This window comes from Melospiza melodia, chromosome Z, assembly GCF_035770615.1.
Source record: "Melospiza melodia melodia isolate bMelMel2 chromosome Z, bMelMel2.pri, whole genome shotgun sequence".
Taxonomy (NCBI): domain Eukaryota; kingdom Metazoa; phylum Chordata; class Aves; order Passeriformes; family Passerellidae; genus Melospiza; species Melospiza melodia.
Window position 1 is genome coordinate 44,917,298 of NC_086226.1, and position 243,123 is coordinate 45,160,420.

Sequence of the window (243,123 nt, forward strand, 5' to 3'; positions counted from 1 at the left end):
GTAACAGTATTAAGCAGAATTGCCACAGTACTGAGCCCTGGGTAACAGCACTGGTGACCAGCCACCAGCTGGATGTAACTCCATCCACCACCACTCTGGACCAGGCCATACAGCCATTTTGCTTTCACAGTGTACAGTGCACCGATCCAAGCCAGTTTCTCCAAGAGAATGCTGTTGGAAATGGTGTCTGAAGCTTTACAAAGTCCAGGTATACAACATCCATAGTCTTTCTTTCATCCAGTAAGCATGTCACTCTGTCACAGAAGCAGACTAGGTTCATCAAGCAGCATCTGACTTTCACAAACTCTTACTGACTGGCTCTGATCCCCCTGGTTGCTCTACAGTTGCCACATGATGAGACTCGGGATGATCTATTCCATGCCCTTCCATGGCACCAAGGTCAGGCTGACAGGCCTGTAGTTCCCTAGGTCCTCTTTCCAGCTCTTCTTATAGATGGGAGTAACAATCCAGTCAGCTAGGACCCTTCTGGGTAGCCAGTACTGCCAATAAATCATGGAAAATGGCTCAGCAACCACTTCTACCAGCTCCCTTAGTACTTCTGGTTGCATCTCATCTGGTCTCCTAGACCTGTGTGTCTAAGTTGTGTAGCAAGTCAGTGACTGTTTACCCCTGGATTGTGTGAGCTTCATTCTGCTCTCCATTCCTGTTTTCCAGCTCAGGTGGCCAGGTACCCTCAGAACACCTTGTCCTGCCATTAAAGACTGGCAAAGGTGCCATCAATTACCTCAGCATTTTTCTCATTCTTTGTCACTATAATTCTCCTAGCATCTAGTAAGGAATGGAGATTCTCATTAGCCTGCCTTTGTTGGGAATATATTACAGAAACAGTTTTTATTGTCTTTTATGACAATAGTCAGACCAAGTTCTAGTTGGGCTTTGGCCCTTCTAATTTTCTCCCTGTATAATTTCATTACATGTTTGTAGTCCACTTGAGTTGCATGCCCATTAAGGCTTAAACTCTCATACTCTCATCTTTTTTGCTTGAGTTCCAGCTAAAGCTCCTTGTTCAGCCAGACTGGCCTTCCCTGGCACCTTATCTTTTGGTACATAGGGACAGCCTGCTCCTGTGTTTTTAAGATTTCCTTCTTGAAGAATTTTCAGCCTTCCTGGGCATCTTTGCTTTTCAGGACTGCCTTCCAAGGCTTTCTGTCAATCAGTGTCCTAAACAGACCAAACTCTGCCCTCCAGAATTCTAAGGTAGCAGTTTTGCTGACATCCATTCTTTTCTCTCTGAGAACTGAAAACTGTCATTTCATGATTGCTGTGCCCAAGACAACCATCTCATCACCCATCAGACTTTCTCTATTCACAAACAACAGTTCTAGCAAATGCTTTCCCTAGATTGCTTACTCAACAGCTGTGTCTGCCACACACTCCAGAAATCTCTTGGGCTGTTGTATTCCAGCAGACATCTGGTAAATCGAAGTCCTTCACAAGAACAAGATCTAATGCTTTTGAGACTGCTCCCAGCTGCTTACAGAATATTTCATCTGCCTCTTCATCTTGGTTGTGTGGTCTGTAACAGAAACCCACCAGGATATCTGCTCTGTTGGTCTTCCCCCTGATTCTTACCAATAAACCTTCAAAGCCATCAACACAATTATTAAGCTCTAGATAATCAGAACACTTCCTAGCACACAGGGCTACCCCACCTCCTCCCTTGCTTATCCCTTCTGAAGAGCTCAAAGCCTTCTGTTGCAGCATTCCAGTTGCCTGAATCATCCCACCATGATTCTGTGATGCTATGTCATAGTATTCCTGCTGCACAGTGGCTTTCAGCTCCTCCATTTCTTATCCATGTTGTGTGCAGCATGGTGTAGAAGTCGTTCATTTGGGATATTGATCCTGACACCTTTCCAGGGAGAGAAGCTCTGCTGCTTATGTCACTATTCTCAGGCACATCTGGTTTCTGAGACATCAGCAGCCCACACGTCTTTGCTGTTGCATGGTCTCAATACCCTACATCTATTGAGATGTCTGCACAAGCAACCTCTCTGTGTCATGCTGTCCCCAGGCTTATCTCTAGCAGTCCTGGTTTTATCCCTTTTCCCTAGACTTTCTCAATGAGTCCTGTTGGCTCTTGTGCAAGTTCCTTTTCCTCCTTTGAGACAGGTGTACACCATCTGTTGCCAGCAGGCCTGGTGTCATGTAAACCAATGCATGACCAAAGAACCCACAATTTTGCCACAGACACCAAGCTCAGAGCCAGGTACTAGTCTGTGACCTTCCTGTTTCTTCTCTCATGATTGCCTGCAAGTGGCAGGTGAGAGAAGAAATACTACATGTGCTCCTGATCCCTTATCCACTTATCCCAAGGGCCTAAAATCTCTCATTTGCCCATGGACAGATTTCAGCAGAGCCATGAGGCTCTTATTCCCCCACTTTCTGTTACACATTGTGTATTTGTGGGCAAAATCCTGGGATGGGGAGGAAAAGCAGCATGAAGGTACTTGGTTCTGCAAATGAGAATGAAGAGGCCTGTAGGAGGAAGGAGAGAATATGTCCTAAAACAAGGCCAAAAAGCAGACAGGAAGAAATAGTATTAGCAGCAGGTGAGCATTTTGACAGATAACTTTTTAGTAGGTGTTAAGTTCAAGGATAGTGAAAGAAGAAAATAACATACCAAAATTCATTATGTTACACGTTTTTTGGCCTGTTGCAGCCTGCTGTCCTTCACCTCTTTTGGTACGTGGTGCCATTGTGCTATGTAGTAGGATGCAGGCATTGCATGTTGCTTTTGATGCAGACAGCAGAGATGTTATGGTGATTTTAAATGATGGGGTGTTTGGTGTTCCTTTTGTATGTAAAGATTTTGGCATAATATATGAACTACTGAGGCAGCTCCAAGTTTAAAATTAAAGTTTGATTCTGGCATTCTGGAATCCTAAGCATAACTTCACAAATTTAATATTCTTTCAATCTGTTTTTTTCGGTAGGGAATGTTAAAAGAATCAGCAGTAGAGATAATTCTGTCATGTCCTGTCATTCATAGCCAATTAGACTCTCATCAACTTTTAGAATACTCACACGTGAATATATGTAATTCTCTGTCTACATACCCAAAGAGCCAGGAGAGGCTGCCTTCAGAAAAAAATTTGTTTACCTGTTTGTGCACTTTAGTTGAAGAAACAGGATTCTAGAATGTAACTATTAAAATTATATTAATTCTAATATGTACTTTCCTTATAAATATATGGCATTATGTTTTTAATACTAGAATATTTTCTTTTTGCAAGTTCTCATACAATACTTCTTCCTTTAGAATTACTTTGGATTTTTTGTTTTGTTTTGGGGGTTGGGGTTAGTTTGGGGTTTTGGGTGTCTTTTTGTTTTTTGGGGGTTTTTTGGGGATTTTTTTTGTTTGGTTTGGGGTTTGTTTTTTTGGGTTTTTTGTTTTTTTTGTAAATTCCTTGGAGATCTCAAGATTATTCCAGCTCTGTTTTTTTTATTTCACATTTTGTATTCATTTTGTATTTTTTTAATACAATATATGATGGAAAATCAATGGTATTCTGTTGGATTCTTCCCTCAATATATATTGCACTTTTCTTGTGTGGGTTCAAATAGGCTTAATTAAAACATGAAAAGCAATTTCTCTTGTGCTGGGCCATTTGATTAAGTCTTTAAGCTGCATGCTTATTTAATCTATATAGTTATTAGTTTACTTAGCATGATAGTTAATTTCAAAATATGATCTTTTCACTTTTCACCAAAAAAAAAATTCCAGTTTATGCTAATAATTAAAGTACAACCCTATCTGAAAAATTACTTCATGATATGACACCTTGTTTATTAGATAAGGAATCTGTATACACAGACAAGACAGATGTGATGTGAACCCTGGAGATCTCATAAGCATAAGTCTCTCACATAAGTGTGAGAGACAGGGGAAGAACTAAACAAGAGAATGAGAGACAGAGGAAGAACTAGACAAGAGAGGAAGAAAAACTAACCTTCACAGGTGCATGTAAGTACTGTAGGACTTCATGTCCTATGGAGAGAAGAGCCCACTTGCCTCCCCAAAAAAAAGGATTAAAGGAAGAGCCTGGGGTTTTGCAGTGTTTGTTTGTTTTTTTATGCTTCAATACGGAACAAGTATCTGGGGAACCACCTTAGGATGCATGTACCCACTGCAAAAGGTAGCATGCCAAGCAATGACTTTATTCACTACTCTTCAAGCCTTTGATTTGTATACTGGAATGTATATTTTCTCAGGAGACATTTTGACAATAGTAACCCAAATATAAGTGACTGCAGTGAAGGCAGAGGCTGAGTAGCATTCGAGAACTAATCAGAAATAATTAAAAGCAGAAGAAGAGAGTACCTGTGTGATATTGCAGGGCTAACAAGATGCACTGTGTTGTAGCTTGCTGTTACTATTGCTGGCTGCTAGTTTATGGAAAGTGTCATTCTGTTATTCTCCTTCATTGCCCCACTAAGTCTGCCTGGCAGTGCCTGAAAGCAAAAATAAAAAGCACTGAAATTTTGAGTGCATTGTTGCAGCAAGTAGCCTGAATATTCTTTTTTATTTTTTCTGTATGATGGGCTTGTGTGAGACACTAGTCCTTTTCTAATCAGTCATTATTGGAAAGAAGCTAGCTCAGCACTTTAGGAAGCCTCCCCAAGAGACTGTCTCAAAAGTCATTCTGAATCTTAGAGTAAATTTACAAGTATGAAAAAATTTAAGTCTTTACAGCAGTCAAGAGCAAACTAAGGATAAAACTGTCACGCTTTCCACACCAAGCTTCTGTTACGTACAAATATTTAAGAATGGAAAACTGCCCTTAAGGACTCAGTTGGTCTTTGTCAATCCTGCTTCTGCTGTTTATAAAACTTTGAAAACATCATCCCTACACACCCCAACTCAGATTGTAAGTTCTCTGTGCATGTTAGGAAGGAAATACTGAATCTAATTTTCTGGTATTTTAAAATATTTATATGACTGTAACCAGCACATATCAGTACTAGAAAAACACCAAGGAAGTAGTAAAGCTGAACACCAGATAATGCCATACAGGCATTTTGAGCTATCATAGTTCGATTTTGTCAAGGTGTCAGTTTCCCCAAAGAGCTGGACAAAAGAATACTGCCACAGTATCTGGGATCAGCACCATCAAAAGAGAGAGTAAAGAACAAATCAAAACAATATGCCAGCTAAAACAAGGTTGCTAACGGCTCTTTCAGCCTCTAAAGACACAGATTCTACTGTGTCTCCTTCTTAGGAAACTCCTGACCTTTCCTGTTTGTCTGGGCCAGAAGCAATGCCGCACCGGCTGCCTGGCAGGTAAGTGTTTATGCAGACCATCAGCCCACTCTTTGTCCCTAATAGCCACATTTATAGACCTTCAAAAAATTATCTGTCAGTCTTATGAGATAAAAACGTGCAGCAAAATGTTTCAATACTTCCCAGCAAAACTGTGTAGGAACCTAAAGTTGAATAGCCCTGATGCTGCTAGACCAATGTTATCTATTTTTACCTTTGGAAAGCTAATGTAGAAACCAGTTAGAAGGTATCTATTATAGGAGAACATTAATTTAGTATTAGAATTTTCACTTTCACAGAAGTAACAGCATATCTCAAACTGAGGAGCAAAAAATGAAATAAACAAATGGTAAGGAAATGGTTGTTCAGCCTTATACCTATAATGGCATTCATGGGTATTGATTAATGCTAATACTAATAGGATAAACTATTACTGCCAAAGTAGCCAAGTGAAAATAACTAGTTACTACTTCCAGAAAATAGTGTTTGAAATTCTTAAGATTTTTAAAGAGACTATACTTGCTCAGCCTGTATTTACCTTGAAAAGTACTTTTTCTGAGTCACATGTTCCTAAAATGAAGTAATGTGTAAAGGTCAAAATGTAGCCTTAAATTTGTGTGAGATATTTTCTCTAGCTGCATAAGGACAACTTCTTTAATTCCCAGCCACTGCAAGACAAACAACTTGCCTTTTCATCCTTCTAAACATGATTCATGTCTTACAACATTTTATTCCATCTTGCCTCCAATTACTTTGCAGTTTATTCTCTGTATTCCCGCATCTCATTTACTTACCTTTTGTTCTCACTTTAGGGTTCTAGTGTACATTTTCCAATATCTCTTTTTCTTCTCACACTTTCTAAGCAGCATTTCACATTGCCCCGATCAAATCAACTATCCTCCCCATACACAGAATGATAGCAAATCCTGGTAACATTGGTCTTTACTAAAAAAACAAATCCATACAGAAAGCATTTTAGCATCAACTTAACTGATGTTTTTCCTGTTTTACGGAAAATTCAACTCTGCAGTAATTTAACACACCTATGTGTGTATGAAAATTCTCTGACTTGGGGCAAGCAATGCTTTGTTTTGCAGAGCAATATCAGGATATCAAAGCTCAAAGGCTGCTGCTGTAATGTGTCAACTAAACCTGGGATAGTTTTTGTTAATTTGTATATGTAACCTGCATGGGTATTTTTGCAGTCTGAATTTTCCACTGAACTGTACTAGCTTACATGTCTTAATTTGAAAACAAACACTAATTTTGGAGAAAAAAGAGTCTATCTGGTTGACTTTGGACCTGCAGAAAGTAATGGAAATGCATGGACTTCTGGGTGGGCAAAGGAGACTGCTGAACATTACTAGTTACATGCCAAAATATACACACCAAGGCTTGTTGTTACTGCTAACATAAATAAATTAACAAATGGAGATAATATACGTTTCCTACAATGCCCTGGACAAAGCTGGATCCTGTCCAGGTGCAAACCATGTGCATTACAATAATAACGGTAAAGATAAAGATAATTAATGATAATAATAGAATTTTTAAGTTCAAGTCAAGATGGAACTAAGAAGCATTTAACCATTTCTCTTTGAAGAGGATTATGTAAGACTGTGGGATGACATAAATGACAGCATTTATATAGGCCAAAGTACAGCACTAAAATAGCTCAGAACAGAAAATATTTACAAAGTGATTTCCACATACCAAGAGATAATATAAATTTACATTGGAGGAAGCCCTGCTAGGGCTCACTAAAGTTTAAATGGTTACCTTAGCATCTGATTTATGTCATCCATTACCAGCTGTTAGATGTCAAGGGAATGGCTTATCAGCTGAGCTTGACTTGGGGATCAACAGGCTGCTTTGGAGCCTGCTGTTTACTCACAGCTAGATTAAATGCCATTAGCTTCCAAGAAATGAGTATTTGGAGTCACTAGAATAAAAATCTCTACTTGGTTTAGTACAGTTACTGCAGTAGTACTCAACTACAGTCCTTTCATAAGTCAAAAGAGTTCCTTTCACACAAAGATCTAAAAAAAGCCAAAGCATGACCAAAAGATGAGAGGTAGACAAAGCAAAATCAGATAAAAGTGGGAATACTCTGATTTCATTATTCTGCCAATATACAAATTTAATTAGATTTTTTTCCTTTCTATTTTAAATTATACATGTTTACTCTTTCATTCCTGTGGAAATAGAGGGAATGATGACATGAAATTACTGAAGGGTGAAGATGGCTAAAGACACATAGTAGAGATTTTAGTACAACCAACAAATCCTAGCGCATCAGAGTTACATATTCAATGAGGTTTCTCACAGGTATTTCCATTTTTCTGTAGTAGGGGCTTTGGTGGGAGTCTGAGAAAACAGAAAGGAGAAGGATCAGATGAAGCTATGATTTATAGCCTTCATGATTTATCTGCATTGGCTTTGAATGCACAGAAGGAGCTGAGAAGCTTGAGAAGGCAAAACCCCTCCAGCAGCCCGTTGGTCCACAAGTCGGGGGGAACATGTGCAGCCTGTGTCTGATCTTTTCCAATAATTTTTGTGGTACAGTTAGTATTGAATTTATGTGCTAGGAAAGTGTTTGGCCACAGATGTGAAATCAGTAACGAAATACTTAGGAGAGATCTTGTTTCATTTCCCTCAGAGTATAAAATAAATTAGTATTTGAGAGGAAAGGCCATGATTTGATATTAAAACAGGAAGCGGCAATTAAGCACTAGTTGCTACCAGCTAGCACTAGCTGACCTGCACAGTCTTCTGTGGCACCTGTGAACTAGCTGGCATTGCATCCAGTGAGTTCACATTGCAGAACAGCTTCGTGACAATACTGTCATTAATCCTACAAAACCTCAGGCAAGCATATTTTAAAGAACAAGAATGGTCCCAAAACCCAAATTGTCTCAAGCGTGTCTTCACACTTGAGAAGATTTGGTCCAGCCCTCATGTTTATGGCCCTCTGGACTTACACCTGGAGAAGTCCTATAGATGGCAGCAGCACTCCAGGTGGGGTCTTATGAGATCAGCATTAAGGGGCAGAATCCTGCTCTTGCCCTGCTGGGCACACTGCTTTGGCTGCAGCCCAGAACACAGTTGACTCTCTGGGATGCAAGTGCACATGGCTGATTCATGCTGAGTTTCTCATCTACCAACACACTCAAGTCCATCTCTGCAGGGCTGCTCTCAGTCCGTTTATCATCCAGACTGTATCCATGTTTAGGACTGACTGACTCAGGTGCAGGACTTAACACCTGGCCACACTGAGCTTTGTAAAACTCACACTGGACCATTTCTCAAGCTTGTAAATGTCCCTCTGGATGCCATTCCTTCTTTCTAGAGTGTCAACTGCACCTAGAGCATCAATTAAGCTTGCCACTGTCAGCAAACTTGCCAAGGGTGCAATCAATTCCACTGTCCATGTTGCCAACAAAGATGTTAAATAATTCTCAGTACAGATCCCTGAGGGACCCAAGTCATCACTGTTCCACCCATCAGCGTCTCCTCAGTCCAGAGACAAGGATGTAGTATGGGACAGCATCAAATGCTTTGCACAAGGACAAGTAGATTATGTCAGTCATTCTTCCCCCATCCTCAAATGCTGTAACTCCATTAGGTGGTTCACCAAATCAGGCAGGCACAATTTGCCATTAGTGAAGCCATGTTGGCTGTCACCAATCATTTTTTCTGATTTAATTGAACATCATTCCCATGTCCTCCATACACTTCATCATAGTTTCCAGGAGGATTTGCTCCACTATCTTGCCAGGCACCTAGGTGAAACTGACTGGGTCTCACATTGCAGCTCTCTGGGTCTTCCTTTTTAAAAATGCGAATTATGTTCCCCTTTTTCAATCACTGGGAACTTTACCAGTTAAGGTGAAATGATGTCTCCTTTAACATTTACTAATCTCCTTGTTTGGCCTGATGGGACCATCACTTTCTCTAGGGATTGCTGGTTTATTCGTAACAGAACATGATCCATCCATCCATCCTGTGTAAAGAAAGCTAAAGTAGATTGTATTTTTTTCTCAGTCATTAAGTATACCCTGCTTAAGTATTACTCCTTTTATTGCTGGACATATGTAATTTTTTCTAGAATTATACTTGAAATATTTATAGTAATTTTCAATTCTATTAAAATTTACAATATCACATTCATAAAAAGTGTTCACTTTTTACATAACACACCTTATTATCCCTAGTTCATGTAACCATCCCCAAACAAAACTAAATATGGGAAAGAAATACATGTTAGAGTCACTCACACTATATACAGGTATGTCTGAAAAAGACAGTTAAATAAAATGTAAAAGTCCTCACTGGGGAATCTAGATAATTGATATTGAAAACCCAAACATATTCACATGGATTAGGTTTCTCTATACGATATGATAATACTTCTGAGCTTTGTTACAAGGGACCTAAAGATAAAATCTGAAGTTCTTGTGCATTTAATATATTGAGATAGGCATAGTTTCTAAAATATACTCTGTAGTATAAGGAATAGGTAAATCTGGCTCTACTTGAAATTTGCTTGTTTAGGTGAAATCTGTTCTGACATATCTATTTATCATGTTTTTTTCTTACCTGTTCAAAAAGCAGCGATGAAAATTTTGTAACTTATTTTACACTTTTCTAATGGTTAAATCACCAAAGATACTGTGCAGTATATGTAGAAGGAGTGATCTTAGAAGGAACTGATCTTAAAACACTCTTCTAGGTAATAGGATTTTAAAGAATTTCTGAGGCATTTTGGAGGACGTATATATACAAAAGTACAATCTAAAACTGTTTTGAGAAATTAGCTAATAGTTTTTTCATTACTGTTAATTATTCCTAACTACACAAAAGGACTTGATGCAATCTGTTTAGGCATTCATTAAAACTACTGCATCACACATACCAACTGAAATTATTGAAACCTTTCAAAAACCATGCTCACAGTAAGTGGAGAAAACTCACATTATTAGCTATCTTCTGCATGGGACATGAAGACTTAGAAAATCAAGGTTAAATACATTAGAACAAACTAAATTCCTGACAAAAGGTGATAAATTAATGGCAAGTAAGGCAAAGAAGTATGGCTAGGGTTGAAATGTACTATACTTTCGAGCATGTGTAACTTCAAGCTAAGGAATGTTTTGTTAAGAGTAAACATTATCTTTATGTCAAATATCTCTCTCTCTTTTTTTTTTTTCAGTTTATGTCATGATCTCCACTTATGGTGATGCTAAAGACAAGGTAAGAAACCCCAATGGATAGGAGACTCCATCTCTTTACCTTAAGTGATAGTAGTAGTAATAGAAATTATAGTAGTAAAGCATTCACTATAAAGTGGGATATAAGCAGACAAATATAGAGTAAGAAATCAGGCTTTTGTATTAATGCAGTAAAGCTAGAAAACTAAAATGGAAATCTCATGGGACTGTTCCTTCTGCCCATCCTTGCTGCTACTATGTGATATCAGCATAAAATTTATCTGAAGTTTTTCAGCATGATGGTCTTGGTTCTACATTACTGCATTATTTTGATCTTATAATCCTGCCATATCAAAAACTCTCACAGAAGGAAGGCAAATAAATCTGGTATTAAGGAATATCACCCTTTTTAAAGACAATTCTCATTATAAAACTGAAACATATAATGTACACATTTAAAAATTATTTTGGCAAGGCAGCAGCTCTACAGAGGAATTTTGGCTATTGAACAATAGTGAATAAAGGGCTCCAAACTTTTCCCTATCTGCTTTTTCAATTGTTAAAATAAAAATAACAACTCTGAATAGGAACAAAGTATTATTTTTTTACAACTTTGCCTCACAAAAAACATTTTTGTGTTGTTAATTTAAAATTTATTGATCTGAAATCCTCTCAGTAGTGATTACACCCTGCAAACTTTATTCTCTTGAGATTAGTCTTCAGTAATATAGATATTAATTGACAGAAGCTTAAACACGTCCTGTGCCTTTATATTATCACAGTGTAACAGAGGTGATTGGGCCATGTCTCCAAAAGATCTTGTTATCAGCTGATGGGCAATGCTGCAAGGTCCAACCTCTTCCTAGCAGAGGAAATGGCAAGATACAGAAAAACACCCACCATGTTCTTCTTCTAAATTGCTGCTGGGTTTAGATTAATAGTTTCAAGGCCATTACTTCAGGATTCTCAGTTCACCAGGATACACCCTTAACCAACTTACAGATTATCCACATAAATTTAAAAACCAAAACTTGTTCCTGGTCAAGACAATGCTTTGAGGCTATAGACTTAACACCTTCAGTTTATTTAGTTGATATTTTTCTAGTAACTAGCAGATGGATCAAGCTTAAATGAGAAAAATAAGATATTTTTTGAAATTGTGCAACTCTTGGTGTATGCATGGAAACCAAAGCTTTTATCTCAAGTGCTGGAAGGAATCATCAGCCATTTAACTACTAATCTTCTTGATGTTCAATTAAATCAGCCCCGGCTAGAGACTCTTTGCTGAAAGAGGCAAGAGCCCTGACACTGAGGCATTCATAAGAGATGCTAAAACCTCATATGATTTTAAAAGACTGTTAAGACTAAGACAATATAAAAACAGTGCTCATTACCTGTGATGATGTACATGGAACTGTAGCTCAGGAGGACTTTTTTCCTTTCACTGAGACAAAGTGAAAGGAAAAAGTAAACAAAGCTATATAGTTTGCATTGTTGTCCCCACCTTCTGATGTGAAGGCCAGACAGAAACTGGGGATGGGGTGTGTATTACTTCAAGGTCTTACAGTCAGATAAATGGTTAAATGTCACTCTGAAGATAAATATATCAACCATCTCTAGCATCTAATGAACACTGAAGTGCCTTCCTGCTCAGAGCTGCTTCCGAGCACCTCCTATTGTCATCTGGATGAGTAAATCAGGTCCTTATTAGAAGTGTCTTTCTTGGTTATTTTAGAAATTTTAAAATGAGAATGGTATCAGGAGACATGAGCCCAAAGGCACTGCACCTGTTACCAGCACAGTGAAATCAAATACCATTCTGTGCATATTTTCCTCACCATAACCACAAAATAAAAAATTTCTTGCATTTTGCCCTTACCACAAAACTAGAAAAATTCTTCAAAGATTTTGACAGACTACCTTTGTCCAGCATATCACCTGGACATATATGGGCTAAACCCCATATATGAGCTAGTTTTTTTAGGCATATTGGAAAAAAGATTGGAGATTACGATTGCTGAAGAAGGCCATATGGACATGCATAAAATCAGAAGATGACGTATGTTCTGTGTGCTTTGTAAACATCCAGAGGAGCTGATTTTACTGTGATATCTAAGGCTATCAGGGCAAGCACTAACTCTTCATTCACAACCAAAATTACTCATTTCAATATTAATGTTTTGGTTTGTGGGCCTGCCATGTGAAAAAAATGAACCAGTTACTCAGGAATGTCAAACTTGAAGATGGTGGTCAGAGAACCTTCCTTGCCATACTTATTCAAGGCCTCAGAAGTAAAGCAGACATGAAATTCTTCATATGAAATAAGCCAATCTTCAGACATGTATCACAAATTTGTACCATGATTATTCTTCACCACATATGAGTGATTCTGAGAAGTTTTTATACCACAATCATTCTTTCAGTTAATCAGATTCATGAATCTTCCTTTTAAAATAAAGACAATGGGTTGATCACAGCCCTCATTACACTGTACAGCTTCAAGCTGAGAGATGAAGTGGAAGTACTCTTTAGTAATAAATAGATGAACTGCATATTTATTTCACTAGAACAATAATGAAAGAAAAAACTGTCAGCCTGATTATCATCTGCAAAGATGTACTTCATGTACCTCAGTGCTGAAGATGATGAAAATAGACATATTTATCTTAGCATTACCTTCAGTCCAAGCATGAATTATAGGGTGTTTTACTGTTGTGAACAAGATGCTCTGGAGCAAAAGCATATAACTGTAAAATAATGCTATTTATCATGACTAGGAACACACAAAAAAACCCCCAAAACCCCCCAAAAAACCAAAAAACAAAAACAAAAACCAACAACAAAAACAAAAAACAACAACAACAACAAAAAAAACCCCACAAACAAAAAAGCCACACAAAAAAAAACCCAAAAAAACAACCAAAAAACAAAGCCAAAAAAAAAAAAAAACAACAAGAAAAACAAGAAGAAAAAATAAACAGCTTGTGCTGACAAACATTGTCAGTTTTGTGTTCTATCTTCTCCTGACTTGTGCACTTTGGTAACATGATGTAAAAAAGCTGCATTTTTGCACGTTCATGTTTTGTTCAAGTACCATCTGCCAGGGACTGGGAAAAGCTGACTGGGTGCCTGCAAATGCAATTTCTGCAGAGAAACTTCTCTATTGACTGCAGGAAGGGCAGCTCCACCTACTGACATTTCTGTCTGTCTACTTTTTAGCAGTGGAGGGATTACTTAAAAGTGGCATCTAGTCTCATTTCCCAGAGGAAATGCTGTTCCCAAAACACTGGCAACTAAGTTCTGAGCTGTAAAGCTAGCAGTCAACATTGGGGTGTATTTTCTCTCCTAGGATATCTCAGTCATTCTGTAGACTCAATTACTTAAAGCATAACTTTCTGATAGTATGAGATCTTTCAAAGCAGTACCTTAGCACACTTAAAATGAGACATCAATTCAACATTAACTGTGATCTCTCCTGAAACAGCGTCAGTCTATCTCTTCACTTTTGATCTCCTCATATTTTTCTGTATTGCAGGTGTTCAAATATTTATCTTCACAACCTAGAGCATATTAGTCCTCAAAGGTCTTTCAAAGGATTTTTCAAGAAACAGCAAACTTTTTTCAGGTTTGTTTCTGATGCAACATTACTGTACTTGGTACATGAGTACCAATATCTACTGCGTGGTCAATGCCATTGAGGCAAATAACACTTGACTTGGAGAGTATCAGGATTTGGAAGTGGATGAGTCACACCTTCTGAGCAAATCTTGGTCCATGACCTCACAAAGACTGCTTCTGACTGCTTTAGTTAAAGTCAGAGAAACTGAAAGCACACCTTTCAAGTGGCCAGATGTGGAAAAGATGAAAATATCTGTTGTGCCCTGAACAGCCTAGACTGACTGCTGTAATGAGATGTTTGGGTGGAAATGTGAGTGAAGTGAGCTTGATCTGAATGCTAATGCAGCCGTAAGTAGAGCTGACCTGATTTCTACTCACTGAGTGGATGGGAAATGAATTTACACAACCTTTATTCTGTTTATCTGGGAAAGTAAGATGTCAAATACACATGCATCCCAGATTCTTACAAAAAGTAATTTTTTTAAAATTCTATATGGCACAACTTTCCCCCTAGATTTTGCAGAATTTTGAATAATTTGGCTTAATTCACTCAATTAGAAGAAGTAAACTTCTAAGTCAAAACAAGCTTGCCTTGCTGACTTTGTTTCCTGTGTATTCCCTTTCACTAACTCAGGCTTTCCCCCCTAGTTTGATTCACATTTACAAAAGTGAAAATTAGCTTATCCAGTGTTAGTGATAAACACTGGTCAGTCCCTTAACATATCCAGTAGAAGGCTAGTCAGCTAAAAGCAGCTGGTAGTGGAATATTGATCATAACATGCAAGAGAACCTTGTGTGCTACAGTGAAGACACGCAAAGGCAGAAACAAGAAAGTACCTTAGGGGCAGATTTGGTGGTGTAAGTATTAGCTGGAAAAACAGTGGTGCCTGACTGTAAAAACTAATATGGGGGTTTTGTCACTAGAGTAGTGCTCAGTTCCATGTAGAAAGAGACTGGTTTTCAGACTGAATCTGTATATAAATATCAAAATTGCAAACTGCTCTATAGCTTGAGGACAGGTGCCTGAGAGCTTCACTAGCAGCAGCAGTGAAGATGTTACTGAGTGAGTAACTTCAGCCAATATCTGAGAAATTATGGAGTTTTGACACAGAAACTGACATCTCAGATATGAGAAAAAGCTGCTTTGCCTGTATATAGGTTTCAGTGGCAGTTAGGAGTGCCAATTTTAACAGTGAAGAGGTAAATATACCAGCACTTCTATCAGAGAGGTATCACAACCATTGTCAGGTTAGCATGCAAATGGTCCACCTAGGCTGCTGTTGAAAACCGAGTTTGGAAGAGAACTCTTGTTTCCAAGCCTCAGGGGTTGTTGCCTTTCCAAAGGCACACAGCTCAAGCTGAAATAAACCAACTCTGCCTCAGAGCCTAGGGTCCTAACTATTCTTTAACACAGGACATCATGTCTGATATTTCTTGCTAAGTAGCTTTATGTGCATTATTTCATTATTATGTTGGAATAAAACTTACTAAGTGCTCAACACAAGAGCCCAAGGTCATTATTGCCCAAGGTCAGAAGTATTTCAATAGTATAAAATTCACCCTTAGAATTTCTCTGTTACCACTGAAGATGTGTTCCATCTCTTTTCAAGACACATTACACAGGCTGTAAATGTAAAGCTTCGGGAGCTCCATATGACAGCTCTCAGAGGCAAAACAATTTGTTCCATTGTTTGTTAGGTGAGTAAACACAACCATGTTGAAACTCCTCTGTAATGAAGTTGTATAACTGTGCAATAAATGCATTCAATTCGCTGAGTTAAGGTCTTCCTTTTCAGATGAGTAAGACAGCATTGGCTTTTTTCAAGCTTTTAAAACAGTTTCACAGGTTCATGGCTGATATTCAGATAATTTCAGAAAGGATCCAAGTCAAGAAACATAGGAATAAATGAGTGTTCTAGAAAGGAAGATTGATGACAGACAGGCAGATTACCAAAATTATGTATAAAAACATGGATCTAGACATAAAATAACAAAATTTTACTCCTTCCCAGGGAAGTTGCCTGTGTAGAGTCTGCTAAACTACTGCTCAATAATACAGGGGTATAGTTTAATTAATATTTTTCACCAAGGCTTACCAAATTGTGTCACTAGTTTTTGATCTATACAGAAAACGCTCCTGCAGTTTTAAAAATTCCCTGTTATGTGAATAAAGGATATGATTATTAACATGTTTTCCAAGACACACTATTTTGTGAAAAATTAATACCCTGATATTTCTCATTTGGTTTCTGCCTCATATCTCTTCCAGTTCTTTATCTCTGTCCTCTCTTGTGCAATTTTGCTGTTCTATTTCCTCTTCTGTCTTGAGAACCTGAATTTTGCTGTTGGCATATGTTCTGAAGTCACAATATGAGATAAGTTACTCTAGGTCCACTGAGACCCAGAAGATACTGCTCCAGTAGAAAATGTGGACCCCTTGCTAGGGACTGTAATGAAAATGAGGACAGTAGTCTATTGTCCACAGCAGTTTCATTTACCAGCTTAAAAAATACTCAGGGTAGTACATCATTATGTCATTAACTGCTGAGAAATTCCTGAAATTGGTGAAAATTTAGCATGGGAAAAGAATGGACTTTTAAGTTTACCTTCTGTGAGTTATTTTTTGGCATGTTAGAAAGTGAGAGTATAAAATTTTTTTCAGCATAATTTTGTAAAAATCCATATGCTTCTTTTACTCTGCCTCTCTTCCCTCCACAAAAGACATGAGATTTTACAGTTTTGTGGTTTACATCCACTTTGTTTGGCCTCAGTTTCTTGAGGATCTTTAAACTACCAACAACATGAAAATAGTTTGTTTAATCTGAAATCATATTTGAAATACATGATAAAGAATCAGACTTGATGATAAACTGTGCAGTTTATCATTGCTTAAATTCTTAATTGATTTTCTGTTTTGTTTCCCTGTTTTATTTTTTCCATGTTGGCATGTAAGATTGTTGGTTGTCGCCATGGTAATTCTATTTTTTTTACTGTAATTGAAGCTTTTCAGAAAAGAAGCACTTCTTTACGCACATTTTATTTCCTGTAGAACAAATGATCACACTGACTGCTATTCAAGTGTATAATGTTGCATCATCTTCAACACAGCGTTATGCCTAGATCCCCAAATTCTTGCCATAACAAACTCTTGTATGTTTGAATGAACTTCCTCAGAATGAAATCTGAGGTAAGGCCTTTCTAATCTATCCACACAAATAAGAAATGTCTTTCAGGGCTCAGCTGCCATCCTAATTTTCAACAGTAATTATGTCAACATTCTTTTATCTCTGAGCAAAGCAAAATGTTTCACTTACAGCTCTTCAGCATGCTAATGCAAACATACTGTCACTAAACTGTGATTTTCATTACCTACACATGCCCTGCTGCACTGTGGAAATTTCTCTCTCTTTCACCAACCATAAAATACTGATTTTCATTTTTATGTCTCCTTTTAGTCTTACCTCCCATGTTTTACTTCCTTACCCTCAGGAATTCAGCTCCTTCCTCTAATCTGTCCATAGTAGTAGTATTTGTTGCCTGTTATTTATACACACAAATAAACATTTTCACATACTTTCTTATGGTCAGAAACAACTCACTAACCATCTACGGTTAAATAATCTCTATTGTAAGTGTAATGATAGAACTAAGAACATCTTCAAAAACCTCTGTAGAATTGTTTTTTGTCAGTCATAGTTTAAAAAATACAATTAAATTTGTTTATTTATATTCTGATGTCATTTCAGGCTTGTAGTAATAGAAAGGAAACAGATCATCTCATATGTTGTGATGGTGTCCACCTTTTGCAATCTATTGTGTTTAGTCAGGCATGAGTATTTTAGCTTTGTGTAATATATACACATCTATGCATGTATGTAGTTTTGTCAACAAACAAGTGTATGTATGAGTATATATGTAAAATACATGTACCTTTCCATGTATATATTTAAAATTATAATTTTAGAATACATTTAATATTTTTTTTAATCTGAGGAGATGAAAAATATAGGTGGAAAGCACTTTCTGTAGCTCTTCAGAAAAGCTTCTCTGTAAAAGCACAGAGAATAGGTTTCCTAAACAGAAGAGTCTAGGAGTTTCTTGAAAATATGTGATAAATGCAGAAGTGTAATATCACTAGAAGGCATGCAGATGGCTTTGACAATAGGCAGCATTTTTTTCTTTATTCATTGTTTCAGAAAGGTGGAATAAAACCAGGGGAGTCTCAAGACAGCTCCACGGTCTCAAGACCAAACCAATACAGAAATTAGTTCTCTATTTCTTTGCTAAGCTACACATTTGCCTGTAAACTTATCAAGACAGATTTATGTTTGCTTTTCTTTTTATCTCTATCAGACTAGTGCAGCTCCATTTCAGGGAACTGTCCGCCTAGCTTTCACACACTCAGCTCTCACCCTGAATTAGCATGACCTTTCTGGTGCCACAGAAACAAAATGGTGCTTGAGAGCCTGTGAGCCTGTGAGGGGAAGTGTGCTCAACTTCCCTGTTCATGGTACCTCAGTGAGAAAATCCAGGACTTGTCACTTACCCCAGCACAGAGCACGACAAATCTCTTTTTGTGGATATTGAGGTTTTGCTTTATGACTCCTCTAGTCTTCTATTTGTGCTGCAGAAACACTCTGTGGCCAGTTACTGTATGGGCTGGTTTGGAATACGAAATGATGATGCTTTAACACCATTAGTCCTATTATTGTTCAACATGTTAGGATAATTCTTTTGAGATTCACAAAAGTTAACAAAAAGCTTTTCTAAATAGAGCTTGAATGTCTTAAAAATAAATCTGAGTCTTTAATGCTCTGCAATTATCTTGTCTATTAGCTCATCTGCAACTTAATCTTTCATGCCTTCTACTGATCTTTTAACTATATGGAGAGGTTCCCATTTTTAAAAACAAAATGTATCACTTCAAACAAATTCTGGGCATTGATTTTTTTTTTCTCTTCTGAAGCTTCATAACATTCACTTGAAGGAAATTAGTTTTGGGTCCTCATACAGAGAACACTGGCTATTTTAGACTTGAAAAGAGTATCTAATTATGTGATTGCATTAGAGTTCCTGAATTTAAAGCAAAAATATTTTTTGACTTGCCTAAAGCACAAAATGGTAATTCTATTACTTTCCTGTGCTAAGTTGTATACAAAGTGTTTTTGCCCAGACATAGTAGCATTAAGGTGACATTGGAAGGTAGATCCGTGGGAGTCAGTTTCTAGATTTTTCTGCAAAGACATGAACTTGTGCGGATTCCCATGCAGGATTAGATACATAGGCTTGACAATATTGACTTAGAGACAACACACCATCCAAGAACTGTAATTTGTCTTCATTCTATGTTTTAATGCATTTTTCATCCATATTTTATAGAAGAAATCTGTACTTAGTGGTAACTTCTTCACAGCTGTTCTTAGAAGTGTAGGAGGCCCAGTAGTTGGTTCCTGGCTTATTTTGACTAGTTAATTTTGCACAACCAAGTAGCTAGGGAGCAGGTAGAGGGAAGAATTTTATCTTCTGCTTCCAAGGTATTGAAAGCTTAAGATGGCAATTACATGTATAGACAACTTATTCAACAATATCCCAGTCTGTGGTCACCACCACAGTAAAAAGTTTCATTTTGTGTTTTGCACAATGGAATTTTGCACATTTTTTCAGGCAGAGACGAGGATCATGAGGGTGGGATTCCTCCCTGTCCTGCTGGCAGCACTCCCAGTCTCCCCCCCAGAGCCTCTTTGCCTTTTGGCCACAGGACACACCACCAGTGACATTTGTATGTTCATGTCCCCAGGACCTCCAGACCCTTCCCTGCCAATGGAGATGGATCCCACAGGAATACTGTGCAGAGGCCTCACTGGCAATGGGAACTTGGCCAGCAGGGCTGAGGACCAATGTGGGATGTGGGATGTGGGATAAGTGTTTGTGGGGCTGCACCAGCAAAAGGGGATTGTGTGGAGCTCGTGGAAATGTTCAAATATGGTGCTGGTGTATCTGGGGAGAGGACTGAAAGTGGGGGACTGGGATGGGCCCAGTAAGACTCAGAGATAGAGAGGGGTGGGAAACCCATGTTTTGGCCCCTGGCACAGATGTGCTTTGCTTGCATGTCAGTCTGCTTCTTGGGCAGCTCCTGAAGTTCTGGGATGCTTGGAGTTTAGAGCTTTGCTCTGCAAAAAACACCAAGCCAAGGGTGTAGGTCAGCAGATGGTCCCCAGCAGCATCTTTTGTGAAGCCTGAACCCAGCCCTCTCCTGCATTTTAGCCAGTTTGAACCAGAGAAGTTGAGCTGCTGCTGTATGGAAGGCTCAGAGGAAGGCTCAGAGGGCTGTGACAGGGGGATGACCGAATCCATTTGGGTCTGGAATCCATTTGGGAGGGAGAGGGTTGTTAGGGTGCCCTGTGTCCATGGACCTGGCTTTGCTTCAGGTCAGGCATTCTGGCTGATGGCCAGAGAGCTTGGGCAGCTGCAGGATATAGGGCTATAACTGTTAAAGTGGTTAATGCTTAGGCTCACCAGAAGGCCCTATGGAAAAGGCACAGCTGCAGGCCAGACGATTGAAGCCGGTTGAGGGCTGATAGGCAGTTATGAGGGAGGAAAGAGTCAGTTGAGTGACAGTTGGAAGTCAGATTATGATTGGCTGGAGAACCGTGTGGACAGAGTACTAGGAAGCCGATTGGATGATTGCACGCATGGACAGCAGCACAGCAGCTGAGCCAGCCAATGGGTGCCTTCTTTCTGTTAAATTCTGTTAAGTCTTCATTTGGTTTCAGTTATGTCAGGTAGAGATTAAAAATATAAAAAGGAGACAATTTTTACAATAAAGAGATCTCTCTCAGATGCATAAAGGGGTCAGTGTCGCTTTGTTCCCCACTGCTACAGGCAGCAATGCTCTGGTGCTTGGAGAGGGAAGGCTTTGGGAGTTCAAGTGAAAGAGGCTCTGTTGCAGCATTTATTATAAAGAAGTTTGCAGCATGTTCCGGACATTCTGCCTTTTGTTTTCCTACACTAACAAGGCACTGTTAGAAAGCATTGCCTGAAGTGGCTTCCTTTGGTTTTGAGCGAATCATGCTCTGAAAAGCTTCTGGACCTTTGTTGTGTCCAAAGTCAATGATTTTCCAGCACCAGCACCAATGAAAGCTGGGGTTCTTCCAGCTGGAGAACAAAAACCAGGAACTGAGATCCATGCACCCACTTACCACCCTGTCCTTACTGGGCAGGAGTATTGGAAAAAGAAGGATAAACCTTTTGGGTTGAGATAAGAACACTTTAATAATTTAAAAAATAACAATACTATTATGACTAATAATAATAGTAATGAAAAAGAGAGACAGAGATGAAATAACACCTCCACGGAATTAGTGTATTCATATGCGGTGTACCAAGGGGTTGTGAGAGACGCGTGCTCCGGGAATCCTCTGGATGTTCATTCCAAGCGCACGAGGGCCGCAAGCCGCGCCCCCAGCACGTGCGAGAGGATGGCAGGCGCAGCGGCGGGGCGGGCCGGGCGCTGCCCGGAGCCTATCGGGCCGAGGTGTCGGAGCTTCTTGGAGCTCTCCGTCCGTCCCCTGGCGGCCGCCCCCTTCTCCTGGCAGGGGGATGGCGGCGGGGCCGCGGGCGCAGCCGGTAGCGCCACTGCGGGGACGGGCCGAGCGCGCCGTGCCCGGGCGCGGCGCTCTGGCGGCAGCCGGGCGGGCGGACCACGTACTCCTGGTAGTCGTCGTCCGCCCTGACGGAGTGCAGGATGCGGCCGAAGCGCTGCGAGCAGAGCGGGCAGGTGGCGCGCACGGCGGCCCACTGCCGGATGCAGGCGAAGCAGAAGGTGTGCAGGCAGGTGTCCACGTGCGCCGCGTCGTCCAGGTCGCCCAGGCAGATGGGGCACAGCCCGTCCGCCTCCCGCTGGCCCCCGCTCGGGGCGGCCGGCGCGGCGGAGCCGCTCTCCTGCAGAGCCTCGGCGGCACCGCGCGCCATGGGCTGCCAGAGACGGGCCCGGGGCCGGAGCTGCTCTGGCGCCGGGAAGCGGGCAGCAGAGAAGGCCCAAAGCGTGGGCAGGGAGGGGAGACGGGGGCCTCCCGAAGGGTCTCCTTGCAGGCTAAGGAGACTTTACTGGAAAGTGACCGAGCAGCCCCTCAGCTGCCTTCGACACCTGCCTCCCACTCCGTTCCCCCAGGCAGGAGAAATTTCTCCATGGCAGGAGAAATCTCCCTTCCACTCTGCTCCCGCCCAGCCAGTGGGACTCGGCTGACACAGGGTACCTGCAGGAGGCGTCCGGGACGGAGGAAGTGGCCGGGAGCCCTCAGTGACGTGTGGGCACTGCCCGGGCAGGGCCTGGGTCCTGCTGGAGGCCGCACACTGGGCCGAGTGTGCGAATACGGGAGCCTCTGGCACCCGGCTGTTGCGTGGCGAGCACAACAAACACCCCAGAGGAAAAAGACCCCACTCGGAATGTCAGACGTCTTTTGGTGGCCTTAAACCCCTCAGTTTGTCAGGTCCTGTGGTGAGTCTGGTGCTACTGCATCTTCTCCAGGAAGAACCGACCCAGCTCCCTCAGCTTTCCCTCATGGGAGAGGGAAACCCCTGTTCCTTCACCGTGTTTGTGGCCCTTCTCTGGGCTCTCCCCAGTAGCTCCTCATCTCTCGTAGGCTGGAGAGCCCAGAGCGGGCACTGCACTCCAGGTGTGGCCTCACGGGGCAGGGGAGAGGGCAGGATCCCTCCGGGTCCCGCTGGCTGCGCGAGGGCGTACGCGGCCCTAAGTCCGGCTAGCAAAAGGGGAGAAGCGGCCGACGCCCCTGCGCATCAGAAGCCAGCCCCCCTTGGCGTCCTGGCCTCGGGCTGGGCTGGATTGCGGACTTGGGTTCACGCAGGACAAGACGAGTGAGGAGGCGACCACTTGCTGGGAGTAAAACGTCGGTTTATTGAAGAGCCCACAGGCAGCAAAAAGAGCAACCAACAGGTGGAAAAACCCACAGCAAATGGCCCCGAACTCGGCGGGAGACAGAGTTTTTACAGGGAAGGGGTGGAGAAGGGAGGGGAAGCCCAGCTAACCAATAGGGGAACATGTGGGGCGGTATATAAGAAAACTGACACAAGAACTTCTCCAATATGCATAGAACAAAGGAGGGGCCCCGGGATGGCCGCCAACCACAACCCCCAGAGAGAAGAATGTTCTCGAAAGCAGGGAGGAGTGGGGGGGTGATTGACTGGGCCCAGGGGGGAGGCAAACTTTACTTACATGGTGGGATAAGGGAGGCGCAGTTATGTAACTTGGGAGATTGACAACTAACAGGGGCAGGGGTAACCATAGTAACTCAACTGTCGGGGCAATAGTGGTGGGAAAACTGGGAAGAGAGGAACCATTTATGGAAAACAAAGGGAGAACATACATAAAATGAGGGAGCAAACTGAGAAACTTAAAAACACACCACAACATCTGGCAGCACACCCAGTGAGCCCGGCAGGGAACTGGGCTGCTCACCGCCGGCCCGTGTTCCTCCTGGGCCCTCCTGGGTGAGCTGCTGTTGGTTCATGGCGTTTTTCCTCCCCAGGTGCAGTGCTTCCTGTTGGCTCCTTTCTCCAGCCATTTAAATAGAATTGTTAAAACAGTTTTTTTGAAAAACACAAGTGATAAAGCAATAGCAATGTCTAAGTTAAAAGGTCCTTTTTCCTTCAAGGGTCACCAAAGAAAAGAGAAACAATAATGAAGAATTAAATTTTCATTCTTCTTGAAGAAAAAATTGGTGAAGTGATTTGAGACACAGTTGTATTCTATGCAGGGTGAAACAAAGCAATAGTACTAGTATATTGTTGCTCACTTTTATGCTTTTTCCACCTCACCTTTGGCCTTCAGATGACACAGATATCTCTAAATTTGTTGTCATGTTTGGTTTGCTTTTTTCCTAAAATCTAGAACATTGCTTTTTCATTGATAAAAAGTTTTTAATGGGAGGTTGAAACAAGATGTTTAGTCTCACCCATGAGATGTACCTTCAGTCTTCACATCCTCTCATTCTTTTGTCCATTTGCAGGTCAAATTTATAGAGATTAATACTGATAAATGGACATCAGTGATCCGATAACATCTGGGGATTCTGCAGTCTGTAGGTCTGTAGTGAATTCTCAGCCTAGGCATACAGTCTGCCATATATTTGTAGATTTACACTTCATGAAAACTAACCTGAATGGTAGCAACTGAAATTTTAAAGCATTGTTACACATCCTGAATGATTTATGTGGGTTTAAGGTTGAATCCAGATCTTTTTCTAAATCACAAAATCATAGAATGTTAAGGGTTGGAAGGGACCTTAGAAGACCATCTAGTCCCAACCTCCCTGCTATGGGCAGGGACACCTTCCACTCAACCAGGTTGCTCAAGGTCTTATCCAACCTAAAAAATAAACATCTACCTGGAATATCACTCTGCATCTCCGGAATGTTTTTTCTTCAGAAAAAAAATCTCATCAAATTTCAAAGTTGATTTCAGAAAAGCATTTAGATATAGAGGACACTGACTTAAAATTTGGCATGCATGACATGAAAACACATACTTGATGATCTCTCACTGATGTATATAATAACAATGTCCTAGAGATCTACAAGACCATTTAATATCTGTATTCCAAGAATGTTGCATTTGAGTATTAAGGAACCTGTTGCGTAAGCAATGACCTCATCTGTATTCTTTGGCATATTTTATTGTATCTGCTTGGAATAACTTGCAACTGACTTCTGATTTTTTCCTGAAGCTGCAAATAGAATGGTACAGCTGACAATAAGGAAAAATAGTCGTCATCATGATCTTATCATGATACCTCAAAATTAATTTAGTTGCATTGGTTGTCTGTCATTTAAGTACCTTGTTGTCATTTAAGTAGTATGTAAAAAAATTCCAGATACTTTTAAGAAAGGCATGAGAGGGAGCAAGCTTTAAAAAGAAGGGGAAGAAGGGAAAACACGTGAATTTTGTATACTAAAAGCAGCTACTGAAGCAAATCTCTAATTAGGATATTTTTTCAATAACATTTTCTTATCCTTTCTAAGTACTCTGTACAAGTTTTATACCATTAACAGGAGAAACTGATACCAAAAATGAGGGGCATTAGGGTAATAAATTAGGATGAAACATACCACAATAGTGAAAAGGAATCTTTCTCTCTTTGTTAGTTTACAGGATAGTCAATGACTCTTGTAAAAAAACCTGCATAAATGTATGGGGATTTATTATAAGTTGTATTTAATGTTTTAAAATGTTTGTAAACACTTTGTACAGTAGAGTGCATTGAAAGTAAGCCTATTCCTGCAGGAGATTTCAGATCAATGCCACAGTATCCACAAGTATTACCATGAAACAGCATGTTAAAATGAATGCACCCAAAAACGAGTCTGCATGGTCTGCTTTTATTGTTATAATTGAACAAAAAAGAAAAAGAGAGACGCATCAAAAATGGGTCCACATAAAGGGATTTTTTTAATGGAATTTTTTAAATAAAAGATGTTTTAAAATATAGGTTTTAGCCTGACAGTGTCCCTTTCAGTTTGTGAGATCAGGTAGAGAAATTTCTTACACATACAGAGCTTCACACTGCCCTGAAGGCTGGCAGTTAGTAAGATAAGTAGATCTCCATTTGCAAAAGTAATATTTTTGCCACTTCTGATTCTCTGGAAATTTCAGAGAAAGGAATTGTCTATGTGATTGAAATATTACATTCTGCTTTGCTTCACCAAGAAGAGCACACTATAAAAGAAATTCAGGGAACACTGGTATTCTTTTCACAGTAGGCTACAAAGAGAAAAAGCTAAAACTGATCTACACAAGCCATATGAAGTAACACAAATACCTTGTATCTTAGACACATTTAATTCAATAAACCTACTGTCAAGTTACAACAAAAAAAACTCTTGCCTAGCGTCTCTTCAGGGTAATTGCTGTCTTATCAAGCAATCAGATAATATTAAGTCCTCCTGCTAGAAGCATCAAATTGTTTCTCAGAGACACTCAAAACAGTTTTTGGTTTGTATAACAGTGTATATAACAGTCAGATCACAGCATATTTGGAGCATGAAGAAAATTTTTATGTGTGGACATAATACAGATACAAATCTAAATATACGTGTTTATTGTTGAGGATTACCCAGTCTTTGAGGCCTTACTTCATGCCATCAGGCTGCAATGCTTACCTAATTTAAATGTGGTGAAATATTTTGGTGAGGACAGCAATGAGAACTGGTTGGATCCCTCTGTTTTTTGCTATGTATGTATTTGGAAGTATTTTACCTTTTTCTACTAGTAGAAAAAAAAGGGCAAAGATGTGTATTTTCACTGATTTCACAGGCATCCTCAGGTGACCCAATATCTAGCAATGTAAATTAATTATGCAGATTGCATATTCTCTGTGGTGTATCTGTAGGTCAGTGCTCTCAGTTACATAATGTACTGATTTAGGTTGGAAAAACAACCATTAAATGTGACAAGAGGTTTCTTCATCACCCATATTATGTTATTGATTTGTTCCTCAGAACAGTGGCAGGGTTTTCTTGTAGCACTTTTACACATAGTAGCAGGATCACATGTAATTGTAACCTAAAATTTCAAGTGACAGCCCAGATATATATATATATATATATATATATATATATATATATATATATATATTTATAGTCTGAGTTGTCCCTCACAGCTGAAGGACACATGATGGTTAGTGAAAGTTGGCAGATTAGCCAAATGGACAAAAGTTTATTTTATATTTGTAGCTGGGTTGAGTGTTAATTTTTGATGCCGTGGTTTTCTGAATCTGAAACCATTTTTGTTTAGAACAGAGACCAAAATGCTGTATTTTAATAAGTTTTGAAGAAATACGAGATTCTTGTGTTCTCTAGAGCTGCCCTCCTTTAATTGATGAACTCCTAGAAGAAATGTGCAAATCAAGCCTAGCTTCCTTAGGAAATGGGAGTCTTACTGTCCTGTCACCGGATTCTGTGCTTCAGCAGAGTTAGAAGTGAATGTGCTTTCGTCTTGCCACTTCAGAGATGGTTGCTTTCCCAGCTCTGCCTGCGTTCCTTCTCCTGAAAAGAGCTGCTGGGTAGGAGAAAGTAGCATCTTCCAGGCTTTTTGTAGTGACCCTTCAATTTTCTCTCAGGTCCTGCTTTTCTAAACAAATTGATTAATCTCATGATTTTCCAAGAAATAGTTTGTTTTCTGTAACATTTCTGAAATTCATCATGAGAAATAAATTTGTCTGGCTTTGTTAGACTGAAGTCTAAGATGATGGAGAAGAGAGAGATGGGAAATTTAATCCATGTGTGAAACTCAGAATTGCCTGCAAAAAAAATTACACTAAGAAATTCTTCTGTCTGTTTAATAGTTTGAATGTTATCTATACATTTTGTACCTGATTAATAGAAGTGTAATGTCTAAACTCTGGTGATTCAGTGCTTCCCTTTTCATTGGGTTGTAAAAATGTCCTTCACTTCAGCTCTAAGTTTGCAGTTATCTTTTGTCTCCCACACATGTGCTAGATTTCACTGCCAGAAGACCAGGAATGGTAGAGAAATATCTACAGCTGGTGTGTATTTTACACACATTGCTTACCTGTAATAAATTATGTTTCTTAGCTATAAAACAGACATAACTTTTACGCATATGTTTAGGTTAGACACTTTCTACTTTATATGCATGCCCATAATGAAATAACAGTTGTTAGCAATTAATTCACAAAAAAATTCCAGCTTTTTTCTTTAAAACAATATTAAAAAGTTAGTATAACATTTCAGACCCTGTGTAAAAAAATTCCAAATGTTTTTATGGCTGTTGTGATGCAACAACCTACATCATGCTGTCCTTTTAAAGAGCAATTTATATTGTGTGTTATCATAGTCATTGTAGGACTTGGTGTATTGAAAGAAAAAGTGATATATAATTCTCTAACTCTACATCCCCCTTAACTATTCTGTAGAGAAGTGCAGAGTCATTGAGTTGGTTTGATGAAGGGCTTCCCATCATTAATATATGACTCCAAAAGGAAGAACTTAACATAGGCTTAGCACAGAGTGTTTGCAGAAAGAGCTGTTGTGGAAAGGAACAGTAGGAACCTTCTCAGTGCCCTAAGCAATGTCAGACAGTGCAGGGAGTGTCTGAATTCTCCTTGTGATTGCTGTACTGTTTAAAGATTCCTCTTCTCTGGGTCATAAAAGAAATACAGTATTGATAGCTTGAATCTTTTTTTTTTTTTTTAATGGATGCAGGAATACAGTTCATTAGATTACACCTATTTAAGATACTATCTCGTATATCTCTCAGGTCTGGTGCTAGTCCAGCTGCAGAAAAGCTGTTTTCTTTGGCATGTCATAAAAGAATGTGTCCCTTTTGTATTGCTTTTCTTCGGTTTTTTTATGATAGTGAGCGCTGAACTATTCTTCCAAGTACATCTTGAGTTATAATTTAAATGCAGTGCTTAGTTTATTCAGCAGGGGTCATCAAAGGTCTGGATTTTCTTTGTCTACTGACGTGAACTGAATGATGACATTTCACAGCTTTCTTCAGGACTTGGCATTTGGAAATGTTCGTGTACCGTCTTACAGCTCAATTGCTCAGTCTGTTGTAGCTATAGAGTGCATTTTGGAGACTTATTTCAGATATCTAAGACCACAGTGTTTGCTTTGGCAGACAACTTAGTTCAAGAGTCTTTTTTATGTGGTATTATTTTTCTGTTAGTGAATAACATAAATGAGACTGTTAGAAAATACAGGAACCATAACAGTTTTTGTTCCTTGCAAGTATTTGTAAAAGCAAATATGGGATAAAGTGTCAATGCTTGCATTAATTACCAATTTGATCTTACTCTGAATTCTGGACTGTTTTGACAGCAGAAAAGTTACTTTTCAGGTCTGATGGCTTTATAATGTCTCCAAAAGGCAGCAACAAGGAAGAAAGCAGATACACATTTGTCTAGTGAAACACTTCTAGTAACTCCTTTTCTGGGTGAAATGTGTAGTGGTGGGGATAAACAGTGCAGTGTAAGTCAGTATGACTTATGTTACCTGTGGGCTTTTGTCACTAAAACACTACAGAGGAAGTACATATTTTCCTGAACCAAACTTGTTGATGCTGAATTATCTGATCAAGCATGTTCTCCATCAACTTCAGCTGGACATAAACTGGAAACTGTTTAACTCACTTTGCCAGGCACTTTAGGATGTACTTCCTAATCCAAGCCTGACAACAAGAGTCAGTGAGGACTAATTTCTGGGTGGCAGTAGCAAAAGCAGCAGCTTCAGCTTCTCAGACTGAGTCTGAGGTACTTTTCTTACTGTTTCTGTTAGTGAATAATGGCAGCTCCCTAAACCAGGATTTTTTTTTTTTTTGCACAGAAAATTATTTCTAAAAGGCTGGGATAGTCAGATAGTGTAATTAAAGCATGTGTATTAGAATTTTGGACAGATAAAGTAGATAAAGATAGATCTGAGTCCAACAAACCACAGTTCAGACAGTAATAAATGTCCTGGCATTACTCTGTCATGCCTAAAAGTCTGTTGTAACCTACTATGTGCTCTCAATTTCATTATTGCTTCCCATGGTAGGTGTATTTAGTGATCACCTCACTTTCATTAGACTAAATACTAGACCTGTGACACATGGATTTGCCTTTTTTCAGAGGACCTCTAAGTCATCTTTAAAATGTACCTTCCACCCAATACATTTGCCACCCTCAAAATTTCCACATTTCTATAAGATCCAGCTCCATAAGCAACAAATCACTATTTCCTATGGTTTCTGTTTCATGCTTGTATTATTCTCTGTCTTGGATTATATTCACACACATTAAAATGTGTCCTGTAATGAGAAATATTCTGCATATGTTTTCAGTTTCTAAAGGCAAACTGCATTCATGCTGCATCCTGACAGTGAGTCACTGGAGCGCTGATTCGTTTTCTCTTTGCTCTATTTTATGAGCTGTTGTCATTGATACCTGTGTCACATTTGCCTAAAACTGATCAAAGGCACTCAAAAATGCTCAGAGGAGACTTGATTGACACAAATATTTAGAGATAGCTAAGTTATAAAACATACTGTTGCCTTTGCTCCCAGAAAATATCCTTAGGAAAGAGACATCTAGCACAGCCACACCATTGTCTGAGAGAGAATTTTTGTGCCCATCTTTTTTGCACTTCTGTGCTGCCATTTGTAACACATTCAGGACAATTACCTTATAAATGCTTGGCACTTAGGTTTTTATCTCCTCATCTGGGTCTTTATATATATTTTTGACTACATATATTGCTAAAATCTTCAAATGCCTTTATGAAAAGAAGCTTGATAGGTGAAAAGAAATTATTAAAACAGTAACATAAGAGAGTCGGTTGTAAAAGAATACTTAAAATATGGGAAAGACCCAACAAAAATATTCTTTCATAACAGTTTCCATAGATTCTGTATGTTCCATAAGTTGCCTAATGGCCTTTTCAAGTCTCAAAAAGATTACATGCTCTGATGTACTCTGTTTTACCAAGAATGCATATCTGATTTACCATCATGATGGTCATTGTGAGCTGAAGGTAACCTGACAGAAAATGTACATGCTTTGGCAGAGATTAATGCAGCAGTATTAATTTAGACCAGCCATTCCTAACTCAATAAAGATTTGTAGGTCTGTACAATTAATAATATTAACTGCTTCTTTTGGAAAAGTATCTATTTAATAGTTTAAGTCAAGAATAAGGAAGCTGAAGTAGAACACAACAGTGAGTGAAATGCCAACACTTATATACTTCTTTTTTGAGACCAATTTCAATAAAATTTTCCAACAGATAATCCCTTTGTTGGAAGGACAATAAAAGATAATTTAAATTAAAAATTATAGATTGTCTAAATGTGATTTCATTTGTCTTAGTATGAAATGTGTGCCATTAAAGGTAAAAGCAAGAAAGTGTTCAGCAAATACAGTTTCTGGCTGATGGGCATGTCATGAAATACATTCAATCTATATAATGATGCCCTAAGAATTTACAGTTTTCCCCATCTTACCTGTGTTGAATTTCCTTCTTGTGCTTTAAATATACACACACACGCACACACACGCGCACACACACGCACGCGCACACACACACGCACACACACATATATACAGCAACTATATATGTGGAACTAATACAGTCTCTTACTCCCAAACAGGAAAGCACTAATTAATGTACATTTAATGTCTTTAATTGTCTAGAGTTTGTGGTTATCTTCTTTGATACTTCTTTGTTGCTAGACAATTGCATCTTTGTAAGTTTAAGTGTTTTCAATAGTAACACTAAGAGAAGACTAGTGGACTCTTCCAAAACTACACCCAGGAAAAAATGTTTTGCTATCCGTCTTTCACCTGGTTTTATCTCACAGATCTCAAAATTGTCATGTGGCCACACTGAGGAAAATGCTCAAGTAGTGTGAATACTCCTTATACACTTGTCAAGCAATTTTGCCTCTTGAGGAAAAATGATTGGAAATAGATAGTTAGCTTTTTGTAAGCAGGCCTTGCTTGGTTCACCTCGGAGAAGTAATTAATTTTCCTTTTTTGCAACTTTCCATTGTGGTGGTTGGGATAGGCAGGAGGCCATGAGCTGCTGGTGCATCTGCACACATCTCAGACCTTTGCCCATCTCATTTTATGCGCTAAGAACTTCTACAGATAAGGAGCAGATATGCATGCATGCCAGGCTGCAGTATTAGGCTCACCACATTTACTATAGTGCCAGTCTTCAGCAAAACCAAAACTGTATTTCATCATTTAACATGTCTGTCAGACTTGGCCTGTGCTGTCTGACTCCTTCTGTTGGACCTAAGAAAGCTTTAATTAACTTCTTTCACCTACAGACTGTGGAAGAACATTTCTCAGAGTCAGAAGTATAATGGATGATAGTTTTTCTCTGAGCCTAGCTGAACAGTATTCTTGACAATTATTTTCAATAAAATATTCCCTTCTCACCTCTTTTTATATTCAATATACTGAAGAAAGGCAACTATTAGAAATATCTTTTAGCAAAGACAGAACATAATATTACTTTTTGGAACCACCTTTGAGACAAATAACTTGGAAAAACAAGTGCTACCTCTCATAACTGTGTTAAACAACTGTAAAGATCAACAAAGGATTTTGCCTACTATGGCTAAGAGTATAAAATCTGTGACCACTGAAACCCAAATATATACCCACAGGGAATATGCTTGGATGTTCCTACCTGAGCACGTATGAACCCATTGAGCTCAGTGTTTTGTGGGACACCCTCACTACTGAGTAGACCAGAACAAGAGGATGAACAGCACACCACTGGATCCACAGGGGCGGTAATTATCTTTCTGCTTAATCTGTCTTCCCTTCCCTTCCCTTCCCTTCCCTTCCCTTCCCTTCCCTTCCCTTCCCTTCCCTTCCCTTCCCTTCCCTTCCCTTCCCTTCCCTTCCCTTCCCTTCCCTTCCCTTCCCTTCCCTTCCCTTCCCTTCCCTTCCCTTCCCTTCCCTTCCCTTCCCTTCCCTTCCCTTCCCTTCCCTTCCCTTCCCTTCCCTTCCCTTCCCTTCCCTTCCCTTCCCTTCCCTTCCCTTCCCCCCTACCCTCTTCTCTTTTCTATTTCTTTCTCTCTTCACCTAACATTTACTATTAAATAAATCCTGTACCATTGACTTTGGCATATAGTCTTTTTAGCTCCTTAATTTGGGCAGAGGCATCTCTTTAATCATTAGATCATAACACTTTCCTAAGAGGGAGGCAATATATAGCAAGTCAATTAATACTCATTTAACATAAGTATAGATATTGACAAAACATTCCTAATTTACAAACATACAGGTCATCTGAGTTTTTGCTGTAGGAGTAGGAACAGGAGTATGTGTTTTCTTTTTTGTTGCTGTGGGGCTTTTTGTTTAGTGACAGACAGCAGTTTATCTTTACTTGTCTTTCAGTTATGAAACTGCAAGAGTCAAAAGTAGCACACTGGTTTGCTATCAGTGCTATCTATGAAATTATAACAATGGGATATCTTGCAGACTCCATTAAATATGGAGTGCTATAATACTGAAGTTGACAGTTTGAAGTATGAGAATGCACTTAGCTGTCCTTTGCCATCGTTGGAATAGATGTAATTGATTCAGGATTCACTTCTTTCTTCTATCTACTTGGAAGAATTGTTACAAGTTGAGTAAAATTTATGTCCTCTCATAAATGTATGTACCTCCCTGTGCACTCAGCAGAGTAACATGTTTCTGTGCTGGAGAGGAAAAATAAAAAGAAAATTATGATTGTAACAGTGAATAATTCTTGCTGTGATTCTATGACTCCTCCTAATTAAACAACTGTTATACCGTACCTTCCCATTCTTATCAGAGCAATACAATTGAAATTGCTCTGCAGATAGAATGATGCTACTGTTTAGATATTTTGCTTATTTTTTCCATTTCATAAAAATGTTTTGCTTTCTTAGTTAAACTCCATTCAGACAGTAAATTTTACATTGTTTTAAAGAGTGTTGTTGTCCTTGACTGCCATCAAAAGCGTGGCTTGAAATTATTCAACTTTATTTTTCATATAAGTAGGTTTTTTCTGGTTTTTTGGATGTGGTTGTTGTTTTGGTTTTGGGGTGAGGGTGTTATTTTTTGTTTTGTTTTTAACCTGGGAGAAACAACATAACTGTAAGGAAACAGCATAAAAACAGTCTCTAAATTAATTGCTGGAATTATATGCAAATGTGTAGAAAAAAAAGTGAGGGGGGTTACTTAGGACAAGTGTGACAGATTAAGCAAAAGAGTAAGTTTACTTTTTAAAACTAATTAACTTTATAGGCTATTATTCCTGTAAATGGATGGATTTCATGAGGAGAACTTAAATATACTGAAGCCAAACCTTTTGAAATTTATAGGAGGAATAACCAGATAAAATTAATTATCAGATAGAAGCAACAGCAGTAGGAAGCGTGATAGCACAAAACAGTTAGTAGTCATTGTACTATTTCCCATTCAGAATTTTTGCTCTTACAAGAAAACGCTGTTGGTTTTATTTCATTTTGACTTTGTTTTCTCCTGTGTTATTAGTAGAAATAATTGTAACATCCTCTGAAATACTTGTGAAATCTGTTCATTTTACCCATTAGAAATCTATAACTTTGGCTTGAAAGTTTCTTCTTAGGTTTTAAAGAAAGAGGAAGGCTGAGAAGATTTTTAGTACTCCCGCTATGAATTTTGCCATCTATTTTCTGCTTGTCCTTTACTTGAAGTGCCATATAGTTGCCCTCATTAAATGCTACGCAGTACTGGAGTTCCTTCAGCTGACTGCTAATAGCCTGGCAAACATGCAGCAGAAAATTTTCACATGAATTATATATCCTTACCATCTTTCCCACATAACTTCAAGTTATGTGTTGAACTCTTGACAAATCAAAAGGTTTCAAAATGGATTTAGAAGTAATTTTCTGAGGCATTTTCTTTCAAATACATTTAGACACCTATCTGTTTCCTGAGTTAGTTTCTCGGCAGTAATGCACTTAGAATTGAAGATCATGAGTTTATTCATGAAGTTGTAATTTAAGGTAATCATTGCAATTGGTACATTTCCAACTTGTTCTGGTTTTTCCTCCCAAATGACTTCTTTGACTGATAGTTTACTGTTAATGTATGGCAATTATGTTCCTTAGCTTTTAAACAGCACTTCAGTTAGAATCTCCTAGTGTTTCCACCAGATTTGCCTTTTTTTAAATAAACCATTGTTCTGCTGTTTGCAACACTTCATATTCCTTTGTTACTTGTTTAATAGCTGTTGGATTCTTCATTTTAAAGCTCTAATCAGGAAACTCAAAATGTCTTCCTAATTTGTTGTTTGTGACTACGCTGTCTCAGCAAATTTTTCCTTAAAACTCAAGTATCAAAAGTGGGAAGTGAGAGATGGGGAGTTTGGTACCAAACTCTCTACACTGAGGCTGATTGTGTTTCCTTTAAAATTACTTGCTGTGCCTGTTTATAAGTCCTTGACCTTTTTAATTGGCTTTGACAACAAGTAGTAATATTCCAAGTTCTTCCAGGGATATGATGTTCAGAAATTTGATAAAGGCTCTCAAATGCTTTCATCAAACTCAAATACCTATGGTGAGAGATTTTTTTGCTGTTGTATGGTCTCTGTTATTGCTGAGTTGAAGGTGATCTAGGTCTAATGTCTAGCTTTCACCTCAGTCACATCCATTACTCAGCCTTAAAAAGTTTTCCTGACACTACACTTACTAGAATTGTGTGATTTTCCTATTCTTCTTCTTATCAAAATCTTTCACTTCCTTAATCACGATCTTGATCTTCCCCTTTAGCTTTCCTAGATTTTAACATTCTATTTTTTCTTCTGTGTTGCTGGACACTGCACTGGTTTGCTTTGGATATTTGAATTATTTTACAAAAAGATCACAGGGTGCTTTGGGTTTTGTGATTTTGTTTTGTTGTTGTTGGGGTTTTTTGTTTTGTGTTTTCGGGATTGGTTTGGTTTGGTTGGCTGATTTGTTTGGAGTTTTTAACATTGAGCATTTACTAATACTTGAAAAAATCTGTTGCTTTCTTGCTTAAGGTATTTCTACATTTCCCTGCTGTGTTGAATAGCACAAGCTTGCCCATTAAAAACTTGCTAAACAAGATTTTACAACCTTACAGTTTTAATGATATCTTTAATGGCTGAGAAAAATTTATTAAGTATTCTTGGTCAATATTTACAATATTTATATGCTCATAAATAGTATAACTGTGCAAAAATTACAGAGAATAAAAATATTATTGCTTTGAGATAATGGGAAAAAATAAAAATCCATCATTTCTTAGAAGTGTTTGAGTGTGGTCAAAATACATAATGAGAAACAGTTAGATCTGGAGCCAGATTTACTGCAGTTGATTCTGACCCAAAACAGACAGAAGTTTCAAGATAAAAAAATACAATTATTTGTCAGTCGTCATATTGGAGATTTTTATTTTTTCCTTCTCTTCCAGTTGAGTTGCAGCCATCCTACAAGTACATGAAGTCAGTTTGCATTGCTTTACAGTACAAACTGTACAAGAATATGAAACTAAATCTAAACAGCTCTTAGAAAAATCAATAAATACTACTTCTAGATATGTGACTCAAATATTCATCATCACCTAAGGCTCTTTTAAAATCCCTCTTAGAGAGATTTTGGCACAATGAGAACTCATTGACCTTTGCATTTGACTTTTGCCTTTTGAAATACTTAAGCTTACAGTTAATGGATGGTAGACAGATGGAAGATGTGCAGTGCAAGTAGTGTATCTCAGCATTACCAAGAGAATTCCTTAGACATGACATTGTTATCATACAGTGATCACAAATGTGGGATTAATGGTTAACCATGAAGCGTATGAGTCACGAGGCTTTCTGCTGGTGCTTACTTCAGGGGCTGTTTTCCACTGGTGTAAGATGTGAGAAGAAATATAACATAAAGGATTTCTGTCTAAGGTTCTAATTTAAAAAAACCAACAAACCAAACAAACAAACAAAAAAAAAAAAAAAGACCAGCAAATGATGTCTTTGTCTCTGAGAAGAAATTGTCAACAGTTTTGCTGTATGCTCTCAGCTGAATTTAAGAACACATAATCACATCAGTCCAGTATCTTAGGCAGCAAATGGGGGGTTTGTATTCTATTGCCATCTGTTAGAGTTGGGGCAGTTATCTTCTGTTAGTTGGGCCACCTGTTAAAACCAGGTGGGGCCGTTTTTCTTTATCTCTTCTAACCAATCCTCCCTCAGGGAGAAATCTTCTGTTAATGGGCCATGTAGTGTCACTGCATGGCTGATAAAACTGCATCATCCCACTGGGAGATGCTCTGCCCAGGGGAAAGAGCCAAGCATTCCTACCTGGATATAATCTGAGATTTGGAATATCACAGGCAGCTTTTTCCCAGAGGTGGATTTCCAGAGGTGTATAGCTGTCTTCTCCACTGGATTCCCAGAGGAAGACCAGGCCCATGGACACCACCACTGGACCTTCAGAGGAAAACTGCATCCTTCTAGAGGATCACTGCTCCAACAGAACCGCACCTGTCACTGCAGGAGGACTGCAGCCACCATTTTATCAGACTGCTACCGACATCCAGACCAACAAGGTGCCAGGTTGTATTCTGACTCTGTCAGTGTTGTTTTGTATTACTGCATTTTTATTTTATTTTATTTTTATTTTTTCCTTAATAAAGAACTGTTATTCCTACTCCCATAGATATTGCCTGACAGCCCCTTAATTTCAAAATTATAATAATTTGGAGGGAAGGGGTTTGTGTTCTCCATTTCAAAGGAGGCCCCTGCCTTCCTTAGCAGACACCTGTCTTTTCAAACCAAGACATCCCAACTTCACTGTAGTTTGACTGTGGAAATGAGACCATTTTATCCACACTCCATATCGCTTTTTAAGACTGCTAAGTAATAAATTTCTCACTTCATTCACTTTTAGGACACATTATGCTGCCACATGTGCGGCAGATTTGCTTTTGAAAAGTAAAGAATGTGACACCAATGATAAATTTCTATGCATCTGCTTGCAAATAGTAAGTAGTTTCTTTATAACCTATCTTGTTATCTAGAACATCATAGAGGAGATCGTTGGAGCAAAATATAACTGCTACCAGCTGCCTTAAAAACCAAAAGTCATTTAAATATTTTTATGGTAGAGTGTTCTTTAGAGTCAGGGCTCCAAGGGAGTGGATCTGCATGGACTTCCCCGCACAGTCACCTTCTAAGGCTAAATACTTGATTTTGACTCTGCCAATACTTAGTTATGTCAATCTAGTTCCAAGAATTTCAGAGAAACTGCTGTGGGATTATAACTGCCATCATTCCACAAGTACACATCTGATCAGTACCAGCTTCCTACAGAACAGAAAAAAATCCTCGTTTTATGGTATCTCTTAAAGCTTGACTGTACTTTCCTCTGTACAGAAAACTGTTCTTTCAGTGTCATAGGCATTGTATTAACTTCCCAAATCTTTTTATCAGCACAACCTTTCAAACATCAATTAAGTACACAGCACATTTCTGCTAAACACAAGCATTCTGTGTATTCCCACTGTAAGCATAAAATTAATTCCATGGAAACAGAGTGACACTACTTCAAAATCAGTAACTTAACTTGAAACCATAACTATCAAACATAAAGAAAGGAAGCAGAACAAAATTAATGTTGTCAAGCAGTAGGACTGAGACACTCAACAAATTTAGAAATAACACATACCAACTGAATGAGGCACATAAGCACTTACAGGAGTGATGGCACAGTTTCTTAGAATTCTGTGACTCGGCAACATTATTTGGGTTGGCATAAGATTGGATTTTTTAAACAATTTGTATATTTTCACTTGTCTTATGCAACTGCCACATGTGTTACCAGGGCTGTTGCTCTGAAACAAATAGAGAGTTTTTCCTCTGTTTTGTTGCTTTTGTCTGTGCACATAATTTTTCTTGGTATAATGCAAATTAAAAAGTCTCTTGAATAGTAGAAGAAACACATGCTTGCAGTTGTTCTGCTGCTTGAAACATGCCTCTTGCTAATTTTAGTTTTTGGTATTGAAATAACTCAGTGGCCAGTAACAACTTTTGTTCATCGTTCTAGATGCTTGTAAATTGTTTTACACAACAAAGAATCCCTTGAGTTCAAAAAGGCATGAGGAGACTTTCCCTGACATTGTCAAGAATATTCTAGATACCTGTGACCCCAAGGGAACAGGCAGGTGTGGGGCCTAGATCTCTCAGCAAATGCAGAGCCCAGGCAGAACTTGCTTTTATTTTTATTAGCATCTCCTCTTGCTGCAGACAGAGGAAGGTAAAAGGGATGAATCCTCATGATTGTTTCACTCAATTGCTGCATTTTAGATAGCAGCTCTTACTGTCTCAACATGTTATTCCATAACAGAACTCGCTCACCTTGGTTGAAGAGGAGTTAGGCTGACCAATATCCCTGAGTTTTCCTCATGTGCTAATCTTTTAATACCATGAGTAACACTGAAATTTTTACTTTCACAGATGCTCGGTGGTGATGACCTTGTAGAAAGACAGCGAGTCCAGGAGATAATCTGGGCAATGCATCTTTCCAATGTATCCTTACTTAGGAAATGCACACTCATAAAGCAGAGTTTGGGGGGCAGGGATGGTGGGATGTTATCTTTGCTCTGAATTTGGTGTGGGGCATAACTTGATTCTGCTTTTCATTTTTTTTTTCAAGAAATGCCGTGTATATATTTTAGGGGGCTATCATAATTATGTTATTCAAATAATTCATTAAGATTGTTACCCCTTGAAGAAGCATGGTCAGGCAACACTTGTCACCATTTCTGGAGTGCCCTTGCACACTGTTAGATTTTCTTATTGTGCAAAGATGCATGTTCGAAATTTCCACATACATTTTTCAGGATTAATTAACTGGAGGCTGTAAGGAAATTCAGAAAAGCAAAGAACCTCCCAATTCCTACATGTAAAATACAACCCTGATGTAAAGTACAACCCTGCTGCAACAGCCTTTACACACTTGAACAGGTTAAATTATGTGCAAACAGGGGGCACACTTACTAGCTGCCATTTTTCAGCAAGTGCTCTGCCTCCTCTGCTGAAAAGAGCAAGCCTGTTTCTGGAGCACATGAAATGTTGTACTGAAAGCATGTTATCCTAGATGTTTTGGTGAATTATTAACATGGCATCATGTCAGGTGCTCTTTGTCCCATTTTTCTCTCAGTCCTGATAATTAGTTGAAATCCGACATTCAAGAATACTGCCTTTGTTAAATGCCTGTGGGATGAGGTAAGGCTACAGGATTAATTCCAACATTTTACAGACCTACACATAGTTTAGCAAGTAGCAGCTTTGAGAGGCTAAAGTAGATTACTCACTTTTTCTCTCCTCTCCACCAAAACCCAAGTATATGAAATTTAGATGAGCTTTTGTGTGTGTGGCACTTGCTAGACTTGATTTGGTATTCATGTTCATTACAGGGTTTCGCACTACAGACTGTAGGAGAATCACTCCTTGTTCAGTTCAAATGGGGCCTGGATTAAAGTTAACATTTCTATGTCACTCTTTCATAGACTTTTCTATTATTGCCCTTCAACAAAAAATGGATGAGAGGATCACAGACGTTCTTTCTGACTTTGGGATGAGATTTTCTGTACTTCCCACATAGGCCCACTTGTCTTACAAATGAATCTCACGGTATTCAGTAAGTGCCACAGAAATATCAAGGAAGACGGCATACCTGGTATTGTCAAAAAATGTGAGACAAAAGAATAGAGGAATAAAAGATAGGAATCTGTGCATGCAAAATTCTTCTCTGTAGTATAGTTTATGCAGTTGGTTTTGTCAGGGAAGAGTGGATGTACAACTCTGCCATGCCAAAATGATGGTATAGTATTTGTGAGAAGGCCACTTGTTACTAACAGGTACATATAGTAACCCTGAGAATCTTCTCAAGGGTTCACATGGAATTGAAATAAGACTTTTAAGTGCAGTGGGCATAAAATCAAGGTAAGCCAAAATTAGGAGGCAAAACCCACCACTATAAGGTTTTCCAAGTTGTAAGCAACCTATGCCTTCTAGTAAGCAGTGATTTCTGTTTCTGGTTATGTTGGCAATGGCTTTACCTAGACTGAAAATATGTAATCTATAGTCTTGTCAGTGCTACTGGCAACTAAAATTTATGATAATGATGCATTCTTCTCTTGGTTAAGGAAAAAACTTTGAGAGCTTTGAAAGGAAAATGCTTTTATCAACTCTTGTATGACCTTTCTCTGTCTCTGTACATATATAGAGATATATCATACTATGTTGTACTATGACTGCTTTTACTTTTTCCTTTGCATATCACATTTCCTTCAGTGATGCAGTTCCTGAACTTATCTCTGACTTATTTTTGCTTTTGAGTCCAAACTTAAATTAAAATTTAGACTTGTATATAATTCTCAAGCAAGACATACAATATCAGTTTTCCTACTTACTTTCTCTGCAAAGAGAAAGGGGTAAATTTACCCTCATTCACATTTATGCAGCCCCAAAATGACTTGAGTGTTTAGTGTGCTTTTTCAGGAAAACTTTCTGAACACAAAAGAGAAAAGTATAGAAGAGAGAACAACAGAAAAAAGACTTTTCCCCTCTCCTTTCTTAGTACTGATTTTAGCCTTAAAAAAAGTGTGCTAAACCCACTAAACAAAAAGATACAGCAGTAATAACAGGACAGTATTAATGGGGATTAATTTGATGCTATATGTGGCATTAATTGGGAAACCACCCTATACTAGATTTCTGCTCCAGTTTTTCTCTAGGACAGGCAGCCAGAATGACATCCAGTGCCTTTGGTGCTGCACAATAACCATAATCCTTCCAAGTCCAGTGAAAAATGCAGCTGGCCAGCTTTGTGAGAATCCTTCCTGTGGTGGGATTCTCAAGCAGCGAGATTAACCAAAACCACTGACCTTTGCAGAAAGTGTATTTGGGAGAGGTGCAGGCTGTGGTCACTTGTGGGCAACATTGGTCTCCAATTGCTTCAGTGAAATTTTGCCATCAGAGTCCTCCAGTTTGCATCACCGGGCAGCACTTGTGGTCCCTTGGTCTAAATGAGCATCAAGTTCCTTTTAGCTATCATTTCCTTTAAGGTCCTTGTTTATCTGCTAACAGCCTTCATTGTGTGTGATGACTTGTGTAAGGCCATAATTCATGCAGTGAAAGTAACAACTTCATCAGTAAGGCATGGAAAACTGATCAGACAAGCATTCTGGCTACTGCTTGTTCCTGTATGGTAAATGTCCTGTTAGAGGTCACATAGTGATGTGAAAGTAAAATAAAGGACAATAGAATTGGCATGATCAATTCTTTTAGTCCTTTGAGCCATTAAGTATAGCCTCCTTGACTGTCATTTTAGGGATAAGCATCAAAGAAGAAAGTTTAAAGTAAATGCAATGAAGCTACTATTACATAAGTCCCTTTTAGCTAGATCCAGACTTCCTCCTCCTTTACTCAAACTGTTCAGCAGTGTTTATAGCATGTGATTTCTGTGAAAAAGGCCCACCAAAATAAAAAGCCCAGCTGCCAGCACAAACTCTGCACCTAACAATTGAATGGGCTTTCGAGTATCTGAGACACATAGCTGCAAGTAGGGAAAAATGTGTAGCAACAAGAGTACCACAGTGGATGTGAGTGCCATTCTTTCTGGTCAACCTTTAGGCAGCATTTCCATCAGTTGAGTAAAATCACCTTATTATAAATGTTGGTTCAGTTTTTGTTTGAGTAATTCTGATATTGAGTAAATCTGCACAGTTCTGATTTGTGCAGGTTCTATTTTAGAAGGTTTCCTAAAATCAGTTTAATAATTTTAATACAGTTTAACTTCCATTAAAGTATCCTTCCTCTTGTTCCAGTCAAAGAAAACTACAGCTTAATTTCAGCTGTCAGCTATGCAAAGTGGTGGCTTAACAAGTGAAATCACAATGCTGCCAGTCTAATATGGCAATCACAGTTGCAGAAGCCACTTCAGCTTTTATTTTTCCAACAGATTTTAGCCAAAGTTTTCAGGAACAAAGAAGGCCAGCTCACCCTTCCATGAGCTTAATCAATTCACTATGTCTATTCCTAGAACAGCTGAAGCTAGATGATCTACATGCAGCCAAGCTTGAAGTTTGCCCACTTGTTGACGTTTGATGTTTGATAATTTTTAACCCTTCGATCAAAAGGGAAAAAAGTATAATATTGAGGAAATGGTTATATTTTATTCTGTCTGCCTAGATGTATTTGTAATGCTTTATCCTGTGTACCTAGCTGCAACCATGCATAAGGTTTGCATTTTTTAGTTGTAACAAAGGAATGTTGGAGTGTTTAACTAGACACATAGAAAGGTGTTCTTTGTTACAGTTCACTGAACTAACCCATCTCGTTTGTGAATCATTAATGATACTGACTGCTTTGTAAATTTACTTTGGTTGTAAATCTATAAATGGCATGGGAAGATGTGGTAGAATGATTTTTCATACTTAGCTTTTAAATGAGAACATTATAGTTTTAAGGAAGATGAAGGAAAAATATAAATTAACATCTTGGAAGAAGACAGGAACCTTAAAAGAGCTAACATTTTTCATTCTGTAAGATTAATTTTACCATTCTGGTTCTTGTTGCAGTAAGTGAATATACACAGTCATGCACAAATTGTCCACTTTAAGACTATCCCTTTTGGGAGAAAAATTTGAAAACTGCTTTTCAAGAAGTCATATTTACAGTGAGTAACAGACACAGTCGAAAAATCAGGGAATTCAAAACATATATGATACTTGGAGTTACAAAGGGATCCAAGGTAGGAAACAGCAAGTTTGAAAGACAAGTATTTTCTTGAGGATCATAGGAAGAATTTTCCTGAGGAACATGGTCTAGGAAAATGGTCAGTTTTGTTTTCATATAGACATCCTCACTCTTATCTGCAAATATAAGGTATAGTGTTATTAGGTGCAGTAAATACAAGTAGATACATATTCAGAATGGAAGAATTATGTTTATTTTTTTCCCGTCTTATTGAAGGAGATTGCTGTACATAAAGCTTTATTGAAGTATTTTCCATTAGGGCAGAGATGATATGAATTCACAAATACAGTGGGCTTTGGCACAGTTGCATGGGAGAACTCACAGCTGTAATTAAAAACACAATGAACTGACATAATCTCTCCCACCCCCCAAATTTTTATGTTGTAAGAATTTCTGATGTTTCAAAAATGATTCTGTTCTGAAATAGGAAAACCCCAAACACCAACACTTTATAAAATAAAAAGCGTAGACATTCATTCACTGTCATTCAGAAATTATTGTTCTTTGGAGGAATATACCTGTCACATAATGACATAAAAATGATTATTTTTCTATAGGATAGTTTTCAGGACATCATGAAGCACTGGTCCAGCTCAAGCTCACAGGAAAAAGCACATGGCTTTGAGGTATATTGAGCCATGTTACTTTCCACTGCATATGGAACTTGTATACTTGTATAGTTCTCATTTTAAGTGCTCTCCATTAAAAAAAAAAAAAAGACCTTTGGAACACTTGAATTCAGCAACTCTCAGTTCTTCACGTAGCTTATAGAATTCACTAACAACATGTGCTAAACCATGGATCATACTTCCTACATTAAATTAAGATGCAGGGTAAATAAGATTGCACTGGGCAAAGTTTATTTTTAGCAAAACTCTATGGGATCACATAGGTAAGTGTCAGCAGCTGGGGGCTTGGTAGTTTTTTATCTGCTCATGGTTGACACAGAGCCAACCATGTCAATAATTTCATAGTAAGATCAACTAGGACCATTATTTTCAAAGGTTTCTTTACAATTCTGTAACAGGATTTTTCTCCACTCAATTATTTTATTTTGTATTTTGTCCTTTGATTTCTAGTCCAATATGTGGGTGTGGTATGAGGTAATTTCTTATCTCCTAAGCATGTTGGGTTTTCAGGATGTATTTTGGACACAAGCTTGCATCAACTTCTGTCTCTGCCTTTTGTTTTCATTTTGTCCAAAGCAGTTTAAAAATGCTCTTTTCCTTATACCAAGTGCTCTGACATAATTTAGTTCCTTGAGTATGTGACAAACAATAACCAAAAAAAGCAAAATACCTTGATATGTTGTACTGTCAAACCACATGATCAAAGAAACTCATAAAAATTAAAAATTATCACAGCACAAAAATGTAATTACATTTTCTTCTTTTATTTGCGTCTCCACCCAGGGTGTAAACACACACCCAGGCATTCATTTATCTCTACAAATCTCTAGCCTCACCAAAACAATAATTAAATCCAGACTTAAAACTCTGAGTTGAGTGGATTTTTTTGAGAAATCTCCAAGAGTTTGTTTCCTATTTCTGTTTCTAATTCTATGAATCCATACAAATATTAGTAGTTTTATGGTGAAGGACAGTGCCTGGAGCAGTTCTCTTTAAAGGCATCTCACAATAAAATGTTCTACAGGTAATGTAATGGAGTTACAATTTTCCAGTTTTATTTCGTACCATGCACATACACCTTTCACTTTTACATAAAACAGAATGTTATGAAACAGAACAAAAATAACTTATGATTGTATGAAAAATAACTGTAAAAAAATCACAAAACTACACATACTGGTAGAGCAAAAAGTGTAACTCTTTTGAATTTTTGTTTTTTTCCATGACATAAAAGACACATTTCTTTACAGAAAGATACATCAGCCAGATATACAGTATGGCAAATTACGATCATATGTATATATGTAAGCATGTATAAACATGTAGATTACTCTGTAACCTTTAGGAAAAAACATAATCCCACTTTCTCTCCTCACCAAAGTGCTTTGTGTAAAAAATATTACACAAGATGCTGCTTTCTGTACACATGCTGCTTTCTGTACAGAACAAAAGGATTTCTTTTTCTTAAATAAAAACTCAGCTCATTTTCATTTGTGGTCTTTTGCTTTAACTGCTTCAAGGAAATATATATATATATATATATATATATATATATATATATATACACACACATATATATATATATAAACAAAAAGCCCCAAACCAAGAACAAAATTTCAGACAAGAAAAAAGTGCTGTTTAAAAATTCTGCTATAAAATTACACAGGGAAAACAGGGAATAAACAGTTAAAATGTATTTTTTATACTCATTCACACCTTTTCAAGAAAAGCTGAAAACAATATACAGTGTGACAGATGGCCTTAGCACTGCCATTCTTCAGCATCTGGTAGTAGTAAACCACAATGCCTACAAGTTTGTGTGTCCACACATGTAGAAAAGGAGCCTTAAATGCACTCTCATACACTCCCACTTGTACAGATGCACTTTGAAACTGTATTTTAAACTCCAGTGTAGAACCATTTCTAACACAGATATAAATAGACCGCTGACCCGGCAAAGAGTTACAATGTATAAAATAATAATTGTAAATAATTTATTTTCAATATTGTTTAATGTCTGTAGTCTAAAATAACTTCATCTCTTAGATATGAATCCCTTTAGAAACTTAACAATACAGCAAGTAGAATAACAACACAAAACTCATGGAGGCACAAGTATTTGCAAATAACTCAGTTATGCAGGTAATCCACAAAATTGTATTTTCTCAAGCACCATTTTTGATTGTGACAAACAGGATTCCCTACTTAAATTTCCAATATACATGAGCTACAATGGGGTTTTTTATGCAATTGACCTCAGTGATTAAATTGATGCCTCAAAGCCAGTCCAACTCCAAAGAGAATAATGAAGTAATAGTGAAGAATCCTCTTTGTCTCTGAATGAGAAGTAAACATAGGCCTACCTTTTTACAGACTGGTAGCCCATATTCATGTGCTTGATTTGACTCTTCTCTAGGGCCTTCTTTTTAGGATTAGGGCTCATGGAAAGTTGTAAATACATATATAAATGAAAGAATGAATTAATGACTTGCAAAAGTTTCCTTTTTTAAATGTAAATGATGAACCCCCAAGCTGAAAATGCCCTTTTTGAATCGTGTACTCCCATTTTCCCTTTGGTCAGTATGTTTCAAAAAGTATAATTCTCAACTCTACAGAGCAACTTGTACATTCAGATACTAGAAAAAAAATATTTCCAAAAGTTTAAAAGTCAAGGTGGTACAGATCTGAAGACAGCAACAATATTTCAGTTTTGTAAACAGCAATGGACAAACTCTGGACAATCATGTCCTTAAAAGAATTTTGAGGGATTTATATATATGGAAGTATATATGTACACGTAAATGTCCACACGTAGTCTGACCCTGCCCTTGCTGACTTTGGTGAAACAAAACACAATTCCACACATTTGAAATTAAAGAGTTCAGTGTGACTAATTATTCCTACTGAACCAAGTTACATTTGTGCAGTGACCACAGAATGGGCTTCAAGGTAATAAAAAAGTAAAGCTTTATTGAAAAGCGAAACTTGCAGTCAATGCACATTATGCAGAAGGACTGTCTTTTTGATTGCATATGTATAGCTGTGAAGAATGCCTGCCGTCTTTTAATGCAATGCAAATCACATATGGTAACATCTAGACCTCTTAGTGCAAGCGGGAGCAGAGGGACACATTCTCTTGTGATGTGAGAAGCAGAATATATGGGGGAAGAATTTAGTACAGGATTGGCTACATTTTAGTCACTTCTTGTTGTACTTCATTTATGTGAATGGTTTATCAATATATTCTACGTATCAGATAAAAATCTCTCCATTAAATATTTAAGCATATAACTACACATAAGAATATACTTCATGAATACAAACCTCAAAAGATTGCCAATGTTCACAAACATCCGGACATAAATTCATCTGTTCCACATAATTGTAGACTAAATTATGAATTGGACACAAATTGGACTTAACAACTCAAAAGTTTGCCAGGAAAAAAAAAACCAGTTGTATAAACCTTTTTATTTTATCTCTTTGGAAGAGTTATTTCTGAAGCACAGTTATGGCCCAGCCTGCAAGGATGAACGTTTCTGTCCTTACTCTATCAGGTCATGAGAATATTATCACAGAAATTCTAGGTTGGAAGAGACCTTTAAGATCATCGAGTCCAACCCATGTTCTAACACCTCAACTAGATCATGCCACATCCAATCTTTTTTTAAACTCTTTGAGGGATGGTGACTCTACCACCTCCCTGGGCAGATGATTCCAGTATTTGACCACTCTTTCTGTAAAATACTTCCTCCTTAATTCTGGCCTGTATCTCCCTTGGCGCAGCTTGAGACTGTGTCCTCTTGTTCCGTCTGTTGTTGCCCGGAGAAAGAGGCCGACCCCCAGCTCACCACAGCCACCCTTCAGGAAGTTGTAGAGAGTGATAAGGTCACCTGTGAGTCTCCTTTTCTCCAGGCTGAGCAACCCTAGCTCCCTCAGTCGTTCTTCATATGGCTTGTGTTCCAAGCCCCTCACCAGCCTCGTCGCTCTCCTCTGGACACACTCAAGCAACTCAACGTCCCTCCTAAAGTGAGGGGCCCAGAACTGGACGCAATACTCCAGGTGAGGCCTCACCAGTGCCAAGTACAGGGGAAGAATGACCTCCCTGCTCCTGCTGGCCACACTGTTCCTGATACTGGCCAGGATGGCATTGGCCCTCTTGGCCCCCAGGGCGCACTGCTGGCTCATGTCCAGCCGACTGTCAACCAGCACCCTCAGGTCCCTTTCCACCTGAGCACTGTCCAGCCACACTGTTCCTAGCTTGTAACGCTGCAGGGGGTTATTGTGGCCAAAGTGCAGGACTCGGCACTTGGATTTATTGAACTTAATCCCATTAGATTCTGCCCATCCATCCAACCATTCCAAGTCCCTCTGCAAAGCCCTCTGTCCCTCTACCAGATCAACACACGTTCCCAGCTTAGGGTCATCTGCAAATTTGCTAATAAAGGACTCTAAACCCTCATCGATGTCATCAATAAAAATATTAAACAGAACTGGCCCCAGCACAGACCCCTGAGGGACACCACTGGTGACTGGTCGCCAGCTGGATGCAGCACCATTCACCACCACTCTCTGGACCCGGCCATGCAGCCAGTTCTGAACCCAGCAAAGAGTGCTCCTGTCCAAGCCACGGCCTGCCAGTTTGTGTAGGAGTATGCTATGGGAGACAGTGTCAAAGGCCTTGCTGAAATCCAAGTAAACAACATCTACAGCCTGTCCTGCATCCACTAGCCGGGTTACCTGGTCATAAAAGGTGACCAGGTTAGTCAGACATAATCTACCCCTCCTAAATCCATGCTGGCTGGGTTTGATACCCTGGCCATCTTGCAAATTTTGCGTGATGGCACTTAATATAAACTGTTCCATTATTTTGCCAGGTACTGAGGTCAGGCTGACTGGTCTATAATTACCAGGATCTTCCTTTGCACCTTTTTTGTGAATGGGTATCACATTGGCCAGCTTCCAGTCATCCAGAACCTCACCAGTGAGCCAGGACTGTTGGTAAATGATGGAGAGTGGCTTTGTAAGCTCATTTGCCAGCTCTCTCATTACCCTGGGGTGGATCCCGTCTGGTCCCATAGATTTATGAATATCCAAGCATTTCAGTAGTTCTATAACAGCCTCCTCTTGGATAATGTGGGGACCATTCTGCTCCCTGTCACCATCAACCAGCTCAGGCGGGCAGGTATCTTGAGGGCAAGTCATCTTCCCACTAAAAACTGAGGCAAAGTAGGCATTAAACACTTCTGTCTTCTCCTCATCTGCAGATACTAAGTTCCCTCCTTTGTCCAATAAAGAACAAAGGCTGGTCTTACCTTTCCTTCTACCATTAATGTATTTGTGAAAACATATTTTATTATCCTTTACAGAAGATGCCATTCTAAGTTCAAACTGAGCTTTGGCCTCCCTAATTTTTTTTCTGCATGCTCTAGCAGCCTTCTTGAATACTTCCTTAGAGACCTGACCGTTCTTCCAACGCTGATACATCCTCTTTTTATTCCTGAGTTCCTCCAAAACCTCCTTGCCCAGCCAGGCTGGACGTTTACCCCGCTGACTGATCTTTTGGCACACAGCGATGGTCTGGTCCTGTGCCCTCAAGATCTCTGTTTTGAGGCATGCCCACCCTACCTGAAGTCCTTTGTTTTTAAGGGCTGTTTCCCAAGGGATGCTCTGAATAAGTCTCCTAAACAGGCCAAAGTCTGCCCTCCGGAAGTCCAATGCAAGAGTTTTACTGGTGCTCTTCCTGACTTCACCAAATATTGAGAACTCTATTATTTCATGATCACTCTGCCCCAAGCGACCTCCAACCACCACATCTCCCACCAGCCCATCTCTATTTGCAAACAGCAGATCTAACATAGTCCCTCCCCTGGTGGGTTCACCCACCAGCTGCAACAAAAAGTTGTCCTCCATACATTCTAAGAATTTCCTGGACTGCCTCTTTACTGCTGTATTAAGTTCCCAGCAGATGTCTGGTAGGTTGAAGTCACCCACAAGAACAAGGGCTGATGATCTTGAAACATTTCCTAGCTGCTTATAGAATAAGTGATCTACCTCTTCTTCCTGGTTGGGTGGACGATAACAGACTCCCAGTATGGTGTCAGCCTTGTTGGCCTTCCCCTTTATTCTTACCCATAGACATTCAACTCCATCTTCCTTAGTTTCAATTTCGATGGCATCAAAAGTTTGCTTAATATAAAGGGCCACCCCTCCTCCTCTTCTACCTTTCCTATCTCTTCTGAAGAGCTTGTATCCATCCAGTGCAGTACTCCAGTTATGTGAGTCGTCCCACCATGTTTCCCTGATGGCAACTACATCACAGCTCTGCAGTTGCACCACGGCCTCCAGCTCTTCTTGTTTGTTGCCCAAGCTGCATGCATTGGTATATATTATGATGTACACTACACATTAAGAAGCCCACAAAATGTATGAACAGGAGTTAAAACCTAAAAACTCAGTCTAATTTAAGAGCTGTTCTCAAGGCATGCAGGATCACAGTGATGGCATCTCCAGTGCAAAATACTGGTTTTAACTCATAACCTTGTATGTTTTACAACTCAATTTGCTTGCATCCTGGACTAAATTTGAGGACCTCGAGCCTGACATTGATCAGAAAAATCAAAACCACCAAATCAGTACAGTTTTATCTTTCTAAGTAACCAGAGGAATTGCAGTACATTTAAGAGTAGTTCTTCTTTCTGAAAATGTGTTATGGAAAAAGATTAGGACAACTAAAATTTAGTTGAATTGGTACAGATAACTTTTTTAAAAAATGTGGAATTTAAGGAAGACTCTTTCCTACAAAAGATTTTAAGCCTTCCTGATGAAGACTATAGCACAGACAGCAACAATGCTCTACAATCTAATTAAAAAGCAACTGAAAGTTAAAATGCATTTATGCTTATCTGGCAGATCTGCTAAATTGCCACAAAGCCCACGTAAGTTCTTGTATATTTAAATTATCTTATTCATGTTTATAGAGTCAGAATGAATATCGGGAAAACACAAATAGCTGTATTGTGTGGCTTAAAATAAAGAGAGAAAGAAAGGACACCTACTATGAGGCCTGTAAGAAATTCTCTACCAACAACCTTTGATCCAAAAAGAAGCCACGCCAATGCCTCCAATAGGTAGTGCCTATATGTATGTCTTCTTGTCTCCCTTTTGGATCCTGGTGTGTGTTAAACTTTGGAACTATCATATGCAGACAGGTTGTGAAAAACTTTATGCCTTTGAAATGTTTGTAGTATGCTCTGGTTTTGTTTCTTTTCCTTGTTTGAAAAAGGAATTTTCTAAAGCTGTGTTTTTCTGCAAGTGCACCCATTCAGCTTGAAAGGATTACAGCCAACAACCAGTTTTCTTATTTGGTCTCTGAATTCCCTTTGAGAAAATAAAAGAAGAAATAATTTTAAAAATATAGTTGCTGTACCACAGATGAGAAGAAAATAAACAATTGCTAAGATTTTGGCAAAGCTTGCTTTCTCCAAACATTCTCCTTCTCAGTGGGCTGCTTGATTAAATGAAGAATGCTTGATAATTGTTTTTTCCCTCTCCATTATGTATGTATATCTAGTCATATCCCCATACATACATGGCAGTTTCATGGAGAGAAAAAATTTGTAGGGAAATAACAGAAGGGCAAGATGAAACAGAATCAAGTTCTTGTAAATAGATACACATTACTTAGCCTTCAGTGTATACAGAAGAAAGCTGGCTGGAACAATGATCCACTGCATTTACTTGTAGGAAACTGCTGTCCTCTGGCATGCTGCAAGCTGAATCATCAAAGGTATCTACAGACCCTGCTGGAAAGTCATACACTGGAAGAAGAAACAAAACAAAAAAGCCCCAGTTAATAAGTAGGATAACTATATAATGATGTCCTAATACTTATGCATAGAACTGAAAATTGTTTTAAATCAAATACACAAATAAAATAAACAAATCAAATTATGTATGAAATTAATTACACAACTTATTGCTTAGCAAGGGAGGAATTTTCAGTTCTCTCAGAATCAAGTTTGAAGTAGAGCAGATTTCATTGCAACCAACCTCCCCATTTAATGGGTGTTAAAATTGTGATCATTTAAAAAATAAATTTCATGCGTGTTTAACACATTTCATCATATTGATAAAAGGCAACAAAATATTGTAGAATATTGCCATAAAGTAGACTCTGGCACAGAAATTACCGCCTTTTACAAGTGGCAATAGTAAGCCCAAGAATAACTGTTTGCAGACACACTCCCATCTTTTGGATGACATGTCTACATACTGTAAGATTCCTCTTTGTAATTACAGGTGCACTGCCTTTGCAATACACTTCTGAAGGACCAAGACATAAGAGGGACTTCAAAGCATAATAAATGTTAAGTGGATTCATCCTGTGTGGAAGGACAGTAAAAACCTGGGCATTAGTTGAGCGCTAAGAGTAGGCTCATTGTCTTGAACTGATCCTTTGCACAGAGATCTTTCAGCCTTCCAGAGCAGCATGCAAGCCCCTTAAGTACTTTTCATCTAGGCACAGACTAAGTTATATGCACACAGATGAGTGTTCATCCAGGCAGTTTTTGTCATTGAAACATGAATAAATGAAATTCAAGACTGATAAAACCAAACATGCACCAAGCTAAATCAGTAGTTTGAATCATCTCGGGTCTCTGCCACAATACGTGCAGTGGAAAGAAGTGAATGCACAAATATCGCAGAGGGCTCAATGGACCTTATTTCAGCTGAAATACACAAACCAGAGGCTGTGTAAGTCCCACAGGCTATAATCTTGAGAAGCCTTCAACAGTGCTCAGACTGCACACAGGCTGGTTGTTACTGTCACCTATGGCGAGTTCCGGCCTCCCAACACCAACCGCTCCATGAAGGTCTGAAAACTCTCCCCTCTTTCTAAAAATTCAAATCTGTCAGGACATGTCCCACCCAAATACACAGCTCATGCATATCTGCTGAAGTTCACAAACTCTACGCAATCATACATGGAGTGACCAGCAGTTATTTACCTTTGATACCAGAATGATCTGAAAAACTTCCATGGAAAATGCCAAGCCCTCCCTGGCCTGCTGATGGGAGAGCTGAGCAGTCAACAGGAGGAACCATATTGCAAGAAACACTGTCTTGTATGTTCTTCTGAGTGTCAGCATAATGTGGAGGGCAGAAAGTCTGAAGCTGCCCATAAAAGCCTAGAATGAGAAGAAGGCCATCAGTAAAAGACCTGGACAGAGATAAAAAGGAGAGTTTGTGGAACCATGGCTATGAGAATGATAAAAACCTCAACTGTCCTATCACCAGGTCTTCAATAATTTTAAACAAATAAAGCAGTATTGATATGATGCTCCCTAAAACTTCCTCAGGTTGCTACTACATGGACATCCTGATTCCATCATGGCCTGTGAGAGGCACTGACTGGCTAGAAGCTGAAATTTTTCAGGAATTTCTCCCTGTACTGCGCAATCCTGTGTCTGAACTGGTATTCTCCAGAGTCACACTGTGCATCTGTTTGAAAATCTAAGAAAATGCTAACCTCAAAATGAAAGAAGATTACGCAAGTAAAGTCTGAATAAAATCCAAGGATCTATCACTGATGCCAAGACAGCTGGCTGATAGTAGAGTCATGCATAGAGACTCTGAGAAAAAAAAATTTATCATGGAAAGGGAGCACAGAAAACTAGTGTCACTTTCTTAGGTACAAGTTATTTTCACAATTCAGTGTCAATTATCCATCTTTTAAAACAGAGAGTCTTAAACAAGAAATAAGCATATCTGGTTCTCTTCCCCTCAGTTATTTAGTCCTATTCTAAATGTCTTTGTGAGCATCTGCAGTGCATCAATCCAGTCTTAGAACTGGAGTCCAACATGACACAGCAAAATCTCCTAACTTGGTGTCTTTATTCACACAGTGTCATGCCCAAGATAATCTGCAATACAGCTGAATGTAGGATAATGTCCAGTAGGCAAATTACACGAACACCATGTAATCATGTGGTACCATCTGGCTGTGAAGAACAAAAGGAAGAGTACAAGAGAGATTCAAGTCACATACTGTACTAACAGACAGATTTTCAAATGTGAAAATAGAGAAATGTTTCTGTTTATTAAAATCTTATTATTTTTAATTTAAAGATAGCTGTTACTAGTAGACCTGTCTTTACTAATATAACTAACTCATATAAGCTAAGAATTTTTTAAAGAAATGACAACTTTTTATTTTCTTTAAATTAATACTTTGCATTTTTTTTTATTTCTTCCATAACTCAGACAGCCCTGGCCATCTGCTTAACTCACAAAGACATGTGAACAGAGTTACAGACACAATTTTTAAGAACAGCCAGATTTCTAATGTCAAAATGTTTACAGTATCATCCAAAAGCAAGTTAGCTTTACCCATGCCTAAAGAACTTTTACCTTACTCTATATTAAACAGCACAATAAATTTTCTCTGTGAAGAGGGAGCCTCTGTTGATGTCTTTCCTTTCATACCTATAACATCTCTTCTGGCTTGTCTCAGAGCAAGCAGTCTGAGGACTGTAGGTGCCTGTGTTTTCAGACACCTCTCCTGAGAGTAGTTTTTCATGGTTGAAAAGAATTACCAGTACAATACAGGTAGTGGACAAATTGTTGCAGATTTCCAGCACCTGCACTGTCTTCTGTCTATAAACACATATTGCACTGGCATACAAAAGCATCTAGCTGGGAAGTTCCAGTCTTCAAGTCAGGATAGTTTCACATTTATGGAATGGTAATACAGTAAAAGATACTACAATCTAATTAAAGGAAAAGAAGGGCTTCATTTCTACAGCTCAGTGAGGCATCTAACATCAATTAGGAACGTTCCATGCAGCAAAGGATAGTGGGAATTTCACAAATAAGAAAAGAGAATATTTAGACAATTATGTAATATTAACTGAGGCAATAGAAAGCCCTCTCTGACATTACTGTGTATGTTGAAAATCATTCAGAACAAATAATGAAGCTTGAACTGTAGACAATGTTCTTACAAGGAAAAGACATTTCACAATACAAGTAGCTATTAGATACAAGAAGGCTGTCAGTCTTGGATCTCATAAATATTTCTCTCTAAAGGATAGTACTCTGAGATCACCATGATCTTTTAAGATGTTCAGGCTTTCAGAAATTGTGTCTGTTTAGAACTTGTTTTCTTCAAAAAGCTTTTGGGCAATGAAACTCTTTCTTCCTTGATAAAGCAAATTTACATGTAAATGACAAGTTTAAGACTACATACTGAGGAAGACTGTCACCATTGTCTACTAGCAGATTGAGCTGATGTGGCTATATTTACAGCACTTTAAATCTTGAAAAGGCAGGTTATGAACTGCAGGAGATAGAAACTAACAGAACTTCTCACAGCCACTTCTTGTATACATAATAGTATGGTGTGGAGATAACTCCATGGTGTTTTTCTGCATTGCAACGAATTGACCAAGGAAGACAGCAATCTTTGTATTGGTACTGGGAAAACATAAACTCTTCAAACATCTGCTTTTGAGAGAGAGAATTTAGGTAAGCCCTTAAGGCACACAGGACAATGCTTTCAGTGTAGCATATAGGATGAGACAGCTGTGCTTAAGCTGGAGTGAGTACATTCTGACTAAATACCTTGTACAGTGATGATAGGTTACTTGATCTTTGAAAAAACATTTAATATCCACATTGTGGGTATTGAATTGCACTGTACTGTATCTTTCAATACTAAAAAAAAAATAATTAAGAGTTCAGTCTACATTGTCTTTTTACTAGTTTTAGGTGCAAAATTGTTTAGAATTTGAACTTTGAGCTGTTATCTGTGTGCATATAATTCCTGTCAGCAGTATCTGTTTTCAACAGGCTTTGGAAAGCTTCTCAATAAGCTTTCCTAGGAGAGTGAAGCAGACACAGCAATAACATGGGACTAAGTATGGTACAGGTTTAAGGTCCAAGCCCTTGAAATTCAACCATTGTTTGATCTCAGAAGATAGTATTAAACTGTATCTTAAATTTGGACATGTAACAGGGCTTCAATTCAAATGTGACATTCACTCAGATGAGGGTCTCTACTGGGCCTTCTTCTTGTAAAGAATGATGACCTACATCTTTTGTCCTTTTAAATACTCTTTGGACAGTAGGAGAGGGAGATGGGAACACAGTAGCATTGTTTTGGCCTGCCCTGAAGAGAAGATGCTCAAGGAGGTATGAAGGTTGCTGCACAAGCCAGTGCAAGTCCTGTGTGGAGTAACAATTGATCCAGGGTGATTTGTGAATCCCTGGGAGGCAGGATTCTTAGGGAAGTCTTCTTCTCTGGAGCAACTGCTTGTGCTCCCAACTTCTAGGACTCCTAGAACTCCCATGGCCATGAGAGGAAGAAGGTGGTAAAGCCATATATATATATATATATATATAGAACTGAACTATATATGTATAACTGAAAGGCAATTTCTGCTCCAGGCAGAAAGACAGACCTTAATGTCTCAATGCCTTTCAAGATGATTTCTTGCCAAATGTTCAACAAAAAAGGGAATCAAGTAAAATGTTCTATACTGTGGAAATAGAAGGGCTAACCTGACCCCTTCAAGCCTTGCCCTAGGAATTTACTGGACCAGTTCCTTCATGTATGTCATTTGATAGTGAACTGCATATTAAGAAATTTCACCCTGCACTCTGTTGGCTATAGAAAGCCAACAATAACTGCTTATGTCCATTGGTAAATTTCATGTTCTTCTCGTGCTGATCAGTGCTATAAAGAATTACTACTCTGTGGAGAAAACCACCTGCCTCAGCCTCATATCCTGCTTCTCTGAGGCCAGTGTAACATGAAGAATGTAACAGGATTGGCACTTTCTTTTCTCTCCTTCACATTTGTGAACTCAGTAAGATGTTTCCTTTCTTTGCCAAGAGAAAGACTGCTTACATCCATGGAAGAAAATAGAAGAAGCCTTGTGTCATGGTTTGACAGCGGCCTAATGCCAGGCACCCACAAGAGCCACTCGGTGACCCTTCCCTGCTATCTGGGCAGCAGAGGGAAAAAAGGAAAAAAAATAACAAAAGGTTCATGAATGAGATAAAGGTTGAGAGAAAAAACACTTCAAGGGCAAAACAGGCTCAACTTAAGGCTACAAAGTGAAATTTATTACTAACAGAATCAGAGGAGCATAATGAGAAGTAAAATAAGGCCTTGAAACATCTTTTCCTGCCCAGACTCTCCTCCTTCCCACCAACAGCACAGGGAGACAGGGCATGGGGGTTTTGGTCAGTTCATCACTAAAATTTTCTTCTGCTGCTCAGGGAGAGGAGTTCTTCCCCTGTGAGGCCATGGGGTCCCTCCCATGAGAGACAGTTCTCTGTGAACTTTGTGGGTCTGCTCTCATGAGCAGCAGCCAAATCACACCTGTTGCAACGTGAGTCCCCTCCCACGGGCACACAGTCCTCCCAAAACTGCTGTGGTGTGGTCTCTCTTCCATGGGGTGCAGTCCTCCAAGGACAGGCTGCTCCACCCTGGAAGCAGGGGCACTCTCTCTCCCATAAAGTCTCCCACTGGATCACAGCCTCCTCCAGACATCCACCCAATCCAGAATGAGCACATCCCCCATGGGCTGCAGGTGGATCTCCCATGGATCCCCATGGGCTGCAGGGGCACAGCTGCTTCATCTGCAGAGGAATCTTGGCTTTGGCACCTGGAGCAGCTCCTCCCCTCCTTCTGCACTGGCCTTGGTGCTGTGATGTTGCTTCCCTCACATGTTCTCACCTCCTCCTCTTCTCTGACTAGAAGCAAAACTGTGCCCACTTTGTTCTGATTTTCTTCTCAAATATGTCATCACAGAGGTGTTACCAACCTCATTCCTTGGCTCAGTTTTAGCTAGCAGCGTGTCCATCCTCAGAGCCATCACGGATTGCCTCTGCTGGACATGGTGGAAGCTTCAGGCAGCTTCTCACTGGAGCCGTCTTTGTGGGCCCCTCTGCTACCAAAAACTAAACTGTGCAAAACCAATACACCTTGCTCTTCCCAGGATGTTTCCTATGATATCTACAATGATAATAGTCAGGAAGCCTGATCAATAAGCAGACTCCTAAGACCTTAAAAAGTCCAGTCTGCTATGTAATTGATACGGTAAGTATGGCAAATCTTACATTTAAACATTTGAGAGGAAAAAACAATACTGTTGTCAACACGCTCCTGAAATGTTAAAGTAATTAGCATTAAATCTCCACCAGCTAAGAAAAACAAACAAACAAAACAACCCACGAGCTGGTGTCTTTTTTCTTTGGCTACAGAATAAATATACAGGATTGAAGAGAGAGAGAGAGAGAGGTCATGTAGATGTTGATTACACAACACAAGTGGCAACACAGCTGCAAGAATCATCCATGCTTACACAGGAAGAGTTCTCCATCTCCCCACAAGTGCAAGGGACAAAAATATCCTATCTCTTGAAAAGCAAGTTAATACTTATGTGCTAAATCAGGAGGGATTAGAAGCATAACATTAGAAAATTAAAAGCCATCCATAACTTTTTGCCATTCTGTGTCAAGAACAGCACTGAAAATCAATATGAAGAGAAACATGTAACTCCGTACCAGGATGAATAACAACTAGCTAAGGTAAATATTTTAAGAAAGTCTGAAGGCAGGGTCCTGAAGGCTACCTCCTAGGGTCTTTCAAGGAAAAGTACCTTAACAATATCAGCGCCAATCCCTGAAGCACTTAATTTGAAGATTTGCAATAGCAACAAATACCTAACATCAGCGATGAAGGTTCTTCCTTCTTACCCTGGATGTGAAGGGCATTTGGCTGAAAAGAAGGGCTTTGTGCTTGTTGGTATGTCTTCAGAGGCATCCCTGCAAGTTGTGGAACCTGAGGAGGTTGTGGAGTCTGTCTCTGCATCATGGGATGTTGAATGGACATTCTCTGGGGGCTGATGTGATGAGAAGGAGCTGGAGCAACAAACCTAGAAGTCCAAGACCACAAACCTGTAAGATCTCCAATACATAAGAGCTAAAGATTGTTTTTACTTTATTCAGATCACTTTAGTTATTTGCATAGATACAGACTTCCAAAATAAGAGTGTGCAGCCCTAATAGAGATGACATATTTTTAAATGGTGACGTATCATTAGACTTAACATCTGGGAAATTAGCAGGCTGAATTGTCCCTTATAATGGAAAACTACTTTTATTCCACTCCTTCTGTGTGTGTGTCTAAACCATAATTGGAGGACATGCCTAAAGGAGGACCTGATTTTGGACCCACTGCCATCTGTTTATTGTAAACCTTTGTACCAACTTTATTTATCAATTAATAGCTGGTCTTGCTCACCGACAGTGAGAGGTCAGTTCAGGTCATTGGCCACTGAGTTGTTAGGTATTAGGTTCAGGCCCAGGTTTCAGACTCTAGAAATCTTTGTATGTTACACAGAGCTTCTTGACAATAAACAATCTGATGTCAATTTAAAGCAGGTAAGGGCAAGTGTTAAATTGCTTCCAGAATCCGACCACATCAAAATGTTGATCTGGACTCAAACTACAAACTTACAAGACTGGCAGAAGAGAGAATGCTTGAGAACAAATCTGGTGGTGCAGCTGCCACAGAGGTTCATCGCTGCAGGGCTATGTTTTGCACAGCTGTCATTACTGGCACCACAAGGATGTGCAATGCTTTTGAAGATTTTATACAAGAGTTTTATGGAATTTAACTTTTTACTGATTTTTTTTCTGCATTTCCTTAGAACTGCATACCTCAAAGTCCATTACAGATAGGTCATGCAATCTTTTTTGCAGGCAGAAAGCTAGGATTTTAAGAGCTTCTGTTTGTGTCCCAAACCACCCAATAGACTGATGGGATCCGGCTACTTAATGAAAGCTCAGGAATGGCCCTGGGCCACTTTTGTATCAATGAGAGGAGAGCTGGAAAAATTCCCAAGCACCAAAAAAGAACCATGACATTTCTGCAAAAAGGTGAGTGGAAAGTGACATGTCAAATCTTGTTGCAGAGCAGCCTGTCTCTCCACCACTAAAAATAAGCTGCAAGTCTGCTGAGGAGGAATACCTTTCTCTGTGTGCTCAGTGGCTGCTGCTAGGAGGGATCAGTGTCTGCAGTTAACACAGTCTGCTGGTGTTCTAAACCATGGATCTGGTCCCTCTTGTCCTGAGACTGGGCCTCAATATACTAGATGACTTTTTTTTTTCCTAATATAAAAGCATGTGTTTCCTGAAGAAGTGTCAAGGAAGAGTTTATCACAGCCTGAATACAACAGAAGGTGCAACTCCAGTAGCAGCTCTACAGAAGACCTCTGGGTAGGGTCATCATACAGGTTATAACTATATTTAAATAGAAGTCACTTGAGATCTTTTATGCTGCAGCTAAGAACCTGTATCTGCCACATGTTATCTCTATGTGGTTTTGACTTCATTTGAAAGGTATTTACTACATTTCTGGTGAATCATAATCTACATTTGGAGTGTAAGAAGTCTCAAGATGAACTCTGGATGGCATACTTCCTATTCAGTTTTCTGTGAGAAACACATTTTTAAGCATATTAGGTAGGGTTTGGATGGTCCTGGTGCTGATGTGATATTAACTTCATAAACATATATTACTTCAGAAAAGCTATATGGATAGAGGAAATAAAAATGTTACTACTGAGCCATTGAGTAATGTGTCAAATATTTAATTGTTCCAGATAACAACTGCAAGTAGACTGAAAGATAAACCAGGGAGGAAGAGAACACAGCATGCACATATTTCACAATAATTCTATTATACAATTTTTTTTTTTTGAAAGAGAAATCAGTAGTTATATTGTGATAAAAATATCAGAGGTTTTTAAAAAGTGCTGTAACTACCTGGTTATATGTCTCCTGAGTAACAACTGGAGTTAGTTTTTTGTATAGGAGTCACATAGAAAGACTGCTATCTCCTGCCAGAGATTGAGAGCCAAGCACAGGCAGTCTTTAAATACTATGATTATTTTTAAAATCATGGAATATCATCCTTTGTGTTTTCAGGATTAATTTAGGAAAATTAATTTCTGAAAAATTATTTTAACCAGTAGCCACTAATGAGAAAAATCCTTTTCAAAACTGAAAGTGGAAAGCACAGTTTTACAGATTTACCTTTGATTTAACATCCAAAAAACTCCCTCCCAATAATAATACAGTATATTTCAGTGGCAGAGGGGACTCCTTTTTAGTAGACATGGTCTTTATAATTATTTATAAATCAATCTGACTTACCCATATCCACGACTATAGTTTTCTACTTTTTCTTTCCTTCTGCTTAACAAAAGAGAAACTTGTACTTGTCACAGTCCAGATTTATCTCTGAACAAATCTCATTATATTCCTGGGAGAACAGCTAATTTAATTGTGATCCTGAAACACTCAGGACCGGTTTGTAATCACTTGGAAACTGTAATCAAGAACTACAGTCAAGCCCAGGCATCAATTCAATCAGGAACCAGCCAGATTTGCTGAAAGTTGCCCTGTCCTATGCCTGATGTAAAATCCGAGCAGAAATGTTTCTGGAGCCACTAAGAAAATCTTTCTTTTCCAATTTTAGCTGTGAAAAAGTGTCTTGCTGGAGAATGACTACATTTGGTAGTAAGCAAGATGGATGACAAAGTTACCAAAGCTTATTTGTTTTGATGAGATTAGTTAAAATGCCCCATACAATGCCACATATTTCACTGGAGGTGGCCCAGTAAACAGTCACTACAACCACATGCACAACCCAAAAAATGTGTGGAAAAGGAAGGGAAGAGGAAAATCAAAGAGTCATAATATGTAGTATAAACTGTGTATTTATATAATGCTTTAATTTAGTTTATTTTTTCATGGTTGGTCACCTACAAATAAATCCTTTTTAAAGTGGGGAAACAACCTCTTATGTCTCTGTAGCAAAAATATATATGAGACGTTTCTTTACCTAGAAACCCAAGTGCTTTGCAACTCCTCAATTTATTTCACTGCAACCAAGTATTTTTAAAATTTTTAAAAATATTTTTCTTTATATATTGAAAGAAAAGAAACTGCACCTGCATATAAAAGACATAATTTACCTACCATTAATCCATGCCACTCTATGGCAGAAATTGCTTCTAACATTAAATATTTGAGACAGGAACTATGTAACTATGTTGGATGTAGTTCTGTCTTCCTTCTTCTTTTTTTCTTTCCTCAACTTTGCAATGTAAATTAAAGCATTTGTCACCATTCAGACAAAATGAATCTTTATGGTTGCTATAGATATGTTGCTGAAGTGGAAATGGAACATTAAAGCTGAAAATCATGATATTTTTTTCTTCAGAGGCCATAGTTTTCTTTGGACAACTTGCAAACAGTATTTATTGGGCTGCTGCTCTTTTACCTGACGGAGTCATTTTTGCTGGGCTTCAGCAGTTTGGGAACATATCCAAATGTTATGCAGTTCACACAGTAAGGTGATCAGGCTTTCATCTGGCTGAGCTGAAAGTTTGGCTGGACAGAGGACTGAACTACAAGCTCCCTGTAAGATGCTGCAGCCTCAAACAGTGTCCTGTACAGTGCTGCTCTTTCAGACAATGTTAAATGAAGAAAAATCCATGATCATTCCTTCCGGAATGCCTGAATTTTATTTCTAAAAAAGTCAAAAAATCTGGGATGGTGTACTCATTTTCTGCTCTTACATTCTTTCTATAAACTCGCATTCTTTGAACTCACACCTTATGCTGTGTCGTAGTGTCTTTACAGATCCTCAGTCTGCTATCAGTGAAGAAAACATTCTCTTGTGACACAGTTTGTGAAACCGAGCATATTGCACTATAAGTTAGTCTGACTACTTAAAAGTGACAATCAAATAAACATGTTTTAAAAACACATTTAAGGAAAGCATACCTTTTGCCAGGAACAAAATTGAACAAATAAGATGTTTTCCCCAAAGTTATGAATATATTCATTTGACCAAAATAATAAAAGCCTAATTTTTTACCTACCTACAATGAATGTTTCTCTCCAATGATTTCTCTGCCACAAGTTTTGTGGGTGTTTTGGTTTCAGGGGGTTTTGTTTGTTTGTTTGGAGTTTTGGGTTTGTCTTGTTTTGGTGTTGTTTTGTTGTTGTCATCCCTTTTTTTTTTTTTTTTTTTTTTTTTTTAAGGAATGCAATCTTCTTGCATAACAGAAATATTTTGGGCAAGAAAACCAAAATCTAGATGAAAGAAGGGATGGCAGAAAAAACAAACAAACATTCTGACCAGTAACTTTTCATAAAATCTCTCAGTATTTTCTCTGCCTATATTGTATCAGAGAACTAAGTTTCTTGCAAATGTGGCAAAGAGGAAAAAATGCCTTTGGGAAAGAAAAAGTGTGAGAAGATTTCCAAACTTTGCTAGGTTTGCTTTGAAAAGGGATTGTAGCTAGGTGGAACTCAGTAACACAAATCCCAAGTAACAAACAACAGGACAAGAAGGAAACATCCTCAACTTGTGCCAGAGAAGGTTTAGATTCAATAACAGGAAAAGTTTCTTCACAGAAAGGGTGGACAGACACTGGACCAGGCTCCACCAGGGAAGCAGTGGAGACACCATCCCTGAAGGTATTTAAAAGACATGTGGATGTGTGGCACTTGGTGCATGGTTTTGTGGTAGCCTCAGCAGTGTTAGGTTAACAGTTGGACTTCATGGTCTTAAGGGTCTTTTCCAGCCTAAATTATTCTAGGATTCTGTGACTCTATGGCTCAGGTTCAGGGTTAGCCTTACCAATACCTCCGACACAAGCATTTGTCATTTATAGGTGTCGTTTGCCCACTAAAAATAAAACATGTTTAACAAGCAATCCTCTGCCTGGAAAGAAGTTGATGTACTTATTTCAAAACCACACTGTTAACTACAGACCCTCTTTGAGGCAGCCCTTTGTATAATACAGGGCTTTGTAACATGAAGGTTGGAAGTCTTGGCTTCTTGGGTAGAAGAACTATGCAGATGCTTTTGCTTCTGGAAGTTTAGCTTGGAGCTACTTACTATTTTACAGTGAAATCATAAAGGGAATATAAGCACACACTCAGATAAGTGAAAAGAATTACTGCTGCAGAACTTATTATAGCATAATGGTACTGCTAAACTGAACACTCTGGCCCCAAGTTCTTCTTGTCAGCCTTAAGAGTCTTTAGAAATTCCTGTGAAGCTGGGATGCATCATGCTTTAGGGACGTACTGTTAGCTCTGGTTCACAGGTGGATAAAAAAATCACATGGACATCAAATCCATGAAAAATATTGTTATTGCATCACATTGATTAACAGGCTAGTTTTTGCTCAGAGGCAAGATGTATATTTGGATTATTCATTACATAAAGAAATAATTTTAAAATATTAATTTCAAACATTTAGCACCTTCAATTTTGGGGCACTGAATCACATGTATTAACTATGCCATTTAAACCCCTAATTTTTGATTTGAGTTTTAATTTAGATTAGCCTTTCAGCTTATTTGTATGCTCATGCTTTCTTGTATTACCCTAGTGAGTGAAAAGATAGTGAAGTACATATTCCCTGTTACAGACATGCTTTTAGGTACACATTTGGTGCCTTCATTTAATAGCTGCAGTACTTCATATTAGTGGAGCACTCAAAGTTAGTATCAAAGAGCCGGGACAGACAAAATGCAAATCTGCACCTTTATTGTTTATGCTCTGTCCTTTGATAAATTAAGTGATATCTTATATTCAAACTCTCTAACCGTCTTGCACTATGTGCTCTCAGAGTTTTGTATACATAATGAAAGCAATATAAGATGTGTTCCATGTTTGGCTCAGTTTCTCACCTTTATAAGGCTTCATCAAGTCCACACTTTCCCTCACACCACCTAGAAGAGAAAGACTTAAAAGAAACCCTCCCATTATTTCTCTATCTCATGGTATGTGGAAATGTAGAGAAAATGCTTTTTTCCTTCCGCTTCTGTCTCTCATAAACCTGAGTCTGCTGTCCAAAAAGTGGCACAGGCCTGGCCCCCAGCATCATCAAACAGCCAAGCCAGTTTGGATCAGCTTCAGTCCAACAAATACAGCCTTCTTCTAGAACAAGTGCTGGTCAGCCTGTCCTAGCTCTTAAATGATGACCCTGGGCATGCACAGTGTGTCAGGAACCACACGGCACAGAACCACAGAACCACAGAACAATTTGGGCTGGAAGGGACCTTCAAAGGTCACCTCGTCCAACCCTTACTAGCATGAGGGGCAACAAATGCTCTACTTATACCCCTAAATCCTGCAGTCCTCTCAACAATGAGGTTGAAATAAACAGGATGATTCATGCCTTTTGAAGACACTATCTCTGTCACTTTCTGTGCTGAAGGTTTTTTCACATTTTCACCTTTCTCATCACACCCATGAAGTGAAGTGATAGCCTACTTGCAAGGCCCCCAGGCAACTGTACTCTGTTAGATTCAATACACAGATTCTGCCTTAGTTCTTCTTTCAAACATTTCCCCTAACTTCTGCCCTATGTATTGTAATCAAACCAACACTGCTGCAATACTTTTTTCCTTTTCTGAATTTAAATTGCCATTTGTCACACTACCTAAGTGAAGACAATTGAACATTTTTAAACCCAAAGCAGCTCCACATATGGGAGTTAGCACTTCAAGCCTTTTTAGAGAGGGTGTATACACTTAACAAATGAAAATGGAGTATACCATGGTAGCTTTTTATTATTGTGTAGAGTACTCTATTATCTTGATGTATGAAATGCATTCAATGAATTGAATGAAGGAAGTCTCACTCACTTTAGGCACCTCTGCTATGGTTTTACAGCAGAAGAACCTCAGAAATGGGCTAATAAGATCATTGTCTTTTATAATTACATTTATAACTATAACAACTGTTAATGTGTCCCTGCCTATCACCTCGTGCTCTGGCAATCATTGGGTATGGATGGACAGGCCTTGCATTGAAGAGAAAACTACACTGGGACAGAAGAGCCTCAGTGTCAGGCAAGAGAGCATGGACAGCCCCAGAGGTGAGCACAGAGGGCCAGAGCCAGCACAAGGGAAAAAGACCAGGATCATGGGACCAGGAGTGGGGAGGAAGGGAGGAACAAAGCAGATGAGCTCCAGTGATCATGAGGCAGTAAGCTCCATCTCAGACTGATGCACAAAAACTTCCAGTGGCTCCAGAACTGGCCGAATTCACATGTGAAGTCTGAAATAAAAATTTACTTTCACCTGTAGTTAATTTCTTGACGCCACATGTTCTTCTATCTTCCTGATACAAGTCAGAGTGAATATTGCTTTCATCCAAAGAAATTATGCTCCTTTACCAGTAATTGAAATCTAGTGAATGTTGTTTTCAGGTTTATAATTGGGAATTTTGTACTCTTCAAATTACTGTCATATCTGTCACTCAAGGAAATTAAATACTCTGAAATGCATTAGTGAAATACAGCAATTTATCACAATTTAGCACTGAAAAAGAAATTTTAAAAATAATGCTTAAGTATCCATGAGCAGATAGTACCAGTTTAGTATTTAGTGTGATGATGTTATCTTCCTGACTTTTCCACTAAAAAACATTTACTTAGGCCTGTTCAGACTTGTGATTTGGTACACTTCTGGTTCAACGAACTATAGATTTCTATATTTATAGTACCATATATATCTAAATCATTGGAAAGAGTGCTGAAAATAATTTAGGGAATGTCTAATGATGAAAATCAAGACACATCCGAGCAATTGATTTTTATGTCACTGAAAGATGTAAAATCATAGAATTTATCATACCTAACCAGCATATGTAAAAATATACATTAGTGGAACTGTCATAAAACAAATCCTGACTATAAATCAAACTCAAAACTAGTGAAATAAAAATTTGTTCATTATTTGTTGTTCTTCATAAAATGGCAATTAAAAAAATAAAGGCAAGGTCTTCCTTCAGAAATGCTTAGTATTGGGAGAATATTGACAGAATATGACTCTTCTCCCACAAGTAAACAGAAACATGAATCTCAGGGCCCCCATACTGTAAGGTATGGCTGTGGTCATCTGAAGTACAGCGTGCCAGCTGGTATCACTTTCCTTGCTTAAGCCCTTCACTGGGATCAAGAAGGGACTGGAGGAAGTTCCTGAAATGGAAATGGATAGAAAATCTCCCTCTCAGACTGGAATAACATGTTCAACTTCACCTCTCCTCCTGACAAACCCCTATCCAGAGCAGTTGTTAGGCCAGGCCTGCCACCAGTGCCTACCAGCAATTGTATTTGCCCCGACCTTGGCAGCTCTGAAGACAGTCCAGCCTCAGGCTCAAGCTGGGAAGCACAGGCTCTTACCTCTCTGAGTCAGCAGCTGTGAGAAGAGGTACCTGGGGAGGGTGCAGAGGACTGCCCTGGATGTTTTGTCCTGGGGAAGAGTGGCTGCTGGGGTGGGACAAGGACACTGCCCCAGCTGCTGCTCCACTTTGATTTATCTGTGTGCTGGGGATCACAGCTGCTGAAAGTAGAAGAGAGAAATAATGCCCATCAGGCAGGAAACAACGCTGATAACTGACCAAGCAACAACAATATTGATAAATGACCAAACACCAACATATAACCCCTCCTGTCGAGCTGTAGTGCCAGCTCTTAGCAACTAATGAAACTAAGGGTTTTCTGAAGTGTTGTTTTCACAAAGAGAAGAAGAACCACATGAAAATAAGTAAGTATTCTTTGTTGCTTCCAAATGACATTTCCATAAAACCAGGCATGAATGATCACAGCCATGTTCATTGTCTTGGAATTTTTTGTCTGAATAAGGCTGCAAATCTTCTATGCTCTTCTATTGTAGAAGATGTGTCAATATTCATAAGATCTGTATTTTTAGAACTAGTGAACAGAAAGAATAGTTTCATAAAATGTGAAATGCTTTCTACATTTTTCCCTCATCTGTAAAAATTACAAATTTCTTGAAGAGCATTATTACTATCATTGGCCCAGACTCCTCAGTAATACATACAAAAAATTTTAAACCATCTTTAACAGCTTAATAATTTTCTATGTGTTTTCTCTTGGATTTTTTTCTAATAAGGAAAGTTTCCTGCCTGTTTCCTTACTGAATAAACAAAAAGCAATATAGGACTTTGTTGAAATGTCCTAATTAGTTGATCCCAAATCCTATAACTTTATTTTCTGGTCATCCCTTAAAAAAAAAAAAAAGTTTAAATCAGACAAATATAAATCTTTGTATCTCTGAAAATCCTATTACACAGCTATTTCTACTGACATTTGTGTCAAGTAGCTTATGCTGATGTTGACTGGCAGACAAATGCATGCTCCTAAATATTTTATGAACCCAGAGAATGAATTAGATAGTCTGTCTAAAAGATGAAAATTACTTCTCCTGTTTGTCTGTCTCTTTAAAAAAAAAGGTATTTTTCAGGCCTAGTTACAGAGTGAAATTCTACCTATAAAATTTACATTATGCTAGTGAATATGTTGGAGCTAATGATTTGAGTTTCTTGATAAAATCCTAGAGTTTAAACCAGTTCCCCAGGGGGCACTGTCACTAGTAAAACATCTTTCTAGGCTGAAATATGTCCATGGATGCTGCAATCCTAGCAGAAGAAACACTGCATTAGATGGAGTCTCACCACAGATCAGTCTTCAAGGAAATGATTTCACAGGTCATAATTTTTCACACACAAGTGTGAATTCTGCTACAGAAGATCAAAAAGGTGAAAATTCACCTTGTCTCCCAAAGCTTTAGCCTGTTCTTGGAAAGACTCTATTGATCCTTACAAGCCCACCTTTGTGACACACTGGATAGTCACCAAGCTAAGACAGAGTAAAAAAAATGCTCAGGAGTCTAATTATGCTGTAGCCCCATTAAGGAGCAGCCCTGGACATTTTTCAGCTGCTGGAAATGTCACACAGTGCAAGATGACAGACAGGAAACCACTCTGTGAATAAAAGCATCCAATACAGATGCTGTAGAGGTAATGTCAAAGATATGGGGAAGTTGACATTGGTGGTCAAAGGTGGAGGAGTGGAGGCTGACCTTGGTGCCAGGCTCTGCTCTTTGCTAACTTGTTTGTGGACCAGAGCCTCCTAATAACAACTCAAGTGATGACAGACATCTGACAGCAGAAGACATCCCAAACCTTAAAGAGGAACACAGGAGGCAGGTCCTGCAGGAAGATGAGACATCACTTAAAACAGCAGAGTAATTTGCAAAGAAGAAGTTGAGGACATTTTCTTAGTAAGACAGGGGAATTTTTTTTTCCCAGTTTGCTCATGTACCCCAAGAGTTATGTTTTCCATGTCTGTGTCTCAGCGTAGCATCAGGACAAGTGCAGAAGATAAAAACAAAGGAATGAACTTTTGTAATTCTTATTTTATCTTTCATGCAACACAGAAGAAAATACTGAAAAACAACCAAGCACACATTCTGACAGCAAAGGAACAGAGAATATTTAACGAATCAGGACGCTGCTAAGGAAAGCCTCGATTGTCTAAATGAAAAGAAACTGTTTAAATTATTCCTTGGCAAAATAGGGTAACTTGCATTTTACCATGACAAAAACTAACAAAGCTGTGTAAAACTATACAATGGCTTCGTTTACTGTAATCTTTGCATTTAAAATTAACCTCTTCAGGATCAGGAGTAAAAAGGTTGGATTCTGACCAGATGTTCAGCACACAGTAGCAAAAGTTGTTCATCTTGACGTAGCTGTTCTCTTCCACAGCCATCATTAGCATTCCATGCAAGTATTTTGTAAGCCATGTTTGCACATTTTCTAGCTGGTTCAGGCTGAGTTTCATGTGAGTTACTTGCTCAAAGTGTTGCCAGTAAATACCTTCCCAATGTCTTTTCAGTCCATTAAATACCTGATTTAGATGGTGTGAAACTGAGCAAAGCATGGGTTTAGGAGAGGTAGGTCATGTTTGACCAACCTGGTCTCTTTTTGTGACCAGGTGACCTGGCCGGTGGATGCAGGACAGGCTGTGGATGTTCTCTGTTTGGACTTCAGCAGGGCCTTTGGCACTGTCTCCCACAGCACACTCCTGGAAAAGCTGGCAGCCCACGGCTTGGACAGGAGCACTCTGTGCTGGGCTCAGAACTGGCTGGGTGGCCGGGCCCAGAGGGTGGAGGTGAACGGTGCCACATCCAGCTGGGGCCAGTCAGCAGTGGTGTCCTCAGGGGTCTGTGCTGGGCCAGCTCTGTTCAGTATCTTCACTGATGACATGGATGAGGGGATTGAGTCCTTCATTACTAAGTTTGAAGGTGACCCTCAGCTGGGAGCGTGTGTCCATCTGTTGGAAGGTAGAAGGGCTCTGCAGAGAGACCTGGAATGGTTGGAGAGTCCAGTGGGATGGAGTTTAATAAATCCAAGTGCTAAGTCCTGCATTTTGGCCACAATAACCCCCTGCAGCGTTCCAGGCTGGGGACGGTGTGGCTGGAAAGGGACCTGGGGGCACTGGTGACAGCCGACTGGACATGAGCCAGCAGTGTGCCCTGGGGGCCAAGAAGGCCAAAGGCATCCTGGCCTGTGTCAGGAACAGTGTGGCCAGCAGGAGCAGGGAGGTCATTCTCCCCTGTACTCAGCACTGGTGAGGCCACACCTCGAGTGCTGTGTCCAGCTCTGGGCCCTCAGTTTGGGAAGGACCTTGAGACGCTTGAGCGCATCCAGAGGAGGCAACGAGGCTGGAGAGGGGCTGGGAACACAAACCCTGTGAGGAACGGCTGAGGGAGCTGGGGGTGTTTAGCCTGGAGAAAAGGAGACTCAGAGGTGCCCTTATCACTCTCTACAACTCCCTGAAAGGTGGCTGCAGTCAGGGGGGGTTGGTCTCTTTCTCCAGGCAGCAACTGACAGAACCAGAGGTCACAGTCTCAAGCTGCACCAAGGGAAATACAGGTTGGATATTAGGGAAAAGTTTTTTACAGAAAGAGTGATAAAGTTCTGGAATGGCCTGCCCATGGAGGTGGTGGAGTCACCATCCCTGGATGTCTTTAAGAAAGGACTGGATGTGGCACTCAGTGCCATGGTTTAGTTGAGGTGTTAGAGCATGGGTTGGACTCGATCTTGAAGGTCTCTTCCAACCTAAGGATTCTGTGACTCTGTGAAATTTTCATGACAACCAGCATGCTCAAGTGTAGTACCACCATATAGGTCCACACACAAAGATGTAGAATTAAATGCTAGTTTTAAGTGGGTTTTAAACAAATGGAGAAGAGGTTTAGATTAGATGTCAGGAAGAAATTCTTACTGTGAGGGTGGTGAGATGCTGGATAAAGTTGCCTGGAGAAGCTGTGGATGCTGCATCCCTGGAAGTGTTCAAGGCCAGGCTGGATGGATCGTTGAGAAACCTGGTAAAGTGGAAGGTGCCCCTGCCTATGGCAGGGGATTGGAACTAGATGACCTTTAAGAATTCTTCCAATGCATTGGAATTCTTCATTCTGTGATTCTATGATTATGTAAAAAAAGGGTGGCTACAAGAAGTCTTATCAATTCAGGATAAACTAAAACATTTTAAAAAAATTTTATACATATTCAGATATTTTGAAAAAAACCCCAAAAAACTCAATAAAAGCCAAAGAATCATGAGTGATGTTCCTCTGTATCCCTTAAAAAGTCCAAGCTACAACATTATTTACAAGATGATTACAGCTTAGTCCCAACTTAGTCCCAACTGTGAACCTCAGATTGTGAACCTCAAGTGGGACAAAGTTTCAGCCAAAAAGAGGAAGGAGTCATGTTTTCTTTTCTGGAGCCTCATCACATATCCATTTATCAGTAAATAAGAATTTTCCATGAGAATATTTCTGCAAACAGTTCTCTATGAGAAGCTAAATTCACATGTACCCTCACAATGCATAGGAACAATTTAGGTGGTTGCAAGAGAAAAGGATGATCCTGAATAAGGTTTCTTTAAGAAAAGAAAGCCAAAAAGTAGTGTTGAAAGTGTCACAGAATCTAAGGCCAAATGGAGTCAGAAACCTGTAATTTCATGGAACATATTTAAATGCAGAAATTAGCAAATTATCAAAAATGCTCTATTTGAAGAGCATCTTGGACTTACAACCAGCACTCTTAAAAACAATTTCTGCCACCAAAAGATCTCTCTTCTAATTATTGACGGTATGAATTTGGGGTAGAGCTGAGAGTTTTTACCACGTAGAGTAAGACAGTGTGAAGGTTTAATTTTGTAGCTCAGTTAGCTACATTTGAAAGGTTTCCTTATTTTTAATTACTAAATATAGCCTTCTATTTCTGTAAGGAATATTTATGAGGTCCTTGAAAACAACTGATTTACTATTGCACAGAAGGAAATATATGAAATATTTTTTGCACTTGTAAGCATCACCTGCATATATTCCCCTCTTTCTCTTCCCCTAGGAAGTCCACCGGATTTTGTAGCCAGGAATATGTGGATATGTGCTGTATTAAGTTGTAAGTGGTAAGCTCAGCAAATGAAAAACCTATTTTCTGTTTTACCTTTATCCTCAGCTCATCTGTAAATCTGAAGTCTCCAGAGAACATGAAACTCAAGAAGCCATCATGCATTAAGAAGTACAGTAGAAGTAAAAATTGCATTTTCAAGATAGTAAGTTTGTCTCCAAAGCTGACCTGTCACATGGACCACCTGCACTGATGGCCTTTCTATGACTTTTCAGGTGTTTTACAGGCAGATCATAGATACTGGAAAACATTAAAGTACTGAAGAAATAAAGCAGGGTCTGGACCAGTACTTTAAGCCATTCCTAAAATGGCATCTCTAGATCACATCCCTGCCTTTCATTTTCTTCTCTTTTAGTGGATTGCAGTTTCTGAAGTTCAGTCTCATCATGATGAATGGAACCACAAATGGTGCAAGTGGGCATGTTGCCCACAATGTTTGTAGCAGTCCATTGGTAAATGTTCTTAAAAATGCGAACCCAAACATTACATCAATTTTTGGAGAACCCTGAAGTTGTCTCAAAATAGAAATTATAAACTCGTAAGTAAAACCGGTAAATAAAAGGGCAAGTCTGAGCGGAAGCAAACTAAACTATCCTCCTTAAATTAAGATAATATTATTAACACATTTTTGCCCCCTGTAATGTGTGTATGGTTCTACCTATGACTACATCACATTAAGCAGGAGCTCTAGACATGTATGCAATACTTAAATTCAGCCTAAAAGGTGAAAACAGAGATCCTCTTCATTATTGGTAGTCCTACATTACTGCTCCTTTTGCATCCATTCCCTACACATCAAACACAATTCTGTTTATCACAGCAAGGGCCATTCATATGTCAGTTTTTCCTTCCCATTCTTGTTTTTTCTCACAGGAATGAGCTGTAACTATTTTCCAAGCCTATCACCCTTAAAAAACTATTTTTAAAGAAAAGAACAGACTACTTTTTAAAAAAGAAAACTAGGTTGCTTTTTTTCAGACACCTCTTAGGGACTCACTAGGACAATTTCTTTAATATGATTCTTTAATTAATTAATAATTTCATTTATCTATTCCTGTATGTGTCCTTAACCTCTACATGCTTGTTGTACCTTCCTACTTTCCTATTGTTACCTTATATACAAATTCCTGGGGGATTGGATTTTTTTCATATTATGTGCACAGAGCACCCACCTTAGTACAGTTTCAGCAGGGAAAAAAACCAAAGAAAAGTGTTACTCAAGCAAAGCACATAAAGTCATACACATAGAAGTAGTTACGTCAAAGTTTAACAATATAGTGTAAGACATTATTTAAAAAATACTTAGTATTCAAATAAGTTCTGTAACTTTACTGATACAATTTTTAAATTCCAACTTGCAAAGAAAATTATGCAGTTGACAAGCTCTAGAAAGATCCTTTGCTAACTCTGCAGCAGAACTTAGTGTGATATTCAGTAACTAATTATAAATAATTTACACATTCTGGCTTATGCATAAATATGAAATGGTCAAGTTTTATCCAAACAGCACAGTAAAAAGATGGGGTTTTCTTCTGCTGCATTATTTATGACTCTTCTGGGTTTAGTGGTTCTGATTGCTCTATACAAAGTAAGTTCATATTGTTTCACAGCAGGAAAAATCATCATCCCCATGTTATTATGAGTGCATTGCTCTCACCTTCATTCTGTGAACCGAGTAAACCAAAATGCCTAGGTATTGTTCAAAATTTAAACCTAGATACTATCACAATGCTTAGCCCTTAGTCTGTTTGCTTTAGACCCATAAATGTAATTTTGTGTTAGATTTAAGCAAAGAGGTTGTAATGCTACCTCACTGTATTAATAAGATAATAGTCAGTTTGGATTTCTTCTATGAAGTTATAAAGATAAGAAAAAGCTCTTTTGAAGACTTAACTCCAACTAATAGATCTGTAATCAAAAAGGTTATTGTTGCATTTCATCTAAATGTGTCTATGTCTATAGATTCTGTATTTTATCAGTAGTGAGAAACTACACAGTGGTCTCTACAGGTGTTCTACTATGTAAATGAAAATGGACTTGCATCTAAACATGTACTTCTAGCATTTCTTGCCTATTTCTAACAGTTTGCTTTCAAATACTTATTCTGTAGAATTCTTCTACAAGAAAAAAAACTTTAAATGTGTATCAATAAATGTGCTTTAAATGTGCATCAGTAGTAAGTGAAATGACCTTCAAGTAAGAAAAGTTTGGTTGGACACGACTGGAAGTATGAAAATCTACTCCTCCTTCTACTTCAAAAGTAGCACAGTACCCAGTAAAAATAATGTGTTTAACATTTCCGAAGTCTCAAAGCTGTATTTACAAAAAAAAAAAAAAAAAAAAATTGTTTTAAGTGAATTTTGAAGGGTAGCTTCTCTGACAAGACATTTAGGTTTTTTGTGTATTTTATGTTTCTCTCAATTGGACATGAATAATTTTCATGTTGGCATTTCAATACAATAATTTCCTGCCTGTCAGATTTATCTCATTTGTTCACATAGTCTATCACCCTGCAGCATCCTTGATGAGTCGTTAATGAAACAATTTAATTCAACTGGATCAAGTAGTTGTCAAAATGGAGTGACACGGACTGCTCTATGCCTGACATAGTACCCTCTAACTGATGTGAAACAACACAAGTGACTAGAACTACAAGAACTTTGCCAAATGATAGATAGGTGGGAGACATGTAAGAGAAAGCAGATTATTATTTACACAGAAATTAAAGCTGATAAGAGTATGTTGATTAATTAGCATAAAAATTAAATTACCATAAAAATTGCTATACAATAGGAAGTATTGTAAAGAAAGAAACTACCCGGCTTTTCATGGGCAGCAGCTTGTTCAAGCCACTGTCAGCCTGTGCTTGGACTGACCCAGCAGACAGAGCTGGACAATTAAGCATAGCCTGGAAGCTAGGGAGGAGTGCCCAACAGATTGCTGTGGCCACCTCCTGTGAGAATATCCTCAGTTTCTGAAATCTGACACACTGTCCCATCCCAGCTTCCATTCTGTCTAGGAACATGAAAGGAAAAGGAAAAGCTGAGTCTTTGTTATCTCTCAGTTTTGCATGTTACACTTGGTAAAACCATAAATAATTTTAAAAAATCTCAACATTCCTCACTATCCAACTCCCTTTCAATGCACAATGTAAAATAAACAACTATAACCAATTACATGTTCCCAGAGTTTCTCTGGCCAAAATCACATTTTTAAAATCTGAAATTTACCTTTTCTATCGCATAGTAAATGTCACACTCAGTCTGTACACTCAGACTAAGGCATTTAAAAGTTAACAGCATACAAGTAATACCAACTACCTAAAAACTAGAATACAATCAATCACAGGTTTAAATGTCCTGAATTTTGTCACATACACCTACATCATCACTAACTATTGTGTGACTCACAGCAGCCTTGACAAAAGCATGAAATAGAATTGCTAGTTTTACAAACCTCTCAGCAAAATAAAACCACGTATTGAAGTGGCCACTTCATATAATGTCATTTTCATCACTGCAGATAACATAAATGAAGACGATTAATTCACTTCCTACATCTGGTTCTCTCTTGATCTTAAAAGTTGAAGTGATAAAAGATGTAAAGCATTTTGCCTGAAAGTTAAAAACAGAGGCCCTCACAACTACTAAAATATTGCATTAAAAATGTTAACATCCTGCCCATTGCCCTCTTGAGCTTTAAGATTTATTATCACTCATAACTTACTGATAGTTTCAAATTTTTTTGAAATTACAAAAAAATTGTACATGTAGGCAGGTATGACAAAGGTATTTTAGTAGGAAAATCTCAGATATTTAACTGAAATAATACAATAGGATTATACATACATTCATGGTGTAAATGCGTTTATTGTCTATTCACCGTCAATTGTATATTTATACTCATAATGCAGCATTTCAGTTTCTTAATGTAGATCAATTGAAAAACTGATATGTGATCCATGAATAAGGCAGAGGAAAAATACTGTGATTTTAAATTAAAATATGTATTCAAGATGTCTACAAGGAATGGTAGAAGTAAATTGGTTGCAGAATCAAATGCCCATAGAACAAAAATATCCATCTATGTTGTATTAGGTCTTTTAATGAGTATAATATGATTGGTTTTCCTTCCCTCTGAAAAACATAAAAACATGTTCAAAATCTTTTTTTATATTGCTTTACACATTCTATCCTTCTTATGAGATAGATATGCATTTCAGAGTACATTCAGAGTACTCTACAAAGTGATCCCTAATACTAAGTGAGGAATAATACAGCAGCTTTTTATCTGTCTTATTTTATACCTGGGTAAATACCACAAGCAGACCCTGGGGAGTGTCCCATGGTATTATCTACAGCATCCTGTGGTGACAGGACTGGCCGAAGGGGCTGGATTGCAAGGCAGTCATTCAGGATGTCCTGGCCAATCTCTGAGCTTGATCGCAACTGAAAAACAAGAGATAAAAAAGGAGAAATTATAACAAAAGATGGACATAGACAAAAGAAAGAAAATAATCACAAAAATCTTAAGACAGTGAAAAATTAAAATGAAGAAATGTTGAGGTTAGAGAAAGAAATGGAGCACAATCAGAAACCTTTCCTTTTAAATTATCATTAATACCATCCTTTCAATGTCGCAGGCACTTTTTGAACCTGAGGAAGAAAACACTTCCAGATGCTTAACAAGACTACACTTAGGACAAGCACTACTTGCAGGATCTTGGACAGAAGGACTTCAGTGCTCTTTTGTCATAGACTGCAAAAGAGAGGAGTGGCCTAGATAATGGCTATTGAAGATTTATCAAATGTCTGCCATGCTTGTGCAAGCAGAGGGGTACTATAACGGATACAAATATTTCCATGCTGGTTTAATGCCCTGAACTGCCTCACCATAGGACCAGAAGAGCAGAGGTGCTCATAACACTGGAAATGAGTGACTGGGAGCAACCACTTAGGAGAGGTAATATACAGGCAGGTGGAAATAGGACCACTTCAATATGGACTAAAGCTCCCTTGAGACACCACTCTTAAACAGACTAGGACTGTATTTATTTCACATTACTGCAGAACTGAGAGTGCTCTGTCATGGCTGCAGCACCGTAACAAGGATGGTGTGGCTGTCACGCCAAACTGCACCCTGAGGTTTAGGACAGATTATGGATGCTGCTGCAGGCTGCTGGGACTGAGGCCTGTCCTGATCTGCTGCCTGATGTTAATGTTATATATATAAAAAAATTGTCTGTTCCTTTAAGTAATTTTGTTTCCATTTAAAAGCCTGGAAAATGAAGGTCTGTGCTTACAAGCATGTGGGCTACTGCAGTGGCTGAGAAGCTCATAAATATCCTGTCATGTCATCCAGGTTCGTGCAACATGATGGAAAGAACCCTGACCTAGTGCACTTGGATGAGCTGCACTTTCCCAAGAAGAAAATCGCACAGAGGCCACTGACGCTTCTCCTCCCTTGTTTGGTGCCATGCGGGGTGAGCAGGTAACAGTTAACTAGAAGATAGCCTAGCACCTCTAAACAACTCCTAAGGGGAGGAAGAGGAACCAACAGACAAATTTCTGCACATATTATACTCAGGAATTAATCACAGAACAGTTTTCATTTGAAGGAACCAAGTCCCAGCGCCCCTGCCACAGGCAGAGGCACCTTCCACTAGATCAGGCTGTTCAGAGCACCATCCAACCTTGCCTTGAACACCCCAGGGATGGGCAAATGAAGAAAGAAAAGTAAGAGGAAATGATTCTTAATGCAACTATAAAAGACCCATTGCCACAAGATGACCCTTGTGACACAAAATGCTGATAAACACTCAAATTACTTTTGGTAATATGCACTACTGTAAAAACATGGCAACTGAGTGAAGAGTTGGCCTGGCACCCCCTAAACACCCGACCCTGTAGCTGGAGATACTACATAGCCTGTGGTACCTATGCACACACTCTGCGTGCTGGAGATTTCTTCTCTTAAAAACTTAACCCGCCGTTATTAAGCCCAGAGGTACACTACCTCTGTGAGGTATATTTGCTCTTCTAGAACTGTAGGAAGGGGGAGAATGGATGGGGAAGAGGCAGAAGGGAAGAAATACCCTGACAAATTATTTTTTTTGTTACCCATATTTACAATCTGTTGTAAGCAGAAACATTTCTCCCACTTTGGTACATGTCATTTTCTGCTGTTATCCAGTAATTGTGCTAGGTTTTCTGCTATCACTGGTAACATGGCTTTTTCATGAAACTCAGTGCTTGTGAAATTAAATGTCAAATATATCCTCCATCAAATCCTTACACTACATTATCAATAAGCCTTATGTGAATTTAAATTTCTATGGAATCTAAAGTTAATAAAATATGAAAAATCTGACTTCTATAAAAGAATCAGGATTCTATCATACAGAATACACAATCACAGAAGATGCCTGTGTGAAGTTGTCTGAATTATTTTAAGAAACAGATAAATTTTCTATATCAGATGGCACTCACGGATAAAACAGTGAGAAAAACAAGAAAATGAGAGTTAAGTATTTCCACATTAGCTACAAGAAATAAGTAATTATTTTAAAATAAAATATGCAACCACTTATTTTACAGATTTTTCTAATTTGCACTGTTCAGGAATCTTGCATTTGCATATCCTTTGATATTTAGAACAAATCTATCATGACAATCTGTGCTGGCATAAATTTTCTGGCTTTTCAAGACTTATAAAAATGAAGAAAAAAATGAAGAAAACCTAGGATCATCAACAGAAGACCAAAAATAGAGAAAGAAACACTGTGAGGCAGCTGTGATCTGATTTCTGAGGATAGTTCGCATTTCATGCATTGCCTATAGTTGCTTAGTATTTTCAATCACAAGCTCTAGAAATACAATCATAAGTCAGAAAAGGGCATAATCCAACACACTCTATATCAGTCAAATATTTTTACATATTTCACAGAAAAGGTATTAATTTTTTTAAACTTAATCAAAATTTTAAACTGGAAGCAACGTCTTGCATTGTGACCAATGCAGGGAAATTTGGGCTATCCTTCTTTAGTACATCGAGAAACAGAACGAACAATGAAAAGACTAATTATCTTAAAACCAAGTAAAAACCACAAACCATTCACTGCAACTGTAAAACTTTTTTTTCAGTTGAAAAAGCTAAAAAGGAGAAATAATAATTGACCAGCTATAACTGCTGCCATCCATTTCTTGCTCTGTTCTAACAACACTGCATTTCTTTTCCAGCCTGGACTGCAGACTTACCATCCAAGTGTGTAAAAGGAAGCTGACACTCTCTTTGACGTCTATATGAGTTGTATCCCAGCACAGATTTCCCACCACTGTGACAGAAATACGTCACTTCCCCATGACCATCTTGCTTCTTTCATGATCACTCAGCTGAGCACCAGTACAATCATGCTGGGACTGAAAACTTGGCAATCTGTTTTTAAGAGCTGTATGGCCATGGAGTTACCTCACTGACTGGTGAAATCAATAACTGACAAGTCTGACATGGTGAGCACAGCCACCTCCCGTGTGCTGGAATGTAACCTAAATTTATGGCTGACCAAAGTGCAAGTTAAAAATCAGTTGCATTACTCACCTAAAACTCCCCTGTATTTGATATTTGGTCCAAATAATAGTTTTTTAATTTAATAGCTCAATTTTATGGTAAGAATTTGTGAAGTTTTGTATTTGGAAATACAGAAGTACTTCCATTATCACAATGTGGCAGTTTTTTCTAATATACAAAACAAACAATATTTCAGTCATGGTTTACAACTGTTTTATGTATGTGAAAATCAGCTAATGTTTACTGCCTTTCAGAACAATGGATGGAAATTCTACTCCTGCACATTTTGCATATGAATAAGTAATTACCCAAATTAAATGAAACAAGCAGAAATAATTAGAAGGGTGTAAGACTTATTCCTCAGTTTTCAATTTCATTACATTTGAGTTCAAAAGCAGAGGCATGCTGTTGATTTGATGCATGACTTAATCCCAGAGAAAATGTCTCCTTACGAGAAAAGATAATTTAAAAAAAATTTCTCTCACTAATGTGTGTTTCATCTGAGATCTGCATGTTTATTTTTGACCTGACTAGTTTCTTCAGCATTGCTCCTGTATAAGAGAAGTCAGACACCATCAAGGAGAACATACGATAGGTGTGTTTATGAATACACTTCATAAGAAAAGAAGCAGTATAGCTTGAGAAATCCTAAACCACACAAAACAGTTCAGTAATTTCAAAATCTGCCTGTACGTATTTAGATTAACTCAATTAATTCTTCAGTAAAGTCTAGACAGTGTCAATCATTCAAACATGCCATTTATCTCATCAAACCATAACATTTTAGATCTTGCTTACATAAACATGTGCTTAATATACATGCATGCTGTGCACCGAGTAAAGTATTTACATATGTGAGACATTAGTTATAGTATATTTATTTTCATGCAGGTTAGATGTGTGTCTGCCATGTCTAAAATTAGCAAAAAACCCCTAACTAATGGTATGTTTCATTGACAAGAATTTTTTACACTAACTGTAATTGTTCCATAGATCTGTTTTTGTTTTGTGTATAAAGACAAGGAGGAATTTCTGCTATTCACATAGTCTGTGTATTAAGTTTACTAATGTCAAGTTCAAAGTAGGTGGTTTTTACTCACTTTCATTGCCTGTAATTTAAGTTGTCATTGTAAGAGCAAAGCACGATCTGTCTACACAGGGCCACATTGTACTAACTTTTCTGTAGGAGTACCTGTAACTTAATATTTACTTGTACAGTTAGAGTAAAATTATGTCCTGCTAGTATCATGACATTGAGAGTACACAGATGTCACCACCAGAAAATTTTAAATTTATGAAGCGATGCTGTAAGACAGTATTTACTCATATTATGGTTTTTCTTGCTGGATACAGATCATCCATTTACTCACAAAGATCAGCTTCAAGGTCAAGCACTTTCTTGCACAGTACTAAACCCTTCTGACAACAGATGACACAGAATCAATAAAAATTGTCTTAATTCTTGCCTCTGCAGGCTACAGACATCTTGGGGCAATGAATCAATGCAGACAGAAGGGATTTCTCTGCACCCTTTGTTTTCAGGGAGTCATCTGTGCAAGACTTCTAAAGAGAAATGTTCTGCTAATTGTCTACCACAGCTTTCAGATATGCATCTGTGTGTGTGTGTGTGTGTGTGTGTGTGCTACTTTTCCCTGTCTTTAGATCCCATTTCAATTAAACACTTGGCCAGAAAAAACAAGAAAAATCAAGCTCAACTAGCCCACCTGCACAGTAGTGATGTTAGGTTCTATGCAAGAAATAGTTACTTTTGCTACTCTCAAAGTTTTACTATATTGAACATTTGAGTTCAATATAAAAATGGTTTCCGTCTTCATGTTCTGGCATAGATCAGGAAAACACATCAAAAATGTTTTTCAGTGTCTTGCATTAAAAATCAAAAAGACCTGGAACCTACACAATTAGGTAACCTTGGCAAATTTCAAGTCAAGAAGAAATTCTGATTTTAAAGCAATATTATAAGAGGAAAACACTGTTGCATTAAGATTGATAACATTAAAATGAATTCTACTTTTATTATATATAGAAAAGAGAATTCTCTTTTGATTGGTATTATTCTAATTTGAGGAATATTTTGCATGAAATCATTACTAAAACAATACAGACTACCAAGATGATCACTTTAAGGGAAAAATTGCAGCTGGGACAGATCTGAATGGAAACTTCTAACTAAAGAAAAACCCTGAAAATCTTACTTTAAAAATGGGAAGTACAGTTAGAGTGAGTGCAGTGGCCTTTTATCTAAAATACACAAACAAGCCACAGTCCAGTTGAAAATTGAAAAGCAGTCATACATACATGTTTGAACACATACACACACAAACACACACACACACACACATATATTACCTCTCTTCCTATCCCACATCAAGTTGTATTAAATCTGAAATGTTACACAAATTATACCTATGGCCCTTTTTATTTCATCCTCTTCTTCAGGCAGTTCTAAGAGGCTTGTAGCTGATTTTATACGTGAACATCAGTCTAATACCTGACCAGTTCAATTCAAAAAGCAGGAAAAACCTACTTTTTTGTGCCAGGCTTATTTGGGGATATAGCTATTATACGATATTGCTAAGCATCCGTTCTTCCAAGCAAACGCAGCCTGACAAAGAAAACACTTCTACTGCAAAATTATTTGCTTTCTCGTTCTAAAAATACACCTGTTTGGCAAATTTTCACTTCATGAGAGGAAAAATGTGTAAAATAAACACATACTTATCCACCAGGTGCTTCATTTAGCACAAACATATTTTTCTCCTTATCACAGATTACTAAAAATTGCCATGGTAATCTGTAGATTAATAATGTCAACAATTGTTTATACAGAAATAGGTTTTCAGATTTTATTTGTAATTTTTTTTTCTTGAACTGCAGCATCCTGTACATAACACTGGCCTTCACTTTAAATATTTAATTCTGTATTTATCTCCACTTGAACCTAAATGCATGCATGACTCTCTTCAAAATAATCTCTTGAAGAGAGTCTAGGACTAGAACTGAAAAGCTCTACTGCTCTACTATCAAGAGGTCAAAATCATTAGCCTTCAGCCATATGACTTCTACTTTTGCCAAGATTCTTCAAGGCATCCCTGTACATTTTCATTGTCTGTGAATTGTCTGTTTAGCATGCTGCATGGCATGATACCAGCCAGAAGGGAATTTGCTAACATGGTTTTGACTATTAGAGAGGAGGCACTCTTCAGTGCAGTGTGCTGGTCACTCAGGGGATCCTTCCTCCAGCTGAGTGTCCTGAGCATCACGTAAACAGAGTGTTTATTGTACACACCAATCACACATTCTTCAGCTATCCCCACTGGCTAGATGTTTATGTATTACTTTATTTTACACAGCTGTACCCCTTATCAGAAGTCCTTATAGGTTCTCTGGGACCTTCTTTGACAGTTTTCAGTGTAGCATGTCCTTTTCATGTGGCTCGACCCTCTTTTTCGTGTAAGGGCAATATTGTTGTTTTGCATAACTTCTGCTTTGTCAGCAGAGCTCAGTGGCATCCTGATTGCATTTTGTGTGGCTTCTGTTTGCCTAAATTACATCCTTCATCTATTTCTCCAAGGTTGTGTTGTTCTATTCTCCTTATCAGAGTAAAATGCTGCTCTGTTCTGCTGTCTTTATCAGGCAAGAAAATGATGTGAAGTGCTAGCACTGCTAACTTTCTGAGTTTCTACTGTCTCTGATTTACTGTGGGGCACTTCTGTGTCAGGTTGGGTTTTTTGCTGCTGTTAAAGCCATAATTCAGCCCTCCCCAAATGGGCACTGCAAGTGAGGCCAATATATGGCTGCTTCAGGAGCAGTACTGAGGACTCCAGAATCAGCACCTGCCAATGCAGCTGCCCAAATCCAGATCCAGCAGTGTGAAATCACAGAGATTTCACCCTGGAACAGGAACCCTCGTTGAAGACAGTAGTAAAGACTTGGAGGGTATATATGCTGGAATCAGGGTGCTGAACTGCAACCTCCTAGGTATCTGCGCACAGTTTAAATCTTGCTTGCTCAGACCCTGGTGTTGCTTAGGGAGCATAATGAACAGGACAGTGCATTCAAAGCCCAGACTGATGTTTGATAGGCTAATGAGAATCATAGAATCATTCAGGTTGAAAAATACCAGCATGATCACCAAGTCCAAGTGTACACCCAGCACTGCCAAGCCCAACCACGGAGTCTCTCTACCAGAAGAGAGAAAGATTCCTGCTCTATCAAGATCATATTCATGCATATACTGTCATGGGGAAGAGAAGACAAAGAAATAGAGAAAAGGATATTGTTTGATATCAAAAATGGACCTGAAGAACACGAAATGTTAGGAGCATGAAATTGTTTACAGAATTTTGAGACAATCTGGGTTGGTTTCCTTTTTTTCTGCCACGGGTGTTAATGTAATAAGGGTGACAGCACTCATTTTTTCTTTCTTATGCACTTTTCAACATGTCACACTGCCAGAGCTCACAGGTCAGGACGGAAACCAAGTGCAGGAAGGAATCAGTATATGGAATAACAAACGTTAACCATAAGTAAAATGAACCAACAATCTCCTGGTTATAAAACGGCCACAGATGTCAGAACACCATGAAAACCACTGGGGGATTTCGACTTTTCCTTCTCCCTGGTGAGCAAAGTTCTAAACGTAGTGCTGGCAAAGTATGTCCCCCACAATGGGTGTTCCTTGAAAAGCATTCCTTGCGCATCCCACCTCAGCACAGCCAGTGGCACACGGCTTTCACGGCCTCTCTTCCTCTGTCCCACTGACCACACTCTAAAGAACTGGTCACTCCTAGTCTCAACAGTTTACCAGCAAATTGTATTATTAAATTCCTTAAACACTGCTGCCCATTCATAATCCCTTTTTGCAAACATGCCTTTCATGAAAAGTTGCTGAACGCCATGGTGTCTGATTTATATTTCATTCTGAAGACAGGAAGTAAAGGGATTGAAGTTGGGGATTAAAACACTTACTCCTTACTGCATTTTCTTCTTCAGAATGGTTTCTTAGTTGCCATGGGCACTGCTCACTGACCCCGTGACCCTGAATACACTTCTTTTTGCATTGGTGACATCTTTTAAGTGGACATCATAGAGAACAAATGAGGGAAAATATCCTCATTTTCAACTGCTCTCAAAGCAAGAAAATAGGTTTGCTTCTCTTTCAACCCATTCTCCTGTTTGCAGCTTAAACAGTGAAATCTGAACAAAGAGTCTGAATAAGGTCAAGCAAAAACTGAAAGACGCAAAAGCCACTTATCTCATACGGTAGTATGTTTGCTCCCCATGAGGAAAGTGTTCACAAACAGAGCAGCTCTTCCAGATTAATATAGTCACATAATGGAAACTGTCACTGGTAATTAGCTTAGCGCCTGAATGACCTGAAACACCAGTGGTGTAATGCTCTAACCCTCCTTGGCTCCCACATTCCTCATCAATTAAATATTCAGAATTTATTTTAAAAAATAATTTCATTCATGTAAGAAACACAATAAGCACCGTGTTTCTTGAGTTGCAAAAAAGCTTAGTTCAAATACTGATACAGAAAGGAAAGAAAAAGCTGTAAAGCTGTCATTAAATTAACAAACAAAATATACTAGCTAAAAAAAAATCCCCAGACACTGTTTTCTTCTTGAGTAATTCACAAAATCTAAAGGCTAGTATAAAATTTTGGTTTTTTCCAGAATCTTTAAGCAAACTGGTAGCTCCATCACTTGTGTGGTAAAATCAATATGTATTCACAATAAAAACCCTGTTTCTACTGTATTGTAAAAGAATTAAAAAATAGGCTATCATGAGTATGCAGCTCTGTAAGAGGCAAAGAGGTCTGTATTATTTTGAATAATATAATTGCTGACATAATCCATAATAGAAAGCCAGAAATTCTCTCAAACCTAATAGAAATTCCCGTGTTAACCTTTTGAAAACACCTCTATGTCTTAGTTCCAGAGAAATATTGTTCAATAGGAGAAAATCATGTCTTAAAACAATTGGGGTTTTTCTGATTTCTTGTTTCCATTTTAAGGTGGACAGGTTTATATAGCATACTACAGGCTGGGCTGAGAAGTGTTTGAGAGCAGCCCTGTGGAAAAGGACTTGGTAGTGACGATTGACAAAAACTCAACATGATCTCCCACTGTGGGCTCCCAGCCCAGAGAGCCACACGTGTCCTGGGCTGCATCCAGAGCAGGGTGGGCAGCAGGGCAGGGAGGGGATTCTGCCCCTCTGCTCTGCTCTGCTGAGACCCCACCTGCAGGGCTGCATCAGCTCTGGGGGCACAGCACAGGAAGCAGGTAAGGCTATTAGACTGAGTCCAGAGGAAGCCACAAATTTCATCAGAGGATAGGAGCACCTCTGCTACAAAGATAGGGAGAGGAGAGGAGAGGAGAGGAGAGGAGAGGAGAGGAGAGGAGAGGAGAGGAGAGGAGAGGAGAGGAGAGGAGAGGAGAGGAGAGGAGAGGAGAGGAGAGGAGAGGAGAGGAGAGGAGAGGAGAGGAGAGGAGAGGAGAGGAGAGGAGAGGAGAGGAGAGGAGAGGAGAGGAGAGGAGAGGAGAGGAGAGGAGAGGAGAGGAGAGGAGAGGAGAGGAGAGGAGAGGAGAGGAGAGGAGAGGAGAGGAGAGGAGAGGAGAGGAGAGGAGAGGAGAGGAGAGGAGAGGAGAGGAGAGGAGAGGAGAGGAGAGGAGAGGAGAGGAGAGGAGAGGAGAGGAGAGGAGAGGAGAGGAGAGGAGAGGAGAGGAGAGGAGAGGAGAGAGGAGAGTTCATAGGAGCTTTCCAGTAACTGAAGGGGGCCTACAGGGAGGCTGGAGAGGGATACTCTTTCAGGAACTGTACTGATAGGCAAGGGTGACTGGCTTAAAACTGAAAGAAAGTAGGTTTAAACTAAATATCAGGGAGAAATTCTTTATTGTGAGGGTGGTGAGACATTGGGATAGGTTGCCCAGAGAAGCTGTAGACACCCCATTCCTGGAAGAGTTCAAGACCAGGCTGGATGGGGCTTTGAGCAACCTGGTCTAGAGGGAAGTGTCCCTGCCCATGGCAGGGGCACTGAAATTAGATCTTCTTTAAGGCCCCTTCCAAGCCAAATTATTCTATATTCTATATACATTATGTGTTACAGGGCTCCAAGAGAGAAGAAGTGAACTTTTAGGAAAGGAATATAACTAGGCTTCAGAAGAATTCAATTACTAAGATCTGCTTTTAAAGGTGAGCATTTTATATTCCCCTTTTGCTAATATGGAGGTTGCACAGTGAAAGAAGAGGAATATCTATAATATCTTTATAAGCAAGGTGTAAAGCCCCCTCAGTTCAGATGGGAACCCTCATCAAGCTCAGCAGAGACCACTCGGAAAGGGAATGCCAGTAGTTGCTTTGGCCAGATGATTTAAATCCTTATCCCATTGCTTTGAGTGTGCTCCACAGCTAGTATGGATTGTCTGCTCCACTACTGGCCTCTACCACAGTGTGAAGCAGGAGTGGATATGGCTGAGGCGTCATACTGCCTGCTTCATCTCAGCAGTGCAGTCTATCACCATTTTTCTTATTGTAATCAGGAATAGTATTCCGAAAACTTCCCACCATTGCTAGCCCATCAATCTTGGAAGTGCAATAAATGCAACAGGGAAGAAATCGTGCATAAATAGCACCAGGATTAGAGAAATACTGATTGCCTTCTGTGCTTTATTCCTGCACAGCAAAATAACACCTGAAAAAACTTCCTTCCAGTCAGATATCATAGGAACAAATGATGGTAGCATCCATCTTGATTTGTGATTGGGATAATGCTTTGCTAACTTCTCAAGAGTGTCTGTTCATACATCATTTTACATTTACTGACCAATGTGTGAGAAAAAGAAAGATTACCAGGAAGAAAGAAATCAATCTAGAAGCCCTGCACATAGTTCTTATCTCCTTCAGTCTCACCACTCCCTCCATTCCTTAGTGATTTGGTACATGTACCATGTAAACTACGATTTGTAAACATCTTGATCATGTCTAGATAATTTTCAGAAATATCCTTCGGACTGTCTTTCCTGAAGCTATGCCTCTACGATATTTTATTTCTGGAAGAGAGAGTACAAACATTTTTGTCCCAGAAAAATAAACATAATTCCTGTGTTAGGCTGAAACTAAGTAGTGACATAGGAGTATCACTGAGTATCTGCTGAGGTGTTAACTTATCTGGTCAGTTGAATCCTTGTATGGGCTCTTCCAGACCCATTTAAATGATCTAAGATGGTACAGGTTTACAGGACAGACAACTTTTAGGGACAGGTAAGCATTCAAAGGGTTCAAAGCTTGTCTAAGTAATATATCTGACCCATAAATAATTTAAATAAAAGCACCAAGACATGATCTGGTCACTTAGAACTGCCAAGAAATCACAAGCTTGTCAGTTGAATAAGGAAATTATTTGGTATAAATCATCCTTCAGTTCAAAGTTCAGACTAAGACTTTTGCATTCCCTTTAGCTGGTCTTGTTTATGTCAACTGTTCACATTATCTCTTCCTTTTTTTACAAAGATGGAGCTAACTAGTTGTACCTTTAATTATTTCACCTTCTTTTAATTTCAAAGAAACAATTTTTAAATCTGTCAGTTTCAGGGGTTTTTTTTTGGCAGGACAGATAGTCTTAAAGTACTGTTATATATGACAACAGTTATTCACTGGTATAGATAAAACTATCCAAAAGCATAGCCACTGCATTGTTCACTTGAGAAGGTCAATGTTACTAAATTGATCTTATCTTTGCGTAACAGCTGCACAAATTCAGAACTTTTTGTCCTTTTTTAAATTATCTCTTATCTGTTTGAAAATGCACTTCTTAAAAAGAAAAAACCTTTAAGAAAGGCAATGGACATTGCAAATATTCATTACAAGATCTACAAAGCCAGTGGAGAGTCCATTCCATTCCATTCCATTCCATTCCATTCCATTCCATTCCATTCCATTCCATTCCATTCCATTCCATTCCATTCCATTCCATTCCATTCCCAGTGGGAATTGCACTTCAGTATTTGAAAGTGAATTAAATATTTTCACTAGATTTACAAACACAGATTTCTTCAGCATGACTGCTACAGAAGTAGCAAATCACTTTTCCTGGAATACTAGAATGGAAAAGACAACGATCCCATACTTGTACAAGGCTGAGTGCTACCTTACACAACAAAGAGATCGTCGTGAAGACCCTAACAGTGGTATTGACCTTCTATACAGGCTGCAAACCCCTGGGTGTCTCATACAAAGAAGGCTGAGGGAGATGGGTCTGTTCACCTTGAGAAGAGATGACTGACAGGGGATCTCTTCGACACCTGTGTGTCTCTGAGGGGAGCGTGTCAGAGGCTTTTCTCACCAGGGCCACACGATAGGACAAGAGGCAACAGGCAGAAACTGATGCACAGGGAATACCACACCAGGCATACCAGGAAGAACTTCTTCAGTGTGAGTGTGACTGAGCACTGGGACAGATTGCCCACAGAAGCCAAGGAGTCTCCCTCGTTGGGGATATTCAAGAACTGTCTCACACAATCCTGTGAAATGTGCTCGGGGATGACAGAGCAGGGAGGTTGGACCAGATGACCACTGTGACCCCCTCCAACCTGTGCTTATGTGATTCAGCAGCATGGGATCTGGATTTTCTTAATGATTCAATATGGACAAGATAATGAGTAAAATTATTCTAATGATTTGCGTAGAACGGAACAACATTTTACTCTTATCAAGGACAGAAGAACAGAACAGCACAGCCTTGGAGAAATAGATAAAGGATGCAACTTCACAAATAGAACCCAAGCAAAACACAAGCAGGATGCCAGCTCAGCTCTGCAAGGCTAACAAAGCTGAAGTTACGAAAAAAATTATATTGCACTTAGTCAAAAATGGGGGCTCAGGAACAACCCATGTCTCATGTTCAAGAGGACATGGGAATTGAAGACAGACCCCAAGGAACCTATGAGGACTTTTGATAAGAGATGAGACTATGTAAAATAAAGTAAAACATATACATCTAGTAAGGGGGGAAAGGTAATGAATATGGGATCATTTCTGTATGACAAACACCCTGTTTACCTGAGACTTGGGCATTCAGTTGGAGACAGGATCCTCCAAGTGTCCAGCAACTGCACTAAAGGATGCCTGCTCTCTAATACTAAAAACCACGTTAGAAAGCTTCTATCCAGCTGCTGTGGTATCACAATGTTCCATAATTTCATTTTCATCACCTTCAATAAAAAGACTTACAAACTAAAAGAGCTATGGATTCTTCATTTTCAATACAGTACCATCAGTTCACAGATGAAAGACATTTGTGCTTTACTGAAATCAAAAAGGTATAGCCACTGAAAATAGGCTTACTTGTCTAGCCAGCTTACAAAAAATCTTGTAAATTGTTGTCCTTTCAAAGCTGAAATGAGAACAAGATTAAAAAGAGAACACATTTCAAAAGTAATTGTAGTTGAGGGGCATGTTGTACATTAACATTCCTCTCAGCATCACTTTAATCTCTCATTTGGGGAACTGTCTAGCTTTCTTTCACTGACTTCCTGCCTTAGATGAAATCTCATCTATCTTCCCAATGAAAAGATGAAATCCTGGCAGAGTCAGCAATTTTTCCTTTCAAAAATATGATAGCACACTGCTTTTTACCCCACCAAAATATTTTAAAATGAAAGAATATTATGATGCATAGAGATTATATCTAAAATGTTTTACTAAACATTTTCAGCATCTATTCCCAGATATTTGCATGGTATTTGTGTAGATGTTTGCCCTAATTTTTATGAATAATTTTTTAAAATACACAAAGGGGATTAAAGAGGGCATGACTATCTTTACTCTCGCATGGCTCTGCTTTGCTTTGAAGAGTAAATGAATTTTTATTGTACTACCCAATAAATTATTTTTAATAAATCCATTTGTGCTGGGATCTTTGTGGTATATTGGATTTCATGCCATTACCTGATGATACTCTTAGTTAAATATATTCAATGGATAACTAAGAGTTGGGAAGTGAAGTGGAACAGCAGCTGCATTACAGATTTCCAGAAAAAGAATTTTGCCTTGCATGGTAAGTCATAGACACACATCAACACAAGTTGCTTTAAATAATTCAGAGATGGAAATTTACCTATATCCCATTGTATAATCCCATTTTAGAGAGCCAAGGAAAGAGTCAAATCTTTGAAGAAACATCTACAGAATCCGGGGTGAAGACTCAGTGTAAACATCAGCACAGCACATAAGATCCCACTCTTACAAATATACTTCATGCTGCTATTTCAATCTAGGCAACATCAAAGATACATTTACAGGTACAGCCTTGGAGAGTCAGCAACTTAAGATGACACAATCCTGTCACTTGGTATGCAGGGGGAGGTTAAAGAGAGGATTAAAACCAGTCAGGCACGATATATTAAAGGAATTCATGACTAACGGGGTGTGACAGCAAAGGGTTTCATTCTTTTCAACAGAAAAGATCCCTAGGGCTTGAAGTGTTAGTCCACTGTGCCTTTATTGCCATGGAATTTTTATGGTTATTTTTATGGTTGCTTTTGATGAATTCACATTTTCATAATTACCTTTTTGGCATAAGCCAATTTCCACTTTTAATTAAATCCATAAATAAATAATTCCTCATTAAAAGGTTGGTTGTTCTTATTTTTCATAATTATTACTGTCAGGAAATATTTCAAATGCCAAAGCATAATGTTAGTTAGTAATTATAACTTTACAAAGGTCCAGTAACTACCTACGTTGTACCTTGTAAACATTATGCCAGTGATTAATAGGAGGTATGATGAAAATGCTCAAAAAAATTCCTTAGGTAGCAACTCAGCTCTTTAGAAATGCACTTAAACACATAAACAGTTGATGACTCATGGACTTGACATCCACAGGGAATCAGCATTGTGAAATATCTTGGTAGTACTGGAAATATCTGGAATAATGAAATACAATTTAGAGCTTAGTCCCACATACTGCCCTCAAAATCCATCCTTCCATCTGAGACTGGCCAGTATTTTGTAATACTGTGTATTTACCAAGTGGCAGAATTTGAAACAAAGAAATTATGTTTGCAAAAATTATTTTTACTTGCCTTGTTGTGTTTTTTAAGTGATTAACAACTATAGCAGAAAACATAAAGCATTAACCCATTAAGTCAGAGATGAAATTATCTACATACAAACCACATCAATCTATTTGCTCTTTTTTATCATTTAAAGCCTGAAATCAACCCAAGTACTTGAAGATGCATTGAAACATCTAATATTATAACTGATTTCTTCACATAAACTTTACACTGGTCAAGACAGCAGAAAAATCACCTTTTTCCTGACTTGTTGATCTTTGGAAGAATGGGCTTTCACATGTTTTCTGAGGGAACTTGGATCTGTGTATCGCTTAGTACATCCTGGAATCTCACATGCATAAGGTTTCTAAATTAAAAAAAAAGGAAAAAAATTATAAAGTTACTGTTATATCACAGATTATTTTAACTCAGGAGAATACTTTTTGAGTCTTGGGATGCTACAAACCACATTACTACAGAACAAAATCATAGTACATTATTACATGCAGAAAGCTTCACAATTTGTTAGAAAAGGAAAAGATGAAGTAAAGCTTAAAAGGAAGACAAACAAAAGGAAAGTTTTCATTACAGCACCTTTCATGATTACCTTTCTTTTCTTAGTAGTACAATGAATATTGCTAGATATACTTACAATTTTTCCACCCTCAGAGCAATCTTTGACTTAATCAGAAATTACAGTCTTTAGTGAATCAGGTAAAGAAACCGCAGTAAAGGCCCGGAAAGACTGTTTAGGATTATAGAAGGATCCGCTTCAGAAAAAGAGAACAAGAAAAAGTGTTAGTTTTTCTATATTACAAAGAAGGCAAGCAAAACCCCAAGCAAGCACTGAATACTGAAGTTTCAAAAGTATTACACAAAAAACCCCCATTTTAATGTGAAGTTCTGGCCAACTCCTTCAGCTCCCATTTTCTAATAATACTTCATTTAGAAAAACACCTATTAAATTCCCTGTAATATCTTTATAGTTTTCTTAAAAGAATGCCCAATAAATCTAACTCATATAAGTATCTCATATTGCCTGTTCTAAGCTGTCTGTCTTGCCTGAAGACCTGTAGGCTCACAATACTAAGTATTAAATGAACATTAGGTCCAACTTTTTCCTGGAAGTAGCTGTTCAGCAATTAATTCACTTTTGTTCTATAAAGAATTTCTGAAAACACCTTGTACAAATTATTAACTTGCCAGCCATAGTTTTGACTATTCAAAATGGATAATTTACTTTTTTAAACAAACATTTAATTCAAATAGCATTGTTTTAATCATATTTCTGGAGTTCAGACCTTTGGAAACTGTCTCTGACAAAACACAAAATTTCTTTTCTGAAACAGAGGTTTTAAAACAAATCTCTGCCGTCACTCAAATTTACAAGGGACAATCTGTTGGCACAAAAATTTTTAAATTTACAAAATAATTCTATCTCTCTTGACTTTCTGGTACATGCCCCACCCTTAACTTTTCACCGTAGAAAAGCACCTTATATTGCAGACGGCTTCAGTTTCCCTAAAGATCAGCTAAGTGGGAGAAAGCTACTGCTTCTACCTGCAGCAAAGACCATGGAACCTGTAGTCTTTTTAACAACCAGCCTGGGTCCATCTTCTTGCATGCTTAGATGGCTGGGTCACCTCTGAGGCAGCTCCAACAGCCTCATCAGACTGTCCGCCCTCCTGCCTCTAAGGTTATGGGCTACCTGCTGTCACCAAGCTGGAGGAAAGGAGCAGATGTTCTACTGCTCAGAGGGCTGCAATGGGACTTCTGTGTCCTTACAGTGTCCAAGTGCGTCCTCTGGTGCTTGGCACGGTCGCTGGAGTTGCTGAACGCCTTCTGGCAGCCAGGATGCTGGCAAAGGTACGGCTTCTCACCCGTATGGCTCCTTAAGTGAATCTTGAGATTTTCTAGTCTGGAAAAGGCTTTCTTGCAACCCTCAAACTAAAAAAGAGAAAGAAATTATTTGAAAGGAAAGCACACACAGTAAACTGCAACAGCAAACATTGAACAGAAAGAAGAGACCTAGCTATGGCTGGGTAGCTCTGCAGGGCGCGGCTTCCCAGTGTGGGTGTTGCTATTCTCCCTGGATGTGGCTGAATTAGGAGAGTATGTCCCACATTTTGCAGATGACACACTGAGACCCAAAGGTGAGGTTCTCAAGACTTCTGCTAGCTACCCCTGTCTCAGCTCCAGGCTTCTCTGGATATTAGCAACTCAGCATAGCAGAGGCATCGCTCAGTACCAGCCCAGCCTGCAGAGAAACAGCAAAGATGTGCAGGGAAATCTCAGTCTGCTCTGCCTTGCTCATGGTGATGGAAAAAGTGAAATGATTTCTGAAATATATTTTTACTTTCTGCCATGAGTAAATGAATGACATACTAAAAATACTGCAAGCCTGTAAAAAATAGGATGTAATTCCTGTGGGGAACCAATAATCATGGGGCATAGTACTTCTATACCTAATCAAGTAATGCATCTGTGGAGAAATCTATGTTTATATGAATAGAAAACAAGCTTTTCATCTATCATGTTCTCATGGTATACTGTAACCCAAGGGAAACTTAAAGAGCTGTTCTATTTGACACCAGCATTTTTATAGACACTTGATTTCAATTAGACCTAAACATTAATGAATATCAGAAGTATAGGCTTTCTGAAATTCTATCAGTCAAGATCAATTAATCTCATTCGTTTCAGTTGTTGCATATCTCACTATGCAACATTTAAAGCTTCTGATGCATAACAAACTGCTAGTTTGAGGTTCTTGCATGCTTGCAAAAATAATAATCCTGTAGTAGAGATGTTTCTAAAGCTAAAACAAAAATTTCTATCATTTCACTACCTATTAATTTTCTTCACTTAAAAAGAAACAGGCCTTTTCACTGGTGTCAGAATGACACAACTAAATTTTATAATAAATTATGGAGTGCATGTGTGTTTACAAAAGCACAAGTAGGAAAACGGACATAATTCTGGTGATAATTAGCATGCCTTTCTCACAAATCTCTAACATCCTCAAAAAAAGAGGAAAAAAATTTGGATCACTTAATTTTAAGCACATCTTTTGGATTACTGCAAAAAAGCATTACAAGTTTGAAGAATAAAGTAGAACATATTACATATAAACCAGCACTATTAAAATTAGGCTTAAGAAATTAAAGCTTGATACAGAGGATGAACCACGCCTGCTACACCATAATTGTAATTTATCCTTCCTACACATGCACTTCAGAAAATGTCTTGACCCATGAAACTTTTTATTTATATTCCACCCCTTTATCCAAAATAAATCAGTGCTTTTCAGATTATCCAGTTTTGATCACTGAACATTAATTTATGCTTTTAAATAGTGTCACCTTTATGTTTACAGAGCTTTAGCATGCATACAAAACATTGTTGCAACAGGAAAAATATTTTTACATTTAAGGATATGTTTTCAGAAAATATTACAGGATAAAAAAAAAATAAAATACAACAATATATCTTAAAATCACCTTGATAAAAATATCACTTTTTTTCTAGGAAAACGTAAAGAGTGGAGATGGCATAAAAACATGAGAGCTAAAAAACAGATATAAGAAATTAATCACAAAAGCGATGCAATTATAGAATGGTTTGGGTTGGAAAGGATCCTAAAGATCATTTAGTTCCAACCCCCCTGCCAGGAGTAGGCAGCCCTGTTAGAACAGGCTGCTCAGTGCTCCATCCAGCCTTGGCTTGAATGCTTCCAGAGCTGAGACAACTTCTCTGGGCAACCCGTGCCAGTGTCTCACAGTAAATCTATTCCTAACATCTAATGAAATTGTACTCTTTCAGTTCTGAGCCTTCAAAAAATGACCTTCAAGAACCAAAATAACTCAAGAGCACATCTGTTAAAATGAGAAAGAAATCTACTGATTAGCCTACCTTGTACAGACAAGTTATTATTTTGAATTAACATCATGAAAGAACAACCATATATTCTAATGACTGTAACTATGCTGTACATGAGAATAATTTTAGTATCTCAAGAAGTCAATAATTTTATAGGGTAAAACTCAGACCAATGAACAAGTTGTAGAAGCATGATTCTGTTTTGTTTATTTTGCAGGTTATTAAACTTTGAATTTTCAAGTATGTAAATGAATTTAAACATTTACATGTTGTTTATACGGCTTTAAAATTACCATTAATTTTCGATGGGCAGAAATGTTTAAGTAACCAGAACTGGGGAATCTTAACATACAAATTTAAGAATTATTATTTCTGAAGACTTCTGCATTGCTCAGTATATATTGGAAGAAAGGATAGCTCTCTCTTCCCCCCACAGCCTTAAATTACTGTCTGGCATATTCACCAGGCAATATATAGATGTGTATTGCTGGAAAGGTCATTCTAGCAAAACAATCCACAAGCCTGTATTACTTAAGACAACCATCCTTACTCAACAGTTAATGAATGTTTCTACTATAAATCAAATTTCTTAAAGCCTTGGATACTTAAGATAAAAGGAATGAAAAGATATTCTTCTCAACAACACAGAACATACTCTCTATCCTGATAAAAATATTTCAGAGAAAGTATAGCAGACAAGACAGGACCGCTTATGGGGGAAAAAAAGTCAGGTAGTTGATAAATGCTTTTGAAATGGAACTCATAGTTTTCTAAGGTATTAACTGTGGTAGTCACTTAAGTATATGGCATACCTTAGCATTCCGAATCTGTTTAACAGTCCCAAACATATCCTGATTAAACCAGATATTTTTGCAAATCTTACGTGAAATTAATTGTGCAATGTTTTCCTAAACTGCAATACAGAAATCAGTTACTGAGCTTCTATTTTTTACTGCTGCATGCAAATTGAAACCATTAAGTTGCTCATATGGAAAATTCCTCTCTGTACTTCCTAAAGTCCTTTTTAAAATATGTTCATGTTTACTTTCTCCTTTTATAAGAACAATTATGAAAAGCAAGAAACAATATATTTAAAGGGAAAGGTAAAGCATATCAACAGAAAAAACCCCACAGTTTTATGACTTTATAACATTCATGTTCTCAAGAGTGCACTGTTCCTCCTTGTTCACACAGAGACGATGTTCAGCATATCAAGCAACCCTCCTGTAAAATGACAATATAATTTCATAGGTTATATAAAATAATCTGTGCAACACAAAAAGCCCTGCTGGATGCACCATGCATTTCTGAGCCCTTACTGGAATTCACGTAATACATTTAGACTCTTGAACTATAGAACAGCATGGTAATGCCTGTGTGAGTACTTCAGTAGCAGATAGTGACCAAGCGACGAAGAAATTTGTTTTCTCTGCAAAAGGAACTGTTCTGATTATCTCAGTTGATCACTAGTATAGCAAGGACTGAAGAACTTGTTCTGGTAATCTGTCTGAGCTCTGATCCATTTGTGAAAAGTATGCAGCCTTCATGTAAAAGTGAAACACAGCCAACATAGCTTCTTCTTAATCCAGTATCTAATAATATCAAGTATTAAATATATTCACATTTTCCTATCTGAATAGGTTTTGCGTCAGCACCCAGGCAGTGTATTTTCTTTTGTCATTCTTCTGCTGTATTAACATTATAAGCAATGTAAAAAGTAACGAGGTATTTTCTGTTACCAAGTAATTCAACCTTCTCTTACACATATCAAAAGTATTTGCTTTCTCCCTATACACAATGCTTTCTCAGACCTCCTTCAAAATTGAATCGAAACCTCTAAAAAATGAAAGGAAATTAATTACTTTTAGAAATACTGACACCTGAACAATATTCATTTTACACAAATATTTAATCCAGTATACAATATAATGTTACTCTCCTCAAGTTTTGGCTTTTAATATCTTTTTTCATCTGAAACAGTTATACAGTGATCGGCCAATATTTCTAAGCATCACTGTTTGTGGCAAAGGATCATCTTTTATTTTTTGAACTGTAAAGAATCAGCATTTCCCTTCTCCATTGTCACGTGTGAGAAAATATTTATGGGATATTACAATGAATACATTTAATTACATGTTCCTCATCTGGTCTGTCTCTAAGCTTACTGGGAGAGGGATGGTTTTCCTTTTTGAAATTTGACTTTGCTAAACATTAGTCTGCCTATAACCATTAAATTGCAGCAGCTGGCTTTCTGTGTACAGGAGCTAGCTATTGTCCACACAAAATCTCAGTAACAAACCTAGGTACTTCAGGGACAGAATTTATTTTTTCTTCAGCAAAACCGAATACATGTCTCAGCCAAGAAGCAAAAGAGACTGAGAGCCCCTTCGAAAGGCTCTGGTATAGGGAAACACACGAGATACATCCAAATGACCTCAGAAAGTTTGATATGGCACAAGCTTGATGGAGCAGTGAAGAACTCTTCAAATCTCTGCCAACCTGACTTGGGGGAAATCAACCCAACCCTAAGAGGACACATTAACCAAGTGGTTCAAATGCATGCCCAGAGCTGGGAAATACCAGCTCATTTGTCTTAGTAACCTGTTCAGTCATGGGGAACCTTTCATGATGCAAAATGAGAAGAAAAATGTGCACCCAGAAACTAAGATACATATCAGAGGGGAGAAATTCCTCACTGATTTTAAAAGGTATCTGTAGTTCTACTAGTCCCTGTTAAAATTACAAACTTAGTTCAACTACTTAGGACCACTATTCTGAGAACAAGTGAAGTACTCTTCATCTAGTATGTGCCCTTCCGATGAAATTTAATATAAAAAACTTAAAATCATAGAACTGTGGATTTTTTCAGGTTGGAAAAGACCCTTCAGATTGAGTCCAGCCATTACCCCAGCACTGCCAAGTCCACGACTAGACCATGTCACCAAGCATCACATCTACAAGTCTTATTATCTCCAGGGATGGTGACTCTGCCACTGACCTGAGCAGTCTCTTCCAACGCTTGACAACTTTTTCAGTGAAGAATTTTTTGCTAATATCCAATCTAATCCTTCCCTGGCACAGCTTGGAAGCTATTTTCTTTCATCCTAACATTTGTTACTTGGAAGAAGAGAGGGACACCCACCCCAGAACACTGTACTGACTCATATAATGTATTGATCCTTACCTGGTTTACAAGCAAATCACTGTCTGAGATAGGCTTGACAAGCTGCTTGACTTGCTTACTTTTGTAATATTCATAAACTGACCATAAGCATGACAAGCAGAAGTTTTAAATCTTAAACTTTGAAGGGAGATATCTTAATAAAAATATAAGCCATTCCTAGATTTCAGGAAATGCTGTCATACATGAATGCGTATGTGCAAATGGAAGGAATGGTATTCTTAAAAACTGTCTAGGAAGAAATAAATCTAGAGTTGTGTATACATAAGGTCCCAAAACAAATCTTTGAATTATTCAATAGCCATGCAGCATTATCTAAGATTCATTAGCAGCTAAAAGGCATATTAATTATTTAACAATGTCCATCTGCCACTTAGTTTTGAATGCTTTGAAATGCTGACCATATAGGTTCTTCTGTGTCAGCACCAAGGCAGGTGGTATGACAAGGACAAGGTATCTCTCCACAGCTTTGTATTTATCACAAAAACAGATGTAAAAGCTGTTCCTTATATGGCTTTCAAACAAAAACAATGCATTTCAAGCATTAATTAATAGTCTTGTAACCATTTTCCTTCCTCAACGGTATTAGCAGGGAGCTGCTCTGCAAAAGAAGTGTTTCCAAAAAAATGAGAGTAAGACCTCATGTGAAAAGCTTTTAAATAGCTTTTTATACCCCTGGACTCTCCAGCCTAGCAATCTTGTGAATGGCACATAATTAGTGTCAGACATCATTCAAACTGCTGACATCAGGCACTCACTGACAAGGAGGCTGCAGCCACAGCTGAGATTTAAAGGCCCAGGTTCATCTAAAGCAAAGTGAGTATTGTGCTTTTAACCCTTGAAGTGTTTAAATGGGGGAAAATGTAGCATTCAGAGCAGCACTTCACCTTAGTACCTATCTGAACAGAACACACTGGTGTGTTAGAACATTAATGTGGTGTCTGAATGCTTTGGTGAATGCACTAGCTTATATAAAGTCATATATTTTCCTCAAAACCATGCAAAGTCTGGCATTTATTTTTGCTTTTATTGTTAGACTTATGTAATTATTCGATGTCTTGGAATTTATTGTTCCAGTAAATAATGACAGATTATGTTAAATGTGTTACACAGATTATAGGAGATATTTCTTTACCCAGTCTTTCCATGACAATTTGGTCCATAGGTAATTCCTCACTTTTTCATTCCTTTTAAAAAAACAAAAGGTTCCCTTCACCACAATATCCTCACTTCATGTTTTTCTGGTAGATTCCTTAAAATTTTATGATCCAGCATGCATAAATATAAATGCGAACAAAAGATAATTACAGACCATGACAAAATCTAAAGTAATTTGTTATTTAGCTTCATTGTACTTCCTATCTTAAGTTAAAAGGTTTATTACACTCAACAGATGTAGAATGAAGTTCATATGATTAGATTCAGATGTAAGACTTATGGGACTAGTCAGTGCACACAAGTATAAGGCTCACATTTTAAGAGCTTCTGACTAAGCAGCACATAATGCTTTTTTGTGTGTGTGGAGGGATTGAATAAGACTAATAGACTATATCCTGATTTATCCTAATCTGACTTCTGTTTTCCAATGCATCCATCTTTTTAGGTATTTTTAAGAAGAGACACATGCTGCTATACAGGCAATGAAATCAATGGAAAAGAGGATGTATCAGTACAGATCAAAAATCTAGAGTGGTTCACATGGGAAACTGAATCATGCTACTTTTCAGACAGATGCACATGAGAGGCTAATTTCTTCATTTCCTTTGAAAAATTCTCTCTCTTTTTGGTCACACTGCACACACTTGACTATTTCTGTATATAGACAGATTACTTGAGTGTCTCAATAAAATTTACTTTTAATCTCCTTTCCAGGGAGATCGGTATTCTGATGTCAGGTCTGTTAGGACAGTGGACAAAGGATGGCATCAAATTGCAGTGCAAGAAGTGTCCCTGCCTACCACACTATTTCTTTACAGATGCCTTGTTTATTCTTGTGTTTTTGATAAATGTAGCATGTTCTTTTTTTCCTTTTCATATCAGATCTCCAGAAGTCTTCATACTTCTCATGATCTAGAGATCTGTGGCACAATGCAACCTTATTTTCTAGGTAACACTACGCCTAAGGATACAAATATCTCTGTTGAAATTAAACACAGTGCAATGAATGTTATTTATCCCTGAAAGAATGGTGTCAAGAGATTCATTCACCATGGTAATGTCTCTTGTTTTCATCAGTCTTAGTAAGCATGGCCATTTCAGCCTCAGAAGCTATTTCTGTTGCTGTAGAGAGGGTAAATATTATGACAAGTCTCTTCAAAAAGAACTATTACTGAATACATCAGCTGCTACTGATTCAAAAACCATATGGTGCGGAAACTATTAGAGGAAAAATGAACATTTTGGGAATTCTTTCTTTGCTTCCTTTTAGAAGAATGTGCTTGCTTTTTTCTTCCCCCCCAGCCCGGTTTTACTCCTTTCCTTCTCTTCCTCTTTGGCTTTTCTAAAAGGTTGTCTTTGAGTTTCAAGTAACTGAAGCTATCATCTGTAATCATGCAGCTTTCTCTACTGAAAGCTGTTCACTGCTAAGGTAGCTACTATTATCATTAAGCCCCAGAGAAGTCCTATGCATTTGAATAATTTTTCCTTTTTATAGACATGGAAGAACTAAACAACCTTTTGTCAACTAAAAAACTAGCTATTTCCTTTCAGGTATGTAGCTACCTCTCACTTCTGTAGTTCTGTTCTCTACAGGATTTCACGCCAGAGATACACTATAAATTGAGACTATAGGCTTTCAAATATGGAGATGAGGTAGTGTAAATCACATTCTCACTGAGAAGATTCTGTTGGTTTAGAATTTGCTCTTTGTGAATTTCACAAAGGACTAAAATCTGATCTCTATCTCACTAGGGAAAAAAGGAATAAGTAACCAGGAAGCTCTGAAACCAGGAAGTTGAAATGGGAAATAAACAGTTTTGAGGATTCTTCCTCACCATACTCCATGTCAAGATTATCATATATGATTCATTTTGTTTTCTATAAATAATAACATCATACAAATATCTATTTCTATCACAGAAATAAGAGTATTCCATTCCATCCCGTCCTGTCCTATCCTATTTATAAACATTCATACTGGGATTGAAAAACTGAAACAAACATGCATGCTGTTCTACAGACACTAACAAAGTATTTTTTCTTACAGTTATTTGAAAATATTAACACCCAACTGCCACTTTTTGAGAGATAAAGGATACTATACACAGAAAAGCACTAAGACAGTTCTCAGTAAATTCCACTTATGGTGCATAGCTCACAGTAGATACTGTAAAACTTTCAACATGGTGTTCTACAAATCAGGGTATGAGGTTCTTTTTAGTCCCAGAAAATGTACACAAGGCCAGCTGCTATCTGGCACAGGGTCTCTTTATTATTTAAACAGTCAAACCTCAACTTTCTTAGTTTGGGTTGTTTTTTGGGTTTTTTTTTTTGTTTTTTTGTTTTTTTGGGTTTTTTTTGTTTTTTTTTTGGTTTTTTTTTTTTTAATTAAAAAAACCATTAGATCACTGTCAAGAGCAAAATGGGCAGTAAGAGATCCATTTGATAGTTCCGAAGTGCAGCATCTGCACTCAAATGCAAACATGCCAAAGATACAGTAGAAAATACGCCAGGATACAGTGGAACATCTCTGCAAATGCAAACTTCATGCGCAAAGAAATGATGTACTTTTGTTATGCTGGGAGAAAAGCAACTTGACTGGCTCCACTTTTGGCAAACTCACACAGATATAATATAAAGGGCCTGGTTAAAGTGGTTTTGTGAAAGCAAAAGCATGAGGCATAATTTAATGCGTTACTTGTTTACATTAAGCAGTGTTCAGCTTGATGTGCCTGAGACAAAAAGCACAATGTATACAAGAAGAGGCATCATTAGTAGAAGGAAGTTTGCATGGCCAAACCTGGACTTGAATTCAGAAGTTCAAGTTTCACTAAAAAAATGCAGAAAACCATATACTAAAAAGGCAATTCTCTTACTTTTTACTACAATATTTACATACATGCTGCACTATTTTCATCTGCCAAATTGGCTCAATCATATGTAACCTCCAACATAAACAAAATTTTTACACATATAAGTAGAATACTTAATAGTGAAAATAACAGGATTAAACTGTGATAGTATGTAATGGTTTGAGAAGCACCTCTCTCAAACTATGCTCTTTCATATGGATACATGGGAAGCACACTGTTTGATTTCAAGCACCAAAAAGTCTGACATTCTCCATTATGCAATAACAACCTCATCAGGGTACAGAATTTTCACAGATTTCATACGTCAAAATTTATTTAACTCTTTTCCAACAAAGAGGTAGGGTTTCTAGAATGTTTCTTATGGAATTAATAAGTTCAAACTATTCAATTCATGGTGTATTCATGGTCCACTCAGTTCATAATGGAGAAAGGACTGTTTCTGTTACTCTGGCAGAAGCTCTGCCAGTAATTATGATTTATAACAAATGTGCCATGGTGACCAAAACTTTATAGGTAGTATTTCAAAATTTTACTCATTTACTGCTTTTTAGCAGTTTTTCTTCCCTTAAAATATAACATGTGAATCTTTATAGCTATGGCCATCTAGTATACTTGTATACATAGCTAAAAGAACTACTTGGCTATCCTCTAACTATATTCCTAATTTCAAATTTCCATCCTTAGGGAAAAGAGACATGAAGCATACTTATTTCTTCTACCTCTATTTCTTAATACTTACTCTCTACCATGATAATGCCATCTCACTGATATTTAAGAGAAGTTTTAATCCTGATAATTGCACATATGAAGCAAACAAGAATATATTACCTTGTGATACTTTTAACTATTTGTATGCAAGTAAATCACACTGAAGATACATTCAAGGCTATATACATCAGTAAATATTCAACATTTTCTGGTACTTGAAATGGCTAATTTGGGGTTACAGTTGTCATGCACTCACTGGAACACTTGGAAGCATACTTAATCAAAACATGCTCTGTAATACCTAAAAGCCACTCCACAAACCCCAAAGCTAAATAATTAGAAAGTAAAGAAAATTCACATTTTAATGTTTATTTTCTGAATTCCAGTACTTTTTAAAACAATTCCATTACTTTTAGATCAGATTAATTGGTGCTTTACTGAAAAGTATCCAGATTAGTATCTATGGCTACTGAAAAAATCTGGACCAGAAAACTCCACAAGATCTACTATTCAGCAGAAGCTTAAGCAAATTAAAATGGGGCAAAGGTGAATTCTTAAACAACCTTAGCATGGCTGCATTACTGCCAGCCCATACTCAAACAGTTCTGTCATAATAACCAAGTTCTAATTCTGCATTACTTAAATATACCCCACTTTCACTGAAGTCAGTGAGAATTCCGAATATGCAAGGAATGTAGAATTACAAGTAGTTTCTTAATCCTTAGGTCATAAGCCAAGATAATTATAAAGCCTTAACTCATAATGTAGCTGGCTGAATTGCTCTGCAGCACCTTTAAGGGCATTAACAGCAGGATTCTGCTGAATTAGTTTAAAAATCATATCAAGAACTTGCCTCTGCACTGATATGTAATAGGTAATTTAAACCAAACAACCAAAAGATGAGAGTGAAATGTATTTGAGCTGTTTAGCAATGTAGCCTTACCTCCTCTTCCCTCTTTGTCCCCTGCTAAAGGGGAAATCAGTAATACAATTCAACATTTAAAATTCTCACTTTCTCCTGTTCTGAGCAGAGCTACTTACACAGCTGTCTTTTCAGGGCAAAACACAAACCACTCACAGAAAAAACAATTGTGGAAAACGAGGCAAAAGTGCTTGCATTTTAATCAGCAGGGGTCCATCACAATAGGAAACACTCAAGGAGGTTTATTTCTTGCCCCACAAGTAAATCACATAAAAATTTCCAGCAACATTCAAAATGCACTTTTCAGACCAGTAATTGTTTTCTACTCTTGACTGCTTAACACTCTCAGGTTTTTTTTAATTAGGGCCTGTTCGTTCAATTAGTTAAAAAAAAAGGCAAGAAAGAAAGAAATAAGAAAGAAAGGATTAAGCCATGTATTTTATTGAGAAAGAACATAAATTAGAAATTCTTTTCGAATCTGGAGTATGCATTCTATAATCTTCTGCCCTGCTGGGAAGTGTAATAAGAACAAAGGCAGAAAGAAGCTTTTTTGCTTCATTGAATTTGTTCAGTGGAAGATATGCTTTTGACTATCTGCAATCAAATCTCAAAATTCATGACAATTTAGACAACACTCCCACATTTTATAAGCCTGTGCATTAGAAAGAGAGCTAGGATAGCTTACAGAAACCCACCTGGTGAGCAAGCTCTCCAGATTCAAAAGGGCAAGACAGAAGGCCATGTGGACGTGAAGCAGACAAGCCATGACTGTGAGAAGATGGTGACAAGACTTCATGTACTGGCAATGCAGTTCTTCAGTGTGGTGTGGCTTCATAAGCAAAATAATTTTCAAAATAACCAACAGAACTGACTGATGGGTGTGAGTTAGGGATAAGAAAATCAATGGAAGAGACTAAAGGTTGGACAAGGTATAAATGTTGCTTACTGTTTACTCTTTCTTTGCAGCATTTACTGGCATTTACTAAAATCCAAATACTATGTTTTGAATTTAAAATTAAAGGATTTAATAGATAATTTGATGGGAAAGACAGAAGTTAAAGGAATGCCAATAGCAGAAACAGGCATCATCTTCCTTCCAGGATACTAAATCCTCTTGCCTGTTTGTGCCTTGTCAAATTGAGAAAGATTTTTGCTGAGATCCCATGACAGTAAAAACAGCCCAAAAAAGAAAATATATACTCTTAGATGTTATTTTCCTCCTTTAGGTGCAGTGTACCCAAGTGCAAAGAATCAGTATGTACATACAACAGGAAAGAAAACAAGGCTGCTGCTCCTCCTCTTCCTCCTCCCTCTCAACACAAAAAAAGAAAAACAAAACAAACAAACAAACAACACCCCCCCCAAAAAAACCCCCAAAAAACATAGAAATGAAGTACCATGTATCATGTAACGGCTAGGCTAGCTTGTGACGCTCCATTTAATACCAACAAAGCTCATCCCTTGGGTCCAACAAGTTGAGTACGTCCTGCACCACCTGCAAGTTAATTTACATGCACCAGAACCTCCTGCACACATGCCTCACAGCAGACAGAGGAAAACACTTGGAGTCAGCAGAAATCACACTGTGAAGGTATTTGGGGCTGTGTTGCAGGCAAGACCTGGCCAGGGTAGGGCCACAAGCCTGGCTGGACCATGGCTGTGCTCACGACAAACGCAGCCACTTCACTCAGACTGTCGCCAGGGAGTTAAGGCTGACGACTGAGATAACAACGTGATGCAGAATCTGGGAGCACAAATATTTGGCTTAGACCTTGGTTTGGAAGGAGGCAGGGCTATATCTAAATCAACAGATGTGTCTGGTTACCAGGGGCAGGACTCGGGGTTCAGAGCAAGGCTGAGTACACAGAACACAGTCTGAACAGCCAGGCAAGGCTTGGAGCCCGACTGGGCTCTGCAGAGCTGCTGGCACACATTCGCTGCTTGTAAAACTCCGGTTAGGGCACAATATGTTTTTTTTTTTTCTAAAGAGCTCAGCGGCCAACAGCTTCTGGCTCAAGAAAATGCCAATGCCAGTATTTTCTGACTCACTACAGGGTTATTTCTTTTGCCACACAGATGGTACAAAAAGATTCAAGTTTCCAAAACCAGAAGACAAGGTAAAGCAAAACTACGTGGATCCCTGTACTTGTTTAAGTCACTCATGAAACAGGGGATTTCAGTCACGTCTACTGAGATGCTGACTTAGGCAAACAAAATCCTTGTGACAAAACAGCTGTGGTGAGGGACAGAGAGGGATAAATGCAAAATAGTTCCCTCAGCTGAACCAAAAAAGCTGTTCAACAATGAAAAATTTAATACAGGAAAAGTTGAGGAATAAGCTAATAAAGTTGAGGGATGTGGTCTTACACATCTTACACAGAAGTGGTTCTCACCATGTAACTGAGGTTTCAGCTATAATAAACCTTACATGATCATTAGAGAAGAAGGGCAAGAAAGAATGAATACAATATTCAGCAAGGCACAAACAGGAATTCAGCAATAAATGTAGGGTGTCAGTGGAATAATCACAAGCCTTGATAAATGCAATGGTTTTGTTAATATCATGTAATGATTTTGTTCCTATCATGAAATTGATAATTTTCAGGGGAAGCCTCAAAGGGTTTACAGAAGTAAAACTCCCTTGGGAATGAATCCAAAGCTAGGATGAGAGAAGCCAGTCCAAAACATGCAGGGCCAAGCAGAAGAATGAGACGCACAAAACAGGGCCACGAAGAAAAATAAGATCAGTAGACATGGCAGAATTGCTAAGGGTAAGTACAAATGCCCTTTTTCAAGTGAAGTGTTCAATCAGTGAGTTACTAGACTTGATTCATTTAAGTGTTATGTCTGACACCACAACTGGTTGTGGAACAACCAGAGGACGTTTTAGACTGCCTAAGTTTTATTGCTTGTGAATACAGGGAAAGAGAACACAAAATCCAAATACCTGCAGATTCAGATGCACAAGGGATGAGCTGTGCAATTTTCTTAGAACAAGGATAAAAAATCTTCAAAATTCATCAAAGGAAAATGAAAGGATGACTCAGTAAGTAACTATCCTTGTGAAGTTAAGCAATTTTTTTCTCATCTTTTGTGTGGACTTTACATTCTTCTTAATGTGTATTTCCCTAGGGCAACTTAACATTTACCTCATTCTCTGTGAATTATTACAGCATTCAATAGTCTTTGAATTAATCTTTTCCCACTGTGAAAGGATGTTTTAGAGAATCTACAACAGATAACAGAGCCATTTTTGCACTGTTGAACAAAGTCATTGTGCTTGGTTTTTCTTAACTGTCAATACAAACCATATTTTCTATTTTAATTGTTTGTACCATTAACAGAAAGCCAGATGATAAAAAAATAGATAAATAGACAACATGAGAACTAATTGGGAATGAATAGCAGATGAAGCTTACATTAACTAATTGAAAGAGAATACTAACTCTGAGCCTGGATTATGCTCATTTTCTAATCAAGTGCCATGCTAAAAGTGTATGTTGATGTATGCCAGAAAATCAGTTAAAAACACAGCAGAAGAGCTTTATTGCACTTCACGTCCTTGGAGTTCCTGTTTCAAAGTAAATTTATGTTTACACCGCTATGGAAAAGGTTACCATCTTGCTAGACAGATGTCCAAAGGCAGAGTAAGCAAATCTGGTATTTATATTACAAATATATTACGTGGATTGATAAATTTGATACGCATTTGTAATTAATAACTCCATAAATAGAGAGGCCTGATTATTTTCAGGTAACAACCTGAAGAACCTTCAGGTAACAACAAGGAGAGTGTGTAGGAAGGAGGGAATGAAGAGTGAGGGAAAACTGGCATGGTTTTAGAGATCTGGAAGAATCAAGAAGCTGAAGTGAATGGGCAGGCTCAGGATGGATCATGCTGGACTGAGCAGTTCCTGTCTCCAGTCATACCAGCAGAACTGTGGAAAACACCTGTGATATCTGTATCCTGTTCTTCCTTTTCTATCTTATATACTAATAAAGCATTGAACTGCAATGGTTTATCTTTGAAGATCAATTGAGTTTCAGACCTTGAAGATAACTCAAAGAGGGTGCACTGAACTGGAAACTTGTGCATCCCCTAGAAAATTGACAATTTGTAGAAAAAGTGAGGGGTCATCTATTTACTTTCAATATTGCTGCTCAGAGGGGGAACTAGAGCCCAGAAATGAAGAAGAATGTTGGTGATGATGATATTGCTGGTAAGATGGCCATATGGATTCTTTTCCTTCCTGCATTAGTGTTAAGTTATAAGAAGCCTACCTTTGCTAGCTCTGCTAGCAGTGACCTTTAGATGTTCATTAACAGCATACACTGTAATTATGAGACGCTGATGTTGTGGCTATGTCCCTATAGTGGTTGTGTTCTCTTTATAAAAACATATGTTTAGATCAAACATCAACACTCTCCATTAACTGTATGCCAGTTAGTAATTTGTTACCTACATTACTTAATTTCTTAAATTTGGTTGCTTTGTCCTACAGTCTGAAAACCCAGGGAAAGCCTGAATAAGTCTTTTGCATCTAGCTGAATCAACATACACATACTTACCTGCAACATTGCAAGGTACTATTGTCCATAAAAGTCTAAAGGCTATTATGAAGATTCGTCTTTGGTCTACAATGTATAGCATGAACACTGTTTGAAAGGCTGTTGTTTCCTTCAGTTTCCTGATATCCCATCACAGCAAACTAAATTGATTGAAATACAGCCTACTGATGCTTTTATATCACTTTAGAAGCTAATGGCAACCTTCCACCTCTTGTTGAATGGTGTAATTGGCCTGCCAGAGAGGATCTGGGATTTTAACATGTTTCTTGCTTGGCTGAGCTAGCCAATTATCCTGCAGTTGCTATCCAAGCTGCAGACTTTTCTTCATTGGGGTCATTAAACTAGTCAAAACTAGTTTGTCACCACAACTGCTGACCCTCATTGCTTTTGACAGCAGCACAAGTGTCAGACTAAAGAGGCCTTTGCATTACAAGAAAGTAAACGACTGATCAGAGCCCACCAAGCATCCTGACCAGATGCCACAGCATGCCCTTCTGACACCAAGAGAGGTGGAAACAGTATCAACTAAATTACTTGAGGTTAATAAACACCACTAATTATTTTGTAGAATAAGAAAATAAAGCTTCAACAGCTAAAGAGTAGGAACACTTGAAGGCAGTATATGACCTACATGGATGATAGTGAAGCATTGCGATGTTTTCATTTTAGTTAAAAGATGATGCAAGTCGCCTAGACTGAAATAAAACTCTGTGAAAGAAGTTACCAGCTGACTCAGACCATATTTTTGGAAAGTTGATCAGACACAGCAGCTGGCAATAGAGCAGTTTGAGCCCAATCCAGCAGATCATTACTAGATAATCCTCTCTATATTCTTGGCCACCCAAATGATGTCTGAATCAGGCCAATGGCAGGTTCCTTGTCTGATGTAATAATAACCACTTAATACTTAATATCAGACCATATTTACTACAGTGGGGTAAAATCTATCATAAAGCCCCCTACATACACCTTGCTTCACTGAAAGTACAAGATGTGAGAGTCTTATGATGGCCTAATTATCCAGATCCCTTTATTTTGGTGGCAAGTAATTCACAACCCACTCCTTCACTGTTGTGATTATTTTCAGATTAATAAGGTAACTTGGAGTTAGCACCATGCCCCCAGTTGCTACAGGGTATTTGACAGGAGAAGAGAAATAAATGAGAAGTTTCAGAGGAATATTTTCTCTCATCACACTCCTAACTATTCAAGGCACCAGTTCTGGAAGGGCTTTTATTCCCAATACCATAAGAGCTCCTGCTTGGTTCAGTTGAGATGACTTGCCCTGCCATCAGCTCATCCCATAAATAAATCTTCGCAGAATCAGGACCCTCGCCTGAATAGTTATCCTATAGTACAAGAAAAGTTCTGTAAATATAGTGACTGCAAGATGTGTTCGGTTTTCCCCTTAGAAGCCTTCAAATTCCATCACCTTTTCTCCATACTTTTTGCAAAGCAGTTATTTTTCTAAGTCTTTGGAAATATATCTTTTTAATGAAAGCAGGCATATGCAATGTAGCTCAGCAAACAGGATCCAGTTTTAAGAGAAAATAACTGGTTTTGTATTGAATGTCTATGTGAAACACACTTATTTAAACAAGGCTGAGTGACTTAATGGTTCATCAGCAATGTAATGACTTTGAACAACACTGTTCCCATTCAAAAAAAGGAAAACAAAAGAAGAAGAGGAAAAGAGACAAAGAAAAAAGAAAAGCAGAGCAGTGCTTCATAGGATCCCAGGATTCTGTTGAGTCCTAATGATGTCATTCAGTATTTAATCTCTGGTGACAAGAAGGGGTTTTTTTTCTTCCTTTCAGTAAGAAAGCAAATTCAACATTAACAAAGCCCTGTATCTGAAGCCAAGATTGGACGTGAATCTTAAATTGTTCCTAGCCTTCTCTATCCCTTCTCCCTGGATATAAAAAGTAGCCACAACCAAAAAGTAATGCTTAACATAATTTTATTGAGCTAATTTTAATTTATATTTGGGATAGGGTTGTAAAAAAGGACTATTACATTCACTGGCAGAAAAAAAAAAGACAATGGTCATTGTGGTATGAGGAGTTGTGGAAATGACAAATATTGCAACTTGCCAAGCATCGCAGACAAAAGTTTTTAAAATATGCACATTCCTTGACTGGCAAGTTTTGTTTTAAAATCTGGCAGGGGTGAAACCAATCTGAATAGATGAGAGGGAAAATAAGACTAGGGAAAGAAATGGGTATGAAACTCTTCATATTTCCTAACTGCTGACCACTTCTAGAGTGAAGTACTCCTCATGGAAAACAAATTACACTATTTTCTATGTTTTTATTTAATGGAACAACATTGGTTTTAAGCATTGGTATATGTAGAGGAAGGGGAAAAACTGTTTTTCCTTGTAATTTACTTTAATGGTTAGCATTCGCACACACCCAGATAAACTCTTGCTCTCATGTGTGGTACCTCAAAATTTTAGAGTCAAAGTGTTGAATGGGCCAAGTAAATATCCAAACTCAGTATTCCTAGTTTACATCAGGAAAGCTTCATATAGAACTTTTTATGATTGTCCACTAGCAGCCTGAAGCAGTAAAATTCAATACAAAAATAATGGCTAAATGCATATGAACAGTTCCACAAAGATTCTAAGTTGGGAAAGCAGCTCCTTAAGCAGCAAAGTAGCCCCCCCTTTTTTTTTTCTTTTTTTTTTAAAGGATTTTCATCAAAAAGAATAGGTAAATAAACTCATTATTATATGGCTTTTATTTTCTGAAAAACTAAGAAATAAGCCCACCAAACACAGATTCTTACCACACTAAGTGGTACCTTATATCACCAACAGGTGTCAGAGAATGATAATGGGTGTCAGAAAGAAAAGGAATAAATGTACCATGCAAAAAGTACACAATAACCCATCCACATGTAAATAATCCTATGTCATCTTCTCATAATTCCTTTAATGTGCCCAGAATATGTAACTGTTTCAGGAATCAACAGGAAGGAATCAGAGTTGTTCAGATTACTCATAATTTCAACCCAAAATCTGTGACCCTTGACTCCTGAAGGCAGAGTGAGAGAAGTACAGCAGCCATGAAAAAACTGAATTTTGATAGTAGCTTATTAGGGTAGTCATTCATCCCAGAACTTGACTTGTCACGTTGAAATTCAAGGTCAGGTTGCTACACCCAACTGACCTTCTGCACTGTGGAAACACACTTGTTTTTTCTTCATGGGAATAAAGCACATTTTTCAGTGTTAGAGATTACTACAAAACTATCCCCTTAACTGTTGCGTGGATCTGGTTCCTATCAGAAATCATGCTTCATAAATCCTAGAATGGATAGAAGCTGACTAAGACGGCAAAGTTGTGAAAGACAGCACAGTACAGCTACATGTAAAGACTGGGACATAGGTTTCCGAGTTTTGTTTCTAGTCAAGTTTTAAACACATCTCTATTCAGTCTGAGCATTCTGCAAACCTACATATTTCAGCACACTTTTATAAAAAACTGATTTCAAACCAACATGGATGACTATCCAGAGAAAACACACTTTTAGTGTATTCATAAATATCTGTGCTGTTTGTACAAGAACACGAATAACTTTAAATAATAAAACACAGCTTGTGTACCCAACCAGAATATAAAGATTCAGAATAAAGGCCTCAATGAAAAACGTTAGGATCAGTATGTCAACATAAGTTAAGGGTTGTGAGACACTACTGATCTCTGTCACACAGAGAATTTCACAAGTGAGAAACTAACGTGAATAAGATAAAAAAGAACCTGTAGAAGAAGTGCCATTTTGCATTCATTTTCATTACATGCGCTATAGGAATGAGCTATTCTATGAATAAGAAGAAATAGACCAGCTTACAAGGCATTCTGTTCTTAGCTATAGAAGAAAAACTAGACCAGAGTTTTTTAGATTATCAATCATTTAGTAGTGACCTGCACAGAAAAATGGTTAAAGGTCTCAGTGAAAAAAATTTCTTTAAGGAGATGCTGATGGCAGATCTAGAGCATATTGTATCAGGACAAGCAGAAATGGCTTTAAACTGAAAGAGGGTAGGTTTTGATTGGGTATTAGGAGAAATCCTTTGTTGTGAAGGTGGTCAGGCACTGGAACAGGGTTGTCCATAGAAGTTATGTTTGCACTTTCCTGGCAGTGTTCAGGGCCAAGTGTGATACAGTTTTGAGCAACTTCCTCCAGTGGAAAGGGTCCCTGTTTATAGCAGGGAGACTGAAACTAGATGATCTCCAAGATCCCTTCCAACACAAAGCATTCTATGACTATGAAACCAACTGACTAGACCTTTAAATCAAAAACATACTTTGCTAGTTAATTAAACATGGCGTTCTTTAACATTGTTCTCACTTGATTGACATATATGGAGCAAATCAGTGAGATAAGGTAACTGATGTGTACTGGTGCCAGCCAAAGGTAACTCCAACTTTAACTGCATAGTGCCGCCAAATGGTCTCCTAATTGCTCCACCAACACCTCGCATGGAAGATATGATGTTGCAGTGTTCCTTCATCCATAAAGTCAGGTAGGTTTGTCTCGATCATTAGTATTTAAGCAAGAAGCCTTAACAAATATGCACTCGACTAGGGGAAACCTATGCTACTATGCAGCTTTCAAAGCCAGCAGAACAGAGGAAAAATAAATGCCAGCAGACACCAGCTACTGGGAAAAGCTTTGTATGGTGCCATTCCACTGTTTGAAAAACACACTATCTATGGTTGTGCCTGAGTAGTCTGGATATTTTTCAATTTGTTAATACTTGTATTACAAAGGGTTACAAATTTGTTCCTCAGTACTTTGTAGTCACATGTTTTCCAATCATTTGTCAGCTCATAAAAACCTAAGTGGAGCCTTCTCAAGCAAATGACAAGGTCAGAAGAGCTTTTCATCAACTTTCTGGTGGGTGTGAATTTACATCTTCATGCACAGGCATTTCAGAATGTCGGGTATCTTTCTACAGATGATAACAAAGAAAAGGAGAAAAAGTGAGGGAGGATGAGAAGTCCGCAAATTTTCCTTCCAGGGGAACTCTAAGATTCATCCTTAGGTTTCAGTGTAAGTTACTAAGTTTTCACTCATCCAAATAGAAAAGAGAATTTCTCAAAAGTAGTCTTTTAAAAAATCAGCAGAGAAATTCTAATTCCCTCAAAGCTGGACCCTGGCATCATCAATGCAGTGAAATTATTGCAAAGATCCTCTTCTCTAGACCTCCTACCTAGCCATAGACAATGATGAATCTAGGTTTTTGTGTTGTTTCTGCTGGTTAAACCTGTATGCAATGACTTAATAATGTTTTGCAAGACTTAACAATGTTTTGTGTCAAAGCTCAGCTAAGTTTTTGACTAATTATTGGCTTGGTAGTGTCCTGTGCTTTACTATCAAAACAAAACCAAAAACACAAAGCAAAACAAAACAAAAACATTAAACATTGACTCATACAGGTAGTGTATGCAAACAAATTACTTGGTGCCTACCCACTGTGAATCTTGAGCTCTTGACAACAGCTCTTGATATGCATCACAGGGTTTTGAAAAGGAGGTCTTCAGCCTTTAAAACTGAGCAAAACCAAGAGTGTTGAAGTCCAATTTAGGAGTTCTTTGAATATTTCTGCTTAGTGGACATCCCAGTTTCACAAGATAATTTCTCCAGCAGTGGATGTAGTGACAAATTTGATATTCAGGCCACAATTCAGGAGCACTGCCTGTTACTCCTGTAGGATTAGGATTCATCCCCAGTCTCCATGTCCAGCCACAGTGCCCACTGATCTCTGCTGTTCCTGCACCTCTCCCTTTCAGTGCATGAGGTAGACTTATACACTTCTAACCTGTATGAACAGAAGTTAATATACTAATGTTAACTGGGTTTCCAGTTGTGTCTCACAGAATCCACATCTCATTATTATTTTCCATTTAAATTGTATTAATTTCTACTTTAATTTTAATTTTTTTTAAAAAAGTGATCAACATGATCACCTCTAAAGTAGTGATCAACATGATTAAGATTTATGAAAATGCCACTACATGTTGAAATTCTATGCTTTTACCATAGGCTTTCATGTTTGATAATCAACACTTTCCTCTCTGGCTTTCTTTAGGAGCCAGCAAGTCAGCTTTATTTTTGATTTTCTTCTACTGTAAATGCAAAGAGAATGTTGTTAATGTAACTTGAAAACATTCATCATTTTTTCCGAGTAAGACATTAAACACAAGCAGTGCTCTAGCACTAAAGAGCAGAAATAAACAAGTAAACAAGATTCCAAAGGAGGCTCCTTGGAAGAAGTGGAGAAAGAAAAACAAATAAATTTGAATCACTTTGGACTTCCAGGCATGTATTTTATCTACCTGTAAGGGAAAACAAAATTTAAAGCGAGTCACAGGGAATTTAGGACAAGATCTTTATAAGGCTTCAAAGAACTCTTTTTTTTTTTGTTGTTAGTTTGTTTGGGTTTTTTTGTTGTTGTTGTATGGAAAACTAGAGTGCAGATTGCAGGTGAGTGAGTTCTTGTAATATCAGTTTATGGGACTTAATGTCTGACATAATAAAATCCAAGGACATAAATAGCAAAATTATCTAATTTACTGAAACAATTTACCTTCACCTAGGGTAAATTAATTGCAGTCTCTTTACTTGAAAAATTAAGTGCATATTTTTCCAGTCTTTTCAATGTCAAACAACTGGAAAATCATTACTAAAACAAGCCATAATAACTTTTCAAAAACACAGTTACAATAGCTTACACGTCTTATTTTCCTCAAATTACATTGTGTTACAAACTACAGAACAAAGACTCATAAGAATTTTCTAATTACAGCCAGCTACATCACAGAGCTGGATTACAAATCACTATTTTCTCCCTCTAATGAGAAAGCAATGGGGTATTTACTTGAAGCAAGAGACCAGTAACAGAAAAGGATTATGAACTCTTGATCACGTTATTAGAAATTACTCTAAATGGAAAAAAGATACAGCACTTAGCAGACAAAACTGGGCTAAAGCTCCACAAGTTAGTGCTGATGACGGAAGACACATAGTCTTGTCCGCCCAAATAATATTCTTGGTTTTCCTTGTCCTCCACTATCTTTATGACCCCCTACACATGCACAGAGTTTCTGGAAACAATTTCTTCCAAGCTTTATGGCTATGCATGCTCAGATTATTAACAGGTGGATGAGTTTTGCAAAATCTGTCCCATTTTTCAGCCTGATTTGGCTGGGCAATCTCTGGAAAAGCACAATTTCTTTAAAAATGAACTGAGAAATCTCTTATTACAGTTATGTGGCACTGCTGGAGAAAAACAGCAAACAGCATTCCTGTTAGCTTCTGCAAAATATTCCATGTGAAGTAAGTTATTTAAACACAAAGTTTGGTACAATAATTTATATTTACAATACCTTGAGTGACAGGTACAGCCAGCCAGAGCCTCACATAGGTGTCACATTAGACACTGCTCCTACTCTCCCTTTAGACTCGATGCAGCAGTACCAAGGGCAACACTTAGCTCAGAAAAAGGCCTCCTCTCCAGTTTACTCTTGAAAGTCCCACAAAACATGGATGTAACAGGTATGAATATAGTTTATACACACACAGAATGTATTCCTCTTTTTAACCTGCTTTAGAGGCAACATTTTATTTATTTTCTTTTTTCTTTTCCTTCTTGCTGGCATAGCCTGTGGTTGGATTTACCTGGTTTGTTTAAATAAACTTTGTTGCCTTTTTTCTCCAAGCAGTGATCAATTTCTACCAAAATTACCAGTTGTAAAGAATGTAGGTGTATTTTTTGGAAAGGTAAAGCAAAGACGAAGGAAACTTCTCTTAAAACCAACACCAAGACAATCAAAACTCATTATATGTTTATTTCAGGGGCCACTGGTTAGTTTGAAACAAAGCCTGTAAATTTTAATCTCGATTTTAAAAATTCTTTTGGCTGATTGCAAGAAAAGCATGAATACATGTTTAATTTTTTGCTAAAATGCAACAAATGTTATTTTTAATCTTGAATATATCAAAAGTAACAATTCAAAAATGCATTTCTGCTACTAAAACATACTTAAAATTGTTTTATCTTACTTCATACAGAAAGTTGCAAAACTTTTTATTTTACACTTAATTCTTTGAATGTTTGGAGTTTTTTAAATTACCTCACCACTTCACTTTTTATGACTGAAGAAACTGAGTTTCAAAGGACAAAGAGAAGATAGATGCCCAAGAATATGAAGGGACAAGTAGCTCATGAGCTGATAAAGAGGAAGACCATGATAATAAACTAGAATGGAAGGAGGCTGAAAACATCATCATTCTTCCACCTGTTGCAGGAAAAGCTGACCATGGCGATAGGAAACCTCCTCCCAAGGCCAGACAGGGTGCTTGCAGCCATGTTAACAATATTTTTTTAGGAATAAGCATCTTCCTTATCTGTATGGATTGTATTTTCCACATAACTGAGTACATGCTTGGCACTTTTAAAGACTTCACACACTGTGCATGCATCTCAAGAAAGTTTTTAGCATTTGTGGAAGCTTAGCAGACCCAGGAAACAAAAAAGCCCATAGCTTTCTGTAGACTTTTAGACTTCTTCTTTCTGCTGCTATGGAAATCAGGAGTTGAAACAGCTTACCACAACCACCACACCTTTGGCAGGGAAAAATTGTGGACAACATCAGGATATCTTTGACTCACGTCTGTCTGCTTCAATCTGGTTCAATATTGTGATGTGGCTGTCAGAGTACTGGCAGTAAAGGATGCTTTTGAACAGCTCAGCTTTTGGAGAGCAACAAAAAAGAACAGACTTGTAATAAGCCTGCTCTTTGCTGTGAGCACTATATTCAGTTTTTTCACTGTTTCACTTCTTAGAGAAATTTTCCTTCCTTTCTCATAAATCATGGCCTACTGCTGTGTTTCATTCAAATCCAATAAAACCTAAGGAATAGAAATCTTGGTAAATTCATACTAACAGCTGTCATCTTTGAAATTATCAAAATCACTGTCACAATGAAGTTCACCTGTTTCTTGGGCACTAATTGCACACACAAAGCCACAGAGTTGAAAATGCAAATTCTTAGGTAATTATCATTAGTCAAAAGTAAACAAAATGCGAGTAATTGAAAGCTCAAAATTATAAACAATGTTAATTCACAAAACAGAGACTAAAACCTAAAAAATGCAGAGTTTCGGTCACAACCAGCAAAGTAATCTGAAATAGATACAAGGAAGAGCAAAATTTACTGAACATATAATTGAACATCCAAGAAATCCATAGAACACAGAAATGTGCTGAGAGGCACACTTTCCAATTCAAGTGAAAAATAAATATGTAGAGAATACATAAGGTGTCATAGATTTCTCTCAGAAGAAGCTCTCTTGACCCTTCACATCTTCATTGCCATTCTCTGGACATGCTCCAGCACCTCAATGTTTTTCTTATGGTGAGGGGCCCAAAACTGGACACAGGATTTGAAGTGTGGCTTCCTCAGTGCCCAGTACAGGGGGTCAATCCCTGCCCTGCTCCTGCTGGCCACACCACTGCTGGCACAGGCCAGGATGCCATTGCCCTTCTTGGCCCCCTGGGCACTGCTGGCTCACGCTCAGCTGCTGTCACCAGCACCCCCAGGGCCTTTTCCTGTGGCAGCTTTGCAGCCACTCTGCCCCAGCCTGTGGCACTGCCTGGGGTTGCTGTGACCCAAGGGCAGGGCCCAGCACTGGGCCTTGTTGAGCCTCACACCACTGGGCTCGGCCCATGATCCAGCCTGTCCAGATCCCTCTGCAGAGCCTTCCTGCCCTCCAGCAGATCAAAAATCCCATTCAATTTAGTGCTGTCTGCGAGCATACTGAGGATACTCTCAATCCCCTCATCAAGAATCATTAAACAGAACTGGCCACAACACTGAGGCCTGGGGAGCCCCACTAGTGACTGGCTGCCATCTGGATGCAGCACCATTCACCACCACTCTCCTGGCCTGACATCCAACCAGTTTTGAACCTCACACTGCAGTTTGTCCAAGCCATGGGCTTCCAGTTTTTCCAGGAGAATGCCATGGGAGATGGTGTCAAAGACTGTCCTGATGTCCAAGTAGACAACATCCACAGCCTTTCCCTCATCCATTAGGCAGGTCTTGTGGGGTATTCAGGATCTTGCAGGAGCTTCATAGGTATAAAGCATTTGGGAGGGAGCTAAACGGAAATTAGCCTAGCCTATTCAACATCGCAACACAAACTTTCTTCAAGTTATCAGTTATATTAAAGAATATAATCTTGCAAGCTAAGTGTTTAAATTTTATAAAAAGATGCTTTCAGCACAATACATTTTTGACTTCTAGCATATATTATGCATGCAAGCTTAGGGAAATTCATGAGGGCATCTTATTTAACAGCAGTTTAACTCTCACCTCAGCTAGAATGAAAAATTAGGGTCATTGCTTTAACAGGAGAGAATAACAGTATTATTTAGACTCAAAATCATAACATGATTTGTACTTGATATCAATAAATAGAAGGGTTCTGTAAAAAACTGTGGAGTGTTTGTGCACCAGTTCAGTAAGAAATACTTCTTAATTCAAGTTCTGTAATCAAGGCTATTGAAAATGGGCTCATGGAAAAAGTACTACTGACCCTATCTTCTGTCTGAATCAGTACAGACTGTCTGGCTCTTTTGTTCTCTTTTTTCTTGCTTTCTTTCTTTCAGAATTTTATTCTCACTTCCCTGTAGCTGGTTTCCAACAACTCAGCTAATTAAATACCATAGTGGTGACAGCGAATTTCAATGAGTACTACGTGATTGCCCCATGGACTCTTGCCAGCTTCCCAGCTCAGCCATCAGAGAAGTTCTCGTTTTACAGCTGAAGCAAGTTCATCATGCTTCTGCATATACTGCCCAGTGGCTCAGTAAAACATGGGTTGGCATTGTGCTTCATTCTGCAGGAGAAGGGCAGTAACTGCCCCTGAATGTACTAGCCATAAAGAAAATAAGCAATAAAGAAAAGTGTGTGACATATCTAACAAAAAACACCACTGTAGCAAAGATGTCAATGTTACGCTTTTCAGCTAATGGAAAAGCTTCGGTGAGGAGACAAGCTAAAGAGGAAGAAAATCAAAAGAATGTAAAGGAGCAACAATGTAGATAAAGAAGGGAAGAGTGGAGGAAACTTTTGATTTATGGGCAGGGCAGAGAAAACCCAAGGAAAATGCTCGATGAAAAACGTTCTTTCTTTTAGTTGTTCCAGGAGATGCTTCTATCAGGTTGACTATTTGAAAGCAACTGCTTTCTGAACTAGATTTGTTTAAATTGTTTTCTAAACTGAATTTGGAGAAAATACATTCCCAAAGTAATGGTACATGCCTACTGCAGAGATGGGTTTAGACGGCAAAACTGAGGCAAAGACAATGCTGCCTGAGCCATGGTTTATTCCCAGTGATCAAAGCAGAGGTAGAAAACCTAGGGAATACTTACCTGGAGACCCTGCAGTCCTCAGACACCACGTTTCTAAGTTCCAAGCCCTGGAAGCACCCACATTCACATCACATCTCTATATACTTCACAGATACACCCAACCAGATATGCTGCCTACACTTTTTGAGTGGGACCTGGTGTTCAACAGTACTCTTTGGGAACCCATCCACAAATCTCTAAAATATCAGAAAAATGGGAATTTAAGATGATAGAAAAATCAAGACAATAGAAACATCCCACTTCCAATTTCTTGGTCAGATTTCTTTGCATATTTATGAAATTTAAAAGCACAAATAAACAAACCTACTACAATTAAGGATAAATTGTCCTAAAGTTTCTTATGAATTGTTATAGGCTCTTATGCCATGAGCAGAATCATACTTATGAGTAAGGAATAGCCACAACTTCAACATTCATAAACTAGAACCTTCTCAAGAAAGTAAACATTACCATTTTCAGGTCTCAAAGGATCTGACTAAGGTCTAGATACAAATAATTTTAGAGCTGAACAAATGAGATTTTTTAATCCTTAAAATTCTTTCTTTTTCTTTGCACTACAAGTAAACAATGTCCCTCCAAGTTGTTTCTGGGAATGGAAATAGATCTTACAGCTTCTCTAAATAAATACCTGAGAAGTTACAGGATTAATTGTCTTACATGTTCTGCTCGTGAGCATCTTGTTGCACAGATTCTGCTATAATCCTTTAAATCACTGTTCAGAACAAGCTCCCATGCTCCTGAACAGATAAAATTGGTTCTTTTAGTGGTATGCCTGCCATAAAACTTTCACTCATGGTCCTTGTTGTGATTGTCATAGTTTTAAAAGCAGCTTGCTAAGTTGCAGCTTTTCTTTCTAATATACTGCACTTGAAAGCAACAGGTTTATTTACACCATGCTGTGCAAAATACAGACAGCAGAAGCAACACATCATGCAGAACTTATCAAATCACAGCAATGTTCTCACTGTATATTCTTCAAAATAATTTCTTCTGGATAAATCTTATATACAAATACATGTTATTGTTATATATTAATATTGTGCGTCAATACTGATATCTTGGAAAAAAGAGCATTTTTACTCTTTGGTCAGGATACTTAGACTCCATGAGAGGACAAATACAACCAGTTTCTGCAGTCGTGCTCAGCAAAAAAACCCTTCACAGGCTTACAGTGTATTTCCCGGGTCATTAGTAGAACAGGATACATCGTGGATGGGTTTGCATTTTAACATAATTCTGACTATAACTGAGACAGAGTGAAAGAGAAACACAACGGTTTTATTTTTTGGCATATTTATGAAGCATGTTTGGAAAAAGAGGGTCAATATAAATCAAACTTAGGGTGCAAACAGTCCACATGAATGGAGTACTGTCTTCATGGATGGAAAAAGTCAGTGATACAGGTCTAACTTTGGTACAAACATCCTACACTTGGATACTGTGATTAGCAAAATCAGCCCTGGAATAAGAACAGACTCCACATTTAGTCATTCTCAAAATACCATGTGTGACAATAGCTTTCCATTTGGTATCCATGAAGGATCAGCATTTAAACATTTCCATTTTGTTCCAGTACCCTGCTTTCTAAATCAGTACTACTAGGCTCATGTAAGAAAGTGAATCTTTATTTCAACTACAATATAACTGGTTTGGTTTATGTTGGGGGTTTTTCTAAGTTACTCTGAATTTTCACCTGAGAGTTCATTATTACTTTACAGATTAGCACATTTTAATTCCTTTGTTTTGTTGCTGAACCATTCTATTTACTTACAGAAAAGAACATGACGTTCAAAAATGCACTTTCTCACAATTTGTTCTGCCTCTAGCAGCATGTGGTACGACTCCTCTGAATTTAAATACAGCTGCATATATAACTAAAAATGCTTAATAAGTACTAATTTAAAAAAAGACTAGCATATTAATTACAGACCACTTCCAGAAGCATCTCAATTTTCCATTTGTTCTTGCAGTGAAAGGTTTAACCTTTGCAAGATGGCATGTTCTTTCACACTAATAGGTTAATTGCGCTCTTCTTCTTCAGTGTCCATTTATACAGAATAAAGACAATCTGTCCATTTGCTCTGAGGGCCTTTCTGTCCACTCATGGTATAAAACCCATTCAGGAAATAATAATAATTAAAGAAAAAAGCTCAACAAAAACCTCCAAGCAACTGAGGAATTTCTCTTCTGGGAAGACTTTGTTGGTGGTACATTATATGTGTTAGTGTGAATATTGTAAGCATCAGGTTTGGATTCATGTTACTTTTAGCATCCCAAGAATGTCTCTAGTAGCTACCTAAAGCTAAGACTTTAGTCTAAACACTAACCTGCTTCAGTGCCAACAGCTGAAATGTGTAGCTTCTCCTTCCAACTCCTAGGCTGAGGATGCCCTTGTGTTTCATATCTTTAGTGCGTATAAAATTTAAAAATAGCACCTGCATTCTTCAGCTTAATTTAATTCATTAAACAAACACACAAATCAATACTTTATTCATCATAAAGAAAGAGAAAAACTAAAGATTATTGAGGTTCTCATGTCTTTGCTTCAGGTGAGTAACTCTTTTGCCACTGTCAGAATAATAAAAGGGTAACTCTGGGCTTAAAAGTAAATAGTATTTCAATTAGAAGCATAATTTTTAAAGTAAAGTGAATAACACAATAAATTGCCATAGTTAAGCTCAGTGATAAAATATCTTTGATCATATCTTGGGCTAGAATTATAATCTTGTACAATCTTATCATCAATTTATACGTTGTATTTAGCTCATACAATTGAGAAAAATTACTTCATGGGGAAAAAGGAGTAATTCTTCATGGCCTTGTAACAATTTAAGCAGGAGACATTAAAATAGCTATTGCGCAAAGGACAAGTGTCCCGTTTGAGAACAGGAGTACAGGCTGTGGAGTAAACAGCACAGCAGAAAAAAATTATTGCCCATACAGGCAGACCAGTAGAGTGTTTTTGTAAGTGTGTGTTCTCATTTTTCAAGATGTTCCGTGCAGGTTTTATTTTCTTCCCCTCACCTTCTCTCAGTACTGCAATAATACTTCCTGTGCCTGTGATCACTATAGTTCCCCCTCCTATCCACCCTGCCTCACCTCTTCAGCCCTTCCTGCAACTCCAGCTCTCTCCTGGGACCCGCCCCTTGCCACTGGTGGGACAAACAGCAACCTATGACACAGCAAGGTTGGAATAAAGGGCACTGACTAGACAGGGAGTTTCCACCAATCTGAACTGATTGCATTTTAACTGCATTTCCCTTAATAGAAGTAATAATTTAGGCTTCTACTGAATCAAGTTACCAATTTTCACCCAAGCTACACGAACTTCAGATGCCCTTCAGGACAGACCCTGTCTTCTGTTTCTCTTTATGGACAGAAACTGCAATAGGGAAGCATTTTCTCTACCAAACAGCAGAGAGCAAAAAGAAGAAAACAATAAAAGAAGAAAAGTTGAGAGAAAGATTCAAAGGTTCAGTTTACTCTTGGATTCATTTAAGGTTACTTCATATTATATATCCCAAATTTTCACTTTTTATTTGTATCAGATTTCCTGTATTTGTGCTACATACATCTTAAAATCATCTGGGTTATCTGCAGTTTACAGATCTTTATCCTGTGTATCAAGAAAATTATATACTGAAACAGGCATATCTTTCAGAGAGCTATCCAACTGTGGTTTTAAAAATCTGTATTTCTTGGAAGATATAGTGGTCATTGGTAAAGTATTTCATCACCTTTATCCTCACAGTCACATTAATACTCATTTAGGGTTAGCTTCCATAGATTCAGTTAACTCAAATGACGTTTTTACTTCATCAGCTGGATTTTGCTTGCTGAGTTATCCAAATATTCATTTATATGGATAATTGCAGGATGTGATCTTGCAACATTTTAATGTTCTTTTCAGCTCTGATCTTTCAATCTCTTTTCTCTCTGTGAAAAAGGCACACTCTCCGCCTCATTCTCTCCACCACAAGGAGAGTTTTTAGAAACATGTATTTCACAAGCATTTTCCTTCAGGCTATGTTCAACTTCTATATCATTATAATGAGTGGCATATTAGATTTTTTTCTGCCGGGGTTGGCCTGGAAAAGCTGGTTTATATTTGTGAGGGACTGAACAAGAACTCTTCTTCAGTACTCTACTCCTTAGCTAAAGCTAACACAGCCTTTGTGTATTGTCTAGGTTTTGTTGATCATTCACAGTGGTCTTCTAGGACCACTAGGTATCTAGGAGTGAGGTTTTTAAACTAGTCCATGTCTACTTGAACTGCAGTGTTTAACTGGAGAGATTATCACTGGAACAAGTTCAGGACGGTATCCCAGGCTATACAGACAGTAGTAGCACCTACAAATCCCTGTGTCCTAAAAGTCTCATTTGCAGCATAACAAAATTATTTAATGATATTCAGCTTGAAGACCATTATTTTTTCCCTGAAAAATCTCAGCCAGTGTTACTAGGCTCCTACATGGTTCATCATTACTGCCTAAGTAAAATCCCTTATTTTTGTTCTTACCAACCAAAATAAAAAACAGAACAAAAAAAAAAACCACCAAAAAAGGAGAAGAAAAAAGAATGTTTTGTATTGTGATCAAGTTCTGACTACACTGCTCCAATGCTTATAATATGTATCATGTGCAAGCAGCAGAAGCTTTCACAAAGAACAGTCATAACAGCTATGCATCCATAAGTCTCCTCTCATAAGGAGTACTGGGGTCACATATAAACCAAAACCAGCACAAGAAATTGCTCTTTAGAATGAAGCTGAGCCTTTAATAACAGAGCAGATATTTGAGAACATAGATGATGTCATGAACATGTCTTTGCTCAGTTGAAAGAATCCAAATTATTTCTTCAGTTGTCTGGCTGTAGTCCTTATTTACACAGACTGACTCACCGATGAAGGAATCTGGGGAGGGAGGAATCATTTGAATCATTCGGCCTGGCTGGGCATTCTCCATAGAGCTACTCACTGTATTTTCCTGAACTCTCATCTCAACTCTATTTACATATTTCTGGTGATAACCTCTACTGCCTCCTTGTCTGTCTAGTCTGCTAGCACATTATTCATGCCATTAGGATTTTTCCTACCTCAACATCTAATGTCTGACTAAATCCAGAGTGACCAAGTACATGAGTCAAGTTCTCTATTTTCACTTAGTGTCAAAGCATACCCATACAATTACTAGCCTGTTTTAGGACTCCATGCATTTTCAGTGATTTTTTCTTTTGTTTCTAAAAAAGAGTTTTTGAAATTAAAAACTCAGATGCTTTGGTAGGGACATTAAAGATCATACATTAAAAACCATCTAGTTCCAATCCCCCCTGTTCCACTGGATCAGGTTGCTTTGGCTCCATCCAACCAGGCCTTGAACACTTCCAGGAATCAGGCATCTACAAATTCTCTGGGTATCCAGTCCCAGTGCCTTATCACCCTCACAGTAAAGAATTTCTTCCTAATATCCAATTAAACTAATCTCAGTTTGGAGCTATTCCTTCTTGTTCTGTCACTACATGCCACTGTAAAAAGTCTCTCTCCATGTTTCCTTTAGGCTCCCTTCAGGTACTGGAAGGCTGCAATTAAGTCACCTCAAAGCCTTCTGTTTTCCAGGCCGAACAGTCTGAAATTCCTCAGCCTTTCTTCACAGGAGAGGTGCTCCAATCCCTCCAATATTCTGAATGCCTTTCCTCTGGATTCACATGTCCTTGCTGTGCTGGGAGCCCAGAGCTGATGCAGCCCTGCAGGTGGGGTCTCAGCAGAGCAGAGCAGAGGGGCAGAATCCCCTCCCTGCCCTGCTGCCCACCCTGCTCTGGATGCAGCCCAGGACACGTGTGGCTCTCTGGGCTGGCAGTGCCCGTGGCTGGGGCATGTCCAGCCTCTCACCCACCAGCACCCCAATTCCTTCTGGGCAGGGCTGCTGGGATCTGTTCCTGCCCAGCCTGTGCTGAGACAGGGGGTTTCCCCAAAACAGGTGCAGCACCTTGCACTTTGCTTTGTTAAAACACAGGAAATTCTCACAGATTCACTTCATGAGCTTGTCCAGGTCCCTCTGGATGGCATCCCATCCTTCAGGTGCGTCGATTGCACCATTCAGCTTGGTGTCATCTGGCAGTGCACTCAATCCCTTTGTCTATGTCATAAATGAAAATATTAAATAACACTGGTCCCAGTATGCATCCCTAAGGGAGACCACTTGTCCCTGATGCCCACCAGGACTCTGAGCCATTGCCCACAACCCTCTGGTTGACCAGACCAAACACTTTCTTATCCACCTAGCAGTTCACTTATAAAATCACTCTCTCAGTTTTTAGGGAGAAGGATGTTGTGGAGGACCATGTCAAAGGGTTCACAGAAGTCCAAAAAAATGACATCTATAGCCCTTTCCTTCCCCACTGATGCAGTCACCCCACCCTAGGCCACTGGGTTGATCCGGCAGCAATTGCCCTTGGTGCAGCTGTGCTGGTTGACCCAGATCACCTCCCTGTGCCTTAGCACAGCTTCTAGAAGGATCTGTTCCATGATCTTTCCAGACACAGATGGGAGACTGACAGATCAGCAGTTCCCTTAGACAAAGAAGCCCTTCAGTAGACAAAAAAATGGCATTTGATTGGCAAACTATGATTTCTGTGGTAAATATATCCATGTCTATTCCCTGTGACATAACTTCACAATGGTGCGTGAGACTGGAGAGGATGTCCCTCGTTGTGTTTCAGCATAAGGAAATGTGATAATGCATACTTTTAAACCTTCAATCATTTGGTAATAGTGGGGATTTTGTGTTTGTGGGCTGGTTTTGGGTTGTTTTAGATTTTTTGAGATTTTTTGGTTGGTTTGTTTGGTTTTGGATTATTGGTTTTATTTTGTTGGGGTTTTTTAAATTTTACCTAAGCATTAAATTTGAAAGTATAAAACCCCCTATTTCTTCATCTTTCTTAGCCTTGTTCTCCCAACTCTTGGTTCTTGGATCAAACACAAATGCTACCTGCAAGCCCTGAAAAAGTGAAAAGTGACTGCAGTTGAAGTCCAGCACTGACAATGTTCAGAATTAACTCCAAGGTTTAAAGTCTCATTTTCTACACTGCAGTCCTCATATAAAGTAATATTTTGTTCCTGACTGCTTCATGAGTGTGGCTAAATTTGTGCTATTAGGGGCTTTATCCAGGTAGTTTTTATGTGTTACAATAATAAATTGTGAATCACACTGTGAGAAGCAAAGAAATATTGAACTTGCAGCTGACTGCTGGTGAGTAGTGCCTATCCTTTACAGCAAACGCCTTACTGGAATCAGTACAACATGACTCACTGAAGTTAGGGTCCATAGTCAGCAACCCTAAACAGGATCCTCTACAAACCATGGGCACACTCAGGAGACGATTCATCTTCTGTAAAAGAGCTGGAAAACTCTACCTGTGAGATTCAAATAAGCTGTAATTTTCATGTATTCAAAGATCAAAAGGCTCATATATTAAACACTAGAACCTCAAATATATTACAACAGTAATTTGAAGATCAAGCAGTTAGGATGTAATTTTCTAGAGAACTAAATAATTACTTATTTCAATGTTAATTCAGAACAGACCTCAAGCTCAGATACAGGATTTTCTAAAGGTTAAAGAAATTGATTTCCAGTGGAAATCAAAGTCATAGCAGACCATAGACTAAAGGACAGCAACTGCAGAGAACAGCAGATGATTTTAATAGAGTAGTCCAGACCTAAAGGCATACACAGAAAAGAGCTCATAGAAAATGCTAATAAAGTTAATTTAGAAAACTCATAGAGCTGGGAGAAATTTTATTTAAAAAAAAAAAAGAAATAAAAGCATGACTGAAGCAGTCATTGAGCTATAATTCAAATATCATGAATGGGCAGTAATGCCTAGCAAAGGCATGAGATCCAGCATATCACACAGGCTACCTTCTATAACGACTGTCTACAAACTCAAAGCATGGAATGAGCAGTTCAAGGAAAGTACTGACATCCCACAAACAGCACTATGTAGACGCAGGTTGCTTAACTGAGCTTTTCCAACCTTCAGTGTTTTCCAGTTTGCATTATCCAAACTCTGTGAGTTCTTCACAAAGCTTAGAAAAAGCAATTTGCCATTTCCTAGGGATTTGCCTGAAATCTGCACTGTAGCTTAGCCTCACCTATGCATTTGTGCTGATAATTTTGAGAAATTTTAAGTACACACCTGTTCCTTACATTACTATGCAGGGTGTAAGGTTAGACAGCCACAAATAAAAACAAAGTGCCTGTTACCTCATAGCCAACCCTGCAAAATTTTGCCCAGAGCATGCACAGGTTTTAACATAATGCACAAAAGCAAGAAAGGTATATAGCAAGGTGCAAGTTTTCATGCAAGAGCTATATACTCCAGTAACTGACCCTGTGCAGCATCTGGAAAGCCTAGTTGCACCCCAAGGACACCTTAGCAGTCCCCAGAGCTACCACCCAGGCATGGACCTGAGGTGACAGGGCCGTGGGAGGGGACACAGCCTGTGCACTGCCTCAGCCTGTGATTACAGGCTTGATTGCAGCCTTGCCAGCAACACAGAGGAGCACTGGCCTCCCTGAAGTGAATCACACATCCAAAACACCCAACTTCTATTTTCTGCTGTTTGGATGGTTTTGTCTTTCTATAAAAAAATCAAATCTCAAATGAGACCTGTGTCCTCTAAAACAATGAGAAGACCCAGGGCACTCCAGAACAGCACAGCTTGTCTTGGCTGCAGTGGGGAGGCTGCAGGACCCTGCCTCTCTCAGCATCCTCTCTCAACCGTGCTTCCCAGCAGCAGCCTCAATATAGCCTTCAAGTACAGGCTGGGTGAAATTCCTGCTGTGTGGGCAGGTAAATGAATGACCTCTTCCCACAGCAAACTCTAAAATATGGGCTAACTATAGTCAGGTACATTTTGGTTTAAAACAACCACTGATAGGAGAATAGAAAAGGCTAGTTCAGAAAGGATGGTCTCTTTCGTGTTTCAGTCCTGTATGCTGAACATGTTCTGAACACAGCTGCTGTATCTCATGCTGCAACCAGGCTGGTCAGAAAAACTGCAGAAAAAACAGTTAGGCAAAGCCGGCTAACCCAAACAAATTTTTCACAAGAATAAGCAGGTCTGACTAAATATGCATGCGGAAACTTCTATTTTTCCAGTTGTATATACACTGTTTCCATATCCTCATGCAGCATTTTTCTATAAAACTATCATCTATAAAATTATTATACATCAAAATAAGAATACAAAAAGAAATTTAAAAACTTTAAAAACATTTCAATTTACTGAATTTCAAATGTTTTGTTTAAGGTTCAGGTACGGCTGTTCAGCAAAAACATATATCAGTAATGGTCTGATATAGACTATAACAGGTTTTGTACTGAACTGTTTGTGTAAGGAACATGTACTCTTGGTTTCTAGGTTACATTTCCATGTCATACCTAATCATATTGGCTAAACTGCATAAGGTCTGTCACCTCAGCCACAAATTGTGAGCAGGCTAATCATAGCTACTGTGCTGCTCTAAGTTATGTCTGGCAGAGAACATGAGTAAGACGACAGCTCTGGTCTGGAAAGTCAACAGGAGAGATCAAAGAGCAGACAGACAGCCCCATTCCTGACTTAAGTACAGGGCCTTATCCTGACAGAGGTGTGGACTGAAACACCAGTTTAGCCACTGACTATATGGGGATGTGAGAAGCATACCCTGAGCTAGATCTCCCTGCCCAAATTTAGTTTCCAGGAGGAGTCCTCTGAAGCTGTGGCTCTGCTGTGCGCAGACTCCTAGCATTTTTTCCATGTGTGCAAACTCTGCTAAGGAAAAGCAAATGTTAGGATCCCTGAGCTTGGCAAGATTGTGATGGCTTAAGAATTGCAAAATAGGTAAAATAAAAGGTGCTACAGAAATCACAATCAAGCACTGAAGAAGTAAGTATTCACTAACTTTGTATGATGCTAATTTATCCTCCCTGAAACAGACACCACCAAAAACCTCTTAGAAAAACCTTTAAAAGGTGCTGTCCTGATGAGAAAACAAATTCCACATTAAAAAAAAATAATGCAGTGCTGCATGCCATTCTTACATCACACCTCTCTTCAAGTCTGACACTTTGGTCTGAACCTGCAGGTTTTATTTCTCTTTTTAGTTGTGGGACAGAGCTCACGATACATGAAGTCTTGTGAGACTTTTGACAGACATAAGGAAATACTCAGCCCCTAGAACCTATATGTCTACTACAAAGTTCAGTGCTATTTTCTAGAGTTCTAGAGAAGGTAAAATAAATGTATTGCACATGCTGGAGAAGTTAAGTTTTGGGGTTAGACTTCAATTGCAATATCATCCTATAAGACACACTAGTTGTAACTAGTCTTTATCAATTTATCTTAACTTTAATTAATATCTCATCAAATATCTACTGATCAATTCTATACACATATGTAGTAAATTACTGGTTTGTACTTCTTGTGACAGCTTAGAGATACTAAATTAAGTTAAACAAAATATGTTTGCAAAGCCAACCAGAAAACAAAAATAAAGCCTTACCCCATAAACAGCTGCATACAGGTCTCAGCTCAAGAGTTATGTGCCATCTAAGTCTTGCTTTCAGCCACCCCTTCTAATGGGAAAATTTGAGGTGCAGCTGGGACAAATATTCTGGGATCATAGTCAGTTTTTCACAGGGACAAGGATAATCTCCCATTTAACCTAAAGGGCACAGTTGTGCAGCCATCAAACTGCAAACGGCTGTTTTGCTCAGCCAAGGGCGCACCAGCATCTGTGCTCACTACTGTGTATAACATGTCCTGATCTCAGCCTGTCCTGTGGCACTCCTGTGCACAACAGGAGACTGCCAGACATGATCACTCTGGGATCTTCTTCCTTGTGCCTTCCTAGAAAGAATGCCCTTCCTTCTCTTCCTCTGGTTCTTCTCCTCACCTGGCCACTTGTTACCTGTCACTCTGGCATAGCCTCTCTCCAGTCACATTGGGCAGAATATGGCTAAGACAAAAGCATGTGTTTGTGCTTCTGTGCTGCTATTCACAGCTTAAACCCTCAGAAACAGGTACCCTATTAGCAAATCTGTGAGTAACTGTTCACCCTGAAACTCAGGAAAAACCCTTTTAATTAGCATGTCATTTTATCCCTTGATGCAAAATATATGAAATAAAGATGTCTTGTTGCAGCTTTTTTTTTTTCCACATTTAAAGGATTAAACACGGGGAAGATGGATGACCAAATTAAGCCTTCCTAAATAAATCTGTGCTTAAGTATTCTTCAGAGAGACAGTAAAATGTAGGCAGAAGATGATAATGCGAGCTCGCAGCATCCCCTATACTGCCCCCAACTCAGGCACAGACCATCCTTCCTGAGAATTATGTGGTTCTGTGCATACTTTAAAACTCCCACACAAGGAGTCCTAAATCACTCTTTTCTTCCTTAGTGAAACACTGAAGAATACTGCCACTCGGTATTTGTTATACTCTTTGAGGGTTTTGATGACGACGACATTGTTCAAAGCCATTACAATCCCATCATCAGATGGCAGATGGTCACACAGCACAACCAACACAGAAACACTTACACTGGAAGGATTGATTAAGTCCCTGTGGTGAACAATGAGGCACGGGAAATTTGCTGGTGTATCATCTGCAGCTACAGTTCTCAACGAGCAACACTTCTATTGTTGAAGAAAGAGCACACATGAGCTTGCTCTTACAGTCATGTTATCTAGTCTTGAGTGCTGAGGGGGATAGAGACAAGAGCTTTTTCTCACTCTTCAGGAAATACTGCTTCACTCAGAAGTGGGGTTTTTTGGGTATTTCAAAGTCACATACTCTCTTAGTAAAACTTTCTGTGCCTGAGAGAAATATAGTAGCCTAGGCAATAACAAACTCCATATTATGTTTGAATGGTTACTATTTGTCATGCATTTTACTTGCAGTAATATGACCATCTGCCAGACAGAGCAGTGCATTTAATCAATTAAAAATAATAAGGTCTCAGATCTCCTGGAGCATGTTTTTCCTTCACAGAAATGGTCATTATCTGAATTTGAGCAGTTTGTCAGAGACAGCATAATTGGATATTGAAAGCACAGGTCAAAACTCAGAATCTTGTCAACCCTAGCCTTGCAAACAAAATATTATTGGACATTGAGAAAGTCACTTAGTATTCAATTCAACCAGGCACATAAATACCTTAACAATTACAAAGCCAAGTTTTGGATTTTTTGTGTTGCGTGCAGGGCACAGGGAAAAAAAGTGAGCCAAAGGAAGCTACTGCCATCATATTTTCCATCAGACTCATACACAAATATGATTGGTATTTCCCAAAAATGCCAGCTTCATTGAGCCCTCAAGGAACAGACAGAAAGACAACTATTTTATGACCTGACTGGGAGTCAAGAATGAAAACTGTGCTGAGTCACTCAGCTCTGTCAACACCAAATATTTGCACACATCGTCACCCAGAAATGCAGGTGCCCATGGGACTTCAAGCACAAAAAACTGCATGCTTATGGACCTGCCCAAAGCCAGTAGTTCAATAAGGAATTTCACAACTCTTTGGTGCCAGTGGGGATGTGGGGTTTCTTCTTCTGGTTCTGACTCTGTCTCTGTAACAAATAAAGGCCTGCCCTCTAACAATGGTCTTTGCCCTCTGAGTAAATGCCTCATAGGTGCACTGACAGGTGACACAACATTTCCAATCCATAAAAGAGAAGCAACTTCCACCCTACCTTTTCCTCCATTACTGTACTTAAATTTGACATTTCAGGAGTCAGGCTTAGGAGTTAACTCTCTGGTTATTGAATTGCACAGTGACAAACAGAAGATAAATCCAGTCCTGTGAACGAGGTACTAATTATTGCTACATAAAAATTGAAGAAGTTATGTATAAATTAAGCTGCACATATTTTCCACATAAAGAAATGGTGAGAGGCATACAAAACCCCAAAACTTTCACACACTGACTAGTTTAGACAAACAGCAAAAGTCTAAAATATACTTAGACAAAGTAATACAAGAATAGAATGACCTCACTGTTTCCCCAACTACAAGCAACTACCCAGCTGTTTCTACCTGAAGTAAAAATTCCTATTTCTATTACAAATTCATGCCTATATTTCCTTTCACCTGAGCTAAAAATACCACTGGACACAAAAAGTAGGTGTAGACAATGAGACTTCAAATTAATAAACACCTCCCTCAATTTAGAAGGGATGTAGCACTTACAGAAAATAGTTTGCACAGAGCTTTTAATGGGGGGTTTCATGTTTACATGTAGAGAGAAAGCCTTTTACGTCTGAACAAAGTACAGTAATTAAAAACTCTGTTACAGTCAACTTATAAAAGGTGACCCTGAAAAAATCCTAAACTAAACCTTTGGGAACCTATAACCATCTACGCCACAGACACACACTTGTAAAAGGCATATGCATTAAAGAATGAAATGATACATGATAAATGGCAGTTTACAACCAATCCATCAGAAATTTTACAAGACATGAAAACTACTTATAAATTAATATTTTTTCTAAATTTATTTATGTTCTAAAAAAGCTATTTGGTTTCTGCATTAATTACAGAATTTTCTTTATTTGAAGACATTTATCTCAAGCTTCTAACTTTTACCTTCATTACTGTAGGTTATTTTTCCTTTCAAATGAATATTTCATCTCATCTTACTTCCTGTTTCACATTTTACTTTATTTTTTCTTCTTCCACATTTCTAAGACAGGAAATATATTTTAAGTCAAAAATGTTCTTGCAAAAGAAGCCAAAATATCTTGTTAGTCATTGCAGCTATTGATCCCTATTCTGCACTGTAAAGGAAATGGGACCATCAAGCCCTTACTCTGAGGAGCTGGATGTTTACCCACTTCTGCAGGAGCTCACGCCTTTTAACAAGGCAAGCCCCCATTCAGTTACCACTAAGAAGTATCAAACCAACTGGTCAGCGAGGGTTGAATGTTCCCTTTGTAAACCCCCTCTGCAGACTGAGTCAGAATACAAGAATGAGCTTTTTAATGTGCTGTTGACTCACATTATAACTCAGCCTTCCCCAGATTAGCCCATGTTGTAAGCATCGGCAGCTGTCAGAAAAGGGTAAATGCTGTTCTGAGACTTCCAGCACTCTAAATCTGATGTTCTAATTACTAAGAAACAAGTTCTAAAAGCTGGCAGCAGCTGCGAATTGATAATCACACCACCAGCTAACAAGGACCGAGAAAAGATGGGAAAGAAAATCCATCCTGATTATTTTCATCCCAGCTTGGATGGGAGCTCTGTTAGAAGAGCAAGGGACTAGAATAGAAAAGCACTTTTCCTCTTAGCTTTTCCTTTGCCAAAAGACTGAAGCATCAGTAGAGAGATAAGAAGATACAAGAGCCTGAGTATGGGCATTGTAAGTGCAGTGTCCAGTGAATAGTTACTTTTTTATCATTCTCACAGAAAACTACAGCAGCAAGTGACCTCAAAAAGCTAATGGTTTACAGCAGCCAACATTTCCTTTACCAATCTGTTCCTAGAAAAAGTTATTAGAGACACTGTAGAAACGCTGAGGTATCTCATCCAGTGACTGTTTTATGGTCAGATGAATGGCCCCTTTGGAAATGATTGTGTCTGCATGTGTGTCTCCCTCCACCTAGGGAGGAATTTGAAGAGCCTAGATAACTTCCTGAGGAGAGTCAAATCCCACCAATGGAGTTCAGAAATCAGGGCAAGAACACCTACCAAGTGCTTAACGGCAGACCCCAAATCTTCATGGCAATTTTCTTCCATATCTGTATAGTAAGAGCTCTGGCTGCTATCAACTGCACAGAAGAATAAAAATTATAAACACAAAAAACAAGGTTGAAAGCATACTCCTATTCAGGCTGTTTCTAGGAAAGATTTGTCTACTAACAGTGATCCAGAAGGACCTTCCAAGATCACTGTACTTTTTAAATTTGCTTTGGAGAAAGGCCAAAGTGTACACATTTCTGTAGCTTAAAAATATACTATCAGTATTGTTTCTACACGCTATTCAGAATATATTTTAAGAGATACATTTTAAGTTTATTTGAAATTTGCCTGATACACTACAAATATATTCAAATTTGAGACAGCATCTGAAACTTAAATAAACTGATAAGAAAAATCTAATATGTTAGGAGAGCCTGCGAATTACTTTCCAATCACACAGAGAAAAAAAGTCTAGTCCCCCAATAGATATTACTTTCCAGTAGTAGTTCTGGTAGTTCTGGTACTACCTCTTGTAATACAGAATTCAGTGAACATTAGAGAAAGTGATTCTGTTTCCTTTGTGATTCATTGCTTCAAATATACTTCTGGCAAGAACAAAGACATATAGAAAAATGTTACTTTCAAAACATCTGAGTGGTTCTGCTGAGACACAGGCTTCCATGCAGATATCCCTCTATCCCTCACTCCTGAGGAAATTAAAGAGAAATCAGGCTTTGGTGCTTCTACATCCTCAGCCACAGAGTTAATTTTGCAAACTTTATTATACTTTCCATTACTGCTGACAGGCTGTACATTCTAGTGTGCCCTTGAAAACAGAACAAGTTCTGCTTCACTTTAAATAGAAATACATAAGGTTAACTTACCAGGAGCCTGGGCAGGCACAGCACTCAGTCTGACTGGTTACCACACAATTAAGCCCAATAGCTAACTGGCTTCTTGCTAAATCCAGCTTGCTTTCCAAGAACTCTAACCATGTTTTATGGAATCTGGGGAAGTGGAAGCCTGTAACTGCTGATGCTCAGAACCCCGGCTAAAAACAACAGCAGCTGGAGCATCACTGTACCTATAGGACTGTGGGACTAGAGAAAAGCCTTCAGAAATATTCTTGGTAGTCCAAATCTGAAAGTGAGACTCAAAGTGAGATTTTAATAAATTATGTAGATAAAGAGATGTTTTGTAATCTAATTATACATAAGAGTATTTTCTGTTGAAGTGATTACTATGGTATCTTCCATTTTTGGCATTCCACAAATGTTTTTTTTTCAGTCACTCTTTCTCTTGAAGTTCAAAAGAGAGTTACACAGCTTGTTACCAAGCAATAGAGATTACTTTTGTCAACACTGAAGGAAACTTCTAATTACATGAGTCAATGGAGGTTTACAACTAAATAAACAGTTAGGAAAACTGGAAAAATTATAACAGAAGAGATAATGTCTGATGAAAAATGTAATGTCCAGCCACTTACTCATGTCTTACATTAAGCATCTATTTACAAAGGAAATAATGAAGAAAAGTAAAAGTGATTAGACCCCCTAACATATCCTTTTTTGGGGGTACATTCCCCAAGGCAGTAGCATTGTATTGAATAGACTTTGAAAAATCTTTTTTGAAAAAGGTATCCCTGGAATGTTTAAAAAAAAAAGGCATATTCTCATCAGAAAAAACAAGTGCCCTTATTGCACACACAGATATATATTTTTGTGCTCTGTAAGCTTTTGATTTTACTGATATGCTTTTATTTCTCTTGTGAGACCTGTGTCCAGTTCTGGGGCCCTCAGCACAAGAAAGATGCTGACCTGTTGGAGCGAGTCCAGAAGAGGCAGCTAAGCTCACAGAGCAATGCAGCACCTGTCCTACGAGGACAGGTGAGACAGCCAGGACCATTTAGCCTGCAGAAAAGAAGGCTTTAAGGAGACCTTTTAGCACCTTCCAGTACCCAAAGGTAGCCTACCTTTGGAAATCTGGAGAGGGACTTCTTACAAGGCACATAGTGATAGGACAAGGGGCAGTGACTTCAAATTGAAAGAGAGTAGTTTTAGAGTAGATATCATAAGAAATTCTTTAGTACAAGAGGGGTGAGGCACTGGAACAGGTTTCCCAGAGTGGCTGCAGAGAGGATTCCCCATCCCTGGGAGTGTTCAAGATGGGGCTCTGAGCTGTCTAATCAGAAGTTCCCAGCCCATGGCAGAGGTTTGAAACCAGATGGTCTTTAAGGTCCCTTCCCACCCAAGTAATTCTATGATTCCATTCTGAACCAATGTTTTTTTGTATCATTAGTTTGGACCTTGAGAACCAGATATGGCATTTAGTTTCAACAAAAAGATTTACTTTAATGGCAGAAGTAACTCAAGAAATATTTCTTGACAACTATTTGGTGTTATATTTTGAAATACCAGAATCTTTTTCCTCATTCAGGAAACAGAATAACCATTTATTTAATTTTTAAAAAAGTGAAATCCTTATACAAAACAGAAATTCCATTATGGAAAATCAGAAACAGAGATTCTAAAAGACTATTTTTCACCATACTAGATATATTCCAATCACTGATGAATTTGATCATATTTATTTTGCTGCCTCTGAATGCTTGAACTAGCATCCATTAGAAGGAACAAGGGTTGTTCCTTCTCTGGCCTATTCATTATTCATTTCCATCAGACATTTTGTAAAACTGCTTCGCCTTATCAACCCAAAAACTACATTGGTTTCCTTGAGGGCTTTAAATTGGGAAAGTTCATTTAGCTTCAGAAAAACTTGAATTTTTGTAATTCATTTCCATTCCTACTTTTCCACTCCTTCTGCTTCTATTTTTCTATTTTCAACAAGAAAAAGGACTATCTAGATACAGTAGAGAGTTATGAAATTCTCAATTTAAAAAGTCCAAAATATATTTAAGGGCTGAATGTTGCTGGTATATACTATCTACAAATGTGCAAGAGAAAGCAGCCTTACCTGCTGCTGGGTATTTTTTTGCTGCTGGGGAGCAGGAGCAATGTGCTACACAGAAGGTCACACCTAGTCTGAGCTAGCAAAGAATGAGGTGGGAAGTAGGAAAACTGAATGAACAACAGTTCAGATATGCTTCACTGTAAGCCAGGGGCATACAAAACACAAGTTTAGATGGCTACATAGTGTGCTAGATGCCACATTAACACAGTGATTGCTCCTAGTACTACCAGAATAAAGGAATTTCTATGCAGGAAATCATGCAACATTACCCAGAGGCACTGCTGATTTCTGTCATCTAGTTTCAGTTATCAAAAATTACCCCCACTTCTAGGAGGCAAGAGTATGATCCTATGATTAAAAAAGTGCTGAAAACCCAGTTTAGTCAGATGCTGAAAACCCAGGGCAGAACAACCCATAGGTATTACTTGTCCTTCCTCAATGCCAGCAGGAGAGTAAACCACAAGAATAAGATTTGCCAAAGGTAGATGAGCACTCTTCAGATCCTGATCTCTCATTCAGGAGAGAAACCTTGGTTCCTATCTGAGAAATTAGAATGTGCCCCAGATGCATCCTAGACTGAAATCACAGAAAATCAAAGTGCTGTAGGGTTGGGGAAAGACTTGTTGATGCAAATAGGACAACTACAGCTTCTCGGTATAAGAGTAGCCCTTGCAGAGACTTATAGTCAAACTATAAATCCTCATCCTATGGTATGGAGATTAATTTATCCTCAAAAGTCTTCAGGTAGAAATGTTACTACAAAAGAGGTTATTATTGTATTCATGCCACTGAAACAATTTTCAGAATCATTAATATTTTCTGATTTTTGAGAATTTCTTTTGTGAGTATCTCTAAAATTTATAAGTAGAAATAGTTAATAAATCTTCAAAGAAAATAGTTCATTTCTACTATGCAATTCCTATTTATTTAGAGGATTATCCATGGCTGCAACAAACACTTAAGTATCTGCTTTACTCACATGCCCCAACATCCTGAGTAGTGCCGCTTCTCTGAACTTGAACCATGCAAAAGTACTTATCCATTTGCACATGAACAAGCACATAATTATTCTTGCTGCTATCCTTTTGACTCATTGCAGGAGGCCCACAAAATGCCAACAGTGCCACAGAAATTCCTTCAGCTTTTACTGCCCTTCCCCTTATGCAAAAATTATATTTTGTCTCCTTAGAACTGGTAAAAAAGAAGATATTCTCTAAGATACAAAAAGCAAAATACAGGAGATAAATGTAGTAACTGAATAAAACTGAATATTTAGGATATACATCTATGTTGGTATGCTTAATTACATAGAAAGTTGAAAAAGAGTAATGAGGACACAATCAAACAGACTGTTAAAAAGAACAATTAGGTTTCCTGGTAAGAACTTTGCAATGCTTCAGATGTAAGATGCATCACTGGAAATTATCATGCCTTTCATAAAATCACAGAATGCTTTGGAAGGGACCTTTAAGGATCATCTAGTCTCCCCCCCTTCCATTAACACAGACATACCACTGCATCAAGTTGCTCAAGAACCCCATCCAAACTGGCACTGAACACTTCCAGGGATGAGAAAGACAATTCTTCTAGGTAAGGAAGATCTTTCAAGAAAAGAAAGTAACCTTTTTTCAAGGTCTGACTCCATTCTGACTCCTCTCAAGATTCACATTATTTTCTCCCTTGTATGCTACCCATTCCTCCATGTCTTTCTGGGTGGGTTTGATTTTTGGTTGGTTGGTTGGTTGGTTGGTTGGTAGATTTGGTTGGGTTTTTTTCTTTCTTTTTGGAAGATGAAGCAGCTGTACGTAAGAGCAAGTACCTCTGCTTGCAGTATTGAATATTAAAGAAGTGAACTACAAAAGTTGCCTTGCCCATTCTTATTTGAAATTTCCTGGATTAATATTAAATAAATTTTAACATCTGTCTTCTCATAATTTCAATTTCTCTCTAGCATTTTCTAGCACCAAGCATAGTTTTGTTCTATCTCCTCAAACATATACTAAGACTTAGATGTTTACAGAAAGCATTTAGTTGTCTTTGCATTGGTTTCTAACATACTACACAAAGGAAGTGAGTCTTAAGTGTCCAATTACTTACTCATTAACAAGAGATAGGGATGCATACACATCAAAGAATTACCTCACCTTAAAAATTTGATTTAATTCCCTCAATGCAAACTGAGAAAGATCAAGATGAAAGCTCCTATTTTTACGCAGCACCATCCTTAGCAAAAGTAAGTTGTACAGATGCACTATAAAGAGTTCTAGCAGAGATCTACAATTTGTGCCTTCTGATTTATCAGGGAAGTCTGGAAATTACTCAGCTCAGAAACAGCTGTTTTTTACAATTGTGCTTAATTAGAGATGGGATTTGTATGAAGTGTAGCAAACCATTTCTATATGCAATACTAGTAAGCTACTCTAAGACTTCTCCAAATGAAAAACAAATCTTAAGTATGACCCACAAAGGCTTCAATGTGCTAGCAGAGACATATTCACAGAGAATAATTACAAGATATATTCTCAAATATCCATAGATAGTTCAGAATCTGCACAAATGAAGTCAAAATGTCCCCAAACCTAAAATCCCACCCACCTGATTCTCATTTGAATTCTGTTCTCCTGCAGTATCTGGATTAGCTCACCTGTATCAACCAGAAGAAGCAGGGAAATACTATGCATGCTGAAATCAGTTCTGGATAAAGAATGCTGATGTGACCTGAAAAACGTTGAACAGAGAACCATCTCTCAAAGCAACCAGTTCTCTCACCACATTTCTAAGAAGCAAATATCAAGTAAGTCACAGATAAATTAGTTGGAAAGTGAAATGGCAGTGGAGAAGAGTACAAGTAGGGAACTACAATGCATGCTCAATGGATACAGCAAACAACTTTAGAAACAGAAGGGGACTGATACAGGGAAGATTACCAAGAAACCATAGTGCTAATTAGCCCCCGTGCTGATCCAACCACCTCACTGTGTACAGCCTGTACCAAAACTAAACCACCTCTTAGAGAATGCTACGGCAAAGCTGCTGAGGGCCCTGTCCTTCACATAAATACCATCTCCTGCCATGGTACAGATCAACCTTCTACAAGAACAATGAACAACATATTAGAGATCTGACCCTGAGAATCAACATTTTTCGTCTCTCATGTCAGGATTTTGCAATTATTCATTCCTATGACAAATCTCACTAAGCTACATATCTTGTATAACTCTCTTATGAGACAATTCTTTCCAGCCCATAGAAAAAAAAAAAAAGTGGTATCTTTGACACAGTTTACTTTCCTTTAACATTTAAAACCTGTTACAAACACTTAAAAACTATTTTATTGTTTCAGAGGTGAAAGCATTTTAAAACTATTGGATTTCAACTTCATGTAATAGCTAACGACAAAACATTGCTAAACCAGGCTTAAAAAGAAGGTATTTAGACAGATGTTCCAATGTTTTCAGCAGAACACCATTGGAAGTAAAAGAGAATCCAACTTAACATCTGCAGTGACAGATTACAGAAAACACTTATCCCCCCTGAATAACTGAAACACTCTTCTTAATTACAGACTGTAGTCCACATATTTTATATAATTGAAGCTAACAGCTTGATTTTTTATATTCCTCAGGGAAATTTATTTTATGTCTCTATTTGAGCAAGCATGAGAAGTGTTTTTCTACAGCTACATCATACAGGACTAATAACACAATATAATGTTTATTGTTTGGTCTTCAGTTTTTCGAAGTATTTGTATTTGCAAGTATTTGTAAGTATTTGCTGTTTAAAGGACACCAGGCTTACTACTTTATTTGATTGATTTAGTAGTAGAAAAGCATTAATCTAATGCTCAAAAGCTGAAACTATACAAACAAAAATCAGCAAAATGGCACATTTTAAAAATGGAATTTTAATTAATCATGCAAATGAGTTATTAGCATAACTACTGATTCCTCCCGCCTGAAGTTTTCAAGGTTAAACATATTTCTGTAAGGGATATTTCAATTATTATAAATTACTAGTTCAAAGTTTAACTGCAAAAAATATAAAAGTCCCCATTAGAGGGCTAAATGTTTAACAGACTAAGAGCATCTCAAAATGAAATCCCTCTCATCGAAAGAAGAGACATGTCTCTTTTGCCCTGCGGTCTTCAAAATATGTTACTCATTCAAGAGTTTGCTGTATTGCATTAGACACATGAACCGTGCTTGTATCACAGACAGTACTTACTCAGAACTCAGCACATCAGCTCAAGTCTCGATCTCACTAAAAACCTTAGTTTGTGAACCTTTTTCATGTTTCACTGAATGTTAACAGTAAAAGGCCTGTTCAACGCATGGTAAAGATTTATAGCCTTCCTTTTGCACTTAACGAGAGTAATAATTTCAAATACTGGAAAAATATAAACATAAAGAGCAATTTCTACCCCCTCCTATACTTTCAGATGGTTATGCTCTTATGCCATCAGATGTTAAAGTGGGGATTTTTAGACCATTGGAGCATAATACACACTCAGCAGCCTGGAAATGTAATTCAGTCTGAACCCTTTAGGAAAAAAGCAAAGTTAGTCATTAAGGAATACTATTCAACAGTCATCTGTTTGTGAAGTTCAGGCATTTCTCCTTTCTCTCCACTTCGTGGTACAATTGCAGACCTTAATCTTAATGCTGTTGCCAATTTAAATAAGACCTTTAGAAGGCAAGTAGGTTTTAGCAAAAAAATGTGCTAAAAGCACACAGGTTCTCAGTTTATCTGGTTTTAATTTCATGTTATGTCTTCATTGCAAATTCTCTAGTGCTGTTTATGATCTTGGGAATCTTTGATTACAAGTGCATCTCTGCTGATGTATCCCACCAGAGTAAAACATCCATTCTTTGGCTTCATCCTCACAGAACTGACTCAGCACTGTATCAGCTAGGTTAGAGATGATTTCTTCTAAGTAGCTGTTCCACTGTTGTGTTTTGGATACAGAATGAGAATCCTGGTAACACACTGATGTTTGGGGTTTTTCTAAGTTGTGTTTATCCCAAGTCTAGGAATTCTTTTTCCTTGTCTCCTGCTCCACCAGTGAGGAGGTGAGCAAAAGAAACTGTGAGGAAGCACACCTGGGACAGGTGACCAGAACTGACCAAAAGCATACTCCACACCACAGAACATCATGCCCAGGGTACAAACTGGGGGAAGTTACCTGGAAAGGGCTGGTCTGGGGTCAGCAGGAGGGGTCTGGCAATAGACCACGGGGGATGAGCAATTGCATTGTGCATCACTTGTTTTTTCCCCTTTTACTATCATTATTATAATTTACCATTATTACTGTATTTTACTTTATTTTCAATTATTAAACTGTTCTTAACACAAAATTTTTGCTTGGATTCTCCTCCCATTTCACTGGGGTGGGGGGAAGGAGAGGGAAGACTGAGCAAGTAGCTCTGTGGTGTTCTATCTCCAGCTGGGCTTAGAACCAGGACAAGACTAAATAGAATTGAAGAATAGAATACTGCAGCAAATAGTTACAAGAAACTTTTTTTTGGTTGGTTACAGGGTTTTTTTTATTTTAATAGCACTTGCCAATTGATACTGTCCAAGATCCCTCTCACAGTGGGAAATCCCCAGCCAAACCAACTTTGCCGATCCACTGTTGTGTCATCATGTCTAAAGAACTGCCTTCAAGAGGAAAAAATTCACTCAAAAGCAGTCACGAGACTAAAGAGGAAAAGCTGTTTGAGGATCTAGTCCAGATTACTTCATTAAAATGTCTGAAAATGTTTTCATATAAATAGGCCAAAAAATAAAAAAACAGTTTAAATAGAGAATGGTCTCAAAAATAACATAGGGCTACATAAAATGTCACCAGATGGCACTATTAACATAGTCTTCAGGCTCTTCCAAGCATGTGAGCAAGATTTTACTTAGAGATGGTATATCTTGTTTGGTTTTGTTTTGGTTGTGAGGTACACAAAAGAGGTCTTTGTGGATAAAAGACTCTCATTAGACTTTGAGGGACAAAACCCCTCCCAGAGAGTTAAGCAGCATCAAGGAGACAGACTGTGACTCCCGGGTGCAAATTTTATATATTGTTTATAGGTCATTCAAGGGAGCTGTGCTCATTTCCTGAGCTTACAAAGGACCACAGATCTCTTTTCTGAACCTTTCTTTCCACTGGGAAGGCTGCTGCCTTCAGATGTCAAGGAGCAGCTGCGGCAGCTTGTTCAGCAGCAGGGCTGAACTACCTCGTATGTAGTGCAGTTGTAACGTCATTGTTCCACCCATATGAACAAAACTTCAAAGTTTTATTCAAAATACTTTCCTTCCCTGCCTCCTAGGAGAGATCATTTTCTATTCACTTGGAATATAAAATTCTAAGAATGACAGAGAAAATGGTCATTCTTATGCTAAAAACTCATCTATTTTTACCCAAGTTTTGCAGTGATGTCTGGTGTACAGTGGATCTTCCCTTAAAGTGTCATCATCTGGTGCTGCCTAGTGTTTAGCCAATCTAAGTACTTTAAAAATATGGAAGAGTTTCTAAAATATTTTATATCCTATTATTTGCATCACTTGCACAATGAGTTCTAAATAATTCTGTTTAAACAGATGGAAAATTATGGAGCCAACCATGTCCAACTGAACGGTCTAATGACAATATTTCAGAGAATTCAAGATTTTTGTCTTAAGCAATGTTCATTCCTGTCTTAATATTTCATAACACTGAGTCATAAACACAGAGGAGGAAAACAGTAATGAATATCAGCTACTTCTCCTTGCCTCTTACATACCTTTGCACAGTGGAACTCTCAGAAAGACACTACTGAGATATCAACTAGTGAACATAGATTTTTGAAATATAGACTACTGCAATCATGTAAGTAATGTACTTTTACATTAACATAAAATAAATGAAGATGTCCCATATCTCCATGGAACACTAGTACTAGTCTCCTAAAACCATCGTGAAGGAATAACAGTTTACCACCTCTGACAGTGGTTGTTCTGCATGTTTCAGGTTTATTACAGAAATCCCAAATCTTCAAAGAATTTGCTGGGGAGTATCATGAGTAACTCTTTGCATTAGAAAGATTCGCAGAACTTTGATCACTCTCCCAGGAAGCATCAGGTCACTGTGAACTATACAAGCTGATTGGGGTCAACCATCATCCTTATGCATGCAAGCATTGCTGCTGTCAATTGCACAGTCAACCATAGCAAAATATACGCACTAATAACCATTCATATCTGATGTGCTAACAAGGAGTTTAGCTACTTAATTTGTACTGAAGTAATTGTGTTTCATCAATCAATGTACTTCTATAGAAAATTAAATCAAGCCATAGTATCTTGATAAAAGAGACTGTAATGATTCACGTGTTAGTGGCTCACTTTGTTGCTGGTTTCATAAGAGAAGCTCAAAACTCATACCTCAAACTAGCTCGAAAAAAATCTGTATTTTAAATATCTGCATCAACAGCCATGCACATTTTAAATTACAAGTCACATTACTTCTATCTTATGATGCTTCTTTCCATAGTCAGCCTAGGAGTTTAACTAGAGAGAATTAATTGAACAAATTAGATGTTAAAAAAACACTTAGCCACTGTCTTATTCTTCTCTCTCCATTAAAATGGCCTAGTATTTTTATTATGTTCAGTAATTGTACTTAGAGTATACATATTCCATACATCTCACAGAATACACAAAAATGTGCACAACATTCTAAAATGGATAAGGCACCTGACCTGTGGGGCTCCTTCACTCTCCCCTAACTAGTCACTTAAGAGACTGCAAACCACTGCAGCAAAGCACATGAAACAGAGTAAAGATCCATTCTGAATTAGGTGAAGTGTCTAAGAAAGGTGAAAAATCTGTGAGGCCAAAGCTGAAGGAAAAACTCGCATGCCGAGACAGCAAGAAGACAGAGAAAGAAAAACAGAAAAGACCACAAGGTCGATTTGCCCCCGACTTAGAAATTCCTTTGATAAAGAAGAACTAGTGCTAAATGTCACGTGGAATGAATATGTATGAACTTATTGTGAAACTGTATGCATATGCATTTGGAAGGGGGATAAAAGAAGACCCGAGGTCTTCAGAGGTACGCATGCCTTTTTGGGGGACTTGCGTCCGGCGCGCGTCGTAATAAAAGCATACCAGGCTTTACAACTTTTACAAAGTTGTGAGGTTTCTTCTTTTCTCCGCAAAACACACAATTCTCAGATATCCTGAATAACTGAGGCCAAGGTGGAAGCTACACTTTGCCACAAAACTTAAGAGCCTCTCAAGAAGTTCTTTTCCCTTCCACGACATTATCTGTCCCAGACAGGCAACCAATTACACAAAGCCACATGTCAATTGTTCTTCTTTGATCAGGAACAGTTGATTTAGAAACAGTTCAGAGTAAATAAAATAACCAAGATACACCTGGCCACTTCTGTGCTTCCATAAATTAGTACTCCAGGACCTGAAAGGCAAGACCATGGAGCTGACAGAGTAGCCCAGAACAACCAGGTTACTCCCCCTAGGATACAGCAGAGATCCTCACTGACTGTTCAATCCTAAATCCTGCCCCTGTATTCTGATAAAAATCACTAGTCTTTAGTTCTCTGTTCTAGCTACTGCTTTTTAACCATTTACTCATGGACTGCTTAGGTTTCCAGTCTAGCCCAAATCCAAATTTTTTGCTCAGGTTCCTCTGACTGCTGCTTTGAGCCAATGGATGCCAGATGCTCTTGATACGGTTTTTGAAAGAGTGAATTTCTTGGCCTCTTTGATCTGGACCATAATTTACTTGATGGTAGCATGCAACTCTACCCTTGATTATTGCCTAGGTCTGGCCATTAGAACTGACCATACCTATTGTCTCAGACACTTCAGTTATTTTAACTTTAGGGATAACAAGAAAGGTACACTACAGTTTTATTTTTTTAACCGCAAAATGCACTTTTGTCTTGTCACACCTGTACTCAAAAACACCTGAGTTAATCTTATGTAATCTGAATAAACACTGACTATAAGCAAAATTATAAAAGTTATTGATGTATCTACTTGGGAGTGCATGAAAGAAGATTCTATTTCTTGCTGTATTCTGCTTTCCTCTGTATTCTGACATTTTTTATTAGATGCATCTGATATCTGTGTAGATAGGCACCACAGCAATGACCTTTGAAGTACAAAATAAAGCCAATTATATTTTAGAAGCACATGGCAGTCAGATTAATAAGGCATGTGGATGTCAGTTTGATAAAACATAGAGCACAAAAAGAAATAGAGATCACTAACAATGGGAACTGCATCTCATTGCAAACAGAATTCTTATGAATCATTCAGCTGCAGAAATATATTAGATTTTAGTGCAAAAACACATTCAACGACACATACTCTGACATAATTATAAGAAGGTTTTCATCAATAAGATGGTTTTCAACGTGTGGAAACTTCTGAGGCAAATGAATACAGGCTGTTTATGCCTCTTCTTAAGAACTGGACTCTTAACCTGATACATGGTGCTTATTTTTTTTTCCTGTGAAGAGCTTGGAACTATTTAATAGTTCACTATTTGCAATGGACAAGTCACTCTGTTGCTAGCAGATGCCCTTCCTTTAGGGTACCACACATCTCACACCACTGCTGCTGAAAGACTTTCCAGCTTGGATAACATAAGGGAAACAAACTGCTCATTTTTAACCTTTTTAAAATAAGACAGCTAAAATCTGCAATTTACAGCCTACCCTTGGGGTGCTCAGTCCCATTTCAAGTCAAGGGCTTTTTAAATTTAGCTGCTGTTCTCTGGAGCCAAGGAATACAGTCTTCACTCAGCATCTTACTGCATGTAGCTACGCATTGCATGGCATGCGGCTTGGAGATTTCAGATTGTTCATTTACCTAACTGTGAATTCCTGTTTGTGAGTCAGAACTGTTCAGCTTGAAAGCCGCTGTAATTAAGCTGCCATGCCATTCAGTGACCTTGGCATAATCCTAATGAGATCTAAGTCACAGACAACAATTGCTAAAAACACAGAGGTACAGTTCAAACAAAGGAGAAAATACTAACATTTTCCATGAGCAAGATCAATGAACTTTAAAGCAAAGAAACATAATGAACTGCTTTATCAGCTAAGTCTCTTTAGCCACCACAAGAAGTGGTGGCTGTACCTGAATAGTGCATCTGGCAACAGGATCAGGCAAACAAATTATTTTAGGAGATTAATTGACTGCAAACTAAGGCCTTTAATAGTGCTTATTTCAACAGACAAAACACAATGAAGACATGCCTTTAAAAAAAGTCAGCAATCAATACTAATCCAGAGTCAGCCAAGCCTTGTAGCTCCTGCTCTACACTGCAGGTGAGGAAAACTCGATTATGCATTTTGCTGTCATTCCCATCAATGGTCTCCTTCTTGAAGTGAGAAATCTGTTTTTGTCTCTCTTTGAGAGGCTACCAGCCCTTGAAACATAGAGGTATTTTCTTCTATTTACAACTAACTTAAAAAGGCATTTTAAAAACATTTGACAGTGTTTACAGAAATGCTAAACGCACCCATGTTTCAGAGTGCTATTATATTGTTGATGACAGGTGTTCAATTAAGGGAAAATATATGCCTGATATCTTAATAAATGAAGAGCTGTTAAGCAGATACTCCAGAATTAGTATAAAAACCTAAGTATGTTAAGCAATAATAGCCATATTTATTAGAAAAAGTCAAATGACAGGACAGCATATGCTGTTTTGTTACTTGGCTTCATTTGAAATATACAATTCCCACTACCAGCTGAATTTTGATACAAGTTTAGCCACATGAGACTCTTGCTTACAGCCATAGCAGAATCAGCTTTAGCTATTTTTACAGGGTGTGGTGATACTTCTGATTGATTTCTGTTCAAATATTTCTGAATCACCCAAATTTCTCAAAAGAAATCCATTATCTATGAAAGGCTTAGTCTTCCAACTGAACTATTTTGTAACGGCTCAAACTTGTGTTACTTTGCAATATACCTCTAGCAATCTAATTCATGTTCTGCCATGCATGTCAGAGAGTATAATTCCTCATAACAGATAAGAAAGAAACTTGTGATTCTCCTTAACATGTGGGTATTCTGATACATCACCACTTAAACCAAAGGGCATCCATAGTAAGGCTATCATATTTTTATTACCACAAGCCATGAAGATCATACACTTGTCAAGTAGCCAAGACTAAGATACTTAATTTGCTGTTCTAACAGGCCATAAAGGGAGCCAGGATATTTTACACAAGAGATATTTTATGAAGAGATATTTATAAAAAACAAAAATAGGGCTTTCAGAAAAATGGAATTCTCAAAAATCAAAATGTCTGTTTATATACACAATATGAAGCAAAACTAATCAAAACATGTTTTGAACAGCTTCTTTACATAAGAATGCAATTTGCAACTATCTTTGGACTCAGGAAAAACCAGTGAGTAAAAACTTCACATTTCCTAAGATGCATACCCTGGGATATAGGTGTATGGGCCATGCACCATACACCTGGATGCTTATCAGAATGCATCTCATTAACTTCCCTAAAATAATGAAACAACGGTATGATAAAATCCACCTGACCTCCTGAATATAGCCAGTAAATTGTTCCAGGTGATAATGACATTTTTCCTAAGAGGCCAGTTTCAAGGACAGTAGGAGGGGCATTTCTCTGCTCTCAATGCTTCAAATGCTCAATGCCCCACAGAAAACACAATAAAAATACCCTGGGTATCTTTGATGTAAGAAAAGTGATCAAGCTCTTTGCTGCTTCTCTGCCCTTCCCTCTGTTTGCACACATCAGTCGAAAAGTTCTTATGCATGACCAAACACTTGATTTATTGTAAGGTTCAGGTTTTTTCACCATAAGGACCAATGTATAAATTTGAGTGATTCCAGGCCACGTTTAACTAGGAAAAAGTACTCCCAGTTTTCAACAATTGCTTTTCTTCTATCAGTTATAATGTGCTTCAAAATTTTTCTCGCCAAAATATGCAGCTAATCACATACATGAGTCAAAAATGATGCACACCTTCTTTGCATCTGTGTTCACTAACAAGACCAGCTCTTAGGAATCTCTCACCCAGGAAACCAGGGCAACGAATTTTGCAAGGAAAACTTTCTCCTGGTCAAAGACAACTGGGTTAGAGATCACCATTGTGGGGCTGCTCACAATCTTTGAAAGGTCGTAGAAATCAGGAGAGGTGCCTGAGGACTGGAAGAAAGCAAATGTCATTCCAGTCTTCACAGCAAAGGTCACTATTGGTTTTGCAAACCATGACAGTAACCAACCTGCTTGCCTCCACAATGAAACAAGTACATGGATGGTTGAAGGATGAGCAGTGGATATTGCCTACCTCAACTTTAGCAAGTATTTCAACACTGTCTCTCACAACATCCTCAAAGATAAACTCAGGAGGTGTGAACTAGGTGAGTGGACAGTGAGGTGGATTGAAAACTGGCTTAACAGCAGATCCCAGAGAGTCATAATGAGTGTCACAGTGTCTGTTTGGAGGTCTGTCTCTAGAGGTGTCTCCAAAGGTTCAAAACTTGTCCAGTTCCATCAATAACTTCAATAAAGGGACAGATGCATCCTCAGTGAGTTCACTCATGACACAAAGCTGGGAGCAGTGGCCCTCAGGGGATTGTGCAGCCCTTCAGAGGGACCTCAAAAGGTTGGAGACATGGGCAGAGAACAGCTGTCTGAAATTCAACAAAAACAAATGCAGGGTCCTGCACATGGGGAAGAATAACCCAGCAGAGGCTGGGGGCTGATCAGCAGCTCTGTGGAGAAGGACCTGAACGTCCTGGTGGACAACACATTGTCCATGAGCCAGCGGAGTGTCCTAGTGGCCAAGAGGGCCAATGGGGGGCATTAGGAAGAGCACTGACAGCAGGTCAGGGAGGGGATGCTTTCCCTCTGCTCAGCCCTGGTGAAGCCTTACCTGGGGTGCTGTGCCAAGTCCTGGGCTCCTCAGCCCAGGGGAGACACGGGGCTCCTGGAGCAGATCCAGTGGAGGTGAATGAAGACAATTAAGGGACTGGAGCATCTCTTACAAGGAAAGACTGGGGTAACTGGGCCTGTTTAACCTTGAGAAGAGACGGATGACAGAAGATCTCACTAATGTGTTTATGTATTTGAAGAGAGAGTGTCAAGAGGATGGACTCATGGGCAGAAACTGATGCACAGTTCTTCTAAACGTGAAGAAGAACTTCTTTACTGTGCAGGTGACTGAGCACTGGAACAGACTGCCCAGAGAGGCTGTGGAGTCTCCCTCATGGGGGAATATTCAAGAATGTCTGGACACAGTCTGGGATGACCCTGCTTGTGCATACAACCCACTGAGGTTCCTTCCAACCTGACCAGTTCTGTGATTCTGGGAACTACAAGTATTTTAGAGACGAGGCTTACTGAATCCCACAGAGGATGTTACACAAATCTGACTGTTTCTTCACTTACACAATTAATAGGTACACTTGAAAACCAAAAAGGTACTAACACTTCACAAGTTACTAACCATTAATTATTGTGTACTATATGTATACAAACAGTAAAAGGGAAATAAACACGAAAAGGGAAATAAAATATATTTGTGAACTCAGGAGCTGTAACAGACTAAGTGTTCAGAAACTATGATTTACCATGGCTTTGCAGGGACCAGGAACATGCAAAGCTCAGGTAATACAATCATTTGAAATTGAATGCCCATAACTGTAGACTAGATTCCCTTCTCACACGACAAAATCTTGCACATAATGCTATCAGTAAATGAAGAAAACTATAATACTTTCCCTATGTTAAGAAGTTGTTCTTCAGATTTCCGTATCAACAAGTTTCAATGACCAAAAGTTGCTAGCAGACCTGTATGACCACAACCACAAGACAGAACCTCAGAACAGGGCATTTTATCTTACCCTGCAGGCAGACCTAGATGAAGATACTAAAGGAAGATAAAGAATTAATTAATAAACGTGCCTGCTACTTAAGAGGGACACGTGTGCTCCATTTACTATTTTAGCTTTCCCAAAATATATGTGCCTTTTCTAATCTGGTTAAATACTTCACAACTTCCTGTGCAACTTTAAATAAAACAATACATTTAAATTATTTTCTTCCTCAACATTTGTTTTTGAAGTGGTGATTGGAGTAGAGAGTGTGACAGCAATGACATAATGTTTTATGGGATCGTGACCTTGAAAAATTTAAATTACTGTGAATGTATAGAATAGATAATTATTTTTCTGTGACTCAAGTCAAAACATTTTTGTTTGTAAAGATTTTAATCAACTTTAAAAGAAAAGACTACCTGTCAGTAAATGAGGTCCCCATTTCATTTAGAGAAATTGCATTTTGCCTACACATTTAACTTCAGAAATAAAGTTACTTCACCTGCACTGTTCACTTTCTGGGAAACCTACTGGCCAAGGAAACCAAAATACTGTATAAGTTAATGCAAAGAACCCCAAGTACTATACAAAAATTAAAGAGTTCAAGCTATTTAATTCAGCCCTCTCTTTCCACACAAAGGGATTTTTAAAAGTAGGGTTTGGGTTTGCTTGCTTTTAAAAAAGCCTTTCAGTAGGAATGAAAACTGATGGAATACACAGCATCTTTACCAAACCCACAGCAACGAGTCAGATTCCAAAGCTTCAACAGAGCTTTTCTTGTATCTTCCCTGTAGTCACTCTAGAGGTAAAACAAAATAACCGTGTTTTGATTTCCTGCACCATTTTAGAGATTATGTTTTTATGGCTTATCAGTACACGGAGGGAGGCTGTCAGGATCGCTAACGTTGTACCAATCAGTCTTAAAGAGACAGAAGTGAGCTGACTCTTCCTAAACTCTGAGTTGGCTAAATACAAGCCAGAATAGATCCAAATACCACATATCCAGGATTAGTGTTGTGGCCTGCATCCTCTACACAGAATTGTACAAGGACTGAAAATCTTCACAACTAGTACAAAAGTGACTGAATCTTGTCTATAAGGGTTAAAAATTGAGAAAAGTAATACAAATTTCAAGTATGCATAAAACACAAATGCCTCAAATTCGTGTTTTGTCTTCATCACACATGAGGTAAAGCCTTGTAGCCTAATTTTCTCCTCTTCCTTGTGACAACATGTCAAAGTTAAACTACTCAACCATGTCCTTCCTCTCATCCTCTGGAGAAACAAGTAGCAGGAGAAATACCACATGCAAGCAGCAGGTTATCTAACAGAACACACCACAGCATGTTTCCAGCCTCTGCCACAAGCAGTCTGTTGCAAAAATATTCAACATCCCTACACTCCTAGACATGCTCCCTGTATTCATACCCAAGACATGACTCCACCATTACCTCCGAAACATGCAGCTGCCTCACCCTGCTGCAAGCTTGTTTTGCATTCTCTGAGCCACTTAAGGCTTCATGCTTCTCAGTTATATCACATACACACTATTAAAGAAAGAAACATTATCTCAAGATAATGCCAGAGAGATGGACAACCTACTAGATTTTTTTGTCTGGGAATAGAAACAGAGCGCCATTTTGTCTTACTCTCCTTCCTTTATAAGGATTGTATTTTCACTGGAACAAGTTCTCATTTAACCAAATCAGTTCATTTCTATCTTTTGTTCCTCTTTAAATATTCCTAACATCTTGGACATAAAATTGTGTCAGAACTTCACAGCCATGTAAGTCTTCAAGGGCTGGATGATCACTGTCCTCTTCCACATAAGCAACATAGAATTCTCCTTATTCAGGTCACTTTAGCCTTCTCTGTCTCCCTCAGGTTCAAAGAGTGTCCAGGTGTACCACTTCCTTGCTGTTACCACTTTTGCCTGATGGTAACAGAGGACCTATCATACCAGCAAAATACAATATAAAATAACACGCTAACATTTGAACCTTAATTCAGCTGCAAAAGCCATGCTGATGGATTCAGCGACCCATCTCTCCCTTCCTAAAGGAACAAAATAAGGTACTCCACTACTATGATGATGATAGAAGAACTGAAGTTAGTAAACAGAACTTGCTATGATAAGTTTATTTCTGCTGTCTTCTAAGCCTTACAAATACTATCTAAAAGTTTTCACTGTAGATAGTTGAAGGATGATGGGAGATGAGTGTCCAAAGAGGCCATCACCATTTTTTCAAGATCTGTGATGATTCGGACTTAGTATTCAAGATTAGTGTTGCATTCAGTGGTGCTTCAGCTACTCTAACAATCAGAACTAGAACCAGCTAACATCTGCCTTTGGAGAAAATGTCATCTCTCACAAATTTGCATCACAGATTTTGAGAACCTTTTTAAAAATTAAAGCAGGTCAACAATCCTTCAAACAGCTTGCTTTTAATTTGGAGCCAAACTCTCCACTGATTCAGTGAAATGCCACATTCCCAACCCAGGCTTCACAGAGATTCATTTAACTGACTTTTAACAGCCTGAGTTTGATTGAGGAGGTATTGCATATTTTCAGTTACCATGCCCACAGGGCTATCAATTATAATGATTCCTACAGTATTTGCTCAATCTTTATGTCTCCTTGACAACTTATGTGACACTGGACCTGCTTCACTGGTGCAGGCATAAAATCAGTGGCACAACTTAGCAGCTCACATTGTTAATTTACATAATGGATTCAGACCACATTTATCCAGTCATTCAAAACTCAAGAGTCCTTGTGATACAGTCAGAGCTGAGCAGCCTTGTTTCTCAACACTGGCTCATTTTTAAAATGTGGTCTCAATAATTTCAGCAGTCTCAACATAAATACTCTCTAATTCAGTTTATGCTTATCCCATTCCTTTAAACAAACAAAGCAGACCTCATGCTCATGCCGTCTACCAACTTACAGATTACCACCAAATAACATAAAACAAAGTTGGACAAGTATGTCCGAATCATTTGGAAACTTTAGGGATCACAGGACTGAGCCTTTGTCATACCAATTATGTAAAGCCATTGGAAAGAAATCTATGCATTTTTGCAAGCAGGCAAAGCAGGCTTTTCATAGAACAAAAGCAGCCTTGTCTTGTTCTGTAATGTGACAACTCCTAATTAAAATCAATTATTTTTTATTGTTGGCCCAGATAAGCTTGTTTGCATAGCTGCAAATTCTTAAAACAGAAATCTGAATGTTATTAGGAAAAGACATCCTTTGACAGTACAGCAGACCTTGAAAAAAAGTGGTATTGCCTGATGTTAACATCTGATTAACCTTGGAGGCAATTCTGCAAATGTTTAACAGTAAAGAATACAGTAAAGAGCATAAGAATGTTAATTTTGTTTTAATGCATTTATAGAATTGTACCAAGAATACACATAAAGGCGTGCTGTGATTTTGACTTAAGCTTGTGCCAGTTGGTGACCAACAGAAAGCATTCAAAAAGATAAAAAGAGATAGTGGGAAATTATTTACAACTACTCTATTTATCAAGCACACTGTTTCATGGACAGCTGAGTAAGATTACATTTCAACATTTCATGAAGAAACAACACATAAAAAAATTTCTTACCACAGTGACATTTCTCTAAAATGATTCACTTGTGGCCTTGAACTCTGCAATTATGAGTGTTAATTCTCAAGAGCTGAATACTCATGGAATAAATTTGCTGTATACCCGTAAAAACCATGGTAAGAAAATAAATTGAAACAGTCTTTAATTGACAGGAAAAATAAGCATTCTGAGTGGTATCAGAAAACAATCACCAGGTGGCTATAAAAACATTTAGCAAACCCTGATGCTACAACAGACCACTACAGTTCTAGACACAACAGCATCCTCACTAGCTCCTTTCTGAATTTGCTTTTCTTAAGTAGTCCAGCACTCTACACAGACACAGACTGAACCTTCACAGTGACTAGCTCTAAAAAGACCGCCCTGTTTCAATGCACTCTGTTCAGAAAGGTTTGTTCAACAGTTATTCAAACCCTGTTAGCCTAAGATGAACAGCAACCATGTTTCTGCGACAGAGCACTCCAATGCACTGGGCTGTATTTGGTAACATCTTTGTTCAAGGTGCCTGTTTCAACCACTTACAGGGACATCCTACTACAATCATGTTCTGAACAGTGCTTAAGCCTTATTCAGTCAAAGTTCTGGAAACCTACCCTGCAAGTAGGTATCTGTAAAAGCAAACAAGATTTTAGCATCTGCTAAATGCCACCCCATCTAATTGAGACTATAATGGCAATAAGACAGAATTGCTTCAGGGATCAGAGTGAATCAAGATGAATCTTGTCTTCTCAGTGTTTGGACTACTGTGCTTGAGATTCAGGAGAGACATCATTGCTCCCTACAATTTCCAAAAGGAAACTGTAATGAAGGGGGGTTGTTTTGGTCTCCCAAGTGCTGGGTAAACAGCTGGACTCTGTGGTCTTAAAGGCCAACCTATATGGCTCTGTGACTCCAGACACGCCATAGAAATCAGTGGAATCACTGAACTGAGCATGATTCTGCCTGGACAAATCTCACTGAAGTCTACAAGACTATAGCTTTGCAACTTATTCATTAAAACAGAACCAGTCCCTTCCCTTGAGTCCTTTAAGCATTAAGCCAGTAACAGTATCTTATACTAAATCTGAGTAATGAAAAAATGTCAAAGAGTGCCTCAGGATGTACAAATGCTTCAGCATACATTTGTGTTGGGCTTTCAACCTACTTCAACATACATAGTGCACTGAACAAATTTAGTGAAAAAAGCTATTTGGCATTTTTCCATTTCCTAACTGCTCGGTACAAGTAATCCAATGATTGCTCTATGCAGCTTAATGCTCAGCCCTTGGATTTAAAGCCTATGTTCACTGATATACCATAAGACTTAGGTGTCTGGGAAGTTTTCCACAGAACACCAGAAACTTTAATTAAACTCCTAATCCTTAGAAAATCAGTGTCAATCACCTGAATAAAGCCGACAGTGTGTTTACTTTTAAGTAAAGCTGTATTTCCTTTCTGAAGGAGTAACATTGCAATGGATGGCACAATCTATTAACTTGTTCCCTCCACTTCTCTCTTCCTTGCTTTAAAACAAAATCATGTTTTCTGGGAAAGGTCCCCGTCTGTTGCTATTGTAACTGTATCATGATTTGCATTTTCTGTTTTCTTGTCAGATATTGTTAGCCTTTTCTATCACTAAATGGAAAGTTTCAAGGTTTACTGACTCTGTTCCTGATAGAGGTCCAGTCACCAACCAAACAGGGATGGTGGAAAGACAAAAGAAAATCAGCAGGAAAGAGCAGAAATTATCTATAAAGATTTCATGACTTGTAGAGTAATGCAGTCTTCACACAAAGATGCTCCAAACCATCAACAGTAACAATAGTCCCATTCCCCCCACCCTCTCAGCTTTGAATTCAAGTTATTTTCTAGTTTAAAAACTAAGTTTAAAAAACAAAGAAAAACCCAAAATGTGTACCCAAATCCAACCAACCAAGAACCCAACACCAGAACACCCTCCAAATTTCTTGTACCTGAAATTTTGGTAGACGTAAATTATGTTTTAGGATTCCTTACTTGATGTATATGAAATTTAAGAGTTCTTCATTGTTATAACTTTACCATTTATTTATAGTTTTGTGTAGCAATGAAAAATATCTAACTTATATTTCATTAAAATTATGCTACAGGGAAATAAAAACAAATAAAATATATTTTTGTGCCTATCCACAATCACAGACAGGTAATAAATTAGAAACCCTTCCATAAAAACATAAGTGTTTCTGCAATCAGGAATGTTCATTTTATTTTGGGGTTCTTCACATTCATATTCTGGATTATAATGAAACTAAGAATATGTCGGTTTGCAAAATTTCATTAAAGTTCTGTTTTAAATTTTTCAATTCTGTAAGTCAAGAGGCAAAAAACAATCAGAGTCAAATACTTAACATCAAAATCAATTATCAATTAGAAGAAAAAAAGAAGTTAGATGTTTCATAAACATTTTATTCTGAAACCAAAAACATGGGCTCTCTGGCTACTATTTTTCACTGTCATCATTTACATGCAGAAAGGAGCTTGCTCTGCAATTTTTGATTGCTTAAAGAGATGTTCTGCTATTGAGACTCAGTACCCTGAGTACCAGAAGCCCTCTTGTCCTCACTGAACTCAAGTCCAAGTTGTGCATCTTCAGCAGCCAAAGAAAAAGTACCCATCATTACATTTTGAACCATGAACACAGTATATATTTCATACTGAAAGGACAATACTGAAAGATCATTAGTGCACGTGCTGAGAGGCAAAATTCATTAGTTTGGGCTAGCTGCCATCTGATGTGATCACATGAGCTTGAGCTGTTTGGAGAGGCACACCCAGAATTCATAATTCACTTTTTCTTTAAACAGCCAAGACATCATAACCATGACCAGAAGATCACTAATATTGCACAAACTTGTGAGAGCTAGAGAGGCTTAGTTTTATAACAGATAACTAAAGCCCAACTTTCTGTATCCATACACCATGATACAGTCTAATTAATCATACGTCTCTGCTTTTTCTGTGCTATTTCTGCTTCAGTTTGTTTACTGAGTAAGGGAAAGAATCAGCAACAGGCAAATGTAAATTTAGCTCTTTCTAATTTTCAGCAAATTGACTCAACAATTGAATTACCTTTCTTGTGGCATTGTTTAGGACAAAGTGCTCAAATGCTATTTTAGCATAGTGGAAAGGTCTTCTGCAAGCATATGAGGAAAAATAAATTCAAATTTTTTTATCGTTTCTATTTTATCAAGAGTTCAGTGCAATATAGCATGTGATATGGTCTTATCAAGAAACATGGCATATACTGTAATCAAAATATTTGCACATGCCATATATAGATACTATATGAAGACACAATGCTAAAGCCTAAAGATGGAAAAAAATCCCAATCATTTTTACAGGATGCATTTCTGGTTTTAATCAAAATTTCCACATTTTCCAAGGACACGTTCTTCAAACAGCACACATACACACTTCCATCCAAGCACTCCACTCACCTAAGGAAGTTTGTTTGTGTCTCAAAAAAAAAAAAAAACATTAAAGAAGTATATTCTTTTTTTCACATACATTCTGTTCTATATTCTTTGCAGATGTGTTGGGGTATAATTTCAGGTATTTAGCAAATGTTAAATGGATGTTGCTTTAAATCTGACAGGAATACTAGCAATTTTATTGGTTTATATGACATCAAACAGCTGCACTAAAAAATTTGGTCATGTAGCACTATCAATACTAAAGGCATTGGGCTGTAGCATAGCTCAGAGTTTATGGAAAGCAACAAGAGTGAACTCAGACTCAAAAGGGGAAGCATTCTTAGTGCATCTGAATAAAGCCGTGAGGTGTGAGCTTTGAACTTATCTCTAACATCATGCTGTTGCTGCTTATATCAGAATAAGTGTGTTAAGCTTAATGTTTGGATAGCAGGACAGTAAGACTAAATAGCTCTTATTGGAGCTGAACTTAAAAAGTAAAAATGTTCACTATAAAAGAAGGGAAGCTGAGTAGAAAATTAGCTCACAGGTAGAGACAAAGAGAACAAAGGTCAGCATTTGCCAGTTGCTACTCTAAGGTTTCAACAGCTAAAGGAAATTCAGACTTTTTCTAATTCAAACAAAATCTGTGGAAGCCTCAAATGCCATTGTGAGATAACTGCTATCAAATGTTACAGATTATATCTCAGCCACCGTTGTACTTACTACTTGCACTTCAATATGAACTTTTCTTCATATTTTTTCTTTTTTGACTTATTCTGACAAAGTACAAGCTAATACACAGACTAATAGATAAATACAACACATTAGAACACACTATATCTACTTCATATGAAGAAGCTTAGGAGCAGACACTAAATACTTATTATTATTATTATTATTATTATTATTATTATTATTATTATTATTATTATTATTATTATTATTATTATTATTATTATTATTACTATTATTATTATTACTATTATTATTATGTCGTGAATAATTTTTCTAGTCACTAAACCTGTTCACTGAAAAGAAGAATGCTTCCCGGGTGATGTAAGTTAGAATAGAACATGCAAGATGTTTAATGAACAGTAAGGGAGCCCAATGCATTTTTATAGCTATTTAAAGACTTGCTACTCCAAACAAATTCTTTAAGTTTGGATCTGATTATCCTGATTGTCACATGTTTTTATGTGCTGATATTTTATTATTATTCACCCTCCAACACTTTTATCTTACAGAATCAAAGAAGACAGCTCATCTAGAACAAGCAGGAACTAAAGAGTAAAATATCACTTGCAGCTTTAGTTTAAAATTGCCCTAAATTTTTGTTACATAGATAAATATATATTAACTCAGATGCGGCAAAACAAATGCTGAGGTCACTTGACTCTGATTTTAACTATAAGCATGGTTCTGGTTTTAAGGATAGGCATATAAAGTATTGAAGTCCTAGCTGTTCTGCAAGTCTGTTCTGAACTACATGACTTCATTGGCACAAAACAGTAACAGAGAAGAATAAAATTATGTTACGAAGTTCAGCTTATGAAGTTGTGTATCTAATTTCATGTTATCTCTACTATTATTACAATACAACATAGAAGTAACCTTCACCTTAAAAATTACTGAAATCTCATGAATCTTGCTGATGTAAAGCTCACTGTACATCACAGCAATCCTCAGGGATGCACAGCAGAACGTGTAACAATACACCTTCAATGCTCAGCAGTACAGAGATAAACAACACTGACAAGTAAATATACTGACATGACAAGTATATTGCCTAGGACCCACAGCAATTTCTGCTCAATGAGAAGGTTGTGTCTTGCAAACTGTTGTTCTCGAACCACCGACATGTGCACAAAGATTACACAAAGATTAGAGTGTGATGGCAGTACAACGGCGGGTGCAACCGCGCCTGCCTCTGATTACAGGATGTCTTGATAGATTACATTAAGATGGCTCTTCTCCATGACTTAATACTTCTGTCACATTCTTTACAGTAAATCTGGTTCATTAATATAATAGTTGTATTCTTGCCACTTTGCCTTCCCTTTTCCTGCTTGGTCTACTGGACTTCCTCTTACTAGACTGCAAAATACAGTGGACATAGAGACTATTACTTTCAGTAATTTCAGAGAAACAGGCATGCTACACCTAGAACCAGAAAATAAATCATAGAAAGATTCTTAATGGACCAAAAAGATTATAAATCAATTGTTTTGATTTTGTACTTAAAAGCATAAATTCGTAGAGGTTTAGTGAAAATTTTCAGATTTCTTTAGCGTAATTTTTTTATTAATTTGGAAGCCATTCTTTATTATCATCTTGCCCAAGATGTTCTCTCAAATACCTCACTTAAAATCTCAGTTTGAAACCTTACATGGCATGGATATGATTGCAAATTTCACTGCTTGGTGAGAAAGGTATGATGTTTGACTGAAGTAAATTTTCTAAATATATCAAGAAAGTATGGCTGCCGGACATTAGAAAGCCAAATACATTTTTCCAAATTCGCACGATTTGTGAAAAGCATCAAGTTGTTTCATTCAAACCGTGCTAAAGAATGCCATTTTTGCTTGCTTATTCCAAGAAAGGGGACGTATGTTCCAGATTTACACTCACATTGTAAGGGTTATCGTATCATGCTCAGTATTTTTACATTTAATTACAATTCTCAGCAGGAAGGAAAGGTAAGTATGTGGGCACTGCTTCTGATACACAAACTTCTTGGAGCTATCCAGCAATGCTTGCTTCAGTTCAGTAACGTTAAACACACTTTAAAAAACAATGATTCGACACCTCTTATGTTTTGGTGACACAGCAAGACTTGATGTGCACTTTAATTTCCACTTAGTAATCTCAAAAAGTTCATCATAAGAAATACCTTATCCACTCACACATTACTTATCATCAGTGAATGATCTTCAAAGCTAAGGATGCCTCAAGGAGGCTTTATAATCAGGAGGTCATTGTAAGCACCCTTTCTGAACAGGGAGGGCAGCGAGTTTAGTGTATTACCAACACAGTGTTTTCTCCAGTATTACAGGATCCTTCATCAAAATTCATCTATTTTAAAGACCTTCGGTTTCTGGATTTACTCTTTTTCATTGCTCTTTCATCATTCCTATCCTCTTTCCTCATCCTGTTGTCTGTCCTTACTCATCCGCTGATGTCTGTCTTCTTATCTTTAATTACAGGTGATATTCCTTGAAAAATTACTTTCTTGACTCATAGTAATTTTTTTTTCTCTTCCCATAAAGGTGATGAGAAATCCTTGAGGAAGAACTGAAATTAATGGTATACCCTTATCCAATATACACAGAGAGCAGAAAGAGAATATTATGGAATTTACAAAAATACTCACAAAGCAGAGAGCCTGAGTTAAGACTCTGGTGTGACAAAAGGGAAGGATAAAAAGCCTTTCTAACATCAAAACACAATCTCTACTAGATTCTTTAAATGTGAATGGAAAAGGATGGAAATCTGGAAAGATATCCACTCTATCCTGCAGGATGCTAGCCCTTTGAAAAAACAAAAGTAAAAGAAACAGACTTTTTCTCTTAACTGTACAAACAAACATCTATATCATGCTAAAAAAAATTTATTCAGCAACACATACACTGATATAGACTCCAAGCATTAATTTAAATTTCACCACATGTAAACATATGTTTTTTAATCAGCAGTTATTCCTAGAAATTATATATCCATCATAATTTATGTTGCGAACCCAAAACTGAGGTTGCTGTCTGACAACACTAAATAAGCCCTTAGTAAGGTTAAGCTCATGGTCACCCAAAATACAGACTATATGTAAGGCAGTTCAAGAATCTGTATTACAAAGATTATAGATGGTGCACTAGAGACCAAGCACAAACTGCTTACAGCCAGATTATTAACCCATGTGACTACCTATGTGTTAGACTGACTTGCAGCGACCCTAAGAAATTTTTCTTGATAGAAAAACATGACTTCAGGGGTTGAATGCTCACTGACAGAATCTGTGAAAAGAAAAATTATTATGGGATTTATTCCTAATGTACTAATGGAAACAGGTATGTGGGTTTGGTTTTTAGTAGTAGAACAAACAACTGCCTAAAAAATGCTCAACACTTCTCAGTTTCTTGTGGTAACATTATGGAAAGTCTTGAAAATTCCTCAAGTCAAAAAGGTGTCACATGATGCAAGAATCTCTCAGGATAAATTGTGACATTTATCCTGCAGCACTTTTCCTGCATGCATCCTTCATGCAAATACTTAAGTACTGACTGTCTCTCAGTTTTGCATTATGAAGGTTTACCATGTCACTTGTTGCAGTCTACAATAAAAGTTTATAAATGTAGAAAACACAATTTGTTTTTTCACCTAATCCTATCTGTTGGTATGTACCAAACTAAAGAACACCTTTCCTTTTTGTTTAGGTGGGAAGATGGAACAGTCATTTCATTCTCACAGACTAGTTCAAGAAGTACACCATTAAATGGGAGAAGCAAAGGCAGAATTACAACTTCACTCTATTTTCCTAAGTAATAGAGAGCCTTTCATTGTTAAGAAAGACAGAGCTCAGACTCACTGTGCATTTGTTCGGCTTCTCTCCTGAGTGGACTCTCATGTGAATCAGCAGTTTGTAACGGGCATTAAATGGCTTGAACCTTCGAGGGCACCCTGCCCAGAAGCAGGTAAAGTCTTCTCCCTTCCTCTGGTCTATGTGGATCTTCTCTATGTGCCGCACAAGCTCCTCCTGATGGTCATACAGCTTCCCACAGTCAACCCAGCAACAGCCATGCTTGCCATTGAAATCCTCCAGCTCTCCATCTTCCTGCAGCGGGGCGCCTGGGGCCGGAGGCAGCGCCGGCAGCGCGGGGACGTGGCCGGGCAGGCCGTGAGGGGGCCGGCGCTGGTGAGCGTGGTACGGCGGGGGCGGCCCCTGTGGAGGAGGCGGCGGCAGCACCACGGCTGAAAGAGGCATGTCAACAACAGGGCCCGAGAAGTCACCCAGCTGCTTGTTTTTCAGGATGTCTATTGAATGGCTGTCCATGGGCAGCACACCCTGCTGGATCACCATGTTATTTGTGGCAACCATCTGCAAGCTGGCTTGCTCCAGCTGCTGCATCTGCTGGTACTCACCTGTCCCGTTCTCAACATATCCTGGAAAGGTGACACCGCCATTCGCCATGTGGAAGCCTTTCTGGGCAGCTGAAACAGAGCAGTTTTGTGGTATACAGCTTCCTCTCACTCCCAAAAAATGTCCATAGACCTCAGGCTGTGGGGAGACGTTTGCTGGCGATGCCCTGGAGCTGTTGATGTAGGCCACCAGAGAAGTTGGGGACGTACGAATGATTGTATTGAACTCGATCCCAATGCCATCAGACAGAGGAGATACAGAGAGTGCTCTCTTTTTGGAGCGGGCTGATTGACACCAGACTGAGGACTGGCAAGGACTAGAGTAAGGGGAATTCTTCTTTTCCATGCCATATAAGTAGGATGGTAATGAGTCACTGGATGTAGATGCTTCAGGCGAAAAATTTATGAAGTCCCCCAGCTCACTGCCATTTTGTAAACCATGGTCAGGAGGAACAGAAGAAAGTGTCCTGTACCTATGTGACCACTCTTGTTCAACACTCAGAGGGGAGTGACCTTCTGACAAGCTTAATGTTGTAGAGGCCAGAGTCTCACATGACAAGAGTGACCTGAAATAAAGGTACAATAAAGTAAGCAGTTAGACAATTCAGAAGTAGATCTTTTACCTTCACACGCATGATTAAAATTAAGGAAAGGCTACATGTGAGAAAAGCTCTCCCTAATACTAGGTGCTCAAGTTTAGGACACTCAGTTAATGTACCAGTAGTAATACAAAGGCAATATACATGTAAAAAGGTCACTTAGGAAGCCAACTTTAAAACTTCAAGATTTTGAAAGAAAGTTACTGTAAAGATTCTTGATCCACCACTGCAGAAATTATTGCATGTCTTTTCATCAGTTGTGGTGTAAATAGGTGTGGACTTCTGAAGCCAAAGCCTTCCTGCCTTCTATGGAAACCCATAATGATTTAAGTCATCTATTGTTTTTGCTTGAAAAAACCAGAAAGAAAACGATGCCAGAGAATGGATATTCAACCTGTATTACAATGACTTTGTCAATTGTAATATATACAAATACTTCCCTACAGAAGTTTTATATATCAAGTTTACAAATACAGATAATATCTAACTTTATAAAACAAACAAAATAAAAGAGTAATGTAGGAGAACTGGTTGAAGAGGTTTTCTATATTTGATTTGAAGAGGTATCTGCCTCCAACTCAGCAATCAAAATTTTTCAGAAAAGTGTAATCTTGCTATTATCAAGCATTTTTCAGAGAGATATTAGGGAACTTCTCTATCCTGCAAAAATTCTTTGGATAGCTTGAAAACCCTCAATATATAGGCCCTTAAAAGTATTGTTTTCTACAGAAAGGGATAAAAAGGAAATAAAAGGGGCATTAAGGGCCCTGAGTCATAGCTGTAAATGCTGGCTGAACGTTAACTGGATTTAATTCTTTGTTTCCAGTTCACACCCAGGCAGATTTGTATTTACTACCAGCTAGTGGTGCTATCAGTATATAAATTTCTATTTTCAAGGAGCTCTTACAATAGAAAGAACTGGTTATGTATCTAGATAAACCTGACAATCTCCCAGAAGCCTCTACATCTTATGTTTTGAGAATTAATTATTTGCTTTATTATTTTAACGACACAGTTTTGAAGAAGCACAGAATTTCAATGACGGATCAAGGACACTGGAGGGGAAGCTTGGCACAGCCCGAGAGAGAGAGGAAGCAGTCTGCAGGTGCTGTATCTGCAAGACAGCTCACAAACAGGGAAAACGCAGCTTAAAAGAGCAGCAAGCCTTGCTGTGGTGACCAGTGGGAGAGCAGTTAAACGCCCCTTTGCGCAGGAGAGTTGCTCTGCCATGCATGGTTGATCTGCTGTGTCAGAATAAGAAACGTCCTGTTCTGATTCAATGTCAGGGCAGGGTACTGTCACGGACCTTACGTGACTCCATCAGGGTTTGAACGGCACTCGCAAAACTGACTACAGACAAAAAGCACTGCATGCAACTAGCATGCTGACTACAATTTGCAATGGGAGAAATGAGAAAAATGAGAATGCTCCATCAGGCCAGCCTTGTGTGCCATTTGGATCTAAAAGGATGACTGTGAAAAAGTTGATTTAGGCTGTTGTCAAGGGGCTTTGTTAAAGGACAGTCCATTATAGGGCAATTAAATCGTGCTAGCATGTTGTGACCCCAAACACAGATCCACAGTTTTCAACACAGCAAGAGAAGCAAGGTTTGATTTCTCCATGCTACAATTCACACCTAGAAAATATGAGGAGAGGGTAGGGGTGTTCTGGCAGGTTTTCTTTAAATTTTTATTTTCTCTTTTCTGAATAAAGAAAAAGAAATCGTGCATCAATAAAAAGCCTATTTTTGTACTGACCAGAGTTTTAAGCAGACATATAGTATAACCAGTGTCATACAAAAAACTACTAATGCCTAACACAAAAGGGGCATATCCATCAGTGAATGTGAAGAAAAACTGTTTTTTAAAAGTCTCATAATAGGGCAAAAATAAAAAGCTGGCCCAGAATTTCAAGTATACAATAAGTAAGAGCAAGCTATTCTGAAGAAGCTGCAGCACTTCAGCATCTAAATTCAAAAACTAATAAAAATTCCAGCTCCCCAAAAAGTGAAGATTTATTTAAAATTCAGCCACTACTGTAACTGAGTAGTTTTCTAATGGGAGGAAAATAAATACACCTAATATGAAAATGAGGGACCAGATCTATCAGGGTGCCAGAATCTCAGATGGTATTAATTGGTGCATCTGCTTATTGTAAACTAAACGGGCTTGAGTTTGGACCAGCTCTTTCATTACCATTTACAAGAGATTACTTTTCAATTACATTGTATTCTCCCTTTGTGTATAGAGGCCACAATGTATAATCCAGAACCCTGAACATAAACATGGAATAGGGAAAATTATGTTTTTCTCTCTTTTTATGGTCTTCTATTTACTAGTCAAGAACCCTTTGCTCTTTCCTAGGTCGTTTTTTGACTTTCATCAAAGCAAATGGCATGGATGTAACATGTGGACTATTTCTGCTTTCATCCTCCATAACACTTCCTATACTGAGTACAAAAATCTAGTTTGTAACTATAAAACAGCCTTTATCTATTAAAAAAGTCCTATTATACACATCTGGTTTGATGCAATACAACTGAATACTCCAAAACAGAAACTGCAGAAACTCAAAAAATATGGGGAAGGTTTTACCCTCCATGGTCTGTACACCAGAATCTGATGCTGTGTGTAGCAAAACTCTCATTTTGCCAACTGATTTCTTTCTTCCATCAGTAAAAATCAAGAAAATTCACTTCAGCTTTGGTAAATTCAACAAATAATCTGGTCAGGGTTGAGCGGCCAGAACACAGTTCACAGTGCCTGAGAGATAAAATCCAGAGAAAGCACTCTGCCCAGGAAGAACCCGTCAATTTCACTTAGGCAAAAGCAGTTCATAGTTTAAGAAATTTAATCAGAAAAACCCAAAAAAGCTCAAAACTGAACAACAAATAATCAACCTCCCCAAAAAACACAAAGAAAGAAACCCCACACTGTTTTGACAATGTGAGTTGGAATCTGACTTTAAATCAGATTTGCCCTATCAAACAAATTGAGGTAAAAATTGCTGAAATTGACATTCTTTGTATGATAAACTTATTTTATAACACCTTCATTGATAAATCATTAAAAGGTACTCTAGGGACACCACAGCCTTGATTCTTCCAGAGCTTCAACTTGAGTTTGCCCTTAGTAAACTCTTTGTTTCTTTGAAATGAAATCAAAACTGTATAACTCAGTACTGACATGATACATCCAACCACACATTGAGTATTTGGAGCCACATAGGCACACCTAAAACTTAAGTATGTAACAATTGTATGTATGTAATTATATTTTTCTAGTATCAGTTTTATTTGATCTGAAAAGCATCTATTTGGATTTGTCACGTGTCATCATCTTAGCATTGAATGGTTTTTGCTGACATGTCTACATAGGAAGCATAATTAATTTTGTAAATTTTCCCAGGGGGCTCAGTCTTCACAACTAAAGTGACAGAAATGTTAAAAATGATCTTAAGAGTAAAGCGAGGTTTTATTCCATTTGCAAAGTATCAATTTTAATTATTTCAGGAATGTCCCTTGGCTTGTAATAAAGCAACACAGTAAATGTAAACTGCTTTGATAAAAAAGACTCTTATTGTCTTTTGTAAATAAAAACTACATTTCAACTCAATAGGCAATGGGGAATGTAGATTCCAAAATAATACACTAGAATATTTTCTCACTGTATTTTTAACATCCAGGTATGTGCCTAATGTACTTATAGGGTGGCTCTCAAAAACCTGTTTTCCTTTAATTCATGTTTGCTGACAAAACTCAAAGTCATAATCTCTAAACTTATTTAAGCATTTAAAATTAATTAATAAATGTTTATCTGTGGGGTAGTGATATAAAAAGGTAACATTTACAGGAAGTGGTCATTGTTTTCTTTACCTACATAACAGAACTAGGAAAACAAATTTTCAAGGACACTTGATCTGATTAATTATCAGATGGTAAACAAGCCATTTGAAAGCAAGTGCATTTGATGAGGAGAGAGGAACATGTGCTGAGCATTTATGGTTTTTTTGACTGTCCTTGATGTTATTTGAAAGACACCAACATGGCACACTTAGCAGTATGTAGATGTAACATGTGGACTATTTCTGCTTTCATCCTCCATAACACTTCCTATACCAAGCACAAAAATCTAGTTTGCGACTATGAAACAGCTTTTATTTAATACAAAAGTCCTATCATACACAGATTTTGTATGGCCAAATTTCACCCGTTATTTGAATGATCCAAACATGAAGCACGATTATAGTTGATCTGAATTAAATTGCATGGAATTCAACTTCCCATGGCATAACAGAGAATTTTCTGATTTTAATAACCGGAAATGTTGCATTGTAATTAAGGAAGAATTAAAACCCCCTCCTTTTAAAGTACTAAATATAAAAAGGTAATTAAGGACCTTGTATCTGATGGAGAAGCACTCAGGCTGGAAGCATCCATAGACCTGTGTAAGCTAGGGCTGATCTGGCTGCATGCTGTTGAAAGCTGATTCGCTGAAGGTGAAAGAGGTCCCAGCTGTTGAACTGTCATGGGATTGCTGGTGACTATGGCATTGTCGCCACTGCCTTTTCCAATGGACTTGCCCTTGTGTCCATAAACAAAACCTCCTAAAATAAACAAAGCAGGTTAGTATTTCTCTCTCATGAACCCACGATGAGGCACAGAACTCGCATTGTAGCATCTCATGAACTCTGTCATCTAACTCCCTGATTTTTATCACATCACTTTGCAAACTCCAGAAAGTAATGGGAATCTTCAGATGAGGACAAAACTAGGAACCCACACAGGAATTTTGCAAACTTCTCAAAACATAAATAGCAATATTCTACAGGGGAATTAATAGATTATGCATGCGTAAAACACATGCTGAAGTACATAAACTAAAGACCAGGTATGACGGAAAAACCAGGCTGAGGTAAAAAGCCCTTAGCTGAAGGACAGCTCTCTATGAAGAAGACAGGAAGGGAGAACCCAAGGAGGTTGCCAGAACAGCACTGTGCCATGAGTTCTACCAAACCCTGCAGCTGCAATCCATTGCCAGCCCTTCCATCATTCCTACCACTACCCACGCATAAAGCAAGGAGACTCCGATACGCATGCGGACTGCAGTGCTGACTAGTTTCACTCGCAGGAGAGAATTACAGCTGGAAACCAGCATTCCTCAAGCTGGACCCAGAATTCCTCAGAGGTCTAGGTGGAGGAATCTGAGCTGAATCAAACTGAGAAGCATTCTGGACTTTCTTTACAGGCCACAGTCTGCTTTTAATCACTGCTGCCATGACTCAAACTGATAGCTATTACACAGTAGCACAAAAGGTAGCTGGCCACTAGGAGATACCTTCAAAATGCCCAGCGTACTTTCTGTTGTGATTTAGATCACAGATGGTAGTTTACAAAATTGCCTCCATTAAAACAGATTGAGATTAGAAAGTTAAAATGCATGTCATTATATGGAAGTTTTGGGATATCTAGCAAATTATCATCACAGCTGAAAATTAGTAATTAGATAATTCACATTTCTAGCTGCTTCCCTGTTCAGAATACTCCACAAAGCAGGATAGCAACATCAGGACAAACAGTGAAAAGTACTTCTGTGTAAACCATTTTCCTAAATTAAATCTACTTTTGAAGTGGGCATACAACTCACACAACTTTTTCTCCAGGTTCTTCAGATGGGTTGCGGACTGCAGAGAGATGTACATAAAGGCATTAATGCTCCCCCAGTCAAAGGAAGAAAATCCAAATCCTTCTTCCCTCCAGATCAAATAGTTTCAAGGACAAACATGTAAAGAGAATTCCTGGTTCTGCACTCAACCCCACTGTGGACACCACAACAAAGCATCTAAGCTCTTGTAGGATTACAGTCTGTTCCCACTACAGATGTTCAATTAAATCAAAAGAAAAAGAGAAGGTATTTCAATTTCTTTCCTGTGAAGCAAGAAAGTACATATTTTGAACTCGATAAAGCTGAATCAATGTACTTTTCAGCGGTTGATTTTATAATGTTACAGAGAGTTAAACTGGAACCAGTAGCAAACATTAGGCAAAAAGTGTAAATTGCCTCTGATAATAACATGAATACTACTCCTCTTAGCAAAAACCTGGATGGGGTGAAATAAATTTACAAGCTCCATTCACACTATAAAAAAATACATAATACAACATTATATGCCTATATGTATGTGTGTATCATAAATGTTCAGTTAGCTATCTTTTAGAAAAGTGCCTTTAGTATGTAGAATCAAAGATATTCTGCACCAAATTATATAAAAGTGTACTATAACAACGGAGGAAACCCAGCTGGGTTTGACACTGAAATACAGTTGTAATGCTTGGAGAGTGTATATACATACATATATACATGCATATATATATATATATATATATATATATGTATGTATGTGTGAGAGTGTGTGTGTGTGTGTGTGTGTGTGTGTGTGTGTGTGTGTGTGTGTGTATGCATGTATGGAACACTTAACAATACAACAACCTATTATTTAGCATTGAGAAAATGTACCAAATATATACTGATCCTTTCCTGGATGATGCCATTAACACCCTTTACTTAAAGGTCACTTTAAACAAATTTCAGTAGTGACAATAATATCTGCTTTATCATATTATCAAATCAAGGACTGTCTATTTGTCAGATTTCCATTAGGGAAAGGCCATATGTCATCTCAAATAACAATCTGCAATGATACAGTGAAATTACTATTCACTCATTACTAAATCTGAGTTGCCTGAAGCTTACATTTTGGAAAAAAAAACAAATCCCAGCAGAAAAACCAGAAAAGGGAGTAGTGCCAAACCAGTGCTGTAAAATACAGAAAGTTGCATCCTTAATGCATCCTGGTTTCCCTTTCAATTACAGGATCTGCTATTATTATCTGTGTACAAACAGTACCTCAGGGATGCCAACAGCAAGCAAGAAAAGTTGCTGTGTTATGGTAAGGATGATGAGAAAAAATGGCCTGGTTTCTAGCCATTGAAAGGAAAACATAAGAAATTAAGTACTTTGGGGAAATTGTATTACTGGAATGATAAACAAAAGTTATGCAAGACTCTAGTCCTCAGGAACATTTGTTTGGACTTTTCTCTTATGCAAAAACAGAAGCAAAAGATTTTCTTCTTTTTACCATTGACAAGCATTGCTGTTATGACAAAAAATTACAATTCTTCCACTTAAAAAAGGCAGGGAAGATTATCATGGAAGAATAAATCATAAGTTCCCACCACTGAAAGAGACTGCAAAGTAAAAGGTTGCTGCTGTGAAAAGCAAAGTCATAACATTTCATCAGTTGCTTCATATAGGCATAAATGTGTCAAAAGACCATCATTAACAGCTTGTCCATGCCCTGCAGGTCACTGAGCAATATCAATTTGATCTGAATCAGGCAGCACTATGTTGAACTAAGTCTGAGCACAAGACTGGAAGCTTATGCCAACTTTAAGCCCAGTACAAAAGTACAGACCACATCTAATATAGGATAAAGGCTAGCTCCAACATGGACCTGGCCTGCCATGAGCCTGCTGCTGAAAGGCAAGCTGTCAGAACATGTGTTCAGAAGCTCTGGACAAATGTCAGAATACTATCTCCAGCATCAGCATATGGCATCACGTACCCAGAGTGCCAGAAGAGCCCTCAGTCCACGTTTCCTGTACCATTGTCCCGAAGCCTGGAAATGTCAGGATAGTGTAAGGACAACTAGAAATTCCTCAATGCCTTGAATCCACATCAGCTGAGATAAACAGGAAACTCTCAGGAGAATACCAGTAGGTTTAAATGACTGTAGATTCTAAGAAAACTATGTCAGCCAATATTTTAAATAAGCAAAAGAGGTAGTTTCTTTTCCTGTATACTAGGACATAGATCAGGAGACAGTCCAATAAAGCCAACAGGAACTAAGGAGGTGGAATCAGTCCTGCAGTAGCTCATTGTAAGAGTTACAGTTAACAAGAGCAGGTGCTTTATTCTAAATAAACATAATAACACATAAATCAAAACTGATCCTTATCAACATATAACAGTAGTTATAGTTATAGTTAACAAGTAGAAACAGTAAAAAAATTATGGAAATATTTTAATCCATTTACTTCCTCATTCATTAGGCTGCCTATTTTCCCTGTTTATTCTCTATAGTTGGTTAACAGCTAAGCTTCACTCAACCTTGAAATGCAAAATTATTTCACTGCAATTTTCTGAAGAACATTCAAAGAATGCAGAAAAATACAACTACTTTACATATACAGGATTTTAGATGAGATTTTCTTAATTCATGTAATTCCCTTACTTTTTGGAGAAAGAATCCAATATGAAATCAGTTTCACTTAAAAACCATTTTCTTTTATCAGATACTGACCGAAATCAACTAATTTCTTTGCCTATTTCTTTATGTAAAGAGCAGTCATTTGTTCATTCGTCCAAGTATCTCAGTTTAAAATAAAAAAAGCTACTTCACCAAACCTTTGAAATTGTAAACTATGCTTTCCATATATAAATCATGGTCAACAAAAACATATAAAAGCAAAACCAGTTTTAATTGTCAGGTGTTCTGAAACACACTACATACATATCAAATACATAACACCAGATCAAATTCAAACATCTCTTTGATTAATAAATTCTATAGTTACTGAATTAATCATTATGAAATAAAGCTACTAAAGTAGCTTTCATCTGAAAACCTCTCTCATAACTGTTAGAGCAACAGCTATAAATAAAAGAATTATAACAAGAGAGCAAAAGTGAATTTCCCTGAGGGGAAAATGTGTACAGATACACAGAAAATGTATGCGTTGAGAGCTTTGGAAGTGGTTGGTTTTAGTGTTTCCCTTGTATTGGGCTTCCAGTCTTGTTTCTGTGGACTCTCTATTCACCAAAATGGGGAGAAAAGGGCACAAGCAAAAAAGCACGTTGTAAGACCATAAATACGGAAGAGGGCAGAGACTATAGGAATAAGGCAGATTGTGTGAATGTATTCTTCACATAGATCAAACTCACCACGGCTGTTTGAAAACACGTTTGGCCTTTTTTCAGAACACATTTAATCCTCTGGATGTTGCAGCCCTCAGTTACTACATACACGTTTACCGTTTGTCACCATATCTGCACCCTATTTGGAGGGGGAGAGCAGGGGGGGCTTCACAGTGGCTGGTAACTCAAAAAACTCAAATGTTTGCACAGAAGACTTGCTTCCCAATGGTAATATCTTAGTCCCTCTCCCCTTGAGCCTGCCAAAGTTTTCAGGCTTCCCTGCAGCAATTTCAGTTATATTATTAATGACTGCTAGAGAGCTAGCACTTGTCCCTTTGCCACTTTTCTATTGTTTCCACAGCCACCTAGGAAACTCTATTGCACAACAACTGTGTAGGCAGAGACACCAGCTGCAGGGCAATGGATATCAGACCCCTGTGAACCTTCTTTAAGTGTGCTAAACTGAAGCTTCAAAGGGGAGCAAATATAGTTTAAAAAGGCAGGCTAGGGGGAATATTGTCATTTGCCTCACTGACCATATGATCAAATAAAATCTTTGCTGATTTGGAAATCTGGGCTCCATCAAACTGGCATCATACTCTGAGTCCAGATCTTTTAGGAAGACCTTGAAGTTTCTAGGTGAACTAGACAAAAGCTCAGTCACAAGTTTATTAGCTATGAGCTTTTTTTTTTATAGCATGCAAGCTGGAGTTTTTCAGAGTACAAGTAAATTATTAAACTATGACTCAAAAAGTTGCTGAATTATCATTTGTGTTGCAAGTCTTACAAAATATTGTAGTTTCTCAACTACAATACACCACACAGCCACTACATGCTAGTGAAACATAGCATGTTAATAGCATTTATTATCTTTAAAAACAAAACAAAACAAAAAAATACCTAAGGATTTGTAGTTAGAGAGAAAATCCTGAATTAAGATCCTAAAAGCTCACTGTTTTTAACGTTATGGTTATGATCATAGCTTATGGTTTCCTTAACACATTCAACAATGACATTCAGTAACAGATTTTCTCCAAATCCTCTGGCAGTGTCCACTCTGAACACTAAGATAGACACACCATTAATCTGACTAGTACGGGATAACCCATGTTCTTCACTGTTTACAGAGACCTAATCTTTACAATCAATAAAAATAATCTCAAGAAAATACACTAAACAGAATTATAAGATGGCATGGTATTAAGAAGCAGTACTGTGTATGCACTTTAAAGATTCTTCATGCTTTGAATCTTGTAAAGGCAGCTTCTTCACTATCAGGGTGCACTTGGTAAATTAACTTGCACTAATTTCCAATATTATTTGCTATCTTTGTATGAAGTAATCAAGCATGTACATACTTTCAGCAACTCTACTAAGACAAAAGAGACTGACAAAGCACAATGAAAAACAATGTCTCCCTTCAACTGGAACCAAGGTAAAAAATTATCCAGAACCAACCAGTGAAAACAATACCTCACAGGTGATTAACTTAGCTGGTTTAGAGCAGACAGCAATGATATCACCTACTTCTATGGAACACTTTAACCACTAAATTTAAACAAATGCAAACAGTGGTCTTGTAATGACTAAACTAAGAATATATTATGAAACAGTCAGGTTCAGGAAACTTCCAGGAAAGTACAAATACAGTAAAACAAAGATTTTCAATTAGATCTACAGGCATCTGTAATATCTCATACTAATTTTGAATCCATTTTATCTATATCAGGAAGACCTATCACTTAGAAAAAAGTTATTTAGAAAGCTACTTTGTTTTTTTTATTTTGCATAAAGCGTAAAACGTTATCAGTTAACTAGTGCACACACAAGTTAATGTTTAACTGAACTAAAATATAAAAGCTTTAGCTGGAATGGGTAACTCCCTATTTGTTATCAGTAACATTAGATGACTTCTGCTTTTGTCCTTATTAGGCTAATATGGTATGTGCTTTTCTATTGCAGAAAACTTAGAGCTGTACACTTGTGGTTTGTGCTACTACTTTTCCATAGTATTAGTAACCAGTTTCTATTTACAAAACTTAGCCTGACAATTAGTTTGTACTTCTGAAATATTAATACATTGTGCAAGGCTCATAATCAAATAGCTGATACAAATCAAGAGAAACTCTACTAAAAGCGCAATATACTTATATATTGGTGAACACTAACAGGGGAAAAAACCCCAACAAGTTTCCTGTTTTAAGCTTCAGAATTGGCCAGCTTCTTAGAATACCACTACAATACAGACAATGAGAAAAGTATTATTATAATCAAAATCGAAATTTACAAGTATTTGAATGAACAGAAGATAATTGTATTGGAATTAGAGATAATAAGATATAATACCTTCCAGCTGCAGTGCCACTGGGCAATTACTGCCTGAATCTGACTTAAATAAACACGGAGCATATATCAGTATGTGTGTGAGAGCACGGACTACAATTTCACTTACATGTGGCATTACTTATAAAAAAAATTATATTTTTAAAACTTCTTCATATATTGTGAATTATAGGACACAAGTGAAATCAATCACTTTGCCCAGCATTTTAACAGTATAGCAGTCATCTGCAAAATAAATTAATTAATTCAAGCAATTTTGTTAGAATACTTTTTTGTTGATACCATCTGATTGCAATGCAGCCAACTATGGAGGGGCAACAAGAAAACATTCTAGAAAAAATAAGTCTCTCTACTAGGTAACACTTCATCTGCCACAACAATTTCTAGCACTGTTCAACTTCACATCTGTGCTTTTCTTCATGTTAGAAATACATTCTTGGAATATTTTCCATTAATTCTTGATTTTCTTTCCCCTCAATTTTAATTAAAACATGCTCAGATAGCTTCTGTTATGTGTGTTTGAAAATACCACGTAGGAGCTTTGCTATCTGCAACTTTGGGCACATGTAGATCCATTACTCTAAAGACCTATTCCACGTATCAAAGTAAATAATCACAGCAAGGTACCCTCTGCTCAGACATAATTTCTGATTTCTTGCTGTGTTCACTGGACTGTTATCTATCGTTCTTGTTGCCCACTTTATCCATGTGTCTCCTGTCAGCCTGCCTGCATGGCAGTGATGGGAAGAAGACCCTCTCCTTCCTCCGGGCCCCAGGCAAAGGGAAGAACTTCTGCCTTTTCTACTCACTTATAAAAGGGGATGCAGCAGAGCACCAAGGGCAAGGGGACAGATTTTCAGTAGATGAAGGCTGCCTTAGCTCCAGTGCTCTGTGACAACATCCTCCGAGCAAAGCCTGCTGCCTTCTGCGCACGAGTCCTGAGCAGAGAAGAGAAGAGCAAGAAGATTGCTTTCTACCTCCAGCATGGGCCAGCCCTCAGTCTCTGCCACCTAATGCGTCAGTGCCAGACTGTGCTGCACGTCATGTTCCAGTAATAGCATGAATTCAGCAAAAAAAACATGCAATAAAGGTGTTGTTTAATGTTAAACTCTAATACCACGTGAGGCTCCCTTTTTAATCTCTACAGATAATCCAAGGCATTTGACTGCTCTTTCTCAGAAAAACATCTTTCCCCCTCTAAGACACCAAAATGTACAAGAAGCAGAAAAAGAGAAAGAAAAAAGGGGGGGAAAAAGCCAACCTGTTTAATAGTGATACCCATTTAAAACAGGTGACAAATGCTAACATGGAAATAACCTCAGAAACTGCAGTATAGAATCAGGAATCTAAGTAGCTTGCAGTCACATTCAGTACATTTTTGTTTCCCAGAGAAAGTCAACAGTTCAAGGACACCACTATTTTTCAAACAACATTGTCCCTGAGATTCTGAGCAGCACATTTTTTTTCTTTCCTCACACTAAAAACAAGATACTGTTTAAGGTTGTTTCTCCTAAAAGGTAAGAATATTACCCTAGTTGTCAGTTTAACCAGGCAGAAATAACAAGCATACAGCCCACATAATGTACATATTCTAAGAGGCTTTATACTCAGTTAATTAGTTTAACTATTGCTTTCATGGTTCATTTAAGTCTTTCATGCTTCATTAAATATCAATATATTTTATCACCTCAGAAAATCTTCTCAGTAAAAATACAATTGTATTTTCAAGTGATAACCTTCTTAACAAATATATATATTTCAAGCATGTCTATCAGACACCAGCAAAGTCTAAATTGCTACAGTAGCAGTATCTCCAACCATTATGCAAATTTCTTTCCACACACACAATGGAAACAAAAATACTTTTGCTGAAACAAAAGTACTTCATCAAGAAAAAGAAAATTATTTTGACACATCTTATTTTCATCATTAAAATGTTCTCACACTGATCTTTTGCTGTTCCACCTTCACAATAATCAGCTCAAACACACCCTGGATTCAGTAATTGTAACTACCTTGCCAAATGTCCTCAATTCATAAAGTCAGAAAATCATGTCCTTAAGGAAGCATAAAGACCAATGAAACTAATAGTTATAAGTATGTAGAAATCAAAATCCAAGTGCAATTCATAAACCAAACTCCTGTGGATAAGAGAACATCTATCCTACCAGGAAGGTTCATTTACTTATGCATATTATGAATTTTCTCAATTCAAGATATATGAATACGTCTGATCTATTTGGAAGTACATTTGTTAGACTGTGAAGTTAGTCCTTGCAAATCCACTTGCATGATTACCACAAATTCTCTGAAAATTTCTCATACTATCTTCACATGCAATCTCATTCTATGAAACATACAGCCAGTAAGGCGCATTGCAATCATAGAATGACAGTGGTTCTTATAATTCAAACTGACTTTTAGAGGAGGCCACTATCAGAACCACCATGGTCCAAACAAAACCCACTACTTGTCTTGCCACCTTAGTTCTTCATGTCAATGAGAGGCAAAGCCTGAGAAAATTATACAAGCAGACAGAAGTATTGGCACTACATGCTTCCACTCCTCTCAAAGCTTTAGACATTTTTCTTTCAATTTTATTCTTTATTCCTTATTCTTTTCATCAGCCCAAGCCATACTAATTAATCAGAGTTTCCCAGGTCTTTTGTTGTTGTGATCAAAAAGAAAATACCAAAATGAAAGCTTGTTTCATCTTTTTAAAGTGAGTCCATCTACCTTCCACAAAGCCAGGCTAATAAGAGGGAGGATTAAGACCAATTGAATGGCTTAGGCCCCTAAACACCAGTCCTGCTCCTGCCCTTAGCTGTCATCCTTGCCAAAACTGATTTGCAAAGAATGACGTCTTAACCACAGCTATTACTTTGCAAAGAGGAGGCTGCCGTGTTGGCAGGGTTTGGCAGCCAAAGTTGGCTCCTGACTAAGGGCTGAGGTAAAGACACAGGAAACCACAGTGGTATCCCAATGCAATGGTGTCTGCAAGGGCCATCTGAGGGGCGGAAAGAAGTGCTCACAGACAAAGGCATAAAAAAGGCAAGTGTTTGCGTGCTCTGCTGAGCTGAGTACCTTTGTTCAAGGGTGGAAACCTACACAAATGTCCTGATGGACACTGAAATAATTTCAGGAAGCTGCTCAACCCAACTGTGTATCTCTCCTCCACACCTCTAAAAAAATTGAGTGGTACCTATCTTCATATTAGTTTGAGAGACAGAATGTGCTATATGGATAAGAGTAAAATATTCAATATGGATCATGTGATTTTTGAGGACATCATCCTAGTGAACTTCAGTGATGTTAAATTCACAAGCACATAAGTAATTTTTTCCAAACAGAACTTGGCTTTATGAGCTGCTTATGTAATTTTTCAAATTTCTGTCATATGCGAGTATTCTTGTATTCTTCATACAATTTAGTGTGTGGTTTTTTAGTATTCTGGTGTGATTTTCATTAAATTGCAGGGATTTGATTCCCCACAACTCAAGGACTGCAATTCCCTGAAGTTAATGTGAATGAGATATAAATCTCTTACAGTCAGCTGTCATTTTATCCCAAAAATGCTGAAATTCAAACTCTATTCTAAAGTTCATGAAATTCTATGTTAAAAAACATGTTTGCTGTTAAAAGTACTTACAATGCATAGTGCAGGCTAAAAATGCAAAGCAAAGTCCATTCACTTCCAAAAGGCTACAGAACACTAAATCAGGTCAACCGAGAAGACTTGAAGTCCTTATAATTGAAGAAAAGGCAATAACCAAAACAGTTGTTATAGTACTTTTTCCTTCATATAACTAGCTTCTTTTCCTCAAGCAACATTCAAGGATCAAGTCTGCATGGGCAGGCTGAGTGAAGAAAGAGTATGTATTTGTAGTCTGGTTTGGCAAGAGCTCTCAGTGAGTGCCCAGATGTTGTCACTTGCTGGCTGAGAGATGCCCACCCAGCTGGTCTCTCCCCCTGTACCCACAATAGCACAGATAGCCCAGGAGAAGAAAAGATGGAAAAAGCTCCTGGATCAAGATAAGGACAGTTTAATAAAAAAGGCAAAAACTTTATGCTGAGGCAAAGCAAAATAAGAAATGTATTCACTACTTCCCATCAGCAGGCAGGTGTCCAGCCACTTCCTCAGTCTGTGTAGGAGTTGCTGAGCGAGATAAATGCCATCACCACTAATGCCGTTACATCCTTCTCCTTTCTCTCAGCTGTCATGACTGAGCACATCATACAGTATGGAACACCCCTTCGGTCAGCCAGGGTCAGGTATCTTGGCTGTGTTCCCTCCCAGCCTCTTGCACACCCCCTTCCTAGTGGCCTTTTTTTCGGTAGGGTCACGGAAAGAAAACCTTGACACTGCACAAACATTGCTTACCAAGAACCAAAACACTGATGTGTTTGTGTTATCACTGGTTTGTTATCAAGACTGTCTGGTCAAAAATGCAAACTCCAGCACTGTATGGACAGCTACAAGGAAAGTTAACTGCATTCAGACAGATGCAGTATACTTCCTGTAGAAAACCCAACTAAATGTGAGGAGAGTCCTCTAGAAAAGTAAAAATACATGGGGAACCAGCTCAGCGAGGTAAGGAGGATAAGCACTTCCCAGGGAATATCCAGACTTCTGGTATCACTGCAGAATTCAAATTTACTTCTAAAAGCATTATCATTTTGAAATGAGAAATGTTTTCCCATTGTGAGAAAAAGGAAAATTAAACATTAAATAGGTATTAAACACTCAGCTTTCTATGGAAATAATGTAGTTGCAGAATTTCACACGGCTTACATTTTCAGGAAAGAAAGCCATTTGTTGTAAAACCAGGGATGTCTTACATCTTTCAGAAAACAGCAAGAACTTTGAATAATTTTATTCACTCTGAATAATTAAAAGCCAGTTTCTGTTTTCATCACATAAAGGTTGTTGCTCTTTTAATCAGCTGGTATTATTTTAAAAGGATGTTTCAGCCTAAGAAACTCAAGAAATGAGGAATCCTGAAGGCTCAGCTGAAGATAGTCTATAGTACTTTTGCTCCTACATATGTATGCATTAGGTGTTGAAACATGCTTATGTGATTAAAAACAATATAATTTTGTTTCATGTACATTTTTAGTTGTACTCAGCTATAATACCTAGTGAGAAACAATAACATCATTACTGCAAGAGCTATTTGTTATGTCAGGCTGATTGTGTGGCATTTCTGTTTATGGAATAAGACTTTTAAAAGACACTACAGGTCTTAAATTAACAGCTCATAAACAGATATCTGTAAAGTCTGAAGTTTTCATTACTATATTTTGATCTCCTCCATATTTTCTACCCCTTCTAAACCTGTTATGTTCATTACAAAATTTTTAAGTAGACTACCACCTTGTCTTTCAAACGGCTGCAGCTAAGAGGCAGGAAAAAGCTATCGATATTTCAAAGGTTATCCATGGGCTAAAGAGGGGTGCTTCACTGAACATACTATTCAATCTCATCCCAGACTTATTCAACTTGTTTACCAACATCCTTGACAAAGGGATTGAATGAACCTTCAGCAAGTTTGCTGATGATGCAAAACCAAGGGGAATGGCCGATAGACCCGGAGGCTGTGCCGCCCTTCCACGGGACCCTAATAGGCTGAGAATTGGGCAAGTTCAACAAAGGCAAGTGTAGGGTTCTGCACCTGGAGAGAAACAACCCTAAGTACCAGTAACAGGCTGGGGACAGACCTGCTGGGAAGCAGCTCCACAGAGATGGACCTGGGTATGTCAGTGACAGTCACAAGCTGACCATGAACTGGCAGCACCCCTGTGGCCTGCAGAGCCTACCTGGAGAGCCCCCCGTATCCTGGGGGGCACTAGGAAGGGCATGGCCAGCAGGTGCTATCACAGGGAGGCGATCCTGTCCCACTGCTCAGCCCTGGTGAGGCCCAGTTCTGGGCTCCTCAGGACAAGAGAGATGCAGAGCTGGTCAGTATAAGACAGACAAGAAGACGGTGCAGCGGTGGTCACAAAGAGGGCACAAAGATGATGAGGGGACTGGAGCATCTCTCTTATGAGGAGAGAGTCCAGGAGCTGGGTCTCTTTACTCTGGAGAAGAGAGAGGGGATCTTATCCATACATATAAATTCTCAAAGGCAGGTGCCAAGAGGATGGTGCCAGACACTTTTCAGGGGTGCACACGACAGGATGAGAAGCAATGGCCATAAACTAAAATACAAGTTCCACCTCAACGAGAGCACTGGAATAGGCTGCCAAGGGAGGTTGTGGAGCCTCCCACTATGGAGATATTCAAAACTCAGCTGGATGTGCTTCTGTGACAATTGCTCCAAATGACCCTGCCTTGGCAGGGTGTTGGACTAAATTATCTCCCTAAAAGATCCCTTCCAAGCCTGAAAATTCTGTGATTCTGTGTTCTGTGTGATATTAGTTTGAAAAAGTACAGTGTGGTTGGCCAAAAGGATAAACAACCCAACAGCCTGACCATGTGCAATGATGTAAATTCTTGGGAAAATGCTATCTCACATAAGTAAAGGTGTGTCAATTCTTAATTTAGGGGACTGGTTCATAGCTATAATCGGAATAAACCTGGAAATTTCAATTAAATCATATAAATCTCAATTGCCACACCCAAGTTTTCTATTTCATAGAAATTTTAAAGTCCCTTTACTGGGGGCAGTTTTGTTAGGACCGTAACTTGGCCCCTGGTTTCTAGTTTCCAAGTCTTTAAAAACAATTTCTTTCTCTTTGAAATTTTTTGAAAGAAAGAAATCTTAGTCAAGTTATAACATGCTAAGTAATCATGAAGGAAAAAATGAGATTATTATCATTATGTTCAATGTTGAAACCCCTCGCAAAAAATTCCAATATCTAATTTAATAGATTCATTTTGGAGATCTGTGGGTAAAGAACTATTCAAATCATTCAGTTTGACCATTAATGAACTTATAGGTTAGGATACAGTGAAGGAATTCACAGGAGCAGTCATGTGGAAAGAAACTGCTCACGACTACTATTTGTTCTTGTTTTGCAGCACTTTTCTTTTTTTAGTCCAATCAATGCGGGTTTCTTCTTTCTAGTTTAATATACTACAGAAGCTTTTAAAGTCTCCTCAGAGTCTGAGGAATTCACAATCTTTCTTGAACCAGAATCTCTAAAACTGAACATAAAAAGAAATGCAAAATAAAGATCACCAAAAAAACATAGTTATTTTTTGCACAGAATTCATGTCTTGATGTTTGCTATATGATTGCACAAAAGCAGGCTAATTGCTTGAGCTCTTGAAGGATCATTTTTATTAGTCAGGAATAGGAATATATATTTCTCATACTCTTAAATACTCCAAATTCTAATTATAAATCAACACCTATAAAAAACAAATTTACTTTTATAAAATTCAACTGTGAGGAAAAAAGTTAAAGATCACTCTAAACATACTCTTCCTCACATTAAAACCATAGGTTGTAAACATATATTTTGCTAAAAATACATAGTTTTACATGTTTGTTTTTTTCCTTTGAAGTTTTTGCTGAGTTACTTATTACACATAAAATGAGTGATAGAAGGTCCTGCATGCCTCAAATGGTGTTAGCGACTTGACATTCATCAACATTTTTTAACCACAGAGCTGTCAGTAAATGTACTCATGTGCATTTTCTTTTCACAGTCATGCCAAGGAGGACTGGCAAGGGTACTGAGAAGACCCTGCTTGCCCTCCACCCCCAACACCAAGGACACTCTGTTCATGTTTATCAGCTGGCGATATAAGAATACCAAGGGTGTTTCAGCTACCCTCTGCAGTGCAAGAATACAGCTAGATGTTACCATGATGTCTGCAACAGCAGGGACCTTGCTCAGCCCAGCTCCCAACCTCCAGCTGCTCCCTACACCTGCACCGCACCCGTCCCCACCTCTACTTCTCTAAGCATAAAGTGAGATTTTCAAAAGTGCCAGCAAACCTTCCAATTCACCTACACCAATTAAGATCCCAGGATCAAAGTGTAACCACTTCTGAAGGCTTAAAAACAAGCAATACCAGACTAAAACAGCTATTCTCCCATCACGGCACAGCAACAGGACAACGCACACTCCAAGGCCGACCCTACAGCACTGGTCTAGAAAAAGGCAGAACTGAAGTAATTGTAAAAAAGTAACAGTGAAGTAAGAGTAAAGAAAAGAAAGTAAATCAGGACTGCATCTGCCTAGTGCAACCTGTGAACTCTGAGGCACAATACTTCCCAGGTCTCTCCTTCAGGAAGAACAGCTTTGCAAAACTTCTCAAGTAACCTGAATGTCATTTACACAATTTGGCCCTCGGTGTTCCACTTGGCTTGTAGCAGGGCAATTAGCAGCATAGTCCCTTTGTCCAGCTGGCAGAATTATACTATGGTTAAGTAAACATGGGGCATGTACACTTTGTTCTCCCTCTTCCTCCCACAGGTATCCATTCACACACTTTCAGCTCTGACACAATTTCAATTAGTATCGGTTTTACCAAAAGTCAAAGGCGAGCAATGAAATCTGTATCAACACCTCACTTTCTTGTGCAAGAAGACTGCAGTCATTCCAGTGGCAGACACTGCACACTGCAGCCATGCCTGCTCTGTATGTATGCCTTTTTGTTGTTGTGCATAAACTATGCATTTTTAACACTACAGCATTGTTGCTTATCATGAGTGCTATCACAGTAGCTCTTCATCACTCTATAAAGAAATTGGAGACAGAGAGGAGATTTGAACACTGCTTCAGAAAGTCTAAAAATAGAAGGCAGCAATGACGAGGAAATAATTAGAGCACAACAAGGATTGTGGAAGATAGACTGGAAACAAAAACATAATCATAGAGCTGAAAAGCAAAAGTCACACTTTTTAGGCCCTCCACCTTATCTGAGTTTACTGCCTCTGTTAAAGGACCACAACTTGCCCAAAGGTGCTTCGGACATGCACTATCAGTTTGGAGAAATGACAATTACTAACCTTTTCTGAGTCTTTTCTGAGTTATCATGCCTGTGATGTGCACTAACTTAGAGCTGATACTCACCATTGCCAGGAATTCACATTTCACATTCCATTAAACGCTTAAAACAAAGGATCAAGTTGTAAAATTCTGAATCAGACTCAGTAGCATGTTGAAAATGTTTATCAACATTCATAAATAGGGTCCATTTCAGGCAAAAAGACACATACAGAAAGCAAGTAACAGGTATGGGAGAGGTATGACCACAAGCACTATGCAGATATTAAGACACTTTAACTTGCAGCTGTTCATTTTTGTGCCATAACAGTCATAGATTTTCACAGAATATTGGCAACAACTCAGAGCACCTCGAGCAGGAATTGCTAGTGAGAAGGCAGCAAAACTAGAGTTAAGGGAAAGAAATAGTAGTTTTCCACGAAAGGTAATAGACATGACTGCAATGCAGGTATTTCATTTCATAGGCTGGGGTTTTTTTAATATATGGTGGAAAATATGGCACCATGTCCTACTGCAACATAAAAAAGGATGCTGATGTGGTTTTTTGCTTTGGTGTAAGAGTATTATCACAAACACAGAGCAGTAACCAGCAGCCATTATTTTCTGGTTACAAGTTAGACAGCTACAGTACATGATTCATTTGTACACAGGAATAAAGGACATTTGCATCTCACATTTCAAATTTTTGTGAAATTAGGATATGTACACTTACTGTACATATTATGTAAATTTATAATAAGCAGAAATAGTGTAAATAATTAGAATACTCACCAGGAAAATGGATGAGAACAGACTCTAAGAAGAAAACCCTAAACCTTGTACTTCATTAGCATCAGCAACTGACTAATTTGAATGAAGTAATCTGAACTTCAGACTGCACCTTTCACAACCAAATATGAATGACTGAAAACACTGATGCTCAGTGTTTGGCAGTTTTAATCAAAACTCAATTGGCCTCCTTCTAACACTATTTTATCATATTAATTTCAACAAAATCTTTTCTATGTAGAATTCCATATTACAGGATTTAATTAAAATTAAATAAATCAGTTTAAACATTTAGAATCCAATATAAACTTTTCTTTCATACATTCAACACTTTCACAGAAACAGCCAGTATCAGCATAGTTTTCTATTATAGTCTATAGAACTCCAGCATTTTCTAATAAAACTTCTATCACTCCTCTACAAATGCTAAAAATAAACAGTTCCAGCAACCTTTCATTCAACATTTCAATCTCACCTTTTGACAAGGAAAAGTTGTTACAATCTGAAAGAAATCATTTTTCCAGCTGCACAGGCTAACCACCTCTCTCAATGGAAGAGGTTAGTTTTGAAAAACCTTTAGATTGAAAAAGAAACTAATGATAGAGACAGGGAGCACTCATGCAGTATTATCTGATAATAAAAATGTAAAATATTCTTGGTTCTCATGGCCAACAGAGGACACAGCTGTGTAGAAAGAACCTCCCAGATTGTATTTTCAGAACACTCTGAGAGAACACTGGAGCTTATCTTCCCACTCTTAAGGCCCATGGATAGTAATATTTTCTCCTCAGTACAGTTTTCTAGTACCATAGTGATCCCTGTTTGCAAGAGTCTTCTACAGAATATACACAAAGATCCTTTTTCTTTTACTAGGAGGAAGATTTGTACACTGTGGTTTAGGTTTGAAGGCTTCAGTATTTATCTGTTGAAGTAAATATTTTTTAAAAATTGTTTTTCCCCTTAAAAATGATAGTGCACAATTATTAGAAAATACACAAGTCTAAATTAGTCTTTTGAAGATTAAGACTGAAGCTATGAAAAGAGACTTACAAACCCCACAGAAGAACTGAATACAATCACAAGCTAAGTTTGATTCAAGAGTAGTGTTGGTAAGTAATTATATCTGTACTTGAATTACACTTTGTAATTCCAATCCTGGTTGCCCTATGTATATGCTGAAGTTTTCATCTCGGCTGGCCCAGATCCTTTAATTCCACTAACCCTTAACCTCATACAATGTAATATTTAGGAGACAAAAGGTTTTCAGTATCTGTTTCCTGTGTCAGATAATATTTACATCTGCCAAAGGCAAAATTTAAAATCAATATATATTCAGACTTATTTTTCATATTAGACTCTTCACTGGACTTATGAGTTTGGTCTTTTCCCCCACAAGTGAAAGAGAGAATTTTTGCAAGCCCCAAGTTTCAGTTTCTCCACCTCTCAAAATTACAATTCACTGTACTTAGTCTTTGTACAAGCCAGTTTTCCTCTCGCTGTTGACATGTCTGTAAGAAGATGAGCTATCCAATGAACAAAAAAAAAAATTCAGTATAAATTCTTTATTCCTTCTTCCATCTTGACAGCACAACGAGTGCAGTTAAATAACAATTCACTGCAAAAGAAGCAATATTCCCATCACATGAACCCAGTAATTTCAGAGACAAAGACTCATTGCAGAAATTCCCTGTTCTCTTACGAACACACATGGTACATTCAAAAATAAATGGCTTTTCACAAGGGACTAAGATGTGTAACCGTATTTCACACCAAAGAGGGGAAGTAGTTGAGAAAGCAGATGCAAGATGGTAAAGGTACGGACAAGCAAGAAGACATCTAGAAAGCCACTCCTGGTGGTGCAGCAAATCTAGCAATAATCCCAGTTTAGTTTAAGCAAGTGAAACACACCAGCCGTGCACCTCTCTGGACAAAGAAAAGTCATGGAGCAGCAATAACAAACCCACTGCTGGTGGGCTGGCCAGGCAAGGTACACCATGGCCAACCCATCTTCCATCAGGCTGTCTTGAGGTCTCAAGATGAACAGTCTTCCTCTTATATTACTAAAAGTTTTTTAAACATTTCCTCATATTTGAAATTCAACTAAATTTATAGCTACTTGTTTATGCAAATAATTATCCAAGTAGTCCTCTCTTAGTGCTAAAAGCATCAAAATATTCATAAGAAACAGTGGATTGTGTTAGAAGATATATTTAACTAATTAATTGACATCAATGCTGGGTCAATAGTTTTTTTACAAACAACATTTATTTGTGAATGCTGATTGACAGGCCAATTACAGTTTGGTTAGCTGGAACTTGACAGCCAGCTGCAGATTTATTAACAAATGTTCAAACAGTAGTATAAAACAAATGCAAGTTCAATCTAGGTCAAATATGCTACAACTGAACTCTGAAATAAGCCATTAAAAATGTCTCAGGAGGACAGAGCAAGCATGTTAAAGTGTATGCTATACAGTTAAGAACTGCATTTAGCTGCCAAAGTGGTATGTCAGCAATGAGTCTGACTGCCTGTCATATTGTCAATACCAATATACTGGTATTTGAATAAAGCATGAATTATAAATTTATTCTGGGCTTTCTCAAGTGCAATTTATTGTAGGAGTACCTATTTTCTTTTTAACTTCCTAAGTAAAAATCATTAAACTGCATATAGAGATTTATTTTTCCTTCTTTAAACACATACTTATGATATTTCCAAAATGTTCACAGTAAAACTCTTGGTAACCCCAGGGCCTTTACACTGGCCAAATCTCATTCAAGTCCCAGAAACAGATAGAATAAGACAAACTGTAATGCTTAACTGTAAAGTAAAGGTAACTTTTTTTAATGCAAAAGGCAGAATATAACACCAGTTGAAAGCACTCAAGCAACATTAATGAAAAGAGACATTCAAGTGAAACAAAGAGAAACATCTTTCGTCAAAACCCCAAGATTTGGGCATACTAAAAAGCAGACAGGCAACTTTTCACTTCTATTTTTCCATCTTTTTTCCCATCAGGAGAAAAACCTGTACAATTTCCTATGCTCATACAAAATCATCACTCTTGGTGATGATAACCACAAATTTATTCAGTAACCTGAATAAATTATAATCTTAATAAAACATTATCCAGCCTAAAAACTCCCTCTCTGAAGGGGAACTCAAAACCTTTTTTGGAAACGACATGATAATATTTCTTCTTTCTTGAGGAAAGAAACATTCCCAACATGCTTTCAAGGCCCTCTATCTCACAGCTGCTGGGACAGCTTGACCCGAGCAGTATGTTCCTGGTTCCACAGGCTGCTTTTGGAAGGGACAGCCCCAAGGTCACTGCTGGAGAAGAGCGGGGCTGGGCAGCTTTGGGAGCTGCTGGGCCAGTGAGGAGAGCGGGCTGGAGGGATTGCCGGGTACAGCACAGCGCCAGCAGGGGCTGCGGGTGGACAGAAAGCCACATCCCAGGGGAAAGAGACACAAAGACTTTGCAAAGGACTGGGAAGGACCATGCCTTGCTGCACCCAAACCCCTGCACTGGTGGCCAGCAAGGACTATATATATATACAGACCATAGCGCATTTATGAATAAACATTTTGATTTCTCTTCTTACTGCTTTTACTCTGCTATCTCTACTTAACATCTACCTCTAGTCTCTTCTCTAATTATGTTAGCTATCCTATTTTTTTGTAACAGCTTAATTTAGAAAAATTATATAGGGCTTGGCATGTCTGTTTTATAAAGGCCAACCAGCATTCTCCACCAGCATTAGCAACTGCTACCTCCACTAGCAACTAGAGAACGGGATCAGACATTGCATGGAGATTCCATCTCCAAAACCTTTTGAGTACTATTTAGTAGAGCTAAACCAGTTAGGGACCACAGACGAAGAAAGAAAATCTGCCAAATTTAATTATTTCCGTTTTCAGTATTATCTTTGATCAATAGGAAAAGGAGAGAACATTTTAGGGCAAAAGTGACTTTGAAACTTGCCTCTCCGGTTGACACTTGCCATTTTCAATTTGCCAGCTCCTAATACTTGACAGTGGTTTTTTAGCCATGTTGCAAATTTTAATCTACTGGTGCTATTTAATCTACTAGTTTTAATCTACTTCTTGATATTTCAGAAATTAACTCTTCAAATTTCGGTTCTGTAAAGGACTTTTACTAAGTACAAGGTAGGAATTACCCAAAAATATTTGTGAAGGCAGAAAGACCTGGATTCTCCTGCAAATGATAGCAGTTCCTGCAGGGAAACTGCAAGGAAAGCACATTATCCCACTCCCTGCTGGAGACCCAAATATAGCTTCTTTAGTAGGCAAGAGATTTTAATCTGATGAACCTTATTTCCCTGCAGACGAGATAGTCTGGACGACAGTAGCAAAGCACATTTTCTATTTTCATTTTGTTTATTTGATTTTAGGGAAAAAAGGGATAGACACTGAAAGGAAGTAAAAATTGAAAAGTATGTCGTTACCTGGTCTACCAGTTACTGCATCCATTCAGAATTGTTTAAATATCTTTTCTTCTTCCTATTCATCTCAATTAAATTTACTAACTTTTAAGGCTTAATTTCATTTAAAAATGGACAGTACCAAGGTAGAGTCAGACAAAGCAATCTTTTCTGAACACAAAGGAATGCCTTCTGAAAGCAAGTAACATTGTACCCTGTCAAGCTGCCCTCAAAGCCACAGGAAGCTCTGTAGAACAATTCTGACAATGCACATAAGTCACATCAATGTGCAAAGAAATCCCTTACTAGAGCCCAAATAGGAATTTCTGCGTACACCGTTGATTTCAACAGGAATTTGGCTGGAGCATGACTCGTTATCGTTTCAGGGGACTAAATTCATTAGGCTTTTGGGCACATTTGCAAGGGGAAAGTGGAGAGGGAAAAGCCAGGAGGCAGCTACCCTGGGTCAGCCAGGACACCAGTTCTTCTCACTGGCTGAAGTCCAACCACGCCAAGCACCCACAGAAGATTCGTGCCCTGATGATGTTGCTTGGACAAAATGGGCCTGCCATGTGAATACTTCCAGGGAAACCCGTCAGGTAAAAATTCTTTCCGGAGGTTTTCCAAGGGAAATGTTATGCAGCAACTGCTTTCTTGTAATAATTAAAGCTGGGAAAGGCATGTCTCTTCTACTGACCTCTCAGCTTGGTACAGTCCTCAGCCAAAAATGTCACGGTCACTGTTAAGCAGAAAAACCTGAGGAGCTGGTGGCCTCTGCCCATTAAAGCATAATAATCCACTACAGACAGGCTCTCCTCTCATCATTTGAAAACTCTTACAAAGTGTCATGATTTAACTTCAGCCAGCAACTAATCTCCCACAGAGCCAGCAAACTAATAAAGTGTCAAATGGTTAGACTAAACAGGGATAGACTTCTCTAAAAAGCCCAGGAAAAACCACTTAAACCACTGATTTTATCAACCATATAGTATCTGTAGAATTGACTACATGAAACCTCAGCGAAATGAGATTTTTATCTCAAGTTCCATTTCATGTATTTGGACCTGCAACAGAAGAATATTGCCTGAACATGTAACCCCAAGGTAAGGTTTGTTTGCTTGGGGTTTTTTGTGGTTTCTTTTTTCCCACAAGGGCCTATGTATTCAGCTGTATCCTGTGTCACAAAACTGAGGCAAAGGGCTCACAGAAGAAATAAGCACATTGCCTACTCCTGCCCTAAGCCATCAAGCATTTCATGTGAGATGTGTTCTTCACATGCCCTTCTGGGGGAACTTCTGGTTCTGCAGAGATTATTGAGCTGATTTTGAACTTCTGAAAAAACTCAACACCTAATCAGCTTCAGCAGCACATGCAGCCCAGTGACACCTAAACCGTTCTGAATCTCTCCGAAACACGTCTATGAAACAACAGAAGGCCATGCTTGAGCCACGAGGAGAATTTAACAAACATTGGTACAAAATGCCAGTATTCGACTTAGCCCCACAAATATGACAGTTAAATGCAAACCTTTATTACTGTATTTCAGGCACAGGGCACCTTCTACTGCACTCAGTGCATATTGAGCTGGTCTCTCAAGTCTGCTGAAAAAATGGTGCACACCATTACCACTGGCAGTGAAAGAAATGCTCCACTAGTTGAAGTATAAGTATAACATGCCTGCAAACACCTCAGTGGCCTGAGATGAAATTTAGCCTGGAAGGTGTAAGAGGAACAGAAACATGGACAAAGGAACACATGCAAGCTGTTTATAACCCAGTTAGAAACAGGTAAGGTACATGTTAAGCAGTTTACTGTCCAAGCAAAGCTAAATTTCAAAGCTAAATTTCAAACTCCTTGCAGGAGTGTTCCCTGCATTTATAGCTGTATGAGTTCCCTGAAAGTAAATTAAAGACAACTTTGCATTTTATATTCAGAATAAATACCAGAAGAGCAGCTTGTCTTCTCATGGTTTTCTGTGGGTGAGTGGTAGGACAGAGCAGTTACACTAAAGCAAATAGGGGTTTTGCTTCCTGTTCAGCACCATCTAACAGGTCTGAAGCACTAGGGACCAAATAAAGAAACACATCACAGTGATGAAGATCATGTTACAGTACTGCTAGAAAAGGCAATATAGTTCTGGAAGAACAAAAAATGCCAAATACAACTGCAAAATTTAGTATTTGCACACTTCTATGCTGAAGTGTGTACGGGACAGCTTTTTGGTAGCCTGCTCCTCTGTGAAAAGGCATAGACAGACTTCATTTTATGTTCCATCTCTACAGGTGCATATGCAGGTCTAAAATTAATTTTGTGTTTACATCAATAAATTGCACTTCATGTGGAGATCTCAAACCACTTTATGAATGTAAAAATAACTTTTCCAAAATTTGCCAACAAAAAGAATAGAGGCAAAGGAAATTTATGTGACTTACCCACATTCATACCAAAATAGTGAAATCTTAATTCACTCAGACAACCAGGTAGCCTCAACAGAGTTTTCAAGAATTTTCAGGTATAAAACTTCCAGAAATTTCATACTTCAACTGGATTTTTGTTACTAATTTCATCTGTGAGGGGTGACTGAAACATACATCTCTCTGTATGAAAACAGATTTTATTAGTGCCATCTCCTGGTGATAAACAAAACTGAAAAATCATTAACTAGAGTTGAAGATTCCCAGAGTAAAGTGAAAATATAATAGTTTGATCTGGTTTGGTTTTCTTGTTTTTAATGGATTGACCTGAGGCATCAAATTTTCCTCTCTGTGGACTTGGAGGATACAAAACGCATTAGCCAATTTTAGGATGACATAAATAAGCATCAGTGACAATGGAGGAAAACCCCAAGCTGTCATGATAGTGAAAACAAGTGTCAGAAATCTATTGATAAATACACCCTATCCCCTTTATTGGGTTTGCCCTAGTCAGAAAGAATAATATTTGGACTAGGAAAATCAAAGAAAAGGGAGCCTTACTCAAACCAACACCTTCACTATATTGCATTTTGGATTGCTGCCATTAATTTTAAATCTCACTGTCCAAGTCCACAAAGTGGAGGGTAAAGGGTATAAGACACAATATGAGAGAAGTTAAAATACACTCAACACAGAATGGGTAACTGTTGGCAACAGGCCTAATACTCTTGACTGGGTTTACAGCTCTTGTGTAAAGTAGCTCCTTTTTGGCATTAAGCCTTAGACTCTTCAGGGCATTCTTCTAAGTTGATTGGGGCCTTTAAAACACATAGTTTTGGCATCACCAGCTTTTTTTATTTTCTTCAACATTTTGTTCTTAAACATAATTCTGAATATTTAAGATAAAGACTGTAAGAGTACAGAGTCAATGTACATCATTCCCTTATGTCCATTATTTCTGTTTAAGAATTGCCTGAACATCATTTGTGTTCAGGAGTTGAACCATGCCTGAAATATGAAGGACAGGGGAGAAGAGAAATAAGCCTGAAATAAGCACTCCAAAGGAGTGTCTTGCAACAGGAATCTGTGCATAAACCAGATTCACTTTACCTAAAAGTTAAGTAAACTTCTTGCACATTCTAGGAGAGGCATATCAACAGCAGCAGTGAACCTGTGCAAGGCCAGCCAGGACTGCTGGTCATCCAGCCCCTAAAACTAATTGCTGATTTAAACTCAAGGAGTCTCATGTTCACAGCTGTACCATTCTGAAAAGTCCTAGACAAGAGAAAATAATCAATCAAGGCCCATCCTAATTGTCTACAGAATGGGCTTCCAGAAACAACTGTCAGAGCTGCAATGCCAATGCATTCCTTGCGTTGATGGATTATATGTTGTTTTGTCAAACATATCAAGGCCACCAAAAGATTTGCAAACCTGAAAAATGTGTCAAGCTGGATAAAACTAAGGTCATTATCACTTACTTTTTTATACTTAAATATCATCAATAACCAGGCTTTAAAACTGCCTGGTTATTGATTATAGAAAACAACTAAAAAAGAGTCTTGAGTAAAGCTTTCTGCATAAGGAACTGCACAGAATACTGATGAATGTCTTTTTTTCAGACTGCGCCAACTGACACATAAAAACAAAAGTACTAGAGAGCAAAATAAGTATGTTAAAGAGATTTCAAGTGTGGCTCAAGCTGCTTACTGATTAACACTTCAGCATATAACATTCCTCACAGACCTGAGTGGTTATTGTTCAAAAGTGAAACAAGGCTCTTTTGGCAACTGGAGACAAATTATCCTTGCTGACCAAGTTCACAGTTCTCACACAGCTTAGTAGCACTGGAGCTGTTTCTTATTCCAGAGTCTCTAAAGGGAAAATAAAATCAAATAAAATACTAAGATGTCTGTCACCTATTTCCAGGATAAGAAAGATCCCTAATGATCTCTAACAGAAAACAAGCTCATCTTACACATGAACAAATGAGCTAATTGATTCATTTTACCATAAAAAAAAATTACAGTCAAATATGCAAGAAAGCAGAAAATAAAATACAGTATTGTCTTTATGTCAAGGAATGGACAACACTACAGAAACCTCAGAAAAGGATGACAGTTGTCTTTTCAATGCCTGGAAAAGGACAACAAATCTGCACAAGTTTTTGTATTTCTTATTGAAGTTCCCCATCTGAGGGGCAGGTGTCCAGATTTGCTTCCTCAAGCTCCATTTCAGTCATATTTATTTCAAATCTTCACAACTGTAACACAGTCTTCATCACCCACATTCTGACATTCTGGTTTTAGTAGAGCACTCAAGGTAGAACAAAACGCCAGACTGGTTCCATGGCTTGAACTCCCCCCACATGCAGTGTCACCTGCTGCCAGGGAGAACGGGGGACACAAGGAGATGGCTAAGGCACTCACAACTGTGAGCTGCTCACGATTACTGAAAATCCTGCCAGACACACCAGCTCAAAGCATATTCACAGGAAGACCAAAACCCAGGTTTTCTGGCCGCCTCTCCCCTCATCCTGTCCACCAGCGGCTGGAGGTGCGGCAGCTGCACTGATGTCACTAGCACCACGTGAGCATGGCATTTTGGTCACCGTAAAAATTCTTCCTCAGCCAAATCCAGGCTGCTTTAAGACTACAATATATTGTATTACTCCTCCTAAACTTTGAACGAATTGTCATAACATGTTCTGAATCTCTGTGATTCAGATTAAGGACCCAGCTTCACGAGCTGGATCCTCCCTCCCATAGTGTTCACCAATAATGTTGAGGGAAAAATCAAAAGTGAGCTCCCTAGTAATTCTCACAGCTACCTCCTGCAACTACCTACACCAGCAGGGATATGTTTATCTTTAACATTTCTCAATGAACTTCAAAAATATCTTTTCATTAACTGACTATGAGAAACGAATTGAAGTGTTGAACATACTGGTGCTTTCAGAAAGTATGTGCTGTTTTCAGAAAGACTTGGGATTTTTGTTACAACAAGAGACACAAGAACACTCAAGATATGCCTGAACACGGTCCAGCTTACACTCACAAATCCACTGTCTTCACATAGGAAAGAGCAAGACAAGCAATAAGGATAGCTACTAGACTTCCTGTGAAACAAAATCACTATTCAGATGTGCATAATATGCTGGTAGTAAATCCTCGAATACATAACTTGTGGATATCACCGCACTAGATGACAGTTCTAATTTGAACAGTTTGAAATGTACACACCTTAAAATAAATTACTTTCTTAATAGAACATTCAATTAAAAGCTGGCTTTAAAAAATTGTACTATTTTATAACAAAACTTCTGCCCAAAGAGCTGCATTGATGAAAGATGTTGAAGACCAGTGCTGGTATCTGAAGTCCACAGTATCTTACCATGTCCACAGTGTTTATATATAATCTTCCCTAATGCCAGCCCTTCAGCTGAATTTTCTTGCTATCCTACCAAAAAAGTTGACTACATCACATGTGTGCAAGCTAATTAAGCCAAGAAGGAAAAGCAGAACTGACAGCATCCAGGAGCAGAGCAGTAGGACACAGCAGACAAAAACCCCAGTTCAAAATGCACAAACCAGGGACACTGAACTGGCTGGTGTTCCCTTCACCTTCCCACGCTGCTCTGCCACACATACTGTAGCAGGTGGATTAGCTATTATGGAGGTCTACTTCAAAGATCTCAGTATGGATTCTCAGTTTTAAATGTACAATTTTGAAGACAGCAAGAATCAGGCTCTGCCTGAAGAGGAAGAGAGAAAAGTTCCTCCAAAACTATCATGTGGGGGGGTCCATCTCTTTTCACTGTGTGTGCTGTGGATTTCACCCACCACCTCCACCACTCTGAGCACCAGATCAGTGATCTCAGAGGTCACACAATGAATATGTATATGTGTTACCACCAGTCTGACTCAGCAGAGCACTCAACATGCAGTTAACTTTCAACTAGCTCTGGAATGATACTGGTTTGAGTTTGCAAGCCTTGTGGAAGAGGGACAGACTTCCTAAATTTTCAATGGACGTAGTGAACAAAAAGAGGAAATTGAGAGAATCAACACACTTGTAATAAAATGGGAAGTCTCTCTCCTTTTCTCCACTTCCACTTGGATATCAACCTAAGCCTTTTTAAATTTATTTATTTCATTTTAAACCATTCAATTATTTTCTATATATTAAATTCTCACGTCCATGTACAATAAATTTTGAAAATATGATTAAAAACTCCTCCAAAGTAGTATACTCATCTCCAGAATGACCAGAGTCAAGAAGTATTGCAAACTTACATGTTCCATTTTGACTTCTAAGACCTAAGAGCAGACCGTCAAGTATGTTTTCATCAGAAGCAAAAGCACTTACTCACAGAGAACCAGACTCCAAGTTTTGTGAGTGTTATGCATCATTAATTTCTACAGCATAAACAGTGGTTTCAAGAAATGCATTGCAAATCTATGATCAAGGCAAAGCACTCTAGAGCATGTCCAGCCTAGACTCCTTAAAAAAGCTTGACTCTTGCTGCTTTCATCAGTAAGCAGCTGTTAGTCACCAGTGGAAAGGTGTGTTCATGCATCCACGGAGCATTCCTGATAGCACTGACAAAAATTCTGGTGTCATAGAACATAAAAACACTCTCTGGATTAGTTGAGTCAAAAGGTTAGGTTATTCTGTTTATAAAGAATCTTAGGACAACTCAGTGATTCCAAGCAACTGCTGTGTAACACAAAGTCCCAAACATAATCAAATGATGAGTTTCATTCGTGGAAAATATCAAGACATCTTGTTGCAGTGTCTCTTCCTTGGTAGGAAAAGAGAAGTAAGAAGAGACTGGCTCCTATCTGCTTAAACCAATACCATCTGCATATGTGTGATTGGAAAAAAATTGCTGTTACTGATGGCAGTAGAAAAAAGAGTATTATCTTCACCTCAGCATGGGGAGAAAGTGTTTGAAAATTCTTGCTATATTGGCTTTAAAAACTGTGGGACTGGCAGTTCTGGGGGCTGTGGGACCAGTCACACATAAAGGGTCATTCTCAGTTGTAACCACACATTTCTTGGAATTTAGGGCAGGGGAGTGAATAGGACTGTCAATGGTGCTGCTCTGAGGAGCTATCCCTCCTCCAAGTGCAGGCTGGCAGACAAGTTTCAGTAGCTGGGATTGGGGTGCTGCTCTTTGAAGATGGGCAGGGTGCTCCTGCATGAATTCCGACTGGTGAGATCTACTGTCCACGAATGATCCTAGATCCCTGAGGAATACCTGCTGTCCGATGGCCCTGTATGACCTCCCATTACTTTTTAAGAAGTTAATGTAATCAAAGGATGTTTTCACAGACTCATAGCTATGACTGATATCAATCCAAAGTCAGTGAGAAATCCACTGTGTATTACACCTGTTTAAAAAATGCATAAATAAAAATAAATTATGCTGTAGTAGGTAACAGATGAAAGAGTACTGCACATGACTGTTCATTTTGGGACTTTGCTGGTTACAAGAAACAAAGTACAAGCTCTGTATGGTCTCTCAGGAAGAAAGAATAAAGCCAAGCAATGACTTAAACTCTAACACAAAGAAAATCTTTTTTTTCCTTTCTCTGCTCTTCAAAAAGCTGAAGTTTCCAATAAGGTCAACTGTTTCACATTACCTAAATAAGCCATAACATTGAGCGAATGCTGACCAAGTACAATAAGGCAGCCAGAATTGAAAAGACCTTCTGATAGGGAATTGTCATTAGGATGAACTCATCTATTGCAATTTTTTCTGCCATCTCCTCAGTCTATGCTGAAAAGCACATGCAGTAGGGAAGCACCTGACAAAACAGGAAAAACAGCAGTTCAGACATAAAGGATATGCATAATACAACATGAAGAGAAAACTGCAAAACCACAGAAAAGCCTCTGTGGTCCCTCTAACTCTGTGGCACTTCACAACACAGAAGTACTGGAGGGAAGCACAGCACAGAAGCATTCATAAACACAACTGCAATCACTTTGAAACTGAATGCTTATTATGAGCCTACAGATATGCCAGAATTGAAATACAACCACATAGTAGCAAATTTTCAAGGATTTCTTTCCAATTATCCCACTAAATTTTGGACCCTGGCTGTTCATCACTTATGTTTTCCTATTTAAATCTTCGAGGACAAGACTGGCAAGGGGTTTGAGATCAGCTCAGCCACAACCTACTCCAAGGCAGAATCAACCAGATATAAACATTTCCTGAAATAAAATATATTTTTAGGCAAAAGCTTCACTTGTCAGTGTAAGTCACTGGGCTAAGATATCATACAGATGGAGTATAATTTCAGACCTAATTCAGCTGAACAGCTCAGGTCCAATTTTCATCACTAGGTTCATCTGTTAAGCATTAAGCACATGTTTAAGCAGTTTGCTCAATCATAGACTCAGTGCCTAATTAACTTGTTCAGAAAAACAAATTAAATTGACAGCAACAAAACTGAAGTATGGCTTCAATCATGGTTTTAATTCATATGTGCATTAAGGTTTTAATGAAGTGTTATGTTCTTCTTGCAGCAAAACACTGAACTGTGTTTTATCTTCAGCACAAAATTTTCAGCACTGAAGCCAGTAAGATTCCAACCAGAATATTCAACACCGAATTTAACAAAAAACCCTCAGACTTAAACCTTTGCTTATTCTGATTCTGTAATGTCTCCATTTCACCATCTGTGAACAGTCAAAAAACACAAAGCATCCTGTTTATTTCACAAAACTGTGCTCACAGCACACTTCTAGACTGAAAGTCATCTAAATGCCTACAAAGATATCTATGCATGTATCTGAAGTATTCACACACACTTTCCACGTAAAACTCACTAAAAATGAAAGGCCTAAGCATGTCATCTTCAAAGGAAAGAGCAAAATCCCTAACTAGGAGAGATATGTCTTAACCACACTTAAATGGTCATAGAGCCTTACTCTACATACTATTTTTGATTGTTACATATTTTATGTTGTGGGAATAAAAATTGTAAAGTACAACAATAAAAGTCAGTAGTACTTATTTTCATGCCTGGATGAAGCATAAATCACTCTCTCCAATTCAGCCAAGGACAGGGAGAGCTGAATGTTCTTAAATTCTAAGAGTCCATTTTAAAGCAGAAAGTCCCTTGCCTTAACACAGGTGACTAAGTCTTTAGAAAAGGACACACAAAAAAAAAAAGAAAAAGAAATAAAAGAAGGCATGTATTTCTGGCAATGGGTTTATACTATGTCACTATAAATAAATAAAAACTATTCTTCCCTGTAGTTCTTGTCTGCAATTTTAACTACATTGGAAAAGTACAAATATAATCAAGAAAAAATTATAACATACTGAATGCATTAGCTTTACTCAACAAAAGCACCTTTAGTTTAATCAACAGAATTTTTTACATAGGTTACACAGACCTACAAGGCTTATAAAACCGAGGTTGATATGCAATTTGTGTTGTTATAATGCTGGTGTCCCTTGGTATTCTCCTCTAGCAACATTATATCTTACAAGGAATGACAGTGTTCTATACCATCATGTTTTCTCATTAGCTACTGTTGTGGTTTTTACACTTGAAGAAAGGCCTCTGGACTCACAATTTCCTTTCTCATGTTAGCAAACTGTTTTTTGAACCAATTGACCTGCAAGCAGGAAAAAACCAAAATTTTTTTATGAGAGTAGGAACATGTTAAACCATTCTTCTGCATTTTCTTCCCCTAGTCTCCATTCATACTATATCATGAAAATGTATAACATAACATCGACATGCAAATGAATATATTATTTCTCTAAAATACTAAAGCACCTTGGAGAGCGTAAGTCTTATCATTTAAGAAATTATTATTTTGTGATATTTTAATATCAATTTCCATCAGAAAATCAGGACCTTCTCATATTAGTGGCCAAACTGAATGAGACAAAAGCACCAGATTATCTAGAGATGCATTAAATCATATATAAGTAATTTAATTAGGACATGAATTATTTTCTAAAAGTCTAAATACCTTTTGCATCAGATCCAGAAATAACTACCTGTAATAGTAAAACCCCATACACTTCTAATCAAAGCGATCTTGGAAATTGTGAGAGTACAGCACCAAATACAATGGCTTATTTAGAAATAAGCTTTGCAATCCTGAATAGGGTTGAATTTCATGTATTAAGTTAAAACGCACAAAAATCCCCCCACCAAACAACCAAAAAAACCCCAGAAATAGTAATAACCTGAAAATGAATGGCTGTACAGACAAATTACTTTGTTCTGTCAAAGGAACAGAAGCACTTTCCATCTTTGAATGAAATATTTCTGTCCATCATAAGACTCTGTAGTGATCTTTTTATGCTACCACAGATATCAAAAGGACACTTATGTCCACTGCTTTAAAAGTCTCTTTTTTCCTAAGCTGACATTACTCCAAGTTCTATGACTCTGCATCAAAAACATTATGACAACATAAGTGCTCAAAATCCCTAGCAATGATTCATAAATTCACTTTCATAAAAATAAAATTTAAATTCAAGCTGAACTGAAGCCTTGGAAAATCCAAACACTTATCCTTCAGAAAGTGAAACAAAAGAATAATTCACAAATCTATGTCTGTAGCACATCTACTTTTCCAGGGCAGTTCTGAGAGTTTTAATCAGAGCTCGCTTACTGCTTCACTCAGTGAAAGAAAGGTAAAATACTTTTCAATTTCAACAAAAGCTAAATTACTCCACTGCTGAGGTGAATTTAAGGAATAGTAAATCCAGCTCAGGAGATGCCTTCATGGAAGTAGTTATCAGACACTGGCATTTTGCACATGGCACAGCAAGCACTATCCCAAAAGAGGAGACTGAAAGACAAGGCACTGAACCTCCTATTTTTCTTGCCTATTTTTCTACTGGACACATCTCACCTCTACAACAGCTACCAGACACTACAAAAATCAAACATGAACCATAACCCCCTATGTGGAACTGTGCATTCCAAGACTGTGAGTGCCTGTCCTCATCCCAAACAGAATATGGGTAGCCAAGACTCTCACCATGTCCCCCTCAACAATTTCCTTGGCACAATTCCAGGAAAAAATTTACTTCCTCCCAGGGCTGAGCAGCCATATGGCCACCCAAAGGATCTACCCACCCTCTGAGATCTATTCTCCCCTATCAGCCCTTCCGTCTATGCATGGCCATGGTTTTTGGAGCGTCATCTCTCAGTGGCACCACAGTGAAATACTCAGAAGTTTGACATCACACCCCTGATGAGCCAGGCTGGGTGAACAGGGCTGTGATGGAGAGGGGGAAGCAACAGGCACCAAAGCTATAGGGATGCTTCACCTCAGCCTCACTGACTCCCGAGTTTTTTGTGTCTCACAACTACTTGCGAGAAAGACACATCCTAATATAGGAGCAAACCACCATGCATTTTCTAAATAGAGCACATATGCATAGGAAGTTACAGTGTTTTTATAGTTATCTGGCTCTGGTTGGCAGAACAGAGCATGGTAATAAATTCTCCTTGAAAAGGAAAACCACATAAAGATTTAATTCTGCAAGAAATAACAATTGAGAGTATGAAATTAGGTTTGGAACAATAGGTACATTAAGAATCCCAACTGCAATAAAGAAAGACAGTGCACTTTCAAAAGTGGGGCTAAAAAATAAGCTTTTCTCTCATTGATATAGAATATCTTCCCCATCCTCCATGTGTGCCAGCATCTCAGAAATCAACTACTTACAATAATAAATACATAGTATTAGCATCCACTGTTTTGATCATTTGTATCCATTTCTTGACAGTAGTATTCTTGAAGTACCACAGGGGTCTTCATTCCAAACTGCAGTACTCTGTAAATATCACCTTTTTCTAAGGCCCAGGTTGTCAGTCAAGGAAAGCTAGAAAAGGTCACACAATCTGAATAGTTTTTAGTTCTTGCGCATCATCAGAAAGCCCTCTTGATACAGCATGAACAAACAAGGCAAATGATAGCTAAAGATCTTCCACAACACTCAAGGCAACCAGTCCCCAAATATGATTGAGTTTCTCAGAGCTAGAATAATGAAATCTACTAATTACTTATTACTTGCATCACTATAATTCCTAGGAAGATTAGTCACAGAAAGGAATGCCTTTGTGCAAGGGACTGTACAAACACAGAGCAGAGCAGAGTCATTGATACTGCTGCAACTGCCACCAAAAGAGCAGCCGTGATCGGTGGACAGGATGATGTATATCCCACCATTTTTGCCAGTCTGCCCGAAAAACCTTCTCAAGTTTATTATGTTAATTAAGATCTCCTAAGCTTCCTCTCTACTACGACCTTAAATATCACAGCAGTGCTTCTGCAAGTGGTTGCTCCAAAAACACAACATGAGCTTTCCAGGAGCAAAGTTATTCCCAGCAGGGCTACCTACAACCCTCAGACAAGGTGGTTAAAAAACCCGAGACAAATCAGGCAGCACTGAGTACCTGAGTCTGAGGCAGGCTTTCTGACATGCCATCAGTAGCCGCAGCATCCACACCTAGCAAACAAAGGTACCTGCAAGCCCGGATTCGTGCATCTTTTACTGTCAATGCTGCCTTGTTCACCTTGCCTAGAAAGGCTTTGAACTTTCCAGAAGTGCAGGCACGGTTACCGGTGCTGCAGTATTAGCAATGGTGAGACCTTCAGTCCATGCAGGACGCGGGAAACCACCAACAATGTTCCCGTGTGAGCCGACGGCAATGCAGAGACAGAGGTATGGGGCCGTGGACACCTGCCCTGCCTTGGTTCCTCCGCTATGACCACCCTCGTGGGGCAGTGCAGGAGGCCACCACACACTGCCCTGTTGATGGACCGGGGAACAACTACGGCCACCCTTATCACTACCGCTCTCACCCCAGAGATCTCGCAGCAAAGCATGAGCAGCCTTAGCCGGGGCCAAAAGCGAACAAGGAAGGAGGGCACAGCTATAAGCCATGAGTTTCGAGTCTATTAAGTTTAAGAGGTTGGAGTTGCTAGCAACATACAGGCCGGCAGATGAAGAGAGCTGTCACCTCACCAAGCACGACACGTCTCTTGCGGACGGGGCCAGTCCCTGGACGAGAGGAAGCCCCGGGCGGGACACAGCCCGGCATCAGAGCCGCGAGCTCCCGCGGGATGCGCATCACTGCGACCGGCACCCCCGGCCGCTCCCGGCTTCCCGCCCGCGCCGCTCCGCAGCCTCCCGCCGCGGGTACCTAGCTCCGCTTATTCACCAGTAGGATGACAAATCTCCCGGGCGGGTGTCTGTCTGTCCCGTCCTTCCAGACAGAGCTGCGTCCCCATCCCGGCGGCGGACCGGCCGGCGAGGTGAGTAATCGCGAACTGACGGCACCACAAGAGCGCTTGTTTTGCTTTCCCTTCTCCTCCGCCCTCCCCGCGCTGACACGGAGGCCGTGAGCCGCCGACTCACCCTCTCCCCGCCGGGGCCGGCGGCGCGGGGCTGCGAGCGGGGCAGCGGAGGGGCCGAGCCGTGCCGTGCCGTGCCGTGCCGTGCCGTGCCCGCAGGCTCGGCGGGGCGCGGCGCCGCCGCGGGGCTCCGGGCACTCACCTCCCGCCGGCCCCGCCGGCAGCGCGCAGCTCCCGCCGAGCGCGGCCGGCCGTGCCCGCTGTCATGTGCCGCCGCCTCCCGTTAACCCTTCCCGGGCCCGGGCCGGCCCCGCCAGCCGCGCCTGCTCCGCCACGCGGGGGGAGCGGCGTCCCGCCGGCAGCGGCCCCGCCGCGCCCCCTGCGCCAGGGAACGCGTGGGGACACGGCGGGATAGGGCCGGGGCAGCCGGGGCTCTGGCAGGTGATGCAGGGGGATTGATGGGGCGGCCATGTAGGGGCTGGAAGGTGCCGAGGGGGAGGCTTCGGCGGGGGACGGGCTGCACAGACGCTAGAGGGGATGAGGGAACCGAGGGGTGCGCTGGAGGCCGGAGGTGTTTGCAGTAGGGGAGACGGGGGGGATTTTGTGTCTGTGTGTAACGGGAGCGGGGGGAGCTGCGGTGCCGCACCACTTCTGCAGGAGAAATGTTTAGAAGCTCTGGGGGCTGCAGGCTCCCCGGAGGATAGTCTGGGGGCCACACGCTGCGGGCTTTATGAGGAATGCGTGGGGGGTTGCACGGAGGCTGTAAGGGGGCTTGGATGGGACCTAAACGTTGTGGTTTTCTCGTACACGGGCAGGGTAGTAGGTAAACCACAGGAACAGGGCTTTGGAAGTGGGAAAGAGGATGAAGGGGCTTAATGTCTGGCATTTTTCCACCCGGCGTAGAAAGCTGTGATATGCATGCAAGAGCCTTTCTCAATTAGAAGGAAATCTAACTTGGAATTGCAGGACTAGCAATGTAATAGCGTGAGCCATTGGCAGTATTGTTGGCAGTATCCACTCAGAGCAAAAGCACAGGGATGCTGTGGCCCCAAGGTGATGATCAGTTCTTGCAGCACCAGTTGCAGCCAAGAGGTAAATGCCATGAAGAGCACCCATTGCTCTCAAAAAGACTCCTACACATGTAGGATAAGACCCAGCAACTGAAACATGTTGGTTCTTTCAGTTTGGGTCCATCTTACTCCCCTTTGGTGTAATCGGGGAATTGAGAATATAAATGAGCTGAAGCTAGAGATGAATAAAGCAGCTGAAAAGCCAGGCTCAGAGAACAGCAAATTACCCAATCACTCCACCAGCATGAGCACATGAGCATGCAGACCTCATGGCAGAGCGTCCTGTCAGCCAGGGAGCCTCCAGCAAGGGAGCCCACTAACATGGATGGGCAATTGAAGATTGCAGCAGGTGTGGGCCTTTCATGCCAAGCATGGCCAGCCCTGCATTTAAAACAATTTTAAATCCCAGTTCTCCAAGAATGAGAATGACACTGTGGCAGTCATTATTGCTTATCCCAAGGTGAAGGGAAGCCCGTATCCGTATTGTGCTGTGAGTGCTGTTAGGAGGAGAGTTGAGGTAGGGGGATGTGTTTTGATGTGTTCACATCACTGGGCTCCTCAAGGCCAGCCTTGATCCTTAGCTGAATAAACTCTTCCAAGCTAAAGGTCCTTTGTCATTCATTCATATTGCATCCAATTAATGTGACTGCGAAGTTCGTGAGAAGTCGGTGTTGCATTCTTTACATACCCAGAAAACCTAGCAGATATATTGAGGCTTCAGTCTTTCTATTAAAGTTTCATTGCAGAAATATTTTAAAGCTGCATCTTACTTTAAAAATCATATTAAAAGAACTGACAGCTGAAGGGGTCTTTTCCACATGAAAGCACAGAATTTGCTTGTGAGCTCAATGTGGTTTTTTGCTACTGTCTCATTATTGGTGCTATATGCCAGAATTTTGTGAGAAGTATGGGTTCTATGCAATTATCATTTAATTGGAAGTCATAATTAAAAAGTTCAAGGATTATCCCCAAGCTAACATCATGGTAATGATAGTGGAAGACTCACACTGAAAATGAGTAAAACAGGCAACAAAAAAGGTATATACTGTCAAAGTACTCACTTTGATTCAAATCTACCATATAAACGGTGAGTTTGCGTTAAATAAATTGCTGTAAATAAGCCCTGACAATATCAGAAACCAAATCTAACCACCATTAAAAAAATCTTTTTGCCTTATCAAATTATTTACATGTATGGGAAGTAAATTGTCTCCATTTTTCAAATTAAAAGAAGTGATGAATCCTGTCAATGTACCACCTTGAGAAACACGTGGTCTAAAACACAAGATACAGGCAGCCTTTACATAGAGGATAAGAGTTTTTACTGTCTTGGATGAAGCCTGCTGAGAAGTCCTGAACATGAAGTAAAGAAGACAATCAGAACCTCCAATTAACAAAGTTAACATTAGAAACTGCAACTCATATCTAAAGATAATTCTTCATTTTCAATGTGCTGAAATAGCAGCGAAGTTTATTTAAAGTAAGGCAGGTAAGACTAATAAGTGCATTAAAAGTAAGTGCATCCAAAGTTTTCTTAGTGGGTGACACAGCTGCATGTTCATGTCTGTCATACAGCGTTGCACATTCATATCCGTCAGTATGAACCCATACTTCTCACATAATGCACACATCCCAGTTATGAAAAGGCTATGTCATAGTCCTTCAGAAAACTACTGCTTATTCTCTACTGCAAATTTTATCCCCTCTATCAAAAAGCATGTATCAAATGGAGCTAGTGGATTCTGAAATTCAAGAAATGTATCTGAATCCACAGTAATACCTGTGAACTTCTTCTGCCACCTACCCAAGAACTGAGGGTAAAAATTTATATTTGTCACTTCAGTGCCAATTACATTTGCATAGTTCAGTAAAACCTTTTATTTATGGCTCAAGGAAATGTATAGTTACATGCTATATGAAGGTACAGTGAACTTTGAATTAAGCCTTCAGTTTACAAACTATCAAACACAGAAGGATTTTTCAAAAGACTCTTTTTTAAAGAAAAAAGTCTCCTTTTTCTTCTTTTTCTCTGTCCCAAAGTCTATTGGAATAACACAGTATGCCATCAGTCCTTGCAAAGTTTCTTCCTAGCCTGATTCTTGTATTACGTCACTTGGTTTGTTGTCCTAGAGTGTTATTCCCAGGTATGGAGGAAAAGAGAGACATGGTCATATAAATCCTTGTCACCTTTGTCCCAGGGAAAGACCATCTTTGTGAGTGAGCCCTGACAGGAGATGGTCAGTGGCTAAAGATTATGAAAAGAGCTCATTCAAGTGGGAGAAAGAAACTGAATAAAGATTAGTAAATTTATTTTATTTATTGGTATTTTAGAGGCCTTTTTGAGAAAGGGAATTACTCTCTTGATGTTGAAGCATCATGTAGAGAAACTCAGATTATTTTTTTCAGAGTCCAGAGGAAAACCATTATAGCAGAAGGTACAGAGAATAAGGAATGTGATAACCAGAAGATACAGCTGGTTTTAGTTTTTCTTATTTCTTTCTTCTGTATACTGGTAGCAACAGAACTCACCTTTAGGGGGAAAAAACCTAGGTACTAGGATTGTAAGACAAATTAAATTTGCTTTTCTATAGCAAATCTGAAAAATTTTTGATCCAAACACCTTTGAAATTGTGGCAGTCAATTTAATGGGAGGACAAAATTCCACTGAAAATAAAGTGAATTTGAAGAGTACCTGGAATACGATGATACTTCGTTAGAGAACACTAGCAGAATTAGAGGGCTTGTCTTCTGTTGCCTTGGACATGCTGATTTGAACAAACCCAAGTCTGAACAATCATTCCTCAGATGCAAACAGAAATGCAGAAGCTTTTTCAAGCTGTTTGGGTTTTGGGGGGTTTTTTTGGTTCATGTTCTTGTCTTGGGGGTTTGGTTTTGGGTTTGGTTGGGTTTTTTGGGGGGTGGGGGGACTACTGATTAAAAAAATAAAACTTACTGACTAACACTTTTGGTCTAATTCTTTAATTTTACCTCAAATCTTCCATTTCATATCTATTCTGTTTTCATAGTTGCTGTGCAAATGAGAACAATATTTTTGCTAGTTAAGCTGATATGACAAAAAAAAAAAAAAACCAAACCTTGAATTCCATCTTGAATAGTTTTACTGACTCCAGTATATTAAAATATAATCAAATTGGGTTTTCCAGGTTTAGCTGTAAAATCAAGTCTTGCACCTCTCCCATCTTAGCTTAAACTGACTCTTGGCAAGAAAGAACTCTGCAAGGGACCTCTGCTGTTTCCCATCATCCATGGCTGCAGCATCTCAGGGCTGATACCTCTTTTTTTCTAGCAGAAAAAATAGGGCATTATGGGCAATGAGTTTTGGGGTTTGATCCTTTTTCTTCATCTTTCCAATCACAGGTCACAGGTTGCATTTAGGTGGTCCTCACAATACATCAGGGAGGGCTGTCTGATACCATCATGACATAGCAGGGCCACAGAATTTTTTTCTGTGTTCTATTTCCTTTTTCTCTATCCAGATTTCACAAATATTACTTTTTTTAGTGAGTTTTACTTGCTATGCAGGAGATGACACAGCATATTTCTCCTCCATACTGCAAGAAACTGACACTTATGAAGAGCATATTGCTAAGATCTTCAAAGTTCCCAACAGCATCTAGATATCCTTGTAACAAATCAGTTCCTCTCCTTGCAGCTCCAGCAATGCACCCTGCACTGTGAATTGAAGAGATTAATAAAAGCTGTTCCATTGCTACTCTTAAATGTAAGCTGTCAGGTGGAGAGAAATCTGCCTGTGGAATAAATATGAAAAAAATATATGCATTCTACTAACCTCCTCAAAGAAAGTGAGTTTGATTCCCCAGCATTCTTACACAGACAAAGCTGGCACTGGTAAACTGGATTCATTTAATTAAATTGTAGTCTAGTTTTGTATGGTACAAACATACATGCAGAACCCTTACAGAAGAATGCAGTCATTATCTATAACAATAAAACCTTTAGGGTCAGAAAATAAAATTATTAGATGAAAATTAATTGCAAGAGAATTCTACATTCCCACAATACACCTGAAGAAGCTGGAACTGAGACTGATGAGTAGAAGCCTCATAATAAATTAATCAGTGAAAAGACATAATATCAGCAGTGGAGTTTAGCTAGAATATATTAATACTTAACTGACACTTTTTCTAGATATTTCATATGCTGTGGTTCAGGTCCCAAAGTGGGAATATCATGTACATTGACAAACAGGTGAAGAGAACAGGGGGACCACATTTGCTTGGGTACCTCTGTCTTCGTGCCTGAGTCAAATTTGAAGTCAAATTGAGTTTTGATGTGGATCAAAGTATACTAAACCATACATGTCTAATTTCCATGGAGAAATTATAAGGGATTTCGGGCTAGCATGATGTCCATTCCCTAATACTTACTGACGAATAACACTGCTAGAAACATTGTTATAGGTAGGATGCTAATTGAGGGCCAAGTAAGAAAAAAAGAAGGAAATTTCCCACAGTCCATTTAGAAACCTTAGAAGAAAATGCTGTGATAAAGTGGAACTACTGTTTGTCCTACAGTAATAATGATTAATAATGATTTCTTTTGTAGGCCCCAGCAATTTTAGATTGAACAGCAGATAAGTACAATGTTGAAACTCACTTTTCTTGTTTGGGAGAGTAAGCATTTTATTAATCACTTCAGTGGTATGCATATAACACTGCAATTTTTCTCCTACTCTTGTTTCTATGCCTACTCACCTCAACACTGATTTTTAATGTTAAATTTTGCTTCATACCGTGTAATAAATACTGACATGTGTGTAGTTAGCTTTCTTCATTGTAGTACCTTTGGACTTCTACTAATTAAGAAAAGAAACTAATTTAGTTCAGAAAATACTGGGGGAAAACACACTAAAAAGTAGGTCCTTGATCGATCAGATATTGAACAATTCACCCCAAACGTGGCTGTCTCCCGCAGTCAGTGTGCCTCTTCCCAAGGGTGACATGCAATTAAGGAGGGGGTCTGGGGGAGGCATATGGGTGAAGCTATGGTATTGTGTGCACAGTATTGCCACAGGAGCCCATTACCTGTAACAAGGCATCAGCTGTCTCCATGAAGCCTGAGTAAAAGATATCTTGGCTTTGTACTCTCTACATGGGAGAGTATCTTTGTGCTCTTTTATGTTTAAGAAAACCACCCACACTCCCTCCTTTTCATTGTTTTAGTATATTTCCATTAGGAGAAGATGTGCAATTTAAAAACAACATGTGAATAATTTGATGTTACTGTGGGTTTTGTTCAATTCTACATAGAATTCATTCTAATAGAAGTCTAACCTTTTTCTAGGATCATATATTTCATTGGTAGAATATGTTTCTTATGTTTTTTGCTTCTGCACCATTGAATTTTCTCCTTTAAACAGTATTTCTCCACTTGGAGTTAGAAAGGACCCCTATAGCCTCTACTGAAATTATATCAAAGTCCAGATAAATGGCTGGTCACAGAATATTCTCGAAAGGTTGTGTTTAGACATATGTAAGAAATAAGAAAGTTGTCTATAAGCTAGCCAAGTGTCAAAATACTGATCTGACTTTGTTCTCAAAATAGTACTCACTCATATTCCCAGCCTAGTTGATATAACTGTACCAACATATCTTCACATTTAGTTGGCTCTATAAGAACTACAGGGATATAGTGGATTGGAAATTAATCTCCTGAGTCTTTCCTTGAATGTAATTTTAAAATTTAAAGCAATGATAAAAACTTCTCTTTTTTTCATCCATTTGTAAAATGGATAAGAAAACAGATATGATGATCTATATAATACTACAATCTTTACTTAATTCCATTGGAATTAATTATTTTAAGCTGTAAGAGTTTACATTGCAAAAAAAAAAAAAACCCTTAAAATGTTGCCAATTCCCTATTATACTTCTTTGCTCCAGTTTAAAGAACCCAAAACAGAAAAGAATAACACCAAGTCACATGTTCCAGTCTTTCTGGGCATATGATGTGTCTCAGAAATGATCAAAAATCCACAAGTGCATCTAAATTTTTTAATAAGCTGCATTTTTACTTATTATTTCTTATGCTACACAAAATTCTACTCTATGGTATGCCTATGCACTTCACTAACTTCTGTGAGCCTGACAATACATATCCATCAGCATAAGTGATTTAGGTACATTTCTATCTATTTCCTTTACATTGCTAAAAAAATATTCTGATCCTCCCAAAATGCTGTTTCTAATTTTTTTAATGTATTTTGTAAGGAGCTCACTTTTAAAATTTCCTAATTCAAAGCAACTTACTAATTTTCTGTGTGCTGTAACTGAAGGGGTTTGCAGTTCCACAAAAATCTCTGGCATTCATGGATTCAAATGGAGTTGACTTGAAAAAATAACACTATCAATAAAATTCTAAAATCTAATGATTAGACAAACAAATCTAGTGAGCTTTAGCTGTAGGAGAAAAATCTTCTGAGGTTTCCAGAGAGGTGCTGTGACACTTAATGAGATCTCCTTCCTTTCCTTTTCTACCTTCCTGATCACACTTGTAATGAAGACTGAATCCTGACTTTCAGAAACACTTATAAATTATTCCTTGTGCAGTTGAATTCAGACTGTTGTTGCTGGGTTAGATTCAAAGTGTCATATGTGCTAATATAGTTCTTTATTTTTCTGACAACTCTGACAACATAAAATATAACATGGGGATATATAAATTGTGGAAGAACCTAACCACAGAGAAACAGGAAAATTAAATATAAACAATCTTTATAAAACATTGTGTTATTTTTTTTTCTTTCTTGTTGCCATCCAAGAACTTTGACATCATCTCTTTTTTGCAAGAGATACCATATCTCTAGAGAGAATATATGTATACACATATGTACATATATAAACTCAAAAATCCAAGCAACAGTTATCATATCAATGTCTGATGATAAACCTGTTCCCATTAAAATAAAACAATACTGAATGCTAGTAATGATTGTCAATAGTTATGAACATTTTTGTTGCATTCCTCAAAGCCTTTTTTTTTTTCTGGAATTTTCACAACACAACATGTTACTATTACAGGGAAACATTTCAACAGCTTGAATTGATTTGATTTCAATAGAAAAACATAAAAATACTTAAAATTAAACAAGTTTTAAATGTTTAACTGGACTGCAGACATGGCTTTCAGTATGTCACAAGGTAGGGACACTAGGAAAGAAGGAAAATACAAAAAGAAATGCTGTCTGGCTAGAAAGCATTGGTAGGCAGAAGGGCATTCCTCCAGCTAATGATTTTTCAGAGCATATGCCTTTGTATACTGGCACAAATGAAAACCTAATCTCTAGAGTAGATGCTAATTAACTTTCACTGCTGCACCATTAATACATTCCCAGGTGCTTCCCAGCTTTGATGTCATAGTGTCTGGGAGAGGGGAAATTGCTGACTGCCTCTTCAGGCAGCTTCTCTTTTGGGTGGCTCATTCCATGAAATGTATTTGCTCTGCCAGGAATGTCCTACAGGCCCTGATATATTGTGAAAGAGAGAGAGTAAGAAAAGGGCACCCAAATATGAGAATGAGGCACTGGGTCTTATTTACTGAGAGCATTTTCTGCTCAGGTCTTGCTATAGCTCCTCAAAACCTGTACTTTGAAAGACCACAAGCACCTTAGGTCTTAATAGAATAGACTTTCACTCTCCATTCTGGTCTGGATGATAATTTTGGACATTGGCCAACTATTAATGTTCCATAATGAGTCTTTTTTAAATTTCAGCCTAACTAATAAATTAGTAATATAAATAGCAGGGGCAAAAAACTCAGCCACCTCTGTCTTTAATTGCCTGTTATAATCCCAAGTCCTCTGATAATTTCTGTTACATGCCATAATAAGATCATTAGGTGATTTTTTAGGTTCTTATGATTATTCAGCTCAAGACAGAGCAGGTATTATAACGCAGTTTCACCCCCAGTATAATCTGTTTCTAAGGATACTCCGCTGCTGTTTTTCCAACAAAGGATGCTGGTAGCTCAAGTAACAGCCATAAAGTTAGTGGATATGTTCAAGCATGGCTGACTCCTAAGTGACCTTTTGTTGTTACAAAGTGTCTATACTCAAGTGTCCTTCTTTAATATTCTGCATTTCCCTATGTACACAAGGTTTTTTACATATTCCACTATTTAATTTTTTAAAAAAAACCCTCTGTGGTATTTATTATATACAAAATATAGAATCATACCATGGTTATGGTTAGAATGGGACATTTAAAAATAATGATGACCCATGGCAGGGACATCCTTCACTAGATCAGAGTGTGAAACCTGACCTTGGACACTTCCAGTGATGGAGCATCCACAGCTAATCAGAACATCTGTTCCTGTGTCTCAACACCCTCATTGTAAAAGATTTCATCCTTGTATCCAAGCAAATCTACCCTATTTCAGTTTAAAACCATTGCCTCCTCTCCCCATCACAAGGAAGCTGTAACTGCAATGAGGTCTCTCCTCAGTCTCCTCCAGGCTGGAAAGAACAACTGACCTCAGCTGCTCCTCATAGGGCTTTCCTCCTAGACCCTTCACCATGCTCATGGCCCTCCTTTGGACGCTCTCCAGTAGCTTTATATCTCTCTTACACTGTGGCACCCAGAGCTGCCCCCAGCACTCGAGGTGAGGCTGCCCCAGTGCAGAGCAGAGCAGGACAACAATGCTGTGCTTGAGGATGCTGTGCCTGGTGTCCCCAGGACACAGGTGGCCCTTCTGTCTGCCTTGGCACTGCTGGTTCATGTTCAACTTGCCATAAGCCAGGGCTCTCAGGATCCTTTCTGTAGCATTTCTTTCCAGCATCTCATTTTTCTGTACATCCAGGGCTGCCCCATCCCAGGTGCAGAAGCTCTAATGCCATGGGAAAACACAGGACACACAGTCATTCCAAGCACTGACTGCAAAACCCCACCACAGCCAAAGCTGGAACTTCCATAAGTTCATTAATCAAGGTCTAAATCAAACTCTTTCAGGTCCAAATTCAGCTGTAAGCCTGCATGTTCTCCTTTAGTCTAGACCTCAAAAATAGTAATGTAATATGTACACAGAAGCATGATCAGGGCTTCTTTCCTAAAGCTTATTTCAGTGGTTTGGAAACCATAATCCTAAAACAGTGTCAGGGGAAAAGAATCACTATATCTTCTTTCACCACTTGCACTCCAACACTGCAGACAAACATTTGAACAGTAATCAAAAAAAAAATAAAACTGTTATTTAATATAATCATATTGCTGTTAAATAAGGGTTACCATCTGATAAAACTTTTCCCTAAATGCAATCTGAGGTTCAATCCAAGTGTTGAAACTGTTTTTTCAAAGGTGCTATTAGCTGTTTTTCTAATTTGAAAAACTCTATTTCACCACTCTTCAACACTAACAAACAAAAAAAAGATTTCACCAAAAATCCTAGACACAATGTTACAGGCATCTGTGAAAATGCAAATCTGCTTAAGGTAGGAGAAAATCAGAAGTTCAAGAATGCAAGTTTTATTCTAACTTAGAGTTGAATGTCCATCTTTAAAAAACAGGATGAGCTGGAATCCTAATTTTTTTCTTTTTTGTGGCTCAGAGAGGTCAAAACATAATGCTTACTAATGTCTTGCTCTCAAAAGTTATATAGAATCTGTCTGAAAGGATACATGACATTTTTATTTGTCACTGTGCAAACATGTGAGATATAAATAAATACTGGTGATAGACAAAGACATTTCAGCCTGCATTCAGTTTTAGTGTGATAATACTGCAAACCAGCACTGCAGTTTTCTCAGAAGTGGGTTTGCAGTGACCTCTGTAGGACAGATCTGATATAGGGTCCTTCCATGCTCCAGACTTGCTTTTTGAGAAGCCATAATTTTATTGTACACTGCTGCAGCTTCAACAGAATCCCAGTGCATATTTTCTGCGTACTTATATTAATATAAAAAACCGGGCCTTCAGACCCTGATACCCAGAATGCCTGACAGTTCTGCTGTGGCAGTGTGGTAGTGACCTCCTCACTGGTCCCTTCAGCTGTCCGATCCCATTTTTCTCTTTCTCTTCTGTTTTATGGTTGATTTATGTTTGCTGGTTGTCGGTTTCTCTTCCCGGCTGTTTTATGTTCGGAGATAGCTCAGGGATGCCACTTGCTCGGTTTCTCGGCTGTTTAGGTGGCCTGGAAAGGCCCAGAGTGGCCTTGGACAGCCCAGCGCTTCAAAGGACGAGGAGAGACTTCTGATCTTGTTTCGGTCTCAGTGTTTATTAATTGTTTATCTAAAAGATTTTCTTTCAGCCCGACAGAGGTCTGCACAGCAGCCAGCCATGGGCACACTCCCAAGCCTCCGGGGCGGTCACTTATCTTTATACCTAAAGTTACGTGTACAATATTTATGATTTTTCTCCAATACCTTCTACTCTTATTAACCGGTGCACTTTTAGTAAAGACCAATCCCAAAGTGCCACCATCACCACAGAAGATGGAGGCCAAGAAGAAGAAGAAGAAGGACAGGACACGCCCCAATTCCTCCATCTTACTTCTCTAGACCCCCCTGTACAGAAATCCTAAACCCTGTGTATTATACTCTAACTAACTTATCCCTTCACCATTCACCCCAGTGAAATCCTCCCAGTCCTCATACAGATGTTATCTCCTGTGTAGGATCAAAGTTCTGTCACCAGACACTTCTGGCAACATTCCAGGACTCCCGAGCCCCCCAAGGGTGGTCTCGGTCTCTCTCTGCACCTCAGTCCTGAGGTGCTGAGATCCCACATTCAGCCTTTGACATCTTAGTGCCATTTGTCAACATGATTAGTTTCTGAAAAGTAATTTCTGTGAAACCACCTGTTTTTGCTAGGTTTCAAGTTCTGCAGCAGACAGAGATCCCCTGGAAACCAGACTGGCTCACCTGTCACACGGAGACACAGCCACCAACTGCAGAATGTTCAATTCATTGTGACTGCTGGGATGATTTCTTGAGTAACTATGCTGCAAGACAGGGACAGTTTGTGCAGCATTTTGATCTCTTGCCTCTTGAACATTTTTGAGAGAGCAACATTGTCTACCTGTCCAGGGAAAAATCAATGGGGAAAAAGCAGAAGTTGAAAACACTGAGTTACAAGTTCACACACTTCCTATCCCAACCCAAGTTTCTGAATCAAAGAGACCAAATTAATTCCAATGTGTGTTGTTATGTCAAGTGTCTTTGACTAGTTCAAGATTCATACTACTCGCTTATCCAGGAAAGCTGCAGTAAATTATTACTTTTCATGACTACCCTTTACAGGCCTTAGGAGTAATCACCAATGCTCTGGAAATACAAGAGTCAGGGCCAGTAGCAAGGGTTTGTGAAACGTGCATCTTGCTTGACCAACCTGATCCCTTCTATGATCAGGTGACAAGCTCAGAAGATGAGGAAAAGGCTGTGGATATTTCTCCTTGAACTTTAGTAAAGCCTTTGACACTGTTTCCCACAAAATTCTCCTGGAGAAAGTCTCTGCTTATGGCTCAGACAGGCATCCTGTTCACAGGGTAAAACCTGGCTGTACGGCTGGGCCCGGAGATTAGTGGGGCATGGGGTTACATCCAGCTGGTGGCCAGTGACCAGTGGTGTTCCCCAGGGCTCTGTACTGGGGCCAGTTCTGTTTAATATCTTCATCAGTGACATGGATGAGGGGATTGAGTGACCCTCAGTCAGTTTGCAGATGACACCAAGCTGGGTGGGAGTGCTGACCTGCTGGAGGGCAGGAAGGCTCTGCAGAGGGATCTGGACAGGCTGGATCATGGGCCGAGCCCAGTGGTGTGAGGCTCAACAAGGCCCAGTGCTGGGCCCTGCCCTTGGGGCACAGCAACCCCAGGCAGTGCCACAGGCTGGGGCAGAGTGGCTGCAAAGCTGCCACAGGAAAAGGCCCTGGGGGTGCTGGTGACAGCAGCTGAGCATGAGCCAGCAGTGCCCAGGGGGCCAAGAAGGGCAATGGCATCCTGGCCTGTGCCAGCAGTGGTGTGGCCAGCAGGAGCAGGGCAGGGATTGACCCCCTGTACTCAGTGCTGGTGAGGCCACACCTCAAATCCTGTGCTCAGTTCTGGGCCACTCAGTACAAGAAGGACATTGAGGTGCTGGAGCAGGTCCAGAGGAGGTAACGGAGCTGTGAAGGTTCCAGAGCACAAGAACTGTGAGGAGCAGCTAAGGGAGCTGGGATTGTTTAGCCTGGAGAAAAAAGGCTCAGGGGGGACCTGCTTTGAACAACTACCTGGAAAGCTGTGGTGAAATGGTGATCTGTCTCTTCTTCCAGGCAGTTAACAATAGGACAAGAGGAACTGCACCAAGGAAGGATATTCAGGTTGGATATTGGGAAAAATATCTGCACTGACAGAGTGGTTAAGCATTGGAACTGGCTGCTCAGCGAGTGGTGGAGTTATCATCCTTGGTAGCATTCAGAGAAAATAGAAAAATACAGCACTTCGTGCTGTGGTTTAGTGGGCATGGTGGTATTTGATCAGTGCTTGGACCTGACGGTCTTGGATATCTTTTCCAACCTAAATTATTCTGTTACTCTGTTACCTATTTGCAGCAATATTGCTGCAAATAAACCCAGCCAAATGCTTGGGTGTACTCGCAAAGGCAGAGACAGCAGATCCAGGGAAGTTATCCTTTACCTGTTAATGATTCATCCTTTGTGAGGTGGCTATGAATTGCTGTGTCCAGTTTTGGATCCCAATAATATAGGGAAAAGATGAATATACTGGGTGAGGTTCAGGAGAGCCCCCCCAGCCTTCTGTCAACCTGGGAAAAGGAATGGGAGATCTCTTGCTTTTTTGACTTCATAGAATGATAGGGTGGTTTGTGTTGGAAGACACCTTTGCAAGTCATTTAGTCCAACTCTCCTGCAATAAGCAGAGACATTTTCATCTCAATCAGATTGCTTAGAGCCCCATCCAACCTGACTTTGGGTGTTCCTAGGGATGAGGCATCCACAAGCTCTCCAAGCAAGCTGTTCCAGTGTTCTACCACCTCATTGTAAAAAATGATTCCTGATGTCTAGTCTGAATCTACCCTTTTATTTTCCTATTTTTGCCCCGTTGTTTCAGTCCCTCCAAAAAAAGTCTGTGGTGATCTTCTTCGTGAAGCCCCCTTAAGTATTGAAGGGCTGCAAATAAGGTTACCCCAATGCCTTCAGGCTACTCTGATCTGTTCATCCCCAGCCTGTGTTAATACCAGAGGTTCCCCTAACCCAGATCCAGCACCTTGCATTAGGTCTTTTTGAAACTCGTGACATTCCCATGGACCCACTTCATGAGCTTGTCCAGGTCCCTCTGATGGCATCCTGTCCTTCACATGTGTCAACTGCACCACTCAGCTTGGTGTCATCTGCAAACTTGCTGACAGTGCTTGATCCTTTTGTCTGTATCACAGATGAAGACACTAAACAGAATCAGTCCCAAGACAGATTCCCAAGGGCCACCATCCATCACTGATTTCCAGACAGACCTTGATCCTTTGCCCTCTGGATGCAGCCATTCAGCCTTCTCCACTGAACAGTCCATCCATCAAATTCCTCTCTCCAATTTAGAGAGAAGGATGTTTTGGGGAACTCTTACAAGGCTTTACAGAAGTCCAGATAAATGTCATCTTTATCCCTTCCTCGCCCCCTGATCTCGTTCCTCCATCACAGAAGGCTGGTCAGGCAAGACTTGCCCTTGGTGAAGTTGTGCTGGCTGTCTTGAATCACCTCCATGTGCCATACCACCTCCTCTAGGTAGATCTGTCCCATGCTCTTCTCAGGCACAGAGCAGAGGACTTTCCAAGGTCCTCATAGCTATCCTTTTAAAAGATGAGTACAATGTTTCCTTTTCCACTCACCGGGGACTTCACCTGATTGGCATCACTTTCCAAATATTATGGGAAATGGCCTGGCAACTACATCAGCCAATTTCCTCATGACTCTGGGATGTATCTCATCAGGTCCCATAGATTAAGTCTGTTCAGATTTCTCAAGTAGTCTCGAACTTGATCTCTTACAGTGGGAGGACTTTGCTCCCCATCCACTTCAGAGCTGTGGGAAGAGATTGTTATTGAAGACTGAGGGGGAAAAACTGCTGAGTACCTGAGCTTTCTCCTCGTCTCTTGTTTTATTCATCAGAGAGTTACGCTTTCTCTTACCTTCAACAACCTCGTGGGAGGATATAGGAAAGGTAGACAAAAATTCTGTTCAGAAGTGCATGTCAATAGATGAAAAAGCAAGAGACACGAGCTGGAGCACGAAAGACTCAGACTAGAAGTACTGAAATGTTTTTTATCATGAGTGTAGTTAAACACATGGGAACAGGGAGGTTTTTTAATCTGTCTGCCTGTTCAAGGCTGTGATTAACTTGCTGTTGTTGACCATGATGATGCTCAGAGTGATCTCCAGAGGTGCTGGAGGAGTCAGCCACTTGTGATTATTTCAATTGTCTTCTACACAAAATCGTGCCAAGAAAGAACTGATTTTATTTTTTTTTTAATTTGCTGCTGTTTAACTCAAACAAAAAGCAGTAACTATTCAGCTCCTAAGTCTAGACTCTCAGAACAAAAACATTTCACTGACAAATAGCATATGCCTCATGATTTTAAATTGTAAAAGCTTCAGAGAGCAGTACAAATTCTGCTGCTGTAGAGAAATAAGAGAAAAATGTTTTATAGTTCTTCCAACTGAAATGACCATGAACAAGCACTCAATTTCCATGAAGATGCCATCAAGACACAATGAACTGAGAAACTGGTATTGAACTGAGACATCTGCACCAAGCTTGTTTTTACCTTAAACAATATTTATGTTGAAAAATAAGTTATATCACGGCTGAAAAAACCACATTTCATAGTTGTATTTAAGTGTTTTTTATGTGGAGATCACCTCAATTAATGGCAATACAGGCGTTGAAAGAATGTTCTCTATTTACAGATGAAGAGCCTGATTGAGCCTGGATGTATTTACAACCTCTCTCAGAAACCCTAAGGTTAATCATGCAGTCTTTGCCTTGATGCTACCAATGAGCAGCACTTAAGCAGTCACCTGGAAGATCAGTGGGAACAGAAAAAGCTGTTTTCTTGTATCAGTGATTATCTTATAAGTTCATATCATCATGCTTCACAAAACATATTGCTATTCACATAGAAAATTTAGTCACCCTCTTGCCAAACCAGGAACAGGTGCAGGAATAGGGAACCTATCAGAAAGAAGCACTTCCTGCACCACAAAGAAAACTAGTGCCTGAATCTTGTTAGACAAGGCCATGTATCTGTTTTTCACTCAAACCATGTCTCAATACCTCTGCAATCAGCAGCACAGTGCATCCAACAATCTGGATTTCACAGCCCACTGTGTTTTTATTTGTGCCCAGCATCCCAGTTAAGCATTACAGACACAACTCAAAGACTTACATCCTCCATACAACTCCAACCTCCTAATCATCCATCAAAGCAGCTGCCCACAATGTCATTCACTGTTTGCATGGCTTGTGCTGCATGAACACAGTTGCTTCATGCCATTTTGTTACTCTCCAGCTCCTATATAGGACAAGAGAGGTCCAGGTCCCAGCTGAAGCACAGTCCTGTCTACTCTCCCATTGGAAGTAGAAGGTGCTGCACCCAGCTGCACCACTGCTGAACAGACAATAAACTCTTCACACAGCTGCAGCTCACCCTGCACGGAGACCTCCAGGCCAGTTGAATAATAAGGCTTTACATCTGAATAAAACACAGGCCCATGCCTCCTCATTCTTTCTCACAAGCTAGTCAGGGCTTCACAGACAAGGTCTGACCAGGAGAGTAGGGTGTGCCAGGTTGTGTTTGAAAAAAGTGGCTCAGGAACAGCCAAGCTCTGCATGGCAAGGATGCTGCAAGCGTGAAGTAGAAGTAGGAAAATGTGCCATAAAACAACATGCCTGTTATGGCACATAATATGCCCTGTATGCAATGAAAGACTTCAGGAGCTTCAAATGTGAACACCAATTTCAGCATAAATTGTTCTCACTAGGCTGGAAGTATGATGGGAGAAAAAAGTGTGCAGAGAGAAATGCTTATTTGTCCAGGGCCATAACCTCAGTCTCTGTAAACCCCATTAATATAATAATGCAAGAAGCAGAAATAGAGTCATTTCTACAAATACTCCTTTAGTTTGTTTCACCACTGGTTTTCACAAGACATTCCTCTCAGACCTGTCCATTTTACTTTTTTGAAAGCAAAATATGCTCCTATCAATGAAGTCCTGTGACAGGTCAACAGTTTCTTGAGAAAATAATTTGGATCTCTGAACATAATTTTTCCCATTGGCGCAACAATGATCCAATAATATATTATCCTACCAGAGCTGATACACAAAAATATGAAGGCAGTAGATTTTCTTCCTATGGCATTCAAAAAACCTGCAGGCAGGAGCGCTTCACAGAGAGCTTAGAGTGAACTTGGTATCTGAAACTGGGCAATGCTTTACTTACTTATTACAGATATACAATATAAATTCCCTCTGTGGGTCATTTCCTCTGTGTAATAACCATTCATCTAATCCTGCAGCAGTTTTTCACATTTGTTTCACATCCTCCCTTCTGAGTCATTTCTTACAACCCCGGAGAAAATTCGAAGCCTTAGTTGGCAAGTATGTGAAGCCTGTTCCCCTAGCCATGCCCTGATCATATCTATATTGTATATCTGAAGTGGTTTCAAAAGAGTTGTTTCAAACATTTTTTTTCATAGAAAGTGTTTCTCCTCTGCTTCGAGCTACCTATGAGACTGCACTAAAGCCTTCTCTAAATGCTAAGAACTTTTCTTGAGCATCACCATTCCCAAGGAGAGTCTTACACTTAGTGGTCATATTCACAGCAGATATATAAGAAAACTTTGTAACTTGTCAAACATTTAATATCAAAACTTTCTGTAAGTTGCATTACACTGGTTTGTTGTAGGGGTTTTTCTGTTTGTTTGTTTCTTAGTTTCAATTTTGTATGTAAGCCATGCACTGACTAATAGCTGTAAGGCTAGGCTGTCTTTGTGTTAGAGGTGATGATAAGTTACCTTTACACAGAAACTGAGCTACACCTTAGATGTGGTGTGAAAGAGGATCCCTGTACGGACAAATAATGATAGCAAGCAGTGGCAGAAGTTGGAGATATTTAATATGAGAAAGATTTCTGGCAAGTGAAACAGTTCTTTGATAACAGCAGGATGTTCAGCCTGAAGACATTTGTACTTCAGCAGCTACTTTGACATTTAGTATGCTTCCATTAAAAATCTGTTGTTTCATTTTAATTTGTTGTAGGAATTGTGAAGTCTTGGAGGATCTTTGCTGCCAAGATGAGGAGTTATCCAGAGGAAGTGATCAGGCTGCACAGCACAAGGGAAGAGGAAAGAGGGATAGGACATTCTCTGAGGCTCAACAGCTTGAAGAGCCACCAATCCCACCTGCAGCTGAGAAGTTGGCAGTGTTCATCCCTAATATGAAGGTAAGCGCAACCTCTGGAGAGTGGAAGAGGTGGAAGCAAGTGGCTTACAGCACAACGGGGAAGGCTCTTTTCTCACCTAAAGGCTTGCAGCTTCACTATCCTCAAAGACGAGTAGGAGCTTCATGCACTTTCAAGCAAATTATCTGGTCCACCTGACCCTAAAACATGCAATAGCACCATGAGGAAACACTGATTCAATGCAGTGGGTGACTCCTTGCTGCAATAATCACTGTTCAGGGTACAGAATAAACCACCTGTTGACCTGACATATCAATTGAAGAGATCTGCTGCCTGCTGGGTCCTCTGTCCAGGATAATGTGTAGGGACTGCAGAAGTTTCTCTGGCTCTCTGACTAATACCACTGTTCATCTTCCATGGAAAAGGAAATTATACTGCTAGACAAAACTTGACTCTTGGGCTCAGATGGTGTTCTCAGTCGTGCTGGTGAAAAGAGAAGAACCTGCGTGTAGGTAACAGAAGACTAAGATGAGAGGCATCCCTGAGTCCTGAGGGAGTTGACTGATGTACTTGCAAAGCCACTCTCACATTTGGGTGATATTTAATTTTGTGATATTTGAAAAGTGATGGCAATCATGTGAAGTCCCAGGTGACTGGAAAAAGAAAACATTGTACTTATCTTTTGAAAGAGTAGAGAGGAGGATCTTGGGAACTACCCATCTATCAGCCTTCCTTCCATGCCTGGGAAGATCATGGAACAGACCCTCCCAAAAGCTGTGCTAAGGCACACATAGGACAGGGAGGTGGTTCAGGAAAGCCAGCATGGCAGCACCAGGGGCAGGTCCTGTCAGACCAACCCAGTCACCTTCTGTGATGGGGTGACTGCACGAGTGGACAGGGGAAGGGTGACAGGTATCATTTACCTGGACTTCTGGAAAGCCTTTGACACAGGCCCCCACAACATCCTTCTCCCTTAAAATTGAGAGAGAGGGACTTCATGGGTGGACTGTTAGGTGGATAACAAAGTAGTGAGGTGGTAGCACCCAGAGGGGTGTGGGCAATGGCTCAGAGTCCTGATGGACAAGAGAGACAAGTGGTGTCCGTCAGGAATCCATACTGGGACCAGTGTTATTTAATATTTTCATTAATGATGTAGACAAAGGGATTGAGTGCACTGCCAGCAAATTTGCAGTTGACACCAAGCTGAGTGACGTACTTAACACACCTGAGGGATGGAATGCCATTCAGAGGTACCTGAACAAGCTCAGGAAGTGGATCCATGGGAATTTCATGATCCCTATGTGCAACTTGGGCAAACCCTGGTATCAGCAAAGGCTGGGAATGAACAGATCAGAGCCACCCTGCTGAGAAGGGCTTGGAGTGCTGGTGGGTGAGAGGCTGGACATGCCCCAGCCATGGGCACTGCCAGCCCAGAGAGCCACACGTGTCCTGGGCTGCATCCAGAGCAGGGTGGGCAGCAGGGCAGGGAGGGGATTCTGCCCCTCTGCTCTGCTGAGACCCCACCTGCAGGGCTGCATCAGCTCTGGGCTCCCAGCACAGCAAGGATGTGAGTCCAGAGGAAAGGCATCCAGAATATTGGAGGTACCGAAGCACCTCTCCTATGAGGAAAGGCTGAGAGAATTGGATTTGTTCAGCCTGGAGAATAGAAAACCAGGTTGCAGCCTTCCAGTACCTGAAGGGAGCCTACAAGAAACCTGGAGAGAGACTTTGTACAAGAGCATGTAGTGACAGGACAAGGCGGAATGGTTTCAAACTGAAAGAGAGTAGGTTTGGGATTAGATATCAGGAAATATTCTTTACTGTGAAGGTGGTGAGGCACTGGAACAGGTTGACCCGAGAAGTTGTGGATGTCCTGGCAATGTCCAAGGCCAAACTGGATAGGGATCTGAGCAAGCTGATGAAGTGGAAGGTGTCCTTCCCCACAACAGGGAGTGTTGGAACTAGATGATCTTTAATGCCCCTTCCAACTCAAATCATTCTATGTTCTATGATTCTATGACACAGAAAACACTGTGGTACAAAATGCCTTCTTTGCCTCAGTCTTTACTAGCATAATTCCATCTTTCAGAAAACCCAGACACGTGAAAAATGTGGAGAAAGGAAAATGCATAGGGAATTCTTCCATGGTGGAAGAGGATCAGGTCAGGGATCACTTAAGCGATCTGAACATACCAGAGTCTTGCTGGGATGCACACATGAGTGTGAGAATTAACTCACCTTGTACCACTGTGAGGTAATTCTCAATAATCTTTAGTAGATGTTAATGAGACTGGAGAGTGTCTACCATGATAAAAAACTGATGTGGGTCCAGCCCAGAGAAGAGAACTCATCCATACCTACAAATACCCAAAGAGAGAGTGCAACAAAGAGAGCCATGCTCTCCTCAGTGGTGTTCAGTGACAGGAGCAGAGACAAAACTCAGGGCATAGTCTATGGGCTTAGACTGAAACACTGGAGATACTTTCTAAGCAACAGGAAACCCTTTTTTCTGTGAGGATAACTGGGCGCTGGCGCAGGTTGCCCAGAGAGTTTGTTGAGTCTCCCCCACTGGACATCTGCAAAAGCCATTTGGACACAGTCGTGGGCAACCAGCTCCAAATGGCTCTGCTGCAGCAAGGGTTGGACCACAGGACCTCCAGAGGTGCCTTCCAAACTCTGTCATTCTGTGATTCTGTGTTTCATTTAGCCTATTATTTGTATATCTCACCAAAAAATGACATATAACTTCCAATTATTTTTCAATTTAGGTCTTACATGGTGATAAATTGAATAATGCTCCTGCTGAAAATGCCTCTAAAGTGGTGAAATACCAAGAGTAACCAGGATAAAGCATTTTAGCCAATTTAAAGTGTTATATGAGAGAGCAGAATTAGGCAATTAACAATGCTTATCACATGTTTTTGCCATTGCTTTCAATGCAATTTTAGATATGCATCTCTGAGACCTTACTTTGTTATTTATTCCTGCTATCAGACCTAGACCAGACTGTTCAATACATGGGTAGTTCAGACTTTTAGTATTCCACACACAAACTCTAAGACATGAAATCCCTGATTTTTCTAATTTTTTTTCTTGTGATCATGTAAAAGCTTTCGTGAAAATGTGTATTTTAGTCCTTCTGGTATTTCCAGAGCTGGGTGAGGCACTTGCTCATCATACTGTTTCTAGATATCGTAGTCCTCTTACTAGTAAGGCTGTAGAATTTCAGCCCTAGTTGCACCAGTGTTTTACTTAATGTTGTGATGCTACTTGTGCCAGTGCAAGCTACTGATTTCCACCAAAACTGATCACTTGAATTGGTTCTGCTGTGGGTGCTTGGACTGTGCCTTGGAAGGGGAATTTCCAGTGTCCTCCTCATCAAAGCTTCAGCACCTAACTGAAATCCAAGACTGCCTTCATGCTGCAGGCATTATAGTTCATTGCTAAGTATAATGCGTATGTAGGACTCCTACAAACCCTTCTCAAAGCCACATTTTTTGCCCTTGTATTAAGCAATTCACAGGGCCAAATACCCTTGGCTAGAATTCATGGGAGCTGTACCTTTTCTGATTGTTTCCTTTCCTATGTCTGCAACATACCTCTCTTTAAACAAAACATACAAAGGTCAGGGAAAATTACAAAATAAAAACCTCCCCCATATTTTCTGCCAGGGCACATAAAACTATCCATGTCACTGAGACCATGCAAGGCAGCCACAAAATAATTTCACTTGAGATTTGGCCTACTACTTGCCTTATAGTGATACTTTCTTTCTTGCTAGTGACCAGGATAAAGTATTTTGTGTTAAAAGGGCAGATAAAACTGTCAGATTTTTATAGGATTCATCAGTTGTTTTCTTTGTGCTGTACTACTACTGGTAATTCTTGTTTAATAGAGGATTTTCACCATAGTTCTGGGAATGACAAAATATCCATGTCATTTTGTTGCTGTCTGAGCACACATGAGAGGGGAGGCTTAGGACTGTGACATTTGCAGTCCCCATTGTCTAGAGTAACATACACACTTCCCCATCTGTCCCATAACTTTATTAAAGAGCCCTTTTCAGCAAGAGTTTAGTCTTTTCCAGAAGGAATCATTAATTTTCTGGTACAGACTAATTGCGGTTATAACCGCTTTGATTTTATTTTCTCCTTTCTGTGGCTGGAGTGAGATTTCTTTTGACACTTAACTAGGCTAGATTTATTTTATTAAAATCTAGTGGATGTAGTATCTCCTCACCATGAAGCCATACGCTGCATTTTTATCAATTGCAGGACTCCATCACTCAGCAGTAAGCAAATCTGCAGAGTAAGGATGACGAAAGCAACAGGTGCTATTTACCTTGACTAAAACTACCACAAGATGTCACCAGTGTTAAATACAGGAAAGTACAAAAATATTGCAGAGGCTTATTCAGGAAGTGTTTGAAAAGCTGGTTTACAAAATATACATGCTATAAAAATCACCACTGTTGTAAAGTTTGTCCAGTTAAAGAAAAAATTTTTATAATACATACAAGTAACCAACTTTTTAGCTTGGTTTAAACAGTGATTTGGTTTGTGGTTGCTGCTTGCATCTAAAGCATTTTCTTTAGTTTGGTTTTAAACTTTTAGCACTTTTTAAAATATGGATTCAAAATTAAATATTGAAACACTGAGACAGATGTTCTCTGACTAACCAATATTTTTTCCTGAACATTGTGTGTTGTGTGCTTTTTCAGTGAATTAATTTCTTTAACACTGGCTATGTTCAAGATTCTAAGTTAGGAGGATTTGGAAAGTAATTTCATAGTTGGAAAGACTTTCTCTTTTCTTGTAGTTTTCTTCAGAGTGTTATGGTTTTTTGATTTGGGGTTTTTTAGATGATGTGTGCTATGTTTGGAGACATTGCTTGACATCTTGCATTTTAAATAGTTTGCATCAGCTCAATGCATTATCCCTCTAATCTGCCATTATTTTATATCTACAGTGTTTCAGTAAAAAGAAGACAATGTAATGAAGATGTAAACATGTGGTAACTCAAGATGTTAGGTCAAAACTGTACCAATTTGTTTCATCTACAGCGTTGTTAAAAAACATCATCGCTATTTCAGTGATGTCATTTTAGTCTCCCATGGAGACCGATATCTCCATTTATCATTGTTCGCATGCAAAAATAGGGAAAGTAGGGTAACTCGATCCCAGATAGATAAGAACTGGATTCTGTCCAGAACACTGATTCATCAACTGATTTTAAGGGAGAGCATTCTTATTCTACCAGTATCTTCAAGTAGGCGAAACCAACAAAGTTGCTCAGGAATGGAAATATTGCTGTTCAACATCAACTCCAAACTCCTTTTCTTTCATTCTTTACCATAATCAGTCACATTTATCTCTATAAACCTTTTCAAACCCCTTCCTCCAAAGGGTTTTGATTCTTATTGTTCTCTTACAAAAGCATGTTAGAAAGCAACTTCTGATGGGGTTGTGAATTACTTTCCATGAAAACTGCTCCCAAAAGACACTTGAACACTGCAGCTCAAACACACCTTCAGTCACACACATTTCTGAAACCAAGAGAATGTCCTTGCCCTGCCAGCTGTGTGACATGATTTCAAAAGGTTTTGTTATCATATGATTGTGATGATCCTGAAATGTAATCAAGATTAAGCCTTGATATATTTGCCCTAATTTTACAGCTACGTGAACTGATGCCTTAGGATTTTAGCTTTTATATTTTTCATATATTTGTAATCCTGCAATTCTTTAGTATATAACTCTGAATTCCATAAACAGTGCTAGCTACGGGTTTCCCATTGTGGTCAGACAAAAAAATTCCTCTCTAAGCCTGTGAATCAAGGACTCCTCGCCATCACAGGCCCTGAGAAATGTAAACAAAAGTGAGTTTGGGAGGGGGAGCCAACCTGGGGTAAATTGCATCAGAACCATTTAGAGAAAATGATGAAAGGCCAAAAGCCAGAGAAGCTTCACTTAAAGAGGAATAAGTAATGCCGTAGCTGAAAAAATTAGGAGCCTTCAGAACGAGAAATATTCGTTGCTGCCTGAAAATCCCACAGCCCATCACTGGCAAGAAAAAGCAATACAGATTGTGGATGTGTGGGATATGAGCTTCAGCAGGAGGGAGAAGCACTGGAGCTATGGGGCCTTTTCTGTCTCATACTTCTGGGGCTCAGGAGCTCACTACACACCCCAAAGCGGACACACTGTGGGTGCAGAGGAGGTTTGGGCACTTCTGCTCTCTTTCAACCTTATTTTCCTCATTTGACTTTGAATTCAATAGTTAAGTGAATAGTAAGCTCAGGAATCTAATTTCTCATCATGAAGCTATTCCACAGGTCAGGGGAAAAGTTTGGTGGGCTACTGCCCCATGAGTGCAGTCCACTGTTGGCAAAAAATGGGACCACATGGGAGCAAGCATCATTTCCTATGTAAGCATCTGTCAGAAATGCTTGGAAGAAAAGCATCTGCTCACTGGTCTGCCAGAGAAGAGCTGTAAGCTGATGGCTCTGCATCCTCACAGAATAAAAGCATATCCTCGGGTCCAGAGGGAACATCCTGTATTTCAATACATGAAAGAAGCACAAACAGGGAGGCAGGGACTGCCTAGTGGTACCTACTGTTTTTGCAGCAGTACTAAAGGATATCTAACAGCCCTGATACCTCTGTTGCTGTGTCTCTTTCCTTTGTTTTGTGAAGAAAAAATGTGTGACAGAGGAAGAAGCAAGGTACCCACAGCTGTCCCAGCAATTGTTAAACCACGAAACAGCCCCAGACACTGGGCTGCCTGAAGTCTGTTGCAGGCTTCAGAGACAAAATGGGAATAGTCATTACACCAGGCCTACCATGAAGCACAAATGCAGTGAGTGAAAAGTACTTTTTGGGTGTGATATTTTTTGTTCCTTAACTCCTGACATCATGGCAACACAAATATAAAGGCTTCTTCCTCTCTTCCTCTCCCAGTTAATTTCCCAAGCTGGGAGAAATCAGGGGGTTTGAGTCTGGGTGACTTTAAAGTCACCTGCAGCAGTTCTCTCCATTTCACATCAACATCCAATTCTGCTTTAAAGATGTTCTCTATAATAAATACTTGAGACAGGGAGTACAAATTCTCTGACTCAGAGTACAGTTTCTTTCAAAGCTGCCTGTGTCCACAGTCCTTGAAAAAAGGCACAATGTTTCTTCAGCAGTCCCATGCTAAGTAAAGGAGTTAAGAGAATTCTGTAATCACACTTCCTGTGAAGTCTGGCAACAGCATTCTAAAAAACCTGCTCATTTGCAGATGTGTCCCTGTCCCTGGCTAAACCAGATTCTACCACACCCAGGGACTTGCTGCAAACAGCAGAGTATTTCCTGTCTTTCCAAATAGATTTCTTAGCAAATAATGTGAAAAAAAATGTGAAACAAAAGGGCAAATATCCCTTTTATACATTTACATTACAAACTTTGTTTCAGATGCTGCTGTTGTGATCTACTTTCAGTGTGTGTCAAGTTTTTAAGTACAGGAGAAACAGGAAGAGAGACATAGGATCAAAACCAAAAGTGAACCAAACCCCCAACAAAGCAATGTGACTTTCCCTGCTCAGCAGCACAGTACTGTGTACATCTGTCTGAGCAGAAGTGCAGGCTGGACTACACAGTCCCTTCTGGGAAAACGACCTGAGACCACTGGCCTGGTGGTCCAGTACCAAGACTGGATCAATCTTTTCATGTGCTCATTCTGGGTTGAGTGTACTAGCAAGTACTTTGAAAACACCTCATTTATCCCTGCAGCAAACATTTCTCAGTCAGTAACCAGTTTTTCATTATGAGGCTGTTTATAGTTTCCATCTTTACCTGTGTATTGTGGCAGTAAACTGTTGCACTATCTCAGAGACAACATCCAGTTAGCCACTCCAATTTACTATAAACCAGATACCTGTAGAGAGTTTAAAATGCTAATTCCTTTATGAAGATTGTTGTTCCCTTCTTTTTACTGTGTGCACTATGAAAGGCATTCATGTTCATAAAGGTCACCATCAACTTCATTGCAGCGAGTAAGAAGGGTTGTGCAGCCTTCAGAGGAATCACAGCATGTGTTTGGGATGGGTTCTAGCTTTGCAGTTTTGTAACAAACTCTGAGATGGGATTAGGCAAGTGGCTTCACAGGACAAGATGGTAAGAGTGAGTATTAGACAAACTGGAGATAAATTCCACAGAGTCTGAAAGTCCCCAAGCAATAGTAGTACATCTCAGTATTTTATACCAGAGCTATTCCTCCTGCTTTTCATCAGCTGGGCAGGAAAGGCAGAGAAGTTTGCTGCTGGAAGACAATAAACTCCACAATGCAAGCAAACCAGAAACAGGCATTTCACACACCCGCTATTGTCCACAAGTGAATTCTCCAAGTCATATCTGACCTTTCATCTCACTACTTTGATTTCAGACATTACTACCCCTTCATATCAGATTGAATAAAGACTCTGTAAACGACCCTGAAGAAATGAAATACAGATAGTTTACTAATCTTTGAGGCTGTACACCACTGACAACCTTTATTATAATAATTTCAGAAAGCACATTTTTCTTATGTACATCAAGATTTTATGAAATTCTACATGAAGACCAGTTGTACAACAAAACTTATTTTAAAAAACTGTCGAAACAAGAACTAGGTTTTTTTGTTTGGTTTTTTTCTCCGCAGCCTTAAGGCACCGTTTTGTAATGGTGTGACACTACACATAGAGCTACAAAAAACAAAGTATGTCAGGTTATACAGTCAAGCCTTCAAAAACCAGGAAATAAATAAATTGAAGCTGGTGTATAAATAACTAAATTGGCAGCTGCTTCTGGAAAACAGTGATAAAAAGTTTGAGACCAGGTGCTTTCTTGATGCCAGGCTGCTTGAATGCAGCCTCCCACAGTGATGAGTAACTGCATTGAACTGAACAGACTCGTCACCCATTCTAAGTCCATCCTATCGTACACCGCTCATATGCAGAATTAAATCTTAGTGATATTTAAAAAAAATACATGGGAAAATATGGCAGTACTATTATTTGGATGGTTATATTTTGCAATTTGAAGTATGAATATTATGAATAAAAAGTTCTGGGCTACAAAAGACATTACTAAGGGTTTTGCTATTGCCTACTTTTGAGCTAATCATCACAAAGAGAAAGAATTTGGTAAACTCTTATGTTCCAGACAGTTTTGTACTACAATCAGTGATAAACATATCTTCAAAGATATTGACATGAATATTTCAAAGCAATGTTAGTGACACAGTGCAGTGTGTTGCTCTTCTGTTTTCTATCTAAAGGCAGGTCCCACATGTGTTTTTGGAGTGACACGCAATACCAGTTCAGCAACACAATGCTATAATATAGAAATGACAACAGAACCCTCCATCAAAAGGAGGGTTGATGTAAATCATGGGTAATCAGAAGTCAAAAAATACTCTGAACATAGTTATCTATATGTCCTGCTTCCCTTTGCTGTGGATGTCCAGACCAACACAAAGCACCCCATTCACAATGTAACTGAAGGCACAAAACTACCTAAGCTTTCTTCCCCTGACTGCAGCCTCCTTTCAAATCCCATGCACTCCTCCAAGAATGTGGGTGTGGGCGTGGGAGTGTCCCAGTGTGTCAAATATGTTGTATATCTTAGGGTGCACCAGGTACAATGATCCACAATGAGCCACTTCAACAAATAAGCAACCTTCAATATTTGCTGAGGGTTACCTTTTGACCTTTGTTGGAAATATTACCTTTATCTTATTTTTCCATTATAGATATTTGCATTTGTAGATATTCTGAGACTTGTCACTACAATGTAATAACAGTTACTCACTGTTTAAAATCATAGTATATACTATTGGCTTTGTGGCTCCCCATAAAGATAAATTTTCATTTTAGCTGAACTTTGTGGACTATTAAATTCATATTTTCACACTGAACAGCCCATAAAACATCCTAGTGTTAAGACGTTGTGAAGTCTCCAGATCTATGCATAGCTTTAGTTCAAAAGTTTGAAAGAATAATCAGCACCCCATGCTGTTTTCTGTTCCCACAACTGACACTAATGCCTGGGAAAACCCTTCAGAGCTATTCAGCAATTATGTCTCCTCCCATTTTTGTATTTGGTTTGGAAACCAGTGCAGAAGAGGCAGATTAGCCAAAACTAACACTATTGCAAATATCAGCTTCATACAAACACTCTTCATCTGCAGCTAGGTCAAGACAATTGTAACATCATCTAATTTGCTCTTTGCACTTCCAAACTATAATAGAAGGCTAATTTCCAATGAATTGTGGCAGCAGCAGGTGTATACAAAATTGCAGGTTTTTTCCAAATAGCAGTACTGCTTGATTGTTGTCTGCTGCAGAAGAAACAAGGAAGAGCTAGGTAGGATTCCTCACATGCTTCTTGTCTACACAACTGGGAGAGGCAAATGCACCCAGACATTTCAGACCAGGTTCTTCACAAGTTTTTTTTCTGATTTGGTTTTTAAAACTGAGTTTTTTCTCTCTACAGCCCCACTTCATTAGAGGTGATGGGCAAGAGGACGCTTTAGGTCTGTCTGCAGTGCTGTACAATTTTTCTGCATTGATTATGTAGTAAAAGGGGTCCCCTTGTTGCTATCTAGATGTAGGGGAATGCTAAACACAGGGATGAGTTCTCTCTGCAATTCAGTTTTCCAACATGTTTCATCTGCATGTTTAGAAGAACAGACTTCTAGACTGAGAACATATCTCAAATGCTATAGACATGCTCAGAATCTGAGCATCTAGGCCGCTGAATACAGCAAATCTGCAAATTTATAAATGACCCACACACTCCAGATGTGCAACTATACTTGTCTGCTCTTTCTCTGTGTGCTGCATTTTGTTGAAAAATTGTCCTTGCCATATGAAGCTTTAAGAATTTGAAGGGCACTGTGCTATCAGACTGAGAAGTCTTAACTTCTGAAATTTCAAAATGTTTTTGAAATGAAGGACCAATAGGTCCTTCAAAGAAGATGATGCCGTTTGTTTCCCAACACCTCTTCTTTGAGGAATTCCCCACCAAGACTATCAGATGTATATCAGCGGGATGTCCTAGTAGAGAAGAAGGGATGGATTAAACCACCACAGAAAGAATAATCAGCACCCGATGCTGTTTCCTGTTCTCAGAATTGAGAGTCATTCCCTCCAGATCCATTCAGATTTTTTCCAGACCTGTATTGTGAAATTCTCACTTGTTAAAAGACAGTAGTTTGGGAGCACTGTTCTTTCCACAAAGGCACACATAACTTCCTCCACTCTTGGTGCAAATCAAACATCTAAGAGCCTGTTTGAATACAGGACTGAGCATAAAATGATTTGACAGGTGATGTCAGTGCAAATTAGTTACTGTGACAGTAAGTCCCTATTAAGAAGCATAATTACTCTAGTCAGCAAAAACTGTTTTCTGTTAGTACACTAAATATTCAGAAAAATCTGATCCTTGTCTTTAAAATTGTGGTGTGTGACTCTTTTACATCTTAACACTGCTCTACTACAAACTGTCCTTTATGAAAAAGATACTAATTTGTTGTACACAGTCAATGTTTGCATGTTCTTAATAACTTGGCTTTAATTCACAGGATGTATGTAATCACTGTTAGATAAAAGAAAAAAAGTAATTCAAGTAACATTTAGTCTACTGATAACATCTGAAATCTAGTGCTTACTCAACTTACTGGATTCTAAATCTAGAGAATGGCTGGTAACTTGATTTTCATTACCTGCTATTACTTTCTTTTCTGTTGTATTCTCACTTATAGTATTCGTTTCACATAATTTGTTTCATTCCCATATACACTCTTATTACCTTTAATTATTACTAGATCACCCACCACCCTACAGACCATCACTTACTCAGTGCAAACTCTCACTTCATAGCAAACCATTCCTCTCCTGTCATTGCACTGTTCTGTGGTCATCATCTCTCCAGTTCCGAAAAAACTATTTTCCTCCCTTCTCTTCTCAATTCTTCCAATGTTGCATCAAGAATTATACTCTGCACGTAAACTCCAATCATTCAATCTGTATTTTAAGAAACTCCCCACACAAACAGCTTTGCATGAAACTAGCAGTATTTTCTCCTGCCTCTCTGACCTGCATTTCATTCCTTTGCAGAAGGGTGTGGTGTAGCCATCTTCCTAAAATGGGACTTTGAAGGTAAGTGCAATGGGAATTTGAAGGTAAGTGTCATGGACCAGCCTGCTGTGCCAAGTCTGCCTGCACAAACAGAACGAAAGACAAAAAGACTGGTTGTGGTCTTCAGCCATAGGTGAGAGCATGATATAATCTGCATTCAGAAAAATCCCACCAAAAGACTCACTCCCAAGGTGTAGCTTAATTTCACAGCACAAATTCAGTCACCAATTTTGTTGTACTACTGTGTATCATTAGTAGCGAGTATTTTTTATCAGTCTTTTCTAGCAGTGGGAACTATATGAGCCAGTCATGGATGGTAGCATCCCCCCTGAGCAGCAGACAATACTTCCAGGACCATAGAGAGTAAACTTTTAGGGAAAAAGATGTATATAGGTGAGGGTGTTTGATTGACAACACTATTCAAAAAATCAGTGATATTCCCCCTCATAGTCTCACAACAGGAAAAATACTATCCATTAACTAATTAGAAAGAAAAATTTTTAAGTGACCTTACTTGCAGATGTATTTCTTTCCATGATGGCAATATAGTTTAGAAATATTGATGATTTAATCTTATTTAAGTAATAATAACATGAATTATCGTGAACATTTTGTACACAAAAGAAAAATTTATAAGACAAAGTCGTTTTGCAAGGTAGGACAGAGTCAACATATGATGAAGCAAAACTCTGCTGACTATTATTTTTGCAAACTACCTGAAGAACTCTATTTACTTCACTTCACTGGAAAAACTTTATAGATGTACATTCCTACAAGCATGTAGGGTTCTACATGTTTATACTGAAGAAAGGTTTCTGAATGTCTAAGTGATTTGAGTTGATAATTTCAGCAAAAATAATGGTTACTTAATAAAAAAGAGGGAAAGCCACAAGGAGTGGCTGGGGTCACTTGTTCTGTTCAGTCTGGAGGAGACTGAGGGGAGACCTCATTGCAGTCCTCCCTTGTTAGGGGAAGAGGAGGCGCAGGCACTGATCTTTTCTCTGGGGGGACAGTGACAGGACCTGAGGGATTGGCCTGAAGTTGTGTCATGGGAGGTTTAGGTTGGATATCAGGAAAAGGTTCTTCACCCACAGGGTGGCTGGGCACTGGAACCGGGTCTCTAGGAAGTGCTCACAGCACCAAGCCTGGAAGTGTTCAAAAAGTTTAGCCAATGCCCTCACACACATGGTGTGATTCTTGGGATATCCTGTGCGGGGCCAGGAGTTGGACTCAATGATTCTTGTGGATCTTTTCCAGCTCAGGACATTCTACAATTCTGGGGGGGGGGAACCCTCAAATTCAAGGAAAATGCTTCAAATACTTGGAGAAAAAATTTAGCCCAATTCTAGGATCACATTAATTACCCTCTCTAAAGGTAAACCACTAAGGTGATTCTGCATACCAAGGAGTCTCCTCTTTGTAGCAAAAATCAAAGAAAATAAGAGGATTCAATTAACACATTAAAACAATAAATATCAATTATTTTAATAACTTATGAAATCTCTTTCTTGACTGTATGTGTCATACAGAATTTCCTCAGCAGGGTTTTTATGTTTTTCTGTCTCATGTGACTTGCAGAAATTTTGTATCTTGAGACTGTCTTTGCATGTAACTAAGGATTCCCAAGGTGCAAAAGTTATTCCAAGAAGAGAGGGAAGCAAACACATACAAAGACATATGCAAACATATTCACAAACAAGAAGGCAGGATCAGATAAACCTCCTCCTTTATGAAACAGAGTAACCGAAAGTGTTCTTATGATAAACTCCCCAGAAGCTCTTTTAATTAAATTAAACCCATGAACTTTTATAGCCTGATTTGATCAAAAACTAGTACACTTGTCATCTGATAACTGTTTAGTAGCCTCCAGCCCTATTCCTAATGAATGGTGACCCATAATAGATATCATGTAAACAATGATGTCACAGAAAACAGAAAATTAATGCTGTGAAAACTCAGTTCCCCTTTGCCCCAACAAATCAGGCAGCACAAGATTGCTTATATTGGTTGTTGTATGCTTTTTTTATTGTAGGTGGAGGGCTTTGGTTTCCACATACATCTGCCTGATATCTTTCACAAGAACTGATTCAGAATAAAAGAAAACTTGCATTCATTTTTGAGCAAATTAACTGCTCACCATCTAAATAGTATCTGATCAGAAGCAGATAGAAAGAATGAACAGCAATATATGAGGAGCAAAGGGAGAAAAGATGTTCCTACTTCCATGATTCCCCTCTTACATTCTTTGCATTAGCACTGCCTAGTATGCCAGAATAAAGCTTGGTCCTTGCACTACGCTGGTACTCACAGAAAGTCCCCGTGACCACAAACATTGCATATCTATGCTTTTAAAATCGCACTTTAAAAAAATGAGCTCTGCTAGACAAAACATTACATTCTTATTTAGATTGCCTTGACAATGGCAATGGAGAATGCGTGAGGAAAACTCTCTCCTTCCACCTGTATTCTCACATTGTTATCATCAACTCCAGCAGATCACTGCTGGCACATGTGCAATTACTTGATTTATTGTCAAAGACTAACATATATCATAGCAAAACTCTCCTATTTTCAGGTTTTGCTACTGAGAAACAAGATTATTATCAAAATGTATTTTTATGGATGAGAGCCGACCAACACCAAACCCAAAAAAGATGACAAGTTAAAGAAGGACAATTGAAACAAGAGACTGGAAGGTAATGCAACTGTATGCTTAAGCGCAGGAGAGAGCTCATAGGAATGGGAGTTAAATTCATTTCCATGATGCTTCTGGAAATGACAATAATTAGAGACAGGATACAAGCCTAACCTCTGCTTTGACCCAGAATGGTAGTATCTGATTTTTAACACAACCACCGACACATGGAGTAGGCAAGGATTTATTTCTGCCAAGGACTGAAACAGCACACAGCAAGACTAATCACTAAACTATGACCATGGAGCAGATCACTATGATGGCAAATTCAGAACAACAAGAATGAAAACAACATCAACCCTAATGCATACAGATGGGTATTCCCACACCACCTAGGGACTGAGAATTTATTTTCCCACATATGTCATTCCTTACAAAATCTTGATGAGATGACAGCTGCTGAAATAGGGAAGAAACCAATGCATGCAAGTTTTTGTGCACGGTAAGAGATAAGAATAATCTGTACCTTTTGAGACAAAAGAGCCATCACAAATCAGTACATTGAACATTCAACAGGGAAATCTACCCATAGAGTAATTGTTACACATATTAGATAAGAATTCTTGCTTCAGGGAGGTCAAAAGAAATTTTTCTACATGATGAAAATTTTCAGTGTTCTGGCATTTGAAGGCTGGAAGAAAAATGTTTATTTAATTTACTCATTCTCTATATTAAAAAAAAAATCAGAATCTTAGAAGCCCCAATTTTCAGCTACTTTCTTTTTTCAGAAAAAACAGTGATATAGGTCTTAGAATTACAAGTAATTTCTGTGTTCAGCTGAGAGTAGACAACTCTGAACCAGGCAGAGGTGTATAAAAATTTGGACAGAGACATGAGACACAAAGTTTTAGCAGAAAGCAGTAACTGCTCCTCCCATGCCTGCCAAAACAGATTATGGAGATTGGCATGCATCTGCTAAATCTCTCTCATGACAGATGACCTGTGTACACTAGGAGGTCCTCCCTTGGTTGAGTTCAAGATCAGAATGTGCATTGAAGGCAGAATAATTGGCCACAACAGATTTCTCTTTTGATGCTGTTATGACTTTAAATAAATGAATGGATAGCTACGGTGTTTGCATGTAATGGTGCACTTGGCATTACTGGAGATTTTTCACCAGCAGATTCAACAGACATGCCTATAGCGATGACAACCGTAACTAGAAAAGGGAAATGGATTAAATTTCTCAAAGTCTCTTCTATCCTTACTTTATCTTGTTCTGTGAACTTCTTGGAACTTCTTAACTCTGTGGTTGTTACACTGTAGTTGTATTTTTCATGCTCTACTGTTCTGAAAATAACAAATACCTTCTAATATTAACTTAATTAGACTAAATTGTTCCACAAATTTCTTTTCACCACACTGGAGTAAATTAAGACCTTTCTAGGCTTTGAGAGTGCAGGGAATTTTGAATATGCCACATAAACAACTTGACCAACACAGTATGCTACATCAGTATTTACTGTTATTCAGTGAGCATGAGTCATAGTATCTGGTTTCAGATGCTTGCTCACAATCCTCAAGATAATTGGATTATAGCAAAGAGCAGAATTTGACTACAGGGAAGTATGTTTTTCAAATTTTACTGTGTTTCTCTATGCAATAAAAGGGATGATGCTGTAAAACATTTATTCTGAACATTATAAAGTTCATCATTAATTAGATTTTGTCAAGAATTCAAATAAAAATTTGAAGTAGCTAGCTCTTTGCATAGTGAAATTATAATGATTTATAAATTAGTAACTTATGTTCTTCAGTAGATTTGTAGAGACATGTATTTGCAATCAGCCTTGCATCCCAGACACTTATGGTTCTTAAGGCTGTTTCCATAGATAGCGATATCTGCTTCCACGCTGTCAGGTTATGTCCTGCAGGCTACACCTGCCACCGCCAGGGAGGCGTTACTTCAGCCTGTGAACAAGCAGCAGACCAAGCTGCTCTGCATGAGACACAGGTCATCCAGAGATGCTCTTGGTACACACTAATGATGATAAGTGTCAGCACTCTAATATACATGGAAAAGCAAGGAATCAAAGTCGAGTGAAAACTAATCCTGAAAGCTACTGGATTGACTAAGCCACTCTAATAAAATTCTTGTCAGGTTACATGGCATAACTATAATTGACAATTTTGGAAGTACACTATTTACTACCATTTGAAGATACAGATAAACTAACTGAATCTGTAGAAACTGTGACTTTCCTTGTTAGTGATAAGTGCATCAATTCCTTTTATTATCCCACTTAAACACATAAGTAGCAATAAAATGATTCTTTATCTTAGATCCACCCTTCCATATACTTTAAAACACAGTGGTCTTTCAATTGTCATTCCTTTGCCTTATTATATTCATCTTTGGATAAACTTGCTGTGTTACATCTTGTTTGCAAGGTATCCAATCCATTATACCAGCTGTTTAATGGCATCCCATGAGAGGATTTGGATTCATGGATTTCTGTCTGCATCCTAGTTACTTGTTAAACACTGCTTACAAGTATAACATTTCTACCATAGCACAAGAATTCCTCACTAGATCACAACATTCAAAAAAAAAAAAAAGAATTGTAATTTACTCATAGTTAATTAAGAGTTTAAATATTTTGGTTACTTCAGTTGCATGTGCCCAGAAATATATTTATTGTTTTCTTCCGTTATCTTTCTTTTAAAATACCTCATTCTTTTGCTTCATGCAGTTACACTTTGCTGTCACTCTTCACTGAGTAAAAAATCATCTGGATGGCCAGGCCCAGAGAATGGTGATGAATGAACTTAAATTCTGTTGATATCTGGTGGGATTCTCCAGGGCTTAGTACTGGGGCCAATTCTGTTTCTTTGTTGACAGCCTGGACAAGGAGATTGAGTGCTACCTCAGGCAATTTGCAGGCAAGATGGGCCAGAGAGCTGACCTGCTGGAGGGCAGGAAGGCTCTGCAGAGGGATCTGGACAGGCTGGATCATGGGCCGAGCCCAGTGGTGTGAGGCTCAACAAGGCCCAGTGCTGGGCCCTGCCCTTGGGTCACAGCAACCCCAGGCAGTGCCACAGGCTGGGGCAGAGTGGCTGCAAAGCTGCCACAGGAAAAGGCCCTGGGGGTGCTGGTGACAGCAGCTGAGCGTGAGCCAGCAGTGCCCAGGGGGCCAAGAAGGCCAAAGGCAATCTGCCTTTTCTCCACAGCAGCTCTTTTCCTCCACAGCAAGCATTTCATATAGTCAGAAAATGACGTATATTACAGTTCATTTATATTAAGAGGATGCATGAGGAAAACTCTCAAAAGCTTCTTTAGTGATTGCTCCTTTCTCTTTCCCATCATCTCCACCAAATAATGTTGCCTAGTCGCTAAAAAATCTGTCAGTGTTGTTCTGTTTTCTATGTCCAAGAGAAAACATAACACACTTTTTTCAAGACAACTCTGGTAATGATAACCTACCTTTCATTACACCTCTTTCACCCTTGTTCGGAGTGTTGTTGACTTCTCTAAGTAATGAATAGCAAGTTTTTTTATTTTTTTTTCAAACAAATAAAACTGTTGAGTAAAAGTGTACTCAGGAGGTCATAATACCTTTTTTTCTTGTCTATTTACATCTCAAAAAAAGTGATACAGTAATATAAAAGCATAGATGTGGAGTCTTTCCACAGAATCACAGAACCACCCAATGAATTAGGTTGGAAAAGACCTTTTGAGATCATCAAGTCCCACCTGTAAGGTAACACCTCCTCATCAACTAAACCATGGCACTGAGTGCCACATCCAGTCTTTATAGTTCTTATAGTCTTTTGACTAAACCATGAGAGGGAATTGGTGAGCAAGCTGAAAAAAAAACAACAACAAAGTCCTTTTCACTGCTTTTCTAAGGTTGTGCTTACTTATGCTGACTGCAAGAACATAAAATTTGCCTTTTTTAAGAAACATTACCTAGAATTCCATGGAAGTATGAAGCACAATAACTTCCCACCTGCACACAATGTACACCTTACCCTATGCATATTGCTCATGGCCTCTGGGCACATCTTCAGTACCACCCTTCCCTCACAGAGTTTCAAGGAAAAATTCAGGGCAGCATATGATAACATGCACTTACCTGAAAAATAGCCAGCTCAGATTGACCCTGATGTTTACTCACTGTGTGGAGGAATGTGGGAAGAAAAATCTGAATGAACCAGAAGGTGTGCATTGTATATTTCTACAAAGAGATCTATTTCTGAAATCTGGGAACATTCCCATACATGAAAAATATGGAATATATACCCATGGTACATAGATTGTGTAATGAGTTCATTTGAAATACCTACAGATTACAGACAATAATGACTTCATAGCTAATGTCAGCCTGATTGCCAAGGTCTTATAAAAGGTTGAAAGTTCATATATCTGACAAGAGTAAGATGACTGACTTATTAGTCACAACATAATTTCCTCTCACTTGTCCACCTTTTTCAAGTCTGGAACACATACAAGTGATATTAGATCTTCTACCAAAATCAGATGCCATTTTCAAGTACTTGTAACTCAAGCCACAGGTAATTCATGGTCAGATTCTCTCTCTTTCCAAAACAACGTGGATCAAAAATGGATAAAAAGGGGCAAGAAGGCACCATTCTGTGAAAATAAACTCCTCCATAATTCAATTTCTCTGTAATGTTCCTACCTTGCCAAATGCAAGATATCCAATATCACCTTAAATAAATGGCTATATGTTATAAGACATGGCTTATAACATAGATGAGTATTCAAGATCTTTCTCATGTCTCCCTGAACAAAGAATTTTACACTGTGTCATTGAAGGATTTTTAGACCTTTGAAAAGTGTCTCACTCAGGCACAAAAGGAGAGCAGAATAACAGTAATAGCACAGCATAATCCAGCTTACTGAAGTCAGAGACTTCAAAGGTCCTTGACATAATTAAGAGTAGGACTACCTTGTCTCTAAAACATTTGGATGAAAATATCTCCTTTTAAAGATGAATGCTTCAGCAATTAATTCTTAGGACAGCATTAGGATTACAACTGCTTGTGTAAGCTCTGTTGCAATGCAGTGAGGTGAAACGAGTGCTCGATGACAAAAGGACACTTCCACTGGGCACAAAGAGAGAGTATGACAGACAAATACATCATGCTTAGCCTGCAGATCCAAGTTCAAAAAGCAAAGCGTGCTGGAAAACTACATGCAAATAAAAGCAACAAATGAAAGCAAAATGGATCGATATGGGTGGATGAAATGATGATCCTCACTGCTTTCAGAAATGGATCAAGACATAACTATCAGGCTAACATTTCCAAAATTTGATGTGGAGCATCCATCTGATACTGAAGCTGAGTTTTCAAAGTGCTG

General features: G+C 38.7%; 1 protein-coding gene and 1 long non-coding RNA gene across 3 annotated transcripts; one reads left to right on the forward strand and one right to left on the reverse strand.

Annotated features, from left to right (window-relative positions):
- Positions 1-45,610: 45,610 nt before the first annotated feature.
- Positions 45,611-169,792, reverse strand: GLIS3 (GLIS family zinc finger 3). Of its 2 annotated transcripts, XM_063179782.1 has the most exons (10): positions 169,591-169,792; positions 164,044-165,160; positions 93,896-94,057; positions 92,367-92,477; positions 76,769-76,910; positions 67,358-67,517; positions 58,833-59,011; positions 53,075-53,254; positions 51,747-51,883; positions 45,611-47,924 (listed from the first exon to the last, which is right to left on the reverse strand). In XM_063179782.1, exons 1-9 carry the CDS (start codon positions 169,719-169,721, stop codon positions 51,747-51,749), a joined length of 2,319 nt encoding a protein of 772 aa, XP_063035852.1. In that variant the 5' UTR covers positions 169,722-169,792; the 3' UTR covers positions 45,611-47,924. The 2 variants fall into 2 exon arrangements, with proteins under 2 accessions (XP_063035852.1, XP_063035853.1); XM_063179783.1 differs by lacking the exon at positions 45,611-47,924 and having other exon boundaries at positions 51,740-51,883; positions 67,358-67,514.
- Positions 169,793-204,289: 34,497 nt separating this feature from the next.
- LOC134431674 (uncharacterized) lies at positions 204,290-235,920 on the forward strand. Its single transcript, XR_010031050.1, has 3 exons — positions 204,290-204,412; positions 222,801-222,984; positions 235,082-235,920. It is a non-coding gene; the product is annotated as an uncharacterized LOC134431674 (long non-coding RNA).
- Positions 235,921-243,123: the final 7,203 nt, after the last annotated feature.

Coding starts and splice junctions, on each gene's coding strand:
- GLIS3 (XM_063179782.1), bottom strand. CDS start 169,721: ATGACAGTTCAACAGCTGGGACCTCTTTCACCTTCAGCGAATCAGCTT. Junction 165,161..169,590: donor GCTTCTCCATCAGATACAAG/GTCCTTAATTAC, acceptor CCTTTATTTCAG/GTCACTCTTGTCATGTGAGA. Junction 76,911..92,366: donor ATCAACAAGTCAGGAAAAAG/GTGATTTTTCTG, acceptor CTTGTTTTTCAG/TTGCGATCAAGCTCAGAGAT.